General features: G+C 37.6%; 1 protein-coding gene and 1 pseudogene across 1 annotated transcript; one reads left to right on the plus strand and one right to left on the minus strand.

Moving 5' to 3' along the window:
* Positions 1-20,242: 20,242 nt before the first annotated feature.
* LOC129070539 (heat shock protein HSP 90-beta-like) lies at positions 20,243-22,412 on the minus strand (annotated as a pseudogene).
* Positions 22,413-31,578: 9,166 nt separating this feature from the next.
* SPTLC3 (serine palmitoyltransferase long chain base subunit 3) lies at positions 31,579-179,736 on the plus strand. Its single transcript, XM_054574064.1, has 12 exons — positions 31,579-31,854; positions 65,180-65,365; positions 81,932-82,086; positions 82,709-82,857; positions 112,196-112,320; positions 115,995-116,088; positions 131,886-131,991; positions 141,693-141,912; positions 149,589-149,715; positions 172,588-172,723; positions 177,872-178,001; positions 179,596-179,736. The coding sequence occupies exons 1-12, from the start codon at positions 31,738-31,740 to the stop codon at positions 179,707-179,709; spliced, it is 1,659 nt and encodes a 552-aa protein (XP_054430039.1). The 5' UTR covers positions 31,579-31,737; the 3' UTR covers positions 179,710-179,736.
* Positions 179,737-218,283: the final 38,547 nt, after the last annotated feature.

The following is a 218,283-nucleotide window of genomic DNA, read 5'->3' on the forward strand; positions in this document are numbered from 1 at the left end:
ATATCCCAATATAAGATGTGAAAACAATCCAACAAATGCCATACTAGAAAAGTTAATAATAATATTCAAATTTAAGAGGAAAGACTTGATATCTAAAGAAATAGCTTAAGAAATATATAAGAAAATGTATGGACTATAAAAGAAAATCCAGAAAAGATGAGTTACTATGGATGGATGGATGGAGTGATGAATGGAGAAGAGACCAGAAAAGGAAAAGAAAGGAAATTATTTTTCTTCAGAAATCTGAAGACATTGTTCCATTACTTTTTTAGTATCTAATGTTTCCAATGATAATTTTGTTGCCAAAATACTTCTGTTCTCTTAATCTGTCATCTCATAATCGGCATCTGCATGTGAGTCTGAGTCTTTTTTATTCTGTTCTCTTTCAGATCTGAAAAAAAATCCTCAGATTGCTCCTTAGATCATGTGACCCCTGTATTTCTTCTGTACTGCTAGCTATTGGACCTCCCAGATAGATCCTGTATGTCTGTTACTATTACTCTAAAATGTTCCATATCCTTTTCTTGTTGCTCGACATTTTGGGAGATTTTTTAAAATTTTTCTCCTCTTTAATTAAAAGGATTCTTTTATACACTTTGTTCTTTTATATAGTGTATGCTTTATGTTTGTTCTTCTTTTATGGACAAATATGTTCTTCTTTTGAGGGGGCTGAATACAATATGTTCTTAAATTGTATGTCTTTAAGCTTCCTTTTGTGCTCTGATTATCACTGTGTCTTCCAGGGTATGTGTGTATGTGTGTGTGTGTATGTGATTGAATTATCCTAAAACAAAAGAGCAGGGAGTGAGAATATGGTGAAAAGACAAGAGATGCCCACACAGTTCTGGAAGATAGAGAATATATTAAGGGTTACTGATGACTTAGGAAGAGACAATGAGAAAAATCTTCTTAGAATACATGCTAAGGATCATATGTGCAAGAAGCCAAGGACTTGGTGGAAATGGGTTGAAACTCCAGCACTGCTACTTATTACCAGGAATTTTATTAAATTCAGATCTTTTAATATTATTTAGTGGATCAAACTTATAAGAGGATATTAAATATACTTACATATGTGCATTTTCATTACCCAAATGAAGGTATTGAAGGCGTAGTATTCTAGAAGCTGCCCTCTGTGGCTATTCCAGATCACATCCCTCTCATTCTTGATCTTAAATTGCAGTAATCATTCTTTATTTCAGTTTGTTTAAGTTTTACCATCCATGTTTGTATATTTATTATTTATATTAGATCTATATCATTTATATATAATTATATAATATAAGGTATATATGTATACACATTTGGTTTTGCTTGGTTTGGAACTTATATAAATAAAATGATGCTATAAATAGTATCCTAAAATTTGTTTCTTTCATTCAATGTTTTGTTTCTGACCTCACACATGTTTAGGCATGTAATTGTCATTTATTTATTATCACTACTAGACAATCTTTTTTATTTTTTTATTTTTAAATCACATTTATTCCATTACAGTTGTCTCAACTTTTCCCCCTTTTCCCTCCTCCACCCATCCCTTCCTGCCCCCCTCTCCCAGAGTCAATTCCCAGTCTGTTGTCCATGTCCATGGGCCATTCATACATGTTCTTGTTTAGCCCCTTCTTCTTTCCACCATTGTCCTCCTTCTCCACCTTCTCTGATCACTTTCAGTCTGCTCCATGTTTCCTTGCCTGTGTCTTATTTTGTTTGGTAGTTTATTTTGTTGATAGATTTCACTTATACATGAGATCATATGGTATTTGTCTTTCACCCACTGGCTTATTTCACTTAGTATAATATTCTCCAGTTCCATCCATGTCGTCATAAAAGGTAAGAGTTTCTTTCTTCCTTTCTTTCTTTCTTTCTTTCTTTCTTTCTTTCTTTCTTTCTTTCTTTCTTTCTTTCCTTCTTTCATTCTTCCTTTTTAAATACAGATTGATTTTATTTATTTATTTTATTAATGTCAAGATCCATTATAAAATATTTAAAAATTTTAATCTATTATAAAATCTCAGCAATCATGAGAGCTTCACAGAAATAATCAAGTAGATCAATGAAATAAAATGAGAATTCTAGAAACAAATGTATATATCTTTCTAACAATGTAACATATAATTGAATTAATATTTCAAACCCGAGAAAATAAGGCTTACTAAACAAATAAGATGTATGGACCACTATTACTTGAAATGAAACAAATATAGACCCCTATTTCACACATTATACAACATATATTCAGGGGAGTTAAAAATCAATATGTAAAATCTAAGGAGTTTTAGGTGAAAATACAAAATAATATTTTTCTTACCTTGAACTATCTTATTCAAACCCAGAAGCAATAAAGTAAAATATTGACAATATGACTATATTAAACATTTAAGACTATACAGTAATATATAAAAAAGTTAAAGGACAAGTAATAGAACAGGAAAGTATTTGCAACACATCTAGAGAAGGGTTAATAGTTTTGTTTCCTTTTTAAGGGAAAAAATTCTACAAACACTTAGTCAAAACATGGATAAAGAATACCAAAAAGTCATTTAAATCTTTTCTTTAAAATAATAGAAATAGGCAAGAAATATACAATAACAGGTTTAGTTTCAACAAATAATAAAGGAACAATTAAAATAACACATCATTGTCACAATCAGATTAATAAGTATTAAAAGTATTGGTAATATCAAGTATTGGTGACTAAAAGGAACTGGGTATTCATAGACTCTTTTTCTTCATCTTAAGCTGTCCCTTTAGCATATTTTGCAGTATTTGCTGGTTTGGTGGAAGTGTATGTAGTCTTTCAGCCTTCTTTTGTCTGGGAAACTCCTTATTTTGCCTTCCATTTTACCCTTGCTGGGTAGAGCAGTCTTGGTTGGAGGCCTTTGCTTTTCATTACTTGAAATATTTCTTCCCATTCCCTTCTGGCTTATAGTTTTCCTGTTGAGAAGTCACCTGCTAGCCATATCAGAGATCTTTTATATGTTACTACCTCTTTCTCCCTACTGCCTTTAGGACTCTGTGTTTGTCTTTGATATTTACCATTTTAATGATGATGTGTCTTGGAGTGGGCCTCATTGGGTTCCTCTTGAATGGGACCCTCTGTGCTTCCTGAACTTGTGTGACTTTTTCTCTCTTCCAATTAGGGAAGTTTTCCATCATTACTTTTTCAAACAAGTTTTCTATTTCTTCCTCCTCTTTTCCTTCTGGTATCCCTATTATATGGATATTATTATGTTTCAGGTTGTCCTGCATTTCCCTAAACACCTCTTCCTTGTTTTTGAGTCTCTTTTCCATTTCTTGCTCTTTCTGGGAGCTTTTTTCTACCTTATCATCCAGCTCGCTGATTAGATCCTCTGCTTCATTTAGCCTGGTTTGGATTCCTTCTACTGTGTTCTTCAATTCAGAAATTGTATTATTCATTTACTCTTGTCTCTTATTGATAGTTTCTATGTCCTTTTTCATGCTGTTATAGTTTGCAGTAAGTTCCTCATAGTTTCCCTGTAGTTTCTGGTAATTCTCTCTGAGCTCACTGAGCTTGTTGAGCTTCCTTAGAACCATTGTTTTGAACTCAATATCTGATAGTTTACTTGCCTCTATTTCATTTAGTTCTCTTTCTGGGGATTCCTCCTTTCCTTTTGACTGGGGGGTGTTTCTTTGTCTTCCCATTATTTGTGAGACTCTTCTTTTTTGTTTCTGCTTCTTAAATTGATATGTCTTGATTTCCTGACTTTGTGGTGTGAACTTCTATGGTAGGAGACCACTTTTTTTTCTTTCTGGTTCTGCCACTGATGATGTCCGATGTTGACCCTGTCTGACCTAAGGCAGTCTGTTCGAGACTTCTAGGAATCTACTGTCTGTAGCTGTTTCCTTCAGCTCTTAATCTAGTCACTCTGCACTCAGCAAGCCAGCTTAGAGACATCACAGGGTGGGGCCTAGCCTGGGAGTGTGGCTATTGTGTCCTTTCAACCTGGTGCCACTCAGAGGAGTTGTATGCCTGAGCAAGATGGCTGCTGCCAAAAGGGGGAAGAGTCAGCACCAGGATCCTACCAGCTACTCTCTCCATTCTCTCCCCAAAGCCTCCATCTACAGTCTCTCCTCAAGTGACTCTAGACCACTCTGCACCAACCTTTAGCCAGGGATCTACTATCTGGCTGCCACTCTGTACTCAGCAATCAGGTTTTAGCAGTAATGGGCCAGGGCCAAGTCTCTCCTGCGGGCAGGGCTGTTATGTCCTCTCAGGCTGTTGCCACTCAGAGGAGTGACCTGTCTGAGCAATATGGCTGCTGCCACATCGGGGATGGGTCAGCACTGGGATCCTGCAGGCTACTCTCTCAGTTCTCTCCCCAAAACCTCCTTCCCTAGTCTCTTCTCAGGTGTCTCTAGCCCACTTTGTCCCCCATCTTTGCCAGATACCTGGGTAAGTGGCTGTGAACAGAAATGTATGTGTTGGCCCTTTAAATGGCTCTTTGCATCTCCAGCCATCTGTCTCTGGCAGAGAGCAACCCTGCCGCTCTTCACAGCTGGCTGTTATCTGTGTACTTTTTGGGGCTGTGGTGCCGCAGGCTGGAGATCCCTACTTATGGTTCAGATCCCACTCTTCTCAGGGGGATCCAACTGGCTGTTTGAAAATCCTTCTGGTGCTGCTGCCCATGGGCACCCCGCCCACCTATATCGAGTCTCCATCACAGTCCTTACCAGTTAGGTTGCGCTAAAGCTGATTCTTCTGTCTCAAGGTTTAAAAGGCTCCTTTCTTGTTATTGTTCAGTTGCCTGTTCCAGGTGATTTCTCCACAATTTAGTTGTAATTCCAGGTTGGTCCTGGGAGGAGGTCAGTGTTACTTCCACTCACTCCTCTGCCATCTTGATTCTCTCCCATCTAGACTACCTTATAATTTATTAATTCAGTATTTAATGAAAATTTGGTTGTGTTTGGTTTTTAGCTATTATAAATCATGATGCTCCGAACATTCTTATACAAATATTCTGTACATTATTGAACAATTGTTTCTTGAAGTAAATTATAGTATTATGAAAGTACATAGGTTCAATACTATATTTGATGCTAAACTGGTTTCCAAAGTTGTACCATTTTCAAACCCAAATCAACAGTGAATGAATGAATATTCTAATTCCTCTATATTTTAATAATCATTTGATATCATCAAATATAAATTTATCAAACTGGTAGGGTGCAATGGTATCCCTCTTTTGTTTTAATTTGTATTTCTATTCTTACAATGGATTTGAATATTATTTCCTTGTGTAGTATGATTTTTTTACTATGGGTGACTCACTTTACCTGAAATTTTATCTGTGGAAGTTTCTTAATATGTTTGAATTTGAGGTTTTATGAAAAGAATATGCATTTTTATCTGCTAGGTGTCTAAAGGCATCATCAAAATGGTGTCACTTAAATGATCTGATTGAAATCCTCCAGACCACAAGTACAGTGTGAACATGGACTAAAACCCATGTGAGAGCTGTATGATTACATAATTTTAGAAGAAATTATTGTTTTTACTAGTAAGTACCAAGGTCAAAAATACCTGCTTCATTGATGTTTCCTTCTGCAGGGCAAGATTTCTTTCTAGTTCACTTTACCCCTAGGGGCCTAGCCCTTAAGAATCCCAGAATTAAGAGAAGAGATCCTAACAGACTTCTGCTATGGGGAAGCGCTAAGCTCTAAGACTTGCCTCCTTTGCCCTCTTATCTCATAAAGCCAAATCAGAAATTCAAGTTCCTCAAGTTTCTTAGAAACTCCTGGAGAAGTTCCAGCTGTGGCATTTAAGTTAACTCTGAGGATTCTTGCTTGCTTGTACTTCAGTTTGGAGGCTGCAGATTCCTTTATTTTTTTTTTTTTATACCAGTTCATGGAGGCCCTTACTTTAAAAAAACAAAAAACAAAAAAAAAAACCTCATTCAACATTTTTTATTGTTTCAATTGGGAGGGTAATTCAGCATATATCATATAGTCTAGCAAGTTATAAACTCCATTTCTTCAATCTTTACCAATAGACCGGTGCTGCCCAATAGAAATTTCTGTGATGATGGAAATATTCCATGTCTCCATTAGCCAAAATGGAAGCCACCAGCCACTTGTAGCCATTGAGCACTTAAAATGTGATTCATGTGATTAAAGAAGTAAATTTTTATTTTCACTTATTTTTTTTCATTTGTTTAAATAGCCTCTTATGAGCAACAGCTATCATATTGGACAGCAAAGAAATTCAACCCATACAAATGTGCTCCCATGAGATATAACTTAGAATTATATGTAAAGTGGGTGATGAGATTTTTGACTACATAATTGAGAATATTATAGCCAATGGAAAAAATAGTGTAAAAGAAAGTTTAAAAAATAATCAGGCTTCTCCTGAAAGTAAGCTTCTGGCCTATTTTTTTTCCTTTTGTAAAGAAGAATTATGGATGCATGTCATCTACCTGACTATGACACAACAAAGGATTTAGCATAGTTTGTGCAGTTGCACAACTCAAAACCATAAACAGCACAGGAAATGGCAGGAGGAACTCCCCAGAAGGTTTCATTAGGACAAATCTTATCTCAGCTGCAATAGCCAGGCTTACCAGCCATAATGAGCTAGCTTTGACTCAGACCAGCTTCTTGAATTCATTCCAAGGCCAGTACATGTTCACAGCTGGGCCCTCACCATGCAGCCTCTTGTTTTTGTGATTTGTGGCACTGAACATCTCTTTTGAACTTCAGAGAACCAGTCATTCAGCCCTAGGCCAATCCGCAGAAGGGTCACTACCAGAGTTATTTCTATTAGACACACAAATTCATATTTCTTTTTTAAGAATATGGGTAAATATTTAAACCACTGTTCTCTATATATATGATATATATAGGATATAGGAGTTATATAGGATAGGCATAGTTCTGTTAAAAAAAAAAAAGCACAAATTCAGAGCTAGGAGAAATGTATTCTTGCCTCGGCCCAAGGTGCTCTTCTCTGCAAGTAACATAGCTCTTCTGGGCCTCGGTTTCTCGACCTGCAAAGAAGACGGTTTTACTACATCAAAACTAACTAATACAACTTAGAAACACACCCCAGAACATCGTCATAAACTCTCCCAATCTGGAAGATGTCAAAAACAGCCATTTCTATTTTTGTTTTTATTAAATTTTGCACACACAAATAAAATTCCTTATCGTAATTTAATTGGGAAGGTTGAGTTATCCAGAAAATGAGACAAATTGAAGATTCTGTTTCCGTGTTGCTGGAGCCTCATAATAGGTCATCTCAAGAGGAGGAGAAAAACCAACCTGGTAACAGTTGGCTTGACGGTACTGGAGGCTTTGAGGACATAGTTCTATGTCAGATTGCATAATTCATCACAGCAAATCACGAGACTCCTCAGTGACACCTAGAAAAAGCAGCACTAGATTGGCAGATCCAATGGGGGTTCAGTAGGTAAAGAGCTACTTCCCCCTTTGCTACATCTGGAGCTTTCTAACCTGGCCATGGCAGATGGTAGTTTTGAGCTCTCAGTGTTGCTCTAGGTATCCTCCTTCCTCATCAATCATTCTTAATCCTGCTTACCTTTCCTTTGCACTTTATTCTTAATGGTCTGTGTTCTAGCTTAGGGAAGCTTAAAACACTCATAACTTTGGAGAGTATGTCTGGGTCAGTTTCTGGGATTTATTTCCTCTCTTTAAGAACAATATTTTATTTGCCATTAACATGCATTTCACTTCCATAAATGAAAACCCTTTGCATCTATAGTGTATCAGACAAGGTAGAAATGATAAGATAAAGTTATTTTAAAATAGTATGTTGGTTTTGTTTTAAAACTAATAGTTATGAAATTCAAAACAATGTGTTTATTAGTTGGAAAAATACAATAAATACATCATAGAGTGTCCAAAAGTCTTGAAACATAGAAGAAATAGTACATTTATTTCAAGAATAGTACATTCTTGAAACAGAAACAGACTCCACAGTGATAACATAGCTTTAGGAGAAGTCTAGCTAATATTAAGAGGTTATGATACTCAAGATGAACACACCTGTTAGAAGATAATCATTGAAAAAAAATTTTAAGATAAATGTTGGCAAGGATGTGGAGAAATTGGAATCCTTGTACACTGTCGGTGGGCAGATGGGAAAATTGAGTCTCAGAAAGGCTGAGAGCTCAGTTAGTAAAAAGCAGATTCAGATCCAGAATTTAAGCCCATATTTTTCTGCTTCCAAAGCTGTGTAGCCTGTCTCACATTAGGTATAATCTTCTCAAATCAGAACTAGCTCCCTAACACATTTGTATATTTTTTCTAAATGGAAGCTTATAAATAACAGTTCAAGACACCAGTCAACCCACCTGAAGGTGACTGGATAAAGTAGTAAAGATGCTTTCAATGTCAATGGAAGAATCTAATTAAGCTTTGCTCACTTCAAGACAAAAAATTATTATCTTTATTATTTTTCTTAAAGAATTTTTTGAAAATATCTGTATACTTTTCAAAAGAAAACTTTTTTTTTATTCTCATGCCTATTCTGTGTATAACTTGTCTTCTTTCTATGGCGTTAAATATATGTGCACATCAATGTCCTCTGATTAAAATAAAGAACTAATTACAGGGTGCTGTCATGTCTAACTTGTTTTACAGCATATGGCACAGTACCCTAGCAGCTATGATGATACAAACTTCAAGAATTTTCAAATGTTTGGGCTGGATGACAGTTTATAACAGGCTATTTCCAAACCCTTCACCTCACAGATGAATAAACTGAGTCTCATTCATTCATTCAGCACACCTTTGTTAAACATCTATTGTGTGTCTTCCATAGGATTCAGTACACTAGGCAGGAAAAAAAGGAATCAGCCCAAAGAAATCAAATGATTGTTCAAGAGCTCCATGCCACACCTGGGATAATGGTAACTGGGGCAATGATGATCAAAACACTTACGATTTAAATGACATCACTCAAGTGTGACATTGTTTATGCAGGTGGTAATGGTAAGAAGCCCAGTGAATGCAAACTCATTGAGTATCAAGGAAAAAAGTCTGGGGAATATTTTTAAATATTAAGATCAGAGAACTTCAAAGAAATATTTCAAAGCTTATATAGCAATGCCACTTATATTGGAAGGACATGACCTAATTGAACAGTTGAGCATTTGACAGAGTATTTTTATAAAACTACAAGCTTTGGGGTGGTATGGTGTCCAACAAACTGAAAATAAGTCAAGACATTTTGCTTGAATAAATAACAGACATTTATTCAAGGGTCTTAGGGTTTGCAAACTAAAATACAGCTAGGCAAAACACAGAGGTGTTCCAAAGGAGAAAGAAAAGCTGAGGGTTCTTGTAGTAAAAAGTGTAACAGAGAATGGAGAGGTCCCCCAAATGGGGAAGTCTCCCACTAACCTGGCTTGGGGGAAGGGGAAGTGGAGCAGGGCCACTGAGAGTTACTTTGCACATCTAAAGAACTTGGCCAGTGTTTTTAGTAATGCGAATAGCTGCCCCTGCCAAGCTTGGAGCCGGGGAGATGGGCGGGACTCTAACTGGTGATGCAGTAGGGAGGCAACTTCCAGGCTACAGTGCTTGTGCAAGAGCTTGGAAATGGTCCACTCCAAATCACAGGAGAAGCCTGCCCAGACTAACAATGGTAGCAGAGAAAGGCAGAAGAAACCAGAGTACTGGCAGGTGTAGCTGATCGTGGGAGAAGTCAAACATGGGGTTATAGAGGAAGATCCACCAGGGGATTTAAACTCAGTAACAACGCAGCCATGCTGTCTTGGCCACACAGTTTCCAAGGATGCAGGAGGACCCCCCACCGGCCCACCACAAGGATGGGCCATGCAGTTTTGGATTAAGAGTGAGAGCCAAGCCAATCATGATGGCTGAGAGAAGCTGGAATGTTAAAACAGGAACCTTCCTAGCCAAGCTACAGACTTCTATTCCTTTTCCTGAGAGATGGTACCTCTGACGGGCCTGGTTTGGCAAGGGAGGCAGGACTGTGTGTGTGTGTGTGGGTGTTTAGTTTTAAGGGACTTTGGGACTTAAAAACAGAATTCCACCATTATTTTGAATCTGTATAACTTTTAAATAAATAGTTCCTTTCCTTCTCATGAGATGCTGGCATTGGGAGTCAGTTTTTTCGGCAGCGAACAATAGAACACAGAGTGGTTCTCTTTCAAAATCACATTCTGAGAAGAATCAATCCTGTACTCTTTCCCCTTGGATAACTCCAGGATGGTAATTTTCAGATGTCCAGTGGCTCAGATAATGGACCATTTTCTTCTTGGGGTCATTCAAATGGTATATTTCCATTTCCCTCATAGAAGTGTTGTAAGATATCATCGCATAAAGTAGAAATTATAATACAGATATATTTCTATTTTATTACAATTAACCTCATTTAAAAAAAATTATCACTTAAAACTTAAATCAGTACTGGAAACATCCTGGTGAGTAACATCAGTAAGGTGGCAGAATAAGAAGCCCCAGTGCTGGACCCCAATAGAAACAGACTCCACAGTGATAACATAGCTTTAGGAGAAGTCTAGCTAATATTAAGAGGTTATGATACTCAAGATGAACACACCTGTTAGAAGATAATCATTGAAAAAAAATTTTAAGATAAATGTTGGCAAGGATGTGGAGAAATTGGAATCCTTGTACACTGTCAGTCGGAATATAAAATGGTGAAATTGCTATGGAAAACGTTATGGGGCTTCCTCAAAAAATTAAAAATAAAATCATTGAATGAGCCAACAATTCTATTCTGGGTATTTATTCAAAAAAAATAATGTTAGGCCCATGAAGAGATGTATGTATCCTCATGTTCATGTGCCATTATTCACAATAGGTAAGATGTGGAAACAAACTAAACACCCATTAATGAATGGATAAAGAAAATGTCATCTATACACACAGTGCAATTATCATTCAGCCATAAAAGGGAAGGAAATTCTGCCACATGCAACAACATGCATAAAGCTTGAGAATATTAAAGTAAATGAAATATGCCAGTCTCAGAAGAACAAATACTGCATGATTCCACTTATATAAGGGAATCAAAGACAGTGAAACTTAAAGAAGTGCAAAATAGAACGATTATTGTCAAGGTCTGGGGGAAGGTAGGAAATAAGGAGTTGCTACTCAAGAGGAATAAAGTTTAAATTATATAAGATTAATCAGTTTTAGAGATCTGCTATGTAACATTGCGCTTATTGTTAATAATACTATACTGTACACTTAAAATTTTGTTAAGAGAGCAGATCTCATCTTATCTGTTCTTACTACAATAAAAAACGGTAAGCCCTGGCCAGATGGCTCAGTTGGTTGAAGTGCTGACTCATACACCAAAAAGGTTGTGGGTTCAATTCCTGATCAGGGCACATACTTAGGTTGAGGTTCAATCTTGGGAGGAGAGTGTACAGGAAGCAACCTATCGATGTTTGTCTCTCACATTGATCTCTCTCTCTCTCTCTCTCTCTTTCCCCTTCTCTATCACTCTTCCTCTCTCTCTAAAATCAATAAATATATCTTTAGGTGAGGATACATTTTTTAAAAAGAAAAGTTAAGTAATGGGCTTTTTCAGGATGACATCCTCTTACCACCTAAAAATTTGTAATGCTGAATTCCTAAGTAAATTATAAATAAACTTTGGGAACTAAGCTTTATCATTAGTTAAAAAAAGTCTTTGTGGGATATTTAGTGACACAGGAAGTTTAGATCAAATATTCACCTAGATCTGAGGCAGTATCTCCTCCTTTTCTGTAATTCAGGCACTTCAAATCTCAGCATAATACACAACAGAAGTTTGGGCCCTGTGGTTTGGAGAATAAAGAGGTGGAAATCACATGCCAGAGTTTTCTCACTTGGATAGTAAATACTGAAAAAGAAATATAGGTTAAGAAAAAATTTAATAAATTTGTGCCCATAGGTAATGATTTCTCTGGAGCATCAACAGTGTGCCATATGCCTGCTTGGCTGGCTGCACAAGATTTTTGACCAGATGATCAGCTTCTCTTTTGTGAGAGAAATGTGTGAATCTTAGGACTATTGCCAGTGATAAACCCTAGGGACTAGACACTCAATTTCTATGCATCCAAGAAGTGTTTCCTCTGATCTGTTTATGGTTCTGCAATGATACTTGCAGGATAACTAAGAGCTCTTATCCCACTTGTCACCAGAAGCAGGTGATTCCTGGGGACAATGCTGATGAGAGTCCTGCTTGTTAATAAACCAAGTTTGGAAGACATGGACAGCGATCAGAAATGGGCAACACCAGCAACTACAACTGGATGGTTACTTAACTTTCTGCCCTGACCCCTTATAAATAAACAAAGGGAGGAATGACGATATTTCACCAACTAAAAGTGAGGCTCAGATATTTGTAGATGTCAAAAATCAAAAGAAGCTTTTTGCTCTTTCCCTTTATCCCACAAAGTTGTCTTGGACAATATTCAAGAAAACATATTTAGTGAAACTGTTAAGGATGCTATATCATTCTACTTTTTCAAAGAAGGACACATTAAAAAAAATAGTTCTCATAGCACAAATATGAGCATTCTATAAAAAGAATATTTGTATTTTAGAAGTGTTTGCATTCTTCATGAAATTGCACAAATCATTTGTAGATTATATGCCAATTAGTATTTGATGAAATAGCCTCATTAGTAATAATTCTACACTTTTTATGTAAAAGAATTTTTTATTCTTGTTCGAGCATAGTTGTCTCCATTTTCCCACCACCACTTTCCCCTGCCCTACTCTGCCGTACCTCCCACCCTCAATCCTGTGCCCCTTTGGCTTTCTCCGTGGGTCCTTTATACATGTTCCTTGATCATCCTTCCCCTTCTTTTCCCCATAATCCCCGACCCCCTCCCCTCTTGTTACTGTCAGTTTGTTTTTTGTTACAATGATACATTTACATGATGGAATACAATGCAGCAGAAAAAAAGACGGAATTCCTACCCTTCTTGACAGCATGGATGGTGGAACTGGAGAGCATTATGCTAAGTGAAATAAGCCAGGAAGTGAAAGACAAATACCATATGATCTCACCTATAAGTGTATGTCAGAGAAATCATTGGTCAGTATTGAACTGTAAGTGCTTTGGGAGAGTCATTGACTTTAAAAAATATTGTTTATTAAATTACTCTTCAGAAATTACACAATAGTGCCTATTCAAATTCACCAATATAGATAAGTTAAGAAAAGTTAATATTTATCCTCTCACTTCCTCATGTAACCAGGAAATAGCTTCACATTTATTGTTTTTACAAAGCAAGTTTATATTGTTCACATTAGTCTTTTTTTTTTCTCATTTAGCAATCATTTGTATTTCTCCAAGTCAGTCTGAGATAGGTCTAAGTCATTCCTTATCATAGCTCCAAAATGTTTCATTTTATGGATGTACCACAATTTGCCCAATCATTGCAGAGCTAATGGACATTCAGGTGTGTCCAGGTTTGTTTGTGGCTGCATGTTTTCCTACTACAAACAATGCTGTGAACAATTTGATATATTTGATACAGGTGTCTTTGAGTCCTGATACTTACATAGGCTAGATTCCTAGATATATCCTATGGAAGATTTTTGGGTCAAAGGGCACATGCATTTTTATTTCATCAATTACTGCTTGTTTGTTTTCCAAATAGTGTAGAAATTTTACACCCACCATCACTGTATGAAAATGCTCATTTCCTTGAATCACTGTCAATATTGGAGGTTGCTGCACTTTCACAATTTTTTCATTCTCATAGCTGTCAGTTGACTTTTAAATTAAAAAATAATCAGCTTTGTAATTTTTTGTTCCTTTGTACTCTAAAAGTTCTGACTTTACTGTTATGAGACATTTATTTTAAATAGAAAAGCTTACATGTTCTTATTTTGCCCATCAGATTCTTATCATAAAAATTTTACAGCATAACAAATACAAAAAGCAACCAACATCCCTCCATAAATATTTTCCACTGCTTGCCCATATGCATTTGATTTTTATAAAGATATGGTTCTAGCATAGTGCAATTTGGCACTTTCAATTTTTACTAGACATTTCAAAATAAATATTTTCCCTGTTTTTACGGAGTCTTCCCATTTAACAGCTGCTTAATGTTTCATGGTATCTATAAATTAATTAATGACTCATCTATTGTTAAATGTCTGAGTTATTTTCTGGTTTAATAATTATAGATAACTGTGAAAATATTCATAAATATAAAATCGCCCTTTTTAAACATATTTTCCTTGGATAAATTACCAAAAACAGAATGGAATAAATGTGTTAATGGATCTTGAGACATATTGTCAAATTATTTTCCAAAAGTATAGAAAATAATTCATGCAGTCACATGCAAAGTATTGGATTTCTGAATGACATTTCGAGATCTCCAAATAAAGACTCAGCAATCTTTAAAAGAATTGTTGGAGATTTTGCTTATTTATTTTTACATTTTAAAACTATTCAATGATATTATAAACCATGGTTATCCTTGTGGGAGGCAGTGACTGATAGAGGGCAAGTGAGATTCCATGGCCCTAGTTAAACTCTGTTTCTTAATTTGAGAAGTAATTAGTCAGATGAGTTCAGTTTGTGAAAACTAGGAGAGCAAGACACTTAAGATTTCAGCACTTTTCTCTATGTGTGTTACATATCAATAAATGTTCAAGAAGTGCATTGTGGTGATTTCATAAGAATATCTGTTACATTTAAGAGAGATACATGAACAATATGGAACATTTTGCCAAACACCACTCTGGGTTGGAATTGGGCATCTATGTATGCTCATATATATTTGCTACGAACCATCAAAGATGTTTCAAAACACCAAGTCTGTGGGTATTAGAAAACTGTTTCAAGTCCCAGGTGACTAAATATTCCTTGTTTTCTAAACTTTGGCAGCAGTCTAACTGTGGCACAATTAAGAAAACCAGATCTATCCCTGGCTGAGTGGCTCAGTTGTTTGGAGTGTGGTCCCATACACCAAAAGGTTGTGGGTTCAAACCCTGGTCAGGTCATGTACAGGAAGCAACCCATTGATATTTCTCTCTCATATCGATGCCTCTCTCTCTCTCTCTCTCTCTCTCTCTCTCTCTCTCTCTCTCCCCCCCCCCTCTCCTTATAAACATATCCTCAGCTGAGAATTAAATGAAAAAAAGAAAATTAGATCTACCAACTTGGAGCTTATTGTTTCTCAAAACTAACTTTGAGGAACTTACCTGGTGAGAAAGTCTAGGGAGGCTAAGTGGCTGGTCTAAGGCACACAGCTAACTGACTAGTGGCAGAGCTACAAGCAAACCCAAGTCTCCAGTCACCATTACAGGGCTTTTTCCATTGTAGCAGCTTGCTTTCTGTCTGAGATAAGCATCAGGCAAAATAGCTGTTGATTAAAGTTCTTCAGTGGACTCCCAGGGGAACTGTTTTCAGTTCTCTGATTCTGTTTTCAGTCCTTTCCCAAGGTGTCCCTAGTCCTGCTTTTTGGTTACCTCCCAACACATACTCTCATCCTAGGGAAAATATGTCCTTTTATGCTTTGCATCTATTGCCTTCACCTAAAAGACCCTCCTGTGTTTAGTTTTTTGCATATCTTATCTCATTTAAAATATTCCACACAATAATCTCATAAAGCAAGTTTTACAAATGTGTCCAAGAGCACACAGATACTGTGCACCCAGTTCTGTTAAATTTCAAACCCTGTGTCTGAACAGCTCCCCTCTGCTGCCTCTGTTCCTGCATTCACAGCTATCATGAGTCTTAACAGTTACATGAACACTTGCATAGGCAGTGTCTCATTTGCCCTTCCTTATTGCCCTTTGAACTAAGCATTATTATTGTCACCATTTACAGATAAGTAAGCAGAAGCTCAGAAAGATGAAGTGACTTCCCCAGGGCCAAACCACAATTATAATCCATACCACATAATTTAGTCCCAGATTCTATATTATATTTCAGTTTACATAAATATTTATTGAGGACTTACTTGAAGAGCATTAAACTAGATACACAGGGACTTAAGAGGCTTGTTTATAAGTTGCTTCCTATGTTAGATATATATCTTACACCTAGTTTATAACATCTTAAACAGAACAGAGCTCATCCAACTTATCAGCTTCCCATGCTGCTTATATCACCCTGGGGCCGAGAATAAGTAAGTATATACTACTAGACTGATTACTTCAGTAGAGCAATTTTCAATTGGTGTGCTGCAAGAATTTTTAAAACATGCAATACTTGACTATTTAGACAGAGACACTGACCTCTTTTCCCTTCGATTGTCAAAAAAAAAAAAATGGCAATAGTCAACACAAGAATAGCTGTCAAGAGTGAATGACCTGTCTAGAACCATAAATATATAGATCATAATAGAGTCACATCTTATTGGTCACATCACATAATACGGTTGCATCTGATTGGTTAATTCTTGGTAACAGAAATCCTTACGTACAAGTATAGGCACCTGATTATTTAAAAAGTCACTTTGGAACAAAAAGCGTAGGTAATTACTGTTATTATTTTGTTGTAAATCTGTCAAAATTATAACTATCTTTTTCATATTGACAAAAAATGTATTTTTGGTGTGCTGCAGAATTGTAGTAATTGGTTTATCTGTGCCATGAGATTAAAAAGGTTGAAAATTGTGGTCTTGGTATCTTCCTATCCTGTCTGCCAAGACAACCAGGTGTCAATCAGCTATTAAACATGCTTATCCTGTGGCTGATCCTACAGATATTCATGTCAGGCCATCCTTAAATCCTTTGCTAGAGAAAAAGTCCATTTCAGATGTTTTGTTTTCTTTTTTGTTTTTTTGTTTTTTATTTATTTTATTTTATTTTATTTTTTTTAATTAATTTATTTACTTTTTAAATACATTTGTCTCTGCCTCCCCCCCACCTCTTTCCCTTGCCCCCTCCCACCTTCCCTCCCTCAGCTCTTCCCCTTTGGTTTTGTCCATGAGTCCTTGCTATATGTTCCTTGACTTTCCCCTTCCCTTCCCCTTCCCTGCCCCCCCCTTCCCTCTTGTCTCTGTTGATTTCTTTTCCTTTCAGTGTTGCTGGTCATATTTTCCTTGCTTCTTTGCATTGTTGGTTAGGTTCCGCTTATAGGTGAGATCATATGGTATTTTTTATTTAAAACTAGCACTAAGTAACAAGTGGGAATTCCAACCCCCCAAAATATATAGGAAATCATTGACTGGTTTGCCATTAAAAATCCTTACCTACCCTGGCTGGTGTGGTTCAATGGATTGAGCACCACCCTGAGAACCAAAAGGGTTGCTGGTTCAGTTCCTAGTCAGGGTACATGCCAGGGTTACAGGCCAGGTCCCTAGTAGAGGACACCCAAAAGACAACCACAAACTGATGTTTCTTTTCCTCTCTTTCTCCCTCCCTTCCCCTCTCTAAAAATAAATAAAATCTTTAAAACAATCCTTCCCTAAAAATATAGTAAACATATCAAGTTCCAGGAAAATAATACAATTAATTTTAAGCATTAACAATTTAAAAATGCTTTGAAATCTTATTTAAGAATAAGTGCAATGACACCAACAGCACACGTGAAAAAGAAAAAGATAAATTAGACTTCATCAAAATTAGAAACTTTTGTGTTTCAAAGAACACCATCAAGAAAGTGAAAAGAAAGGGATGTACAGTGCAGCACACGGAATATAGTCAATAATATTGTAATAACTATGTATGGTGTCAGAGGGGAATTAATAGAGTTATCAGGTGATGACTTAGGAAGTCATGTACTATCCAATCACTGTGTTGTACACCTGAAACTAATGTAATGTTGTATGTCAACTGTAATTGAGAATTTTTTTTTAAATCATACATCCTGTCTAGGAGCATCTAATGCCCCAAAGGTTGCAGGTTTGTTTCCCAGTCAGGACACATACCTAGGTTGTGGGTTCAATACGAAATCAGGACATATACAAGAGACAACCCTCTGATTGATGTTTCTCTCTCTCATTGATATTTCTCTCAGTCTCTGCCTCTCCCTCCCTTCCTCTCTCTCTATAAAATCAATAAACTTATCTTCAGGTAAGGATTTTTAAGAAATCATCTCCCCAACAAAAAACATAGAAAAACAACATAGAAAATGGAGAAAATATTTGCAAATCACATATATGAGGTACTTGAAGATAAGATATATAAAGAATTCTTAAAACTTAATAATAAAGAAAGTGCAATTTTAAAATGGGCACAAGATTGAATAAACATTTCTCCAAAGAAGACGTAAAGATAATCGATACTCATGCGAAAAGATGCTTAATATTATTAGGCATCAGGGAAATGCAAATCAAAACCATAATGAGATACTACCTCATACCTATTAGAATAGCTATAATCAAAATGACAGATAATTCCAAATTTTAATGAAAATATGCAGAAATTGGAACCTTCATACATTGCTATTTGCAATGTAAAATGATGCAGCCAATTTGGAAAAAATCTCATAGCTCCTCAAATGTTGAACATAAAGTTAACATATAGCCCAGAAATTCTTATGCACATACCCAAGAGAAACAGAAACATATTTCCACATAAAAACCTGCACACAAATGTTCACAGAAGCATAATTCATAATAACCAAAAAGTAGAAACAATCTTGATATCCATCAACTGATGAATGGATAAACAAAAGGTCGTATATCTGAATATAATTCAGCCACAAAAAGAAATGAAGTAGTGAAAGAAACCATTCACAAAAGAACATAAAGTGTATAATTCCACTGCTATAAAATTTTCAAAAAAAATACAATGGTAAAAATGTTGAGAAAAATTAATTTAGCAGTTATCTGGTTAGGGGCAAATGTAGGGGGTGGGGTTGAGAGGGAGAAGTTGGGTGAAAATAAGAAGTGACTGCTAATGGGTATGTAGTTTCCTTTTAGGGTAATGAAACCTTCTAAAATTGATTGTGGTGATGACTACATAACTCTATGAATATAGTAAAAACTACTGAATTGTATTCTTTAAATGAATGTATTATACGGTATATAAATTATATATTAATAACTAAATTAAAAATAATAAAGATCAACCTTGGAAATTTCAAAAACAAGAAAATATTTGATGGCATTCCCCTGCATTCAAAACAAGCTAAGGTGTAATTGGTGTATTATCTTCCTTACAAGTTGTTTCTGTGAATTTTTCCATAAGTCATTATATATGTGTGATTTCTTCATGGCAAGAAATAAAAACCAACTAATGGGAAATGGAGTGAGGAAAAATTGCCAGGTTCCCAGAACTGGAAAAACAGGTTGAATACAGATTTGGCATGTCTCCAGCTAAAGTTTCCTGCACTAGCTCCCTCGCAGAAAGAAAAAAAAAAAAATGTAGCCATTTTGGAAGAGAAGACAATGTGATTAAATGTGTCAACCAATGTCTTCCAGAGAGGGAACACATTGTGGTTTCTGGGCAACAGACACCTTATTCAAAGGTCAAAACCCAGTTAGTATGAAACCTTCCCTTCCCCACTTCATTCAGAGTAGAATGAATTCATCATAATGTGTCTGTGTGTCTCTCTGTCTGTCCATATGTACCTATGTATGTCTATGCATGTGCATGTATGAGGAAAATTCTGGGGGGAAATGAACCTTACTATGATACCAGTACTAAGAATTTTAAGAATCTATACAATGAAGTTTATTCAATAAGAATAAAACAATTATAATTACATGTAAGCATATGGAAAAATCTCACAATCATAATATTGGGCAAAAAAAGTCAGACACAAGAAGTGTATTTTGCATGTTTCCATTGATATAAAATCAAGAAAATAAACAAAAGGGCCAAGCCAATCTGTGCTGTTAGAAGTGGAGATAATGGTTAACTTGGGGAGAGCTGTGGCTGGAGGGGGCCTGAACAGGATTCTAGGGTGCTGGCAATATTCTTCCTGTTTGAACACAGGGTTCACATTTTTATTTTGTATGGGGCCTGCAAATTAGGTAGCTAGTCCTGCTGTACAATGGGGTAAAGTAGGTTTACTGTTGTATGTGAAACAGCTTATTCTTGTATTATTTATTTATTTTTTTAATTTTGCATACTTTAATTTCAGAACAAAATAAAAAACAATGCACAACAACATCCAAACTCAATGTCAAATATGAGAAGGGAAGGCTTGAGGCCCTTGTAACCTGGCTTAGGCAAAGACAGGAGAGAAAAAAAGACACTAAACAGCAGAGGAAAACCAAGTGAACTAAGGCCACTCAGGGCTTCTAGGGAAGCCATGAAGACTCTACACAGAGGATACAAGGTCTGCAGATAGAAACTCCTAGTCTACTTCTTCCACGAGAGAGGCATCCTCATCACCCTCAAGGAAGGAAGATCTCATCAGGAATGGCAGCACTGGGTTCTTCTGCTGTTACTTCACCTTCATCAATGCCTAGACCTAGCTTGATCATGCGATAGATGCAGTTGGAGTGGGTCTGGGGATCTTCAAATGAGAAGCCAGAAGAGAGCAGCGCAGTTTCAAACAGCAATACTACAAGGTCCTTGACAGCCTTGTCATTCTTGTCTGCCTCTGCCTTCTGCCGTAAAGTCTCCACAATAGGGTGGTCAGGGTTGATCTACAGGTGCTTTTTGGCCATAATGTATCCCATTGTGGAGTTATCACGGAGTGCCTGGGCTTTCATGATACACTCCATGTTAGCTGTCCAGCTGTAGGTGCTAGTCACAATGCAGCAGGGTGAAGACACAAGCCTATTGGAGATTGTCACCTTCTCAACTTCTTATCCAAGACCTCTTTCATGAGTTTAGAGAGGTTCTCAAAATTGGCCTTGCTCTCTTCCATTTTCTTCTTCTCTTCATCCTCAGGTAGCTCCAGGCCCTCCTTGGTAACTGAGACCAAACTCTTCCCATCAAACTCCTTGAGCTGCTGTACACAGTACTCATCGATAGGCTCCATCATATACACTACCTCAAAGCCCCGTGTCCGTACTCGCTCCATCAAAGCAGGGTTGGCAACCTGCTCTTTGCTCTCACCAGTAATGTAATAGATTTCTGGGTCTCCTTCATGTAAGAGACATATTCTGAAAGAGAAGTCGTTTCATCTCCAGACTGGGAGGTGTGATGGCGCAGACGCTCGGAGAGGCGTCGCCAATTAGTTGAGTCCTCATGGATCCCAAGCTTTAGGTTTTTAGAGAATGCCTCATAGAATTTCTTATAGTTCTCCTTGTCTTCTGCCAGCTCAGAGAAGAGCTCAAGGCACTTCTTAACAATGTTTTTACAAATGACCTTCAAGGTTTTACTCTGCTGAAGCATTTCTCGGGAGATGTTCAGGGGCAGGTCCTCAGAGTCAACCACACTACGGATGAAGTTGAGATACTCCAATATCAACTCATCACAGCTGTCCATGATGAACACATGATGGACATAGTTTGATATTCTTCTTCTTATTATTATTATTACTCTCAAAGAGATCAAAGGGAGCCTGACAGGGAATGAACAGCAATGCCCTGAATTCCAACTGACCTTCTACAGAAAAGTGCTTGACTGCCAAGTGGTCTTTCCAGTCATTGGTAAGGCTCTTATAGAACTCTTCATATTCCTCCTGGGTGAGGTCATCAGGGTTCCTGGTCCAAATGGGCTTGGTCTTGTTCAGTTCTTCATGATTGACGTATTTCTCCTTAATCTTCTTTGTTTTCTTTTTCTTATCCTTAGCATTATCATCCTTCTGATCTGAGCCCACATCTTCAACCTTGGGTTTCTCCTCATCATCTTTATCTTCCTCTTCTTTCTCCCCTTTCTCTTCCTCTGCTTCATCATCAATGCTTTCTTTCCCTCGTTCCTTCTCCAAATAAAGGGTGATGGGATAACTTATGAACTGTGAGTGCTTCTTCACCACTTCTTTGACCCACCTCTCCTCTAAGTACAGTCTGGTCTTCTTTAAGGTGAAGGATCACTTTGGTACCCCGGCCAATGGGCTCATCATGGTCAGCTCGCACAGTGAAGGAACCCCCAGCAGAAGACTCCCAGGCATACTGCTCATCATCGTTGTGCTTTGTGGTCACAACTACTTTCTCTGTCACCAGGAAGGCAGAATAAAAGCCAACACCAAATTGTCCAATCATGAAGATGTCTGCACCAGTCTGAAGAGCTTCCATAAATGCTTTTGTACCAGACTTGACAATGGTTCCGAGATTATTTACAAGAGCAGCTTTGGTCATGCAAATGACTGTGGCTACCAGAGACAAAGTGCATTCCTGAGGGTTGGGGATGATGTCAATTTTCAGCTCTTTACCACCATCCAACTTGGAAGGGTCAGTCAGGCTCTCATAGGGTATCTTGTCCAAGGCATCAGAAGCATTACTGATCAACTCCCGAAGGAAAATTTCCTTGTTAGAGTAGAAGGTATCGATGATGAAAGACATGAGTTGGGCAATTTCTGCCTGGAAGGCAAAAGTCTCCACCTCCTCCTCTCCATGGCGCACTTCCTCGGGCATCTTAAAGGTGAAGAGATGCAAGTACTAGAGAGCAGGGACTATTTTTGGCTCACACACAGCAAACCGCATACACGGGGTTGACTCAAGGGCTCTTGTATTATTTATTAATGATTGTATTATTCTCCATATGAACAACTGTAAACCTACTTTTGCCCCACCCTGTATTTTCTGTCTGGGAATTCAAGAAAAAATATTTACAGCATCTCCACAAGATATCATAAATCATGAGTTCAGGACAGGAAAAAAAATCAGTGAGGACAAGCCAGTCTGAAGAAAGTAAGAATTCTTATAAACATTTATAGGTACCCCAGTATTGGTACCATTCAAATTTGAATACCTCTCTTGTGGTTTACAGAGGAGAAAAAAAAATAATCAAGGTGAACTGAATTTTGAACCCAAATACCAAGTTGATATAAAACATTATCTTTTATGCTTTTTTCTTTCCACAAAGAAGAATAATGCATTTGATCACCAATCGCTAATTAGTTGTGATGTTTCATCTATTTCTTTTCTGAAAAACGTTGCTTACATTTTTTTAATTTTATGGATTTTTAAAAACTGTACATGTCCATTCTTTGCCTTCACAACTAGATTGCTGAATGTTCATCACTTAAATAGCATATATTCCTTGATGCAAGTGACATCTGTTATCAATGTCCTACAAGCCACCCTCTATACAATTGGGATTCCAAAGTTAATTGGCTGACCAGTTTTAATGTCTTATCAAATGTTGCTTTGAACTGAAGCCTCCAAAGTTAACAGTTTGCTTTTTCTTGAAAAGACTTAAAATAAGGACCATCAGGTCTTCCAATGTTTTTAATTTTATAGGAGTGCTGTGCAGTTCTGAGTAATTTTGACTTTAAATGGCTCAGATAACACAGGGTAAAAGGTGTGAAGCAAACTAAAAAATTATTAAAAACTCAGCTGCATTACAGAGTAGTTTTTAACTATCTGGGACCTAAAATTAAACAAATAATTCTGTGAGCCTCTGTTTTAAATGTATAATATGGAAATTTTATTGTCTATTATTGTGGAGATTATGATGAATACTCAAATATGGAAAAGTTCTGAGAAACTATTTAGAATATTGCTAATAAAGCAAGAAGATTACAGTGGCAGTTCAGATACCAATGAAACAGATTATTCAACAAATTTCTGAAGTGTAGTTTACAAAGAGTAAAAAACTTAACTTTCACATGTTTGTTTTGTTGATTAGGTTCCACTTATAGGTGAGATCATATGGCGTTTGTCTTTCATCCCCTGACTTATTTCACTTGGCATAATGCTTTTCAATTCCATCCATGCTGTCGCAAAGGCTCAAAGGAGAAAGGGCTCTTTCTTTCTTTGTGCTGCGTAGTATGCCATTGTGTAAATATACCATAGTTTTTTGATCCAGTCATTTACTGATGGGCACTTAGGTTGTTTCCAGCACTTGACTATTGTAAATAGTGCTGCCAAGAACATTGGGGTGCATAGGTTCTTTTCGATTGATGTTTTGGGATTCTTAGGATGTAATCCCAGCAGTGGAATCGCTGGGTCAAAAGGCAGTTCCATTTTGAGAATTCAGAGGAAATTCTGAACTGTTTCCCACAACGGCAGCACCAGTCTGCATTCCCATCAATAGTGTACTAGGGTTCCCTTTTCTCCAAAATCTTGCCAGCAGTTTTAGTTTGTTGATTTGTTTATCATGGCCATTCTGATTGGTGTGAAGTGGTGGTTTCTCATTGTGGTTTTAATTTGCATTTCTCTGATGACTAGTGATGCTGAGCATCTTTTCATATATCTTTGGGCCCTGTGTATGTCCTCCTTGGAGAAGTGTCTGTTCATGTCCTTTGCCCATTTTTTAATTGGATTGGTTGTCTTCCAGGAGTGGAGCTGTGTGAGTTCTTTATATATTTTGGAGATCAAAACCTTGTCCAAAGTTTCACTGGCAATTATATTTTCCCATATGGTTGGTTCCCTTTTCATTTTGCTGATGTTTTCTTTAGTCAAGCAGAAGTTTCTTATTTTGATAAACATGACACCATCACGGAAATAATCAAGTAGATCAATGAAATAAAATGAGCATTCTAGAAACAAACAAACATATATATACATATATGTCTAAAAATGTAATATTTGATTAAATTTATATTTCAAATCAATGGGTAAAATAAGGCTTAGTCAACAAATAAGGTACATGGGCCACTATTACTTGAAATAAAACATATATAGAGCCCTATCTCACATTATACAAAAAATATTCAAGTTAAAAATTAATATGTAAAATCTAAGGAGTTTTAGGACAAAATACAAAATAATATTTTTCTTACCCTGGAGTAAAATATTCAAACCCAGAAGATCTAAAGTAAAATATTGACAATACGACTATATTAAACATTTAAGACTATATAATAATATACATATAAAAAAGTTAAAGGACAGGTAAGAGAAAAAGACAGTATTTGCAACATACCAAAAAAAGGGTTAATAGTTTTTTTTAGGGAATAAATTCTACATTTAGTAAAAAAATGGATAAAGAATACCAAAAAGTTATTTTAAGCTTTTTAAAAAAAAAATAATAGAAATAGGCAAGAAAAATACAAAAATAGGTTTGTTTCAACAAATAATAAAGTATCAATTAGCACATCACTGTCACAATCAGATTATTATATATTAAAAATATTGGTAATATCAAGTATTGGTGACTGTGAAATAAATTGGGTATTCATATACTCTTTTTCTTCATCCTCTCAAAGCAGCCACTTTAACATATCTTGCAATGCTGGTTTAGTGAAGGTGTATTTTTTAGCCTTCTTTTGTCTGGGAAACTTCTTATTTCACCTTCCATTTTCATTGAGAGCCTTGCTGAGTAGAGCAGCCTTGGTTGTAGGCCTTTGCTTTTCATGACTTGGAATATTTCTTGCTATTCCCTTCCGGCTTGTAGTGTTTCTGTTGAGAAGTCACCTGCTAGTCGTATCGGAGCTTCCTTGTATGTCACTACTTGTTTCTCCCTTGCTGCCTTTAGGATTCTCTCTTTGTCCTTGATATTTTCCATTTTGATAATGATGTGTCTTGGAGTAGGCCTGACTGGGTGGACTTGTGTGAATTTTTGTCTCCTCCAATTACAGAAGTTTTCCATCATTACTTTTTCAAACAGGTTCTCTATCCCTTGGTCCTCTTCCGCTCCTTCTGGTATCCCTATTATAAGGATATTATTACATTTCAGGTTGTCTTGCATTTCCCTTAAACACTTCTTCATTGTTTTTGAGTCATTTTTCATTTTATTTTTCTTTCTGGAAGCTTTTTTCTACCTTATCCTCCAGCTCGCTGATTCAATCCTCTGCTTCATCTAGCCTGATTTTGATTCCTTCTACTGTGTTATTCAATTCAGAAATGGTATTATTCATTTACTCTTGTCTCTTGTTGGTAGTTTCTATGTCCTTTTTCATGCTGATACAGTTTGCAGTAAGTTCCTCATAGTTTCCCTGTAGTTTCTGGTAATTCTCTCTGAGCTCACTGAACTCATTGGGCTTCCTTAGAACCATTGTTTTGAACTTAGTACCTGATAGTTTACTTGCCTCTATTTCATTTAGTTCTCTTTCTGGGGATTCCTCCTTTCCTTTTGACTGGGGTGTTTCTTTGTCTTCCCGTTATTTGTCAGACTCCTTTTTTCTTCTGCTTCTTAAATTGATCTGTCTTGATTTCCTGACTTTGTGGTGTGAACTTCTATGCAAGGAGACTGCTGTTTTTTCTTTCTGGATCTGCCTCTGATGATGTCAGATATTGTCCCTGTCTAACCTTAGGCAGTCTGTTTGAGGAATCTGTCTGTGGCTGTCTCCTTCAGTTGTTAATCTAGTCACTCTGCACTCAACAATTAGGTTTAAGCACCACAGAGCAACGCAGAGTCCCTCCTGGGGGCAAGGCTATTGTTTCCTTTCAGGCTATTGTCACTCAGGGCAGTTGTCTGCCTGAGCAAGATGGCTGCTGCGGTATAGGGGATGAATCAGCACCAGGATCCTGCTGGCTACTCTCTCAGTTCTCTCCCCAAAGCCTCCTTCCCCAGTCTCTCCTCAGGCATCTCTACCCTACTCTATCCTCGCATTTCCAGGAGACCAGGATAAGTGGCTGCAAATACAGATTTATGCATTGGCCCTTTAAAAGGCTCTTTGTGTCTACAGCTGCCCATCTCTGGAAGAGAGTAACCCTGTTGCTTTTCACAGCTGGTTGTTATCTGTTAATTGTCTGGGCTATGGTGCTGTAGGCTGGAGATCCCTGGTTATGGTTTAGACCCTGCTCTTCTCAGGGGAATCCAACTGGCCATTTCAATGTCCCTCTGGCACTGCTGCTTGTGGGCACCCTGCCTGCCTTCTCGAGTCTCTATCACACTTCTTACCAGTTAAGTTGTGCTAAAGCTGATTCTTCTGTCTGTCTGAGGTTATAAGGCTCCTCTCTCCCTATTGTTCAGTTGTTTGTTCCAGGTGATTTCGCCACAGTTTAGTTGTAATTCCAGATCAGTCCTGAGAGGAGGTCAGTGTGATTTCCATCGCTCCTCCACCATCTTGACTTCCTCAGTAACCATTTGGAATGCTTAAAAGAAAATAAAATAGTGTTTTTATGCTTTAAATTTTATTTATTTTTGTTGTTTAATTGCAGTTGTCCTCATTTTCCCCCATTACCCACTCCTGCACTACCCACCCCCTACCTCCCACATCAATACTTCCCCCCATTGTCTTTTTCCATGTGTCCTTTATGCATGTTCCTTGACTTGACCTTACTTTCAGGGATCATTTCTATAGTTTGTTATGTTTTAAATTTTAAAAGCACTTAATTAACTAAGTGTTAAATGTTTTAAAGCAATGCATTAACTAAATTTATAAATGTCACTTTTGTTTAAGAAGAATTTAGCCTACTCAACTTACATTAATCAAATATCAATTAACAATCACAAAATTACTTATTCTTAGTTTATACAGAAGTTATAACAAGATTTATAGGTGGAACTTAGCCTGGTTGTCAGTTTGTAATTTAACATACCAAATATTATTTTAAAACCACCCAAACAAATCATCATTGCTTTAACAAATAACCCCCCCAAAGAAAGAAATAAACTAATTTTGGTAGATATAAAAGTGTTTTTTGAATTAACAAAGTCTAGTAGCTGCCCCTAAAATACAGTGGCTTCGAGAAGCTCATCTTGAAACATCTAGAATAGTAAAGTGATATTAGTAGTTCTTGAGTGCTTCTTAGAAGTATCCAGCTCTATATTTTGAGAGTCTGAATCCTGGACCTTTTTTAAAAATACATGTTCAGTTTCATAGGCAAAACTGATATCCATAAGTAAGATGAACCCTGTTCTTTGCTCAGAGACACTCTGAGAGTAGTTGTTACTACAAGGACTTATGTAGACACTACTTCCTGGAAGAAAAACAGAAATATTCCACTGTTGCTGACCTCAGGTAGTAGTCATTGCTAACATGATTTTTTTTTATTTAAAAGAGCATTGCCATTTCATTAGCCCATGTTTTGAAAAAAAAGAAAAGAGCCCTGGCTGGTGTGGCTCAGTGGATTGAATGCCAGCTTGTGAACTACAGGGTGGCCTGTATGATTTCTAGTCTGGGTTGTGGACCAGGTCCTCCAGCTGGAGGCATGCAAGAGGCAATCACACATTGATGTTTCTCCCTCCCTTTCCCTCTCTCTAAAAATAAATAAATAATTTTTTTTAAATAAGAAAAGAAAAGAAACCCTGACATGTGACATCTGTAATGTTGGTACCTGGCCTTCTATATCATGATGTTTACAACTTGTTGATAAAAAGTCTTTGAGCGGAATTATCTTATACTGAGAATTATCCAGACTGAATTTTTTTAAAAATTTAAATACTCCCCTGTAGAAGAATCCCAGACAATGAAATTCCAGTAGATATTGAGATGTCATTAGATCTTTGCCTCTAATTAAGAGACGTCATATTTTAATGAATCAGAAAGGCAAAACAATTTTTGTTATTTGGCCAGTTCAATTAAATTTCCAAAATCATATCACTTTCTGTTATTTTTCTTCTTGACTGATATATAAAGACAACAGCTGAGGGGCAGAAATCATGATATTAGGGAAATGAGATTTGTTCTGGACTCAGAAACCTAGGGTTCATGATCTACTTCTGCCACATAGTCTTGGAGCTTTGTAAAGTCACTTAACTTGCTGGAACTTTAGTTTTTGCATCATCATTACCCGCCATTATACAAGAAAAGATTAATTCACCAAATAGATTTCTAGACACTGTACAATTTTGACCATTAATTTTGCTCATTTCTTCTTTTCTGTCAACTTTCCATCTCCAAGCGGTTCCAAAGCTTTTTCAGAACACATTACCAAGCCTCTGAACTTCCTTTTCTTGCCTACCTCTAGAAGCTGGTATCTGGACAAAAGTGTCCCTTCAGATAACACCACAAGAACATCATTAACTAATTTGTTCTTCATCCTTAATACACTAAAGGAAAAGTTTATTTTTACCTTTAATAATGATAGATCTTGAGTAGAAGATATGCAGGTGCTATTAACTCTTAGTTTTGTGGGGGCAAAGACTGCCTACGTCTTGTTCATTGTTGTAATGAGAAGCTTAGCAAATAACCTAATAAACAATAGTTATTCAAACAATTGTCGGGTTTACTGGTTGATCTAAAATACATTTATTTATTCAGAGACATCGAATCATACTCAATAATTAGTCTGTGTTTTACTGTTGATCAATGTCTTAGCTCATTAGGGTTGCTATAACAAAATACTATAAACTGAATAGCTCGTAAACAACAGAATTCATTCCTCACAGTTATGAAGGCTGAGAAGTCCAAAATTAAGGCACCAGAATATTTGGTGTCTAGTGAGGACCCGCTTCCTAAAGGTGCATATTTTTGCTATAACCATACATGGCTGAAGGGGCAAGGGAACTTCTTGACATCTTTTTATGAGAGCACTAATTCCATTATGAGGTCTCTATCTTAATGACATGACCTAACTACCGCTCAACAACCCCACCTCGTAATACCATTGCCTTGTGAGTTAAGATTTCAACAGAAGAATTTTGAGGGGAACACAAACATTCAGACTAGAAGCAATCAATATTTTACACTCAAAGCTACCACTTACTCAAACAGACTTGCACACTTATTTTCACTGGAGATGGTATAAAACAGTGAGTTACCATTGATTATGCCTGTCCTCAGCATCTGATGCTGAATGGTTGGTATGTTCAGATGATTTTGTGCACACAGCAATTCACATATTCCAATATGGCAAGTAGGAAAGTTGTAAGAGTGAAAATACATGGTAGACATTTCCTGAACATCTATGCTTGATTTTCTAACCTTGGCAAATTGGGATTAGGAGAAAACAAAAGTGAAGCAGATTTCATCTATGTTTTGAGATTTTTTTAATGTATAGTTTTTGTCCCTTGGTAAAAAGAAGATAAAAAGCAAGAAGAAAAAGTGGAGGAAGAGGAAAAGTAGAAGAAAAAGGAAAATTTAAGAGAAGAAAGAGAAAAAGAAAGAACAAAAGAAGGAAGAATAAAAATATCTAATGTTCAGAATTTAGTTTTACTTCAAAATCCTCATGTTAGTAATAATTTTCTACAGGTCAGTAAATCTCAGTCAAAATAACAGTGTCTTCAACCTGTCTTTCTCAGTAAGCTGAGGCAGTCAGGCCAACAGTGATCAGCGCTCCCTCCTACCCTTCCATCAATCTTTTGGATATGTCTAGAGAAAATAAGCCAACAACACAGGTTTAGCTCCCAACTCCCAGTGTAATGACCATGGAAGAGAGAGACCAATAAAAAGCTAGTTCTGCTCTGACAGCAATGGCTAGGAGAGATGCAATATAAATTCTGAGCTTGAGACACAAAGGGTATTAACTTGGTATTAACTCTCACATGCAAACTGTGGTTAAGAAAAGCATGATCACAATCTCCTCTGTAAGCCACCATTTTCTGGAAGAGAAACAAAACCTATCCAAATCTGAGAACTAGGAAATGAGATTTTGACAGCAAGGGCTGTTCCTATCTTTTTGTTTTTGTTTTCTCTTTATTTGTTTTTGTCCATTGACCCAATAAATGGGTTACTTTTCTAAGTGTCTGATGTTTAAGAAGCCTTGATTCAGGAAAACAATGAAAGTGGGTTTGGGAGGACTCAGCAGGCTTTAAATGATTGACACTGACAACCATATCACTACATGCCATTTGATAGTGATAGGAGAAAACACACCTCTGATCGAAGCACTGAGCAACTGAGCTAACAAGTAAACTAGAACTGCTTGGGACTGGGATGCTACGGTCACCATCTGCCCCACCACACCTGACTCACCAAACCAATGTTTTGTTTTCCTATCACCATCAAGCATTAGCCACAAAAATATTTTATCTCACTTTATAGGTGGAGAAAGTAAGGCATAAAGAGAGAAAATGGCTTCCCCCTCCCCAAGTTCACATAATAAAGATAATGGAGCCATGATAAGACCTCCTAGACTTCTGTATTACAGGGATTCTTTATGAGTTAGTACCTTTCATTACATCATTGCTTTTAACCTTAGGTTAAATATTAAGTAAGTTTAACATTAGGTGGGTTCTGAATATTCTTTCTTTCCCCATTTTTGTATTGTGGTAAAATATGCATCACATAAAATTTATCATTTTAACTATTTTAAAATTTACAGTTCAGTGGCATTATGTACACTCACATTGTTGTGCAGCCATTAGCACCATCTATTGCCAAAACTTTTTCTGTCTTCTCCAACTAAAACTCTGTGCCTCTTAAACGGTAACTTATTCTCTCCTTTCCCAGCTCCTGGTAATTACTTCTGAATGTTATTTTACTGCAAAAAGAATTGTTGACTTTGAGCTTGATTTACAACCAAGAAAATGTAATTAGATGTGCAAGGGAAAGGTAGGGGAGAGATGTAAATTCAGTACTGACTGTAAGTACATAGATGACTCCAGATGAGTGTGCTGTGTGTGTATGTCTTTAAAAAATTTTTCCTCCTCCCAGACCGCCCCCTCATAGTTCACCACTGGCTTTTGCAGTCTCCTCATTTCCTCAGTCCTTGGACAATCTCTGCTGCTTCAGGAGTTAGGAAGCCACAGTCTGAACTGAGGAGTGGAAAGGTAACATTTTGTTTGTAGTTTCAAAGATCTGATCAAAAGATAGACTGTTGCTCTTCTTCTGGAAAAGCCTGATTGGTAGGATTCCTCTAAACGCTCAGCCCCAAGTGCTTTATGCCATCCCCTCACTAACTTCAAAACTGCAGCTTGCCGAGAAACACCGGAGAAAAACCTGCTGGGTTCCATCATTTCATACAAATGGCCAGTTCTGGAGGTGGTGCTGTTTGCAACGGAAAACTACCCAATCACAAGAAGCAAAGTGACAACTCACAGAATGGAAACTGTACAAAGAATGGGATAGCGAAAGAAGCCCAGGTAAGAGGCAATTTCTCCCTGACTCCAAATGACCAGACCATTTCAATATTTCTTTTTAAAGCTGTTTGAAGCTGTCTTAGCTGAAAGTCCATCTTAAGAAGTGTTATGTGTTTAGACTCTTCATTTCAGCTAATTTCATAATGTTTGGCTACCAAACGGCTTAAGTGTGGGTTAATGAGAGAATTTCTTCTCTGTATAAGAGAGGTGAATATGTAGTCCCAAGAGCCTTTTAAACCCTAAAAATACAAACATACCTATTAGACTTTTATTGTCCCTCAAGCATTTCTGGAGACAGAATTGTGAAGCTTCAAACTTTTCAGCTAAATTTCAGTCCATCAGAAAATCATGACAGGCTACATTCATTATGCTTCATAAGAAAAAGAGGAAGTGGAAGTAAACTGAAAGTTGCCCAGAGTATGTGGTATGAATGGCATTTTCCCCTTTCCATGAGAAATACCTCTCTGGATAAAAGGTGAATTACTTTTGGTGTTTAGTGAAGCATTGTCATAGCTTGCAGTTTGATTTTCAGCCAGAGTCTTTCTTTGAAACTTGACATCATGGCCTTTCTTTTGAAGACACTTCAGAAAGTGTGGCTTATTGTTACATGCTGCACACAGGAATCAAACAATCTTTTATTTTATCATTTGATACAGTTTTTGGCTCCTGAAATGTTTGATGGGGCTATACTGAGGAGGAAGAGAAGGAACTCAATAAATATTGTTCACTTATTCAAAGAGGGAGCTGGGCAAGGCAGTTCCCCATTTTCCACATGATGCCCTAGCTCACTGCTCTGAGTAGCAGTGGTGAGCTCACCTGCTTCAGAAGCAAATTAGCATAACCAAACAGGTAGCTTCACTGTTGGGAAATGAGAAGCTGGGCAGGGCACTCTTGCAGTCCTCCACCACTCATCCTTCCTCAGAGAATCAGCATCTGCCCAGCCCAGGGGAAAGGTCAGATTGTTGTAAGATCACAGGACAGGTTGGGCTCGCTGGGAGCCAATCCACCTCTCAGTACATTAAATCTGTATATCGAGTTGGAAGAGATGAAGGGGCAATGAGGAGGGGGGCACTCTGGAGCATAGGCTGTATGTAAATAGGCTGTGGTCAACTCTTTAAAAAAGGCATTACCCTAGCCTTAAGAGTGTCTGCCGAAAATCTCAGGCCTGGACTCTCCCCGCTGAGTATTTGAAACTTAGTGCCGTGTAATGAGAAAACACTCAACCCTGTCATTTGTATGAGGGCAGTCATAATAATCTGTACTATTTGTCAATGTGTCAGTCCAGACTATCACCCAAGATACTCCTTGTCCCTGAAATGCCTGTGATGCTGGACACTTGCCTACTCACGTTCTGAAACATTCTGACCCTGAGGGCTCTCATTTGGGCTGAGATGCCCTCCAAGCCATCCCCTCTCTTTACTTATTTTGGATTTATAACCACTTTCTAGGGTCTGAGGTAGCTAGATGGCTGCCATTACAACCGTTCCTAAGTAAGAACAAAAGCCAGTATCCTAAAGGTTTGTTGCTAAGTGCTCCTTAAGTAAAGGTTCATTACTAAATAGCCTTTGACTTTGAGGCTTCCCTGAGAGCTACAGGAAATATCAAGGCTGTTGTTATCTTTTCTGACAAGATGCCTTCCTAAAGAGCCATCTAGAACCTATTGGCTCAGATAAATTTAAGTGTCACTAAGTTGGAATTGGCAACCACTGAGAGCCCCAATCACTGCTTAAAAATATTTTCCAGAAAAAATAAACCCTGCTGAGACCATAGTGTTGAAAGACAGACAAAGGCCTGCTTCCTTGCCATGATGTGGATGAATATGTCTTCACTATTATGATCCTCAGTTAGAGTTTTAGTACATTTTGCCAAGTGGCCCTTTAACAAACTTGGTCTTGATCAAAAACCTGTACAGTGGATAAGGAATCCATAAAGGCTTACCAATGTCCTGGGCCAGTAGTCTTCCAAGTATGTTCTGCCTGCCTAGAGTCCTATGAAGCAGCATCTAAAGTCCTTCCAGCTCCTCTGAAGATCCCCTAATTCTTCCTGTTTTTTTGCATCCACATGGCAATACATTTGTCTCCAGTATATATTGGGATACCCTGTAAGATTCTGTTAACACAGGGTTTTCTGGAATAAAGACATAACTTAAAAAAGCAGTGTTAGGCAGCCTCTCAGGAGCCCTCCTTTTCTTTGTCCCCATGCAGCCTTGCTTCCCTGCCCTGGCATTGGGGCTGAGGCCCACTTCCCCAGCCTTGACATTGGCAGAGGACCCAGATTCTGCTCTGGAAACCAAGAGTTCCTTTCTGGGCCTTTTTTGGAACTTGACTGTATTGCCTTTTCTTTTTCTCTTTAAACTTCGTATGACCTGAGAATGCTCTGATCATTGGTTTTCATCACTGATTAAAGCCATTTCTTTGATCACTTCTGATATGCTAACCTATCTCTTGCTCTTGAGGGAGAGAGCTGTTGTCAGAGAGGATTTGTTCTCACTCCTCTTGCGCATACCCACATAACAGACAGAAGGACCCTTAATGTCTTCACCCAAACTTGATAGTTTCTTTAATTTTCTATTCATTAACTTAATCTCCATATAATTGCTCTGCGACCCCCACTCAGTATTTTGGACCTGGTCATAAATTTTATTAGGAAAGCCTGAAGCTAGGAAGGTAGTCATTGTGTCTTTAATGCTCTTAATATTGCATTTCCTCAGAGGTATATTCATGGAATAGAGCCTGCATTTTCTTCTATGAAATAGATTCTAAGAGATGAAAGAAAACTGTTGAAATTTTTCCTAATCATTTCCTTTCATAGCAAACAAAAATGTCCTGGGGTTAGAATTATTCTAATTCAGTGTGTTCTTGGCCCTCAACATTGTAACATGACAAAACATCATATAGTGACCCCTAAATGGCAGCTGCTCATTCTATTGTTTATTCATTCAGTCACCAATATTTATTAAGAATCTATTATCCTTGGGACATGTAAAGATATATTAAAAAGTTTGTAATTTACCTATTGGCATGAAAATTATGACTGAAGCTAATCTTCCTGTTTTCCACACCTTACTATGTTCTCTTGAGACCCACAATATCCTGGTACAGCTGCTTTTCTGTTATGACATAAACTTCTTCTGGAGGTAAGAACCATGACTGACAGTTCATTTGTACACAGCAGAAACTGCTTGGCAGGTCCCTGTAAACATTAGTGTTTGCAGGGCTCATCTAGGCTGCACATTGATTTAAACAGAGGTTAGCAATCTGACCACGTATTAGGAGAATTCATGAACTAAATGCTTTGGAAATCCCATGTAATTACTCCAAATTTTCATTTCATTCTCATCTACAATCATCTCTAGTACATTTTGTTTTTTGGTTCTGATTTCCTAAAAAAAAAAAATCCCAATGTAACAAGTTTTTTCTGTGACCTCCCTGCTGAGCCCCCATTATTTTTATTGGATCATCATGGTAAAGCTTTCCTGTGTGTCAGGTACTGCAGGTATTAAGATGAAAATATTCAGTCCCCATTTATGCATAGTTCACAAGTGTGAAAGACTGACAAGTAAACAAGTAATTATAGTTTTTAATGGTAAGTTCTATAATAGATGTTGCAGTTATCTATTGCTATATAACAAGCACCATGAAACTCAATAGCTTAAAACAACTACTGTATTGTTCATGATTTTTGTGGGCCAGGAACTTGGGTAGGGCTTGTCCATGCTCCAACGTGGTATTTGACATGTATCCAAGAAGGACCCACTCACATGTCTGAGACCTTGATGCTAGTTGTCATGCAAGTTACCTTGTATCTCTTTTATAAAGATACCTTCTCCATGTGGTATCTTATTATCTGCAGAGTAACATAAGCTTTTTTACATGAAGGCTAGCTTCCAAAAGAGTGAAAATGGAAAATGCATATCCCCTTATTGGCATAGGCTTACTTTTGCTGTGTTCTGTCATCAAAGCTAGTCACAAGACCAGCCCAGATGCAAGGGTAGAGAAAATAGACTCTGCTGTTTTTTCAAGTTTTTTATTTTTGATTTTATAGAGAAAGGAGGGCCGGGAGAAAGAGAGGGAGAGAAACACTGATGTGGGAGAGAAACATCAACTGTTTGCCTTCTATACTTGCCCCGACTTGAGACTGAATCTGCAACCCAGGCATGTGCCCTGACCAGGAATCAAACCATCAACCTTTTGGTTTACAGGAAAATGCTCCACCAACAGCCATGCTACACAGGGCTAGATTCTGCTTCTTAATGAGGGTATCTGCAAAGTCACATAGCAAAAGATTGTGAGAGATTGGTGAAATTATTGTGACCATTTTGGGAAACAGCTCATCACAGCAGAGATATGTGGACCATGCTTGGGAGCATAGAGGAGAGGGCATTTGGCCCTGGCTAGGAAGACAAAGTCACTTTAGACAGAATGAATTTTGAACCAAGTCTTAAAAACAAAATAGCCACATACACAGTCATGGAAAAGCATCCTAACAGAGGGAAAAGCTCTTAGATAGATACAAAACATCAGAACATGACATGTTTGAGCATCGGAGGCTGGGTTAATGATATGAAGTTTAGGATGCTTAATAAAGAGGAACAGGTAATGGGACTGTAAAAGTAGGTGAGATAAGATTGTAAAATGCCTTTGTTTTATTTTATGATCCTCAATAAACAGGCCCAAAGATAAAGATTTTAATGCAAGAAATGTATTTGGAAGTTGAACCCAGGAATTAGGGTAATCATGAAGTGAGACACAGAAGGGAAGGAAGTCAACATAATCATGAATAGGTTACCACTATGGGAAATTGGGGCTCAGAATTTTTCAGATGTCTAGACAATGATATAGAGCATGCCTCAAAGTTGTCCAACTAAGGGCCAAGTAAAAGAGGCATATCGGGGGGACCCAAAACACTTGGAATTATCCTCTGGAGGGCAGGCATCTTGTAATAGAGGCTTCCCCTGTAGGTGAGTGTTCTAGGAACCCATCTGAATCAATAGTGTAATAGCTGGCATTGTTGTGAGAGCCTGCATTCAGCTTCAGTGAATTTTTTTAAAGACTCTTACAACGTATTTGCCCATTTCATGATGGATGATTTACCAGTGCACCCGTCCACACAGTGCTAAGTGTTAGCCGTTTTTTGACCAAAAACAGCATGACCACCATGCCCCACCCTTCCTATTAACATAGTTTTCCCTGAGTGACTTTTTTTTTGTTTCTCTGGATGAAAAAAAAATCCTCAAAGGGAAACATTTTGCTGATGTGGAAGAGGTGAAACAAAAAATGGCAGAAGCACTAAAAGGCATCAAAATTGACTAGTTCAAAGACTGTTTTGAGCAGTGGAAAAAAGTCTCACTAGGTGTATTGCATCAAATGGAGAGTACTTTGAAGGTGACTGAAGTTTAAACATGTGAGAATAAATCTGTAATTTTTTATAAGTAAATTCTGTTTTGGGGGGATCCTCACATATTGACCAATTCCTGTCCATTATCAGTTGAGGAACACTCCCAGGAACATTAACCACATGGGACTTTTATCCTGCTTACAAATGACTAGAGAAAGCCCTAAAATTGATCTAAAGATACTTTTAGTAAGAAATTACTAGCTCACTCAAGACTGACGTGGTGTGGCTAACTAGTGTGGTTCACTTGGTTGGGCAAACCAAAAGATCGCTATTTCAATCCCTAGTCAGGGCACATGCCTGGGGAGTGAATTTGGTCCCCAGACAGGACACATAAGAAAAGCAACTGATTGATATTTCTCTCTCACATCAGTGTTTCTCTGCCTCTCATTCCCCCTTCCTTCCTCTCTCTCCAAAATTAAATAAATAAAATCTTTAAAATAAATAAATAAACTATCAGAATGCAAGGAGATCTGGATGCTGCATCAAGAATGTCTGCCATAATATCCAATATATTCATAAGTGATGGAGGTCTGAGAAGAGAATTGCCATGATGAGATGTGGCTTTCTCACACTGTGTGGGTTTTATCTCTGGTGACTTGTAGAACATGGTTTATAAATTAACTTTGGCATCATGAGCTAATCACTGTGGAAAACTGGTTTTATGTTATTAAACAACATAAACAGAGTCTACCAATTGTGTCTGACAATGGAGAGAACATGAGGGATAGGTCAAGGCTGGATATTCCCACCGTGATTTGTTTCCCTTGCACTCAAACAAAGTGAAAAAGCAGAAACCATGAAGAAAAATTTAATTATTTTATTTACATTAAAAAATCATAAAAAATAATGAAAAATCAATCAGAAAGTATAATTGAAATAAAAAACCCACTTACAATAGCATAAGAACCATGAAGTATGTGGGAATAGGTGTCAGATATAAAGTTAAGATCAATATGAAGAGTGTTAAAATGTGACAGAGGGACATGAAAGAAACTGTAATAAGTGAAAAGACATACAATGTTCATGGATAGGAAGACTCAAGATGAAAAATATTTTAATTTTGCATAAGTTAAACTATAAATTTGTGTGAGTCCAGTAAATAAAATGACATAATTTCAATGAATCAAATGATGTTAAAATTGATGTGGAAAAATTAACAAGTAAGATTAAACAGAAGAATTATTTAAAAGAGTTATAATAAGAGGTGACTGGCCCCATCAACTAATACAGGATGTTATGTAGTACAAGAGTTAGATAGGCTATGTACTAGTGCATCAACAGATAAGTATTTTTTTAATTGTTAAAATTAATCCATGAAAGTGCTCAAAAATAAATTTTAAAATAAGATGTACATGGGAAAAGTCTTTACAACTATGATATAATACACAGAAGCCATAAAAGAAAAGATCAAAAAATTTCGACTACATAAAAATCAAACATTACTTTCTCTGTGGTAAAATATAACAAAAAAGAAAAAACTCAGAAAATAATCACAGGGCAAACTACAGACCAGGAAATATTTACAATTCATGTCACAAAAAGCAAATGTCTTAATATATAAAAGACTTTTAGAAACCAACACAGAAAACACCCAGAAACTAAAGAGAAAATGAGAAAATAGTAGAATATGTGAAGGAAGTAGAAATGGAAATTTAAAAAGTAAAGAAAAAAGAAAAGAAGTGAAGAAAGTGAAAGAAAGGAATAAGCTAGGATCAGCTTCCATGAAAGATGAAAACATGTCTATTTTCTTAGATTGTGTTGATAAAGTATGAAATTAGGTTGAAAGTTAGAATAATCTACCTACTTTTCTCAATTCAATAATAATATTAAGGCTAATAAATAGCATTGTTGGTAGCTGCTTCGTGCCAGGTTCTTTTGCCTCATATTAGTCTCATAACAATAGTGTTAAATGAATACTACAGCCATGTCTGTGTAGATGAGGACATTGAAGCTCTGAAAACTTAACTTTCCCAAGATCACCCAGCAATAAGAAAACTGGAACATGATCTCTAGACCATACACCTTAGCCCAACTTCTTTTGATACCAGAACCCCATGGTATTATCCACTTCCCACTAAAATAGACCTAAAAACTCTTATTTAAAAACTGAAAATTCCAGTTGACTAAGGTACCAATACACATTAAAAAAAAAAAAAAAGAAAAGGGATTATGCTTTCATTGTGACCAAAAATATTCATGAATATCATGCTCTAACTTCTAACATGTTGGCCTATAGTTAAAAACCTTGGGAAGAAATCAAGAAAATAATAATTACATATTGCATAATTCCTAACACATACTGCATTCTTTCTAAGTGCCAGGCATTCCAACTGCTTTGCATTAGTCATCTCACAACATTCCTACAAGGTAGATATCATTACTATCAGATCCATTTTATAGGTGAGGAAACAAATCTTCAGTAAGTTAAGCAAAGTCATCAACTCAGAAGCATCAAAACCAGTGTTGGAACCTGATTTTCCTAATTCTAAAACCCAAGTTTGTATTTCTCAGTCGGTGCTGTCTCTCTAAACACAAATATTAGTAGAAATGAGACTCATACTTATTTGCACAGAGAGAGGGCAAACTAAACTCAGCCTTAAAGAGCAGAGTTAGTGTGAGTTAAAGGTACCCTGAGTTGTTTTGCTTGCTTGCTTCACTATTGTTAATGAAAATTTGAGTTTATTATTGCAAATGACTACAAACTGTCACACACCAAAGACTTCAATATGCAATATTGTTCATCCACAGACACATTGCAACAGTGTACTGGCCTTCACCCATTTTTTTTATTTTAAACAATTCTAAGTTAAAGGAAACCAACTCCATGTAACCCTGAATCACATAAATTTATACTGAGCCCCAGATGGAGCTCTAGAGATAATCTGCCTTTCAGAAACTTTCTTCATGAGCATGTGGTCACCCTGAATAAGCAGTTCACTTAGCACAGCATTTCCTGGTAATGGTGGTATCTTAGATATGCAATGCAGTAAATCAAAGATAGTTGTAAATTATTTGATATACTTTCCATTGAGAAGTGAAATCTATTTTACTCCCTTTCAATCTGCACTGAACCTAATGACTTACTTGGCCTATCAAATGTGGCAGAAGGCACTATCTGGGACTTCTGAGACTAAAGTTCAAAGAATAATTATAGATTGAACCCAGTCCTCCTAGAACACTCACTCTTAGAGCCCAGGCAGCATGACTGAAGGAAGCCCAAGCTGCCTGGAGGAGAAGCCCAAGTAGAGGAAAACCAAGCATCCTTATTGAGCTCCTAGCTGAGATGAAGCACCAACTTGCAAACTGTATGAGTGAGCTACCTTGGAAATGAATCCTCCAGCCTGAGGTCTGTTGGCTCTGATAGATGAGTTGTCCCCGCTAAGTCCTGCGCATATTACAGATTCTTGAGCAAACAAGTGATCGTTGTTTTAAGTGTGGTGGTGGTTTGTTAAACAGCAATAAGTAAGTGAACACATGGATATTCTATATTTCTTTAAAATATCTAGAAAATTTGTTCCACAATTTCATCATACTCATTTTCAGTGCTGGCATTTACATTTTGAGGGAAGAATTTGTGTGGCTATCCATTTGCTTTCAATTTGTTTTGTGTTTTGGCATAAGGACTGTATGCTTAAGATGAGTACCTGGCTTATTTATCCAAATACAACAAATTCAGATACCACCAATGCAAAATCATAACCATCTGGGGTGCCAAATCTGAAGTGCAATTATTCAACCTGCAGTGGCCTGTAATTTACCATAATACCTATAAAGGAATAACCAGCTCCAGAGAGTATGTGTGTTCAGGGGTTATGTTTTCTTAATTAAAATAATATGGGATTTTAAATATATTTAATATCTGCCAATTATAAATTAATTTTACATAGTTGGTAAAATTTCTTAAAAACAAATTTTTTTGGAAACATTGGTAGAAATGGATTGATGTTAACCTAAATACTTACAAGGAATCTATTACATTTACTTCGAAATACACTGAATTTAATATGTTTTATTTATTTTAATTTATTTTCTCAAATACATTTGTCTCTGCCTACCCCCACCACTTTCCCTTGTCCCGTCTCTCCTTCCCTCCCTCAGCTCTTCCCCTTTGGTTTTGTCCATGAGTCCTTGCTATATGTTCCTTGACTTTCCCCTTCCCTTCCTTTACCCCACCCCCACTCCTTTCTTCCCTCTTCTCTCTGTTGATTTCTTTTCCTTTCAGTGTTGCTGGTCTTATTTTGCTTGCATCTTTGTATTGTTGGTTAGGTTCCACTTATAGGTGAGATCATATGGTATTTGTCTTTCACCCCCTGGCTTATTTCACTTAGCATAATGCTCTCCAGTCCCATCCACGCTGTCACGAAGTTTAGTAGTTCGTTTTTTCTTTCTGCTGCATAGTATTCCATTGTGTATATGTACCATTACTTTTTGACCTAATCATCTACTGATGGGCATATAGGTTGCTTCCAACACTTGGCTATTGTAAATTGTGCTGCTATGAACATTGGGGTGCATAGGTTCTTTTGTATTGGCGTTATGGGATTCTCAGGGTATAGTCCCAGCAGGGGAATCACTGGATCATAAGGCAGTTCCATTTTCAGCTTTTTGAGGAAATTCCACACTGCTTTCCACAGTGGCTGCACCAGTCTGCATTCCCACCAACAGTGGACTAGGGTTCCCTTTTCTCCACATCCTCACCAGCACCTGTTGTTTGTGGATCTGTTTATGATGGCCATTCTGACCGGTGTGAGGTGGTACCTCATGGTGGTTTTGATCTGCATTTCTCTGATGGCTGGTGATGCTGAGCATCCTTTCAAATGCCTCTGGGCCCTCTGTATCTCCTCCTTGGAAAAGCGTCGGCCCAGGTCCTTTGCCCATTTTTTGATTGGATCGTTTGCCTTCTTGGAGTGGAGTTGAGTGAGTTCTTTATATATTTTGGAGATCAAACTTCTATCTGATGTATCATTAGCAAACATATTTTCCCATATGATTGGCTCCCTTTTCATTTTGCTGATGTTTTCTTTTGCCATGCAGAAGCTTCTTATTTTGATGAGGTCCCACTTGTTTATTCTTTCCTTTATGTCCCTTGCTTTAGGAGACATATCAGTGAAAAAATTGCTGCGTGGGATATCTGAGAGTTTCCTGCCAATGTTCTCCTCTAGGACTTTGATGGTGTTGTGACTTATATTTAAATCTTTTATCCATCTTGAGTTTATTTTTGTGTATGGTGTCAGCTGATGATCCAATTTCAATTTTTTGCATGTAGCCGTCCAGCTCTCCCAACACCATTTGTTGAAGAGGCTATTATTGCTTCATTTTATGCTTCTGCCCCCTTTGTCAAATATTAGATGTCCATAGAGACCTGGGCTTATTTCTGGGCTTTCTATTCTGTTCCACTGGTCTATGTGCCTGTTCTTGTGCCAGTACCAGATTGTTTTGAGTATAGTGGCTTTGTAGTACAGTTTGATGTCCGGAATTGTGATCCCTGCCACTTTGTTTTTCTTTCTCAAAATTGCTGAGGCTATTCAGGGTCGTTTATGATTCCATATAAATTTTTGAAATGTCTGTTCTATTTCTGTGAAATATGTCATTAGTATCTTAATAGGGCTTGCATTGAATCTATAAATTGCTTTGGGTAGTATGGACATTTTGAGGATATTAATTCTTCAAATCCATGAGCATGAATATATGCTTCCATTTATTTGTGTCTTCCTTAATTTCTTTTTTCAATGTTGTATAATTTTCTGTGTACAGGTCTTTTACATCTTTGGTTAAATTTATTCCTAGGTACTTTATTTTTCTTCTTGCTATAGCGAATAGTATTTTTTTTCTGATTTCTTCTTCTTCTATTGTATTGCTGGTTTACAAAAATACCTTTGATTTCTGAATGTTGACTTTGTATCCTGCTGTTTTGCCAAATTCATTTATTAGGTTGAGGAGTTTTTTGGTAGAGGCTACAGGGTTCTCTATGTACACTATCATGTCATCTGCAAACAATGATAGCTTTACTTCCTCCTTTCCTATTTGGATGCCTTTTATCTCTTTCTCCTGTCTGACCGCTGTGGCTAGGACTTCCAATACGATATTGAAAAGAAGCAGTGAAAGTGGACATCCTTGTCGTGTTCCCGATCTTATGGGAAAGATTTCAGTTTTTGCCCGTTGAGTATGATATTGGCTGTAGGTTTTTCATATATGGCCTTTATTATGTTGAGGAATGCCCCATTTATTCCCATTTTGCTGAGTGTTTTGATCATAAATGGGTGCTGTACCTTATCAAATGCTTTTTCTGCATCTATCAAGATGATCGTGTGGTTTTTGTCTTTTCTTTTATTTATGTGATGTATCACGTTTACTGATTTGTGTATATTGAACCATCCCTGCATTCCTGGGATGAATCCCACTTGATCGTGGTGGATAATCTTTTGAATGTATTGCTGGATGTGGTTTGCCAATATTTTGTTGAGGATTTTAGCATCTATGTTCATCAGCAAAATTGGCCTGTAGTTTTCTTTTTTTGTAGGATCTTTATCTGGTTTGAGGATCGGGGTGATGCTGGCCTTATAGAAAGAGTCTGGGAGTCTTCCCTCCTCTTGGATGTTTTGGAATAGTCTGAGAAGGGCAGGGCTTAGCTCTTCCTTAAATGTTTTGTAAAAGTCCCCTGGGAAACCATCCAGCCCTGGATTTTTGTGTGCCGGGAGTTTCTTGACTACTGCTTCAATTTCCCCAACTGTTATCGGTCTGTTCAAGCTTTCTGTTTCTTCCTCCTTCAGTGTTGGAAGATTATACTTTTCTAAAAATTTGTCCAATTCATCAAGATTTTCAAATTTATTGGCATATAATTGTTCATAGTAGTTTTGTAACGATCCTTTGTATTTCTATGGTATCAGTTGTTATTTTTCCTCTTTCGTTTCTGATATTATATTGGGTCCTCTCCCTTTTTTTCTTGATGAGTCTGCTTAAAGGCTTGTCAATTTTATTTATCTTTTCAAAGAACCAGCTTCTGGATTGATTGATCCTCTGAATTGTTCTTTTTGTCTCTATGTCATTCAGTTCTGCTCTAATCTTGACTATTTCCTTCCTTCTATTTGCTCTGGGATTTATTTCTTGTTGTTTCTCCAGTTCTTCAAGTTGTAGTGTTAGGTCTTTTATTTGAAATGTTTCTATCTTTTTTAGGTAAGCCTGTATTGCTATGAACTTCCCTCTCAGGACTGCCTTTGCTATGTCCCATAGGTTTTGGACTGTTGCCTGTTCATTTTCATTTGTTTCCAGAAATTTTTTGATTTCTTCTCTTATCTCATTATTGACCCATTCATTGTTTAATAGTCTACTGTTCAGTCTCCATGAGTTTGCAAGTTTTTGATGTTTCTCTTTGAGGTTGATTTCAAGTTTCAAGGCCTTGTGGTCTGAGAAAAAGTTTGGTATTATTTCAATTTTCCTGAATTTGCTGAGGCTTGCTTTGTGTCCTATCATGTGGTCTATCTTTGAAAAACTGCCATGAGCATTTGAAAAGAATGTGTATTTTTCTTCTTTGGATGTAAGGTTCTATATATGTCAGTTAAGTCTCTTTGATTCAGTGTGTCATTCAGGGCCACAATATGTTTATTAATGTTTTGTTTGGAAGATCTGTCCATTTTTGACAGTGGGGTGTTGAAATCCCCTACTATCAGTGTGTTGCTGTCTATATCTTTTTTGAAGTCATCCAACAATTTCCTTATAAACTTGGGGGCTCCTATATTGGGAGCATATAAGTTTACAATGTTGATGTCTTCTTGATAGATTCTTCCTTTAAGTATGATAAAGTGCCCCTCTGCGTCTCTTTTTATGGCCTTTGTTTTGAAATCTACTTTGTCTGATACAAGTATGGCAACCCCAGCCTTTTTCTCATGCCCATTTGCTTGGAATATTTTTTTACATCCCTTTACTTTCAATCTGTGTAGGTCTCTTGCTCTGAGGTGAGTCTCTTGTAGGCAGCATATGTGTGGGTCATGTTTTCTTATCCATTCAGCTACCCTGTGTCTTTTGATTGGGGCATTTAGTCCATTCACATTGAGAGATATTACTGATAGAAACTTACTCATCTTTTCTCTTTGTATCTGTGTTCCTCTCTCTCTCAATCTTTTCCTTCATCTTCTTAAACCAGTCCCCTTAGCATATCTTGGAGTGCTGGTTTGGTAGAGATGTATTCTTTTAGCCTTCTCTTGTCTGGGAAACTCCATATTTCCCTTTCTATTTTAATTGAGAGCCTTGCTGGGTAGAGCAGCCTTGGCTGTAGGCCCTTGCTTTTCATGACTTGGAATATTTGTTGCCATTCCCTTCTGGCTTGTAGTGTTTCTGTTGAGAAGTCAGCTCCTAGGCGTATGGGGGCCCCCTTGTGCGTTACTTTCTCCTTCTCTCTTGCTGCCTTGAGGATTTTCACTTTGTTTTTGATAGTTGCCGTTTTAATGATGATGTGTCTTGGAGTGGACCTCCTTGAGTCCCTCTTGAGTGGGGTCCTCTGTGCCTCCTGGATCCATGAGATCCTTTCTCTCCTCAAATTAGGGAAATTTTCCATCATTACTTTTTCAAGGAGGTTCTCTATCCCTTGCTCCTTTTCTTCTCCTTCTGGTATCCCTATTATACGGATATTATTGCGTTTCAGGTTTTCTTGCATTTCCCTTAATGCCTCTTCATTCCTTTTGAGCATTTTTTCCATTTCTTGTTCTTTCTGGGAGCTTTTTTCTACCTTGTCCTCCATCTCACTGATTCGATCCTCAGCTTCATCCAGCCTGCTTTGGATTCCTTCTACTGTGTTCTTCAATTCAGAAATGGTATTCTTTATATCCTCTTGTGTCTTCTTGATAGTTTCTATGTCCGTTCCCAGGTTGATATAGTTTGTTGTAAGATCCTGATAGTTTCTCTACAGTTTCTCATAGTTTTCTTTAAACTGGCTGAGCTCATTGAGATTCCCTAGAACCATTGTTTTCAATTCAGTATCTGATTGTTCCCTTGCCTCTATTTCATTTAGCTCTCTCTGTGGGGAGTCCCCATTTCCACTCATTTGGAGGGAACTTCTTTTTCTTCTCTTTTTTGCGAGAGTCTGTTAAGTAATTTACTTATTTCTTTTATTTATTTTTGCTTCTGCTTCAATTGGGCTGTCTAGATTTCCTGACTTTGTGGATTAAACTTCTATGGTAGAAGGTGGGTCTTTTTATTTATTTATTTATTTATTTATTTATTTATTTATTTATTTATTTTTGTCCTTTACTTTTCTTTCTGGGCCTGCCTCTGATGAAGTCAGTGGTGGACCCTATATGACCTTGGGTTGGTTGTATGAGCCTTCCAGGAGTCTACTCTCTGTGTCTGACTCCTGCTTGGGGCAGCTCTGTGACCCCGTCGGTCAGGGCTGGGCTATTTTTTGGGATTGCTCTGCACTCTCAATCAGGCTCCCTGAGCACGCTCCCAGCACAGCAGGATCCCCCGCCTGCCTGGGCTCACATGTGCTTGCCCCACACCAGGGGGCTTATTCGTGACCTCGCGTACTCATCTGGCCCCCCTGGCCGGTAAGCTCCCCAGCACTCGTCAGTTTAGGGTCTTCTATTGTGTGTTTTCCCCGCTTTTGGCTTTTTAGGTGTGTTGCTTGCCCTCGCCAAATGGGGACTACGGAAATGGGAGGAAGTCAGCTCCAGGACTCTCTGGTTAATCCTGTCTCCGGTCTCTCCTCCAGGGACTCTGTGTAGCTCTGTGACCCCTTTGCCTGGGATCTACTAATTTTGTGATCTGCTCCACAGTCACAGGCAGGCAGGTCAATTTAGGCCTGCCCTTGCTGCTCTGTGCACTCCCTCACAGGCCGTATCGGTGCCAATCTGTGGGAGGCCTTGCTGGCCGGTGCAAGCATTCACCAGCCCTCCCCGGTTACTCGGCCCAAGTGTGCATGTCTGCACTGGGTGGTTTTGGGGTGTCTATGTGTGCTTTTCGGCTTTTGGCTCTTTGGGGGTGTGGCCTCTTCCTGCACAATGGAGAATACAGCAAGGAGAAGGAGCCAGGACTCCCCGGTTCCTCCTGCCGTTCTTTCCCCAACGCCTCCGTTTCCAGTCTCTCCTCAGGGGTCTCTGGGCAGTTCTGTGACCCCTTCGGCCAAGGATCCACCCCTGTGTGGACTGCGTTTCAATCGCAGGCAGTCTGGTGTATGTGCGCCCCGCTTCTGCCTCTTTGGGGTCATGCCTTTCCAGCCCACAATGGAGACTACAGAACGGGGATGGAGTCAGGGCTCCCCGGTTCCTCCTCCCGTTCTTTCCCCAATGCTTGTCTCCAGCCTCTCCTCAAGGCTCTCCCAGCCAGTCTGCACTCAGTCCTCCAGCTCACAAGCATAAACTGTGTGCAGAGTGCACAAAAGGCAGGTTAATTGATTCCCTTATGCCTGAGCGAGATGGTAGCTGCAGAGTGGGTGGTGCGTTATCACCGAGGCTCTACCCGCGGCTGTGTCAGTTCTCTTCACAAAGTTTTCCTCACCAGTCTTTTCCCAGGCTCCAGCCCACCCTGCTGCTGCCTCTACCCAGAGATCAAGGAGGGTGGCTGCCACTGCAATTTTTGCATTGGCCCTTTAAATATCTCTTTGCATCCCCAGCCACCTGTCTCTGGCATAGAGCGCCCCTAAGCTTTTTGGGGTTGAGTTTTGTCTGTATTTTCTTGGTTTTAGCTGCTGTAGTTTAGGGGTCCCTGCTTATGATTCAGACCCCATTCTTCTCAGGGGAAGCTAACTGGCTATTTCAAAGTCCCTCTGGTGCTAGTTCCCGTGGGCACCCAGCCCACCCTCTCGAGCCTCCACCGCTCTTCTCACCCATTGGGATGTGTGAGAGTCGAATCCACTGTCCGCGTGTGAGAGTCGAATCCACTGTCCGCGTGTGAGAGTCGAATCCACTGTCCGCGTCTCCAAGGCTCCTCTCCCACTATCATTCCATTGTTTTCCAGGTGATTACTCCACTATTTAGTCACAATTCCAGTTTGATCTTGGGAGGAGGTCAGCGTGACTCCCATTCACTCCTCCACCATCTTCTGAGTTTAATATTTTGACTAAATATTGTCACCTTTGTCTTAGTTGGCCTGAACTAATATAGTTTTACTGGAATTCTAAAGTATACCAACCTGCAAATTAATGTGAGAAGGGGCTGTTCCCTATTAAAAACCAAGACATTGGCCAAGTAATTTACAATTTAGGTTAAACATTTGGGGGAAAAAACACTCTCATCTGAATCTACTCCACTCAGTAATTTTGTCACATTGAAGATCATTTCAGTACAGAAGACACTGAGATTGCAAATGCCTGGAAGGGAGGCAGGGCCTGGAATGGAACAATAGGACATGGTAAAAATGGGTTTACCTAACAAAGCTCTTTGTTGCCATGAGGGAGAATACGCTCTGTCCTGATAGATCTTAGGGTTTTCAAAATAAGTTGGGGATCCAAATGAGGTGGGAGGAGGAGGGAATCTCCTCATTTTTAAGTGCTGGAATTTAATCTTTAAAAATTCAAATAGTGTAGGTTTCAAGGAAATATTCCTACCAACCACAAATCTGTAATCTCTGAACTACAGGTAAATAGGGTGAGAAAAATAAAAGATGATAAATTGAGTGCTATTTTCTCATACATTCTTAAAAAGAATTGTTCAGATAATTTGGCTTCTCATAATTTAAATTTATATTTTAAAAAACAATAGATATAAAAATATATCATTTTCCCAAGTTGTTATATTAACACTTGATCGTGGAATGTGCAAGTTTAAGGAACAATTATGACTGACCACATACACTAGATTTCCCTGACTAACCATGAGTTTAAATATTAGCTACCAAAGTATTCATCAAAATAATCGTAGAACTAACAATATTTTTCTAAGTCAAACTTCATATGTCACTTCCTATGAAGTCCGAGAGATGGGCCTTCATTAGACAATTCATCATAAAGCTTGGTCACCATTATTGTTCTCTAGATATGGTGTAGCTGGGCCTTCAAAAGTTGCCCAAGGAAAAGGCCATGTGCAAATCATAATTATTCTCTTAACTACAAGTTATACTTGACTGTTCTTTCTCTACCATGTGGGGCTTAACCATTTGAAAGTCAAGGATCCTTTGAGAAGCTGATAAACACTTTTGTAGAAAAATAAATGTGTTAGTAATCATAAAATTTTCCATGTAGTGAGTTCATATCTTCTCTGACTTTCTCAGGTCCCCATTTTTTCAGGTCCTCAGTTGTGGAATGCCTTTACTAATTAGGCTACATCTGCTCTCACAACCTAACCAGAAAAACAAGCACATCATCCTTTCCGGAGGATATAGGGTAAGGTATTCATAAATTGATTCACCAAGATGAGAAAACCACTCAAAACCCAAAGCACCTGAAGCAAAAAGCACATGTGTTACTCATTTATTTAAAAACTTATATTAGAATTTTGCATTCTACTCTGAAATATATTTCTATTTTTTACTGTAAAATTACTTTATGCTCCCATCCCTTAAAGCTTTAAGTAAAAATGAACTCCCAAAAAGTTATTTCTTTCCCGGTGATGTTTCATAACCCAGAACCCCTCAGAATTTCCCAGAGAACCACTTAAGGAAGAATGGTATTAGGAAGACCACTCACTTTGACATCAGATAGGACTGGGCTTAAGATCCAGCTCTGCTCCTTACTAGCTTTGGCACGTCAGACAGGCAACTTTATATCTCTGGTCCATATCTCACTAGGCAATAATGAAGATGAAATGAGATAGCATATGTAAGGCTCCCAATAACTATCAGGTATATAGTAGATATTCAATAAATGATAGCAGTTTTCTACTAATATCAGCCTGCAGCCATCTCTTTCTTTGCTATTATAATAGTGTACATGCAGTACAATACCTGGCATGTAATAGATGCTCAATAAATGATAGTTTTAAACCTTCAACTTCTCTCATCCAATGGTGGCTTTTCAGTTCTTATTTTACTTGACCTGTCAGCAGCATGTGACACAGTAATCACTCCCTCCTCCTCAAAGCACTTTCTTTTCTTGGATTCCAGAATATGACATTTCTATATCACTAGCCGTTCCTTCACAGTTTCCATTCCTGGTTCCTCCCCATCTCCTTGACCTTTAAACAATGGAGCCAAGGTTCAGTCCTTGTACCTTTTTTCTTTTCTAATTGCATATCTGTCGTGATCATCTTGTCTCATTTTTCTATGTATATGTTGTTTCCAACTGCCTACTTTATCCTTCCAATTGGTTGATTAAAAGCCATCTCCAATTTCACATGTCTAAAACTGAGCTCCTGATATTCCCTCTCTGTCCCCAAACCTTTTCTCCTTACAGTTTTTCCTATCACAGTAAATGACAATTCTATCCTTCCAGTGGCTGAAACCAACAACTTCAGCATCATTCATGACTTTTCTCTTTCATTCTACATTCAATCAGTCAGAAAATTCATAATTCTACCTTCACAGTATATGCAGAATTTGACTACTCCTTACCTTCCCCACAGCAACTACAGATCTGGTATCAGCTACTATGATCTCTCACCTGAATTGTTCCTCTCTGTGTCCTGGTTATCTGCTGCTGTATAACAAACCATCCCAACACACAGTGGCATTAAACAACAATCATTTTATTATGCTCATGAATTCTGTTGGTCAGAAATTCAGAAACAGACACAGTGGGAACTTCTCTTCCCTGTTCCAAGATATCTTGGGACTCAGCTAGGATGACTCAGTTGGCTGGGCCAAAAACAGCTGGATCAGGAGGATCTGCTGCCAAGATGACTTCCTTAGTCCCACCCCTGGCATCCAGGCTGGGATGGCTGAAGAGCTGGGACTGTGGAATAAATTGTCACATGAATCCTCTGCAGCAGTGGGAACTTGAAGAGAATTTTCTAGTAAATTAAATAGAAGTCTCATTGCCTTTTATAACCTAGCCTCAAAGGGTAGCTTCACTTCCACTCTACTTTATAGGCTGAAGCCATCACAAACAAGCCCACCAAATTCAAAGGGAACAGATCATCCCACCTCTCAATGGGAAGAGTATCAAAATTTTAAACTACCATACCTTTCTTCTATCCCTATCCTCTCCTCCACCACACCAGCAAAACTGTTCTTAACACAACTGTGAAATGATCTTCTGAAATAAAATCATGCTGTCACTCTTCTGCCCAAATCCTTCCCATGGCTTCCACTTCATTCAGAACAAAAGCCAAAACTTACAAGGGCCATAAGGCCCCATGGCTTGGTCCTCTCTGACTCATCTCCTGCTCCTTTTCCCAGGGCCCAATATATTCCAGTCACACTAGTGTAAGTACCATGCATCTATCTACCTGGGTTCATTAGCACTTCCTCTCCCATTTATACTTCCCAGGTATCCAGAACCTATGCCCTTACTCCCTTCAAGTCCCTACTCAAATGTTATCTTCTCTATTAAAGGTAATCTAAATCTTATCTAAAATGGCAAACCTCCTCACTTCCTGCCCCCCTTTCATGCTTGTTTTCTTTAGTACTTAACATCATCTACAAACACACATACACACAAATTTATTTCCTATTTGTCATCTGTCTAGCATATGAGCTCCATATTGGCAAGGGTTTCTATATTATCCAATGCTGAATCCCCAGCACCCAGGCCAAAATCTATACATAGTCAGTGCTCAAGACTGTTTGTGGAATGAATAAATACCATGTATTTTTATTAATCTGTTGCTTGTAAGAACACTCATTTCAGATTGTTTCGTTCGTTATTCAAACTGTTATTTGCTATCTACAAGCCTAGTTATTTAAAAGACCCCACACATGATACACAGGCTTATTTGTAGATTTCAAAGTATATAACATTTTATAAATGACAGATTTCTTAACCTTTGTTAGAGAACATTCACTACCCTCTTTCTAAAAATCACTAAAGCACTGGATTATTTTGTGTGACCAGTAGCTACACGCTGTTCTCTGTGTGATTTATTTCATTTAGCATAATGCCCTCTAAGTCCCTCCATGTTGTTGCAAATGGCATCATTTCATACTGTTTTAGGGCCACATAGTATTTTCTTGTATATATGTACCACATTTTCTTTTATCCACTCATCTATTAATAAACACCTAGGTGGCTTCCATATCTTGTTTATGGTAAATAATGCTGGCATGAAAATAGAAATGCATTAATCTTTTTGAATTAGTGTTTGTTTTCTTTAGATAAATACCCAGAAGTAAAGTTGCTGGATAATATGGTTGTTATATTTTTAATTTTTTTATGAAACCTCAATACTGTTTTCAATAGTGGCTGCTCTAATTTACAATCCAACAAACAGTACAGAATTTATATTTCTATTCAAATACCATGTATACTTTAAACTTTGAGTCAAGGAACATGCTTTAAGCAAGTGAAACTTTTTGAAGAAAATGAAAATAGAAACTAAATATTATTGATTAATCCTGATGATTCTGTTACCTCTTAGCAGGAGATGAAATATAACTGGATTAGAGAAAAAATGACTAATACCTCAGGGTATACAGGCCTGTCATCTGGTTTTAATAAAATTCTTCACTCTCAAGGTCGAATGTCCAAGGAAAGTCAGTATAATCTGTTTTCCCACCAATGACCCCGTATATGAGAGATTTTTAAAATTTCATTTAACAAATTTTTCATCACACCACATGTTAAGAACTTTACAAATACTAATTTACTTTATCTTCACAATATCCTTACATGTTTGATACTGTTACTATCCCCATTTTTTTTAGATGAGGCAACTAGTTATACAAAGTTAGATAAATTTTCTTTCCTAGGATTAAATCATTACTTAGTACTACAGGCTAGCCCTAGGGCCTATGTTTTTATCTCTAGAAAAATAAATGCCTCTCCTTAAACATCTTATTATGAATATTTTTGCAAACTTAACAGAAAAATCCAGTTCTACAATGAATACTTATATACCTACCATCTCAATTCTATACTTAGATTCTAACTATAAATTCTGCATTTTACTATATTTGTTTTATCTCATATCTATCCATCTATCTATCCCTCTCTCTATCCATCAATTCATATGCTGTGTGCATTTCAAAGGAAGTTGTAGAATCAATGCACTTCACTTAAACTCTTCCATATACATATCATTAACTAGACTTCAATGTTTGCTTATATTTTCTATTTTCTTCCTTTGAGGCAAAATTTACCTATAATGAAATGCACAAATCTTAAGTATACCATTCAATGAATTTTGACCTACAGTACCTTTCGATTGTTCTTACTGGAAAGTGTTTCATAATACAGTTTTGACTGCAGAATGGTGTTACAAAACTGTTTACTTAATATTGGAGACTTTAATCTCTGGATAAAAGGAATGAGTAATATGTAAATTAGCAACAAATGAGGTAAAGGAAGGGCTCAAGGGGAGCTGACTCACTAGAGAAGTTCTCCTGTTGTACACACTTAACTCTAAAGGGATCAAGAGCCATTTCCCTTTTTGGTCTTCAGTATAATCCAGTTAGCAGTAAGGGAACTTGGTTTAGAAATTCTTATAATTCCACTCCAACCCCTGTCTTCTTTCACACAGAGAAATAAAGCTCAGCACACCTAAGTAACTGCCTTCAAAGTCACACCAATGTGATACTCCTCTAGCCTCTTGTCACCAATCCCAAATCCCTCTTTGGGAAGCAGCATCTTTATGAAAACTCCAAGCTTTAAAGAAAACAGCCACGGACTACATATTTGAAGACTAACGTGGTATCTGCTAGTGCAAATTCTTTAGTCTCAATTTCAAAATTGATATTGCAAAATTTCATTTGTTTCATGTAAGAACTAAAGGCATCTTCTTTCCTCTTTCCCAAAATAAGAGCCCATATGTAGAGTGCTTCCTTTTTTGCATCTCTTAGGACACCATGTCAGAGAGATCAATATTAATTGAAGTAATGATTGCTACCACACATGAAAACCTACCATGTGTTTGTGCTTTTTGAGATATGATTGTTAATCAATAATAGGCTTTCAAATTTCACATATAAGGATCGGGGTTTTAAAGAGGTCAGCCACCCACATGGCTGCAAACTAATGGAACCAGGATTTTCTGACTCCTAGTATCACATAACCTGTTGCCACATCCCACAGTCTTGCTGCTCTAATAAACTGAATCATCACGTAGAAATTGGTGGTAGGGCTTCCATATGGCAGTGCCTAGGCTTGAATTCCAGCTTTACACTGGAAGCTCTGGGACCTTGGATAAATGATGTAATATCTCTGTGCCTCAGTTCCCCATTTGGAAGATGAGGATAATAGTGGTGCCTACCCAATAGAATTGTTGTAAGTGATACTTGTGGTAGTGCATGCAAAGACTTAGGAAAGTGCCAGTGACCAAAAGAAACTCTCCATAAATGTGAGCTCTTGTTAACATTGGCCCTTGCAGGAGTCTGCCTATTTTTGTCCCTAGCCCTTCTTTGGTGAAACAGTGTCAGAACACAAAGAGAAGGTGTATATTGGAATACATAGTGTCCCAGTGTTTAACACACAGTGTCAGATATACCTGGGTAAAACACCAATAAGCTTTGAATGAAAACAAACTGAATATTAAAAAATAATAATATGGAGAGGTGAAGGTTAAGTATTAAGGGTACTAAGGTGGTACCGCTATAAAATCATGGTGACAGTAGCAGATCCTGTTTGTGCCATGTCCTCTTCGCCTTTCGGCTCTAACCATTTCTGTGTACTTCCAAAGACCAGCTCCCATGACCTTTGCCCAAGGACTCTCTCTGGGCCCCTGAAGCCTGTTCTGACATAGTGTGCACCAGGCTAGAAGTGCCAGAAAATCAACACCTCCAACAGTAGCCCTCAACCATTGACTGATTGAAACAGGAGGATAAACACCCCACCTCCCTCATTCCTCAGGTGGATAACTCTGAGCATGTTCTACACTGTTTCCCAGAGTCCCCACCAGAAGTGAGCTGCAATTGCCCACAGTAGTAAGTGGAGCAATAGTACAGCCTTCACTGGTTTCATATCCTTTTCCCTCTCTCCTCTACCAGTGCTCACCTTCAAAATAACCACTTGCATTTGAATCCTTTACTCAGGGTCTGCTTCTGGGAAACCTAAAATTAAGAAAATAATTTCTTTAAAATGTAACCAATTATTAATCCCTTTAATTTTCAGCATAAGCTACAACGATCCTTCTATCAGTACAATGATCCTTATATCCAGGATTTCATTGGGCCCTGACAGCATTGCTGTGAAGTAGACAGAACAAATGCTATTTATCCATTTTAGGGATGAAAAAACCAGGACTAAGAGAATATTTCCTGGATTCACCTTTCTGTGAGCCTTTGATCAGCTTCAACTCTGTTTTCAAACATATAACATCATAAATGCTTGCTTCCTGACCCAGTGGGGAACATGAGTCAGTTCACTTCTTGGTTCTCTTGCTGAGCTTGCCAGAGGCAATGACACTGATGACATTGTAAGGGACCACTGGGTTCTTGCAGGGGTTCTTGCAGCTTGCTATGTTTGTCAGTCACTTAATTCTATAGTCAGTTTTAAAGAAATTTGGCTCCAGATCTTCTCAAACACCTGAATAATAATGGCAGAACTGATCTCAAATCTCAGAGAAGCGTTTTATCTCATTTTCTCAATCTTAGTGACACATTTATTAATAGGCAACTGAGACTCAAATAAGGGCCATCACTTGCCCAAGATCTCAAAATAGTCAATCCAGGGCAAGACACAGCTCTGTCCATCACCAGTTTCTAGCACTTCTACAGAGCACAGCCTTTCACATCATAGAACCAAAAACAAATAAAAGAGCCAGTGAAACTAACACATTTTGCCAAACCTTGCAAATAATTTGGGACACCTGAGAAAATCTCACAACTGATGTACCCCATGAGTTGCTTTGTTAGTTTATGAAAGAGAGACTGGTATTTTCTCTAAAGGGCCATACTTCCCATTGATCATTCTTAGCAAGATGCCTGAATCAGGTACCTATAAACTGAGAAATAGATAGAAGTGCTCCACATAGTGCACTGAAGAAATGACTCAAAGACTAAAATAAGTAGGTTGCAAACATCAGTTTTCTTTTGTTAAATGTAGTATTAATCATTATACCGATCAGATGACTTGTGTCTTGCACCCCTCCATTACTTAGAGGTCAGAAACTACAGCAGCTAAATTAATTAATTAATTTTTAAAAATGCCTGGATCCACTATGCTGGTTGATTCAGAACTATAGGTAAAAACCAGTCAAGATTAGCCTTGCTCTTGGAGAAGTTACTTTTTTACTATATTATGTCCCACATGATAATAAAAATTAATCAGATAATTATGACTGTGACAATGAATATTATCAGAGTTTTTGGAAGCAAAGAAATAAATTGTTGTGATATAACATTCTTGGTGACTTGGTTGTTCAGAGACAACATACTCATTTTTCCAAGGAGCAAAAGCTTTTTATAGAAAAATAAAATGTTATGTTCTGCCTTCCATGAAAATAAAAGATTTCAGCTAGGAAATCTGTATACATTCAATTAAGCATTATTTCTTTATGGACACATTCTATCTTGAAAAGTAAGCAAAAGATAAACAAGGTTACAGGCTCCTAGGCTGCCCATGGCATGCATAAATGTGTGTGTTTTTATAGGGTGCCAGACAGAGAAGCAAGAATAAATATGTGCAAAATCCTAATAAACATAGAAAAGGAACAACTGAATCCTCAGCCAGTTTCTCTCTTTCTGAGTAAGAAGGCTTTCTGCTTCTTCATGTTGCTGAATGGCTGGCACTGTTTGATCTCGCTTTAGGAAATAGAAAGTTTTGGGTGGGGTTCAGAGTCATTGAGGTGCAAGGAGAAATTGTTTCATTTTGACTCAAAGAAAAAATTATTGTTTGTATTCCAAGTTCAGTCCACTGAGTTTAGCCAAATGATTCTCAGAACCACATTTTGTGCGCTTCCAGGAGCCCCACCTTGTTATAATTCACCTATGAGTCACTGGCTGCCTGACATGGGAAAGAAATGCCACAGTGCACACCTCGTTGTTATGTCAAAGCATGCCTCTGTTGTTGGTTCACTCACACCATTTAGGAGACACTTGTGATTTTGGGTTGTAAGTTCAAAATTCCAAAATCAGCTAAACAAGCATTTACCTCATTAAATCCTCTTCTAAAATGGATATGGTAGAGACTTTAAAATCTCCAACCACACAACCATGAATCATTGTGAATTACTGAATGTACGGGATCCTATGTAACAGAGCTTCATGCTTTTCTGCTTTAACTCTGGTGTTCTTAAATTGAGAAATGCAACGTAGTCCTGCCTTTTCCTGCTTTGCAACCTTGGGGAAGTTGCTTAATGCTCTGTGTCTCTTTTATTAAGTGAAGATAATTCTACATAGTCTTCACACAGCCTTGCAAGAATCCTTTTGAAAACACATATCTGATCAGAAATTTTAAGCAATCACTTGCTTAAAACTCACCAGTGGCTTCCCTTATTAGAATCAGGGTCACAATTCTAAACTTGGCTTATGAGCTCTACATAATCTCCCAGCCTATTCAATCATTCATCAAGTATTTAATCAATACCTACTTCACATCAGATGCCATTCTAGACACTGGAGCACTAGCAATGAACTTCAGCATAGATGGAGGTCCCCTCCTCAAACTGACATTTACCCCTGCCCCTTACTATCACAGCCATACACCCCTATCCCCTTCCCGCAAATTTTCAAGCTCTTCCTGCTGCTAGGAACACTCTACCTGGTAAACCCCTTCTCATTATTCCATTCTTATTTTAAATACCATCTTCTTTAGGGAGGCCTTTGTCTTTTCCTGAATTAAGTCAAATCCCCATCCTACCCACTCCACAGCAACCTTTCTTGTTCATCACTTTCTTTTTTGTAAATATTTGTTCTGCATCTGTAGTTCTGTCTAGTCCAGGGATTGGCAAACTTTTTCTGTAAAGGACCAGATAGTAAATATTTTTATCTCAGTGGCCTATATATACAACTTCTGTCACAGCTACTCGACTCTGCCATTATAATGTGAAAGCAGCCACAGACAATACATAAACAAATGGAGGTAGTTGTGTTCCAATAAAACTATTTGCAAAAGTAGGTGGTGAACAAGACCTGGTCTGTGTGCCACAATTTGCTGACTTCAAACAACAGAAACTTCTGTAGTGATGGCAATGCTGTATATCTGTCTCCTCCAGTAATGCAGCCATATATGGTTATTGAGCACTTGAAATGTGGCTAGGGAAATTGAGTTTCTAAGTCTCTAAATTTGTTTAATTTTAGTTATTTAAGTTTAAATATAAATGCCACATGTAGCTAGTGAGTAGTGTATTGAACAGCTTACATATAGACTATGAGTGTCATGAGGACGGGAGTTGTGTCCCTTTTAGTTGCTACTGTGTCCCCTGGACCTAGCACAGCAGTTGGCACAGAGGAAGCGCTCAAAATGTGTTTGTTGAATGAATGAACAACTGTATAAATATGAAGTAACTTATCAAACTCCTTGTTTTTTTACCAGTGCTATATACTTCATTAGATGTTGCCACTCAATACTTTTCTCTAGTACCCAAATGTTATATACTTTAAAATGTACTTATTGATTTTAGAGAGAGAGGAAGGAAAAGAGGGAGAGGAAAAAAACATCAATCAGTTTCTTCCTATACACGCCCCAACCTAGGTATGTGTCCTGACTGGGGATCAAACTGACAACCTTTCATGTGTAGGATGGTGTTCCAACCAACTGAGTCACTAAGCCAGGGTCAAAATGTTATATTTTTGTATGCATATTTTATCTCCCTATAATCCCGTGAACTAGTTCCATGAGGATGAGAGCTATAGGAGACACTACTTGAATGCTCCTTCCAGTGCCCAGCACAGATACATGCGCATAGTAGTCAGCCTTCCCACAGAGTGTTTACTACTACCAATACCCACCCGGAAAGGAGAAAGATTCATCCCCCTATCTATTTTATTTCTGAAATATGTTCCAGTCTGCCATGGCTCAGAGATCTAGCTTCACGCTTTTCTGCTTTAACTCTGGTGTTCTTAAATTGAGAAATGCAACCTAGACCTGCCTTTTCCTGCTTTGCAACCTTGGGGAAGTTGCTTAATGCTCTGTGTCTCTTTTATTAAGTGAAGATAATTCTAACTCTGTTACAGCTATTCACCACCTGCCTCCTAAGGATATTATGTAAATAAATAAGATCATGGCCACAAAAGCTTTGAGCATCTCAGAGATAAGCACTGTTTTCACATGGCACATTATAACTGATCAAGAAGATAGTAGATTGTAGTTATTTTCAGTGATATTAAACCATTGGTACATTGTTTTCTCTGATTTATCAGGATAACTTAATAAAAGCTCTGTGATCCTCAAATGAGTCAACTAGTTGCAAGTAAGATCAGAAGAATGCAATCATTGCAGAGTGATGAGACACCCACTTGGTTCCAAAGTTGAATTATATTCAATTGATTTTACAGCTGTCATCCCAGGTAGGATCCTAGGATCCTACAAATCTTTCTACCTTGCATTTCTCCAGCAGTTCTAACAAAGGGGCATCCCAGTGAAGAGTACACCTTTCTTTCACAGCTATCTGAAAGAGACAGTCTGGCTGACCTACCATAGAAAGTTTATTTCATTCCAATTAACCTTTTAATCTTTGGCTTTATACATCTCCTCTCCAGTAGGTAATACATGAGGTCCAGGCAGAGGTCCATGAAAAGCCCTGTTCTTCTTGTTTTATGCCACTAACAACTGCCGATGTTGGTCCTCTTTTCTTAGAAAGGCCCTCACCTCCTCTCCCAAGTTCTCTCAATCTTGACTTTCTCTCTCTCTCTCCCCCCCCCTTTACCCCCCCACCCTCTCTCTTTCTCTCTCTCTCTCTCATTCATTCATTGGCACTCTGCTAAGGATGCTGTTTAGACCCCTTTGAGAAATCCTGTTCTTTCTGTGAACGCTTTCACTTCTCAATCTAGGTGTGTCCTGTGGAAGGCTGTGGCTCTCTTCATGTGCTGCTATGATTTACTAGCTAACTTTTCAGGGGATGAAGAGATTCAAGACAACTGGAGCCAGCTCAGCCTCTCAACAACTGAACTTGTTTACCAATGGGGAAAAAAAGGGTTGGAGTAACTAATATTTAAAGAACTGGCCCCACCTACAGTTCCATGTTTATAGTATGTCTTTCTCTCTCTGCCTTTTGCAGTCACTAAAGCCTAAATCTTGTAATATATATCTTTTTTTCATCATGCACTACCTAACATGCATAATGGCTTGATAAATCAAGAACTGAAACTTTTAATCAGTTAAATTTCTGGTGTAAACTTCCCCAGATAGAAATTCGAATTTTGGTCGGCCCAGACATACCTTGGTACACAGTTCCTTGGGAAGGTAAAAAGTTTCTCAAACTTCTTTCAAATGCTTCTAAGCAAGGGTTAGAAGTAAAAGTATTTTAACAAAATTCCTGTAGTATGTATTCATTAAGGTAATAATTGATGTCATAATAAAAAAGAAACCAAAGAGAAGTTCATTTCTCACTTTTATTAAGTCTAATTGGCAGTGATAGAGAATAGAAGAGGGAGGTGTTAAGGACTCTGCTCCACACAGTTATTCCGGGAGGCAGACTAACAAAAAACTCTGCAGTCCTTAATATGGGGCTCCTAAGCTTACCGTGGCCATCAGCATTCAGATGGCAACAGAGGAAAAAGAAAAAGAGATGGATCACGAGAAAGGCTTTTATGGGCCAGGCGTGGAAGTGGCATGTATTGCTTCTACCCCTTTCACATTGGTAGAACTCACTCACATGGCCATATTTGTCTGCCAGGGTTATGGGAAATGTAGTCCAGCTGAGTGAAAGAGAAAAGGAAAATGGGTTTGATGTATAGCCAGTTTTCGCCACACTGGACAGCCGGGTTAAAATATTTGAAATATTTGAAAGGCCTGAGTGACAAATAATGAAAGCTGTTATTTTTGTAAATGACCCTTTATTTTCTGTCTTGTTATCAAATGATTTGTCTTTTAAAAATATTATTGTAGTAGAATGTGATAAGTGTAATGATAGTGTTATGCAATGAGAACACCTAGCCTGGATTTTTTTAGAATGTAAAGCCAGAGTTGGGTCTTAAACAGTGGATATTAAGCAGGCAAATAATATAGTAATATATATATGTGAAGTAGAGAAGAAGAGGTAGCAGCAGAGGGTAGTTAGCAAAAGGAGTGAAAACTGAAGAAATTACAGAAATGGCAACATGAAAAAAGGTTTGAGGAGGATAAAAATTAGGGCATCAAATAAAAGCAGTTTTATATTGCTTAAGCAACAAATAGAAGACAGGAAATCAGAGGGCTTCAGACAGCATTGTTTACTAAGCTAAGAAACTTAACTTTATGCTGAAAACCAACACTTCCAAACAGATTTGTCATGAATTAGGTAAATGTATATAAAAGGTGATAAACACGTTTGATACATGTGTTGGGTTTTCCAAAGTTAAGTAAATTTTCACTTCAGTACTTTAATAATATTCAATAAGCTGAATCAATCAGCAAATATTTATTTAGCACCTACCATGTGAAGCTGTGTATTTACAATGGGATTCAGTGATGAGCAAGAAAGATATCTCCCCTAGCTCTCACATTCTACATTATGTACACTGTGAAGAATACCCAAGAGTTGCAGAGGTATGTAGCCTTTCCACAACGCTTTTTGTTGATGAGCACCTCTAGGGAGCACTCTAGCAACTGCAGATTTAGGGAATCACAATGAAATAAAAAGACTATCCAGGTGGTGATTACAAAGGCTCAGGCTGATGAGCATCTTCCCAGACACTCTCAGTTCTGTCTTGGGGATCTTTCTTCCTATGCCTTCCTACTGTCTTTATCCTTCCAGCCCTCATACTTCCAGAGTTTGGTCAACTGACTTCTTATTCATGAAAGTTTCCTATGTCTTCCAGCCAGTGTTAAATGTATCTTCCTTCCAGTTCCCACAGTACCCTAAATATCTCCCTGGTACCATTTGTCAGCCTGGTAGTCTGTCTATAAAAATATCCTGTCTTCTGGCAGAGCATTTGGTAACACAGACACTCAGTAAACTTAGTTTAGTGTTGAAATACCAATAAAATAACAATAAAAAATCTTTTAGGTAAGCGTAATGCTGGAGTTTTAAGGCAATGTAAAAAAAAAGATTTAATTGAAGTTTTCATGTATTAGTATATCTCAGTAATCTGAACAAGTTGACTGATCATGAGATCTCATAATAGGAGGTTTCCACCTGGAGTATATCATGTGCAACATCATATTCTAGGTCTACCTATAAGTTAATTATAACAGGGTGAAATTTATGTTTCATAAAGCATTTCTAAATACATAACATAAGGCTGTGGTGAAAATACTCATATTTAAAAAAACCCAGCCAGCTTTAAGACATTTAGTACCCTTCCAAATAAGGAAGAACTGTATACTGTCATCATTCTTGTATCACTTCACTTTCATGAGCTTTGCTGTTACTTTATTTGGATAACTTCAGCCGTATCTAATGATGTTCCAAAGTATTTTAGAAAAGAAATAAATGGCAACTCAAACATTTTAGAGTAAAAATGGAGAATTCTACTGAAGAAAGAGCTGCTTTAAATTTTACGTACCTTTAAGAATAATAATTGGTGTGTGTGCGTTCATGTGCTTGTTGGCTATCTGTGTATCTTTGGACAAATGTTTACTCAGATTCTTTGCCTACTTTTTAATTGAGTTATTCGTCTTTTTGTTATTGAGCTGTGTTAATTATATATTCTGGGTACTAAGCTTTTATCAGATAATATGATTTGCAAACATTTTCTCTGATAATGTGAGTTGTCTTTTCACTTTCTTAGTAGTATCCTTTGAATCACAAAACTTCTAAATCAGATGAAGTGCAACTTATCTGTTTTGTCACTTGTGTTTTTGGTGTCACATCTAAGGTTTTGCCTAACTCAAGGTCATGAACACTTCTATATTTTCTTCTGAGAATTTTAGTTTTAGCTTTGATATTGAGGTCTATGATCTATTTTGAGTTAATTTTTGTGAATGTTGTGGAGAAGGGGTCCGGTTTTCTTGTGAGAATTCCCATATACAATGGTCTCTCTCAACCACCACCACTCTTTCCTCTTCAACCTCCCATTTCTTCCTCACCTCTCACATTTGCCCTTTCCTAGTGGACCTTCATTCTCTCATTTCTTTCTGTGTGTAAGATTGGCCAAGGCTCTATACATATTCTTTCTCTTCCTTTTCAAAATTCCTCTAAAAGCAACATAATCCCATCTAACAGTTTCATCTATCACCCCTATTCAGATTCAATGAAAATTGTTAACATTTCATGGGTGTTTACTCTGTGGAAGGTGCTTTGCATATATTATTGACTCAATTAATTTTCAAAACAGCCTTTATTAGCTTCATGTTACATTTGAGACATTTGAAGGCGTCATACAGTCAGCAAATGAAAGTGCCTGGATTTGAACCCAGGCTGTCTCACTCCTGTGCAAGTGCTCTCCATCTTTATGCTCTATCTCCCATCAAGACTAGGCTCCAATTCCACTTTTTTAAGGATGCCAGTTCTGATCACCTCGTGTGATATGGTCCTTCCATCTGTGTCACTCTTATGATGTTTACTTTTTGCCTTATGTTATGGTCACTTACATTCACTCTCCTCCTGTGCCCCCATGTCTCATTATCCTATCATGTCCTCTAGGTTCATCCATATTGTTGAAAATGGCAGGATTTCCTCTTTTTTATGGGCAAATAATATTCTTGTGTGTTTGTGTATAACATTTTCTTCATCCATCAATGAACACTTAGATTGTTTCTGTATCTTGGTTATTGTGAATAGTGCTGCAATAAATATTGGAGTGCAAATATCTCTTCAAGATACTTATTTAATGTTGTACGGATATACACCCAGAAATGGGATTTCTATTTTTTAATTTTTTGAAGCAACTTCATACTCTTTTCCACAATGATTACACCAATTTATATTCACACCAATAGTGCACAAGGGTCCCCTTTTCTCCACACCCTTGCCACACTTGTTATCTCTTTTTTCTTTAATGATAGCTATCCTAACAGGTGTGAGGTGATATCTCATTATTCACAATTGCATTATTCAGTGCAATTTTGATTTGCATTTCCCTGATGATTAGTGATGTTTAAGCACTTTTGATGTATCTGTTGGCCATTTGTATGTCTTTTTTGGGAAAATGTCCGTCTGTTCTGATTCTTTGCCCATTTTTTAATTGGGTTATTTAATTTTTTGAGTTGTATGAGTTTCTTATATACTTTGGATATTAACCCCTTATCAGATATGTGATTTGCAAATATTTTCTCCTATTCCCAGATTGCTTTTAAATTTTGATTTTTTTTATTTTTTATTTTTTGCTGTGTAGAAGCTTTTTAGTTTGAGGTACTCCCATTTACTTATTTTTGCTTTTAAAGACCAAGCCAATTTTCATATAGAAAATTCCACACTGTGGATTATCTGACTGTTTCTTCATGAAACAATACCGTGTTTCTCTATCCTGATAGTTCTTGCAAAATGGAAATTAGATAGGAACTTGACTAAATTCTGCCAAAATGTTTCATTGATATATTGAATATTACAATATAATAAGAGCACAAAGTGGCTAATTGTCCCAACATCTGTTATGTAATTTTATCACCTGGTTAATGTATTAACCACAATCTTGTGATTAAGTAGTAACCTATGGGTGATACTTTATCATCTTGTAGAAACCTGATTCCACATTAACTTTTCATTTAATGGATTTAACATCTGTTGAGAATTTTTATATTAATCAATTTTTTAGGGGGTTGTAGAATAAAATGTACTTTTCTGATTTCCTGTTCAGTGATCTATTTCCAAAAGGTTGAGAGTCCAAAATTTTAAGTAGCATACTTTATTATAATGGGAGAGTGCTGACCTTTGATTTTCTTTTGTGTTTTCAGCAAAATGGAAAGCCACATCTTTATGATAAGCCAATTATTGAATCCTTTGAGGAAGCACCTCTTCACATTATGGTTTTCACTTATATGGGATATGGAATTGGAACGCTGTTTGGCTATCTCAGAGACTTTTTGAGAAACTGGGGAATAGAAAAATGCAATGCAGCTGTAGAGCGAGAAGAACAAAAAGTATGTATGCACATCTCCCTAAATCTTTGTCAATGCTCTTCTTCTCTAAACTATTCTCAGAAGTGGTGACTCATGTACAAATCCTAAAAAAGGTGAGGAGCTCAGGAACCAATCAGGGTAAATGATATTTATTTTCACCCTAGACTCCATCTCCTTTGTGTTCACAGACTTGTTTTCACAAATATTTATTGAGGAACCTGCTACTTACCAGATACTGAATTGAGATTTTTTTCATTCATTATCATATTTAATTTATGATAATGAATATAAAAACCCTATGAGATAGATATTAAAATACCATTTTAGACATTGTTAGAAATCATAATATAAGAATAAGGCACGTGGAAGGGACTATACTCTAGTCTTCTAGTTGTAACATGAGCATTATTTATGTTGTATCCTGGTATAGAAAAGTGTTTCTAAATGAAGCATGAGATTTTTATTTCCTATAAATCAGGTCTTCTCAACTTCAGTATTATTGATATTTTAGATTATTTTTTGGTGTGGGAGGCTGCCCTGTGCATCGTAGAATTTTTAATAGCATCCCTGGCCTCTACCCACTAAGTGCCATTAGCTCTCTCCCACACACCTGTGACAATTGAAAATGCCTCCAGACATTGCCAAATATCTCATGGAGGGCAAAATCACCTTCTTTTTAGAAGGACTGATCTAGATACTTTCAACAGTTAACCTATAAAAGTCTACATCTTCCTCTTTTCACATAGAGCTAAGAGAAACAACGTGGACAATATTTAGAAATATACAAAGAGCTTTCATTTTGTTAACATGATTTCCAAACTGGTTCAAATGATTTATGATGCTATGAATCTTTTTTTCCTAAAATTTGATTTGGAATACTGTGAGTGTGGGCATGGATTATTTGACATGATAGAGCCTTAAACACATCTAAGCAAAGAAGATAAGTGAGACATGAATTTCAATGCAATGAGAGAACCTCAAATCCTGTAACTTAGCAACAGTACCTATGGTAAGATAAACACTTATTATAGTAATACTTCCATGAACAAATCATGTGAGGCATTTCTTTTGGAATTACCTTGTCAAGTGTATCAACTTCAGAAGAAAATTGGGCCCAGGTTTATTATTATAATTACTTCTAATTGTAATAATAATAATTTTAGTAAGTGTGTATGAACATGCTTTATACCAAGCGATGGGTGCTAACATACACTAAAGATAGGCCCTGCCATCAGATAATTTGAAGTCTGGTGTGAAAAAACAGACTCATGAGCAAAACATATGACAAAAAGTGCTGATGGGGAGGAGTGCAATATGAGAAACATAAATCTGTGTTCTGTGATTCCCTTAGGAAGTCAAGAAGGCATGATATTGGGGCTTGAATGGTTAGTAGGAATTTGCCTAGTGAGCAAGAGTGAGGAGAATGACATTCTCAGTAAAGGGCACTGCCCATCCCAAGGCATTCATTAACTCGTCAATCAAGTCAGATTCTCTTTGAGCATGTATTTTGTGCCAAGCACAGTCCTACAATTAGGGATATAAGAATAACCAAGGCAGATATGGCTCTTGCCTTCAGAGAGCTAACTATAAAAAAAGCAATTGCAATAGAAGTTGATAAGAGGTACCATGAAGGTAGTAGAGGATGTCAAGAGAGCTAAAAATGAGAAATATCTACCCCAAACTTGGTGCTCACTGAAGGCTTCTGGGAGGAAGAGAAAGTTAAATTAAGATTGGAAGACTGAAGAGTAAGTAGTAAAGCAAAAGAGAGGGCAAAATGAGACTGAACAAGTATTTGGGGAGAGGAAGCATGGTGCAAAACGATCCAGAGGTAAGACAAAGCATTGTACATTCAAAGAACTAGGGAATTCCAATGACTGAAGTATTGTGAGAGTGGGAGTATGTGGGGAGAAGATTGTTCGAGAGGCAAGTAGGGGCCAGACCATAATGGGTTTTTATAAGCTATGGATATTTAGTACAAGAACAATGGGGAGGCATTGAAGGGTTTCAGGCAGAGGAATGCAGACTTGCAGATTAGAAAGATCATGTTCACTACCCTATGAAAAAAGGATTACAGGAGGATAACATAGAGACCAAAGAAACCAGTTAAGAGGCTGATGCAGAAACCCAGGTTAAAAAATATTCTATATGAGAACTTGGGCTAAGATTGTGGTAGTGATAACCAGGGTGATGATAAGAGATAAGACCAAGAGATGTTTAGGAGGACAGTAAGGGATGATTGATGTGACTTTGAAATTAGAGAGATGGACAGATCGAAGACCACACCTAGGCTTATGACTTGTACAACTGAGTGGAAAGAAAGTGGTGTAATTCATTGAAATGGTAAATAGAAGAGGATAATCAAGCTGGAAGGGGAAAGTGGTCAATTCATTTTTTTGACAAGCTGAGTTTGAATAATTGGCAGATAGACATAGAAGTCTAAACCTCAGGAAAAAAGTCTCAGATGGATATTCTGGCATCTTCAGTGTATCTTGGGTAATCAACATTAATCAAACCCACAGAAGTAGATGAGATCTCCCAAAGGAAGTCTATAGAAAAAAAAAAAAAAGAGGGAACGTGAGAAAAGAGCAAATAACTTCAGGGAATTTAATAGGTGTTAGGGATGGAATTTCAATTCTAGACTAGAAGCAAAGTGACAATAGAAAAAACTTATAATGGTTTAAGAAAGAGATAATTTGTGCTTGAACTGGGGAAGAGGTAAATGGAATGAAAAAAGGGAACAAATTATAGAGACATTTGGGAGATAAAATCAACAAATCTTGAAATATGTATAGAAAATAATATAGTTGGAGGAATGCCAAATTTCTGCTTTGGTCAGAGATGAGGATGGTAGTGGTATACCCATCAGAATGAAAAGGTCTTATTTTGGCAAAAAGATGGTTTGAGACACAATGTTGAAGATACAAAGATTTTTGAATGGTAAAGGAGATCAAAACAGTTAAATCAAACAGGAACTATCCAGCTGGCTCCCAGAGAATAATACAGATTTCCCAGGTCCCAGCAGAGATGATAATGAAACTGGGAAATTCGGAGGAGGAAGCACATTCTTCTTGGCCACTCTCACAAGGATCTCCACAGCCCCTCCCTGACAGCAGCTGGTCTGTCCTAGAAACTCTCATCATCAATCCCTGGGTAGAAGTAATACACAATAAGTCAGCACATTCCAGGATATTTGCTGGAACTAAGGGTCAGTAAAATATACATTTCTCAAGTGTGGCATCTCTTGGCAGGCTTAGGCTTCAGATCTGCCATCTATTTTCTAACCTGTTTCAATATTTTTGCTCTATCAACCCAGAGTGACTAGTTGTTTTGGTTTTTCTAAAGTGTTTCTTACATTTCAAGCAGGCCACATTTACATACATACAAATGGGTTTTCAGTGCAGCCAACAACTTTGAGATGGTTGAGGGCAGGAAGGTTTTGGAGAGAGTGAAAGGACAAGATGATGCAGGCAAACTGTGAGGCAGTACCAGCAGAGGCCTCAGCGAATCCCAGAGAGAGCTCTTGAGTTGGGAGGGCCCTTCAGAAGCACTGAGGCAAGGGGGATGATAACGTGAACTGCCACCAGGGTGGGAGTAGATCTTCATTAATCTGTCAGCTCCAACACTCCCAGCATTGGGGCAGGAAGGAGTGCTTTAGTCCTCGACAATGGGAGAGGTGCAGTGCACAGGAGCCTGTCTGTAACACCCATCACTTTGCAAAAACCACTTGAACTACCTCTCAGGGGAAAGACATCATCAGATTCAATAAATCAGTGTGTTGTATTTCTTCACAAAATAAATAATTTCCCACCCATTTGGTCTCTGTGAAGTAGAGAGCATCAGTCAATTAACTCACCTTAACAGATATTTCTTTTATATGCACCCTTTTTATTATTTTTTTTCCTTTTGAGCCCCTTTAGAGATTTAGAAGCTTTCAGAATAACAGATGCTAATAACCGCAATGGCTGCAATCACTATATACTTTTTTATGGAACTACTTCACTAGACACTCTATCTCCAGTCTGACCTTTATCCTTTTAATACGGCTCCCAGCCATGAACTTTTGACACTGTTCTTGCTCTGTGTTAATAAGCTATCTGAAGCACATCATGAAGTCTCTGGCTGGAAACATGAAATGTGTTGCTTTTCAATGACCTCAGGTCCTGTTAGCAGAAATAAGAATTTAGAATTATTCTATTCTAAAAGCTGGTCACTGGGAGAACAGATTGTCCCATAAGACAAACCAGCCATGCACAAAATGATGCCAGGAATGAAAACACATCCACGAAGTGGTGGGGGACAAGAGTTATTATGATTTTAAAAATATCATAAATGGATGCTGTTATTTCTGATTATGCTGTATGACTGTTCATTTATAAATATTTTAATCTTAATTTTAATAAAATTGTATATATTTAAGGTGTACAACATGATATTTTTATATACATGGTAAAATGTATATAAAAATACAAACTAATGGACATGTTTATCTCTGCCCTCCTTTTTCCTTAATCAGATATAAGCATTTATTAATCCAGTTTCTCTATTTTCTCTCTCACTGGAATGACTCCTGGCATACCAAAATCATCCATTTAGACTGAAGTATTGCCCCAAATTTAGAATCTCTTTCTTCCTCTTTTTTCTTTTTAATTTCTAGCACAAACTCTCTGAAATTAATACCAAAACAGGAAGACTCTGATAATCCTTTTTCTGAATTACTTGACTATTGATTCATTAGTATAAACTAAGTGAAAAGAATAGAAAAATCAAAATCTCTTTTCAAGAGAGCACTAAAAACATCAGAGGCCCAGGGCACCTGGTACCTTCCATAGACTGCACCAAGAATCAGAAGACACAGGCAAGGAAAAGAACAACAGGCACAAAGAGTTTTTTAAAGTTTGGGGTTTTTTTTCCTAATCCTCACCTGAAGATATGTTTTCATTGATTTTCGAGAGAGAGGAAGGGAGAGAGAGAAAGAGAGAAACATCGATGTGACAGAGAAACATTGATCCATTCCCTCCAGTACGCGCCCTAACCAGGGATTGAACCCACAACCTAGGTATGTGCCCTGACCAGGAATCAAACCCACAATCTTTTGGTGCACAGGATGACACTCCAACTAACTGAGCCACCCAGCCAGGGCAATACAAGTTTTAAATGTGTTTGCTTAAATTTCTTCTATTAGGTCTTAATTTTTGGGAAATGTATTTTTTTTAATCAAAGACAACTTTAGAGTTGAATTGCAATTTATTAAAGACCTCTAGATGAATTACTCTCTCAATGATATAATGGCTCAACTTCTCAAAATCAAGAAGATGTAAGCAAATATAATCAAATAAATATCAAGCATCATCAGAGATTTCAAAATCTTCATGCACAGTCACATTTCTCAGTTCTTATGGTTTGTTAACAGGTTCGCCAAGACTTTTTCTAATGATAACTGACTGTTATAAAACATTTTAATTGAAATTTTGTGTTTACATTAGATCCAAATAGTCTTCAGTGATCCTGCAAGTAAATCCCAAACATTTATGGCCCATCCTCCGAGATTTTTACTTCCACATAAAAGAAAGAGGGTTCAGCAAGTTGTAGCTATGGGAATTTTTAAGACCCATTTCCAAATGTTCAGATGAATTAAAACTTATTGTTTTTGCATCCTGATGCAATAGCCTGATTCTCTCAGAAACACTTTCTTCTGAGTAATTCGAAGTAAAGGGCCCATTAAGATCACTGGGTGTGAGATATGATTTTGTGTAAAATAAACAGACAGCCCAAGCACTGGCTGTCCTATTTAGACCTGGATGGGTCCAAACTCAGAGAGCTTTATTGGTTCTTCTCTGGGAACTCAGCATATTAGTTAGCAGCCTGTAGTATGGCAATATCAAAGCAGTGCTTCTTAGTCTTGGCTTCACATTGGAATCACTTGAGAAGTTTTAAAAGCTGATAATATGTGGGCTTTATCTGCAGATATTCTGATTTAATTGTTTTGTGGTGTACCCTGGTTTGTGGGGTTCATAAGAAGTTTCCCAGGTGATTCTCATGTGCAGCCCAAGTTAGAAACCAGTGTTGTAGGGCAATGATTCTCAAATTTTCCTGTGCATACAAATGGTCTAGAGATCATGCAAATTCTCCTTTAATAGCTTTGGGATGGTGTCAAGATTCTGCAACTCTGGCAAATTCCCAGGTGATACCAATACTGCTGGTCTAGGGACCACAAGTTGATCCTTCTCACCAATATCACATGAGAGCTTGCCAGAAATACAAAATCTCAGGCCTAGCTCACAACTTCTGAAGCAAAGTCTGTATTTTATCATAATCTTTGAGTGATGTGGACACCTTAAAGTGTAAAGTGTAAGAAGCATAGCTATTCTAGAGGTCCTCAACTTGAAGTTCAGTTATTACCTGTGTTTAGGTGTAAATAGTGTTCTGAGACTCAATTTCAATATGGAGGTCTCCCCCCACCTCCACACCAACAAACAGTTTTTGGACCAGGATGTCCAAGAACTCAGCTAAATTCTGACACTATTTACCCATTGTATTACCTTAGTACATCTAGTCACTAGCTCTTCTAGATGACCTTTTTATATTTTATGCTTTCTTTCCAAACTTCCAACACTTTTGTCCCTCCTGACTTTCAGCTAATAATCATGTTCCTGTTTCATTGAAGAAATAGAAAAAGGTCAGCACTTCCATATGCTTCCTCAGTCACCACTTACATGAACCTGTGCCCACATAGCTGACCTCCCCACCACTCCTCATGACCCTAGAGTAGATGTCTGGGCTCCTGTCCAGGCCACTGTCCAGTCTACCTATACACTGCATGTCATTTATCAGCAATCACTCAGTCTTGATATGTTCAAAACTATGTGCCTGAGCTTCCCCTCTAAACTTGTCCTTACAATCTTTCCCAGGTCAGTTAAATGGCAACTCCATCAGTCCAAGTATTCTGGCCAAAAACCTCAGTCATTCTTGACTCCTCTCTTTCTCTTGTACCCCAAGTCAAATCTGTCCCCAAATACATCAGTGTTATGTTTAAAATATATTTGATTTTCAACTATTTCTTACCACCCCCGATGCCACCAACTTTGTCCAAACAACCATCTTTTCTTGCCTAGATGTACCTTTCTTCTACACTCAAAACCCCCAGTTTCTTCTCAATTAAATCATGTTCCGGAGGTCAACCAAACAGCTCAAAAGTGAAAGTTCTAGAAATATTTTATAAAATAAGACTATTGGTAAAAGTAAAATCAGAAGATCACAGCTTCCCCACAGTGAATATTGCTTTCCTTTGCAAGAAGGAATCTATGATAATAGACAGGGTTGATTGACTTTGATAAGGTAGAGACTTGCTAATGAATACCAACTAGTCCTAAGCCCATAGAAATAATGACCAACAGCAGTCTCTTTGTGCATTCTTTCTGTCTTTTTCATGCACTTAATTACACATATGTTCATTTGCACTTACTCTGTCCTTTCCTTAACTTAAATGAGATCTTATCATACAAATGTGTTACTTAATTTTTTTTAATCTAACTATATGTCTGGAGATCTTTACATGCTAATACAGAATTACATCATTCCTTTTAATAGTTGCATAATGGTGTTCTATAATATGGATGTGTGTTTATTGTATTACCATATTTTTTCTTATTGCAAATAATTATTCGATGAATAGCACATACATTTATTTGAGGGTAATGCCTAAATGTCTGTCTGTTCCAAAGAATGTACATTTTAACTTCTGAGAAATTGACAAGTTGCCTTTTAAAAAAGTTTGCCTAGCTAGATGTATCAGCAATACCTGAGAGTTCTTGCTTCCTTTCTAGTGCTTGATATATTGACCTTATTAGCATTTTTTATTTTTGCCAATCTGATAGATGAACATATTTTGGTTCTTGTCTAATTTGCATTTCCTGATTAAGAGTCATACTGAGCTCCTTTTCATATGATTTAGTCATTTATACTTAACTTCCCTTGAATTTCCTATTCATATCCTTTGCTCATATTTTATTATATTTGTTCTTATTGATTTATAGGAATTCCTCCTATGTGTCCTTATAGTAATAATTTGTCTGTTAAATGTATTTTAAATATGTATCTAATTCTATTTCTTGGCTTTTAACTTTTTCTATATTATATTTAGACAAAAATATAGTTTTAATTTTATGTATTTCATATGTATTGAAATTTTCATTTATATTTTCTTTGTTGTTGTTATTTTGCTGTTATTATTCTTTGGGGGGAGTGAGGAGTTAATCTTGTTTAGGAAGTCATTTTTTTTTAACCTTAAAGTTATAACAAATTTTTCTGTAATTTAATTCAGTACTTTTATTTCATGTGTTTATGTATTTAATCCACAAATCCATCAAGACTTTATTTATATTTGTTGTATGAGGTAAATGGACTATTTTTTAAAAGATTTTTAATTGTCTCAATATCATTAATTAAATAGGATTTTTTTTACCCACTGATTTGATCTATTTTTTAGGTAAATGTACAACTTTTAGGTAATTCTTAAAGATTTTCTCTCTGCGTATACTTTAGAATTAGCTTATCAGGTATTGGCCATTAAGCCAAAAAATTATTTTAATTAGCAATACATTAAACTTATAGGTTAACTTGAAAAATTTGACATTTTTACAATATTTAGTCTTTACATTTAAAAGATGATATGTCTATATTTATTTAGCTATTTCTTATCTTTTTAAATAAAATTTTATAATTTATTTTTAAGTTCTATCATTTCCCCCTTTGATCACTATTTGGCTATGATTTTCATTTTTTTAAGGTGGTATTATTTAAATATTATCTTTTTTTCCCTATCCCATATTCTAATTAGTTATTGATGGCATATAGGAAATCTATTGATATTTTAATATTAATTTCAAATTTTACCACCCTTAATGAATTTTCTCCTTAGTTGTCACAGTTTCTTAGATACTTGAATTGCAATTTCTTTTTTTTTCCTGAATTCACAAAGTACTCTGTGAAAGTACTGAACATGATTCTCATTGAATTTTCTAGGCACCTATGAAATAAGAATCATTATTCCCATTTTCCACATGAAAAAAACAGAACCCAAGGGGGTTAAAAAAAACTGACCACAAGTTATACAAGTATTAAGTGGCAGAGCCAGATTCACCTCCCCTCTGCATTAACCATGTGCACTCTAACTCTGCACTGGAGCATCTGTCAGGCACTGTGCTTTTTAACATATAACCAACCACCCTCACCACAGGTAAGCATTGTTATCTCCATTTTATGAAGAGGAAATTAACATTAGAGAAGTTAATTGGCCTGTTCATGATCATATAGCAAATAAAAAATGAAGCTGGGTTCAATCTCAGGGCTGTCTGCCTCCAAAGCCCTGTATTATACGTTGCCCTAAACCAACAAATATCTTCTACAGACCAAATATGCCTGGCATCTTCATCATATAACCTTTCATCATAGGACATGTTTCCTGTTAGAGTCATTTGAGCAGATATTTCCCCATCCTGGTTGCCCTTCTCTGGCCACAACTTGTCAAAGGACCTTTTGAAATCTGACGCTCAGTCCTGGACAGAATATTCTAGATGTGCCTAACCAGCGCAGAAGGGCAAACTCCTCTCACTTTTATTGATTCCTCGGTTCTCAGACCCTTGAGTATGTGTGTTTGTATAATAGTACTTGATTACACCATGGATTGACCATTCATGGCTAATGTGTACAATTTATTCCCCTAATTGGAGTATCAGCCTCTTGAGTTCTGAAAACATTTCCCATACCTGGAACTTAGGTGTTCATAGATATATTTGGAACTAGATCCTGTAGAAACAAGTTATTTTAGAAACAGCTGTTTTCCTGGCTACTCTCAAAGACCCATTTAGTTAGGATCAGTGTTCTAGTAGAGAGGAGACAACAGGATTCAGGAAGGATAAATGAAATCTTCCTTTACTTCCAGGGAACAGAAGTAGGCTTGGATAAACTTTGAGATGATATTGTAATTTCTTATGTTTTCCTGTGTGCCATGAAAAACTATAAATTGTCCTTTAAACCTATTACAACAAACTTATTAATTATGTTATTTGAGTCCTCTAAGACTTAACTTTTGTTTACTCAAACTTACAATTTCTAAGAAATGTGTATTAATATCTTCCACTGTGATTGTGGATTTGTTAGGCTTTTTTCTTATGTATTTCAATTTAACTGCCAAATACTTAAAAGTCCATGGCTTTTATTGTTCTTGGTAGATTTTTCCTTTAATCATGCTTTCATTCTGTACTTTATTTTGTCTGACAGGTACATCTGCTTTTTGTCAACAGCCATCTCTTCATTTTCAGGCTTCATCATTTTCAGAAAATGTGTGTTTCTTATAAGCAACATACAGGTTTATTTGTAAAACAAATGTGAAAGCTTCTGTATTTTAATAAGATAATATAATCTATGAACAATTACTTACTTGAACCATATGAGATTGATGTTTTCATAGGTCAAAACATCAAACATTGGCAACTCCATATAGTTAAACCTAATATTTTAATAACTCATGCGTTTAAACTTATTCCTGCTATCTTTATATTTGACATTAATATTTTCTGTTGTTTACTTGTTTTTTATTTTAACTATTTCTTCTTTTGCACCGCTGGTACATTTAAATTTTCTTTTTCTGCATGTTTCTCCTTGTCACTCTTAGGAAGTTCTACATAATATTTCCCCTGCTGTTTTTAATGATTCTCTTTGAATATTTAACACATATATTTAGAATTTATATATCATTATTCAGTAACTAGAGTCTCCTCCTGCCAGGGGAAAAATTTAATAAACTTTCACTTTCTTTTTCCCACATACCCATTCTCCAAGTTGTCATTTATTTATTCATTTTTAGTTTCTGTTTCTTCATATTACATAAATAAAACTACTTGGGCTAAACTACATTCCATTGGTGCCCTCACTGATTTTCCTGGCATCTCTTATCTTCCTCAGTTGTTTCATTGTTTGTTTTGTTGAGATGCGCACTCAATTATTACAGAAAAGGTCTGTAGGAGCTAAATTCATGACTTCTTTTAGATATTGAAATGCTTATATTTGATTTATTATTTGATTGCTGGCTTGGTTGAGTACAAAATTTTAAGTGTAAAATAATTTTCCCCCATGATGTTTTCCACAACTTTCACCTAAGTCAAGTCTGAAGCTATCTAACTCTTGTTCCTTTGTGTTTCCCTTCAGTAACTGCCTGTCCCCTTTTTCTGAACACTTTTGAGATTTTTCCCTTAATCCTTAGAGATCTGAAGTTTAACCAGGATATATGATGATTTTGGTTCTTAGTTATATGTTCCATTCTTACCTAATAGATCACTTACACTTTAGAAATCAAACCCTTCTTCCTCTCTGGAATTTTTTTCCCTCCTCCATTTCCACCTTCTTCTTCTTCACCTTTTCCTCCTCTTCTACTTCTTCTTTGTTTAATCTTGTAATTCCTATTAGATCTTCTGAATTTGTCCTTTGTATTTCTTGACTTTTCCTTCATATTTTCATTTCTCTGTCTGTTTTCATTAGGTCCTAAAAATTAGTCAGCTTAATTTTTTAGCTTAGTAATTTGTTTTTCAGCTGTGTCTAGTATACTTTTAAATATTGTATTTTTAAAATATTACATTGTTTTATTGTGTCTCTATAAAGATGTTATATATGTATATATACATATATAAATAATTCTTTTTGTCCTATTGTCTTTTCTCTAGATGTTAATTTTTCTGCCTATTGAATTTGATGTTTCTTATGCTAATTTTCCTTGAGTAGTCATGACACTTTGTTTTATGCTTAATTTTGTATTTAGAATTCATAGTTGCTCATGTGTTCACCTATCCTGAGTGATTGTAGAAAGAAATAGAATGAGCTGCCAGGAACAGTAACTTGTGCTCTTGCTGTGTGGGCTCCCTACATTGAAGCATTGCTCCTCTGTTCAGCTCTTGTTCCCCACTGCAATGCTTTGTCCTGCTTCCTACTTATTAACTCAATACAAGAAGGACAAAGAAATCCAGCTTGCCAGTTATTTATGCTGAGTATCAACTTCTTCCAGGTACTGATGACTCTTTTAGCATGAAGCTCCCCTACAGGTAGACTATGTCCACACCAGTCTTCTCTGAAAATGTCTCTGCTTCTCAGAGAAGCAGAGAGTTCGAAACTATAGGAAAGCTATAGTTTCCTATGGTTTTATTTCCCCACTGATCCGATCTTATTTATTTTCTATATTTTGTGACTTTAATATTCCTGACTTATGATACTCTTGACTGTCTTACTGGCATTTATCAATTTATTTTCTTTTTAAATTCCTAATTTTGTCATTTCACAGGACTTTTAGATGAGTAGTAGAATATACATATAAGCACTGAGTCCACCATGTTTACTCAACCTCTCTCTAATTTTTTAATAAAAAAATTAAATTTAGCCATTTTTATTTTGTGTTTCTCATACTTCAAAGACTTTATAATGTAGTTACCCTTTCAAACACAAATGAAAGCACAAACATATTTTATTCTTATTCTGAGCTCAACCCTGGTAAAAAGAAACAGCTACTTCCCAAAAGGAAATAATGATATAAAATTAAATATTAAGTGAGAACAGAATTGTCAATGTATGAACAAATAAATGATGGTGATTAATAAAGATACTTTCTCTCTCTACAAATCCATGATTCTATTTGCTACTGAATGAGCATGTAGTTAAGCCAAATAAGAAGGAATATGCTTCCAAATTTTCTACTGTTTTTCTACAATGGGCCATGGATATGTCCTCTTTACTTTCTTCTTTACTTACCTAGCCCTGCAGTGTGATCTTGGAAAGATAATTGGTTTTAGAACAAAGTATAGTTCTCAATTTGTCCAAATTTTCTGCCTTTCCATTAATTATCTATAAAACTTGAATAGAAATATCTGTAACACTTGGGCAATTATAAAATGCCTTCCAAGCTTAAAGATAGGGAAAAAAAGATTGTTATGTTACAGAAGAAACAAGCCATTTTTGTAGCTACATTTTTAGGTTTAGTTGTGTGGTTGACTCCTCTTGCACCCTACCACTAAAATGATTGTATCCTTATTGCTTGAGATGTATTCTCGCATCTAGTCCTTTGTGTCAGGAAGAAACATAAAGAGTGAGTAGGTCAAATGACAAGTTAAATCTACAGGTGGATAAAGATACCGCATGCTATTGCAATGTTACCCTATTGCAATGTTCGTTTTCACAATATCAAGTCCAGTTTCATTTTCTGGTGTACTCAAAATGCTGTGGGAGGCTTACCTGAGACTAGAGGACATTGACCTTTGCAAGGTGTTGACTGCTCCTGAAGAAATCTCGTTGATGCTCAAAGGAATGTGGTGAAGTGACAGCACACCCATACAGTGGTAGGAAGCCTCACAGGTGCAGAGGAAGAGGAAGGGGAGGTGCCAGAGGCAAAGCTTTTCTTCCCTGGACAAGATCGTGATTTCTAATTAGGTCTCCAAGCTCAATTGTTCCTCTCAAGAACATGTAGACTGCCGAGTTCAATTGTCAGATCAGGGCTAGCACACACACCGCCCACAAAGAAATGGCTCTGTGTGTAGGGGAACAAAAAAAAGAAAGAAATCTCATCCCTTTGACAAAGAAGCTTCAAGCACCTAATTAATAAAAAGTTCTTCTGAATGTAAAGATCATTCCCTAGCACAAAGTTTTCTCTGATCCTACAGAATTGGTTACAACCCTTGTATGTTGCCCCCACAACATTTATAACAATTAAGAGCTAGCTTCTGGTTTCCTCATAGGTAGAAATTTGGAGTCTCTGAGCCAGAAGCCAGAAATGTTTGGCAGCATGGAGTATTTTCCCACCTTCCGGACATTATTTTCTGGGGCCATGATAGTACATCTTTATAAGGCATCAATGATGGGAGCCCCACGTTGTTTTCTCAAGTCAGTACCAAATTCCTTATGGTGAATGGATACTCCTCCATAGTCCAATAATCTCTTTGCCTTAATTTTCCATATTGTAGGTTATTTTTTGTCATTGATGGTGTTTTAGAGGGAAGCTTGGACAAGCTGAGGCAGATGCCAGCTTGAGGTTACCCTAAAGTGATGACTGAGAAAGTGGATGAAGTGGGATGTTGACCTAAGTTCAAGTCACTTTTCTAGATCTGATTTTCCCTACTTGTCAAATGAGTATTTGAACTCTATGAAATCTATGACCCCTCTGCCCTGATATCTTGTGTACTTTGTTGTTCTATGTCTGAAATTAATATTGTTTTAATTTTTAAGACATAATACTTTGGTTATTTTCTACCTAATATTAACCATTTTCCTTAATCAACAGTTAAGTTCTCTCCTAAACCAGCTGTTAATTTTATTTCGAGTAAGATGTCTCATAAAATCTAAAACCATAATTTTGTTCAGAGTCAAGAAATATTACTTAACGGCCTACTTGTCTTTCTTCTCCAGATAGGATGAGTTCATATAATGTATTTCAAATAAGAAATATAAAAATTAGAAATAAAAGGATACAACACTTGGGATTATAGCATAATCTGCAGGTCAGTAAATAGTCTGTAAAAATGTTATTAAATCAAAAAGGAAATAGTTTGGAAAAGATTTTCCTGGAATTACACACAATTTCCTTTTCTCTAAAAAATATATGTCCACTTTCCTGTTAGAACATAAAAGGATATAACTGATTACCATAACCTTGTAGATTTAAATCATAATAACCTACACCAGGATATTTAGCTATTTGAGAGCAAATGCACTTGGTGTGAGGTTCTCAACTTACAAATGTGACCAGTATAGTAGCCCAACCATCCTTCAAATTCACATGCAGTAGATTGCCCCAGTATGTGGTGATGAACATTCTGTCTTATAATCAAAATTTCACCACAGAAATGATGCAATTGTCACTGAAAAAACAAATGATAAAGTGACAAAAAAGATAATGGCTTGGCTGCAGTCACCAGCCATTAAAACCTGCAGATTCTCTATCTTTTCCTCTGGAATAGACCAGCTCAGGAGATGATGGGGCCCAATCAGTAGCACAAGGTCTTCCACAAAACCTTTCCCCATGGTTCTCCTGTTCCTTCAGGAAATTAGCTCCATTTCATAAGAGGAAAGAGGACGAAGAGTTTAAAGAGGATGAGCAGAAGATGAAAAAGCTCACTCTCAATTATTCAGTGCCTACTCATTACTTCCAGAATAATGTGTGAGTTCCTCATTAGGACACTTAAACCTCCCAGTTTCTGTACTAGCTGGCATTACAGACTCACCCACACCACAGGGAATGGTAAGGGATGGGATCAGGAAGGTAATAAGGAGCCAGACCAGTCAAGACCCTGGTTCTAAGCAAAAAGTAACAAGATCTGCCTTGTGTGTTATTCAATTAACAGACAGTTGGTTCTGTCCAAAATGTCCATGGAGGCATTTTGTCCATGCTAGGTGTCCTTGATATTTGATCCTGTCCAATGCTTAGAAAATGTCCCTCTGTTCAAACAGTCCATAACATTTATTTCTACTTTTGGTTTACATGATTCATATATAAAAAACACTATCATGTTTTACAGATACAGTAATTGTGTTGTACCTGTATTGCAAATAATAACCTTTCTCACGTCAGTAGCCAGCTGGTAATGACACATGGGGTGAGGTAAATGGGTTAGTGTGAACCAAATGTCTCCAGAGACATTTTGGTACATGACCAAATGTCCTACAAGGGTTTTATTCTTACTAATGCTTCTCAAATACACCCTACATTTCCAGCACAGAGGCCCATTCACCGACAGATTCCAAGTATCCCTGCCAATAACAATCCCATTCTACTTTTTGTGTCCCTCCTACATAAAGCCATCTTGATTCCTCCAGCAAGATGTGCCTCTCCCTCTAGCTCTAATCTTACAAATGCCCAAAGTACTTGGCTTAGGCCTAGGTTTTGCATTTTCTCTCTTGTACTATTAAGAGTTAGATGACAATATTAGATATTTCTTGCTTTGAACCTCAGCAGAATTTCAAATCCCTCAGGTTTGGATTATATTTTATACAGCAAAACAGTGCTATTATTTCAGCTGTGAGAGAAGACAGGTACCTCCACAAACTCAACTCAGTTTCTAGGCAGTTGACTGTATGACAACCATACCTGCCAACAGTTTTGCTAACAGGTCCAAAGTTCAAGTTCATCCCCCTTTCTAAATGCACAATGAGTAGGGATATTCATGTTTTAAAAAAATTAAGACCAAATTATCACCTGTCTTTTCCAACTAAACTGCTTTAGACATAAATAACTATTGTCACTCCTCTCATGTAATTTTGCAGGGATTCATTGTCTCCACCACATATTTTGGGACTTGTTTTATATTGCTCTGTCATCTTTGTTACCTTTATTTGCTACATTTTTCTACTTTCCCCACTAAAATATATGTCCTTTAGGCATGGAGTCCTCCCATAGTTATTTGTGGACCTTACCTGTCCCCTTACCCACAAACCCTTGCTCAAAAACTGTTTGCAGATGCAATATTTGTATGGCTCTTCCAGGACTTTTAGCCTTCACTTGTAAATGAGATACAAAAAGCAGCGGACAAAAGGTAAACTTCTGCTACTGTTATACAGGACTTCGTGCCGCTATATCAAAACTTTGAGAATTTTTACACACGGAACCTTTACATGAGAATCAGAGACAACTGGAACAGGCCCATTTGCAGTGCCCCAGGGCCTCTGTTCGACCTGATGGAGAGGGTGTCGGATGACTACAACTGGACATTTAGGTGAGGCAGCCACCTTGGTTGAAAAAAATCCTTTCAAGGAAATCCTATCATGGGTACCAGATTACAGATCTGAAAAACTAAAGCATGCAAGCAACTGGTCTTCCATAATTCAACCTTTTGCAAGTCCTCATGCACCAGTGGGGAAAGCCACAGTAATTATGTGACCAATGGTAGCTTTTTTATATTGTAATGTAACTGAGACCCCATGTCAGAAAGTGCAGAATACACAGAGCCAGCAAGGAAAAGCCCCTTTTCAGCTTTATTGACAAATTATATCCTCCTATTCTTTGTGGAGACTGAGATGATCATGGCTTTTTCTCATGTAGAAAGTTCTTGCTAGAATTTAAATCAGAGCACAAGTGTCATGAAAGCAAGTGCTTAAGGAAAATTAGGACTAAATAATACTGCATGCCTTGGGATACCTTTTAGTAATACTATATCCAGCTTCATTATGGGGATATTTTCTACTAAGGGCAAACCATTTTGTGATGACAACAATGCAAGTCTAGAAGAAAATACATGATTTGGGCCAGACCCAAGATCTCTTTGGGAGAGTCTTTTCTGGGGCATTAGGATATTAAATGACAAAGCCCTTTGTGCTCGCGTGTCCTACTCTCTGCAGGTTCACTGGAAGAATCATCAAAGATGTCATCAATATGGGCTCCTATAACTTCCTTGGCCTGGCAGCCAGGTACGACGAATCTATGAGGACAGTGAAGGATGTTTTAGAGGCGTATGGTGTAGGTGTGGCCAGTACCAGACATGAAATGGGTATGTATGTTCACTATTTTGAAATTTTGTCTAGTTGAGCCTGAGATTCCCTGTGGCTACATCCCTTCTCATGTATAGATCATATCCAGACTGTGTGCCTCAAAAAGCTTTTATAAAATGCAAAAGGGAAAAGGTATGTGAAAGTCTTTATGAAAATTTCAAATTTTATGCTCTCACCATGTAGTTTATTAAGTACAGATTTTAGTTCTTCAGAATTAAAAAAAATGGATCTTTCCTCACCATTATTATCCAAAATAGCAATTATTGTCTCTCTTTTTCTGGTATCTTTTTTTTTCTTTTTTTAAACAGCTTTATTAATGTACAATGATATTTTTAAAACTATACTTATTTATATATACAATTTACTGAGTTTGGACATGCACATACATCCATGAAACCATCACCACAATCAAGCTAAAATCACCTCAGAAAGTTTGTTTGTGCTCTCTTTTTTTGTGGTAACAATATTTAATGTGAGATCTACCCTTATAACAAATTCTTAAGTCCATAATATTGTTAACTACAGGCATTATGTTGTACAGAGGATAACTAGAACTTACTCACTTGCAGAACTGAAACTTTATACCCATTGAAAAGTAACTTCTCATTTAGATTTTTCTTTCTCCCACTTTTATGAATGATGTACACCATCAATCTCGCCTTTATATTTGTATATTGTCTATCTCTGTTATTAAAACATAAACTTCTGAAGGAAAGAACTGGCCTGTTGACCGTTGTGTTGAATGAATGAGTAAATGAATATGATGACTATTATAAATAGGCAAGGCAGAACAAACTGCTTATTTATTTCTTTTTTACCTGAAACATTTTTTCTTATTTGGAGGAGAGAAATCAGTGAGAAGGAAACTAGTACTCCACTTTAGGGAGGAAGAGTGATGCATGCTTCCCCCTCTAGATTCTTTGCTATTCCTGACACATTGTTTTCTTACATATCATCTCATTTATTCCTCACAAAAATCCTGTGCTGTGGTAGGCAGCACAGTTTGTGTTATTTCCATATTCTAAAGGAATAAACTAAGGATCATAGTAATTAAGTGATGGACCACAGTGGCTTATCAATCTACTTAATTCCCAGTGTAGCTCAGAGATTTCTACTAGAGCAGTTTCCCATTTTGGGTAATATATGCAGGGTCTCCCAGATCAGTTTCAGGCCTAAAATCAGAAAGAAATATGCTAAAAAGAGATTTATCACTAGTGAAAAATGAGTCACAACTTAGATAACCAGTTGCAAAAAGAGGTCTAAAAATGTGCAACTATTTAGATCTGTGCAATAAATAACAACTCAAATTGAACAAAGTAAAATCCAAGTAACCAGTAAGTATTTACCTAAAGCTCCAGAAAGTATAGATGGTTGTCCAAATTTTTTAAGAAAGACATCTTGCTTATCTTCATTTGAGACATGAGGACTGGAGGTGTGAAAAGCGGGGTATGAAAAGAAGGTTCTACTCCAGTTAGAACTGGGTTGCCCATGATGTTCCATTTTGCAATGGGGTAGAGACTGGAAGAAAACTCCCAGTCATAAGAGAAATAGAATCAGGACATTTGGGGATGTTTCCTCTGGTGATAGTGACACACAATATCAGGACTGTTAACCAACCAGAAAAATAAAAAAGAAAACAAAGACATAGAGGACATTAACAATGTAATTGTTGAGTTTAGTTTAATATTAAAAACATATTAAATGCTGAAACTTAAAATACATTATCAGTGTACTACATCTTTTTAAGTAGTCATTTAATTTTCACAATTGAGTAGGATGAACCCCAACGCTCAACTCACTGAGACAGAACACTCCCCCATCACAGCTGGCAGAAGCTAAAAAGCAGGAGCTCAACACAGGCAATGGTTTCCCCTAGTAGAAGCCACATGTGGAATATGGGTGCCTGATCCTGCAGACTCAACAAACTCAGAGAACGAAGCAGAGGTGAAAATCCTAGTTTGGACTCCCTGCAGCCTCAGTTCTCTCCCTTCCTACTCACCCTTCTGAATAGGTGGGCTTTTAATATTTGCCTGCTTCATTGAGCTCTCCAGCTCAAGCTCTAAGAATATTTTAACAGGTTTCAAGTAAACAGTGAGAAAGCCCAACAGAAGCAACCCACACTAATTTTACGCAAATAAAAAGACTAAAACCAAGAATATAAGAAATCCAAAATAAATAAGTAAATAGGGTACATTTAAAATAATTCTGCAACATAAATAGTAATCTGAACATAACATGCAAGAATTAGTAGCATAATCTTGAATGTCATTTATTTCAAGAAATATAAGTAACTATTGGAAAAGTTAAACTATATAGTCTTAAGAAAATGTTTAATAGTGACAGGGAATTAACAATGAAAAACTGGGGCTACAGAGAATATTTAGTAAACAAATAGCTTCTTGAGGAACCAAAACTAAAATTTAAAAATGTTTAATCACTTAAAAATACCTCCTACAGCTTTAAAAAAAAATAGTTTCCAATATCCTGAGGAGAAAAAGAACACAGAAATTATATGACAACACAGGAAAATTAAGCAAAAGTGAAGATCTAGTGGAAATATTTAAACATAACAAAGAGATAGAAGACCATACATATTATTTTGACCAAAAATGTGTAACTAGAACATATTTGCCTATTGAAAGAAAAGAACTAAGATTTGACCAAAAACCTAAACTCAACCATATGCTGTAATCAAACAAGTGCAATTAAATTACTGCTATTCCAAAGGATAAGAGTAGAAAGATAGGTCCCAGCCAGGCACCTGGCTCACACCTTCCTGCTGCAACCACTGCCAGAATACCTCAGTGCCCAGGAGTGGGGTCGATTTAGTTGAAGGAGCTGCAAAGGAGTTGAAGAGTAAGGTTGTGTGTCCAATCTGTACCTACAAATGTTCAAACTAAGCCCAAAGTATACCTGGAAATAATACATTTCCAGACAGATATTACAGAATTGCAGGTGCCGTATTTAAGAACCAAAATGATGTGCTGATGTTCATTTTTGGGTACAACTAAAAAATAATGGAATACAAAATTAAGGGAGGCTTTGATTCTCTTGTCAGTCAGTTTAAGAAGCCACAGTCTGATGGGATTGGGAGGGCTGTGCATTTTTTATATTCTGATTATGAGGCAGAGTGAAATGGCAATTTGGAGTCATAATCAAGCATTTAAAATGGCTGACATTTTATATTTATATTTCTCTACTCATGTTTTTTGTTAGAATGCTTCCTGATCTAGGCTGTCTCCTTCAAATTCTGTGTGTGCCATGTGTGACATCTTTGGTAATTACAGGGTAGTTTATCCTAATAAATTTGTTAATGTGCAGTGAAAGATTAGAAATTGTTGAGGGTTTTGTGTATATGTGTGTGTAACATTGATTTGTGAATTCATAAACTCTAGAGTGAACAGTTTATCAAAAGTTAAAGAGACTGATACTCAGTGTTCTTTTTAAGGTGACTTGTCCCCCTATTTTTAGTTGGAAAGTTGCTAGAATAACTACAAACAGATTCTAAAACTACATGGATCTTTAGACTTTCAGCACAAGGATTGAAAAATGCATACAAATTGTTCATAATGTCTGAGTATTAACATCAAATAATAATCAGTAATATCTCTATTATGCAGGATAGTATCACATTGATTTTTGAATTTGTCTGAAAAAACTATTTAATTTTTTTTCTGTATATGACAGATGTTTATTTTAATATACTGGTTTAAAGATGAAGGCAGTGCAACAACCCATGAGGCAACACGTTCAATGCATAATTTCTTGTTATTCTTTCATATGAATTAAGCTTAAGTAAACAATAAGCTGAAATTTAAAAACAAATAAGCAACAACCTAAATGTGTGGTACAAATGGGAATAAGAAGGAAAGCAGAAATTAACCTTAAGTTATAAATCATTAAAGATATTCACCTTAGAAAAATTATACAGAGAGCTCATAATGAAGAGAGATACAACTCCTATATCCTCTATACATCAAGTAACACAACAGAGATATACATAGCTGTTTATTTATTTATTTTTTGGGGGGACAACTGGAAATTAGTAGGATAAAGAATATGGGAGGCTCTGAAAATGATGTGGCTCAATTTACTATTTCACAAGCTGATTAGAAAAAAATGCAAGAAAAATCAAAAAATGAAATAATGATAGGAGATCACAAAGTACCTCCTAGTCCTTGAAAAAGAAAAAAGAAAAAAACAAAGACATAGAGGACATTAACAATGTAATTGTTGGGTTTAGTTTAATATTAAAAATATATTAAATGCTGAAACTTAAAATACATTATCAGTGTACTACATCTTTTTAAATAGTCATTTAATTTTCACAAAAATTTACTATATATTATGCCACAAAGAAAACCTCATTAAATTCCAAAAAGTGGGTAAGACTTCAAGATGACAGAGGAGTGAGTGGAAGTCACACTGACCTCCTCTCAGGACCAAACTGGAATTGATACTAAATTATGGAGAAATCACCTGGAAAACAACAGAACAATAGTGAGAGAGGAGCTTAAAACCTTGGACAGACAGAGGAATTGGCTTTAGCACAACCTAACTGTTAAGGAGTACAGTAGAGGCTCAAGAGGGTGGGTTGGGTGCCCACAGGCAGCACCGCCAGAGGGATATTGAAATGGCCAGTTGGATTCCCCTGAGAAGAGCTGGGCCTGGACCATAGGCAGGAATTTCTAGCCTACAGTACCAGAGCCCCAGAAAAACACAAAGACAGTAGCCAGTTGTGAAAAGTGTAGGGATGCTCTGCCAGAGACAGGCAGCTAGAAACACAAAGAGCCATTTAAGAGCAAAAATTTGTAGTGGCAGCTGCTTACCCTGGGTGCTGGCAAAGGCAGGGGCAGAGTGGGCTGTAGTCACCTGAGGAGAGACTGGGGGGTAGGCTGGGGGGAAAGAACTGAGAAAAAGGCCACCGGGGTCCCGATGCTGACTCACCCCACATTCTGCAGCTGCCCTCTTCCTTGGGCAGACCACTCCCCTGAGCGGCACCAGTGTGAAAGGACACAATAGTCATGCCCCCAGGAGGCTCGGTTCACAACCAGTGTTCCGCTGGCCCAGGTGCTGAGTACAGAGCGGCAGTCATAGATAGTGGATCCCTGGCTAAAGGGGACACAGAGTGGTCTAGAGAACCTTGAGGAAAGTCTGGAGGCAGAGGCATTGGGGATAGACCTGAGGGAGGGGCCGGGGAGATCCTGGTGCTGACTCCACCCCCATATGGCAGCGCCATTTTGGCCAGGCAGATCACTCCTCTGAGCATCAGTGTGAAAGGACACAATAGCCCAGCCCTCAGGAGGACCTGCCCCCGCCCAGTATTGTGCAGGCCCAGGTGCTGAGTACAGAACGGCAATCACAGATAGTAGATCCCTGGCTAAAGGGGACACAAAGTGGTCTAGAGACACTTGAGGAGAGTCTGGAGATGGAGGTGTTGGGGAGGGAACTGAGGGTATAGCCAGGAGGATTCTGGTGCTGACTTCTTACACATACAGCACCAGCCATCTTGCTCAGGCAGACTACTCCCCTGAGTGGCAGCAGCATGAAAGCAAACAATAACCCCACCCACAGGAGGGACTCTGCCCTGCCCTGTGGTGCCAAAGCCTGATTGCTGAGGGCAGAATGACTACATTGACAACTGAAGCAGACAGACACAAACAGTAGATTCCTGGAAGTCTCTTAAAGACTGCATAAGGTCAGATGGGGTCATTAGCTGACATCATCAAAAGAAGATCCAGAAAGAAGAAGAAGAAGAAAAAAGTGGTCTCCTACCATAGAAGTTCACACCACAAAGTGAGGAAGTCAAGACAGGTGAATTTAAGAAGCAGAAGCAAAAAGAGGAGTCTCACAAATAATGTGAAGAAAAGGAAACACACCCAAAAAGGGAAAGGAGGAATACCCAGAAAGAGAACTCAATGAAATAGAAGCAAGTAAACTATCAGATACTGAATTCAAAACAATGGTTCTAAGGAAGCTCGGTGAGCTCAGAGAGAATTACAAAAAACTACAGGGAAACTACAAAGATCTTACTGCAAAGTGTATCATCATGAAAAAGGACATAGAAATTATCAGTAAGAGAGAAGAAGAAATGAAGAATATAATTTATGCATTGAGTAACACAGTAGAAGGAATCAAAAGCAGGCTAGATGAAGCAGAGGATTGAATCTGTGAGCTGGAGGATAAGGTAGAAAAAAGCTCCCAGAAAGACCAAGAAAAAGAAAAAAGACTCAAAAACAATGAAGCAGCATTTGGGGAAATGCAGGACAACCTGAAACATAATATCCATATAATAGGGATACCAGAAGGAGAAGAGGAGCAAAGGATAGAGAACCAGTGTGAAAAAAGTAATGATGGAAAACTTTCCTAATTGGAGGAGAGAAAAAGTCACACAAGCCCAGGAAGCACTGAGGGTCCCATTCAAGAGGAACCCAAAGAGGCCCACACCAAGACATATCATCATTAAAATGGCAAATATCAAAGACAAAGAGAGAATCCTAAAGGCAGCAAGGGAGAAACAGGTAGTATCATACCAGGGAGTTCCAATATGGCTAGCAACTGACTTCTCAGCAGAAGCACTACAAGCTAGAAGGGAATGACAAGAAATATTCCACATCATGAAAAGCAAAGGCCTGCAACCAAGACAGCTCAACCCAGCAAGGCTATCCATTAAAATGAAAGGTGAAATAAGGAGTTTCCTGGACAAAAGAAGGCCAAAGAATACCCCTCCACCAAACCAGCACTTCAAAATATGCGAAAGAGACTGCTTTAAGAAGATGAAGAGTGAGAAAAAGATGAACATAGGTACAAAGGGAAAAAACGAATAAGTACCTATCAATAATAACTTTAAATGTAAATAGATTAAATGCTCCAATCAAAAACATAGGGTAGCTGAATGGATAAGAAAACATGACCCACACATATGCTGCCTACAAGAGACAAACCTCAGAACAAAGGACCTACATAGATGGAAAGTAAAGGGATGGAAAAAAATATTCCAAGAAAATGAACAGGAAAAAAAAGCAGGGATAGCAATACTTATACCAGACAAAATAGATTTCAAAACAAAGGCCATAAAAAGAGACACAGAAGTACACTTCATGATACTCAAAGAAAGAATCCATCAAGAAGACATAAACATTGTAAACCTATATGCACCCAACACAGGAGCACCCCAATATATAAGGAAAATCTTGGAGGACTTCAAGAAAGACATAGACAACAACACACTGGTACTAGGGGATTTTAACACCCCACTGTCAAAAATGAATAGATCTTCCAAACAAAACATCAACAAGGATATTGTGGAGCTGAATGACGCACTGAATCAAATGGACTTAACTGAAATATATAGAACCTTTCATCCCAAAGAAGCAAAATACACTTTCTTTTCAAATGCACACAGGACATTTTCAAAGATAGACCATGTGAACGGACACAAAACAAGCCTCAACAAATACAGGAAAATCAAAATCATAACAATCATTTTCTCAGACCACAAGCCCTTGAAACTAGAAACTAACCTCAAGGAAAAAGCTCAAACACATTCAAACTCACAGAGACTGAATAGCACACCATTACACAATGAATGGGTCAATAATGACATAAGAGAAGAAATCAAAAAGTTTCTGGAAACAAATTAAAATGAACACACAATAGTCCAAAACCTATGGGACACAGCGAAGGCAGTCCTGAGAGGGAAGTTCTTAGCAATACAGGCCTACCTCAAAAAGATAGAAATGTTTCAAATAAATGACCTAACCCTCCAGCTTCAAGAACTGGAGAAACAACAACAAACAAAGCCAACAAACAAAGCCAGGAGTGAGTAGAAGAAAGAAAGTAATCAAGATCAGAGCAGAACTGAATGACATAGACTAAAAGAGCAGGTCAAAGGATCAACAAATCCAGGAGCTGGTTCTCTGAAAAGACAAACAAAATCAACAAATCTTTAAGCAGACTCATCAAGAGAAAAAAAGGAGAGGACCCAAATAAATATCAGAAATGAAAGAGGAGAAATAAAACTAGTATCACAGAAATACAAAAGGTTGTAAGAAATTAATATGAACAGTTATATGCCAAGAAATTTGAAAACTTTGGTGAGATGGACAAATTTCTAGAAAAATATAACCTTCCAACACTGAATGAAGAAGAAGCAGAAAGCCTAAACAGACCAATAACAGCTAGTGAAATTGAAACAGTCATCAAAAAACTCCCAGCACACAAAAGCCCTGGACTAGACAGCTTCACAAGAGAATTTTACAAAACATTTAAGGAAGAGCTAATCCCTGTCCTTCTCAGGCTATTCCAAAAAATCCAAGAGGAGGGAAGACTCCCAGACTCTTTTGATGAGGCCAGCATCATCCTAATCCCAAAACCAGATAAACACATAAGAAAAAAGAAAACTACAGGCCAATATCGCTTATGAACATAGAAGCTAAAATCCTCAAAAAAATATTGGCAAACTGCGTCCAGCAATACATTTAAAAGATCATCCACCACTAACAAGTGGGGTTCATTCCAGGGGTGTAAGGATGACTCAATATTCACACATCAATAAACATAATACATCACATAAACAAAAGGAAAGACAAAAATCATATCAATAGATGTGGAAAAAGCATTTGAATAGGTACAGCACCCACTTATGATAAACACTCAGCAAAGTGGAAATAAAGGGGGCATACCTCAACATAATAATGACCATATATGAAAAACCTAAAGCCAACATCATACTCAATGGGCAAAAACTAAAAGCTTTCCCACTAAGATCGGGAACAAGACAAGGATGTCCTCTTCACCACTTCTATTCAACATGGTATTGGAAGTCCTAGCCACAGCGATCAGACAAGAAAAAAAGTTAAAGGCATCCAAATTGGAAAGGAGGTAGTAAAACTGTCGTTGTTTGCAGATGACATGATAGTGTGCATACAAAACCCCATAGACTCCACCAAAAAAGTACTCGACCTAATAAGTGAATTTGGCCAAACGGCGGGATACAAAGTAAGTATTCAGAAATTGAAGGCATTTTTTACACCAACAGTGAAATATCAGAAGCAGAAATCAGGAAACAAAAATTCCATTTGCTACAGCAACAAGAAAAATAAAGGACCTAGGAAGAAATTTAATCAAGGAGGTAAAAGACCTATATGCAGAAAACTATACAACAGTAAAGAAAGAAATTGAGGAAGACACAAATAAATGGAAGCATATACCATGTTCATGGACTGGAAGAATTTACATCATCAAAATGTCCATACTAACCAAAGCAATTTATTGATTCAGTGCAATCCCTATTAAAATATCCATAATGTAGTTCATAGACATAGAACAGACATTTCAAAAATTTATATGGGACCATAAATGACCCTGAATAGCTGCAGCAATTTTGAGAAAGAAAAACAAAGTAGGAGGGATCACAATACACGACATCAAACTATATTACAAAGCCATTGTAATGAAAACAGTCTGGTACTGGCACAAGAACAGACACATAAATCAGTGGAACAGAATAGAAAGCTTAGAAATAAACCCATGTCTCTATGGTCAATTAATGTTTGACAAAGGGGGCAGAAGCATAAACTGAAGTAAAAATAGCCTCTTCACCAAATGGTGTTGGGAGAGCTGGACAGCTACATGCAAAAAACTGAAATTTGATCAGTAACTGACACCATACACAAAAATAAACTCAAGATGGATAAAAGACTTAAATATAAGTCACAATACCATAGAAGTCTTAGAGGAGAACATAGGCAGGAAACTCTCAGATATTCCACGCAGCAATATTTTCACCAAGATGTCCCCTAAAGCAAGGGACATAAAGGAAAGAATAAATAAGTGGGGCCTCATCAAAATAAGCTTCTGCACGACTAAAGAAAACATCAGCAAAATGAAAAGAGTGCCAACTGTATGGGAAAATTTGTGTGCCAATGATACATCAGATAGAGGTTTGATCTCCAAAATATATAAAGAACTCACATGACTCCACTCCAAGAAGACAAATGATCCAATTAAAAAATGGGCAAAGGACATGAACAGACACTTCTCCAAGGAAGAGATAGAGAGGGCCTAGAAATATATGGAAGGATGCTCAGCATCACTAGCCATCAGAAAAAAGCAAATTAAAACCACAATGAGATACCACGTCACACCAGTCAGAATGGCCATCATAAAGAGATCAACAAACAACAGGTGCTGGTGAGGCTGTAGAAAAAAGGGAACCCTAGTACACTGTTGGTGGGAATGCAGACTTGTAGAGATGCTGTGGAGAACAGTTTGGAATTTCCTCAAAACACGAAAAATGGAACTGCCTTTTGACCCAGTGATTCCACTGCTGGGATTATACCCTAAGAATCCCAAAGCACCAATTCCAAAGAACCTATGCACCCCAATGTTCATAGCAGCACAATTTACAATAGCCAAGTGCTAGAAGCAACCTAAGTTCCCATCAGTAAATAAGTGGATCAAAAAACTCAGTGGCTGGTTCACCTTGAGAAAGTCTGACATTAATTCATGCTGGCCTAGGGTAAGCTAAGTGTGAGTGATGGCAAGCTTTGCTTTTAGATGAGTCCGTGACCATAGAGATAAAGTCAACACTTTTTTTTTAAGACAGTAAGCCTTTAAAGTATTACCCGACTGGCTCAGAAGTTACTTCTTACCACCTAAACATTTACCTTCCAGTTTTACCCAAGTATTTAGGATTGGAAAAAAGTGTATTATATGTGAGGGCCACTTTGTCTACCAAAATGAATCTTCAGTGTTTTTTTCTTTCAGGTGTTGGTAAATATTGTTTTAACTCTAAAAAAAAAGATGTTCCCTTGTGTTTCACTAATGCTTAAAGTATTTCCAGCAAAAGGAAGGCAGAAGTTGAAAATTAAACAATTTGCTACTTGGGAATAAAGGGCTTTTTGAGGGGAATAGGGGCGTTTAATATTTTCATTCTACACCTATCCCAGGCTATTGTTTCTTTGGAAGAATACTTTTAAATAACAGCAGTATTCCTAAAATCTGAGAAGCATTTCAATTATTTGCCATTCCCCACCCCCCATACCAGTGGTCAAAATCTTTACAATGTGTACTAGGCTCGGTTAAGTTCTTCATTTCGAACTAAATATGTATTTACTTGCCATGATATAGTTGGGCTTGACCTACAAACAAAATCTCATGTCCTGCCTATAAATAAAGCATTTTATTTTTATCAAAAAAAAAAAAACTATTGTACATTTCCACAATGGAATACTATGCAGCAGAAAGAAAGAAAGAGCTACTACCCTTCGTGATGGCATGGATGAAACTGGAGAACATTATGCTAAGCAAAAAAAGCCAGGGGGCAAAACACATATACCATATGATCTCACCTATAAGTGGAACCTAATCAACAAAACAAACAAGCAAGGAAAATACAAACAGTATATTGAAAGAAAAAAAAAGCAAGAGAAACGAGAGGGAAGGAGGGAAGGGGGTAGCAGGGAAAGGAAGGGGAAGAGTTGAATCAAGGAACATGTATGAAAGACACATGAACGGAGCCAAAGTGCGGAGGGATTGATTTAAGGAGGTGGGGTGGGAGGGGCAGGGGAAAATGGTGGCAGGTAAATGGAGCAAATTTATTTGAACAATAAAAAAATTAAAGTAAATAAAAATTTCAAAAAGTGGAATCTACATAAATCATTGGATTTTTGGATCAGAGTGGAATAAGGCTAAAAATTAATAGTAAAATTAGAAATAAACACTTTTTAAAAAATTATTTAAAGGGTTTAAGCCCTTTCCTAAGGGGCCCTCAAATTAAAGAGGGAATAAAATTTACAGTTAGATCATATTTAGAAACTAACAGTTATACGAACCCCACAGGATCCAGGTAATTGTATACTCAGAGTAGCATATATGTTCTTTTTTAAAGAAGAAAGATTTAAGCTAATAAATTAAGCATTCAGTCCAGTAAGAAATAAAAGGAAATCAAAAGCCTTAAATTATTAAAGATAAAAACATAAGCTTATGAACCTAGAGAAGAATAACTACTCTTGGACTGAGTCCTCTGTAGGTTAATAAGTCACTTAGAGATGATTCTGATGAGCATCCAGATTTGACAGCCCCTGAGCTCACATAACCTGATCCAATAAGAATTTAATAAAAGGAAAATTGTTGGGCAATATTACTTAGAAAAACAATATTATTAGCATTGCAGATCTTACAGTGTATTCAAATAACAGGATAGCATGATCAATTAGTTCAAGTCCAGGGGTGTCCAACTTTTTGGCATCTCTGGGCCACACTAGAAGAAGAAGAGTTTTCTTGGCCACACATTAAATACACTGCCACACATAATCACAAAATATCTCATAATCTTTTAAGTAAATTTATGATTTTGTTTTGGGCCATATTCACAGCCATTCTGGGCTGCATACGGCCCGCAGGCTGCAGAATCTAGTCAGTTAGTTCAATAATAAGAATTTGTAACATTGAAATATCAAGAAAAAAATGTATTATTATCTTGATAGATATTGCAAAAGCATTTATAAACTCCAATATACATTACTTATAAACTTTTAATAAAATATAAATAAGATATTCCTGAATGAAATAAAAATATATACTTCAAAGAGATTGTTCTATGCTTTATAATGAAGCACTAGAAGCTTTCACTTTAAAGTCAGAAAAAAGATGAAAATGTGTTTTTACCACCATTTTTAATAACCTTTGGAAGTATACTAGACAATATATTCACTTATTTTTCATTTTTAAGTCAATAAATGTTTATTAAATTACTACCATGTGACAGAGTAAGAAGTATATGTAGAATAAAAGAAAAGGTAAACTAACCATTACTTGTAAATGATCTGACTGTTTACTTCTCTGGTTTTCAAGCTGTCATCTATGAGTAGAACTGGGGACCTCTGAAGGGACTTTTCTTGGAGCCACCATTGAGTTGAGGGAGAATTGAGCAGGAGAGAGAGTTTTATATGCCCCCTCCCTTCTGTTTTCCATAAGTAAACAACCAAAAATTTACTAGAAATAATAAATATTCAGTAAAGAATTAAATACAGACCTCCATTCAAAAATAGCAAACACCTTGAGAATAAAATTATTTTGAAAATATTTAGAAACTATTTTAAGTAAACTTTAAAACTTTATTTAAAAAAATTAAAAGGAAATGTTTTTTTAAAAAGCAGAGAGATACCATGTCCTCTAAAGGAAAAGTCTTGGTATTGTAAGTCCATCAATACTTCCCCAAATGAATATGTAAATTGAATACAATCCCAATGACACAAATAGACAGGGTGGGGTGTAGTCTAAATTGAAAGTCTAGAGGCAGACACAATGTGACCTGCTCACTTGTATATAGTAAGGACAATATTTCAAGTCATTTGGAAAAAGATCATAATTAATATTGTGACAACTTGACAATCATACAGGAGATAGTTTAGATTTCTACCTCACAGTTTACCTCTAGATAAATTATACTTAGGTAAATTGCAAATATATTTGGAATCAAAATGTAAAAAAATAAGAGCAACCACTACCAGGAATAACTATATAAATAAAGTTGAAATTAAATGAATAAATTAATTGATGTATGAATGAACAAATGAGCAGAATAAAGCTATTCAGACAATGCTAATACAAAATGCACTCGTGTGTGTTCCTTGTTAAGTGGCTGGCTAGAAATGTCAGACTGTATCTCCCTTGATGTGAGCAACAACTCTTTCTTAGCCTGTTTGAATTGCTATAACAAAATACCACAGACCAGGCTTTTAAACAACAAAAGTTCATAGTTCTGGAGGCTGAAAGTCCAAGTCAAGTTTCCAGCATGGTCAGGGCAGGCCTTTTTCTGTGTTGCAAACTTCTCATTGTATAATCACATGGAGGAAGGGGTGAGTTAGCTCTCTGGGACCTCTCTTATATGGACACTAATTCTATTTCTAATATCTTCATCCTCATGGCCTAATCACCTCCCAAAGGTCCTGCTTCCTTATTTTATCACTATAGGCTTTAGGTTTTCAACATATGAATTTTTGGGGTTAGGGAGAGACACAAACATTTAGATCATAAAAGCCTCTACTCTAGCTTGTTACTTATAACTATCCCTCAATTTTATAACCTCTAATGACCTCCAATTTATCCAGCAGAACTCACATCACTTGACAGAATCCCTCTTAGTGGGGAGGGATCCATTATAAATGACCTCCAGGCTGACTCTATACCACTCAGGCCACCTTGGTTCATGGAAAAACTGGGACTAAGCTAAGCAAGGAAAGCCAGCTTGCTTCCAATCCAACTGCCATTCAAAACTGTTTGCCCTTCAGATTCCTCAAGTCTAATCCAGGTAGTGGTCTACTGTACCTTAATACCCTAGGGAACAAGAGGGAGCACTCCTAGAAAACTTAAGAGTAAAGAGTAAACAAAAGGAAACATTTAAAGTTCCACACATAAAAACAATGTTGACAAAGTTAAAAGTCAAAGAACAAAATTAGAAAAAGTTATTTCCAATATATGAGACAAAATATTAAAATTCTTGAGAGAATCAAGATGGCGGAGGAGTGAGTGGAAGTCATACACTGACATCCTCCTAAGACCAACTTCGAATTACAAGTAAATTGTGGAGGAATCACCTGGAACAAACAACTGAACAATAGCAAGAGAGGAGCCTTGTAACCTTGGAGACAGAAGAATTGGCTTTAGCGCAATCTAACTGGTAAGGAGTGTGGTAGAGACTCGAGAAGGCGGGCATGGTACCCATGGGCAGCAGCACCAGAAGAATATTGATCTTCTTCTGTTGGATCCCCCTGAGAAGAGCGGGGTCTAAACCAAAAGCGGGGATCTCTAGCCCATAGCACCAGAGGCCAAAAAGTACAGAGAAAACAGCCAGCTGCGGAAAGTGGCAGGGTTGCTCTCTGCCAAAGACAGACAGCTGGACACACAAAGAACTGTTTAAAGGGCCAACACATAAACTTTTATTGGCAGCCACTTACCCTGGTTTCTGGCAAGGGTGGGGGCAGAGTGGGCTAGAGACACCTGAGGAGAGACTGGAGAAGGGGCTTTGGGGAGAGAATTGAGAAAGGAGCTGGCAGGATCTTGGTGCTGACTCATCCCCGACGCGGCAGCAGCCATCTTGCTCGGACAGAGACCACACCGCTGAGCAGTACCAGAGTCAGAGGACCCAACAGCCCCAGCCCCAGGTGGGATTCCACCCTGCCCTGTGCTGTCTAAGCTGCCTGCTGAGTGTGGAGTGGCAACCACAGACAGTATATCCCTGACTAAAGGAGTTGCAGAGAGGTCTGGAGACAGCTGAGGAGAGACTGGGGACGGAGGCTTTTGGGAGAGAGAACAGAGAGAGTAGCAGGTGGGATCCCAGTGTGGACTCCTCCCCTATATGACCGCAGTGAGAAAGGACGGAATATTCCGCCCCTAAGCAGGACTCCGCCTGACCCTGAGCTGTCTAAGGTGGCCTGCTCAGTGTAGTGACTAGATTAACAGCTGAAGAGAGAGCCATAGACAGTAGATTCCTGGAAGTCTCGAACAGACTGCCTTAGATCAGACAGGGACGACATTTGACATCATCAATGGCAGATCCAGAAAGAAACAAAGCAGTCTCCAACCATAGAAGTTCACACCACAAAGTCAGGAAATCAAGACATACCAACTTAAGAAGGAGAAGCAAAAGAGAAGAGTCTCACAAATAATGGGAAGACAGAGAAATACCCCCACTTGAAGGGAAAGGAAGAATCCCCAGAAAGAGAACTCAATGAAACAGAAGCAAGTAAACTATTAGATACTGAGTTCAAAACAACGGTTCTAAGGAAGCTCAATGAGTTCAGTGAGCTCAGTGAGAATTACAAAAACTACAGGGAAACTACAAGGAACTTACTGCAAACTATATCAGCATGAAAAAGGACATAGAAACTATCAATAAGAGACAAGAAGAAATGAAGAATACAATTTCTGCATTGAATAACACAGTAGAAGGAATCAAAAGCAGGCTAGATGAAGCTGAAGACCAAATCAGCGAGCTGGAGGACAAGGTAGAAAAAAGCCCCAGAAAGACCACGAAAAAGAAAAAAGACTCAAAAACAATGAAGCAGCATTTGGGGAAATGCAGGACAACCTGAAACATAATATCCATATAATAGGGATACCAAAAGGAGAAGAGGATAAGGAAGGGCTAGAAAATCTGTTTGAAAAAGTCATGATGGAAAACCTCCCTAATTGGAGGAGAGAAAAAGTGACACAAGTCCCAGAAGCACAAAGGGTCCCATTCAAGAGGAACCCAATGAGGCCCACTCCAAGACACATCATCATTAAAATGGCAAATATGCAAGACAAACAGAGAATCCTAAAGGCAGCAAGGGAGAAAGTGGTAGTAACATTTAAGGGAGCCCTGATATGGCTAGCAGCTGACTTCTCGGCAGAAACATTGCAAGCCAGAAGGGAAAGACAAGAAATATTCCAAGTAATGAAAAGCAAAGGCCTGCAACCAAGACCGCTCTACCTAGCAAGGTTCTCAATTAAAATGGAAGGTGAAATAAGGACTTTCCCAGACAAAAGAAGGCTAAAAAATACCCCTCCACCAAACCAGCACTGCAAAATATGCTAAAGGGACTGCTTTAAGATGAAGAAAATGTTTCTATGAATACCCAGTTCCTTTCACAGTCACCAATACTTGATATTACCAATATTTTTAATACTCATTAATCTGATTGTGATAATGATGTGTTATTTTAATTCTTCCTTTATTATTTGTTGAAACTAAACCTGTTATTATATATTTCTTGCCTATTTCTAGTATTTTTAAAAAGCTAAATGACTCTTTGGTATTCTTTATCCATTTATTGATTAAAGGTTTGTAGAACTCTTTTCCCTAAAAAACAAACAAAAAAAATAACACCTATTAACCACGTTTTAGATGTGTTGCAAATACTTTTCTATTCTATTCCTTGTCTTTTAATTTTTTATATGTATATTACTATATAGTGTTAAATGTTTAATATAGTCATATTGTCAATATTTACTTTATAGTTTCTGGGTCTGAATATTTTACTTCAGGGTAAGAAAAATATTAGTTCTATTTTCTTCTAAAACTCTTTAGATTCTACATATTGATTTTTAACTCACTGGAATATTTCTTGTATAATGTGTGAAATAGGGCTCTATATTTGTTTTATTTCAAGTAAAAGTGGTTCATGCACCTTATTTGTTGAATAAGCCTTATTTTACCCATTGATTTAAAATATCAACTTAATCATATATTATATTGTTATACAGATATATACCTTTGTCTCTAGAATGCTCATTTTATTTCATTGATCTATCTTGATTATTTCTTTGCTGGTGTCATGTTGGTTTAATTGCTGAGACTTTATAATGATTTTAATTTTTTTAATATTTTATAATTAACTTTGACATTTAAAAAATAAATAAAACCAATATGCATGAAAGAAAGAAGAAAGAGGGAAGGAAGGAAGGAAGGAAGGAAGGAAGGAAGGAAGGAAGGAAGGAAGGAAGGAAGGAAGGAAGGAAGGAAGGAAGGAAAAGAGAAAGAAAGGGAGAAAGAAAGAAAGAAAGAAAGAAAGAAAGAAAGAAAGAAAGAAAGAAAGAAAGAAAGAGAAAGAAAGGGAGAGAAAGAAAGGGAGAAAGAAAGAAAGAAAGAAAGAAAGAAAGAAAGAAAGAAAGAAAGAAAGAAAGAAAGAAAGAAAGAAAGAAAGAAAGAAAGAAAGAAAGAAAGAAAGAAAGAAAGAGAAAGAAAGAAAGAAAGAAAGAAAGAAAGAAAGAAAGAAAGAAAGAAAGAAAGAAAAAGAGAAAGAAAGGAAGGAAGGAAGGAGGGAAGGAAGGAAGGAAAAGAAAGAAAGGAAGGAAGGAAGAGAGAAAGAAAGAAAGAGAGAGAGAAAGAAAGGGAGAAAAAGAAAAAGAGATGGTACTCCTACCTTTTGCGGCAACAGGGATGGAACTGGAGAATATTAAGCTAAGTGCAATAAGCCAGTTGATGAAAGACAAATACCATATGATCTCACCTATAAGTGGACTCTATTCTACAAAATAAACTAATAAATAAAATAAACCACAGGCATAGAAACATGGAGCCAACTGAAAGTGACCAGAAGGGATGGGGAAAGAGGACAATGGTGGAATGAAGGGGAAGGGACTAGACAAAGAACATGTATGAATGACCCACAGACATGGACAACAGAGTGGGAATTGATTGTGGGAGCAGGGGATGGGGGTGGGATGGGTGGAGGGGGGTAAAGGGATAAAAGTTGAGACAACTGTAATAGAATAAACATGATTTATAAATTTAAAATAAAATAAAAAATAAAATAAAATTCTTAATGTATAACGACTTACAAATCAAAATTAAAAATCATTCCTATTTAAGAAGTGGACCAAGATTTTGACAAACTTCTATACAGGCAAAACTGCACAGCCAGAATAGTATGATGTTTCTCAACTTTCTTTATTATCTCCTCCTCCCATAGTGGTTTAATAACAGATATGCTGTAAATCTGTTTATGTAGTACATGAACATATGTGCTTTGAACATAAATAGAATACAGTATCTCCCCCTCCCAAAATAAAGAACAATTTTCAGTGATTTGGAAACAATAACATCCCTACTAAGTATGCACAGAACAATGTATACCTTTTGGGAGAGATGGATGGTGACCAGAAGAATCACAAAGGGACTTCCCAGTTGCTTTTCATACTGTTTTTTGATGTTAGTGTAACTATATGTGTGCGTTCACTTTATGAAATTTCTAAGAGCTCTTTACTTATCATTGATTTCTTTGTCTATATGTATGTTGTAGTGTAATAAAATTTTTCATACAAATTAGATCCAGTACACAAATGAACAGTTAAAGAAAGAAATATAAGTGGCCAATGGGCCTGTGAACAGTGCTCTGCCCTATTCATAATCAAAGAGTAACTGAGACACAGTTACCATTTTTCACCTAAGTGGCAAAAGTTAAATAATAATAATGTTCCAAAGGAGTGAAGAATAGGGCATCCTTATATACTCTGATAGAGTAAATTGGAGGGCAACTTGAAAATGTATCAACAGCAAGGTATTGAACTCAGCAGTTCCATTTTGAGAAATTGTGCCTTAAAAATTTCAGTAAGTAATGAAAGGTATATGTTAAAGAATTATATTGCAATGTGTTTAATAATAATATTATTTAGAAATAAATTAGTTTCCTGGAGTATGAAATTAATTAAACAGATCTACTTGGTATATTAATTAGTCACGTGAAATTACATTATTATTATCTAGTCATGCAAAATTATAATGCAGTTGCATAGCACCATAGTTGAGAGGAAAAGCATTGGGATTAGGTTGCTTGGATCCAAATCCTAGTTACTCCTTTAACTAGCTAGGGCTTGAAATAAGCTTTATGTCTTCCTAGTCCTCAATTTTCTTGACTTTAAAATAGAAAATGCATTGTTAAATGGATAAAACAAGTTATAAAACAATATGTGAATTATGAAACTTTTTTTTAAACACATGAATATCTGCAATGATAAAGGTGGTTATATTTTATTTTGTAGAGTTTTCTAATTTTCCCACAATGAACTCATATTTGGGGGATTATTTTCTTAAAAGTCAACAGGAGCCTAAAATGAAAACACAGTCTTAAAAAAATAGTTTTGTTGTTTCCAAGATGTCACTGAATTAGGCTGACCGTAGTTTTCAGTCTACTGGAAAGACCCTGCCACAGGCTGTGTAGATTCTTTAGCTTGTCTGATAAACTCAAAAAGAGTCTGGAGGCTTTGGAGAGAAATAAATGATAACGGTTTATTTAAGAGTCTTAGGGTTTGCAGACCAGGAATGTAACTAGGAAATACCTGGAGTATTCTGAAGAAAAAAGAGAAGCTAAGAGCTCTTACAGTAGAAAATACATTCTTGAGAAGAATCAATCCTGCATTCTCAGCCTCTGGATTGATCCGAGATGGTAATCCTATAGATAACCAGTGGTCTAGATAATGGATATCAGGTGGTCTGAATAGATGACTCTTCTTTCTTTAGTCCTTTAGGGTAATCAGAGGGTTATCTGGAGGTTTGATGTATATCCAGGCATTGACACAGGACTGGAGAGTTTAAAAGTTTAAGTTCTCAGGCTCATTAAAACAAGAATAGAATTGTATCCTCAAGCCTCAACATATTTGATTTTGTAACTTGACCATAATGACTCCTTTTTATTTCCTCACTACTCAAGCTTAAACCATTGGTTCTCAAACTTTTGCTCACATCAGAATCACCTGTGTATGGCACAGAAAAACACAGGCCATTGTACTTACCTATGGAGTGTCCAATTCACTTGGTCTTGAATAGGACCCAAGATTTTGCATTCCTAATGCATTCCCAGGCAATGTTGCTGCTTTGAGGACCACACTTTGGGAACCACTGAAAACTATCTTAACCAAGTTAGTCTAAAATTTTCAAAGTGTATTTTACTTTACTTTGTATGAAGTGAATACCTATATGCTTAGGAGATGGAATCTATTAATAAACTCTGAAAACTAAGTAATAGACATCCCATAAAATCAGTGAAGACAGTTGGTTTTGATATCTGAACATAGCCTACCTGACACACGTTGCTGCCCAGGTTTCCAAAATCACAATAGGTTAAACTCACACAAACTAAAGAGAAGTTTTTGTTTTCTTTCTTGCCTCTGTCCTGCTTTTACTCTACAAGAGTCTATAGTACATGTGTAGTAGCAGTATATTATTTGAATATGTATACTCTGTAAACCCTTTGAGCTGCCATAGTTTTCACCCAGAAGCTATTAGTCAGAAGTTCACTTGTAGGAAAACAATTCATGAAATACCACAAGACTAGCATTGTGCCAATGAAAACTCATCTCTGCTTGTACATTTTTCTTTCTTTGAGCAGGAAAGTCTTGCGTTTGATTCATCTCTTTAGGGAAACCTGAATAGTATGCATAACTAAAAACTGCTTAGTATCTCTTCAAATTATAATTTCAATTTCAAGAAGTAGCCTTCAAATATTTTTATCTTCAATATATCAGAAAGGACACATTGACTTAGGAATCAATGCAACTGAATATAATAGGAAATGCGTTTTCCATTCTTGAGTTTCAGCTGTGATTTTCTTATTATGTGTACTGTGCAAATTTGCTGAAATATTTCTTTTGTTTTTCAAAGTTTAAGAACATTGTCCTTCATCATTAAATGGTTTGTCTCCCTCTTTGTCTTCTAGACAGGTCTCTGCTATCACTTAATTCAAATTACCAAGGCTCTTGTGTTTTTTTCTCAAATATTTGTAGCTAGATCATGGAAATGTGCAGTCTTGCAAACCTGAACTACTAAATAAGGGGCCAGCCTGAATTTGCAAAATGTTGAAATTAAAGCCTATTTCAAATAAATAACAGCTCATGGCCTTCAAGTTCTTACGAAAAAGAGCAGTTGCTAAGAAACTGTTACCAAGTAGAGATCTTGCTTTCTTTAAAGAAAGAAACTTTAATTAATATGGTTTTATGCAAATCAGTGCTGCAAATTTGCTTTAAAGCAGTAGATTCCATTAAATAGGCTATAAACACCCCCACCTCAGTTTTACCTTCTTAATTTACACTGCAAAACCCTTCTTCATAAACAGTGCCAATTCCTCTCAGACCAAATTATTGTAAAATCTGATTAATGAGATTTCATTGCTTTTCTCTCAAGCCTTTTTATTTTCTTTTAAGGGTATATGTAAGGGGAGAGGGACTCTCAGAGGAATTGTTTGGGAGTAGGAAAATAAAAGTGTACCTTAGTTTCTGAAAGCCTTTTGGCAATTTCCTGATACCTATTATAGTTCTAACATGGTAATTGCCCTTCTCTTGACAGTGATAGAAATTACAGCCCAGCCAAATTCAACTAGCAGGGATATTTTTGCAAATGTAGAATTTGGCCCTGTAAGTTCAACAAAGCCAAGCAAGTATAACAATTCAACAAGATATGCCAACAATTTTCTCAAGTATAATACTTGCCAGCAAGGTAATACATGAGGTGACTGAACAAAGTTTTAACTCATATAACTTTAGAATTTGTAGATCATCTACCACCTTCTCTCCAGCCACACAAATACCATAAAATGATATATATGAAGTTTAGAGATTTTTTAATTACTTGCCAATCAATGTTCATGCAGTTACTAGGTTGAGAAGTCAAAACTAGACACTAGTTCTGAGTTTCATGGAAGAGCTGTCTGCACTGCCCTATCCCATTCTGGTCATAGTTAAAACCAGAAACAATCTACATAAGGGCTCACCAAACCGCCCCTGTTTCTGTATTGCCCACAAATTACAAATAATTTTTACAGATTTAAATAGCTTAAATATAAAAATAAGAATAATATTTTGAAACATGTAAAATTATATAGAATTCAAATTTTAGTACCCATAAAATTTTATTGGAACACAACCATACCCATTCTTTTGTGTATTTCCTACAATTGCTTTTCCTTTATAATGGCAGTCGAATCATTGCAACAGACACCAAATGGCCCGCAAAACCCAAAGTATTTTGTGTCTGTCACTCTATAAAAGTTTGCTGATATAAGAAGTACTTGCCATCATATCAACCTGGAAAGAAGAATCCTGTAGATTTAATATCATTGTCCAGATTTCCAAATCCAGTGCATATCAGCATTCATCAAATTTTAGTTTCCTTTATTTATTTTATTAGACTAAAAATCCTGTTCCATCCAAATATACTAAGGGCACAGATTAACTTTCATTGACATAGGAACCTGGGTATATCCTTGATAGCCACTGATATCAACTTGAGAAAGACCAAGGATATTGTCATTGTCTACTACTAACTTCCCACATTCAGGTCTGTGGGAATGAGAGCATTTGGGATGGCAATATTACTACGTGGCAGAACTATAATACTTACCCATTTATTCTGTACCCTCTATAGTGCAAAGGAGTTAGATGGTGATATTATCAAAGGCATTTTTTTTTTCATTTTGGCAGTTGTGTTTCTTCTAATGCACAGGACAAAACCTATATATGACTTTTCACCTGGTGTTGACTAGCAGAATTAAGGAGACAAGTTGCGAAGTCAAGGAATTTATCAAGGCTTCTTCTATTTTTTTCTACCTATTTCATGTGTCTTTCCTATTCCTTCAGGGAAAACACCTGTTTATATTTTCTTGAACTCTATACCAGCTTGACACTCTGTGTACTGTGAGTATATTTTAGTGAGACAAGAAGGAGTAGGATAATCTCTGCAAGTAAAAAGTGCGATTGAAAATCTATACAGGAGCCTATAAATTAATTTCAAATCCATGCTACCAGGTAGAACTGACCCATTTTAACATACACCACATTAATTTAACTCTCTGCCATTTCATGGAAGTAAAATTGAGAAAGGATAATGAAATCACAACTGCATGTTGACAAGTTCTCTAGTATTCAATTTAACATCCTTTTTTTATTTTTTATTTTTTTAACTTTTATTTTTTTTATTTTTTTAAGTATAATGTGATTTTATTTTCATTTATTATTGTTGACACTATTACAGATGTCCCCCCATTTTCTCCTCTTTACCAACCTCCATCCATAACATCCTTTTTTTAAAAAAGCATACCAAAGTCCAAAAATTCTCAATAACTTTCATAATCACATAGTTAATAAATAAAAAGACCAGGTCATTCACAAACTCAGGTGTGCAAAAAGTGTTCAAGTTCTTTCAAATAAAAATAAAGTTAAGTGTAAGCCCCCAATCTAACTGTTCCATTTTCAGTCCATGTTGGGGCTCCCATTCATCAAAAGAGAACAAACATGCAGGGGTGTCCAATCCACAGCCCATAGGCCACATGCAGCCCAGGATGGCTACAAATGCAGCCCAATACAAAATCATAAATTTACTTAATACATTATGAGATTTTTTTCATTAGTGCTTGTGAATTTAATGTGTGGCCCAAGACAACTCTTCTTCCAGTATGGCCCAGAGGTACCAAAAGGCTCGGTACCCCGGTTAAGGTATTGTGCAGCTTCCAAACATCAGGGATGTCTCCATTGGCTTTGGTCCCCTGTTGAGAGGCCCTCTGTTTCAGTGAACACAATCCCTGTGGTCCAGAAGTCCCGGTATTTTTGTCCCATGCTGAGGGCTGAGGCATGGCTGGTGTGTTTAGAAAGCCCAGTGTTCAGTATTCAAGCTACTCTTATGCACTGTGCAGCTTTCCCCAGGCTGCCACCAAAAGATGCACATAAATCCATTGACCCCAGTCCTGATCAAATGCCTCTTAACCTCTTTGTTTCTCAAATACCCTAATTTCTCTCTTTTGAGTACACCTAGTGTAACCCCTTCAATTTGTATAGGCTTTTCCAGAGACAGGAAGGAAATGGTTTTCACTTTGGGCCCTATATCAAGAATCTCTCCTGAAACTCAGGGCTAAATAGTCCCTGGCTGCCTACAGGGAAAAAAATGGAAAAAAAAAACTATTGAAGAAGAACATGCATAAGTTATTATTTCAAATTACCCTATGATTTTTCTTAACAACAAATTTTTTAAAACATACAGATGCTTAGGACTCCTTAGACCAGACTTTGGAAACTGCCATGGAATAGTGATGAAGAGTTCCTTCTCTACAGTTGGACATGCTGAATCTGAATCTTGTTTCTTGGCTTACTAACTGCATAACCTCGGGCTAGTGAACTCTCAAGCATTGATGTCCTTATCTGTAAAATTGGGTTAATAGCAGAACTACCCTCAAAAAGTTATAAGACATTTAACTGAGATAAATCTTGAAATATTTAGCATAGTAGGTTGAAATGTCATAAAGTAGGCAGCCTGTCTTTTAGGCAGGTGACATCACTTTTGTATCTATTTCCTCATTGATAAAATACAGACAAGGGTGACCATTTCATAGAGTTTGTGCAGGTATTATGATTAAATTAAATGATCACGGTACCTTAGTGGACACACATTATAAGTTGCTTCTTTCTACTTTCTTCTACCTGTTTTTTTTAGGGGTGAGATTTAAAAGTGAGGGAATTAAATCTGAATTAGTTCTAAATGATAGATAATACTATTGTATCAATAATAATAGTACTATAATTACCTAAGATAATTTCTTGTTGTTAGGAACTAGATACTGAAATACTTGGGGATAAATGGGATATCATGATTGCAATATACTAAGCAGTTCAGAAAAAAATTACATATATGTATGTACATTTATATATGATATATGTAAATACATGGGGGAGATATATTTAAGAAAATATAGTAAAATAATAACATTTGGGAAATTTGAATGAAAAGTATCTAGAGATTATTGGTAGTATTGTTGCAACTTTTCTGTAGGTCTGAAATTACATGAAAATAAAACATTATGAAAAAAAGAAAGAAAAAGGATAAGAACATAAATTTATTGAGCATGGGGCCAGAGGTGAGATGAAGGTCTTCATTTGGGCTATTTAAAAATTCTTCTTTTATCAAGATTATTTGTGACAGGAAGGCTCATAATAATTATATATCCATGCCTCACTTAGGGTTTTTGTTTGTATCAGATTCTAATTATTACTAATGTTTTAACCTGCCAAGAGGTAGAAAATGGTTTGTTTAAAATGAAAGCCTAGGTGGGCAGATAAAAGCTGTTTCTTCTATTTCATGAGGATGGAAGTTCTCTTAACCCAGCAGCCATGACCTATGTGCAGTATAAAAGTATGTTCTAGACTTATTTTAGATACCACATGTGGCTCTTTTCACATTTTTTCTGAATGTTTTATAGAAAAACAAAGCTACTAAAGAGGCATAGTAGCTCTGTAACTCCCACCAGAATGCGCACAGTAGAATAAGGAAAAAAGCAAGGTATTCTAAGAGCTTTTGAGTCATGAGCTGAAAGGTGGAATTCTTTAGGAGGAAGCATCGATGCTGGTTTTAACAGGAATCGCCAGTTCAAGCACAGTGGCTCAGATGTGTACTGATCATCACAGCGTAACTAGGACAACCAGATGAGCCAGCTGGCCAGTTGCCATGATAAATAATAACTTGCTCCTAGGTCAAGTCTAAGGAATGTTCTACAAACAAAATACTCTGGACAAAAGTTACTACAGTCAGAGTGTGGAAAACAGTCCTAACATGTGCCATGCAGGAAGAATTGGTGGTTGTGAAACAGGGTTGTTAGTAACCAGAGTCAATATGAAGGCCAGAGATCTGTATGTTCTAACTAAAATGTATTAGCCAGTTGATGTCAACAAAATTCAGCATCCATAAACATATTATTGGTACTTTTATCCTGAATCTGATATTTATTTGACTGCTGGTGGCAAACCCAGTATTTGGCTTGAAATAACACTGAGAACTCTCAAGAGGATACACTCATGTTGTATTTTTTTTCCTTTATTCAGTGTCCCATTTGATAAATAAACCTTCAGGATGAGAACAAGTGTCAATATATGTACAACATACATATAGCAATTTGGAGAGCCCTTGTCACTACCAGTTTGTGACTGTAATTGACCTTCATTGTTGGAGGCCCTCATATGTGGCTATTTTCAAACTGCTGCTCCTTGTCTAGCCACTTCGTTGCCCTAGTATCACATGGTTCTTGGCCTTCTCCCCTGTGCTGTCAACTACTCTAGCTTCAGTTCTGTCTTCATTCTCCATCAAAACACAACATGCAACTCAACAAACACCTATTATGTGTCAGTATTGCACAGGAGCTGTTGTCACCAAAAGAAATTTTTAAACACAGTGTCTGAACTCTGAGGGCTCTTCTGTAATAAAGAAGATTGCCCCTTGAACGTCCTCAGTTCTATCTAATAAATGCTATAAGCTTTATGTAGTCTTAGAAGAGATGATGATCAAGATTGTCTGGGGAAGCGGAGAACAGAATGCCAGGGAAGAGGTGGTTGTTTGGTGGATCTCAAAGAGTGAGTAGGTGCTTCAAGAAGACAGACTTGGAGGAACGTGCATGCCCAATGGCAGGAAAACCTACAACAGCACCTTTCCCAACCTGTCCAGAAACTGCAAGTCCACTCAACTGTCAAGTGAAAAAACTGAAACAAGAACCCAAGTCTCCTTGTGTCCAGGCCAGTGGTCTTTTCACTGTGTATTCTTGGGGCCATTTCCTTTGGGATGAAGTCTCTGTTAGATAAAAACAAATCTGATAAATAATTATGTGGCCATTTTTATCTTTAAATTTCAATTTCTCTTTTTTTATTCCATAATATAACTTTGATAATAAAAAAATTTCCAATTAAAATTTCAAGTTTTACCTTTTCCCCCCAAATCTTGAGTAAAGTTGACTTTGCTGGAATGCTTGCTTTATTATGGTTTCTGACAATTGAAAAACAAATGAATTATGGTTTGAGAAGAAAGGCCTCCAGCCATTTGTTAGATGACAGTGTGATTTCTCAGGAAAGACAAAGATTGAACATCAAATGTCAACTTTATATTAACTGAAAAATAAAACTGAACTGTTCAGTGCCTTCCACAGTTTAATGCCTCACTATTTTAACACAGTATGCAGGCTAATTTACCAATTTAAATAATCTCTGATATCACATTATGTTTAGTAAAATATGTTGATAACTAGGTTTAAAGAAGCATGTTTATAATATTTCTGAATATGTTAACAGCATTGCTCTAACTTAAATTTGAGTTGAATCTGGCTCCTACATTCCAAATTACAGCATCTCTCCACTTGTACATTTTTCTATTCTGTTAGAAGTGTCATCTAGAGCAGTACTGTCCAATAAAAATATGATGCAAGACATGTAATTCAAAATTTTCTAGTAAAAAGATTAAGACATTATAAAAATTTTTTAAAAGTAGGTAAATTCAACTTTATATTTTCCACCCAATATATCCAAAATATCATTTAAACATGTAATCAATATAAAAATATTAATGTGCTATTTTACATTATTTGTGTTGTACTAAGCCCTTAAAAATGGTGTATATTTTACCTTTATAGCACATCTCAATTCAGACATTACATTTTAATTAAGTAAAGTAAAATAAGTGGAATGTAACTATATCAAAATAATTAAGTTGCATTTAGTGAAAAATACAGGGCCTGGCAGAAGTAAGGCCTGATTGAGTGTGGTTGGTACGGTAATAATATGGGTGTAATAATTTACAATTTTAATTTGAAAATTTCACCTAAAATATCATATGGTGTGCTTGAGTGTGATATTGTTGTGTTACAGAATTAAATGCTTGTGATTTTGTGATAAAAGATTTTGTAAGAAAAAGGAGCATTATTTGCATGGGACCCTGTATTTTACAATGCTTCAGTTTTAAAATATAAATTAAGTTAAATAAAATTAAAAACTCAGCTTTTCTATTTCACTAACAACATGTAGTTTGAGGCTACCAAATGGGATGCTGCAGATCTAGAAGTTAGAGTGGTAGCAAACAGAAAAATATGGGAGCACTAGGTTTGTTCTCAGTAAGGCATGAGGAGATTATGTATAGAAAAGGGTCAGAAAGTGAGCATATAAAAGATAGCAAAGTGGTAAAAATGTGAACTTCGGAATTAAACTAGATTATCTCTGTTGCTTTTTTCCTTTGGCTTCTTTACACTTCAGCTTTCTTAACTCTAAAGTAATAATACCTGCATTATTGGGCTATTAAGATTAAATGATATAACCTAAATAGTGGGATTTTAAATATGGCACATTTTAAAGGTTCAATAAATTATAACTAAAGTTACTAGTATTCATGCAAGTCATGGGATCTGTTTGCATTTAAGTGTGGGGAAACTTTGAGTCATTTAATTAATTATTTGCAGGTTGTAGAGGATGGAAAGAGAGAAATTATGGCATTTTTCTGTAATTTTTATTGTATTATAAGATACTTATATAGAAAAACATGCAACAATCACAAATATACTGCTCAATGGATTTTCACAAAGCAAACACACCTGTGAAACTAGAACCCACATCTGAAAATAAAACACTTAGAGAATCTCAGAGCTCTTCTCATGCTCCCAATAAAAGAAACCACCATCCTGACTTCTAACAATATCGGTTAGTTTTACCTGTTTGTAAATTTTATGTAAATGGACTCATACAACCTGTATGAGTGTATGTGTCTGACTTCTTTCACTTAATCACTAATTTGTGAGACTTTTTTATGTTGTTGTGTGCGGCAGTAATTTGTTCTTTCTCACTGCTACGTTGAATTCCATTATATAAATACTCCCACAATGCATTTATCCATTCTATAGTAGATAGACATCTGCGTTGTTTCTACATTGGAACTATAACAAACATATCTGCTATGCGCACTCTTACGTGTGTGTTTTGTGATGGGTATGCACTGGGATTTGGGTTTTAATTCTTGGATTTGTCGAAGGAGAAGACTCACTCATCCAATTATTTCATGTGCAGGAACCTTGAATAAGCATAAAGAGTTGGAGGACCTTGTGGCTAAGTTCCTGAATGTAGAAGCAGCCATTGTCTTTGGGATGGGATTTGCAACTAACTCAATGAATATTCCTGCACTAGTTGGAAAGGTAAGAATTTGTTAACATAATTGTCTCTTGCTATATTATTCTTAAGAATTATAATTCTGAGGAGGCCCTTTGTTAGAGGTATGGCTCAGAAGGTCCTTTTCTGAGAAAAAAAAATGTATTGGATGTCCAGCTTTTTAAATAAATGTACAATTTTAGTCTAGATTCATCATGATATTCTGGTTACAGAATGGCAGCCCTGATGTTGGTCAAATTTCATCTTCCATGATGGTTTATCAAACCCAATTAAATTTTTAGGCTCTCAAGTGACCATCTGTAACATAGCCAAAACTTATTGAGCATTTATTTGAATGAAATATTTTGCTTATACCATTCATTGATTTATTCATTTATCTAATAAATCCCTGATTAAGAATCTACTATATCATGTTGTGAGGCAAGATACAGGACATACAAAGATGAACAAGACTTGTGCCTTATAAATTTACATAGTTTACACTCTAGCAAGAGAAAAGACACACCAAATAAAATAGAATGACAATCACCGAAAAGGCATGTATACACATGGAGAAGAACAAAAAGTTGCCTCCAAACTGTTCTTGAGAATTCCTGTGCAAAGCAGGTGATGTTAGAACTGAATCTTTTACTTATCTGTTAAAATAGGTAAGTTATTTTCTTAGGACAAGGAGGAGAAAACAGCATGCGTAAAGCCCCAGGTCTGCAAGAACTAGAGTATAGGGTAGCGAATGAAGAACAGACCAGAATGAAGGCAGAGGCCAAATTGCAAAAAGTCTTGCACATTGAATTGTTCAAAATTCTTTGGGAAAAAATGGGGAGTTAGTTGGTTCACTTCAAGTGAAAGCAAGTGCCATAACCTGACTTATGTTTTTTAAAAAAATCTGACTCATGACAACTAAAAGTAATGGATGGTTTTTTATTTGATTATGTATTTTAAAATAGAAGGAAATAATACAATAAAAATAAATAAATTTTAAAATTAAAAATAATGTATAAATAAATAAATATTAGAACTAGACTAAGTTCTTTGGAACCAATATTTTTATGAAGTGTGGCTATTCATAAGGGCTCTTATAGTTTGGTTCTTATATATAAAACGTACTGTAAATGACTCAGTCAATGAAGTGAACAAGATTCACAATTTATAACTAAATCTTTTCTATCTAGTGGATGCTGGTAGTAAATAAAATACCTGACTAGTAATAAAAATAGAGAGAAATAAAACATCTGTAAAAGACATTAAGACATTATTAGAACAGCTAGGGAAATATGAATTTGAGCTTTATATTGGTTTCTTGGTTGTCACATAGCATTGTGATTTTGCAGGAGAATGTTCTTATTCTTAATAAATACATGCTGAAGAACTTCAGGGTGAGGTATTATGAGGTTTATAAGTAACTCTCAAATTTTCACCAAAAAAATTGTAAATATGTACATGTCTGGAGTATAGAATATGGGGACATTGCTGGCTCTTGCTTCCCTGCAACTTAAAACTTAAAACATGTTGTGTTTCCAATATATGAGGAAGAACTCACAGATTATGGGTGCCCATGAAAGACAAATGGCCACCATAGTTTGTCTCTGCATTTTTGGTATCGTTGAAAAATTTCATAATTTAAAATTTTTAATTAAAAATGAAAAATAATTTTACAAACTATAATTTATAAGCATTAAATTATATTGGGCTTTTCCACATGTCTCAGAATCAATTTCCATTCATACTTTTCCAAATGCAGTGTTTTTGACTGTAAAGCAGTGGTACTCTTGTACATGGAGGTCAATACAGTGAAGAATGAGAATCAGGAACTCTACATTCTCACCAACACTTGTTGATTTATTGATGATGGCCATTGTGACAGGTCTGAGATGATGTTTCATTGTGGTTTTGATTTGCATTCCTATAATGATTAGTGATGTTGAACATCTTTTCATGTCTATTTACAGTCAGTGTGTCCTCCTTGGAGAAGTGTCTTTTCAGGTCGCTCCTTTGCCCATTTTTTAATTAGATTGTTTTGGTTTTTTGGTGTTCACTTTTATAAGTTCTTTATAAATTGTGGCTATTAACCCCTTATAAGATATATCATTGGCAAATATGTTCTCCCATTCAGTGAGATGTGTTTTCATTTTGCTCATTGTTTCTTTTTCTGTGCAAAAACTTTTTTAGTTTGATGTAGTCCCATTTGTTTATTTTTCTTTGGTTTCCCTTTCCAGAGGAGATATACCAGAAAAAATATTGCTATAAGAGATGTCTGAAATTTTACTGCCTATATTTCCTTCTAGGATTTTTATGGTTTTAAGTCTAACACTTAAGTCTTTAATCCATTTTTTAGCTTATTCTGGTGTATGATATAAGAATGTGGTCTAGTTTCATTTTTTTGCACATATCTGTCTAATTTTTCCCAACACCACCTATTGAATAGACTATCTCCGCCCATTGTATATTTTTGCCTCCTTTGTCAAATCTTAAATGACTATAAAGGCATGGGGTTATTTCTGGGCTCCCTATTCTGTTCCATTGATCTATGTTTGTTTTTATGCCAGTACCAGGCTGTTTTGGTTACTATGGCCTTGTAGTATAGTTTGATATCAGGGCCTTATGAACCAGCAATTCCACTTCTGGAAATTTATTTGAAGGAACCCAAAACACTAATTCAAAGGAATGTGTGCACCCCTGTGTTCATTGCAGTGTTATTTACAATAGCCAAGATTTGGATACAGCACAATAGTCCATCAGTAGGTGAATGGATAAAAAAAGCTGTGGTACATTTACACAGTGAAATACTACTCATCCATGAAAAAGAAGGAAATCTTTCCCTTTGCTGCAGCACAGATATTATGCTAAGTGAAATAAGACAAGTACCATATGATTTCACTCATATGTGGAATCTAATGAAAAAAATGAACTAACAAGCAAAAAAAAGATAAATTAATAGATAGCAGATTGACAGCTGTTGTGAGGGGACATTGGGGAGCTGGGTTGGGTGTTGGAGGGGTTGGGCAAAAAAAGAATTAAAAAAAGAAAAAAATACTCATGAACGTAGATAACAGTGTGGTGATTGCCAGGGCGAGGGGATGGAGGAAGGTGAAGGAGGGTACGGGGGAAGTAGAAATGATGAGGGAAGGAGAATTGACTTGGAGTGGTAAATATACAGTACAGTGTGCAGATGATGTGTTGTGGAATTGTGCACCTGAAACCTGTATAATTTTGTTAACCAGTGTCACCCCAATAAATTCAATAAAAAGGAAAAAAAAGAACGAGAATTGAAAAACAAGAGTTGAAATTGTCCCATAGAAAAGATCCCTGCCTTTCAGAGGGAATACACCAAAATTGTCCCAAATAATCCATCATGGGATTGAAGGGCTCCAGCAAGTCCACAACCCACCCAACAGCATATCAGTTTTCCTGTCAAATATCAATTCTTTAGATGATAGCTGGTGCTTAACCAAGATTTTAAATGACCTTTTCTGCTGAAAATTTTATGCAAGTGACTAAAGATGTAGTCCCTTAAAACAATCCCCATCTCCATCAGCTAAATGTTATATAGCATTTTATTCATATATTTAAGCTCTTGGGCTTTTGAAATTGAAGTGGTTTGCAGATCTATGTTTCAAGTCTTGAGTATCTTCCTGCTCCCATATGTTGTGCTTCCTTAACTTTATTTATTGACCTGTGTTTTATGTGCTTGTTTTCTGAACAGGGATGTCTCATTTTAAGTGATGAGTTAAACCATGCATCTCTTGTGCTTGGGGCCAGACTCTCAGGTGCAACCATAAGGATCTTCAAACACAACAGTGAGTATCAATATATTTATTCAACATGTACTGCTTGTTTCTAGAAGAAAGTAAAAATGACTGTTGGGGCTTTGTTCTTGCTCTTCAAACTGGGAGCTTAGCCTAGTGAAACACAATTATGTTTGTATTCACTACTGACTTGTTAACCTCTGCTGACCCAGAACAAATGGTTGAAGTGCATTAAATACTCAGATTGTTAAGCACAACCCAAACACATTAGTGTCAATGTTATTAGTGGTCTTTCAATGTGGCCTCTGAAGACCTGACTAATCTCATAGGACTACCACTTAATCATCATAAGTGTCATAACCCTTCACTTTCTATTACTCTGCCTTGGGAAAATATGAAGAGTTAAGTTGCATGTTATAGTCAGGTAAAAATTGATCTTCCCTAGCATAATGCTTATTTTCCCTACCTCACCCACCATATTCTCAGACACCCCACACACATAAGCAGTCTATTCAACTGCACAAAAATGCTCTTTCAGGCTCTGAGCTATGTGGTTGGGTCGTAAGAAGGAGATAGAGGCTATTTATTATTAGAGACTTGAAAGGACAGCATGGTAAATATTAGGAAATACTTCTTTAAAAGGTGGTGTGGGACACCTATGTTCTATTATCCAGCTTTGCCTCTAACTTGTTGTACCACCATGTGTAAATCTTTTAATCATTCTTGTATTCAGTTTTCTTATCTGTAAAATAAGGGTGTTGAATTCTCTGATGTGCAAGGATCCTCTCGGTTCATTTTCTGATTCTAATTCTTCATTACCATCATCAAAACTCTCCTTTCTGTGTGTGCACATGTGCACATACACATATACATACATACATACATACTCTTGTTTCCTCTCTCTTCCCTTTCATTAGTTTTCTCTCCTGCTTTCCCTTCCTCTTTCCTTTTCCTCTTCCTTGACACTACCCTCCATGCTTCAAGAGAGTAACAAAGACTAAAGTGAGGAGAAGAAAAGTGACAGAGAACTGAGGAGGAATTAGTTCCAGTTGTTATGTCCACTTCACAGAAATCTCAGCCAAAGAATAATTGTCATATGGAAAGAAAAGCAAATGAGTGGGAGAGTTCTAAAGTGAATCTACTTTCTAACTTGTAGAATTTTTCTAATAAAAAATCTCCTGCTGTCACTGAGCGGGGTGAAGTCTTGCTATGCCTTTACTGAATCACCTTCAGCAGCTGTGTAAACATGAATACTCTGGAGTTGAGTTCAGAACAAGATCTGGAAGAACCAAACTTAAGGTCTCTCAAACCTAGATCAATTATGACAGCCAGCTCAATGTTAATTCAAAATATGTTGATTCCATTTCTTAATTTTGCATCAAACACTTGATCTTGGCTAGTCTCTGATAAGTTAAATTCCTCTAGTTCTGTTTCATTTACCATCGATTATCACATCTAGACTCCAATTATTTGGACAATGTTGGGAATTCATGTTTGGAGGAGGCATCTTTCATGTGTTCAAGAAGTGAATTTATTGAGACTACAGAACATTCCTTTGGTATTAGAAAAATTATGCTATATTCTCTTGTTTCTTTAGCATGACAGGCAATTGGTGATCAAAGATTTTATCTACTTGAGGAAGGATAAAGTATAGTTGGCAATTATTCAACTGTAGTTTCATCCACAGATATAGTTAAATGTAATAATCTTGTTCCTGGAAGCAGACATATTCAAGTTGTGATCCAAAAGGAACAAATAAACCAGATCATGGTCAAGATTAACCTCTCATTTTTTCACTTCATTCTACTAAGGGCAGTGGCTCATGACCCTAGGTTCACAACAGAAGTATGTAGGGGTCATCTGTGAAAGATCAATGACAGGACCCACCTCCAGATGAATAGGATCCAAATATCTCAGTTGGATCAAGGCAGCTGAATTTTTTCAGAGCTCTCCCATGTGATTATGATGCACAATGAAGACAATAAACCTTAGAATCTTATTTTCTAACTTCCTTTTGTTTAGGCTGACCCTGGATCTTACCAGTTCATACATGGGTGTATCACCACACACATTGCCGTGTTAACTACCCTCACTCTTCCTCTCACCATGGATAGTGCTATTAACATTCCTGGCCTAAAGTTGATAAAGGGGATCAAAAAATGCAGAGAAAGTTTTCCAAGCTAAAATTTATTGAACACATTTTGAACACCTATTCTGATTCAAGCCCTGTGTTTGACCTTTGGAGATTATAAAAATTATAAGGTAATATCTTAGTTATGTGAGAGCGTACAATCTAGTAGTAAAATCAGATATGTATGAAAGTAACTGTATTATTCGTTAAAGCAAAAAAAAAAAAAAAAAAAAGAAGGCGGCCACAGTGATATCAGGCTAAGAGTACAGACTTTGGCCAATGCACCCACTAGAATAGCTAAAGAAAGGAAAGATGACACCACCAAATGTTGGAAAAGATATGGAGCAACTTTAACTCTCATCTATTGCTGAAAGGTAAAATAATACAACTTTTTTGGAAAACTCTATCGCAAAGTCTTATAAAGAAATATATTCCTGTGCTATGATCCAGAAATTTCACATCTTGGAGTTTCCAAGTGAAATGAAAGCATATGTTAACAAAAAGACTTGTACAGAATGTTTGTAACAGCTCTATAATAGTCCTAAACTGGAAACAACCCAAACATTTATCAATGAGAATGGAAAAAATTGGGTTTTATTCATACAATAGAATATGACTCTATAATAAAAAGGAATAAACTACTAATACATACATGTATGACCCTAAAGAAACATTTTTATAATGAAATAAAGTAGACACAAAGAGTACATACTGTATAAATTTGTTTGTAGGAAATTCAAAAGCAAACTAAATCTATGACAATGGAAATCATAACAATGCTTGCCTATTATTGTGGAGGAGGAAACTGGTGAGAAGAGGCATAAAGAAACTGTCTGCTGTGATAGAAATGTTTGATATTTTAATAGAAGTGATGCTTACAATCTTATTAAAATTCATTGAATTGTACACTTAACATCTGCACATTTCCTTATAAATAAATTTTCCTAAAAATATAATGATCACACAGTATATATAAATTTAAAACCATTGATTTAGTATTTAAACAAGTATAGGTTTTGACCCAAGCATTTGTGTTCTTGTTCTATAGCTTATTAGCATGTTGTCCTAGGCAAAGTACTTAATCTTCTTAGATCTCAATTTACTTATTCCAAAAATGAGAATAATTATAATACTTGATTCCTGATATGCAGGAGGAAGCATATAAAGTGCTTACTTAGCACAGTGCCTGGTAATGAAAACTACTGAATTTTTTGTACCTACTGGGTTATTACAATTATTATCCTCATCATTTTCATCACCAGTACCACTAAAGAACAGTACAAAACATTATGGTGACTCAGAAGAATGCGGAGATCATTTTATTTGGGGAGTTGCATGAAATGAATAGTATTTTCCTTAGACTTTGAAAGATTAAGAGAATTTTAATCAGGAATGGGAGAAAGGATATTTCAAACCAAACAGTAATCTGGAGTGTTAAAAGATCATCAAGACTTCCAGTGTGACCTGACTATAGGGCTGAACTAATAGAGATGAGCCTGAAAAATAAGTCCTTAGCCAGTTAATACAGAGTTGCTAAGATGTATGTACTTCAAGAAGCAACAAACTGGGCAGCTGGCTTCATGCCATTCTGTTCTCTAGATGAACTGGCTTTGCTCAAAGTATTTGGTAGCCCTCTCATATGTTCAGTGGAGATGAAACTACATGTGCAAGCTTTGAGTTAAATTAAATCTTTAAATAGCAACAGATGGAAAAGACCATTTACTTATGGATTGTAAATATTGGCTGTCCTCAGAGCAGTTCTGTTACACCTTCTACTGTCTTTCTCCTGCATTTGTTGTATGAAATTCAGCCCAAATTCTATTATTCACTAGTATTGGAGAGTCTATAGAGATGATGATGATGTTGATAGTTATAGATACCTAGATGTTAGTTAGATAGAAGATAGGTGGACATATATACATGCATACTACCCAACTGGGAGACTAATTGAAAGCTTTATTAATTATTACCAGACATCCCTACCCTCCAGCTTAAGACTTTTAGGTAGCAATCCTCCAAGACACCAAATGATCCACCACCTCCTGGTATTTATGCCCTTGTATAGTTCCCTGCTGCATTCTCTCAGGATTGATTTGTGTGATCAAAAGAATACAGCAGAAGAGATGATATGTCACTCTTAAGATTATGTTTTAAAAACATTATGGCTTTTGCCTCTCCTTTCCTGGATCACTTATGAGGGTATTTAGGAAGGCTGTGAAGAAGAGGCCTTCTGCCAGCAACTATGGGAGCAGGGAATCTTGACAGATCCCCTGGCTTCACTTCAAGCCTTCAGAAGACTGTAGTTCAGCCAGCATTTTGACTGTAGCCTCACAAGTTTCTTAGGCTAGAATACCCAGCTAAGGTTCCCAAATTCCTGACCTACAAAATCTGCAAGAAAATAAGTTTTTGTTGTTTTAAACCTTTAAGTTCTGGAATAATTTGTTACATAACAATACATAACTTATATACCTTCTCTGGCCACTATTCCGGGGCAGAAGCGGGACACCCAAGTGTGACTTCCTACTTCCTCCTTCTTTGAACCTAGAATGAATAGCTCATTCTAAAATGGCTTGACAGAGCCTGAGTCTTTCAACCCAACTACTTTATCCACTTGTTCACTGGCAAAGAAGCCAAAATAAGACAAGATGGAAGACAAGCCATTCTTGGTCTCCATGGGACAAGAAACTCAAGAACCTGTATCATCAAGGTCAAGAAGTGAAATAAGGCTTGTCTACTGCTTCCTGAGACATAGTTTCCCATGGCTGTAATGGCCTAAGAATGTCAGGCTTTGACTCACCATATTAGCAACCCCTTTTCTGAGGGGAGTGAAGCAAGGATGTCTTGAAGTACTTCTTTTTCTATTGGCTAAGGCTGAAATCACACACATTCCAGTTCCACAAATAGTCATCAAAACTATTGCTCTTATCTGTGGATATATGGAGTGGATACCAACAATGTGAGTGTGTCAGTGCAGATCATTTCCACATTTTTGTTCAAACACAAATATAAAATACAAATAATTTTGCCAAAATCATGTAATAGGAAAATATTTTAAGCAGAGCCCTCCAAAATAACTTTATTTTAAATATTTAAATAAACTAATGCAGTTCAGACACATATTCATTACAACTACTCAGAAATTGCTTCAGTTCAACCTGCTGTTCCCAGTCCAGCTCATGATACTCTATACAGCTATTTTATATCTTGTCCTTTAGATTCCAACCTCAGGATAAAAATTCCAGTGAAATTACACCCAAACGAAAACATAGTAACTATATCAAGGAGAAATCAGACAGCCTCTTTACAAATGGTAAAAACCAACATCATCATTTAGGGGCAGAAGAACATTGTGTATCTTTATATGTGATGCCCTGAGTATGACTCTACATCACTTACATAGTATTCAGACCAGAATGCTTAATTTTATCATTAGATAACCCAAATTAGGAATGTTCTATTTTAAAAAATAAAAAAGGAATGTATTCTTTAAACACATTAATACCACAAAATTCACCGAAAGGCTGAGGAGATGGTCCAGATTAAAGAATACTGAAGAGCCATGACAACTAAATATAATTTCTGATCCTAGACTGCCTTCAGAAGGAGGTAGGGAAATGCTATAAAGGACATTACTGGGCCAAAATACAACATTATAGTATGGACAGTAGGTTAGATAACGCTAGATAACTGTAGTGTACCAATGTTAAATATACTGAAGTGGATAACCATATTATAGTCCAGGGCAGACGTACTATGGCCTGTGAGCCCAGAATATTTGTTACATTTTTAAAATGTTGTATAAAGAACAAAGAAAAATGTGTGACAGAGACCATATGTGGTCCACAAATCCTAAAATATTACTTGCTATATGGCTTTGTACAGAAAAGTGTTGTTGATCCCTGCTGGAGTCTTGTAAGAGAATGCCCTTATTCTTGGGAAAAACACACTAAAGTGTTTAGGAGTAAGGGCCATGGTATATGCAATTTAGTCCAAATCCAGGAAAAAAAAATGTAAGTATATATGTGTGTACACTCACACATATATATACAGGGATAGATGGACAAATCAATGATAGATAGATAGATATTTAGATAGATAGATGATAGGATGATAAAGCAAATGGTAAAAAGTGTTAACAGGTGAGTAAAGGGTATATAAGTGTTCTTTGTAGTATTCTTATTCTTACAATTTTAAATTATTTCCAGGCAAAATTTTAGTTTAAATCCTTAGTTCTTTGATGAAATTATAATTCAAGTTTAATTTTATCTTCTAAGTTTACAAAGCTCTTAAAACATACAATAATTTATTTCTCATGGCTTCCATTTGTACTCCCAGAAAATAGATAATATTTCTTATCTATATCTTTATAATGAATGTTAGCTGTGGTTATTTTATAACAGCAACTAGCACTTACATAGAATGTTCTCTGCCAGAGGCTGAGCTAATGGTTTTCTCTTATGTACTTATTTACCCCTGTGGACAACCCCCATGAGGTAGGTACTAGTTTACAAATAAGAAGATCCAGGCTTAGCAATTTTAAACCACTTGTCAGGATCATACAACCGGTCAGTGGCGAAGCCTGGAACTGTCTGTATAAATGCTGGCCTTCCCAACTAATGGAGAACTGTGCGTGGCAAGGGTCAGAAGTCCATCATCTAATCCATTAAACTCTACTATATATGAGCTATTGTTACTCTTTTGCTTCTGTAATAGGTAAAATAATGCCCCCCAGGGATGTCCACATCCTAATCCCCAGAACATTTGAATATATTATGGGGCAAAGGGGAATTCAGGTTGCCACTCTGCTAAGCTTAAGAAAAAGAGGTTATCTGCATGGGTCCAGTGGAAAAGGGAAGAAGAAGAGTGACAGAGATATGATGTGAGAAAGACTTTAATGGCCGTTGCTGCCTTTGAAGATGGAAGAAGGAAACCCACAGGCCAAGGAATGCCAGAAGTCTCTAAAAGTTGCAAAAAAACAAGTTTTCCTCTGGAACTTCTAGAAAGGAAAGCAGCCGTGCCCACACCTTGATTTTAGCCCATAAGACCCATTTCAGATTTCTGGCCTTCAGAACTATAAGATAATAAATCTGTGTTGTTGCCCCAGCCAGTGTGGTTCAGTTGGTTGGGCATAATCCCACAAACCAAAAGGTCACCAATTCAATTCCTGGTCAAGGCACATGCAGGGGTTGAAGGTTCAGTCCCCAGTCAGGGTGCCTACAAAAGACAGCGAAATTGATGTTTCTCTCTCATCAAACCAATATTTCTCTCCTCTTTCTCCATCCCTTCTTCTGTCTCTCTAAAGAAAAATGAGTTATTTACAAGTTTATGCTAATTTCTTATAGCAGCAATAGAAAACTAATACACTTTCATCTTCAGATACACAAAGCCTGTTCCCACTCACCAATGTGCTCAATAGGACTTCTACCCATGAGCATACTTTCTCTACTGCTGCATTTGCATCACGAAAATAGCCACTTTTGAGAGCAGGGGTACCTTATCTCCAGATTTGTTACCTGAGAAGTTAGAGAGTCAGAATGTGCATAGAGGGGAAAGAATTAAATTGAGTTACAAAACATATGGCATCACTGGCTGTCGGCTCTCTTTCCTGCTGTGCTAGTCCCAGGATAATACTAAATACCTCAGTAAACAACAGTGCTTTAATCCACAATATGCATCCACACAGATTAGAATGATAAAGTGGAGATTGTGTAAGGATCTGCAGAGATGTAAAGTTGCCCTCCTTTGTGTGTATGAGGCAGGCAACCAGCCCAGAGAGAAGTTAATAACTTGTGAGACAGGTTCTTGAGGATGGTCACCTAAACCAGAATGTTCTCATATGTCAGGATCAAGGGATTTCATACAACTCTACATGTTCTGCTCCCCTGGACTTTCATCTACTTTGTGTCCTTTGCTTACAACTTGGGATACTCCCCTGCCTTTTGGAAGAGAGGAAGTTCTATTTCATGTAGATCAGTACCAGCAGGTAACTTTTGTTATTTAGAACCACTCTAAATAAATTAAAATTCTGCCTGGGAAAAATATACCTAAGGTATATTTAAATTTATTCAGACCACCATAATAAACTTTGAATCCTTTGTAAACAGACTTAACCAAGCTACTCCTCATTTCTCTTTATTTCCCACAAAACTCCTCAAAGGGAACAGAATAAGAACAATGGAAGGCTACTCTCTAAGGACTCAGAAGTGCATTTTTAGCAGTGCTAAATTCAAAATTGGGTACCAGAATGCTTTATCACCATGGATTAGCTCTCTTGCATAGCAAATGTAAACAATTACTGAGATCATAACTGTCATTTATTTGCATTCGGTGATGCCAGCAAATACATTAAACCCTTTACAAAACCAGTTCACTTAATTTTAACAAAAACCTAGATTTATAGTTCTCTTCATTATTCACATTTATTAAGAGAAAACTGATCATCAAAGTGATTAAATGGCCCACTCAAGGTCATACAGGTGATAAATGATGAAAGTCAAAATTCAAACTCAAGTCTGTTTCTCTCATCTTGGTTCATTTCTTCCAGTCACTTATTCAGAAAGTGATCCCAGGAAGCACCAACAGGTGAACAGGGAATGGAGGCAGGGAAGGAAAGGCAGCCAGTAAAGGGTGTCTTGTAAGTTACCACAATAGACAAGTGGAGCCCAATCTTGCTAAGGAAATTTGGGAAGCCATGTAGATATATCTGTGTTATCCCACCTCAGGGTTAAGGCAGCTGGGGCATTTAACCATCAATTCACACTTGTGGTTGATTGAGGGTAGTCCCTACTCAGGCCTAGTTTGCTTTTACAGCCTGGGGAGAAAAAAAAAAAGTTCTTGGACCAAGAATGGCCTGTGTTTGCAGTAAGGAGCTTGGTTGAGGGATATAGGCAGGGCATGCCCAGCGTTTGCTAAAGCTCTTATTCACTAGCTAATTCCAACTACTGCCAGACCATATGTAGGACCCAGAGGGCTGTGGGTCCTTGTGAAAATCAGTCTTGTGTAATGGCTTATCCTGTTAGTAGCCCGATTTTCAACCCAGAATGCTGAAGTTTGGCTTCTGAATTCCTTAGCACTGAGAATACCTCCTTGGATTTTCTATTGTGAGCAACTGTGGTGAAATAGCCAATCCTTAGTTTGCTTTTGTAACTCATTTGGTGGCACAAAACAGGTACTCCAGCCATTGTACTCCCTAAGCTAAGGCATCTGCTCCAACCAGGGAACAAGGCTGATCTCTATTAGGACTTTAGTGTATTTGAGGAAATAGGCCAGAGCCCCTTGGCGCACTTGTCTGGCTTTGGTAAACACAAACCCTGGTCTGAGTGTATGAACACCCTGAGCATGCCAGGACATCAAACCTTTGGGGAAGATTTGACTCTCTGGAAAGGTCAACATTTTCTGTTACACATTTGGATATATCAAGACAGTAATTTTTTTCCCCCTGAATCTGCTCACTTTACTGGTAAATACATATGACCTAGATTCTAGAGCAATGTTGTTTCTCAGACTTTAATGTACACAGGAGTCACTGGTAGTCACTGGGGGTCCTGTTAAAATGTGGACTCTGTAGATCTGGGTTGGGGCCTAAGTTTCTGAAATTCTGGCAAGTTTCCAGGTGATACCAATGCTGCTGGTGCAGGACCACAGGAAACAGCAAGGCTGTAGGCCGTCTCCATCTTCAAGTGAGCCACAAAGGGCTTCTTGAGCCAGCAGCCTTGGAGAGGAGAAGTAGTCTTTTCAGCTAAGAGAGTTGGCATGAGGTTAGTGGTCTGGGCAGGCTGGGAATTTGGAATGGTTTGGAAAAAAAGTGAAGAACCAAGACTCTACCTAGAGGCATTCAAAGGCCAAGAGTAGGAACAAAAAATGAAGTGTTAGTGGGAAAACTCTGAGTCCCACCTCATCTGCCCAACAAGGGCTCATGAGGGCTGTTTGAATAGAAGGTCAGATCTATAAACATCATTTAGACTACTTTATAAGCCTTGACCTTTTAGATCTTATGGTATGACTTGGGTTCTCAAACAAGGTTCTTTACTTTAATAAATATAGTAATTGCCTCTATGTATTTTAACAATAATTAACAGTATTGAACGCTTACTCTGTGATCCTTTTACATGCACTAACTCATTTTAGCCTCAAAACTATGCAAGGAGGCACCTTCTATGATTATGCTCTTTTTATAGATGAAGAAACAGAGGCACAAAGTGGTAAGGTGACATCCTTAGAAACACAGAGCTAGAAAGAGGCAGAACTGGCATCTAAACCAAGTAGCTCTGACTCCACAATTCCCATTTTTAAGCACTTTACCTCCTTTCCCAGCCTTTTCTACTCCTTGCCTCCCCCTTGATGGTAAATTGATGTGGGCAATGCTTAGTAGCCTCCATCTCTCATACAACTGTCCTTGAGTCAGGACAGCTGGGTCCCGCAGATGCGGACAGCATTCACTCCAGTTGCTCTTGCTGACTCCTTCACCTGAGTCTCAGGATCCCAGCAGTGATCTCTGAGCTTCCATATTGTTTCCTGAATCATATCTCTCCTTCTTGCATTGACTCCATTCACTTAGGGATCCTACCTCAATAATTAGTCTAATTCTACAGGCCCCTTCCTGAGTATTAAAGCCTCAAATGCTGCATTGGGCCCAGAGTCTAAGTGCATGGGACACACTGTGCCCTTGTTTTAGGCTCTGCCTATTCTTCATTTCATGTCCCCAAGGTCAGAAATTGTAGGTATGACACTCCCACCGCACACAGACCCTGCCCTAACACCTGTCTCATTCTCAAACTTAGTCCAGTTCCTCTGCCCCCAGCTGCCTTTTGCAGTCTTCCAAGATCATTTGCTTCTTTACCTACCAAAGGCCATGCAGCACCTGCCCACATACTTACAGAGCCATCACGGAAATCTGAACCACAAAGCAAAAAACGTTTGCTTTGCTTGCCAAAGCTGGCTTATGTTTCCCCCCAAAGGCTAAATAAACAATGGGCAATCTCAAAGTAAAAATAATTTATTTATTATTGTCCAGTTATTTAAGGACCTATTGCTTAATATTTCACCTTTGGGCTCAATATTGAAGGATAATACCTGGTATCTCTGAAGAAACAAAAGGAGTGGGAGAAAAGATGGGGACCAATTAATATATAAAAATAACACATAGCATTTCTTCATCATCCAACCATATTTTTATTTAAGCAATAGCTGTTGAGTGCTTAGCATATGCAAGTATGAAATATTTTTGACACAACACATGGAATAGAGAACCAGAGGTTGTATCTAAATGCAGCTAAGGGTAGGATTTGTGGAGTTTTGAATGACAAAGGATGAACCACCAACCACACAGGGCAGCATATGGAAAGTGGAAGCTGGCATTCATCCCAACAAGGACCACGAACCCTGGGTCCAGAGAAGAAAAAGGGCATTGAGAGATGAGCAGTGAGAGAAGTGCTTATGTCTCAACAAAATCTCAGTTGCCTAAGAGAACAGGAAGGAGGAAACCTTGGCAGAAGAAAGTGTTGTCATGTACAGCACAGTAAGGACAAAGCCAATTATCCAGTTCTTATCTTCTGGAAGACACTCTTCAAACTACACCCAACCTTTCTGCTTAGAAGACTGTGGGTGGGTTCCTTGTTTCCTTGTGCCCTCTTCTCCCAGGACCTTATCTGTAGCTTTCCCAGGTCCCAGAGACTTTGAATGTAGAACAGGCCCAAGAATAAGCTCTCAAGAGTGTGTTGTGATATAAGTCTGATCATACTTTTTGGCCCATAGTTGGATTATCCTGGGTATCTAATAGTTAGTTCAGTAATCCAGTAGCCATGCTTGTGACAGACCAGGACCAGCTCTGCACCAGCCACCAGCATGTGGTCTCCATGTTTTCATTTTTGATAGCTCTGTGCTCATCACCCACCATGCCAACTTGCTCCTCTCAGCCCTTCACATACCAAAGGAAACAGCCTGGGTGAGTCAGACTTAGTGGCAAATAATATCTAAGGCATTGTTCATACTCAAATTCGTGGTGATTACAAGTCCACAGTGTATCATTATAAGTTCATAAACTTATTGTACGATAATGCTGTATATGTGCACCTTGATGGTGTCAAATTTATCCTTTTAATTCCTGTATTTCAGTTTTCTTTATACACCAACAAGAAAGTGGTTTGTTTGGGTTTGAGATTTGTTTTTCTTTTTTGGGAAATGAGGGGAGGGTGTCATTGTAGTTGTTGATTCTGTAAACCTTCTGGGCATTAGTTCACTCATCTTAAAATACAAACACCTACTCATACTTGCCTACTTCTCAGACCTGACATGAGAATTAACATAATCCAAGGTTAAGCGCTTTAATAAACATCAGTATTTAAAAATCACTTACAGATGTTAGCCTGTGGCTTACTAAAAAGTAGGACCTCATTATGGCCTGCAGAACATAAGCCACAATCTCCTGAATCCTAAAGGTCTGTGACCTACACACTGTAGCATGATACAGCAAGGCCATGAAAATTAGAAACTACCAGAGGTTAACATGGGTCCAGAATCCCATACTGAGTGAAGTTATCCTTTTCCCTATCTAGTTTCTGTGATTCTAAAAAGTCTATGAGTTTGTCCCTAACAGGGAAAAAAATGGCAGATTGATTTTCCCTCTGCTCAAAGATTCCAGGTTGTGGATATGTTGGGTTTTGTGAAGTTCCCCCAAATGCCTCTCCCCATGGAATTCTCCTTTCACTTCAAACACAGTGAGTCCCCTGCTAAGGAAGGCCCTGGGATATCTCTGGCTTCCTTCTTCAAAATGCATAAATCACATCATGCCTATTTAAAGGCTTGTTTTCAGGTCCTACTCGTTCTTTAAAAAGTGGAGAGAGATTTCTCTTCTCTTTAGGGGAGTTCATTTTAAATTTAATCTTGGACTAAGTCTGTAATATGTCTGTGATCCTTTTGACTGCATAAACAATACAATAATCTTTTCATGCACAGATTTTTCAAACTCTTGAAATATTCATCTTAAATAACTACTAATTTTGTTCACTTGGGTATTTTATTTTTACTTTGGCATTGGAACCACACTCACTGTGTGTCATTTCTATACAAAACTTATAAATTCCAAGTCCGAGAAGAAAAAGCAGTAAACAGGAATACTTGTATTCATCATTTCTTTATTCCATTCACAGACTAACAGGCTTGTGGTAGATTATGGAAAAAGGAGATACCTCCCCCAATTACCTGGGTGCCTTTATCATCTCAGGAGCCCAGCATAAAGCAAACCTGAAAACAAAATGTCAATGCAGGAGATTTATTACCCCTGAAATTCTCAAAATAAGAAAACTGCTTTTTGTTTCCTTGACTGCCATCTAGTGGTTAATGATATAGTGCCAGTAAAATGCATTACTACATCTGTGAAGATGGACTCTTTAAAGCAAAAGTAAAAATATAACTACATTTTTATTATTAGTAAATAATATTTTATTATTAATACTTTAATTTATTTAATTAAATAAATTAAAATATTATTGCAGATATGAGGCTTTTCTAATAATTCATAGTTAGTTCCAAAGTATCATTCTCTTTCTTGTTTCTTGGTCTACTTCATGCCTATTCTATTTCATTCTATTTCATGTACTAATACTGTGCACTAGGACTAGGACTATAAGGATGAATAAAATAATGTACCTGGATTCCAGGGAGGAGACATGAAATTGAGGAATGAGAAACATGATGAACGCTTTTAAAAAAGAATAGATGAGTCATCGGGGACACCAAGAAGAAAGAAAATCTGTATTATCGGCCAGTAGAGTTTGAGTCAACATTGAGTGATGAGTGAGAATTCTCCAAACAAGAGGGAAAAAGCATAAAGAAAAGTTGGGAGGTCATGTGTCAGAAAACATTGAGAGTCTAGTTCAGGAAGACAAGACAGGGCCTCGTCGGTCAGGAAGGGCCTGTGAGACTGCACTAGGTAACTGCAGTAGCCCTCTATTATCCACGGCTTCACTTCAGGTCAGGTACCCTTGGTCAAGCATGATCTGAAATATTAAAGGGAAAACTCTAAAAATAAACAATTCATAAGTTTTAAATTGTGTGCCATTGTGAATCTGGTTACCTCAAGTACTGATAATTAAAAAAAAAAAAAAAAAAAACTGGTACTTCCAAAATTTTATTTCAAAGAAATACTTGAAGCCTCATTGTGGGTGGCAGGCTTGCAGTGTGGAAAAGTAAATGCACCCACTGATGCATTTACCCAGCTGTGGGGGTAACCCTAAAGCAGATCCAGCCACAGAATGGGGACTAAAAGACAAAGTTGAAAGGCTTTCCACAGAGACCAAGAATCTCAGCCAACTGGAACCTCGATCAGTGATAAATCTTTGAATACCTGCCTCATGGGAGCTTGTGTGCAGTGACTAAAACCAACACTGACTGTACTGTTTTAGATTTATCTTTGCAATGTTTCTCTTTGTGAACATTTTACATGGGATCCCTAATGCCTAGTGACCATTATGTAACAGTCAAAACAGCAGTTCAGTAGCATCCCTATCTTTTCAAATTAAGATTGAATTCTAAGTCTAAAGGACTTTAGTCTTAGATTCTAAAAAATGGAAGGCTTAGGAGGTACAAAGATATATAGTAGAAATATGAGTATAAAAACATGTACATAAACCTCTTTTTTATTTGTTTGTTTATCTCTCAGCTTTGCAGGTAAACACATAACACATACACACACAGCTGGATTGGTAGGCAAATCTCTCCCAATCAAAGCTCAGTTATCTACATCGGACTACAGATAAATGAAAAGTCACTATTAATTATATTTGACATCAAAGTTAACAAGAAAAATCTAGCAGACATTCATTCTTCCTCATTCTACATCACTATGAAGAATGAGAAGAAGGGACAATGGTTCCCACAGAAAAGTTGTGGTTACAAAGGTGGGTCATGGTACGAGACTGCACAAGTTCAAATCCTGGCTCTCTGCTGTTTACGATCACAGACCTCAGGCAATCTGCCGGACTTCGCTATGCCTCAATTTTCTGAACCATAAAATGCAGATACTTCCTCCTTAGGGTCTTTGAGAAGAGTAAATGAGTTATTACAAAGAATGTGCTTAGAAGGACTGCAGATAGGGCTCAATAATTCTGAGATATTATTAATGTATCCAGAAGTCTCCAAATACTTTGCGAAGTTGTCCCACTGCCTTAAAATGCTGACAGCTCTGAAGTTGGGGGATGCCAAAAGTAAAAGTCCGAACACATAGGAAGTGAGACAGCTACCAGCAATGCTGCCACTCCATTGCTGCAAACTCAGCTAAATGCTAACATGCTCGTTTCTGAAAGACTAGTGTTAGTTCATTTTACCTCTCATGGTTCCTGTTAACCTGGCAGGGAAGCTTATGCCTAAGAGATATTTAATGCAGAATTTCAGTCTCTGCTAAGGCAGTAAAGGAGAGCCTTTTAAGAATCTATGAAGCTATGTGCCTCCAGTGGAGGTTTATTCTGCCTATTACAGAAACCCAACTAGTCAGCTTATGAGAGTTCAATTTTACTAAAGATTGGACCCCTCTACCCTCTCAAGTGTTTTCTGATTCCAACTTTGCTCTCTGAAAGTTCAGTTCTCAGCCTAAGACTAAAAAATCTGGCATCTCCCCCAAAAAGATAATAGGGGAGGAAGAAAAACCCTTTCATGACTCAGGGTTTGTTTTTTTGTGATTTTTTTGTTTTTTTGTTTTGTTTTGTTTTTATTTTATTTAAAGACATGCAAAGCCTAGAGAAGCTCCTGAGAGATGCTGTAATCTACGGCCAGCCTCGAACCCACAGAGCTTGGAAAAAGATTCTCATCCTGGTGGAGGGCGTCTACAGGTATGTAAATAACTGGAGACATTTGAACACTCTGAAGCCCACAGCAGACTGACAAATGGGAAAAGGCTGACCTCTCCTAGCTAAAGAGAAAAATGGGTTAAATACAGATATTATGGAGGGATCTGAGCTAGAGCTATTCATGTGAGCTGTCAGGCCTTGGGTTACCTGTCTTTTTAATGACTATACATACACTGGAGCACCTTGGAGGCTGGCATGCTTGTGAAAGCTTCTTCAGAAATATCCCCACAGGACATTACTCACATGTATTGATTCCTTCCACTACCTGTGGCTGCTTCACAGTTTCAAAGGCCTTAAGGGGCTGGGTGATTCAACATCAGAATGCTCCTTGCCTTTAAAACTTTAGTAGACGTTGCTCATGGGAACCTGGATGTGTCTAACTGGATACTGCATCCAACCTCCAGTTGCTTGCTGAACCTGGCCGGTGGTTGGTAGTTGGCATCAAAATACAAAGGCCTGCTCATTTTCCTCAACTTGGAGTGCAATTCTCCATACAGAACTGGGGGAGGGTGGAGGAAGGAATGATCTTAGCCTCTGAAAGAATGCTCTGAGTTTTCCTACCCTTATTGAGCTGAGCAGACAAAACACCCATTAAAGCCATTCAGAGCTATACTTTTATATTGAAGCTTATGGTGAAGTTAACCTCATTCCCTGTCTGAACTGATTATTTTTACTGAAAAGGAAATGTCCTCCAAGCTCTCCTTCTGTTAAATACCCTAGTCCTAGAGTCAAGAAACATTATCTCAGAGTTCCTCTGAAATCAGTTCTCAAGCAATCCTAATATTAGAGGAATTCAGGAAGATGTTTCCTATGAGATAATTAGAGAAAAGTGAAAAATATGAAAAGAAGGGAATGAGGGCTTACCTTCCCAACAAAAAGGAATGTGTCCACAGAGGAGACTTGAGAACAGAAGTAGCATTTCTTTCAGCCAACTAATCTAATTGATCTTGGAGTGCACACTGTTTCTCTTAATTAAATAATAAGCAGCAGACAAGATGTGTCTATCCATTTTGGGAAAAAAAGAACTGCTTTCTCCCAAATTTAAAATTATCATATCATCATCACCCTAGTATCATTGTATTTTTTTCTCTAGTACTTACTGCCCCAATGGTTAGTGCTCTGGTGTTCCCTGTGCTCCTATGGGGTTGCAAAGTTGGCATTTCAAGTTTCTCGTAGTTCACCTCTGCATTCCCTATCAGGACCTCCTCAGGTCAGCCTGAGAGTGTGTCCTGTTTATGAAATCTCTAGGATCACCCTAGAGCTGAGTTCTCAACCAGGGTAATTTCTCACCCACAACTCACCCCCATCCCAGGAACATTTGGCAATTTTCAGTTGTCACAGGTGCAGAATAGACTGGCATCTAGTGGCAAAGGCTAGGGATGCTGCTAAACATCTTACAATGCACAGAATAGTCCCTCACAACAAAAAATTATCCCTAGGGCTAAGGTTGAAAAACCCTGCTGCAGAATAATTCAACTATTCACTGGTCCTGAATTTGCTGCTTTTAGGAAATAATTTCATATTGTCTCTGGGCTATCGTTACCATAGCCACAGATATTTCTTCCCATGTGATTTGCAACACCTGCCAGTCTGGGAGGGGAGCCCTTATCTAAACACCTGTTACTTACAGGCCTAGAACAGCAGGAGAATCCATCAGCTGAGGGAGTGCAGACAGGGCATCTCCATTAACCAGAGTAAACAAAATCCAACTGAAAATAAATAGAACTTGACTCCACTAAAGGAAAATTGCATTGTAAGCACTTTGATCATGGCTGAAATTTAGTTGGCCACCAGCATTTTACTCTCAAATATTCCCATCAGTAATAAAAGAAATCACTCTAGCAGCAGGGATTATTAATGGCTACACTGGGCTTATGTCCTACCGCAATCTCAGGAGGACAGGGGAGCTGGGTATGGACTCCTGGCTCTAGTCCAGCATGGCACCAAACCACAATTTAGGCTTCACTGATAATAATGACTGTTCTGTTATCTATTGCTGCATAATACAAGGGGGAACTACCCACTAATGGAACTATTTTCTGGAGGGTGCGCCCTTTATAGTATGGGCTCCTTCACAAGATGAGTGTTCGAGGAGCCCAGAGCCTGTGTTCAGCTTCAGTGACTTCTGTTTTGAAAACTTTGGCAATGCATTTGTCCATTTCATGATTGGTGATTTATGAGTGCACCTGCCCACACCACGCTGAGTATTCAGCAGTTTTTGACCAAAATGACATGAACCTTCTGCCTCACCCTCCCTATTCACCCAATCTCACCCCAAGCAACTTTTTATTGTTTCCCTGGATGAAACAATCCTCAAAAGGAAACGTTTTGCCAATTTGGAAGAGGTGAAACAAAAAATGGCAGAAGTACTATAAGGCATCAAAATCGATGAGTTCAAACTGTTTTGAGCAGTGGAAAAATGTCTCAATAGATGTATTGCATCAAATGGAGAGTACTCTGAAGGTGACCAAAGTTTAAATATGTAAGAATAAACACAGTTTTTATAAATAAATTCCAGTGTTTTGGAGTCCTGTCCCCACTCGTAGACCACCATACAACATAATGGCGTACACAGCAGCAATGAGTTGTTATTTCCCATGTTACTGCAGGCTGTCTGGACCACCTGGCAGTTCTCCTTTTGCTCCACTTGGTGTTGGTTTGGGGTCATTTATGGTGTTGTATTATTCTGGGAGTTCAGTAGAGACTAGAATATCCAAAATGACATACCGCACTCACACATTTGGGCTCTTGGCCCTGACTGTTGACTGAAGTGCCTGGTTCTCTCCTCTTCACTAAGGTGCTTTCTCTATATGTAGACTTATCCCATTCAGCCAGAGCTTCCCTACAGCATGGCAGCTGATTCCAAGAGAATGAAAGCAGAAGTTGGCAGCCTGTCAAGGACCAGGCCCAGAAGTGGTACAGTACCATTTCTGCCACACTCTAGGGGCCAAAGCACATTACAAGGCCAACCCAGATTCAAAAGGAGGGGAAATAGAGCCCACCTCCTGATAGGAAAACTGGCTTATGTGTACAGGAATGGGAAGACTTGCAGGCAGCCATCTTTGGTGGTGATCTACACCAATGGCTCAATTAACCTGGCACGTATACAGAGTAAAGTGTTCACTTTCCATGACGTGCCATCACAGAGAGATCCCCTTCATCTCACCTGCACAGGAATCTTGTCTTTAAATGAGACTGGCTAAAAGGCTTCATTCATAGATAGCAGACAGAGCACTTAGAGAGTCCTCAGTACTTCCTGGGGCTTCAGTCTCCCTATCTGTAAAATAAGGCTAGCCTAGAATAGAGTTTTGGAACATGGATGTTCTCATTTGATGCTGTCACCAGAAAATGAAATTATTTCCCACAAGATTTTCTAAAGTGCCAGGGTTAGAAATGTAAAATCAAGAGCTTAATGCATTTCTACTTTTTAGAGATGTAATATGGACACATACCTTATGGATATCTACACAAAGCCTCCATTGAACTTTCACTCCCAGGTTTTTTAAGTCTCTTGCTTGTGGTTTCCCACCATGGGCAGAGAGCTAGCATAAATCAATGTTTTCATAATTCCAAAAGAGAAAGTCAACCAAATTAGAAAGTTCCAGGCAGGTATCAACGTAGAAAAGGTTAAATACCAAGGCTAAGAAGTCAGTAAGTGCCATACAAGCAGTTAGATGATAATAATAATAGCAGCAAAAATAATAGTAATATCATTGTCCATAAAACATGCATGTATTATTCTTTACATATAGACTATAGAAGAGTCAGGATTTGGAGTGAGGCCTGGAATCTGGATTTAAATCTTGCTGTTGCTACCTACAGCTGAATGCCCTTTGTAACATTCTTTTATAAGTAAATGAAGTCATATAAGCCAGTGCTTGCCTAAGCCCAGCCTATAGTAAGCCTGCAACCAAGGGTAGTTGCTTTCATCATTAAATTTATTTTCAGTTGAGGAAGTTGCAACTTGGAAAATAAACCATCCATGTAGCCAAGTGGCTTCATTTGCTCTTCACCCACTCAAGGAGGAAGAAAGAAATCACATTGATTTTCTTGCTAAACATTTCACATGTGCCATGTTGAGTAAGCCTCCCCAGGTCTCTCGAGGTTATTGTGAGATGAAGTCTTGGAGGATGTGAGACCTGGATTAGCTTGTCCCAGAGCAGATGACTGAGATGAAACAGAGCTGGGATTCAAATCAGGTGGCCCTGTTGAGACAAAGGCCCAATATAAACAGGAGAGTCAGCTAATGTGTCCATATCTAATGAAGTAAACATGGAAACTGTGCGGTTATTCATTTGACTCTCAGAATTAGCCTAACTAGGGCTTAGTTTCTTTATCTGTAATATAGGAAGATTGAAACTTGAAGCCTAAAGTTCCATAACTCCATGATTTTTGGTTTAAAAGTACAATAGCAATATTTTAGTATTCTGATTTGTATTTTCCCTTAAACATCGCTTTAAAATCATACTCTTCTAATTTTATGTCTCTGGGGAGTCTAGTTTTTGACTCATTGTGGTTGAGAAATCTCAAAATTATTCAAAAATATACTAAAGAAGGAGATAGGGGATCCAAGTAACCTGAGATAAAACTAGCATAGCTGGAGCACAAACTTTTTTTAAAAATTCTTCTCTATCTCTTATTCATTTATTTATCTATCTATTTATTTACTTATTTATAGAGAGAGGGGAAGGGAGGGAGAAAGAGGGAGAGGAACATCAATGTGCAGTTGCCTCTCACACTCCCCCACACGCCTCAACTGGGGACCTGGCCTGCAACCTAGGCATGTGCCCTGACTAGGAATCAAACCAGCAACCCTTTAGTTCACAGGCTCAATCCAGCCAGGGCTGGAGCACAAACTCTCAAAATAAAATTAACCGAGGAATAACATCCAGCCCTTCAAAAAGTAAAATATATATATAGGCAAATTCTGAAGTCTCTGAATGCCATTTTCTATAAGAATATAAGACATTCTCCTCCTCAAAATAATGTAAGTCTAAGCATTGAAAACTTCAGTGGTAATCTCTAACCTATACCTCTATCATTTAAACAAATAAAGACAAAGAATAAGAAAACACTAGTCACTCTTTTATTAATTAGTCTTAGCTCTTTTTGTTCTCTCTTTCTACCTTCTTTTCTTCCCTTGTGTTATACTTTGGGCCCACCAGGGAGATTTTTCCACCATGTAAGTTGACAAGCCACTGGTTTAATTCCCAATCCTGCCAGCAGATAATATAGTTTATATGTGGAGGAGAAGGTGGTGAGAAGGAGATTTCAATAAGGAGTCTTGTCACTTAGCTAATACATTATGTAATAGAAAAGATACAAAGAAATTATTCACTGGCTTGCTGGTTTAAGAATAATTCAAATTCCTGCACAGGGCTTCAAATTAACTAGTGGAATTATCTTCACTTACAGTTGTATTTTAATTGATTTTCTTCTATTGAAGTCAAAAGAAAACACAACTTTCCATTCCAGAAGAAAGAATAAAACACTCTCCTTGTTTTCTGTATTGTTTTTGACAGATATTAATAGGAAGGGCATAGATAGTTTTTATGTATGCACCAAACTCAACATCCCACTATAGGGGAAGCTTCAATTCTTAAGAAAATGGGTCACAATAAGAAAATGAAGACTTAGTGCAAGTGAATATAACTCTTTATAAATGCTGAGTTCTCCCTAGGCTCATGTGTGCCCTGCATTAACTCCAGAAATCAGCAGTATTGTAGAGTCATTAATCTTACAGGGAGAAATATAAACCAGGTGGGCAGACTCCTAACATCAGCTAAACCAGCCCCAGCGAAGGATGGCTAATTAGCTGCCCTGAGTGTCTGCAAATTGTTCGACATTAACTCTGGCTCCTGCCAAATTCAGTTCCAGAACAAAGAATGGTTATTTGTGACATGTCATGTTTTTAGTATATTTGTGTTACCAACTTAAAAACATTTTAAAGACGAGAAGAAAATTCTAGAATTTTGAGGGCATCAAACCATTTATTATGTGCGACACCCATATGCCTCTTTCCCAGAAGATGCAACACAGAGCATTGTCAAGCGCTCCCATTTTCTCAAATTAAGCCTCATTGCAACCATTTTCTCCTAGGACAGCAACACTCCAATGAGTGCTCATTTATGTGTCAGTCACTTTAGCAGCATTATTTCTATTCATTCTTACAAAGACATTATTTAAGGAGGGTCTCGTCATCATGCTTATTTTACATATGAGAAAACTGAGGCACAGAATCATGTAAGCTACCGACATCCTCAATTAGTAAGTGGTATGGCTGCAACCTGAGCTTAGGCAATTAGATGGCGGTACTGCCTTCTCCTCAACAGAAACAACTTTAGCAAGCAATTTACCTAAGAAAACTGGAATTAACTCACAAACTTGAGAAGATGACTCTGTTTGGTCTTCATGTCATTAAAATCTGAAAACGGCCATTCAGAGCAGCCTTGTGTAAAGCACAAATGCAATAAGCTGGACTTCATTAAAATTAAGAGCTTAAACAATAAAAATAATAATAGATAGATAGATAGATAGATAGATAGCTTTAGCTTTGCAAAAGACAATGTCAAGAGAATTAGAAGACAAGCCACAGACAGAAAGAAGATATTTGATAAATGAATATTATCTAAAATATAAAAGAACTCTTAAAATTCAACAATAAAGAAACAAACAACCTGATTAAAGAGTGAGCCAAAGCCCTGGCTGGATAGCTCAGTTTGGTTAGGGTGTTATCCTGATACACCAAGGTTGGAGGTTCAACCCCCAGTCAAGGCACATACAAGAAGCAACCAATGAATGCACAAATAAGTAAAATAACAAACCTCTCTGTCTCTCTTTTTCTCTCATCAATAAATTTTTTAAAATTGGCCCAAATACCTGAATAGATACCTCACCAAAAAAGATATAGAGAGGTCTACAGATGGAAATATGCATATGAAAAAATGCTCCACATCATATGTCATCAGAGAAATGCAAATTAAGACAACAATGAGGTACCACTACACATATATTAGAATGGCCAAAATCTGGACCACTGGCAACAGTAAATGTTGGTGAGGATGTGTCACAACAGGAACTCCCATTCATTGATGGTGGGAATGCAAAACGGTACAGCCACTTTGAGACGTAGTTTGGTAATTTCTTACAAAACTAAGCATATTCATATCTACAATCCAGCAATCATATTTTTTGGTATTTACCTAAAGAAGTGGAAAAGATTTGTCCACACAAAACCCTGCACAAAAATCTTTATAGCATCTTTATTCGTAATTATCAAAACTTGGAACCAACCAAAGTACTTTTCAGTCAGTGAATGGATGAACTGTGGTACATCCAAACAGTGGAATATTATTCAGCACTAAAAATAAATGAGCTGCCAAGCCATGAAAAGACACAGAGAAAAACTAAGTGCAGTTTAGTAAGTGAAAGAAGCTAATCCAGAAAGGCTACATAGCGTATGGTTCCAACTATTAACATTCCAGAAAAAAACAAATCTATGGAGACAATAAAAAGATCAGTGGTTGCCAAGGGTTGGGTGCAAGCAAGGAATAATATGCAGAGCACACTAGATTTTTAGGGCAGTGAAAATAGGCTATGTGATGCATGTCATTGTATATACATTTGTACAACACCAAGAGTAAACCCTAATGTAAATTATGGACTTTGGGTGATGATGTGTCAATGCGGACCCATCAACTGTATCAAATGTACCACTCTGGTGGTGGATGCTGATAATGGTGGCATTTATGCAGATGTGTGAGGCATGGAGCATGTGAGAAATCTCTGTACCTTCCTCTCAATTTTCCTGTGAATTTAAAACTGCTCTAAAAAACAAAGTTCTTTAAATACACATACACATGCTATGCTTGATCATCATACTCCCTCCAAAACAACACCACTGGTCTGGGTAATTGCACAACCAGCTGGGCTGTTTTGATCGAATTGACCTAACACTTAGGTTTATTTTTTTATGTATTAACTAATAAATAAACTAATAAGGAAGAAAGGAAACGTTCAACTCTGTTTGCATCAGTTGGCTAGTTCTTGAACTAAACTGACAGGTTGCTTGAACTGTTTGGCAAACTTCTTCGTGGGGTGAGGGTGCAAATCTATGTTCTCATAGAACTCGCCTGTCAGTGCAGTCAGAAGTGTGGGATGTAGACACAGTTTACCAAGTGTTCTGAGAACTGATTGAAGTCAAAAGTTCTTTTAGGTCCATTGAACTCCAGAGTTGCCATGTAAATATAAACTACAATTTTGCTTATTTATTTACTTCATATTTTTCTCATTGCTGGACAACCTTAAGTGTTTTTGTAATTTATAATACCATGAAAAAGTAAGCACTTAGAGCTAAAACAAAACAGTTTTTCTGCAGCAGTCTTTCTGCAACTGTTGTCCCCAACCAGCAATATGGGCATGTCCCAAGAGCAGAAGAGTAGACATGAATATTCTCAGCCCATCCCAGACCTACTAAATTAGAAACTCTGGGGAAGGGGCCCAGCCATCTGTGCTTTAGTGAACCATTCAGAGGAATCTGATGTTCACTGAAGACTGACAACTGTTGCCCTAAAGGAACAGAAAGAGGGGACACCACAAGATGCCTCACATGAACGCTTGACTTCCAATGAGTACAGAGGTCTTTTCACATCTGCAGTTTTGCTTTATGCCATTTCAGTTACCTGTGGTAAACCACAGTCCAAAAATATTAAATTGAAAGTGCCAGAAATAAACAATTCTTAAGTTTTAAATTGCGCATCATTCTGAGTAGCGTGATGAAATTTCTCCATTCCATCCAGGACATGAATTATCCCTTTGTCCTGAGTATCCATGGAATATACTCTCTCCTACCGTTAGTCCGTTAGTAGCCATCTCAGTTGTTAGATCAGATCAGTTATCAGAGAGAGACCACATTCACATAACACTTATTACAGTATATTGTTACAATTGTATTTTATGTTATTATTGTTAATCTATTACTGTGCTAATTTATAAATTAAACTTTGTCACACATATGTATGCATAGGAAAAAACAAGAAGAGTATATATAGGGTTTGGACTATCCTTAGTTTCAGGCATCTACTGGAGGTCTTGGAACATAGCTACAAGAATAATTGGGGATGACTCTATTGAATAACAGATCCTAAGAATTTTCTATTGTGCTTTAATTAATACTGTGTGTCCTAAAATAAAGTTATATTGTGTTTTTTATTCCTTTTTTCAATCTTTGCAGTTTAAGCACTTAGTGTAGGTCAGACAAACTGGCCAAATAGAGAGGGACAGGCTGATAAGGATGGATCACATGGAGCAATTTAATTAAAACTAGCAAAATACCCAAAATCCATAACGGTCAGTCAAGTTAAACTTGTTATCTTTAAAATACATTGATTGACAATTCTGTGAGCCAATTGTTTACTTGGGAATTAGCTATAACAACTCAAAAAACGTAAACCCACTAAATGTAACCTATTCTTTTCATATAAAATACTGCCAGATTAGCCTTATAAGATTGAGAAAGTTGTCTCAGCCAAATAAAATATCCCTTAAGAAGAGAGGAGTGGCACATCCCTATCATCCCTGACTGGTATCAGGGCAGGCTGTCTGCAAAATATTGAAAGGGAAACTAACACAGAGCTTCCCAGGAGAGTACACACTTGTGACAAGCATTTCTCCTTATGCCCTAGCATGGAAGGTTCCATTGTGCACCTGCCCCAGATCGTGGCTCTAAAGAAGAAATACAAGGCTTACCTCTACATAGATGAAGCTCACAGTATTGGGTCTGTGGGACCAACTGGCCGAGGTGTAGTGGAATTCTTTGGAATGGACCCTGCAGATGTTGATGTGCTTATGGGCACATTCACCAAAAGCTTTGGAGCCTCAGGAGGTTACATAGCTGGAAGGAAGGTAAGAGAGGGGCTCCTCATGTCTATTTAAACTTGAACAACCTGGGGACATTCTGAAGGGCTTCTCTGGGTTCCATGAGAACTTCAGTTCAGTTCACCACACCTCAGTTGATCACTGTGGCCTCATGAAAGGGGGTTCACAGCCAAGTAGCCCCCAGAATGTCAAGGAGCTCACTGACAATGCAGAGGAACATGTAATGAGTAATCACATTATAATAAAATTGCAACACTAGCAATGTACACAGGCAAAGAACACAAAGAAGAGGGATGATGAACTCTGTGGGCAGCATGGAAGAAATCTTAGAATGAATGAGAGTTTTGTAGACAAATGATTATATCTCTGTATACCAAACCACAGAAATAATAAGAGGATATTACAAAACTGTAAGCAGTGTGGTTTTTGTGACATGAAAATACAGAGCAACAGTGTGAGCAAAGATCAAAGATTCAAGAGGTGAACTCTGCGCTACAACGTGGGCTTTAAGAGTGTTAATCAAAATAGTAGTAGCAAGATTAGAAACATCCTTTTAAAGGATTTTCTCGCAAAATAATTCTCTCTCATAATTTTTGATAATACATGGCTCAAATCTTGTCTTCCTCTAATATCTACATGCCTTAAAAATTCTGATCTGATGAGATTAGGCTGTTAAGTGAGTGTTACTACAGTCACTCTAGTGCCAGTATCACCAAGGGTGTTGCCAGTATAAACCAATAAATGTTTAAAAGAAATCTAAAAGAGGGAAGCAGAAAAGAAAATGAAATATTCAAAACCTATGTTTGAGGGATAAAGAAGACAGTTGCCTGCTTCACTGTATGACAGTTTTACCTACATCCTGATAGCTATCTCATACAGGCCTACACCTGTCCCAAAGAGAGTGCGTGACAGTGGTATAGGCTCTGCCTAGGCAGGCATAGCAAGCCCAAAACTGGTGCGTGCAGGTGGCATCAACAGCTTACCTAAAATTCCTAGTTCCTTACTTATTGTGATCAGCAGGATCGAGAGTTCAGACTCCTAGTAGGCCAGTTAGACAAACCAGGGTGGATAGCTGAAAACAGTGTGGTCATCAAAATCCTGTTATTTAAAACAACAGATTTCATTGTGGCCACTTGCCCTGCCATGAGGTGCACAAATGCTTCAAATGTTCAGAGTTTTCAGTGGCCTTTACTCTTCAATAAGCACTACTTTTTTCCAAGCTCAAAGCACTGTTTTTCATCCTGTGGGAATTAGCTGGGTAAAGCTAAAAACATAGGGAATGCCCAGGATCCTACAAAATTCAGCTAAATCTGCTGAAAAGTTAAATGTTCCCTTCCTTGAATGAAAAAGCAGTGGGATCAGAGGGTCTCAGATGCAGGATTCCCCTTCTCCAGGCTGCAGTAGTTTGTGAGCTTGTGGTTTTGTGATTACTTTAGCAGCGGTTCTGAGCTACAAAAACTTTAACCAGGCATAACTCTGTTTCCTGGACTAAAGGCACCTGAATAAACTGAAGCACGCAGATCCTTGAAATATTGTCAAATTTGGTAGCTGTCAGATATTTCCCCTTAGAGTTCCTTCATTTGATATCCCTTTAAACAAAGGTTCGTGATTATCCTGAAGTAAGGACTGGCTCAGTTTTCTCTCGTACTCTCCATCCCAAAGTCAGTTCACTATTTTAAAAGTGTACTTGCTCTTGTCTATGTAACTTCTAATCATTTGGGGTAGATACTGAGCAACTGTGAAAATTATTATTTACATTAATCAAGACTCAGAAAATGTATGCAGATCTGTTTATTTTCCTGCTCTTTAAAAATACTCATTTTGTGCATACTTACATACAGAGAACTGCATCATTCCTCCTCTTTCTCCTCCCTTTCCTCCTCTCCTCCTCCCCTTTACCTCCTCTCCTTCATGTTGTCCTGCAGTTTCTAAGTTTACCACTAGATGGCAGAAAGAATCAGGAAGTGTTTGGCAGCGATCCGTTAGCCTGCACAGACTTTCTGCCTTGAAACAGCAAGATGAAAAACCTAGAAAACATAAGGAGATTTCCAAGACATGAAGAGTGAGCAGGAGACAGGAGGTCATTTGAGAAGGTGTCTGTATGTGTCATTCCCTGGAGATTTAAAAATCAGTCAGCTACACACTGGTCTGGAAAGGTATTTTTTGGTCAGACTGTGACAAACCCAGATAAACTGTGGTTTCCTTGCAATCTAATGAGCCTGAGTTAAGGGAATTTCTGTATCTGATTTTCTTATCTTCAATTTTTTAAATTATGTTAATTTTAAGTTATGTATAATTTCAGTTTAAATCATAGTGTTTATTCCCCTGGACTTTGCATAACTTTGTAAAGAATTTTCACTTTGTGCTTGTTTTAAACTGCTTTTTTTAACTGATGGGACATAGGGTTGGACAAATACTTACGCTTTTGCTTGAAAAAATCTTGCTACTTATCTATTTAAATAGAGTACAGTTTTCAGAGTTTCATTATATAAATTTTCTTGGATATTTTTTCAGAATATGTCTCAGTTTGATGGGGACTGCAAAATATCTAGGATTCTAAACCAATGGGTTAAAAGGCAACAAAATTAACCATAAAAAAATGTTAACATGCCCAAACTAGGACTTTACATTTTTCTGAAACCCTAATAATTTAAATTTTATTATGTCCATTGTGTTCTTAGTAAGACTTGGGAGATTTGAAAATATCACTTGGGTCTAAAGAGCTAGAAAAAGATGACTTACTGATTCCTACCTCTCTTTCAAAATGTCAGTATTAGGGTTAGTTGTAGGAGGACTATACATATTCTCCCCAACAGTTACTAGAAGGCTCTAGAAATCGTTGTGGAGTTGGTCAAGGTGAGAACTATATACATTAGCAATCAGATGCATCACATAAGAAAAAAATATTTGGAAACAAGCAAGAGGAGAAACAAATGGTTTGGTGCTAAGATACTGCCACAGAGAGTAGAGATTTCATCTTGGCCTCTGCCTTCCTGTCATGAAATGTCCTACAAATTCACCTCTGCTTACTAGAGTTTACTGCCTTGACCTCAACCTTCTCTCCCCACCTTAAGGAAATTGCTGAAACATCTCTCAGAGGTTGGGAAGATTTTGCTATTTTTGCTTACTGTGAGTTTGGAGTTGTTGTCTGTGAACAACCCAACTTGGAACATTCTGTTCTTTTAAGACTTTTGAGGTAAAATGTCAGGTAATTATCTTCACCTGTCAGAGCTCCATGCTGTGAATGGCATCTTTAAAGAATGCCTGCAATGATAGGGCTAGTTTTCTCATTTTTATTTTTTAACTTTTATTGATCCAGTTGCTGAGGAGATGGGTCAACACTGCAAACCCAGTTTGGGTGTCCACGTTTTTCTCAGGTATTATCCTGAGTTTTCTTGTATGCCTAGCGCTGACCACTGTCTTTCACAGACTCCACAGGCTGACCAGAGATTTACAAATAAATAAAGCAAAGGTAGTTCTCATGATTGATAGATTGCAGGGCTAGAATTCTGGAGGAGGGATGTGGGACAGAGCAGCCGAGTTTGGAGTGAGCATTAACCCCACAAGCCTGTGTGCCAGACGAAGGCAGGCCCCTTGCAGAAGCCAGCTCTGCCCCGCGTGCTCAGCCCTGGCTGTATTTAACAGCCCTTTGAAGTAAATGGGGGTCATGGAATGAACACCAAGATGTTTATTCTAAGAGTCTCCTGCCTGATTTTCTCAGAAAAGCCACCCTTGTCCTTGAACTACAGTCCTATGGGTAGAGAAAATAATCAGGGTTTTGAACGTACAAATGGACATGGAAACTTCGGTGTGAGAAGACCTCTAACCTACCCTGAAGGAAGACACAACCCAGACTCGCCTTGCAAAAGACCAAAGCCAACTCTTAATTCATGGCTCATGGCACCCAATGGGGAAATGCTAAAAGGAAACTTTTTTTAAAAAGCAGAAAACAAGGCTTTCCTTGATGCTCTGCAGAAGTTACTCAAAGAACCCCACTTTTCTAACCACACAAGCAAATTAGCCCATGTCTATACACTCAGACTCTGATAAAAAATAGACTCAGTCTAGAAAAAATAAGATTATGGGCAAGATAGCCTTAATGTTAAAAGGAAGTGATATTGCACTGATGAAGCATTTATTAGAACTAAGAATACATGTGACCTTGGCTTTATGAAATTTCTCTATTTTTGAAGGAAAATTGGGTGGTGAAGACATTGAGAAGAGCCCTTTGGGGATCAAAGGCAGCCTTGTTTTGTTTCCTTGTCTGATCTTTGTCAGCAATGCCCCAAGGCTACTTTTTTCCCCTAAGAAAGCAGCTTAGTTTTCCCCTAAGTACTTCAGGGACTCTCACCACCCTTCCTTAATCCTTATAATGTCTCTGTTCTCCATTAGAATATCAGTATTTAACAGACCACCCTGGATTTTCAGAGACCTGTATAACCCTGTTCCCTACTCTCAAGGAGATTTCAGTCTCTTTGGAGATACAATATTAATAGACATGAAACATTTGATACTGATGCAATTCAGTCTATGGTTTTAGTACCATAAACACTTGAGTATATAAAGAATTCTCCTATCCTCCCCCCAAAAAAGAGAAACAATCCTTGTGGATTAGGAAAAAGTAGAAGTAAAGGTAGTCTTCTCTGTGCTCTCCTGGTCCCCTCTCTTCTGTTCTGAAGAAGTAATAAATGTGGTATTAAGGGTGAGGACTCTTGAGGCAGGCTCTTTGGGTCTATATCCTTGTTATCCAACCACTATTTGGTTGGATAATTTTCTGATCCTTTATGTGACTCAGCAATCCCATCTATAAAATGGAGATAAAAATAGCACCTACCTCACAGAGTTATTGTGAAGGTAAAATGAGTTAACACATAAAGTCCTTAAAGTGGATCCTCAATCAGCCAATGAATTTCAGCTGTAGATCTGTCAATGCCTATATCAGCTATGTCATCTCTTCAGAGTAAAGCAATCTGTCAAGTGTGGGAACTCCTTTCTTTAAAGCCTCTGTTTTCCTTTCTTTTCACTCAATTAAGGATAGAGGAAGTACTGGGCTGAAAATCTTTAGTCTGATGTCTGGGTGCAATGTGTAGTTACATAAACTTGGAGCATTACCCTCTGCAAAATGAGGGAACTGGAATAAAGGGAACCCAAGGAGTTTTTATATTTTGGTCCCCTCCCACCACCCATGCTCCCAGTCCTAAGAATCTCCAAGTTGACAATCCATTGATAACTGCCAACAGCATCAGGTATACAGTGTATATTGTACCAGATACTATTCTAAGCATCATATATGTATTAACCCATTCAATCTTCATGAATCTGAGGTAAATATTGTCATTGTGTCATTTTTCAAAGAAGAAAACTAAGGCACAGAGAGATTTAGTAAGTTGTCCATGGTCACATATCAGTAAGTGACAGAGCCAGGGTTTGAACCCAAACAATCCAGAACCTATGCTGTAACTCCAAGGTCATACCTCCCTTCCAAGAGACAACCCTTCATCACTTTTTCTTGGAAGCCCTCACTCCTCTCTCTGCTCTTAATTGACTCCTTCCTCCATTGTGGGCTGATTAAGATGCCATCTCTATTACTAGTTTTAGCACATGTCCTTGCCTTTCCCCTCCTCTGCACATATCCAAGTCTACCCATCCTTCAAGGCCAGATGACCTCCCTGAAACAGCCCTTTCCTGACTCAGTCCCACAGGAGTCCCTGCCATGTCTCCTAGCTGGCTTACTCAACATCCTGCTGAGAACACCATTTCTCAACAAAGAAAGAAAACCCTTGCTGCTGCCCAAAGGGGACACTGAACATAGAGCTGTTAAGGACAGCTCCACTGAAGCTACTCTGGAAGATGGCTGCCTCTTTCTCTTTGAGCAACACCCTCCCCCCAACCCCCCAAAGTGAACTTCCCAAATGTCATGGGGCCAGTGCCTTAGGTCAAGCCATCATCAGACATACACTCTTCAAATGTGGTGAAAATCCACTAAACAAAAAAGATTCACTGAACAAAAGAATAGACAGAAATTGAATTTTAAATTTAATGTAAGTGGATAATAGCTGCCAAGAACTAGTTTTTTTATTCTTCTTCTCTTCTTGGACTTCCACACCCAGAGCATAGCCCAGAGCAAAAAGGTAGGGGGTTGGGGTAGGGAGAGAAAAGAGAAAGTAAAAAACAAAGGAGGGAATGAGGAAATAGAAATGGAGAAAAAAAAGAAGTGGAGGATTTGAAATTAAAAGGACGGAGGAAATCAGAATAAAAGCAAAGAGGAAGGAAAGAAAGGAACAAAAAGGAATGAAAAAAGAGTGTAAAATGAAGGCAATAGAAAAGAAAGGATTCCAGGGAAGAAGGATGCATGGAAGAGGGGATTTAGAATGAAGGACATATTGAAGAAGGCAAGAAGGACAGAATGGAGCTACTGGTTCCCTCCATGGGCCAGGTGAGGCATCGTGTCACCAACCCTTGGGGAAGCAGGCAACTCTCTTTACTGAAGAAGATGAGCAATGAATGTTTAAAATGCTTATGAGCAACCATACCACCCAGACCCCAAGAGAGATAGAAAAATGGAGGGTGGGGCATAGACCCAGGCTGAGAGGTGGGAATGGATGTGTCCAATGAAGGGAGGGTTAAGAAGAGATGAGTCTGCCCAAAGCACCCATTCCCACCCCACCCCAGTTCACCTACAAGATGGAATAATTGGAGAGGACACCTATGTGGGATTCTAAATTGTCTTGTTGTCCTAGAAGAAAAGGTGGATGATCCTTTAGAGACCCCACTGCTAATATTGAGAGCCATCATCAGCCCATTAGGTTTTCTGCAGAACACCTTGAAGGTCGCAGGTAATGAGCCAGGACAAGAGGGCAGATAGATGGCATTCCTAGCTGGAGCTGAGCACCTCCAGAGGCCAGCTCTGAGGCCCTCCTGACTGTGACATTAGGTTATTGGAGTTTCCTTAGGCTCTCAGCAGGCTTACCTGAGACCTTATGTTTGGCTTCAGGAGTCAAACGTGCATGTGGAGAATCATTCCTCCCACTGAAAACCAGCAGTCTCTAGTGAGTTGGCACTCCAAATAGTGTTACCCAAAATTGCAGTAGTTCCTAGTCGCCCAAAGCATAGCCAGCACTCCCTTCTGCCACTCCATCCCCCCACCCAAGTTTTCTTTTGCTCAATATTTGTCTTTATTCTTCAATACTTAATAAATTTCACTTTGTTTCTGGAACCTTCCCTATCTACCCCAACTAACAAATATCCCCTTTCTTTCCTCAGCAGTCTGTTGCCCTGTTGCACATACTAGTTTGTATGTCTTGTTACTTTTCCTACCATTACTTTTCCATGTGCACAATTTAATGTAATATGCTCAATGGCAAGATCACATCCTGTGTTCTTTGGACATTCCTGAATACTAAGCCAGTACTTGTACATACTAAGTACTCAACAAATGTTTGGGAAACAATTTTTCTTTTACACATCTGGTGTGGCCTTATAGACCTCAACTGCAAATTTTCATCCTTTACTGAATACCTTCTAAGTTTATGAGAGAGAAACTAAGAAAAAGGACAGAAAAAAAGTTTGGTAATGCCCAAAACTGGACCACATTCAAGAATCAAATGTCTTATGCTATGATGAATGGGGTTGGGTCAAGAGATTATCACCACCAACATGGAGATTTATTTGCCTTCTTTTTGTATTTCCCTCCTTTATTAAAGGACCTTGTGGATTATTTACGGGTTCACTCACATAGTGCTGTTTATGCTACATCCATGAGTCCCCCAATAGCAGAGCAAATCATCAGATCGATGAAATTCATCATGGGACTGGATGGGACCTCACAAGGTAAGAGGGCCTGCAGTGAGCTCAGCTCCCATAAAATCCTTCCCTAGACCACTCCCTGTGTTATTTTGCCCCATCAAGTTCCCTCTTTTAAAATATATACCTTTAAGTTAATGTAACCGAATTTGTAAATCAAGATGTGTATACATAAACAGTACCTATACAAATCATACTTAGTACATAAATGTTCCAAAACTGCTGTCAGCACACAAAAAAGAGATGTTTTTTCTTAAAGCAAAGAAAGCTTTCTAATTTACCTCTTAGATTGATCAGCAACTTTGGATAATTTCGTGTAATTAGTTGTGTTAAAGTGAATCAAACAATGGTATGTGTTGGCCTGTGCTTTCTCAGAGCTGTCAGTCAATTTGATATACATTTTTTATCTATCCATCTCTTTCTTTCTTTCATGAGAGAGGAAATCCACTACTGGCCATTTGGGAATATATAGACAAAACAACACACGATAACTTTCCAGCCATTTCTTTGACATTGATTGGGTCACCACAGCCAAAGTATGCTACTTTGCTCAACCCAAATGAACTTAATCTTCCTTTTGAAAAATTGTTTCATCAAAACCTCTTGAAAACCTCCTCCTCTCTTTCACATGCAGTTTATAGAGCTTCTACAACATGTTGCAGTGTAGGTAATAGTGGTAAATTAGACAGTTATTGAGTAGCAAAATATCCTGGCCTAGAACTGACCCCTGGGATAAACAATCCATGTGTCCTACCACATCTCCCAGCTGATGTAAGGTCCTATTATTTACCTTACGAGTAGTTAACCTTACAAGCCTACCACTTCAGTGGAAGTCTGGAGAAACCCATCATTTTTTTAATTCTATCAGAGCAGTAGAATATTCACATGCAAATTGTACCCATAAGCCTCCTATATAAAATAGGTTAGAACAGGGTTGGTCTGTTCTAATCTCCAAACTAATGGCCCTTGTGACCTTTCTGCTAAGCTCTAGTGATCTGCAGGTCACTAGTCTGAAAACCCCCAAAAGAGACCTTTCTTATGAAAGCAGGAAAACAGCTTGCAGAGGGCTTTTGTTTCTCTTCCATGTAAAATGCAGGGATTGATTGATCTCTAAGGTCCCTTCCAGCCTTGTCTTTTGGTTTTTATGATTCTGTGTTTTATTGAAGAGTCTGTGTGAAAAGGAAATGAAAATCCATTCTAGGGAAGCCACATGGTGTGATGGTTAAGGGCATAGGCTAAAAGCAGCTGCTTGATTTTGACACCTAGGATACTAGGTGGCCTTAGGCAAGTGACTTAACTTATCTGTTTAACCCTGAGCAAGTTACTTCTCTGTGCTTCAGTTCATCCAGCTGTAAAAGGAGAGAAATATTATTGATGAGTTAACATTTTATGAGACAAGTAAAATGTTAAAATTATGTCTGAAAACAATTATATAGTAAGCACTATATAATTGCTTGCTATGTTATTCCTGAGGTATTCAAGAAGTATTTGGGCCATTGTTTTAGGGATGCTGTAGGAAGGATTCTTATGTAGGAAGGAGGCGAGGCAAGACTACATGTACTCCAAGGTCCTGGATTAGTCAGGATAAGTTAAGTTATGCCCCATAACAAATAAACCTTGAAAATTGCAGTGGTTTAACAAAACCAAGGGTTATTTCTTATTCATATCACATCTGATACAAATCAGACAATCTCTGCACAGTTTACTTCCATGGGAGCAGTGACTCACGCTGCTGCCAGCTCAAAGTTTGGCCATCTCAGCATATGGGCTCCATTGGTGAGAGAAAGAGAGCATCAGCCTGGAAGTGACACTTACCACCTTGCTCACAATACACTGGCCAAACCTAGTCACATGGCCAGACTCAAATTTGGGGAGAGTATTAAACTGAATATGATATGGATAAGCAGATTTTTTTCTCAATCTTTTAAAACTAAAGCTAGAAATAGAGCTGTTTCCATTCCCATGTGAGCTGCCATGTGTAAAAATCTGGCCTAGCACCACTGGTTTCTCTTGAAACCATTTAATCATCTTCTTGAACTTCATGCATTTCCTAATGGAAAACAATATTTGAGATGTAAGCTAAAGAATAAGTAAAGCGAATTGTCTTACAATGACCTGAATTATCCTTAGGTCTTATTTTAAAGATGAATAACTTTAAAAAAAAAGTGATTCTGAAAATTAGCCTATTTCTTAAGCCCTTTTGTGTGTATGTTGTCAGAATCAGATAATTTACATGTACCCAACTTAACAATCATTTTCTTCTTTCCTCTGGATTGCTTTACTACTTCACCTGAGAGAGAACTCATTCTGTGTATTTGATCACAGTTGAAGGTCTGCAGAAAAATTGCACTCAAGATATACTCACTTCGTTGATATTTGTCTCTCATCAATATTTATTCCTCTGAGGTTGAAGATATTTCCCTTGTTTTTCTGTCTTAGCCTTAAAATTAAAGACTCACTTGGTTATTACTTTTAACCTCCCAGTTAAAGTTTCTCCCTTCATTACTCTTGCCATCTTAAGAGAGAAAAGAGATAAATATATAACAGAGAAGGCTATGTGGACAGCCTGTTTCCTTAGAACCAAGATCGGAGAACCAGGGAGAAAGAGAGGACAGTTTCTTTTCAAAGGAATAAATAAAAGAAAGTAGTAGGAAAGAAAATTGACAGAATCATCAGCCCAAGTTTCAGATGGTTCTGCCTGATGCATCTTTTGAAGAATTCAAAGGCACACACTGAATGATTATGCTGGCCTCATTTACGACAATGCCTGCTTTAAATAAAATGAGCAGGACAGGTTAGGAATATTGCGTTAACTCACCCCTTTCTGCTGAGATAGACAGACTCTCCGGGTAAAGTCGCGCCACGCTCAAAGGGAAGCACTATGTCATGCCGCAGCCGCCTTACAGGATCTAAGAAAGAGGACCTGGCTCTGAGCCTTCATCCTAGGCCCACTCCGCTGCCACTGTGATTGGAGCTTTTCAAGGCTTTGTTTCGCATTGAGTTTGGGGAGCAGTTGGCCAGATCTCTTTTTTTGATGAATGTCTTCACTTTAATCTGCAATGCAAAGCCATGTGCTTCAAAGAAAGGCAAGCTACAGGAATAAGGTCAGTATTCCTTTGAAGCCAAGGTTCAAAGATGAAATAGCAGTCCCAGTGAAATGACAGTGTTTATGCACAAACAAGCACCTCACTCTGCAGCCAGGCTGCTCGTGGGGTTAATGCACACAGACTGAGGGGCTGCAGGTCTGTCGCGCATGCATTCCACATGCACCGAGGCCCTTTTCATCTCCTGTTCTGTCACTCTGTGCAGCACAATGAGCCCAAAGTGAAATTTTGGTTTCTCCATCTTAATGGATGTTGGGTGGTCCACCAGCAAAACCAATGCTGTAAGCCCCTTGAGGCCTAGAAATATGTCTTGAATTAATTTGGTGTTCTTCTGAGTGTTAAAGTCAGTGCTCAGCTTAATAAATATATCATGACTCAACTTCCAACTCGCCGGCCTACTCGCTTTCAGTGTCAGTGTTATGCTAAACAACATCAAGGGAATGTTTATCTCATAGGACTGGGAGCCCAGAATCAGTTGCACACCAGTTGTGGCCACTGAGGGGACCTATCGGTGATTGGGAACACTCAGTGAACTGGCATAACTTTTAAAGAAGTCCAGAAAGACTGCAGCTCAGTCATTTTCTTCATCTAGACAGGCATGGCACAAGCAACCATAGGAGGGTAAGCCCCAAACCACACCAGTGACTCCCTTAAAGCAAGCATTGTCAAAAATTTTCTCATTATTTATTTAATCATTGATGCATATTTTTTCAATTAATAAGTCAACATTCTCTATAAGCTCCCAATCTTGTCCGTGCCTTTCCAACCTTCTTTTTCCCAGCTCTGGGTATACTTTCACTTCCCAAATCACAAGGAGGACTAAGGGTGTGTGTTCTACAGCTAGACTGCTTAAGGCGCAGTCCTTCCTTACTATTTGCTCCATGACTGGCAAGGTGCTAACCCTCTTTAGCCTAAGCTCCTTCATTGTAAATTAGGGTTGCCAGGAGGATTCAATGATGTCATATAGATAATGAACTTAGCATGATGTTTAATACGCAGTAAACACTCAGTAAATTGCATATGCATCAGAGTCACCTGGAAGAATGGTGAAAAATTGCTGACCCTGCCTCCAGAGCCTCTGATTCAGAAATTCTTGTTGCAACTCTCATAAGCTCCTAAGTGATACTGATGCTGCTGGTCAAGGTACCACACTTTGAGAACCACTGCTGTATGATGACCTAATAATCAGTCATCCTCTCCCATCAGGCACCAGTTGATTATATATTTCTTATGGAGAGACAGACTATCATCATATCACCAGTGATCAGCACAGTGCTTGACGCATAGTAGGCCTCCAATACATATTTTCAAGTTGAATTAAAAAGAAATGTTCCAATTCCCAATTGTGCATTGCCATGATTCAGATGCTGATAAAATATCTGTTAGGGTCATCTTTTCATCAAAAGACTCTAACAGAATCTAAACACTCTGTAATGACCATCTCAGTGACTGAGCTTGCTCACTGAGATGAGCCTTATTTTTTTTAATCCTTGCCTATGTCCATGTCTAGTTTTTCTCATTATATTTATATGCTAATTATAATGCCACAGATGTCAGAAAAAGTTGCCCTTGTGTTCCCAACCATCTGAAGTGTTGGGACTACCTGATGGGGGAGAGAAAATGACTGCAAATCATAGTACAGCAGTGGTTCTCAAAGCGAGAGTTGCAGCAAGCCTTCCTGAATCAGAAACACTGAAGGTAGGTCAGAAGTCTGGTTTTACCACCCCTGAAGGTGATTCTGATACAGGCTCAAGTTTTAGAAGCATATTTCTATGTAAAGGAAAGGAAACAGGTCAGGGTGTTGCACAACAGGAAGTAAAGAGAACAGAGGATGGAATTCTGGCAAATGCAGGCAGGGGGAGATGAACTACCAGAATAGGAGGAGGAAGTACAGATGAAAATAAGAGAAAACCCAAGGGGAAAAAAAGCATAAAACACATTTTGACCTACTTATTTTTTCAAACCCTTCTGATTCCTCAATCCCGTTCACTCAATTATGGTAAGCACCTCACCACTTCCTCTCCAGTGCTTGTGACTTCTCTGATGTCAGGAATAGCCAAGAGTTTTATGTCTTCATGGAGTGTATGTGCCCCACAACAACCCCCCCCTTAAACCTGTGCTTTCATATAACTTTTTGAAGTGTGTAAAGTCATTAGTATTTATAGTCACAACATTGATAATATTGTTTGATTTGATAGTAGGCATTTGGCAGAGACACTGCCATTTCCCTAATACCTCATGTCTCTTGGTACGGACAGGATACTATCCATATAATTAAATCCTTTATCTCTTCAGTTCATCTTTAATAGGTGGAATCCAGCTGGTAAGCAAGGAAATCCCCAAGGGGCAGCACTGCTAAATTTAAATTATGATAGATTAAGTTTAAGTTAAATTATAATAAACTTAGAAAGAATAGCTTTTCCTACCATTAAGGAGGGTCTGCTTGACTTTATAATTATCACCCTTCTGTTGACTACTCATTTTCCTGCTGTGATGGTTATAATTTTGATAACACAGTGTTGAAATGATTTTGGCACTTTTCTAGGAAAAGGTGGTCTGCTCAGCCTGGTGCCACTGTGGAATATCAGATATTAAGACTCTTGTTACACTTTCAATTTCATATTCCTCAGTCATTCTAGATATTATCAACCAAAAATGGATATTATCCAAATATTACCTCAATTCTCCACTTTCAATGTAAAGAAAAGCTTACTAAACCTTTCAGAGTATTAAAACCCAGCTTTCAGTGAACCTTAGAAAGAAGATCAATTAGAAAAGAGTGAGGAAACTGAGCCTGAAAATTAGAACTAAGTACCGCCAGACAAGTCCCAGCACAAGCAATTCTTCCCAAGCTGAGCTCCCTTTGCCCTTTAGAAAATTAAAAAATGTAATCGGCACAGGATCTGAGGGGGAAGTATTAAATAGACACACTCCCCAACAGAGGGCCTCCTCACACTAAATCTTTCTGAGGTTTTAGTTCTTGCTTGACTTGGGAAGTATTCAAAACATTCCCTCTGTGAAGAGGTTGTTACCTTGGCCCTAGATCTTTGCACATCACACACTGCCTTTGGCAAGTCTGGGGAATGAAGACTCTCAGTTAATGGGATTATTCTTTTATTCCTCTAAGTATCTGGCTCTGGGAGGAAGACTCTCTTTTCCTGAACTGGGGAAGGGATGTCCTTTAAATATAAGCTTAGTTATATTATGGTGTCATTATTTTATGGCGATATTGCCTATTCTAAAGTTAAACTAAATAGTCCATCTCTTCATTGCAAACTCCCTAGTTCTATTAACTGAGAATGCCCAAGGTGCTAAAGATGACTGTGGTTTCTATGCAAAAAAAAAACAATTAATGGAAAGGGAGCATGTATTCTGTTAGCAGAAGAAGTTCAAATCCTATTCAGAAACACAGATAAATCAAAAATTGTCACTGACAAAATTTTTCTTAGCCCCCATAAACAAAGAGACAAATTTTCTACAAAATCAAAGAAAACAGTTGGGGTCTTCTCTGATTTTCCAGTGGCTTGTCAACTTCCCTCATATTTGACTCTGGGCCACCACTCAGACCTTTCTTGCTGTTCACCCCAGACACATATGCCCTTGAGCTTTCTGCTGTTTGACCTCATCTCTCAGAACAGGTCCAGACCAAAACTTGGCACCCAGATGATATATGGAGTCAAATCAGTTTGGAATGGGGTTTCATAGTGTAGTGACCCTACTAGCTCCTGTCACCAAGCCAGAAGGACCTTCCCTCACCACCCTTTCTAAAATACACCCCTTTCCTTGTAGGTTACTCTATCTACTCCCTGATTTTGCATCATTTCCCTTCATAGCACTTATTACCACCTGAAATTATCTACTTGTTTCCTTGGTCATTGTCTGTATCCCCCCGGAGAATACAAGTGCTATGAAGGCAGGGACCACTGTCTTCTGCCTCCAACCTCAAGCAGTAAACGTTGGCTGAATGAATCACCTCAGTCGCTCTAAGCTTTGGCCACATATACAATCAACTACTCACCAGGCATTGGTACCTCCAATATGCAGACTCAGTTTATTTCCTCTATCTGGAAGGTCCTTATTTCTCCCTACAACCCACTGCACCTATTCTTTATCTTCTGAGCCCCTGTTCAGACTTCTAAATCCTGTCTCATTGGCTATAGTCAGAAATCTCACTTTCATACAGTCTATTTCTTCTATGATGTTAGTCTCACACACCCCACCCTAGCCCTTCAAATACATGGTGATTAGTTAATTAATTGTGCCTTAAGAATCAAATATGTGAATGAATGAATGAATGAACAAACGACCTGATTTGGTGTTTGAAGCAGATTTCCTGACAAAGCTTATACTCTAATCATGATCTTAATCTCTTTAGAAGTTACCTATAGAATTATTTTGGTTCAAATACTGGAATTAAAATCACTTCTTTGGTGGGTATTTGCATAGGCCAAAATCTAAAGTTCCTTTTCTATTCTTTTGATAAATGAATGGTTTTACATTATTACGTATATACTAAAGCTTTTTCTAGATACCATCTAATATAGAGGTGAATAAGCTGGATAATTCAAGCCAATAGTGCCCAAATAGCAGAAATAAAAATGGAGTTTTTCCTTTAATTATCCAAGCAGTTAGCTGAGTCCCTCACTTAAGGTTTCCTATGGAGATACCATCCAAAGCTCAGAGGTGCATTTGACATTTTTATACACAGTAATCAGCAAAGACTGACCACTAGCTAATCTTCTCTGTCCGAGTTAAGCACATTTCTAAAATAGAGGAAAGTAGGCTGATTCTTAAGTATGCAAAAATGACATTTTTCACTGAGTATGCTGGAGACACTTCCTTCCCTCCTCCTCCCCATCTTAATGATGATTTGCACTTAGGGTCTTCTTCAATCAAGAAACATCATGTTTTCATGACATTACATGGCAACAAGTAATGAGAGGTTGAGAAACTAAAATTCCCACAGAAAAGTAGAATTTTCCTTTACACCATACAGCCAATGAAAAGAGGAGGGTATTAATATTTTGAATCCTTGAAAATTTTATGGTATCTTTTTTTATAAGACCTGTATTAGTTAAGGTATATCAGTAAATTAGTTGCCATAACAGACAAACCCCAACGTATCTGTGGCTTAATACAGTAGAAATTTAATTTTTGCTCATACCAAGTCCAAAATAGGTGTCTCTGTTGAGCAGATTCCTCGTTCAGGAACCTAGCTTCCTTCCCTCTTGTGGTTCCTCCAGCTTGAACATATGTCTTCCAAGATTGTCATCAGTGTGGTAAGGACCACAGACGATCATACATGTGATGTTTTCAGAGGCCATAACTGGAAATGCTCATTTTATTTTGTCCACATTCTATTAACCATAACTCAGCCTATGTCCTTGTGTAACCAAAAAGGAGCCTGGGAAATAAAGTTAGCTGTCTGCCTCAGCCAGGGACATGGCTTTGGTGAATAGTTACCCAGTCTTTGCTTTAGTGCTTAACTTCAGTCCAGCACATTCTTTCCCCAGAATTTCTGATGGGTGTATACTGTAGAAAGACATTGTATATTTTAGACAATTTCCCAATCTTTGTCTGTTGACTTAGTAAATAAACTCTTGACCTGGAATGGAATAAAAGTAGCTAAGGACAAAAGAAAAACAAAATCCAAAGTACTGAAGATGAATCTTTTCTCTTTTTATAGGGATTCTCAGGGTTTCTTATCTGGCTTTTACTACAACCACTTCTGCTTCTTTTTCACAGAAACTAGTCCCAGGCCATGGCAAGGATTTAGATCATTATCATTATTATGTTGCTAAATTCCCCAATGCTGTGTACTATTTGAAGGGAGAAAATGGACCCTGGGCATGATGCTTCCCCGGCAGAAATTAAAATAACATGAAATTGGAACAGCTCTAGAAGTAAGGCCAAAACAGGAGAGAATGTATATTTTGGAAATAGTAACACGCTCTCAGACATTCAGGACATTTTTTTGGATGGGGAGGTGTCATGAGACAGAAAATTATAAATTGCATCATTATCAGAAAATTGTAAATTGGTCTTTAAAACATGCAATTTAAAAACATAGACAATTAGGCCAGTTATCTGAACTGGATGGGTTTATTTCAAGTCACCCCCTCTCCTATTCAGCCACACTTTGGTATTTGGGGGACCATGGACTAAAAGAAGGCTAAGAGTCTTGAACAAAGATTGAACCTCTGATATTCATCACATCAGCACCCAGCACTTGACTTGTCAATGTAAACAGTCACAAGAGAAGACTGAATTGTGAACCCTAGTAGAAATAAAACTAGTGACTCCATATAAAAATTAAATTCATGTGAAAATATGACCCTGATCAACCTAACTTTAAGCATTTCATCTCCTTTAAGAAGCATTAACACTGTGTGCTTCTGTTGTTATGTCCACATGGGCAAGTTCACTTCAGATAATTCATTCTGTACCATATCTAAGACTTTTAAGTTTTTTTTGAAGTTTTTAAATTCCTGTTGCTTATTCAACTATTAGGAGAAGGAGTTGTATAAAATGGCAACATCTTTCAAATAACTTTGTTCATTTATGAAGTTCTATCATTTTTCTTTTCTTTACTCTCTACAGAGGAAATATAAGATAAGGGCGTCGGAGAGGGAGGGAGTGAGACCTAGAGTGCATTAGTACTGGAAAATACAACCGTGCCTGATTTTTAAATCATCTCATCTGGATTATTTCATTCATCCTGATTATTTGGGAAATTTTATCATGAGATTGGCAGGTGAGGTATTAACCTTGCCTCTAACCCAACATGGACTTGGAGAAAGTGGCACCAGCGCCTTCCAGCTGTGACCTTGGACCTTTGCTCTGGTCCCTGAAACAGGGCACACATATTTTTGCACTTGAGTTTGATAGGTTTAAAAAACAGAAGTGACTAACTGGGAAGATTTAGGGCTTTGAGGGAGGAAAGAAAGGAATACACTGGGTGACAGCAGTTCACTCTCAAGAGTGGTATTTTCTCACTTTCCTACTGTTTATATTTGACACGAGATACATTCACAAACTTTTCTCATAAGATGTTGCTTCTCTTCGGTGCAAGCTGTTTGGGGGCTGCAAACTACACATACCCATCTGCAGCATCAAGTTTCTCTTGCAACGGTGTTTGCTAATGTACTCTTCATCTGAAATTCTGTCTCTTCTTCAGGGGGAGGCAGAGACAGTGAAAACCAAAAAGGTCTGTGATTGGGGTGATAAAACCATGATAATTAGACACAGGGTTTTAAAAGGTCTTCTCACATTTCTCAGCAGCTACCTTGGCATAGAGTTCAGCAAATGCAAAATTGGCTTCCTACAATGTATTCCCCCCGCCCACAAACCCAGCAAGTATTGTTAGTTCTGTCCCTCTGAAGTCCCTCAGTGAATGCAAGAGGAGTCCCCTAAGAATTCCACCCAAATGCACTGTCTGAGGGCCCTGGCACTGAAGGCCCTTGGCATTGTTGAGGAAGGAATTAGCTGCTGCTTCCTAAATATATTTGCTACTTGGTTACCAGCTGGAGATGCAGAAAGAGGCAGAGAGAGACACACAGGGCACGGAGAACTGCGTTTTCTAAATGGTTTCAGGCCACTGGCATTTCAGCAATACCTAATACAAAACAGATGGCGGGTGCTACGCTCCGCTGGCCTTCAACTGAGGGGCTGCCTCCATCCATGATTAATTACCTGTGCTGGGGGGTAAAAAAGTTCTACCTGGTCTTTTTGTGTGTGGACCTAAGGTTGCGGTTAGCAAGCAAAGTGACAAGCCTTGCCTCTCTTCCCTGTTGCTGCTTATGTGCTTTGGAATGACTTGGGTTTATCCCGTAAACACAGAATTAGCCAGCAAACTGAATTCTAGGTGGGAGGGGGAGTGTGTCTGTTTGTGCAGAAATCATTTGCAAAATGTTCCACAGCCTCTGTCCCTTTATTTATTTCACCTTAACAGTCAGCCAAGGGTAGAATTTTATGGCATCTCAGTAAATTCTGCACTTGCTTTTAGGACTTAAAAAATGTCCCTAGCAAGAGGGTAAAGAGAATCTGTTTGTCTTTTAGATGGCAGTGGGGCAAAAGGATAGTGTGGCCACTTCCTTCCACCATCCTACAAACAAGGTATCCTTTTACACCATGAGTCCTACAGAAGCTTCCTCTTCACTTTTGTTTCCTCTGCGTTGATGGAGTCTGAGATGGGGGAGTTGTGATTTAGCACACATGGAATTTCATGTTGGTTCAGTACAACTGGAGAAAGAAAGAACATGATTCCAGCTGTAGCATCTTTGAGGGTGAAGGGGGAGCGGCTGTTCCTCATTGATCTTTGTTTTTCCCATCATGGGTTCATTTTCAGCTAAGCAGCAAAAGCCCCAAATGTAGCAGGGGCAATACCCCAGCCCCACTTTTGTCTGGAGAAGTTCGTGGAGAAAACCAGCTACCCTACCAGCTACAGCTGGGGAGGATTAAGCAGGTGGATTTGTGCCTGGAGAAGCCCAGCGTGTGTTCTTGGCTAGAGAGAATGTATTTGTTTTCTATCTCTGTATAACAGATTACCACAAACTAAGTGGCTTAAAACAATGCCCATTTATTATCTCACAGTCTCCTTGGGTCAGAGTCGAGGTACAGTTTGTTCTCTCCTCTGGTTCTCACAGGGCTGATACCAAGGTGGCAACAGCTGCCCTCTTTTCTGGAACTCGGGCTCCTTTCCAAGCTCACGTGGTTGTGGCAGAATCTCGTTGTTTGGGGACATAGGACAGAGGTCTCCCTTTCCTTGCCTGCTGTCAGCCAGAGGCCCTCTGAGCTCCTAGAGACCGCTTGCATTCCTTAACTTGTAGCCCCAATCCATCCTAAAGCCAGCAAGGGAGAATTTTCTTCATGTCAAATAACCCTCTCTTTTCTTCAGTCTCTTCCTTCAGAAAGAGCCCAGTCCCATCTAAGGGATCACTTGATTAGGTCTAATGTCCTTAAAATTTATTTCATCTTTGTAAATTGGAGTTTATATAGTTAGACTTCCAGTGATCATATGCTTCAACTTGAATACCAAGAATGAAAATTACTTGGTGAAGACTGAATCCTGGGGGATAAAAAGATACCTGAAGACCTATCCCAGATACCAAAAACACTTTGGAGGGCACAGGAACAGCCAGATTGGCTGCAGGTGCCACAGGTCACTTTGATTCACAGAGGTCCAGCTGTAGAGGGCAAATCCAAGTCATTCAGTCTAGCCTTTAGTTCATGTGAGTGTTTTTCAATATTTTTGAACTGTAGAATTTTTATGAAATATATGTGGAAGTCCATTTTATAAAACATATATATAGTTTTTAAATTTCACAACACTCATACAGGGCTGCGTGTGGCAGATACCCTTCTAAGTGCTTAATATTTAATCCTCATGAACAGTATATAATGCAATTATTATTATGATGATGATGATCATTGTATTAGTCCATTGTACAGATGAATAACCTGAGATACAGAAAGATGAAGTACCTTGTCCAAAATGGCAGAGCTGATTTTGAAACCAAGACAATTGGCTGATAGTCCTTGAGCACTTGGCCTTGAGGCTGCTATTGTAATGGGGGCAGGCTAGGGAGTGGGGTGGTCTGATCTCCCATTTGCTGAGTCTCTACCTCAATTTTTCCTTTCATGCCCCTCCCTGAGGCTTCCTCAGTGCACCCCGCTCCAACCCCCAGCAAACACTTTGAAAAACAAAAGTTTTAATCATGTAAGCAGCTGTCACAAATGGCGTTTCCTGGTGGCCACTTTCATTTCCATCATTTCTCAGAGCCCTTTCAGAGGCCCAAATAACCCAGTTACTCAACCCGGGGTCTTTTGCTGCCTCCTTTGCCTTCTTCCCAAAAATCAGAACAGTTGCTGACACACAGTTTGTTGCCACTCTGGCTTCCTACGTCTTGCCATCTGCAGTTTTTTCTTCATCCTAATCCATGTACTCTACACAGTGAGCTTTCTCTTCCTAAATCCCCTTGGAACATAGCATTTCCTGCTCATGATACTGCCATGGCTCACTACTGCTCACCAGAGACATCCAGCTCTTAGGGTGGCATTCACGGATCTCAATGATCTGACTTCACTGATCTTTCTTGTGACTGTAATGCAAACATTCTAGGCAAGTCAGTTAACCATTTCTCTGGTGACATCCCCCCTACCCCCATCTCCGAAATTACATGTACAAGGTATTACATGTACTAGGTTTTGCTCCAAACTCCCATAGCATTCCTTCCATGGATCATTCAATTTTCCTCTTTCTTTTATAATTACATGATTTTTTCTAGTCTATAAGTTCCTTCAAAATAGCAGATATGTTCACCTTTTAATCCTCCATTGATCACAACAGCTGCTAAGAAGCACCCTACCCAAAGTTCTCAGAAATAAGTGGAGCAACTATTGTTATCATCTCCATTTAACAGATTAGTAAATCGAGGCTCAGAGATAATGAATGACTTGTTGAGTTTCCTAGACAAAAGAAAAGGTCAGATGGAACTTAACGCACAGATCTGTTGACAGAGGGCAAAATACTGAGACTAAATTGATCTTTGGCATCGTCAGTTAACATCAGCCTTATTATCGTTGTAGATATTTCTTTGCAAACAGCCTCAGAAATTTTTCATCTTCTACTCCACCTTGGCAGCTGGCCTGGCTCCTGTACATAGTGAGTGCTTTTCATTTGTGAAATGTATGAATCCATGAATCATGGAATTCACACCTCATCAGGAATGAGTTTACCAGCTTCTTTCCAAAGTGCACACTTAGACTCGGAGGCACAGCCTGTTTCCGGGTCAGCTCGGTAAAGCAATACTGATATTCCAGGCTCAGTTTTCTCATCTGTAAAGAGGACCCAAAAACACACTGCTTGGCTAATACAAGGTGCACAAGAAAGGCCCATTCTTACTCCTCCTAGTGGATTAAACCCTTGATGGTGTATTTGAGCAGTGAGTTGGTAGGTGGAGAGGGTAGCGTCTTCCCGGGGCCCTTGAAATCAGGCCATGCAGACAGCTGTCTACCCTTAATGTCCGGCCCGCTTGCTCCTGCATGCATTCCACAGGGGTAGAATTGAGCAGCCTGGAGAGTCCTTGGAACATGTGTATGTGACTATAAAATATGCCATAACCTTGGAATCCGGACATCAAAAGGGAGAGCTTCAGTGCCTGATAAAAATGTGCGTTCCTCTCAGTAAACCACTCCAAACACTGTTTTCTCCATCCTCCTGGGGAGCTTGTTGCTGCTAATGTGATTCTTAGGATTCTTGCCACTCTGTAGCCTCTTGATCTTTACTGAAATCTCTCTGCCCCTGAGTGTATTAGAAACAAAATGTCCTGTCTGGTGTCCAGAGCTTAAAATAATAGACGCTGGGTTCCTGCTGTCATGTTGAAACTTTACTCCAAGGTCTCTCCTCAACACCCCCCGCCTCCCACCCCCCCTTCCCATGCCAGGGGGAGAAGCAAGGCTGACCTGGCAGACAAAGAAGGAGGGAGAAGCAGGGAGATTAGGCCTTCTTAGAACACTGTAGGCATTCTTTAATATCAATATGATTTTTCAGTGAGACATGTTTTATGGAAAGATTCTTCCCATCTCTGAACAAAAGGACCACATTTTCAAGTAGTGCTGCTAGAAGCATGCTAGGGGTCATCCAGTCTGTATTCAGACAGTGGTGGTGTGCTAAATAATTTAAGAGGGGAGAGCAGCGTGTATTTCTACTTGTTCATTTTTAAGCCTGAAAAATAATACAATAAGTCACCGCATGGCATCTGGGCATATTCATGTTTCCTCTGTTTGAAAGTGAGCTTGCGAAGTCTGCAGAAAATAGAGAGAGACGCTGGTGCTGGCTCACGGGCTCCTCAAATCCGCCTCTTTTACTTAGTCTCACGAGGGGAAATTCCTCTCTCTCTCTCTTTCATGCTGATGGTTTAACAGAAAAGAAATTTCCCTTCTTTAGCTTTTGACAGGTTACTCTGGGAGTTGCCACTGTCCACAATTCCTTCTGGCCCTCTGGAGACTGAGTTGTCCCAAACATATTTTTGGAAAGGCCACAGACGATTGTTTTTATTAGGGGACTGCAAAGCTTTGTAGTGGGATGCTTTGTGTTTTATTTGTTTTCCTTCCCTTGCCCCAGCTGTTTTTGTTTTAACAGCATTGGAGGGAAGGTTAAAGTATTTGTGGCCTCTGTTAACCTAGCCATCTCTCAAGTCAGCAGAGCTAGAGCTCAGAATCTGAATGGATGGAACGGCAACATACATGTCATCTGCTCGGATGGGTTCATCCCTGATTTCATCTACCATTATGAGAGCGGTGAGACTGACACTGGGTCGGCCTCAAGTTAAGTGAGCACTTTGGAGCAGATATCTGTCAAGGGAGTGGGTAAACCCACAATATGTACTATCTGAGCACCTAAGCACTCAGTAACTGCTTACGATATCATGCCAAATTAGAGGCTACAACATAAGCCCATCTTTTACTTTCTATGTGCAACCAGGGAGCATGACTCAGCCAGGACACAATCAGGCACCTACTGCCAGGCATGGCCTTGCCGATGAACTGGTAATCGCAGTTCTTTATAAGACATCTGAGTTTCCATGCCTGTACCTTGTGAAAACCAAAACTCATTCATGCCTGGTGCCATCCCAAGGGAAACTCGTTTAAATGGTCTGGGGCGCAGGCCAGGCATGGGACTTTGCTAAGCTCTCCAGTTGATTCTCAGGTGGCATGGAGGCTGCTGAGAACTGCTGCCCTATGAAAAAAGGTAATAATAATCTTTCAAGCACCTACTTACTATATGCCAGACACAGTACTAAGCACTTTCCCTGCATTAACTCCTTTATTTTTCCCAATTTTACTGGGAAATAAGATTATGTATCTGTATTTTACAGGTAAAATTGAGATTTAAAGGCATTAGGTTGTCCAGGTACCACTTGATTCTTAGGCCATTTAACTCTGAAGCCTATCCTTTTCCACTCAACAGCCTTTTTAGAGAACCCAAAATAAAGCAAAATAGAACACTTGGATAAACTCTCTAGAACCCTGCAGAAGAGATCAGCTCATTCACTTATTTATCTGCACAGGGACCTTTCCTGTCTTTCTTTAGAGTAGGTAGAAGAAGGATCAGAAATTAAAGACGGACTTCGCGTATCGGGATGAGAACATGTTCTCAATGGCCAGTCCCCATGACATCCTGGTATGGCTATCCCTTTATGAAAGAATAAGTGCTAAAAATTCCTTCTACTTTTACAAAGCACTCTTCAAGCAAGGATCTCAAAGCACAATGTAATTAATAAAATCACCCACATCCTGTCTCGATGAGTAGCATTTTATATGTACAAATTCCTCTCTGCCCCCAGGCCCTTCAAGAGCAGGAGAATGTTTCCAATTTTAAAGAGTGAGCAATAGAGTAATTGAAAGGAGCTGTATCTTGGCCAACTCAAAAGACTCAAAGGCATTTATAGTGACCTATATGAGAAAACATGGTGACCACAAAGTGTGTCATAATGGCTCATAATCCATGCTGTGCTAAATGGTTCAAAGGTAGAAAAGACAGGGCAAGAATAAAACATTCAGTTCTTAAGAGTCAGCTGCCGCTGGGATTGGTATTCTGATCTGTTTAGTCAACTCTCCAAAGGATCTAGAAGCAGTAGAGTGATGACATTAGCTGATGATTCAGTTACTTGGGTTAATCAAGGCAGAGGGGACAGACGGGGCCAATTAGGTAGCTGGGCAGCCCAGTGATAGATGAATCATTATGGGCAAGTGCAAAGATAGTGCCATTGGGAAAAGCAATTTAAGTCGTTCATGTACTTACAGGCCAGGAAATCTTTCTAGTCTTTGAGGGGGATCATTTAGGAATCATCAGACCCAACCCGATGAAGTCATCTATTCTTTGTGGAGCAAACGATCAACAAAAGAGCTGAATGCACAAGGGGACAGGCCATATGGAATACATTTTGGTGGCTGGGATGTATATCTGTGCCTTTATTTCAATCACCTTTAAAACAAGTCTTACTTTGTTCCTCTTTTCTCTTCCTTTCCTGTCCACAGTCTCCCCCTACTTCTTATGTTCTCATCTCACTAAATACACAGACTTAATGTATGGATGCAATTATTTTTAAGTAAAGGCAAATATTCTCCCTAATATCTAGCTCTTTCCTTCACATAGGTTGCTCTCTGTAAACATAACAAGTTTCCAAGGGATGCTTCAGCATGTACCAAAACAGGTTTTTATATATATATATATATATATATTTAATTGATTATGCTCTGACAGTTGTCCCATTTTTTTCTCCCCTTTGTTCATCCCTGCCCTGCACCCCAGCCCCAACCAGCATTCCCGCTGCTTTAGTTCATGTCCATGGGTCATACATATAAGTAATTCGGCTTCTCCATTTCCTATACTAGTCTTAACCTCCCCCTGCCTATTTTGTACCTACAATTTATGCTTCTTATTCCCTGTATGTTTTCCCCCATTCTCCCCGCTCCTCCTCCCCTCTGATCTCCATTTCTGTGGTTCTGTTCCTGTTCTAGCTGTTTCCTTAGTTTGTTTTTGTTTTTGTTTTGTAGGTTCAGTTGTTGATAGTTGTGACTTTGTTGTCATTTTACTCTTCATAGTTGTGATCATCTTTTTCTTAGCTAAATCCCTTTAACATTTCATATAATAAGGGCTTAGTGGTGATGAACTCCTTTAACTTGACCTTATCTGGGAAGCACTTTATCTGCCCTTCCATTCTCAATGATGGCTTTGCTGGATAGAGTAATCTTGGATATAGGTCCTTGTCTTTCATGACTTTGAATACTTTCCAGCCCCGTCTTGCCTACAAGGTTTCTTTTGAGAAATCAGCTGACAGTCTTATGGGAACCCCTTTGTAGGTAACTGTCTCCTTTTCTCTTTCTGCTTTTAAGATTCTCTCCTTATCTTTGATCTTGGGTAATGCAATTATGATGTGCCTTGGTGTGTGCTCCTTGGGTCCAACTTCTTTGGGACTCTCTGAGCTTCCTGTACCTCCTGGAAGTCTATTTTTTTGGCCAGATTGGGGAAGTTCTCCTTCATTATTTGTTCAAATAAGTTTGCAATTTCTTGCTCTTTTCTTCTCCTTCTGGTGCACCTAAGAGTTGGATTTTGAAACGTTTAAAGCCTCTCCTCATTTTTTTGAATTCTTGTTTCTTCATTCCCTTCTGGTTGAATGGTTATCTCTTCCTTCTGCTCCAGATCATTGATTTGAGTCCCAGTTTCCTTCCCTTTAGTGTCGGTTCCCTGTATATATATATTTTTTTATTTCACTTCATAGCCATCACTTTTTCCTCCATTTTGTGTCCATACTCAACCATTTCTGTGAGCATCCTTATAACCAGTGTTTTGAACTGTGCATCTTATAGATTGGCTGTCTGTTCATTGCTTAGTTCTATTTTTGGAGCTTTGATCTGTTCTTTCATTTGGGCCATATTTCTTTGTCTCAGTGTGCCTGTTACATTGGATAGGGCGGAGCCTTAGGTATTCACCAGGGTGGGGCAACCCAGGTCACTGCATTGTGGTGCTGTATGTGAGGGAGGGGTCCGAGAGGGAACAATGCCACTTGCTCAGCCCTCAGCCAGCTTTCAGTCACTCCCCCTGCAAACAAATTGGTCCCTTCTGGTGCTGATTCTCAGGTAGGTAGGCTTGTGTATGTTCTAGGACCCTGTGGGTCTCTCCAACCAACTCTCTTGTGAGGCTGGGAGTTTCTCCCACTGCCAGATCCCCTACAGATTTTTAGAGCCAGAGGTTTTGAGGCTTTCTTTTCCCACACTGGAACCCTGCATTGCACAGTCTCTCTCACTCTCCGACTGTTCCTCCTGGTTTATCCACACAGAAATGTGGGACCCACTGGTCCGCCAGCCACTGCCTCACCCTCCTGGTCCTCCAGCCGCTGCCTTGTCCTGCCACCTCTCCACCCCAGCTGCCCGTCTCCACCCTCCGACTGGTCTGGATGAATGTTTCTTCTTTAACTGCTTTATTGTCGAACTTCCATAAAGTTCAATTTTCTGGCAGTTCTGGTTATTTTTTGTTTTTAAATTTGTTGTTGTCCTTTTGGTTGTGTGAAGAAGCAAAATGTATGTATCTACCTATGCCTTTATCTTGTCAGGAAGTCCAAACAGGCTTTTTTTAAACCTCAGGGAGGCTGTGTCTATACAATTCATTCAAATAGTTCTATACTTCTCCGAACCCCTTACTTGCATTCAAGTTTCAAACCTGGAACTTTAGGAGAAAAGACCTATCTTTCAAAAACAAAAAGTTGAGTGAAAAAATAAAAGTATATGTGAATTAAAATAAACCATACTTGCAACTACTTAATTTTTAAAACCAAAGTGCCAATCAGGAACCTGAAAGTAAAGGTTATCAATCATGGCCTTGTTGATAAATCCAATGGACACGATTTTATCTCTTGACTTATCTTATCTTCTCTTGACTTATCTTATCATGTTATCTGTCTTTTAAGTTCATCTTCTACTTCCAAACCATTAAATATTGGATTCTTCAATCCTTGTACTTTTTTTCTTAATGATCTACCCAGAGTTTCAGCTTCATCATGCCCCACACTCAACCACATCTTGCCTGGTTCTCAACAGCTCTGACCTACAAACCACAGGACGATTGCATCTCTTCTGTTTCCTGTGCCTGGATTGTTCTCCTTTGGTTTTTTGCCACATTAACATTTGTTCACCCTTGAGATCTAAGCTCACTTATCAGGTATTGACTTCCTCAGACTTGGTCCAATCTAATATAGGCTCTCATAAAACCAAATAGCATTCTTTACAGCACTCATCAAAGTTGCAATTTTATATCCATTTATGATCATTTGATTGTCTCTCCCACTAGACTATAAGTTTTTTTTCTATTTCTTTTATTTCTGTTGCTACTAACTAACCCTGCCCTGCCTACTTCTTTTCATCATGGGTTACCATAGCTTCTACTGACCAGTGACTTCCTCTGTTTTACAGATTCTCATAATTAGCTCTTTTTTCTATGTCCCTCAATATCTAGTCTTACTACCAATTTTTGGTTCCCTCGAAATTTTTCACATTCACTCTCTATCAGTAAGAGAATCTTACTGCATAATTCATATTTATTATCTCTTTGGCAAAGTTCCTGTGATAGACCAATTCATGGCTCCTTGGCCAACACCCAAATAGACTACCCTTGGGTCAAGGGTATCCTGCATCTATTAGCATGGTGTGGGTAAGGGGTCAGCTTTCCTGAGAAAGTACAATAATCCAGATGCTTTTTTCATTACAACCTGCTTGCTGAGAGCTGGCAGATTTGGGGATCTTCCTTGAGAACTGGGGTTTGGTGAAGGGTAATAACAGAAAATAAGTAGAGACAATTGGAACATTTAAAATCCTTTTCCTTGGTTGGTTTTCCACTCCATTAAATCTCCATTCTTCAGAATATAATGTTAACACATTTAAAATGTTATAGAAGTCAAATAGATTTGGGCCTGATGAACAAAAATAAAATTCTCAAAAGAAGATCTGAAATATTTTAGAAGTGATAGAGCCTAGTTAAAGATGTCAGAGGTTTGGATAAAGAAAGTATCATTTAAGGGACTCTCTACTTTTGGTTCACCCTTACTTCTCAGGTGTAGCCCTTCAGGTCCCTTACCCTAAGTGAAGGGGGCCCACCATCCCTTCTCTGTGGTAGGTTTCAGACACTAATCCCTGTCCTTCCCCATCCCTCACAACATGAGTCTCTCTAAAGATGGCTCAGCCTTCAACCTCTCAACTGCCTCCATTGGAAAAATTTTGTGCAACAATGATCCTAACAGCTAGCAGAGATCAATTTTATTGAGCTTCAGGAGAAGAGATGGCCACCATCCATTCTTTGGGCAGACATTTTCCATTGCTACTGTTTGGCAGAGCACCATATTATAGGGGTTAACAACACAGACTCTAGAAACTGGGTTCAAATTATGACACTGCTACCTACTTGGCTCTTCATGTATAACATGAGATTACATCTACATCAATATAGTACTAAATAAGTTATTAAATGTCAAGTGCTTATAACAGTGGTGACATTACCTATTTGTGAGCTATATTGTTGTTGTAGATATTATTATTGTTTTTTAGAGGTAACCTCATGCAATTAATGGCCACTTGTATTACTCAGAACACATTTGGTAATAGGTTTTAGAAATTCAGTTCAAAGTAACTTAAGTAAGAAAAAGAAACATTGGTTCACACAACAGGGTCAGTTCAGCAAATGGGCCAGGACTCACTTAGGTATGACTAGACCCAAGATTTCCTATGATGTCATCAAGATTCTTGCTAACTTATATCTTCACTTTCTTCTGGATTGATGTCATTCTCAAGCAAGTTTCCGCCATATGGTGACAAAGATATAGCTTGAGACTGAATAATTTTTATACCTCTTCTTCATTAGATCTGAAAGACTTTGATAGGCCCAGGTTGTATTCCATAAGAACTAATAACAAGGTAAATGAAGTATTTAAGTTGGCTAGGGATTGATCACATGCTACCTTTGCAGCAAAAATGTAAAGGCAAGGCAAACTCTAATTGAACACCATGGTCCCCTGGAGAAAGGATGCTGAACAGGAGATGTCTGTTGCTTAACCCATTGTCAAGGCACAATCTAAGGCCATATCTGTAAGAAACTAGAGGACATGTTTACTGAATATTTTACCCATTTTACATCTGGAGAACTGCAGACAACCAGGAGTGATGTTCAAAAAGCTGAAAAACTGGTAGAGCAACAGCTCTGATCAGTTTGAATGGACGCCTGAACAATCAGAACTGAGGTCAGCAGTAATAGCACATTCCTGCTGAATAAGAACCTTGAATCAAATGCAAACATTGAATTGATTTCTAAGAGGCTTAAACACCCAATCCCATTCAGCCTTCCTTACTGAGGATTTTCTGACTAGCTCTGGCTGATATTCTGACTTTCCTGATTAGAGGCAGGAGTAGAATAAACAGATGTTTTCAGAACTCTTTCTTCTCTTTATTCCATTGTCATCTCACATGTGTAACTGTCTCACTGGACACATGCTGAAGACAGAGATAAGCTTTTGAGCAAAAGTACCAATAACTTGGAAATGGACATGTGTACCTTGGCTTGACCTTCTGTTTGGAGTCAACACTGTCAAATTTTTTATGCTTGTGGAAAGCCGAGATACACCTCTTCCTTTCCCTCTATTACTCTACTACTTCCAAATACCTCACAAAAAAGCCCTAGTTTCAGCTGGACCTATCTTGTCTAGGAATGTGCTACCCATTCAAATTCAGATTGGGTGAAATTTTTTTTAATTAGACTTTGATGAGGGGTAATTTAATGGACCAGCTAAACTTGCCTCAAAAGCCTCTAACAACAACTAGCATGATATATGTGTGTGTATTACTTCTTGTGTCACTCCTTCTCTTGAATTAATATTTTTTAAAGCAGTTAGTGCAGAGTCCATACACAATAGATATCTAGTAAAAGATAGTTCATCTCCTTCCTTCTTGCTATAAACCTTTCCCACCACCTTCCCCCACTGTTGTCCTGTAGCCTAGCCTGCCTCTAGTTGCTAGCAGTACCTGGCAGCATTATGGCCTCTAGGTCCTATCTTTGAGGCTCAGGACAGTTTCCAGGCATCAATGCATGCACCCACTCACCAGGAGATATGTCCCTGCCTTATTTTATTTCCTCCTCCCTGCTAATGCTGCTGACCTTCAGAAAGACTTAGGAATGCTCGCCAATTGAATCTTACTTTTGCTTCCCTCTTCCTGGTGGGAATTGATGGATTTCATGCCTGTCTCCTTTCAGGATTAAAGAGAGTACAGCAACTTGCAAAAAACACAAGATACTTCAGACAGAGACTGAACAAAATGGGATTCATTATCTATGGCAATGAGGAATCTCCTGTTGTTCCCCTGCTCCTTTACCTACCTGCTAAAGTAGCGTGAGTATCCAACAGACCCTCAGAGTAACACCTAAGCCCCAAGGTGATCCGAGGAAGATGCTGCTTTTGACACTAGGAGGCTCTTGCAGCACAGGCATTGATCATGCACTTTGAACAGGGTGCTAAGTTTGGAATTCACTTGTAGACCTTCTCAGAAACCACATGCCAGCCCAACAACAGGATCTTTTCACTAGGGCCCATCATTTTCAAGCTGTGTGAATTTAGGGGAGTCACTTCCCATCCCACCCCCACTCTTAACAGTAAATTAAGAATGATCCTGCACCTCCTCCTGCCCTAAGATCTTTCTCAGGGAGAACTTCTGAAGACTATTTCCCCTAATATTTAAAAACACCACTGCCAGGCTTTATGCTTTCTCCCATTGAAATCTTGTGGTCATTCTCAGAAGAAGGCAGCCTCACTTTAAGTGTAGGGAAACTGAGGCTGAGAGCTGTTAAACAGCTTGCTCAAAGCCATGCTTGTCAAGCAGTAGCAAAACCAAAAGCCAACCCAAACATAGGCACACTCCCAAGCTCATACTCTTCACATTAAATTTTAAAGCCCCTCCTGTGAGCTTCTTTGGAGTTGTTTTCCATTGATCACAACTCTGAAATTGAACACAAGTAGCAACTGCATAAAGAGAAAAAATGACTTTTTCTCAGTATGTCAAAAATAATTTTATATGTGTGCTATTCTCCAAACTACTAGACACTAATTATATCTGTAATTAAAAGTAAGTTAATAAAAATTCTTTCTTAATGTAAGAAAGAAATGTAATATGCTTATTTGCATATCTAACCAAGTCCATGGTGTAAAGTAATATTAAACATATATCTATCAGATTCTAGAGGTCCTGACTCTCTTTGAACACAACCCCTTTGTTGGAACTTTCTATTTGGCTGTCTGAATACATTGGCAAAGTACTGGAGGTATACAAAAGAGGCTCCAGGGCTATTAGTTGAGACCTCATGATGGCTTGGAGTGAGTTAGTAGTTCCCAAAAGAGTGATTCTTTAGAGTACCCTTTTGTGTCATTTCACCACAACAAAATCCCAAGTGGTTAAAACACATGTGAATTGCCTAATGTGCCATGGTGCCATGGCTTTACCACCACTAGGCCTTTTGTTCACAGATCTGGATCATGATATCAATGCCTGGAGTGGCCAGAAGACAATGTGCTACAGAAAGGTTACACAGGATACGGCTCTGTGCTAATGGCAGGGAGGGGTGGCAATGGTTATTTAAAAGAGCAGAAAGTCAAGGAACATATAGCAAGGACAAAACCAAAGGGGAAGAGCTGAGGGAGGGAAGGTGGGAGGGGGCAAGGGAAAGAGGTGGGGGGGAGGCAGAGACAAATGTATTTAAAAAGTAAATAAATAAAAAAAATAAATAAAATAAAATAAAAAAATAAAAGAGCAGATAATCCAAAATGTTTTACCACCTGATTTTGGAAGGAAAAAACAAAATAACCCTACACTTATTTAGAGTAGTTGGGGAAATGGTGTATTCTGAAAGAAAGGCTCCACACTTAGCTCATGTCAATCTAATATTTTATCATTAGCTCAAATGAAGACACCAAATATCAACTTACTTTATTTTTTTAGTGTAACATGCACAATGCTGGCAGGTGCCAGTAGGGGGTGTGCTGGATAGTTCTGACTTTGATGATGAAAGCTGGAATTAAAATCTCAACAGGTTGGAAAATGGATCAATCCAATGAGAAGAGTCCATGAAGAGTAAAAACTAATGCATTTAAAGTCAAGAACTCAACTATACAATAACACAGAGAGTTTCCCTGCTCCTTTATATGCCAGGAGTCCTGACTGGACAACAGTAAACATAAAAAATAAAAATAGAACTGAGAGGGAGCTTCATGTGAAAGTTATGCTCTATGGTGTAGTGAGATGTTTGGAATGACAACAATTTTGACTCTACCTCTTCCTAGCTGGAGAAATCTTGGACAAGTTACCCAACCTTTTGAAGCTCCAGTGTTTTCATTTTTGAAATTAAATATAATAGTACCTATTTCATAAGACTATTGTGAAGATTGAACAAGATGAGGTCTATTGGCATTTTGCATTGGCTCTTATGTAGAAGCTACTCAGTGTTAGCTATTATTAATAGTATTAATAATATGTATAAAGCACTTAATATAGTATTTGGTATACTACCAGCACCCAGTCAGTGGTAGCCATTATTATTACTACTACTTCTAATTCTGCTACAATGATGATTATTACTAGTTTCAACTGAGTGCAAGATTGAGCCACCATGGTTGCATTGTTCTCCAAAATAATTATTGCAATCTTAATTTCATTAATAAAACTAGAATTTCCAGGAAAAAATAACAGGTAAAGGTCCTGCAATACTCTGCATCAATTATGCTACATTGAACATTGGAGGATATGCAAACTATCTAGTGCCTTCCAATTTAAGATGGTTTTTAACAAGGAGCTAACATTGCCGAATGCCAATTATGTGCTACTTAAGGTTCTTAGACCCAGTGATCATCCATTGATACTGTTACTTAGCCCTAGTTTACAAATGAGGACACCAACACTCACAAAAGTCAACTACTTTCTAAGTGTCACTCAGATTGTAGGTGGTAGAGCATAGCATTCAAAGCTAGTTCCATTTGCCTCCTAAGCCAGAGCTCTTTTCAGTGCACAGCACAGTCTCTCAAGCTTTTAGTCCATAGGGGAAAAAAATGCACATCTCATTAAAGCAATGTGGAGTATAAGTTTAACCCTCTTTAAAGTCATCTCTGATGAGTCAAAAGGCATCGATCACTGCAATGAAAAAAACTATAATTGTTTGAGTTGTCCAAGTAAACTTAAACAGGTTAATTACAAAAAAGTCATATCATCTATTTTTAGCAGAAGGTGCTGGTAAGAGCTTGCCCTGCCACCTGGCCTGATTTCTTTCTCTGGTATTTCTTCTATGTAAAGTTTGTATGTGGAAAAGATTCTGAGACAAGGAGTTAATTATATAAGCCAGTGTATGAGCAATTCTTTTATTTGCTCATTTTAAAACCTTTGATTTCATTAAAGAACTGCAGAATGAAAACAAAATCTATAACCAGATGAACTTTTAAAAAAAGTCCTATTGCAGCTCTACCACTGGAATCTTCTCAGGAGTTCAGTAGATGTGACTTCACTCAGAAAACAGGGACTTAAATAATCGAGAATTTATTTAGTGCGGGAATTGACTGTCAGAGCAGGGGTGGATGGGTGTAGGAGGGCAAAGGGGGAAACTGGGACAACTCTAATAGAATAACAATAAAAAATGATAAAGTAAAAACCAAAGAATGTATTGTATTTACTATTTGGTATAGGGCTTACATTTTCCTTTTGTGGTACTTGTCACACACTTAGAAGATGATGGGACACAAGATGCAGTGATCCTGCATGCAACACATGCTAATGTTTATTATTATTAATTATCATTATTGCATAATTTAGTTTCTTTCAGCCTACGCCAGCTCTGATTTCCTTTGGGGAGTACAAACCCAGAGGCTTATTATATAAAATGTTCAGGGCAATTATATGCATTAACTGAAAGAAGCAAAATTTAGTAGTGTAAGTTTTAAGCTCAAAAGTGCTCCAGGGAGTCCTCCGATTAGCCTAATGAATCAACAGTCATATAGTTTGTTGTACATTCTTTGGCAAAACTCACTTCCTCTGGTACAAAGAGAAACATGCAGACAGCAAAAACGCTCCTTTGGGAGTCCCAACAACTGGCCTGAGATCATGGGTCAGGTGGTTTGTACTCTTGCAATAAAAGCACTTGTTTCTCAGACAATTATGAGCTCTCATCCTGTGTAGTTCCGTGGGCAGCCTTCCATAGGGTGATCAAGAAAGAGAACGAAGAGTCTGTGTTCAAGCTTTCTCAGTTAGAAAGCTTCATCTGCTTGTAACCTTCCCTGCCCAAATCAAAGGGGGAATCTTGCCTTATCCAAGACGGGGCTGGACAGGCTGTTATGTTCAGTAGGTCTTGTAATCTCCATTGCTTCATTTGATAACATATATTAGGCAACCAAAAGGCAGACAGCTAAAGGGCAAGAGGAATGAATGAATGGACAGGCTTTCTCTCACATCTGGTTCAAGAATTTTTCATGAGTTATGACTGGAGGGTTTCTATAATGCCATCAGCTTCCAGCTTCAAGTAAGATACAGCAATCTCTTAATGGTAAAGACAGATCTGAGGCGTTAACCTCACTCAGTAATTAAAATTTCCTGCAGAGAACAAAAGAGCACAAGGGGGGATGTTTCACTTGGGAAATTTAACGTACAGATTTTGACAACTTGGTATTCTAGAATTGTTACTGAGACTAGCTCTGGAAAAGAAAGAATAGAAGTTAAAGGGAAGAAATAGCTTTAAGAGGTTTTACCCTGCATCAGAAAGCTTTGCAGTTTTGTGACTTATGTCCTACAAGCTGCATCTACTGGTCAGCCTCCCTGTGAATGCACATTTTTTCCCTGTCTCCCTCCTGCCCCATTTCCCTTTTAAACAATCAATGGCTTTACTATCCCTGAACATACCTGAATGTGTTCATTCACACATAAAGAAATGAGGAAACCCTTGCTATTTCCTATCTCTGCTTTAATGGAAAATAAAATCTTTGACTCTGGAGTAAAACTATGACTTGGGATTGGCTCTTGCAGACTCTGATTCTGGTCCTCAAATTACAGTACAGTCATTAAGTATAGTAATACCATACTATAGTATTGGTATTAAGTTTTTAAAACATATAGATGTGTATTTAATATCTATTCTTCCTTTATGTAATTGCACTATTAGCTGTTTGGTTTTTATTTTTAGGAATCCTGCAAACAAAATAAATTTAACACCGATGCAGAATTGTTAAATCAGGGTCAGGTACGTCAGTATTTTCTGCTCAATGTCAGAGGCTCAGTACTCAAGATTATTTAATGAGTGGGCAAGGCCCCATAATATAAAGTCAGTTATGGGTGCCATCAAGTGACTGTCCCATTTCTTTGTGAATTGTATGTGGCAGATGTTGAATAATGTCAATTATCTTCTACTAACTGTTACAAAAAAAAAGTCATTTAGCCTTATTCTTTCTTTCTTTTTTCTTTTTTACAGTACAATTTTGTCATCTCTCGACCTCCTTTTTTGTTTTGTTCTTTAGGGCTTTTGCAAGGCATCTACTAAACAGAAAAATTGGGGTGGTGGTCGTTGGATTTCCAGCTACACCCTTAGCAGAAGCTAGGGCTCGGTTCTGTGTTTCAGCAGCACATACACGAGAGATGTTAGACACGGTGAGTATCACACACACCAGTGGAATCTCTAGTACCGGTACCTTGGATTCTGAACATGTTCTTTTAGGGAACTAGCTTAGGGTTCCCTGGGTCTCTCTTGTGAGGTGTAGGGAAATAATACTAATAAAAAAGCTGCTGAGAAACAAGGGTATGCCAACACTGCCTAACAATATGATCAACTCAGTAGATAGAAAAGGAATCAGTTCAGTTAAGATTTGAATCAAGTCAGTGTTTTGATTTTATAGAAAAAACTGCCTGTGTAGCCAAATGTTTTGCTATTTACTAATTCTAAAAGCAAAAGCTAATTTAATATGCCATTTCATCATCAACTTCCTGTATCGTAATGTTTTCCATAGCCACCAAATTCAACATAATAACATATAACTCAATTAGACAACATGTTGGAAAACCAATAACAAAGACAGACCTATCTTATCAGCCATTTATCTGAGATGTTAATGATTTAATAACCACATTTCATTGTCCTTTGATTTAAATCTTTATGTGAATGAATCATATCAGAGAACTAAGCCATCTCAATCAGTTTGGAGCTGATGGCATTTTCTTATAATGCTAACCTAATTTAGCAAACACTAATTGAGTGTCTACTATATGAAAAATCCTGGAGCAAAAAAGTTTAAGAGGAGATACTAACAAATACGCAACTAATGATAATACCAGACAGAATAAATTCATCTTGAAAAACAAATACAGATGACTGCAGAAGCATGAAGGTGAGAGTGAGTTATTATATATGACTATATACATTCATCTATTATATATGACCGAGTTATTATATATGAAGGTGGAAATGACTTCTAAAAGGTGACAGTCCATAAACCCCATTTCACCTTTTTCAAATCATTAGACCTTCATATTGTCTTCCTCCTCATCTGACAAGTTAAGAGAAACAGGCTCAAAACAGAGTAATAAGTCATGCCCATACTACAGGATTAGTGATACACTAAAAGTAAAAAACATTTTGTATATTTTAGATCTTGGGTGTTTCATTTATAAAATTGGGGGTATATTTACCTGCCTGAATTAAGAGAATTAAAGCAGATGAGTTCTTGGTGCCTTGTGGTTTTAAAATCTAATTAAAACTAGGGGAGAAAGAGCCTAGATAAGGTGGGGGGCAAGCACAGGAGAGAAAGGACAATACTAATCAGCTCCCACAATGTTCCATTTTATTCTCAGTCAGGTTGAAATTCTGTGTCGTGAAGATATAATCCAAATGTAATTCACAACCTTATCTTATTCTTCCACAAGTTTATCTAAAAGTCATTAAACTTTAAAATAAAGCTAAAGAGTAAGCATGGGTCAGATGCTTTTATTCTTTTCTTCATACCCCCAAAATAAGTGAAACATTCAATATGTGGAGTTAGACTATAAAGAATATGAAATAAAGTGAATTATCATCTAGCATTTCTCTAAGGCTACCTTATATGCCACATGTTAATGAATTGGATCTTTCTTCTCTTCTCTAAAAATCAAAGAAACTAGCAAAAAAAGAGGGTGGTTCTCTGTGAGGCACTGGAGAGCAAAGCCACTCAGGGGGTTTAAAGATAACTGATGGAAGCCCATCCCTTTACAGGTGTTGGAAGCCCTGGATGAGATGGGTGATCTCCTGCAGCTGAAATATTCCCGGAACAGGAAGTCAGCCCGCCCTGAACTCTACGATGAGACAAGCTTTGAACTCGACGATTAGGCTTCCTGGTCTGACTGGAATCTAAAGACTTTGCCAGAATGACCTTCTCCTTGTTTCATAAAGGATATAAGTGGATTTCTCTCCCTTTCTAAGGACAGTTTGGTTTCTGAACCAGCTTAGTTGAACTGATGGAGACATTATTGTGTTTTTAATGTCTCCAACTCAAGACTGCAGAGATAAAAATATGGTTTCAGATTTTAAGTTTCTCCTCTCCCAAGTATCCTGCTACAAGTACATACACACACTTCTTAGAATGTTTATAATGGCAATAAGCCTGTGTTTTAGCTGCTACTGTGCAGCCTCTTTAGTCCAGACCCCTTCAGAAATTCTAACCGAGAGGGTTTAGATTTTCAGTTCAGTGGATCTCACTATGTGTTCACTTACTCCATCTGCAGACATGGGCAACTGTGGTGGGCAGTAGCTGACCTCCTTGTTCCCCACGGGAAAGCACCAGCTAGAACTCTTTTGTATCACAGGAAGTTCCAGGCAGGAAGGTAAAGAAATGTTGCTTCTACCATTTGCTGCATTTGCACTTTTTTCCAAGGACAAGTGTCAAAAGCCATAGAGGGATAAAGAACTGGCCAGCATCACCTGCAGACATCTTTGACCGAAACTTCCTTTTTCCTCTTGCTGGTCTCCTATAGTTTTACAGCTGAACTTTTGAAGTTAGGAAAATTCAGGATGTTTGTTTCTTAAGGAAGGGGATAGAAAGCAAGCACGAGCCAATGTTAGGCCTAAACTAAAACCATAAAGTTAGAAGAAATTGAACATTGTTGATGCCATGCAGAGTGAATGTTGAGTATGTATAGTCTTCATGACTTTGAGGAATGAATTGTCAGTTTCCTATTGAATTTTGAGTAAATGGTGAGGTTCAGTTTTCTTTAGAGTTGACTCTCAAGACTACGCTTGAAGAATTGGTTCAAAAATATGTAAAAAGCAAATTCTATTCAACTTTTTAAAGACTGGTATACCACCATTTAAGACAATTAATGTTAATTAGTACTGTTGTCTGCCACATGCACTTTAATTTCATGCAAGGTAAACTTGTACACTATTGGCAACTAAATATAATTTACTCCGGTGTCTTGTTCTGTTCTCTCCTCTCCTCTCCTCTCTTCTCCTTTTCTCTTTCCCTCTCTCTCTGTCTCTCTGTCTCTCTCTCTCTCTCCACAAACTCCTCCAGAATAGTACCCTTTTGCTAATTGGATCTAGTTGGTATGGAAAAAGCCAGTGGAAAACCTTATCTTTAACAAGCTCCCAGATGGTGCCCAGATTTGGAAATTCTAAAGAGCAGTGGTGACCTTTTAGCAAAGCTTCTGTAATAGTTTGAATGAGTTACAGAACATTCCACTCCATCAAATGACACTATAAACAAATCACTTCAAGAGAGGTTTGACTTTGTGTGACACAGATGGACCCAAGCTTTCATGCTGTGCACTGAGATAAAAATTAAACCCGAAGCACCAGTATTGGATGGAGCAATATGCCCTGATACTCAAAACTTATTAAAGAATAAAGGTGATCTGCATGGAAAGTTTTTTATGGGGACATTATAACTCCCAGTAGGTACGACAGTTTAAAACTGAATCATGAACGTTTTAAAGTACTGTTAGCAGAAGAAAGTCTCTCATGAACGTTTTTAAGTATTATAACGTTCCTTGTGAACATTCTTTAAGTCCTATTAGCTTAAAAGGAGAGAAAGCGTTCTGAAGATGCAGATGTCCCATTGGCTGATTTTGATCATTTAAATTTTAGTTCTCCTCAATGAACCAGTTCAGCATTACTTGTGCAAAGAAAATACGTTGTGTAAGCATACAAAGGCACTGGTCTTGTCTTTGATAATGTGCACTTAAATGAAGTTGACCTAGTTTTCCAGTACACATGAATGTCTTCAGACTTGTAAAAGAAACAGGAGACAAAGAGGGCAGTAGAACCTCTGGTCCTTCCTGAAAGCATAGCAAGCAATAAACATCCTTTTCCCTTCTGGGTGTCTATGATCTTCACATCCAACCTTTGAGTTTTAAGTCTCTAAGAGGAGTGTCTTTTTTTAGCAGGAATTACTATCATTATACCTTCAAGGAGGATCTCGACTCTTAACTCATGATAGGAAACCAATTACTTAGCCACCTGGCATGGGACTCAGAGAGAGGGTCCTCTCTCTTCATCAAGATCCAAGAGTTCTGGGGCAATTTATTACTTTCTCATGTACAAGATGAAAGACCTATCTCTCTCAGAGTCTATTTTGAATTTACACTTATAAGAACAACTGTAATCCAAGTGTTCCTGAGCACATTAGGAGGGATCCAGGTCACATTTGGCTAGTAACATATACACATATATATACACGCACTAATAGATATAGAGAATGAGGTTGGTTAAGAAGATGATTGTGAATACTGAGAATTGGTCTTCTACTGCTAGGTTAGTAAGACCATGATTTTAATTCAGTTGGGATTACTGAGTTTCCATAATTACAGCAGAGCCAAAACTGTCTTTTTCATTGGTTCTTTTGGAAAAGAGAATTTTCTAACAGAACTAGAATGTTGTTACCCACAAACTTCCCATTTGTACACACACACACACACACACACACACACACAGTCTTCCTTTACAAAGCAAGTAAGAATATAAAGGTGGAGAGAGAAGAATCTGATTTATTAGTAGATAGGTGGAAGGTGGTATCCTAAAAATGATCTTCAGGGAAGCAGAAGATAAAGGACCCAGAGTGATATTTGTAAAAAGTCTATTTTGCATAATAAAATGACATGGACACATTTCTAATCTTTTCACGGAACTGCAGTTATCATGAATGCTTGTCTGGATTGCCTTTCAGCAAGTTTTGGTTTAACAGAGACCAAGGGCTTCAGAATTTACTAGGATAAAGTGCAGATTCCTGGATCCCATACCAGCCTTCCACTAAATCAGAATAGTGGTAGTGCCCAGGAATCTACATTTTCACCAGTCTTCCCAGGGGATTTTGATCCATATCATAATTTGAGGCCATTTTTGAAGCTTTTGTTTTGATAGGCAGTTGGTTTTAATAACATAACAGAAACTTTATTCTGATTCTCTGTTCATAGTTAAGGGTGTTTATACTACTGAAGTAAAGTGAATTATTCCAACCTTTTCTACTCATTTGGACATTGTGTTTCCATTTTCCAGGTATCTCCTTTTCCTACATAAAAGGTACCCAATTTTTAATAATAACCACCACTCATTGGGACAAATTATTCCTTCTCTCATTCTCCTCTATCATTTCCTACAAGATGTTCTCTTTCCTTTCATCACCTTGTTTCATTGAATATGTCTTGTTCCTTTATTTTCTTTATACACCTTTAGGAAATCTTCAACCTTTGATTATTTATTTATTCCAACAACTTGTGAATAGGGTGAAAGTCTTAATAGTTTTTTAAACATGCAATGCTCCTCTGTATTTTTATTCAGAGATAGCCAGTATAAGTGGCCAACTCTAACCTAAAAGCTCTGATGATGAAAAGTTAATTCTTAAATATATTTTTTGATTTACAGCAATTATAACAATTTGAACTTATCTAGTGATTTCTTGGTAATTTTCACTGGTCTTCATAAAAGCAACATATTTGAAAAAAATCTTTTTCTCAGAATGCCCTTTATAGCTGTGTAATGTTTATGAAGTGAAAAGGTCTATATTTTAAATGTTTCTAAGCAATTATTGTGGGACATTGTCTTGTGGTGTTGGTGTGGGGGTATGTGTGTGTGTGTCTGTGTGTGTGTGTGTGTTTCACTGAAACATTTGAGGTGACCAACTTCATTTCATTCTGCCTGTGAAATATTAGTTTAATAAACAAAATACCAAAATTCATGATATGAAAAAAATAGTGGTTTATGTTAATTTAGCTTGGATTATTCTAAAAAAAAACAGACCGGTAGAGATTTGCATTTCAGAATTTCATTGAGGACAACTGGCAACAGTGGCTGGTGCTGGCTTGTATTTTGTCATAAGTACCAATTTTGCTCATCTCTTCCCAATTCTGCATTCAGTAACATCACATTGGTAGCTTAAAATTGGTCATGTTGCATTTATTGAAACCATGGAAATTGGCAAAAACTACAAATTAGGGATCTGGAGAGCCGACTGTAAAATGCTTACCAGCACACCACTGAGACCATATGCAATGGTACAGTATCTAGATTGGAGTGAAATAACGGGATTCAAAAAGGAAGTTGAACTGTGATACTATAAAAAAGGCCTTAGCCAATTTCATGGGGAGCTATGCAACTGACGTAGTCATTTAGAGTTATCACAAAATGAGGCAGGGGAGCCAAAGCTTTATGTCCTCCCCTCCATCACCTCATCACAAGATGCAAGCTGGGTGTGGGAAAGGGCATTACCTTGGACAAGACTATTCAGCTGAAGGCAGTCTTTGTGGAGGAACTCAGTTTTGAGCTAACACAAGTCCAACCTCTTCTAAAAAATTATTTCTAAGCCATCTACTTAAAAAAAAAAAGTTCTATAATGGAAAATTTTAAACATATGGTAACATAGAGAATGGTATAATGAACGAACACACACCTATCACCAGCTTCAAATATTGTCAATCCATGTCCCATATTTTTTTTCTATTTTCCCCGCCCATTCCACTCCCTTTTCCATAAGATAACTTGGAAACAGCCCCAGAAATCATAAGATTTCATCAGTAGGTATTTCACTGAATTTCTCTAAAAGGTAGAGATATCTTAATTTATTCCTTAATTTTTTTACCGTCATGAAAAAAATAAGTCTTCAGGATAACAAAGGCAGAAATAAGAGAATAAGTGAGCTCAGCTTACCCATTTGGAAAAGTTTGATGTCTGTGAACTGCCTGTGACAAGTTAGGGTTTAAGGTAGAACTTGTCACTCTAATTCCCATTGCGTCCCTTCAAATGAGAGGTTTAAATCTGATTGTTGCCAGCCAACTGCTCTAAAAAGTTATCACAGATACAAACCAATAAAATATCCAACATCAGGAGGTCAGAATAGAAGCAAGAGGGTGTTTATTTTATTTTATTTTATTTTATTTTATTTTATTTTATTTTATTTTATTTTATTTTTGCTCTGGAATGAGTGTTCCCTTTTATTCAGCCCAGATGCTAATTTTTATATCAAAAATATTGATTGAAAGAGCTAGTGATTTTGGCTCTCAACCAAGTTTATTCAAGATCTTTCTTAATTAGGTTTGGGTCGGCTGCAATGCCCACGGCCGGGGTTAGGTCTGGCTCCAATCACCACATCATGCTCTCTACTTCATCACCGTCCAAAGAATAAGGCAGGGAAGTTGCTGCTTCTTTGTTTCTCCAGCCTATAAGGATGTTTTTCTCCAGATTTGAAGCACGCATGGAGCAAATATGTAAGGAAGACCAAAAGAAGTGTAATGGCTTCACCGTGATGAGTTCAATCTAGCCTACAACCTGACCGTAATCCCCAGCATGAATGAGGCCCTGTATGAAAAATAAATGTGTAGGAATGTGAGATTATTGAAAAAGATCTTGGCATCTTTTGAATGAAAAATTTTCACCAGTCTGATTCAGCCATTCAATCTGTTTTTTAAAAGGGAAAAAATATTCTCTACTGCCAACAACCCAAGATTTCCCCATAATGTATCTATTTTACAAATAGTTGTAGTTAAGTCTTGCAACTATTTTACTACTCTCTATATAGACTTTATATACTTTATGCCAGTGTTTTAAAAAATCTCTGCACACATAAGGCATCAATAAATCATGGTCACAAATTATAGACACCTATAACAAAATGGGCTTTATATATAAAATAATGTGTTAATATTTAAAAATATAATTTATTTTACTTAAAATGTTTTCAACTAAATATAAAGAAATTTTAACTCAAAAACATAGCTAGAACTTCAAAATATGTATTGGTAAGATATTTTATTAAAAAGTCAACTCTGGGATAAACCGAATATTAAAGATTTCCTGTACAGATAAGTCTATAAGTCCTACATATAGGCAATAGTACAGGCACCTTATATTGAAAAATTGAAATATTTTATTAAACTTGGTTCATTTCTAATGAGGTCAACACTAACTCTTAAAAATTATATTTTTGACTGTGCATTTATTATTTATAATAGCCAAGTAGAGAAGAAACAAGCCAGTTACTAAAATTAATCAACATGGACAATCATGAGTAAGAATGGACATTCAAGAATTATCAGATATTTGAGAAAAACCAGCAACACCAAATGAGTGGCCAAGATGAAAAATTCTGTTGTTTCACCAACAGAAACAATCTTGGGAAAGAGAACTTTTTAAATATTCTAATTACCATTATTGTTGGTCAACCTGATTGTATGAAACTATCACACCCACAAAACAAGAATAGGTTGATATGAAAAAGAACCAGAGCTCATAAGTTTAAAACATTTAATATTTAAGTGTTTGAAAAAAATCAATAAAAAGAAAAGAAAAAATTTTAAATCTTTCTCAAAATATAAAGTGCAAAAGATAAAAAATATGACAGAAAATTTAAAATATATGACATACATACAGAAGGGCCATTATTCATCTAATAAAAAGTTGAGAAATAAAGAATCAGAAAAAAATGAAGGCAAGGGATAAATCAAAGAAGTAATAGAAGAACTATTTCCCTAAGCTAAAACAAAATAGAAAGTGGAAATGACCCATAAGTGCTAAACTGATTAATAAAAATAGATTTTTTAATTTTTTTTTATTTTTTAGTTATGTTGATGTTCAATATTATATTGGTTTCTGGGGTACAGCATAGTAGTTAGATATTTACATAACTTACAAAATGATTCTTTGTTAAGTCTAGTACCCACTTGGCTTCATACACAGTTGTTACAATATTATCAGCTATATTCCCTATGCTGTACTTTACATCTCTGTGACTGTTTTTTAACTGCCGATTGTATTCTTAATCCCTTCACCTAAAAAATAGATTTTCACCTAAACACATCTTCATGAAACTTTGTTACACCAAGGATTGTAAGGAAATTTAAAAATTTTCATCTGGGGGAAAAAAATAAGAAACCAACCTCACCTACAGAGGTCAAAATAACAGATTTTCTTTCTGAAAATTATAAACATGTCCTCCATCCAGTTCATTCCAATTTTCACATCCCTCAGCAATGTATAAAAATGCTCACTTCCCCAATCTGTGCCAATACTGAGTATTACCATCTCTAGAGTCTTCATCAACCTGATAAAGAAGAAAATGGATTTTCATTAATGTCTGATTCCCATTTTCTAGTGAGGTGGGTTTTTTTGGTGGGGGAAGGTTGTTTTTGTTTTTGTTGTGCACTGGCTATTGTATTGGTCTTTCACACATTTTTGTTTGTATTGCCTGCCACTTCTTTTTCTATCCTGAATATCTCATTAGCATTACTGGATACTAGAAGACAATCAAGCAATGCTTTCGAGTTCAGAGGGAAAATAATTTTAAATCTAAACTCTATCTAATAAAGAGAAGGTGAAATTAGGACTTTAATTTTACATGAAAATTTCAGGAAATTTATTTCCTCAGTTCCCTTTTCTTTAAAAAAATTACTTGACCAATAATCTAATAAACATATCCAAGAAAAAGGAAGACCATGGCATCTAGAAAAGAGCAGAAATAATCAAGGAGTACAATGAAAAGAAATCCCAGAATGATAATTTATTAAAGTAGATGAAACTTTTATAACAAAAGGTTATAGACTGGTTTTTTCTCATAGAGAAATCAAATTAGTGTCTGTCATTGGCAAGCACTTTCCTCTACAGCATATTTCAAGGACCCAGGCTGATATTTTGCCTGAACTTCCACCAAGCCCTAGGACTTTGGCATTTCATGTGTAGTTGAGGCAGCAAATTTCAACCTGTGAGAAAGTAAAAAGGAGTGTGAAGTTGGGCCACATCTTATCCCTGTCTAATGACTGACTTAACTCTGACTCTTTGGACACATTTTGAGGAAAATGACATGCCCTGATTTCACAATCTAAAGGAAGCATCCAGAGATTTATAAGAAGCAGAATTGCTGCAGATAATACCCTAATATATCAGTTACTAGAGAGACTCCCCCAACACTGTTCCAACACCAAACCCATTTATTTCCATAGATAGAGAAGACCTTATAAACTCTATCCAGACTCCATTCAAAGAGCCCAGAGTCGTGACTCCATGGTTTGATGGTCAGCAGATCAGACCAGTTGCTTATCCCATCTCTCATTCTCATCACCTCCTCTCATGTGGAGGCGTTCACCTAGTTCCTCAGTAAAGATATGTGGAAGGTGGTCATTCGATCTGAATGCTCTCACCTTTGAAAAGGCTGGGTTGGGCCATACTGGAGGGGTGGGTACCACAGTGATGGCTGTTCATATGAGTGCAGCTCTCAGGCAGTGGCCATGGAGAACTTTGGGCATTTTGAGTCTGTCCCATATGCTCCTCAGGATATAAAGAGAGAGGTGATAGGTTTCTCACCTCTGTGATCTTCACTCTGCCTCTCAAATTGTCACACCTCACATCAGCACCCTCCTGGGTTTCATTAGTAATGGAGAAAGGCAGCCAACCTGGGATTAGTATAGGTTTGTTTGGGGTTGACTCTTAAAATTCCACTTTCACAGGGTAATAGCCTGGGGTCAACTCTTCAGTGAAATGCTGGAAAAGAGAAAATATGGTGCACTTTATGGCTTGTTTATCCATCTGTATCTTCCCTGGTGCACGTTCCTGTGGTCTCTCCCCTCCTGGGTTATGACCTTAAAGGGTTTTGCAGCTTGTTCAAAGCTACTCTTCAGTGACTGTTTAAGGACTAGGAGAGGTATAGCCACTAAAAATAACAGCATGCACAGCAATTCATTCCTGTCCCACCCCCAAGTAGTGGCTTCCGTTGTTTTCACCATTTAGCCTTAAATACAAATGTGTGTGAGTTATATGAAAATAGAATTTATATATAGTAGGTCTTCACCTGGCAAAAATAATAATTTGGAAACATGCTTTTAGAAAGTATTTGTTCATCAGAATTCCATGAACATTTATGTCAGGTCTTTTGGATTTACAATTCCAAATGTTGTGATGAGACAGATGTTCTATTAAAAGAAAAAAGAACCAGAACAAAAATCTATCAGTGAGCTTCACACTCTGAAACTTGTGTGTGTTTTTTTCTTTTTCTGGAAAAAAAATAAAAGTTTTAATAAGAAGATGCTTAAAATGAGAGATATGCAAGTTGAACACAAATTTAGTTAACCAAAGAGATAAGAAATTATTTAAAAAGCTGCCTTGTTTTACTGTGCTTTTGAATTATACTCATAAGATGTTCCAATCAGGACAAACTGCTTTCAACATTGTTTATTATTTATGTAAAGAAATACTTAAGAACTTTTGTTGCTGGCAACTTTATGGTCTAAATAACCAGAAAGCCTCTTATTGCAAATTGAAAATGTTAGACAAAATGCCAGATCCTTTTAAATACAGAGCCAAGCCAGCAAGAAAGTTAGGGAAGTCCCCAGGGGTGAAAAGTAAAAAGGAATGTGAAATCTTAACCTGTAAATGCTGAGCTGAAACTCTGGTGGCCATATGGGTGTTTTCTAGAATCATTATCATAGAGACTTGGGTTTTAATGGTCATTTGGGAACACATATGAGAACTTAGGCCAGTGAGAACAATCTATCCAAAGGCGGAGAGAGATGACAATGATGTTTTCTGCCTAGGCTGTATATGTAGAAAAAAATCGGTTTCTCTGAAAATTTATAACCATAGAAGTATCCGCATGAGTTTGGCATTCACATTTACACTCAAATTCCCATGTCAAGAAATTAACATAAAATGTGTTCTGAGCTGATAATTCCCATGTGTGCCTGGCAGAAATTATCAGAAAATCTCTCTGAAGGGGTATATTCTTACACCAGGATCCCCACTGAGGTCCCACAGAAGATGAGTTCACAGTCCAAAAATACAAAACTCATGGAGAAATAGTCCACTAAGAACAAGAGCGGTAGAAGTCAATATCAGAAACAATGACAATAGACATCCTTTGGTAAACACCACAATAATCATGTTTAAATGATTAAAGACATAAAAAATAAACAGAGAGTATGAGAAAGAGGGAACAGATATGAAAAAGAGAACTTTTAGAAATGTCAAAATATGATCATTGAAAATAAAATCTCGAAATTTGGATTAAACAGCAGCTTAGACATAGCTTAACAGAAAATTAGTGAAGTATAAGAAAGAAAATTATGCAAAATGCATCCTAGAGAGAATAAAAGATATAAAATATGAAAAAGAGTTTAAGAATAAATGAATATCACAAAGATTTAGCAAAAAGATCAGAGTATTGTTTGTAAAATCTAAATACTCAAAAATAATATAACTTCCCATAAATAGGAGATTTATTTAATTTTAATGTTCTAATTTTTAAGATTTTTGTTTGATTTTTTTTAATTTATTGATTTTTTTAAGGTTAATTAACTCAGGTTAAATTATACTGTAAAGTGTATTTATTGATATTGAAAATATAAATATTTTTACAAAAGTTAAACATGTATGTACAATACATAAATTCACAAAAATAAAATCTTGAAAACTATACCCAATTTGTGGAGCAAAAAATTGTATGTGTGTGTGTATGTGTGATCTTCCATGATTAAAAAATACAATAAACTTAATTTCATAGGAAATATAACACATACTAGACTAACTCAGAACATTATTCTTAGATTTACAATTCTTCCTTTGTTCTAGCTTGATCTGAAATTTTCACTGGCTAGGAGCTCAGCCCTAAAGAGAGTGATCAAGGTTGTTCACAAATATTGGCTTTTCATTAAGAGACGAAAGAGTGGAGAGACCTCTTGCCAAGTCCTATGGTACATTCAACAGTGAAATCTGGATCTCAGATAAGGAGTGTTTATCACTCAGGGTCAACATCTGAATTGTTCAGGGACCCCTGGCCACCATGTCCCTTGTCCCTTAGAGCCATACACGTGGAGTAGCCTGCTGCAAGTGTTTCAAGACACCCAGCCAATTGCCTGGCAGCAAGCACAGTGAAGTTACTGACATGGCTGAACTTCATTCTGTCTTATAGGATGAATTTGTTGGTTTTCCCAATTCCACTATCCACCAAGTTCTCTTATGCTACAGAGTTTTTGCTCTATGGAATACAACTGGCCATTCTTGGTGCTCAGGGTAGATTGCCTGACCTTGTCTGCTTAGTCATCACTCAGCCAGTCTCCGGTTCGGTTCCTCACCCCATTCTGAATCCTGACTCCAAATGTTGATAGTCACTCATGAAAACGTAGATACTCACAAGAGAGAATCAAGGGGAAAAATAGTGATTTCATTCTGCTTTGGACTGTAAGTTTACTGTTTCAAGTGTCATATCATTATAGCTGTACTGCAATAAGAATTACATACTATCAATAAGATAAGATAACACTATCAATATGTTATCTGCACATTTCCAAACAGGGCAATCTCATTCATTAAAGCATAATAAATCTACATTAGATTAAATCCCTTGTTAACTGCCAAGCCCTAGTCTAGATACCTAACAGATACAGTAGCAGCATCACAGGGGTGTACGGAAGGGCTTCTTTATTTTTTTATTTTATTTTTAAATCATGTTTATTCTATTGCAGTTGTCTCAGTTTTTTCCCTTTGCCCTCCTCCACCCATCCCACACCGCCCCCCTATTCCACACTCAATTCCCACTCTGTTGTCCATGTCCACGGGTCATTCATACATGTCCTTTGTTTAGTCCCTTCTCCTTCTTTCCACCATTGTCCCTCTTCCCCATCCCCTCTGGTCACTTTCAGTCTGCTCCATGTTTCCTAGCCAGTGGTTTATTTTGTTCGTTAGTTTATTTTGTTGAATAGATTCCACTTACAGGTAAGATCATATAGTAATTGTCTTTCACTGGCTGGCTTATTTCACTTAGCATAATATTCTCCAGTTCCATCCATGTTGTCACAAAAGGTAGGAGATCCTTCTTACTTTCTTTTAAATGCAGTTTGATTTTATTTATTTTTTAAATGTCAACATTATAAAATATTAAAAAATTAAATCCATTATAAAGTCTCAGCAATTAAAACAACGTAACACCAGCACAGAAATAATCAAGAGATCAATGAAATAAAATGAGAAACAAATGTATATATCTAACAATGGAATATATGATTAAATTGATATTTCAAATCAATGGGTAAAATAAGACTTATTCAACAAATAAGGTGCATGAACCACTATTACTTGAAATAAAACAAATATAGAGCCCTATTTTACATATTATACAAAAAATATTCAAGTAAGTTAAAAATCAATATGTAAAATATAAGGAGTTTTTGGAGAAAATTCAAAATAATATTTTTCTTACCCTGAAGTAATATATTCAAATCCAGAAGCTATAAAGTAAAATATTGACAATATGACTATATTAAACATTTAAGGCTATATAGTAATATACACATAAAAAAGTTAAAGGACAAGTAATAGAATAGGAAAGTATTTGAAACACATCTAAAAAAGGGTTAATCTTTAAGCTCCATCAGCCTTTCCCCAACCAATGATGTGTTCTCAATCTTTTGCAAATACCCTGCTCTCCCCTCCATCCTGACTGATATCTGCTCTAAGTTCCCCCAATACAGAAATTCTAGAAGAGCCACTGAACATCTGTTAACTTGTTTGCTTCTTAAAATATTTGAGTACAGCATCAGTATTTCAATGTTAAAGAGGAGGAAATAGACCAAAAGGAGCAAGTAACTTGGCAATCGAAATACAGTGGCATAAATCACAAAGCCACAAGACTCTACACAGTCTATCCAGTTCTAGGGGCCAAGCTCTCACTACTCTCCTAAATTGCCTCCCTACACCAGCATTTATTGAGTAACAGATATGTCCATCTCTGAACTAAATATTGGGAGAGGAAAATAAAACCATTTCTGTTCTTACCTGCAAGGTACTCACTCACAATAACAAGTGCTTATTGAAGACCAGCTGAATTCAGAGCAGTATTTAATAAAAGGAGTCATTGCATCCTTGGGCTCATTATAGGCTCCACATTCTAGTTATTTATTGTTCTCTCAGTCCTCCCTTGAGGTTACTTGCAGCTAAGTGGACATTTTCCTGCACACTGACAGCTTCCTCCTATAAGCACCTTCATCTCTTTGCCTAAGGGTTTTCTCTGGACTCAGTAGCCCTCAGTCCCCACAAGCCAAAAGCTGATATGCCAAGAGCAATGGGAGTTGGCAGAGGAGGACTGCAAATCTTTTGTCATATGGGAGTATAATTTGAAGGTATATTTTACACAGTCTTTCAGGGTATCCTCACTGGGATCCTCCAGCTGTCCACAGTGTTAATGTGCTCCTCAGTAAATTCTTTATTGGCTGCCTTCTCTTCCCTGTCTTCTTTCCCCATTCTCTCACCCTGCTTTTGGAATCTTCTCCCATATAAACTACTGGAAAAATCATTTTTCCTGAGTCTACTGTTCGGTTAAACCCAAGCAAAAAGGCACTTCTTTCCTTTTCACTCACAAACATCTAATCTTGAGGCCTATGGTCTTACTTCAGTCAACTATAACTTTGTTATAACTTTCTCCAAGAAACCAAACTTTAACCTTTCCATAAGACCATCTTGCCAGAGAAGTCACCAACTACGTATATAGGAAGTGCCCGGTCTAGGTCAGCTGAATCTCAACTAACTTACAGACATGAAAAATCAATGGTTATTTTTATAAACCACTAAGTTGTCACACCAACAGATGGGAAGGTCTATACATTTTAAATAACTGAAGGGTAATAAATAAAAACAAAAGATTCAGGAAGAATTTTTCCTCAAACATGAAAGAAAACATATATAATATACAATAAATTTATTTAAAAGTAATAATATCCCAAAGAACCAATAAATTAAAGACATGAGGCAATAATTTTACACAAACACATTAAAACTATTGAATTTAGATAACAATAAAAAATATAAAATAAATCTGTAGTAAGGCACCATGTCCAACTTTCTACTTATTAAATATGTGAATGATAGAAATTGAGTTTTGGAGGAACTAAGTCACTGATCTTAAAGCAGAACCAAGCACTCCACAACAAGCACAGGTCCTCCCCTTCAGCACTCTCTCCCACTTCTCACCCTCTCCAGATCCAATGCCATATTTCTTAAACGTTTTTTATCCTCTTCCTGTCTTAGGCATCAGCCATATATGATTCTGTCTTCCTGGAACTTTCCCTTCCTCCCCCTCCTCTCTTTCACTCCCCAGCTCTCCATTGCTCCTTTCTTCTAATGAACATAAGTATATGTACTATGGATTGACAGGCAGACTTGGCCACATAATTTAAATTATTTTCTCTCCATTTATTAAGTTTTGATTTTATATAAAACAAATGTATATATGATTTAACACCACTTTGTTTCTTTATGACAATAGAATCCACTCTAAAATTTAAGCACAGAATACTATTCTATTGACCACCCGCTATGGTCTTGTATTACTTTCTTATAGAGTATTGTTTCATGAAGTCACGGCAATAATATTACATGTTAGTTATAAATAAACTCATTTTGTAGATGGAAATATGAGACTGAAGAGGGAAGTATGGGGACTTAGGGTTCCTCTCTGACATATAAAGAGCTTGGAAGTTGTCACTCCCATCCTTACAATAAGAAATGGCTGAAGTGAAAGTTAATGACTTTTCTTGGACCCATCAGAGAACTGAGGTGGAAGGGCAAATGGCCACTTTGAAATATAGAGAGACAGGGATATCCAGAAAATCACAGTCAAGACCTGCTTACCTGGGACAGAAGCTGTTACAGCTGTAAAGTAGTGAGAATATTGAAATGGTAACTTTTAGATGAACTGCGAGAGGTTGAGTGTGATCTAACATGAAAACAAGAAATTTTTGAGTACCCTTCTCTTGAAGGGTAGGGGCCAAAATTTCGTAAGATTTATCTCCAGGAGTTTTACCAGGTTCTCACAGTGAATATCCAAGAAAGATCCCCTCTCAGCTCTGACAAGGAAGAGGAGAAATAACCTTTGTAAAAATATGCCTAGAACATTTTCCATAGCATAAACCTACTCTCTAGGAAGAAAAACATCGGCAGAGCCTATACCACCTGGGAAAGGGGCATTCCTTTCACACCAGTCCCTTGTATCCTTCTTTTTTCATCTAAAGGGACAGACAGACATAGTCGATAGCAGACAGGGTTCCAAGGAAATAGATTGGGAATGCTGCAGCTGAGGAAGGAAGTAGGGAGCAAAGCAGAAAATAGCCATATTATGATAAAACACTTGTGAAGGTCACAGCCCAAAGACATAGATTGACTAAAACACTGAAGTTTAATTGAAAGAATATAAAACATTTTCCCTCCCCAATATCTTATCACCACACTTGTAGGGCTCCAGTATAACAACAGTGGGTTATATCTGAAAGCCAAAGTAGACTGTCCCTGAAAAGAAATACTTAGGGAAGCCCAAAGTCAAGACAAAAACAAGGACACTAGAGGAATCCTAAACTTCTTGCACTCATAGTTACTGCAAGCCATAAAGAGAGCCAAACTCCTAACCAGACAAACATGAAACCTCACACTGAAGACTTATTTATTTTAGTTACTGTTACCCAATAAAACATTCAAAATAAAAAACACAGTCTAAAAAAACAAAGTAAGCATCAGAAACAGACTCAGATATGTCTCAGATGTTTTTGTTTAGAAATAAAAAACACTGTAACACAAATGAAAAATGCCTTTGGTGGGTTCATCAGTAGACTTGACATGACTGAGGAAAGAATCAGCAACCTTTATAATAGGTCAATAGAAACTTCCCCAAGTAGTAGAATATCCGATAACTGTAGGATAATTTAGAAAGGTAATATATGAGTAATTGACTTACTAGAAGAAAAAAATGATGAAGCAGAAGAAATATTTGAAGTAATAATGGTTGAGAATTGGTCCAAAAATAATGATAGACACTAAAACACCACAAATGAAGGAAGCTCAGAGAGTACTAAAAGGATTAAAAAGACAAAGAGAAAATTTTAAAAAAAACCAGAGGGAAAAACATGCCTTACCAATAGAATAGGAATTATGGTGGACTTCTCATCAAACACCATGCAAGGAAAAGAAAAGTGAAGTGAAATATTTGAAGCATTAAAAGAAAAAATGCCGTCAACCAAGAATTCTTTGTCCAGTGAAATTATCTTTAAAAACTGAATGAGAAATAAAGACTTTCTCTGACAAACAAAAACAGTGAATTCATTGTCAATAGATCTGACCTGTAAGAAATATTAAAAGAAATTCTTCAGGCAGAAGAAAAATAATATAGGTAAGAAATTTGAATCTACATAAAAGCCAGAAAAGTGTCAGAAGGAATAAATAAAAATAAAATAAAATATTTTATTTCTGTTTTTCTTAAATTAATTTAAATAACTTTTTAAAAATAATAATAATAACAACATATTATAGAGAGTATTGCATATTGGTAAGTGATATAAATGACAGCAATGTCACAGGGATGGGAAATATGAATTGGAAATATTCTGCTAGAAGTTACCTGAACATCATGTGAAATGTTGCAGTGCTATTTTAAGTTGTACTTACATTTTTTTATTTAATTCAAAAAATAAAAGGTGTTTTACATTCTAGGGAAGTCACTAAAAATATTAAGTATAATTGATAACACTAAAAGAGGAGGTAAAATGAAACAATCATATAAAAAGCTCAGTTAAAACCAGAGAATGAAGAAAAAGGAGAAAAGAGGCAAAGATCAATGCAATGAGAAGAAAACAATTACAAACATGGCAGATATTAATCCAATCACATCAATAATCACTTTCAATGTGGATGGCCTAAGTACACCAATTACATGGAAAAACCCAGGCATGCTGCCAAGGTGATCTGAGTTCACAATGGAAGATTTTTCTGCTTAACTAGTGAAGCTGGGTGTTTTTATTCTTTTTTATTTTTTAAGGACTCAGTCACTGACATGTTTCATATACTAATACCCCTTGACTTAAGTTACATCCATCAAAACATAAAAAATCACAGAGTAAAATATTTGCAATAACCCTAGATAGTCAAAGAGTTGTTAAGGTGGTTGCACGTAGAAGTTAGGAATGCTTTAGGTTTCAAATAAGATCATACTCAATAAACACTGGTTTAAACAAATAGGAGTTTAGATTTCACACTCAACAGAGAGGCTAGAGACAGCAGTTTTCCGGCATGGGCTCTGGTACTCAAGAGTGCCATCAGGGAGTTGATTCTGCCTTTTCATGCTACTTCCCTTAGCTTTTGTCCCCATATCTATTGCCTCATTATCACAAAATGGCCACCACAGTTCTGGACTTTATATCATCATTCAAGGTAGGCAAAGAGAAGAAGAAAAATGCTGGTAGTGTATGTCCTATTTCATCAGAAAGCAAATGCTCTCCTTGAAATTCCCTCAGAAGACACCTATTTACATCTCTTTGGCCAGAGCTGTATCACACAACCATCTGTAGTTGCAAAACAGACTAGGAAAATGAGTGTTTTACTTTCTAATCTATGTAATTGAGGTAGATGAAAGAAAAGAAGGTACACCAACTCCCTAAAGTGGTAGCATTGCACATCCAAATAAAAAGAGAAAATCTGATTCTCCAGCTATCATTAGTTTTGCTTTTTCTTCCTTTGTTGTCTGAACTTAGGATTTCTTACAAAAAAAAAAAAATGTACTAAATATGGGCCACAAATTCACTTAAAACTGAAACAAGTTTTTCTTCTTCATCTAGTTAACACAACACTTTGGTCTATAATTCCTAACACAGAGCTAGTCTTCAGGCTATACCCTGGAAAACTTCGAAGTTAGGTTAACATGTTGTACAAATGGTATGTAAAATCCCTCTAGGTCTTGCATATAGGTTTAAGTTATTTCATTCTAGGATGACTTGGGGTATTTGGTGTAGAGCAGCAAGCAAGGAGTCAGATAGAATGTTCTCAGCTGCAAGTGTTTGAGATCCAAGTCCAAGGAGCTTTCTTTTTTTTAATTATTTTTTTTATCGTTCAAATACATCAGTTTCCATCTTCCTGCCCTCACTTTCCTCAGCCCCACCCACCCCCACCTCCCACCAAGGAGCTTTCTTAAACAATAAGTTTCTTGGTTTCAGCAGAGTTTTATCCAGTGAGTCAATACTGTCACCAAGGCCCCTCCTTTTGGTTTTTGCTTTTTGGCTTTTTGTTTTTAATGTCTTTTCTGACATTGATGACACCAGCTTCACCCTAAGGCTGGATTCCTCATGCTCACATGATGGCTGTCAACAAATGCGGGCTACATATTTTCTCATACACATGTAAAATAAAAAAAGAGATCAAGATATCTCTGTATCTTATTCAAGACATTTAGTTTGCAGTTCTTCACTCTGCTTTGAAGGCCCTAAACCAGTCACTCATCAATAAGAACACAAAGATTGAGACAGATTCATAGATGGAGAGCAGGATGACAGCTGGGAGTGGGGGGAGATTAGTGGGTAGAAAAAAGAAAAAGAACTCATGGACATGACAACAGTGTGGTGATTTTTGGGAGGAGGGGAGTATAAGGGGAATAAATGGTAATGGAAAAAATACAATAAAGATTAAAATTTTTAAATAAAGAACACAAAGATCTGATTGCCTTTGGTCAATCAAGGTCCATCCATCCCTATAGCTGGGATTGGGATCAATTTCATGAAAAATGTAAAGTGCATAGTTGCATCGAGGCGGGGTAGAGAATAAATGGGGATGCTGAAGAGGCAATCACAGTTTCCACAAGAGCCAGATTCCTGCTTTGCTTTGCTTCTTTATCATCTGTAAACATGGGTCCCCATGAACCTCAGATCCTTCCTGTATAACATATGAATAGTAAAACTTGCTCAACACATTCCTCAGGGTCCTTGAAAGGACTGAGTTTTCTGTAAACAGTAAAGTCTCAACAATATAAAGTACATTTATGTTACTAAGTGCTGAAGGTAAGTTCTGATTGAATTTCCATTATACACATTGATCAGAGCCTGTTAGTGTCTTACCCATGTTCACTTGGCCTTTCCCATTCTTTTTCACATGACTGAACTTCTAACTTCCAACATCTATATCCCTTTGCCTGAGGATTTTCTCTGGGCACTGGAGCCCTCTCTGCCAACATAGGAGTTAGATCACAAGTATTAGGATGTGCTAAATTGGTAAAACCTTTCTCTCCAGCCCAGGATCAGGGCAGCCTGTGACTGACAGAGTTGAGGAATAAACCTCTTGCTCCTGTAGTGGGATAATTCTGAAGCAGGGTCTACACAAATCCCAGAGTTGTGTAACTCTAGTTAGAGTAGGCTCCAGCTGTCCACAATGGTGACCAGCTTGCTAAAGCACCTTGCGTTGGTTTCCTCCCCTCCCTGACTCATCCCTCCCTGCTTCCTGGGATCCCCTGGAAATAAACTTCTTGCACTCATATCCTTGTCTCAGAGTCAGCTTCTGGAGGAATCCCAATGAAGACATACATCAAACTAGTATCATATGAATATGAAAATGCTTATTTGGCATAAAGAGTGTATTCCAGACGTTTTATTTTAAAATGCATTTAATGATTCTTTTTAAGTGTTTTCTGTGTGAGTTTTCATTTTCTATGTATAGCATACCTTTGTTTCTAATTAATTCATTATGTTGCTAGGCTAACTGAGGGGTCAAACATGGCCTGCCTCCAGACAAAGATGAAACACAAGCAATGGTACCCAGATGTATTTTTCATAAAGTCCTGTCCTGAAGATAGATAATGCTATTAGAACCTAGAGACTACAATTAGTATATTTTTCAGTAAAATACACACCAGAATGTGATGAATTTGCATGTTTGAAGGCAAAAAGAAAAAAAAATGTTCAAGATGCATTCACTTAGCAATTTTTTTTAAAGTTCTGTTCTGCACTGAGTTTATTTCTATTATAACCAAGCTATTAAACTGAGCTGAACAGATCGTTTCATTTAGGTTCATAAGAAATGATGGCCTGTTGTGTTAAGTGAGCATTTTGAAAGAATAGTTTTGTTTTAAGATATTTAGCAGGGTTACATGTGAATATTATAACTTGAATGTCTAACTATACTGCTTTTCTTATTTTACAATGAATTCTAAGTTGTTAAACTTTACCCTGTCTCAGGGCCTTTGCACTTGCTGACTCCTCCTCTCTCTAGTGGGCATGGCTGGCTCTTTCTCATTTTTAGGTGGTAGAAAGTCCCTCTTTATCCACTATTTAAAGCTGTGTTGTCCAAAATAATAGCCACTAGCCATATGTAAATGTTTAGCATTTCTAAAGTGTCATATATATATATATATATCACATATGTATATATTAGACACTGAATTTTGAAGACATGAAAAATAATGTAAAACACTTCAATCATTTGTTATATTGACTACATGTTGAAATTTTATTTTGGATATATTGAGTTAAAATATGTTATTAAGTTTTTTTTCTCTTTACTTTTGTTTCTTTCTACTTTTCTTAATGTGACTACCAGCAAACTTAAAATGATATATATGTGGTCTATTTTGGCTTCCATGATATTTCTATTGTGCAGTGCTGAGCACACTAAACTCAATACACTGCTTCATTTCCATCATAGCACTTTATCACTCTTACACAGTAAATTCTAAACTATAATTCAGGTACTCGTGTACCTAAATTATACTAATAAATTCCAAATTGCTACTTGTATATTGTAAAATCCAAGGACTTTGTTGGTCAAGCTTACTCTGCACCAGTGTTTGGCCAATAGTAAAGATAAAAACCTATTTTAACAAATGAATTGATGAAGGCATAAAAGAATGACTGAGCCGTGCACCCTCTTCTCCTGAGAGTTCCTCCTGTCAGTGGTGATTCAACCTCAACTAGTGTTCACCAGGTTGGGGAGCTGGACTAGAATCCTCTAGAGGGAGAGAAACTGCCATCATATGAAAAAGCTAAAACCTGCTCATTGGCCATTTCTTAATATTTTGTGGTTTTCTTTATGAAATCACAATCATAAATACAAGGCTATTTGGTTTATAGGTAAGAATGACCACACCTAACACAGGTTTAGCTGAGCAGAGGATTTGCCTGTTATTATGAGGTTAATGACTCAGTAACTAAGGTGACTGACTGGGATCAAAAAGACTTGAACTGACCTTCTGCTTAGCAAACAATCATTACAACAATCAAGAAACTGGAGGCACTTCTTTGAGCTAAAAGTCACTACTAATTGCTGGCCTCTGTGTCCCATAACTGCCATCAAATGGGTACCAGCAATATAATTAAGTGTCATAGTTGACAACCCCATTAAGATGAATGGGAAAGTTCGCACTTTACTCACTACTATTATTTTTAGATTTGCCTGTCTGAAGACTCAAAGACTTTGTCCACATCAAGTCAAAACCTACTTATACTTTTCTCACTGAATTGGCTCTGTCTTATACAAAAAGTCAAGAGTCTGGGGTTAGGCAACCATAGTGCTCTATAAGTTATGTGATAAATTGTACTTTTTACTTTATTATCCTACAATAAAAACTTCTAAATTCAGAGCAGAGGAGGTATGTGGTTTTCAAGTCACATCCAAGGACCTAATGAGTCAAATTCTATTCTGGCAAATGATTTACAGAAAGGTCTGTAAAATGATTTACAGAAAGAAAAGATTTTATTTATTTATTTTCAGGCAGAGGGGAAAGGAGGGAGAAAGGGAGAGAAACATAAATGCGTTGTTGCCTTTCTAGTGCCCCCCACTGGGGACCCTGCACAACCCAGTCATGGCCCTGACTGGGAATTGAATCCATGACCCTTTGGCTCCCAGGCCAGCACCTAATCCACTGAGCCACACCAGCCAGGGCCAGAAAGGTTTTAACCAATTTTTAACCCTTTACTATTTCTGTTTCCTTATTTTGGATATGCCCACTGCAAAATACTTTAATTGCCATAAAAAAAAGTTTGATTTTCATGCATATACAAGTGATAGCTTTCAGAAGACACAAGTTACTTCAAAAAATTAATTAAGAATTTGTCATCTAGCATGAACATGTAATTAACAAAACCTCTCTAGGATTCTCCATTAGTCTTTATCAAAAGCTTGGTAAATTTCAGCCTAATTTATATTTTGATATTGATACCATCATGGTATCCAGAAAGGAGAAGAGCCAGAGAAGAAAAATGTCTGAAGCTGTGGTAAACCACTTAGCATAGCACGTGATGACAGATTTCCCTACCCCCTGGCAGAGATTCAGCAAAAAGAAAACTTTCAAGGAGGGGGATTAGTGAAAATCCCTCCAGCTCCCTTCTGGTACATGGTGGAAGGGGGAGGTGCTGTACCAGGAAAGTCCTGTCAGTCTAGCCTGGGAAAAGGACAGGATTGGCTGGGGAGCTGGACACTTCCGGAGTATATGGAAGTTTGGGCTGGGAAATTTAAATTGAGAGAAGACAGAGACTTTTGCTTCGCTTTTCCTAGGATCTACAGCACAGACTTGTGGGTTGGAGCACTCATGGGACCCAGCAAGTCCTGGAAGCTACTTGGCCAGGCAGCAGGCGCCAGTGCCCCCAGGACCAGAAACTGCAGCGTGGTGATGGTGGCGCCAGCCCCACACACAAACTCCAGGGAGCCTAAAGCCAGAGAGCAGTCTGCCTAGCAGCATTGTGCTCTGGACAGATAAGGATGGAGCAGGATTTCTGGGCATGATTATGTTTCAGTCTTTTTGAAAACAAGTGGGTTTTTTCTGTGTTTTGTGGAAGAAAGGAACCCAGAACCAGGGAGTCTCACATCTTCCCAAATTGTGCAACATCTTAATAAAGATCTTTTTTCTTCCTTACCTTCCTTTGTCTTCAGAATATGCCTGTGTTTGACAAAGGGCAGCCAAACCCCACCAAATAATATTGTTTAGTAACAATATTATTCTCCATGTATCACAAATATTTAGTTATTCAGAAATGTCTGTATTTTTCAGTTTTTAAAAAAATTTTATATATTTATTTATTTTTAGAGACAAGGGAAGGGAGGGAAGAAGAGGAGGAGAGAAACATAAATGTAAGAAAGAAACATCAATAGGTTGCCTCTTATAAGTCCCCTGACTTGGGGCTGAACCCACAATCCAATCAAAACAACGATCCTTCACTTTATTGCTTTGTGTGATGATGCCCAACCAACAGAGACACACTGGTCAGGGCTATATTTTTTCAGTTTTAATTAGATTATCATTACTGTGTGAACATGACCAGATAAGACGCAATTTTATTTTTCTACTTCTTAGTGAAATCCCTAAAAGTTGGCCCTACTCTCTGTTCATCTATTCTTATTTGGTATTATTAAACTCCCACTTCATTGCACAATCCTACATATTCATTCTCATCCTTATTCTTTTTATTTCCCTCCACTAGAATGTTCTTTCTTTTCCCATGTATTCATCCAAGTTCGTCCTGCAATTGGATGCTTGTTCAATGCCTTCCTCCTCTCTGAAACCTGCCCATAATAACTGGCTTCTATTTGAATAACAACATGGATAGCTTATTTCATTTTCTTTCTTTCTTCCTTCCTTCCTTCCTTTTTTCCTCCTCTCTTCCTTTCTTCCTTTCCTCCCTCCCTCCATCCCTACATCCATGAATTAAAAAAACATGTGCTGTGCTTCACAGTTCACTAAGACCAAAACAGTGAATGAAGCAGACACAGATCCTGCCCTCATAAAGTTCCTCTATAGTAAGAGATAATGGTGAAACTTTTTGACTCTCTACCTAACTCACAAACCTCTTGAGGGCAAGAAATCCTTTTCATTCTGAAGCACAAAGGAGGCTCTCAGGTATGCCTCTCGAATTGACTAGTGCCCTATAACTGAACTTAACATTTCTGTCCATAACTGCATTTGCCTTTAGCACTCTGATTCTTGATAGCAGCAAACAGTTGCTCGAGCATCCCCATGGTAGGATCCTGAAACTTCCTGGGGGATTCAATGGAAGTTAAGGAGTGAAGGCTGTCTTTAAGACGCTGACAAGATGTTTCCCAAATCTAGAGATTTAAAGGTCAAGACATTGCTTGCACTTTATTTCAGTGATTCTTCCTCTTCCAAGGATCACCTGTACTGTAGGCTAACACCTTCAGCTAATGTGTGGGCTTCCCTGTTTCTGTCAGACCAGTCCCAATGCCTATTCAGGAACTCACACTTCGGTAGCTTTATCTAGCAACAATAATGCCCAGTTAACAAAAATATGAATTGGCTCTTACAAGATCCTTTCAATCTAAAGTGTCCCTCTTCAAAACGATTCCAATAGATAAAGTAGCAAATATCTCCTCATACACACACACAAAAAAAGAGTTAATTCTCCAAAACTCAAATTAATCATTTTAAAATAAATTTCCAATGGCACTGTGGCTACTTCATTGACTTTCTGAATCTGCTTTCTTTATGATCTCCGAAATCAGCTAACAGTAACAATCTGAGACATAAATCACAGAAATGAATGAAGAGTAATTTAAAATTGTCATTGCCAAATGTCATTTCCAACATAATCTGTGTAAGGAAACAAGTCCTCTTTTGAACACTGTTAGTTGCTGAGCTTGCCATTTGAGGGTGTATCTGTTCTTTCAAGTGTAATTTCCCAAGATAGGAGACCCTATGGAGGGTGTCTTATCTATGCAATGAGCAGTAAATATGTTCCTGAAAGTTGCTCACTTTCAAGGCTAAATAATAAACTTCAGCATCATGAGACCCAGCACTATAAACTCTAAGTCGCTTCTCTCCACCCCCACCCCTTTCTCCCTGACACATTTGGATCTCTCTTCCAAACCAAAGAAGTGCAGTCAGTGTCTGAGGCTGAAGGAAGGCATCGCATTTGGAACATGTTTTGCTTATTTTACCATCAACCTACTTGACTTAATTCATCTACATCCAGCTTGTAAGGGGGGAAAAAAAACCCCAAAACATCAATAGAGTGGCCAAAGAAGGAAAATGACATTTGAGTTAAATTTCCATCTTCTCTGGATGGTGTTCTATAGGGTAACTCTCTGCTTCTCAGTGAGGGGGAGGGGCTAGAGTGAGCTTCATTAGCTACAATGATAATTACGCACACTTTCAAAGAGGCTTTTATCCCCAAGGCTTAAAGTGCTCTATAAACATTAATTAATTTAAGCTCTGGGTAGCTCAGTGCCATTATGTCTTTTGTAAAGAAGAGTAAACAGAAGTTAAGTGGTTTTACTAGGTTCATTCTGCCAGCCCAGTGCATAGCTGTGAACAAAATCAGATCTGAATGACGGCTTCCAACACCAGTTACCCACCCGGGGCAGTTTCCAGGGACAGCAAAAGGAGATACTGCAAAGCAGGAGCAAATGAGAAAATGGCTAAATTTTAAACGAAATAACAAGTAAACGGTGTAGCACAGTTGTTAAATTGGCCCTCAGCATGTAGATAACTGTGGTCCCTTGTTTTTGTTTTATTTTGTTTTTTGGGTTTTGTTTGTTTGTTTGAAGAGAGCTTTCAAACTTTAATATGCAGCCAAACAGCCAGGGGCACCTTGCTACCCTATGGATTCTGCTTTAACGGGTCCCTGGTGAGGCCTGAGGGTCTTCCTGGCTAAACAAGCTCTCAGATGATATTGATAGATGCTGCTCACCATGGACCACATTGTATGATAATTGCCTGTGTAACTTTTTTATTGTTAATTTTTTTTCTTTAGCCATTTCCGTACTACTTGACTCCTTTTAGTACTTATGTGGTTTTTTTTCTTTTAAATTTTTGTATATTTATAGGGGGAACACACAAATTTTAAGTGCTTGGTTCTATGAGTTCTTGAGTTCTTATAAATGTATGCGCATGGATAATCCAGAACACTGTCAAGATAGAGATCATTGCCACCACCCCAGAAAGTTTACATCTCCCATTTCGTACAGCCAGGTTATAATCTATATGGATATAGATTAGATAGATAGATATATAGATTAGATATATAGGGGGAGAGAGAGAGAGAGAGAGAGAATGTTGGTTAACTTTTAAAATGAGAGACATAGTACTCTCTTAGCCTTTTAAGTTAATAAAATGGCATCATCACCAACTCCACTCATTTCACTGTGACCTTTGGCATTTAAAGGCAGAGTTGCGAACACATTTAGTTGCAAGTATCAGGCTGGAATCTAGGTCACTTGCCCTTTGATCCCAGCAGAGAGAGACTGCTAGGTATTGGAGGAGGTCTTCTTTGGCTCTTCCCACAAAATGCACAAAACAAACTCCATCTCATGATATTTATTTTTCAGTATTAGTATTTTTAATGTTTCTCAGCCTTTCCTTAAAGAAGAAACAGTAATTTTAAAATATATATATATAAAACATCTTATATATATAAATAAAGAGGAATATATATATATTTTATATATATATAAAGAGGAAGCACTAGATGTAGGCAAATTTGCACAATTTGAACAAGGGAGAGAACATGGTTAAGCTGATAAGAAACAAACCAAATTGTGTTTAAACAATTCTAAACCACAAAGATGAAAAGGAAGACATTTGATCAGTCATTCAGGATTTTGCTTTTTTACATGAAGCTAAACATCTGGACATTTGGAAACGTTTGAGTAATTAACTCATTTTTTCAGTTTTTCATCATAAGCAAATTAATTGAGCCACTTTTACAGAGGACAGGGTTATCTACAAAGCCTGCTGCTATGTTCCTCAGGGATGAAGGGTTGTATGGGCTCTGAAAAGTTTACAATCTATGTTCACATCACATTCAGCAAGGTAAGGGCTTGTAGGAAGGCACAAGAGAGAAAGAGGGAGATTCAATAAAGGGTGTATCCATCTGTAAAGATCAGAAGGAAGTTCACAGAAGGGATAATCGTGAGATGGGACCTCATCTACAAAGGACAGTAGTGAGGCAGCAGGTATGCCAGCGTAAAGGAAATGAACAAGTAAAGGCATGAAAGTGGAAAGACGTACATGGGAGTGCTGGGAAAAAAATTCTTGTTATCCTGTCAAAAGAAAAACAACAGAACGACTATTATTTTCATTTGCATGTCATTGAAAAACATAACTGTGGCATGGCCACACTTCCACCTTTCATTCAGTAAACGTCACTGAGTGCCCACTGCGTATGCGGCACTGAGCTAGGCATTGGGCATGTGCTAATAAGAAAAGACAGATATGGCTCCTGAGCTCATGGATCTGCGGAACCAGACAAAGACAAGAAAATAAACAAATAATACACATTTACAAGTGACAAAGAAATTCAAAAAATGAAAAAAAAAGAGATATAGACCTGTTTTCTATAGGGCAATCAAGGAATACCTTTACGAGTAGGTAACACATTAGCTAAAAGCTGAAAGACAAAAAGCAGCTAGGCTTTGGGGATGGGGAAGGTGGGAATGATCCACACAGCAGAATTTTTGTGCAAAGAGACTGAGACAGAAAAGAATGGCTGTGACCCAGGAACTATCAGAAGAACTATGAGCCTGGTGTTTAGGAAGTCAGGAGGAGAATGGCTCAAGATGAAGTAGGGCAAATAAAGACCAGTTCTTATAGAGTCCTATGGGCCATGGCAAGGAATTTGCACTTTTTCTAAGCACAATGCACAACTCTGGAAAGCTTTTAAGATAGCAGTGGCAGACCTCATTTGCTGTTTAAAAAACCATTCCTACAAATAAGTCCCAGAGATCCACTATACAATATAGTACCTATGGTTAATAATACTATATTGTATAATTTTAAATTTATAAATGTTCTTATAAATAATAAATAAAGAGGGTAGGAGGGAACATTTGGGGGTGATGGATATGTTCATGGCATAGATTGTAGAGATGGCTTTGCAAACACATACTTATCTCCGAACTCATTAAGCTGTGTACATTAAATATGTACTTTTTGTATGTCAATCATAAGTTAATAAAGCAATTTTTAATAACAGAATGGGAAAAGTAAATTTAATGTATTCTGAAAAAAATCGCTCCTAATACTATGGGAGAATGGAATTAGAAAAGGGCAAGAGTAAAAATGAAGTCAAGGCCGTTGGAGGCAGCTGAGAGGCTGGTGCTGGAGATGAGAGGTTGGTGAGTTTCAGATGCATTTTGAAGGTAGAGAATCAGTAGGTTTTGCTAATGGGTAGACTGTGAAGGGTGAGAGAAAGGAGAAATTTGAGTAATTAGGTGGATGGCAGCACTTAATTTGATGCTATTTGGATTTTCCATGCCATAGCTACTTATGTTAGTATACATCTTTAAACATTGTCAATCGATTAAAAAAGAAAGAAATGTTAACACCCAGTTCTCATAAGAATTCCTGAAATGCTACTCATATGCTACCAGAAGTAGCATATCTTACTCAAATTCTAGAAAAAATCTGTCTTACCAGAACACACATTGAGAAGAAATTATTCACTGTCTGTCCCCAGAGGGAAGGAAGGAGGGGGATAATAGTGGATAGAAAGGGAAGGGACTAGTCAAAGAACATGTATGAATGACCCATGGACATGGACAATGTTGTGAGGATTGACTGTGGGAGCAGGGGGCGGGATGGGTGGAGGAGGGCAAAGGGGGAAAATTGAGACAACTGTAATAGAACAACAATTAAAATGATAAAAAAGAAACAACTGTTAAGCATTAGCTACACGTCCAATGACTGGATGCTAGGGGTTGAAGAATATAAGTGACATGTATTGAATGTTGGTCACTGTTTAGATTCTTTATTAACTAAATTAATATCTGCAACAAGCCTATAAGTAGCTACTATTATTTCCTGAATTTTATGAGGAAAGTTGGAGCACAGAGAAAGTTAGTAGGTTGATAATGTGACGATCTGAACCTTTTCCCTAAAGTTAAGATAAATAAATAAGAATGAAGTAAAATCTCTCGTTCAGCAATTCTGTGAAGATACATATACATGTGTCCATTTCATTTGCACTCTCCTTAATGTACGGATCAAACTTTTGTATCTTGTTTATACACAGGCAAGTTCTTTGCATTTTCAGCTGCACTTGAAATAATGGTATAATTTAATGAAAAATGCCTTTATGGATGAAAAGAGAATTAATTTAAATGATATGAAACCGCAATTATTTGACTCAGTTAACATGGTCAATCCTTGCATTTTTATTAGCAATGATTTATCATACAATTTTTATATCCATTGACTATTTCTCTCGATGCTACAACTTGTAGAGACTGAGTTAGAAAAATAGTTTATACACCTATAAAAACCTCAAACTCTGTTAAATGGAAAACAAAGTAATTTGTACTGTCACACCATCTTTTCAAACTTTAGAGTTGGGGTAGGGGCTGGGAGCTTCAAGCTAAGAAATGCAAAACCTACAAGGATAAGCTCACCTTTTAAAACACTTTCTGACCTAGCTCTTTAAATCCATTTTGAAACTACAAAAAATGTGCCTTTCAGAGGAAAAACACTGTTTATCCAAGTGCTTGTCACATTGGCTTGCACCAAAACAGCTTTGCAAAATCGTTTCACATAAAACTTTAATAACACCATAAGACTTCTCAGAATCCTCATGAATATAATAACTCAAATAATATTACTCAAGCATCTATACATTCAAAGACAGATTTAATCAGTCTTTTGAGTACTGATTGGTTTTGGATTTCCATAGTTTTATTTTAATTTTGAGACGTCTTAGTTCCAAGTCTCAAACAACCTAATTGCTTTCACAACAGAATCCCCCACCTTTGAAGGGAATTGGGTGACAGAGACTCCCCTCAGAGGTCTGAGCTGTTGGGCTTGTCTGGACCACTTATTGTCAATTATTTTACATCCACAGCTCACAGTTTCCCCCGCCATTTCCAGGATCCCTTGTTGGAGTTTTCAAGAGCCCATTTTGTCCACCTTTGTAACAGAATTCTTCCCCTGGGCATGGAAATATTGCCGGAGCCTCTTTTAATAATTTTAATGGGGTGTGGTGCAAAAGATATTTATTTTGTGTGGGGCAAAGTGTGGGGGCATTGCCTGTTTAATTCTGGCTCATATTTTCTTCCCAGTTGAATTAACTCCACTTTGGATTTGGTATGAATTTGCTGGCAGTTTAAAGGTTTTAAGACAGAATAGGGCCCACAATGTCAGTTTAGAAAGCAGTGAGTTACCTTCACTCATCCAGGCTACCTCTACCAACCTTTTCTGACTGGGAGAAGGACAGCCAGACCATGGTGCAAATAGAAGGCAGAAGGCAGAGGTTGCTCACCAAGCACCAAGGCACTAGACACCACCTTCTCCTTAAAGGGAGTTCAAAAGTGGACCTTATTGGATATCCATATTGTCTCGTGCCCAAAGGGGCCAATGCCTTGTTTTTTTTCATTTTCTGGAAAAATATGTTATTGAACTCCAGAAACATAAATCAGATATAATGGCTTTTCTGCTTAAGACCCTTTCTAAGGAGGTGACACATTAGCTAAAATATAAAGGCCAAAAAGCAGTTAGGCTATGGGGAATGGGGAAGATGGCTTTTCATTTTATTTTTCTTAAGATAGAGTCAACCTTTTAAGGATCTGGGCCTTCCTACTTCTCTAAGATCCTCCCCGACTATTTACCCACTTATGGCAGCCATACAGGCCTCATTTCTATGCCACGGGTATGCCAAACCCTTTCTCACCTCCAAGACTATTTTAAGTGATGAATATTTTGCCTACAGCCCTCTTCCAGTCTGTCCCTCCTCCAATCCAGGTCTCTGTTCAAAGTTTACCTTTTTGGAGATGCCTTCCCTCAAGCTCTCTGCCTATCACATAAAGAAGGAAGAAGTGAGAGTGGGAGGCAGGGGGCAAAGAGAAGGATGTTAATAGGCAGGTTACCGCTGTGGGTGATGGGGGCTGAGTCCTTCTGGAGACCTGCTGGGAGACTACAGAAGAGACACTGAAGGAAGAGAATTAGGGTATTTTCTCATCAACTCGTGTGAGCATTGGTGGAGGCAGCTCTTAGGTCACCCATCCCTGCATGCAGGCGGGATGCACCTCTGTGACCAAAGAACACCCTCAGCAGAGTCACAAATGATCAAAGTGGGGAGTCCTTGTCATTTATTACTGGTGTGAAGGCAACACGGGACAATGGGAGTGTCTGTTACTATTTTGCAGTCCTGAGGGGACTAAATATGTGGACAGCATCTTGGGAATACGGCCAGCCTTGGGCTTGGGCATCTAGGGTTCAAGCTTCAGTCCGTGCTCTAACCCACTGTGCGTACTTGGGTGGCACCTTCCTTCTCTGGAGTTCAGTTTTTTTTACTGTAAAATGGGAATTTGGGTCATTGTTGTATTTCCAAAGTGTGGCATATGATCACAGGTGGTACAAATGTAAGCTTAGGGAATAAATAAATGGATATGTTCTCATTTTAAGGGTGGTACATTTTTAATAAACAGGTAACTAACTGCTAAAACAAATACCTCCTGAATTTTCAGTACCTTAACAGAGTAAGCATTGATTTCTCATTCATGGACAGTCAAGTGCTGGTTGTGGCAGTAGGAAAGGAGACAGACAGGAGAGGAGGCCTCTGATATACAAGAAGGTTTAAAAATCAACTATCTACTGACTCTGCCATTTTCAAGAACCCTGGAATCCTGAACTATATTCTTTGCATCTAGCCAATAGACAGGGAAAGAGAGAGGGGCATAGTGCAGATTTCAGACAACATATCTAGAAATAAGACACCAGATCTAGAATACCACTGATTCTGACCATTCTTTTTTTGTTTCAATTAAAGTTGACATTCAGTATTATTTTATATTAGTTTCAGGTGTACAGTATAGTGGTTAAACAATTATATAATTTATAAAGTGACCCCTCTGTGATTATTCTTGTACCCACCTGGCACCATACATATTTATTATCATATTATTGACCATATTCCTTCTGCTGTACTTTACATCCCCATGACCATTTTGTGACTACCAATTTGTGCTTCTTAAATCCTTTTTTTCATCCAGCTCCCCAAAACCCCTCCCCTCTGGTAACCCTCAGCTTGTTCTCTGTATCTATGAATCTGTTTTGTTTGTTCATTTATTTTGTTTTTTAGATTTCACATATAAGTGAAACATATGGCATTTGCCTTTCTCTGATTTATTTTACTTAACATGATACCTTGTAGTCCATCCCTGTTGTTGAAAATGGTAAGATTTCCTTTTTATGGCTGAGTAATATTATGTTATTTATATGTAACACATCTACTTTATCCACTCCTCCATTGATGGGCACTTGATTGCTTTCATATCTTGGTTATTGTAAATTATGCTGCAATATGCATAGGGGTGCATATGTCGTTCCAAATTAGTGTTTTGTTTTTGTTTTTTATTTCTTTGGCAAAGTGTCTATTCAGGTCCTCTGCCCATTTTTTAATTGGATTGTTTGGTTTTTTGGGAATTGAGTTGTATGAGTTCTTATATTTTGCACATTAACCCCTTATCAGATGTATTAAGGGCAAATATGTTCTCCCATTCAATAAGTTGTCTTTACATTTTGTTGATAGGTTCCCTTGCTGGTCAGAACTATTTAGTTTGATGTAGTACCATATGTTTAATTTTTTTTCTTTTGTTTCCCTTGCCTGAGACGATATAGCAGAGAAACTATTGCTAAGAGAAATGTCAAAGATTTTACTGCATATGTTTTCTTCCAGGAGTTTTATGATTTCAAGAAAATGGTCTAGTGTAAGAAAATGGTCTAGTTTCTTTTTTTCCTTTTGCATGCATGCATCTGTCCAATTTTTTAATATCATTTATTGAAAAAACTCTCTTTACCTCATTGTATATTCTTGCCTCCTTTGTCATATACTAATTGACCATATAGGCATGAATTTATTTCAAGACTCTCTCTTCTGCCTCATTGATCTATGTGTCTGTTTTTATCCTAGTATTGTGCTGTCTTTATTATTGTAGACTTGTAGTATGGTTTAATATCAGGTAGCATAATACCTCCAACTTTGTTTTTCTTTCTCAAGATTGCTCTGGCTATGAGTGGTCTTTGTGGTTCCATATAAATTTAAGGATTGTCTGTTCTAGTTTTTTGAAAGATGGCATTGGTATTTCTATAGGAATTGCATTAATCTAAATATTGCTTTGGGTAATATGGACATTTTAACAATGTTAATTCTTCCTATCCATGAGCATGGTATATGCTTCTATTTGTATCGTCTTCAATTTCTTTCTTCAATGTCATAATTTTCTGATTACTGTTCTTTTACATCTTGGAAATTTATTGCTAGGTATTTTTTATTCAATTGTATAAGGAATTTTCTTAATTTTTCTTTTTGTATAAAATGAGCCAGGTGCTCCAAGAGTGTCTCTTGTGTGGGTTGTGTGTGCTATCCTATTGTAGTTGAGGCTTGATTGCTGTTGGCATGCCAATGGGTGGATTTGAACCTCAGGCTGGCTGAGTCTGAAGATTGACCATGCCCACAGCATACAAGCTGCTGTGCTGGAGTTGACCCCATGGAGAAGGATTTGCCCCAGGAAGGTCTGGTTTCTCTTGATACTTCCACTTGGGTGTGCCACTTGTGGATCTAAACGGGTGGTGTTCTGTTGTGGTCTTAAGCCAATCACCAGGTATGTTGGTTCAGGTGCTTCTTGGGAGGGACTCTGCTGGAGGTAAATGTCACACATTGCTAGTGACTGGCCCAGGGCTACCTGTTAGGAATTACAAAGCAATCCACATTTGTTAACTGCCTGTTCTGGGCCTGGATGCACATTGGAAGAGCCAACCAAAGCTGGCTACCACTAGTACCAGGGCTGGGGCAGGTGAGCAAATGACCAAAGGCACTGAGGCCTGATGTTACCTGCTAGCTTCCTGTAAGGCTCAGCTACTGGAAGAGCCCTGGGCTGTACATGAGTTGGGTGATAAGGTCTCAGGGAGTTACCAAAGCTGGGCATTCACCTGGCTAATACAATAGATTTGTATTGGCACCAATGGTGGGCCTGAGGACACTTGGCAAAACTCTTGCAGTATACCAAGGCCAGCTGCCACCTTCCCAGGGCTTGAAGAACATTTTGATGGAGCAGAGTCTCAGGGAGTCATCAGGCCGCAGCTATTGGAGTTTACCAGGCTAACGTAGGTTCAGATTTGGGCCTGTGGGAGGAAGGTTTAACATGAGACAGATACAGATGCAGATATATAGACACAGGTATATAGGTATGAAAAATATAACAACACATCAAACTTTTGATTTCATGGATATTATTGCTTAGATATAGATTAGTGGAACTGTTTATTTAAATGATTGATTTGAAATTAAGTCAAAGAAAAAGATTAAATTAATAATAGTGAAAAAATTATATAGATATGGCAAATTGGAAAGATGGGATAGGAATATCTTTTAACTATATAGTTTCATATAGCATTTATTTATTCAAGTTTTGTGTCTGTAAATTTGAACCTGAGTCACAGACAATTCAGGTCATTCTCCTGGAAATTTTATGAATCAGTTAACAATAGTTAACAATAATCACCCTAAAACTCAGTGGCTTAAAACAGTAATCATTTATTCATGTCTGCAGAGCAGGTGGGGATTGGCTGAGGTAGGCTGGACCCAGCTGGCCTTAGACCCAGGCTGGCAATTGACTCCAGTTCTGTTCCATATGTTTTTCATTCTTCTCAGAACAGTAGCTGATCCAGGCAGAGGCACAAAACAGTGAGAAGAAACACACAATGTCTCTTAAGGCCCAGCCCCAGAGCAAATACACCATTGCTTACTCATATGCCAGGAGCTCAAACAAGCCACATGGCTAAACCTAATATCAATGGGGTAGTAAAAATATACTCCACTGAAGAACTTGGAAAAATAATGCAATCCACCATAGTTTCCCACAAAGACATCCAAGGGAGAAATGAGAGACTTGGGGCGGGAGTAGGGGGGCAGAGAGAAAGAAGAAATGAGACTAAAATCACACCCTATTTACACAATTTTATTCATCAACAACACGCTGGTATAAGTTTATCTGATCATGCAGTTTCTTCCTACAGTTAATTGAATGATGAGCACTGAAAATAAGGAGGAACAAATTAGACACAATATTATGTGCCACCTTCCCCTGCTATCATAAGGAACGCTGGTGAACAACTTCCTCAAGGTCTCAGTATGATCCTAAGGCCTCAAGTAGACAAAACCTATAATCTGGTGATGACTTAATGGTTTTGAAAAGCACAGAGTAAGATCCTAAAATGAAATAAGCAATGCAGTATAGCGTTTTTTCCTTTGTTACAGGTAAGCTAAGTTTGCCAATGGGGGGCAGAAGCATAAAATGGAGTAAAAATAGCCTCTTCAACAAATGGGTGTTGGGAGAGCTGGACAGCTACATGCAAAAAAATGAAACTAGACCACCAACTTACCCCATACACAAAAATAAACTCAAGATGGATAAAAGACGTAAATATAAGCCATGAAACTGTAAACATTCTAAAGGAGAACATAGACAGGATAATTTCAGATATTCCATTCAGTAATATTTTCTCCGATATCTCTCCTAGAGCAAGGAACATAAAGAAAGAGCTAAACAAATGGGACTCCATCAAAATAAGAAGCTCCTGCACAGCTAAAGAAAACACTATCAAATTGAAAAGGGAGCCAACCTATGGGAAAATATATTTTCCAATGATACCTCGGACAGGGGTTTAATCGCCAAAATATATAAAGAACTCACACGATTCCACTCCAGGAAGACAAACAATTCAATTAAAAAATTGGCAAAAGACCTGAACAGACACTTCTCCAAGGAGGACATACAGAGGCCCATAGACATATTAAAGGATACTCAACATCACTAGCCATCAGAGAGATGCAAATTAAAACCACAGTGAGATAACACTTTACACCAGTCAGAATGGTCATTATAAATAAGTCAACAAACAAGTGCTTCTGAGGTTGTGGAGAAAGGGGAACGCTAGTACCCATTGGTCGGAATGCAGACTGGTGCAGCCACTGTGGAAAACAGTATTGAATTTCCTCAGAAAACTAAAAATGGAACTGCCTTTTGACCTAGCAATTCCACTGCTGGGATTATGCCCTGAGAATCCTGAAACACCAATGCAAAAGAACCTGTGCACCCCAATGATCATAGCAGCACAATGTACAATAACTGAGTGCTAGAAACAGCCTAAGTGGCCATCAGTAAATGAGTGGATAAAAAAAACTATGGTACATTTACACAGTGAAATACTACACAGCAGAAAGAAAGAAGGAGCTCCTACCCTTCACAATAGCATGGGTGGATCTGGAGAGCATTGTGCTAAGTGAAATAAGCCAGACAGTGAAAGACAAATACCATATGATCTCACCTATAAGTGGGACCTAATCAGCAAAACAAACATGCAAGCAAAATATAATCAGATACATTGAAATAAAGAACAATTTGACATTAACCAGAGGGGAGGGAGGAGGAGAATAATGGGGGAATGAAGGGGAAGGATCATCAAGGAACATGTATAAAGGACCCATGGACAAAGCCAAAGCAGGGAAAATTGAGGGTGAGAGGTAGAGATGGATGGGGCAAGGGTAGTGGTGGGGGGAAAGCAGAGACAACTGTACTTGAACAACAATTTAAAAAAAGAGAGAAAAAAAGAAGAAAGCTAAGTTGAAACTGATTTAACAAAGTTGAAATATTCTTTTTCTATTTAAAATCCAGATGTTCCTTCCTTCTTCAGCTTTACAAACTGGAGTGTAATCAGTATGGTAGATCACAAAGCCAGGCACAATTTCCTGTTCTTCCCTTTATCTATACTCTGTGCAATGTGCCTTCGTAGCTCTTCCCATCAGGTGGTGCAGCCACGTTACTCACATTTTGAACCTGGGCCAGCCTTTAGACAAGAGAATGCAGCAAAAGTGACACTCTATGTATTCTGAGCTGAGGCTCAAGAGCTTTGCAGGTTTCCATACTCTTTTGGACCTTGCTACAATTATGAGAACAAGTCCCAACTAGCCTGCTGGACTATGAGACACCACATAGAAAGGAGTTAAGGTGACCTCATATAAACCAGTCCCCAGCCCACCTGCTAACTGACCACAGATTCATGAGTAAGACCAGCCTAGATGAGTAAAGCCAATCCCATTCAACTCATAAACTTGTGAGAAATAATAAATTTGAATAGTTTTATAGCAACAAGATTCAGGGTTATTGTGCAGCAATAGTAACTAATACAGATGGAGTATATTCACCCCAGTCTTCCCCATCCCCAATGCACTGACATTGAGCTTAAGCCTGGTGTTATCACTGATAGGATGTAAGTGGATGTGACATGAGCTGAAGCTTTAGATGTGCCTCTATGGCTGGGGCAGGTCTTTTGGAGTTTCCACTTTCTACCATGAACTCCATATAGTTTTTGTGTTAGCTTTAGTCTTTGAATGCAGACATGGGGAACAGACTTGCAACTGACCATAGTCCATCCTGAACATGCCAAAAATCAATCCCACCACAGCTGACCTGCAGGTTTGTGAGTGTGAATTAAAATGTTTGTTATTGTACTCCACTGAAATTTTGGTGCTTTTGTTAGGCAATATTATCATAGCAGTAACCTGAGTAACATATGGAGTATTAACATATAAAATTAGCATATTATGGGATGCACATTATCTCATGCCATAAATTAACATCTTTGAATACATAAAACAATTGTTTATTAATTGTATCATAATTGAGTTGTACGAGAAAATTTTACAAGATAAAGAATTCTATTTAAATCCTTTTTGTAAATTGTAGTTATGGAACATCATCTTTAATTGTATTAACTTTTGAATTCAGATTTCAAATATTCAACACTGGATTAAGTTGAAACTTTATATGAAGTCCAAAGAAGACTTCAAGAAAAAAAATAGGCTATTTAATTCAAAATAGCATTTTTTATGATGTATGAGATTATACAAAGAAATTTATAAGAAACATGGTCAAAATCTGTCTTTGAAGATGTATCACAGTATTTTTATTCTCATTTCTGTTTATTGAGGTACAAGTTACAGAAAGTACAAAAGTATTTTTAATTATATTTTATTGTTTATGCTATTACAGTTTTCCCAATTTTCCCTCCTTTGTCCCCCTCCACCCAACACCCCCCACTCCCTCAGGCAATCCCCACATTATTGTCCATGTCCATGGGTCATGCATAAGTGTTCTTTGCATACTATATTCCCTATGCTGTACTTTACATTCCTATGACTATTCTGTAGCTATAAATTTGTACTTCTTGATCCCTTCACCTTTTTCACCCATTTCCTTAAACTCCCCTCCCATCTGAAAACCATCAAAATGTTCTCTGTATCTATGATTCTGTTTCTGTTCCCTTGTTTATTTTGTTTTTTAGATTCACTTGTTGATGTATATGTTATTTATTGCCATTTTATTCTTCATATTTTCTTCTTCTTAAAGAAGACCCTTTAACATTTCATATAATATTGGTTTGGTGATGATGAACTCCTTTAACTTTTTCTTGTCTGGGATACTCTTTATCTGTCCTTTGATTCTAAATGATAGCTTTGCTGGGTAGAATAATCTTGTTTGTAGGTCCTTGCTTTTCAGCACTTCAAATATATCTTGCTGATCCTTTTCTAGTTTGCAAAGTTATTTTTCTTTTCTGAGAAATCAGCTGACAGTCTTATGAGGAAATCCCTTGTATGTAACTAACTGCTTTTCTTTTTCTTTTCTTTTTTTTTTTTTTTT

This window comes from Pteronotus mesoamericanus, unplaced genomic scaffold, assembly GCF_021234165.1.
Source record: "Pteronotus mesoamericanus isolate MK-2021 breed Mesoamerican mustached bat unplaced genomic scaffold, CSHL_Meso_final contig_25, whole genome shotgun sequence".
NCBI classification, from domain to species: domain Eukaryota; kingdom Metazoa; phylum Chordata; class Mammalia; order Chiroptera; family Mormoopidae; genus Pteronotus; species Pteronotus mesoamericanus.

Coding starts and splice junctions, on each gene's coding strand:
- SPTLC3 (XM_054574064.1), top strand. CDS start 31,738: ATGGCCAGTTCTGGAGGTGGTGCTGTTTGCAACGGAAAACTACCCAAT. Junction 131,992..141,692: donor CTGGTGGAGGGCGTCTACAG/GTATGTAAATAA, acceptor CTTATGCCCTAG/CATGGAAGGTTCCATTGTGC. Junction 172,724..177,871: donor TACCTACCTGCTAAAGTAGC/GTGAGTATCCAA, acceptor TTTGTTCTTTAG/GGCTTTTGCAAGGCATCTAC.